The following is a 288,358-nucleotide window of genomic DNA, read 5'->3' on the forward strand; positions in this document are numbered from 1 at the left end:
TGTCCATAACCCCACCCTCCTCTACCACCCCCACTCCCCCCAGCAACCCTCAGTTTGTTTTGTGAGATTAAGAGTCACTTATGGTTTGTCTCCCTCCCAATCCCATCTTGTTTCATTTATCCTTCTCCTACCCTCTTAATCCCCCCAGTTGCATCACCACTTCCTCATATCAGGGAGATCATATGATAGTTGTCTTTCTCTGATTAACTTATTTTGCTAAGCATGATACCCTCTAGTTGATGGCTGCATAGTATTCCATTGTATATATATACCACATCTTCTTTATCCATTCATCTGTTGATGGGCATGTAGGTTCTTTCCATAGTTTGACTATTGTAGGCATTGCTGCTATAAACATTCGGCTTCACGTGCCCCTTCGGATCACTACATTTGTATCTTTAGGGTAAAACCAAAAGACAACTGACAGAATGGGAGAAGATATTTGCAAACAACATATCAGATAAAGGGCTAGTGTCCAAAATCTATAAAGAACTTAGCAAACTCAACACCCAAAGAACAAATAATCCAATCAAGAAATGGGCAGAAGTCATGAACAGACATTTCTGCAAAGAAGACATCCAGATGGCCTGTTGGAAAAAGTGAAAAATTGCTCCATATCACTCGGCATCAGGGAAATACAAATCAAAACCACAATGAGATATTACCTCACACCAGTCAGAATAGCTAAAATTAACAAGTCAGGAAATGACATGCTGGAGAGAATGCGGAGAAAGGGGAACCCTCCTACACTGTTGGTGGGAATGTAAGCTGGTGCAACCACTCTGGAAAACAGTGTGGAGATTCCTCCAAATGTTGAAAATAGAACTACCCTATGACCCAGTAATCCTCCTAATTTAACTTTGAATGGCAACTTGTCCCCAACTCGACAATCATGGTCTCTATTAGACTGGGTTACACTAGCTCCTATACAAAGTAAGCTCTAAATTTCAAAGGCTTAAAAAATTAGAAATTTATCTCTTGCTCACATAGAAATAACAAGAGTGTTCCTACTACTAGGAAGTGGTGAATCTCTGCACCATAGAATCACTTAGGTTGAAAGATGATTAACTTATAGTGACCTAAATAATTATCCATAAGATGTTTGAAATTTTTATGTATACATACATATATGGACATACATTTGTACAAACATGTAATTTATTTTTCTAATGTTTCACATTTTATTTTTATTATAAACTAATTACTTATGAACAAAAATGTGTTATAAACTATATTAATCAGGCCAAATTTATATAACATTGATTTTAAATGCTCAAATGCATATTATATGTGTGACACTGTTTCTATTTGTTTCCCGATTATGTCATTTGTTAGATGTGAAACTGAACACAAATGCATAGATCTATCTGGACATTCTTTTTTTATCTGCAAAATTGTGAAGACAGTACCTCCTTTTTAGTATAGTGATTAGCATTACTTGACAGAACAATCTGCATAAAGGCTAGAAGAGTCAATGTTCTATAATGGCTATTTTTTTCTTTTTATAATTATCAATACATTATAATTTTAAAACCTCATGTTAAGGAAAGTATTAAAGGAATTTCATATCAGGAGAATTTAAGAACCATTTAAAGGATGTAGTTACCACACAACTTACATTGTCTGGGTAGTATTCTGTGTTCTACAATAACAAGTACTAATCCTTGATATCATAACCCTTAACCAGGAATTCTCTTCAGCACTTTCCTACCTTGGTTCATTTAACCCTTTTGAGGGCATTGTGAGGGGATATTATGCCCATTATATAGATCTGAAAACCAATCTCCAGACTAATTTTTAATAATTAGTAATAATTCGTATTAATAAAATAATCAAATTTTTATAATAATTATATACACTTACCAAATGATAAGTCATGAATTTACAACCATGTGTACCCTCATTTCAATGTTTTCTGTACTTTCTTATATTTGACTATAATTATACCTATTTCTATATTCCTTTCATGTATAATTCTGTATTTAGAAGTGCCAATTAACAAAATTTTCTCCAAGGGAAATTTGTATACTTACAAAATTCATAAATTGTAGTATCTTGGTGGGCAAGTTCTATTTCATATATTTTCATATACTACAAACAATGCATATACTACAAAGTGACTCAGAAATATAGTTACAGAAGTATTATGTAAATGAAAACCAAATGAACAAGAATATCTTAAATTAGTTATGGGGCAAGAGGAAAAGATAAAATCTTACATCTTTGTCTTTAATGTTTCATTATTTTTTCATTATTTTTTCTTTTTTTTTTTAAGATTTTATTTATTTGACAGACAGACATCACAAGTAGGCAGAGGCAGCAGAGAGAGATGGGGAAGGAGGCTCCCTGCTGAGCCCAGAGCCCATGACCCGAGCTGAAGGCAGAGGCCTTAACCCGCTGAGCCACGCAGGCGCCCTATTTTCATAATAATTATAACTGGTAGGGATAAATTCTTGATAGCCTGATTTAAATAGAAATCACACACATGATTAAGCCTTACAAAGATATAAACATTATTAAAGGATTATTAAGGGATATGTGTGTGTGTGTGTGTGTGTGTGTGTGTGTGTATCCTCTCCATGAGCCAGAGAAATGATTGTGGGTCCAGGTAGCCCAAATCTTTATGCATGATGATATCTGAAGTAGGACTTATACTAAAGAAGCTATCAAGTTTCCTGAATAAGAAATGTAAGAAAAAAGGAACAACAACAAATACTATAGTGCATACAAAATAATTTCTGATATCAGCTTCTGGTTTCTCCTAAAGATAGAGTATCAACACTTGGTTTACTAAGGCCCAGTGTGGCATTTTCCTCTAGTTTGGGCAGACTTTCCATTCAGTCCCACACTGTTGTGTCCCTTTACTTCCCCTATAATTGAGCCATATCTAAATCAAGGACCTTCTTAGTCCTTATAGAGTAGTTTCAGATTTGGCTATTCTACTTGCTCGAGGTTTGTTTCAAGTATCAAGTCCTGAGCACCGTTTTCTTTTGAGGTTTGCTTCTGTTGATAAATTGCAAAACACCTGCTACTATCAACCCCAGGGGGGCGCCCGGCTCTCTAATGTGAGTACTCGAAGTTGAATCTATGTGTTTTTCCCTCCATATGTTTGCATTCTGTTGTGTGATGTAGATACTCTCTCTAGTTTCGTGAGTGGAAACACCACTCTCTAATTCAGAGAACAATAAATGAATTTCCATTCGTTGGGCAGAAAAAAAAATGTGGGTCTTCATCAACATACTCCTTCCTTTCTACTGAAGAGAGGTTTTAGTGCATTTTTACTTGATGATGTGTTGCCTGAGGAATATATATATTTTTTTCAATTTATTTATTTTCAGAAAAGCAGTATTCATTATTTTTTCACCACACCCTGAGGAATATTTAATCGCATCAAGCTTCCTTGACTGAAACATCTCAGACCTTATGAGGGCCAGTATTTGCTCTACTATTTGACTCTGCTGATATTCTGCGGAGTATCAGCCTCTTAACTAGGAAACTTACAGGAACAACTTAGCAACAAATGATAGTCACCTTCATGGTAAGATACTAGACTATACCCAAATGGGAAACATCTCCTTAAATACTCTTGATAACCCATAAAAGTGAGCAGTTAAGTTTTAGCAAAACGAGACTTCAAAGACATAGCAAATTTATCATTTTGAACTTTTATTGTAACATACTCATCTGTGACATACTATAAGGAGTATGTGAAAACTATTGCTGGCTTATTTTATAAAGGAAAAATGTCAAGCAATTTGACTTTATTTGTGAATATGTTGAGGTTTCTCCTAGCTAGGTAAAATATAAATAAATTCTCTTTAATTTAGCTGTATTGGGAATCTTAACTGAGCACTGATTAGTCATTTTCTCATTTTTTGCTCATAAGCAAGCTATTGAGACTTTCAGGGTGCCATTGTTCCACAGTACCCATGCTTTGGATTTGGCCTACTTTGGTAAATATTCAAAATGTAAATTGTAAAAATTACTTATTATTCTTTACAAGGAAGTAAAAACTAGATAAAGGTACAATATTTTTTGCCAATTATGGGGATGTGTTTATTGATTTTTTTACTACTTGAGAGCATTTCTATCTTTTTGTTTCTTTTCATATAAACTTTTTAAAGAAAACACCATGTGGAAAATTAGCTGAAATAAAACTGAAGAGCTGCATTTATGAAATTATATGACTATGGGCAATATAGTCTTAAATAACATATAAGCAAATACAGCAAGAAATTTTTTAAAAATATACCTCTGTGTTCTACCACAAAATCCCATCTCATTTTCAGAACTGTTTTAAGCGGGAGCAGTCAAGATGGCAGAGAAGTAGCAAGCTGAGACTACTTCAGCTAGCCAGAGATCAGCTAGATAGCTTATCTAAAGATTGCAAACACCTGCAAATCCATCCGCAGATTGAAGAGAAGAAGAACAGCAATTCTGGAAACAGAAAAACAACCACTTTCTGAAAGGTAGGACCAGCGGAGAAGTGAATCCAAAGCGACAGGAAGAGAGACCCCGGGGGGGAGGGGCCAGCTCCCAGCAAGCAGCGGAGCAACAGAGCACAAAATCAGGACTTTTAAAAGTCTGTTCCGCTGAGGGACATCACTCCAGAGGCTAAACCGGGGCGAAGCCCACGCGGGGTCAGCGTGGCCTCAGGTCCCACAGGGTCACAGAAGGATTGGGGATGTCAGAGTGTCGCAGAGCTTGCGGGTATTGGAACGGGAAAGCCGGCTACAGAGACAGAGCCGACAGTAAGCTCGCAGCTCGGGGTTACCTTGAACCGGTCGCAGGCTTGGTGAGCTCGGAGCGCGGCCGGAGGTCAGGCAGACGGGAGTAACTGGGCGCTGTTCTCTGAGGGCGCACTGAGGAGTGGGGCCCCGGGCTCTCGGCTCCTCCCAGCCAGAGACCAGGAGGCTGCCATTTGTATTCCCGTCCTCCGGAACTCTATGGAAAGTGCTCAGGGAACAAAAGCTCCTGAAAACAAACCTGAGCGGATTACTCAGCCCGGCCCCTGGTAAGGGCTGTGCAATTCCGCCTGGGGCAAAGACACTTGAGAATCACTACACCAGGCCCCTCCCCCAGAAGATCAACAAGAAATCCAGCCAAGACCAAGTTCACCTACCAAGGAGTGCGGTTTCAATACCAAGGAGAGCAGCAGAATTCATTCCTAGAAACGTATAAACTACCACAACTGAACCAGGAAGAAATAGAAAGCCTGAACAGACCCATAACCAGTAAGGAGATTGAAACAGTCATTAAAAATCTCCAAACAAACAAAAGCCCAGGGCCAGACGGCTTCCCGGGGGAATTCTACCAAACATTTAAAGAAGAACTAATTCCTATTCTCCTGAAACTGTTCCAAAAAATAGAAATGGAAGGAAAACTTCCAAACTCATTTTATGAGGCCAGCATCACCTTGATCCCAAAACCAGACAAGGATCCCACCAAAAAAGAGAGCTATAGACCAATATCCTTGATGAACACAGATGCGAAAATACTCAACAAAATACTAGCCAATAGGATTCAACATACATTAAAAAGATTATTCACCACGACCAAGTGGGATTTATTCCAGGGCTGCAAGGTTGGTTCAACATCCGCAAATCAGTCAATGTGATACAACACATCAATAAAAGAAAGAACAAGAACCATATGATACTCTCAATAGATGCTGAAAAAGCATTTGACAAATTACAGCATCCCTTCCCGATCAAAACTCTTCGAAGTGTAGTGATAGAGGGCACATACCTCAATATCATCAAAGCCATCTATGAAAAACCCACCGCAAATATCATTCTCAATGGAGAAAAACTGAAAGCTTTTCCGCTAAGGTCAGGAACACGGCAGGGATGTCCATTATCACCACTGCTATTCAACATAGTACTAGAGGTCCTAGCCTCAGCAATCAGACAACAAAAGGAAATTAAAGGCATCCAAATCGGCAAAGAAGAAGTCAAATTATCACTCTTCGCAGATGATGATACTATATGTGGAAAACCCAAAAGACTCCACTCCAAAACTGCTAGAACTAATACAGGAATTCAGTAAAGTGTCAGGATATAAAATCAATGCACAGAAATGAGTTGCATTTCTCTACACCAACAGCAAGACAGAAGAAAGGGAAATTAAGGAGTCAATCCAGAGGAGGAGAAAGCAAAGCATAGAACTCATGGCTTTCTCCCTGTGATTTTTTTTAGTCTTGCAGATAATTTAATTTTTTTCTTTTTCATTTTTTGTTTTTTTTTTTCTCGCCTTCTGGTAAAATTTTTTTTTAACTTTTACCCTTTTCTTTTTTAACGTTTTTTAACTAGTTTATCTAATATATATATTTTTTCTTTTTTTTCTTTTCTTTTTTTTTAATTCTTTTCTTTTCTCTTTTTTTCTTTTTTTTTTCTTTCTCCCTTTTTGAACCTCTTTTTATTCCCTTTCTCCCCCCTCACGATTTGGGATCTCTTCTGATTTGGTTAAAGAATATTTTCCTGGGGTTGTTGCCACCCTTTTAGTATTTTACTAGCTCCTTCATATAGTCTTATCTGGATAAAATGACAAGAAGGAAAAATTCACCACAAAAAAAAAGAACAAGAGGCAGTACCGAAGGCTAGGGACCTAATCAATACAGACATTGGTAATATGTCAGATCTAGAGTTCAGAATGGCAATTCTCAAGGTTCTAGCCGGGCTCGAAAAAGGCATGGAAGATATTAGAGAAACCCTCTCGGGAGATATAAAAGCCCTTTCTGGAGAAATAAAAGAACTAAAATCTAACCATGTTGAAATAAAAAAAGCTATTAATGAGGTGCAATCAAAAATGGAGGCTCTCACTGCTAGGATAAATGAGGCAGAAGAAAGAATTAGTGAGATAGAGGACCAAATGACAGAGAATAAAGAAGCTGAGCAAAAGAGGGACAGCTACTGGACCACGAGGGGAGAATTCGAGAGATAAGTGACACCATAAGATGAAACAATATTAGAATAATTGGGATTCCAGAAGAAGAAGAAAGAGAGAGGGGAGCAGAAGGTATACTGGAGAGAATTATTGGGGAGAATTTCCCCAATATGGCAAAGGGAACAAGCATCAAAATTCAGGAGGTTCAGAGAACGCCCCTCAAAATCAATAAGAATAGGCACAGACCCCGTCACCTAATAGTAAAATTTACAAGTCTCAGTGACAAAGAGAAAATCCTGAAAGCAGCCCGGGAAAAGAACTCTGTAACATACAATGGTAAAAATATTAGATTGGCAGCTGACTTATTCACAGAGACCTGGCAGGCCAGAAAGAGCTGGCATGATATTTTCAGAGCACTATACGAGAAAAACATGCAGCCAAGAATACTATATCCAGCTAGGCTATCATTGAAAATAGAAGGAGAGATTAAAAGCTTCCAGGACAAACAACAACTGAAAGAATTTGCAAACACCAAACCAGCTCTACAGGAAATCTTGAAAGGGGTCCTCTAAGCAAAGAGAGAGCCTACAAGTGGTAGATCAGAAAGGAACAGAGACCATATACAGTAACAGTCACTAAATTCATATCTCTCAATAGTTATCCTGAATGTTAATGGGCTAAATGCCCCAATCAAAAGACACAGGGTATCAGAATGGATAAAAAAACAAAAGCCATCTATATATTTCCTCCAAGAAACTCATTTTAAGCCCGAAGACACCTCCAGATTTAAAGTGAGGGGGTGGAAAGGAATTTACCATGCTAATGGACATCAGAAGAAAGCAGGAGTGGCAATCCTTATATCAGATCAATTAGATTTTAAGCCAAAGACAGAACTGTTTTAAAATTATTTTTCTATGTAAAATAAGTTTCCCTTTTTCTTAAAACCCAAATATTTTTATTGTCCTTACTACATCATGTTGCTTCTCAAATAAAAGCCTGTACAAACTAAACAATATTCTATGGACTTTAGAGATGTAATGGTACATCTTCATTTGATGAGAAGACTGAAAAAAGTGATTGGTGTCTCCTGCCTCAGGGCTTGTCACTTACTGTTCCCTCTACATGCAACATTCTTCCCTTCACTTCTGTGTTGATCTTGACCTTGTCACTTTTGGATCTTGGCCCAAACATACTTAGAGAGTTCTGCTATGACCACACTATAAAACAGTAGTATTCCCTATTGATCTCCTCAATTTCTCTATCCTGTGATCTTGCTTTTTTCTCTTATTTGCAGGTGACACATGTGCACCTTTTTATTTATTTTCAGATTCCCTGTGCTAAATGGTTGACTCCATGAAAAACAAGATTTTTTATTTTTTACTGCTGTATCCCCAGTGCCTACCACACAACCTGTCCAACAGTAGGACTGCAACAAATATTTGTTAAAAATAATAACTGGATAAATAAACTAATAAGTTTAACAAGTCATAATTGCGTATACCATGTTTAATAAGAATCCCTCAGAATATAAGTTATTTGTGGTCTTTTTTACATTTCCCTCCTTACTCTATATATACATATAGCCATGAATTACTTCTAATTTTTCTAACTTACTAAGTATATGACTCCAGTGTTGATATCTATATTTCAATATGGAATGCTTTTTCTACCATTCCCCATCCAATGCCAACTTCAGACACTGATCATTTTTCAAAGCTCATATTAAAAGACAGCTCCTTCATGAACATCTCTATTTTCCCAAGCAGAATTTATCAATTGTTTGCTCTCCATTGCTACTGCTATATTCCTGTTACAATTCTTACTTAAGTCTTTGTGACCCCATCCCAACTGGATACTAGAATTTAAACTCTTGGTTAGTAAAGAAGTTCATTTATTTCTTAGTACCACGAGGTACTCAACACAATGCATTGCATTTTTAAGATATTTAAAATATTTTGTGGTAGAAAAAAAAGAGTAAATAAGTGTAATTTAATGTTTTCAGTAAATGTTCATAATAACATTTAGGGTCAGAGAGGTTGTTGCTAAAATTACCATGAATTCTATTTTATTAATTTGATCTACACTTTAAAAACACAAGGCCAATTGAAATTGACCAACATAGGTAGAATAAAAAATAAACCTGCGAAGTTGTATCTTCCCTCTAAAAAAATTCTATCCATACATGAATTTGGGGGAAGCATGTTTATAGACAGAACAGTGCCTACCTGAAACAGGAAAAATATATCAGTTGCAGAAATTGACAGCCTGATGCTTCTGTCTCTGTAATAATTCACGTGTTTTAAAATGTTGAAACTATTATGTGTAGCCCTTAGTTTTCCTTCACATGTGTTCAATAGTATAGACACTCAATATCTAGGCCAATGAATACATTTTGAGTGTATGTCTATTCCCACATATATAGATCTCCTGGTGATAATGAGGAAACTTCAAGAAGGTAGCTGAAATGGTTTCCTTTTTATCCAAACCTTCTCAGTTTCTAAAGATGCTTCCTGATGGGTGGACAGCCAATAAGTATCAGCACTGCCAACATCCTGACACAGCATCAGATCCTGCTCTTTGTGGCCATTTCTTAACACTAGTGGGAAACAGCATATATTGACACCGAAATCTATTTAAAAGTGAGGTTCCTGACAACTAAACTTCAAGAAGGCAAAGCCTTTAAAAATGCACACAGGCACATTTTGTTGACAGCAGGCACTATTGACTTTTCTTGCTGAACAATCCCAGGCCAAGGGCTCAGTAAAGGCATGAAGAGCCTTGGGGGAGAAAAGTCACTGGTTTTTCCTAGAAACTACCTGCTGTCAGTAAGTTTGGCATTATTTGGGGCAGCAGGTGTTCCACAAGATAAAAAGAAAGATCATTAGAGAATTTTTTTTCTTTTTTTTTTTTTTTGACAGTTCATTGATGGTGACACCTAGTTGTGATGAAAGTTCAGTTTACCTAGACAAGGTAGCTTTTTCTCCAGGCTATTAACCCAATCATTGGTCTGTGACAGATTAGGAAAAGGGAAAACATAGAAATTTGACTTTCTCTATCTTGTCTTTTTTTTCCCCCCTGTACAACAAGCTATAGCTAGGTAGATAAAACCATGACTGTATTTCAATACAGCTTTCCAAAACCAATTACTATGCAAGTGTTTTATTTCTGTGGGGTTTTAAAAATATGTCTCTTTGGATATCTCTGATCTATAGGAAGATTATACTTTGCATGACGCTGCTATGCTGTATTGCCTGAGGTGGATGACCTGACTCTGTGTAAGGTCAGTAGATTAAATGCATGTAATTTTGTGTTATGGAGCTGGACATAATTTACCAATAGGAAGAAGTGGTAGTGTGCAATGTCACAATTTCATGACTTGAATTCTCATACTGTGGTGATAATACAAGGCTGCTTTGTGTCAGGATTAGTAGCAAAAATGTGTCCCTGTCGGCAGAGAGGTCAAAGTAAAATTCATGAAAGATGCTAAATGTAATAGAATGTCCAATGTTACTACTACAGGAAACAGTGGAGAACCATGGGTGCATTTGGCATTTACATGAATATTATATGTTAAAAAATAAAACAGATGATGAGGGCACTTGGTTTAAGCAACGAATTAATTTTAAGTCAAAGCTGTCACCATCACAACTGAGGAAAAGAGGGAAAGACTATAATATGCTCTTGTTAAAAGTGGATTAACAAGGGGGGGAATAAAAGGCAAGGAACCATATGTAACGAGCAAAATCGAGACAGGTTAGATTTAAAGCCAAATTTGTGTTTATTTAATTATAATAATATGTGTATAATTGTGAATATATAATTAGAATAACATAATTCACTACAAATTGCTTAATTTAAAATGCTGATAAATACTACAAACAACACAAAATCAAAAATAGCATGATATGCTGAATAATTAATTTCCTAACACTTTTTTCTACCTTTTTGGGCTATATTGTCTTTGGTTATGTCTTCATATGACAATAATTTTGTAATATCTGTTTCTATAAAGAGAATAGAAAAATAGAACAGTGTTTCCTCTTGCAGAGTTTATCAGAATTTGTTCTTTGGACTTGAAAATTTGGATGAGATTCTTCCAGGTTCACAGCCCATTGGTAATGACCTGCCTGGACTTGATCTAGCCTGGCAGGATACATAAAACATAGAGCTTCCCACACAGTCCTTAGTGTTTGTCATACTGCTGCAAGGTTGTTCTTGAAGCACAGGGACCCTGCATAATTCCCATTCTGAAAGGAAATGAATGTGTAGTGTATTTTTAATTATTGATACTGCATCGTCAGGAATATTCTTCACAGGAAGTACCTTTGACCAAGCAGCCACGGGTACAAAATTCTTCCTGAATTGTCTGATGGATTAGATGAATTTTTAATAGACTAGTTTTTTTGGTTTCTGTGTCTGTGCTGGGAAAGCCAAAGAAGTAGCAGGATGTCCAGTTTCCCAAAGATCAGGTTGAGGAAACACAAAGGAAACCCAAAGGTCAGGTTGAGAAGCTGAACTTATTACGGTGGCAGTGGACTGGTCAGGAAGTTATTTTGTTTTTCTGAACAGCTTTACTGAAATGTAATTCACATAGCACAGAGCACACCCATTTAAAGTGTACAGTTCACTGTTTTTTTTTTTTTTTTTGTACTCAGCATTGTGAATCATCATCACAATTGAATTTTAAAACATTTCCATTAAACCCACTACACCCCAAAAAACTCATACCATTTAGTAGCCACTCCCATCTTCCCTACCTCCAGCCTATGACAATCCCTAATCTATTCATCTTTGGGGATTTGCTTATGCAGGACATTTTATATTAATGGAATTATATAATACTGTGTATGAGGATTCTGGCTTTTCCACATTTTCACTAATGCTTGTTATTACCTGTCATTTTTATTACAATTATTCTGGAGGGTGATTTTATATATAATATATATAATATTTTTTCATGAATTACTGGTATTTCATCAAGATCAAAAGCTTTTGCACAGCAAAGGAAACAGTTAACAAAATCAAAAGACAACTGACAGAATGGGAGAAGATATTTGCAAACGACATATCAGATAAAGGACTAGTGTCCAGAATCTATAAAGAACTTAGCAAACTCAACACCCAAAGAACAAATAATCCAATCAAGAAATGGGCAGAGGACATGAACAGACATTTCTGCAAAGAAGACATCCAGATGGCGAACAGACACATGAAAAAGTGCTCCATATCACTCGGCATCAGGGAAATACAAATCAAAACCACAATGAGATATCACCTCACACCAGTCAGAATGGCTAAAATCAACAAGTCAGGAAATGACAGATGCTGGCGAGGATGCGGAGAAAGGGGAACCCTCCTACACTGTTGGTGGGAATGCAAGCTGGTGCAGCCACTCTGGAAAACAGCATGGAGGTTCCTCAAAATGTTGAAAATAGAACTGCCCTATGACCCAGCAATTGCACTATTGGGTATTTACCCTAAAGATACAAATGTAGTGATCCAAAGGGGCACATGCACCCGAATGTTTATAGCAGCAATGTCCACAATAGCCAAACTATGGAAAGAACCTAGATGTCCATCAACAGATGAATGGATCACGAAGATGTGGTATATATACACAATGGAATACTATGCAGCCATCAAAAGAAATGAAATCTTGCCATTTGCAACAACATGGATGGAACTAGAGCGTATCATGCTTAGCGAAATAAGTCAAGCAGAGAAAGACAACTATCATATGATCTCCCTGATATGAGGAAGTGGTGATGCAACATGGAGGCTTAAGTGGGTAGAAGAATAAATGAAACAAGATGGGATTGGGAGGGAGACAAACCATAAGTGACTCTTAATCTCACAAAACAAACTGAGGGTTGCCGGGGGGAGGGGGTTTAGGAGAAGGGGGTGGGATTATGGACATTGGGGAGGGTATGTGATTTGGTGAGTGCTGTGAAGTGTGTAAACCTGGTGATTCACAGACCTGTACCCCTGGGGATAAAAATATATGTTTATAAAAAATAAAAAATTAAAATAGAAAAAAAATAATATATATAATATTTTTTCCAATCTGTCACTCACCTACTAATTTTCTCAATGGTGTCTTCGATGAGCAGAAATTGCCATTTTGATAAAGTCCAGTTTATCAAGTTTTTCTTCAATGATTATTACTCTTGGTAACCTAATAAATTATTGCAATTATATTATTACATAAGATACATAATACAGGTATATACATGTGTATATGCATATTATAAAAGTTGTACATGTGGTATATACCTATTAAATATATATTAAATATTATATATATATGAATGCATTTTCTATTTATCCTATTTGATGCACTGCATTCCTTTCTAGAGATTTGGGCATTCATCTAGTATCATTTCCTGTTGCCCTTAGGAACTTTTCTTATAATTTATTTTAGTGAAGAGCCTAAATAATTTACTATCTAGTCCTTTACAGAAAACATTTGTCAACCCTTGCTCTAAAACTTAGTCTTCAGCTTTCCCAATACCAATAGACCTGCTTTCCATTTTGTTTCTTAGGTGGCTGAAATTTCTTTTGACTTTTTAATCTTCCACTTACCCCAGTCTTCGGTGGGCTAGTGTATTGCATAAGATGATTACCTTCTTTAACTCAGAATGTGAAATGAATTTCTCTTCTTTCCCCAGTCTTGCCCCAAACTTTGTGCACTACAGATGGCCCATGAAAGAGTTTAGAGTTGGAGGCAGGGTTGCTTTAGGGTTGGAGCCTCTTGGGGTTTTAATCTAATCGTTAACACCTCATACAAGTGTTAAAAGTTTTTAAATCTTCTCCTAGGTTCTTTTCCTTCTGACATTCTGCCAGGGATGACAACAGCCATGATTTTCCTCTTCTATCAGAAAGATTCATCTTTTTTTTTAAGAATTTAGTGCATTTTGGTTCCTTTGTATACTCAGATATTTTAAGGTTTAAAAAAAAAAAACTATATAATTTTATGGCTCATCTAGAACAGTAGTCTCTTGTGACTTGCTATATCCTAATCAACAGCAGAAGTCCCTGAAAAGTATTGAATTACCATTCATTTAAAGTGAGTAACATTGGAGTTTACAGTCCTTTAAATTCTTTTTAGACTAATAATCTAGTTTTCACTTCTGCTCAATTGTTTTAGTCATTTTTTTTATGCTAAAAACTATACATTGTTGTTCTAATTATATGAGAGACATTTTTTTCTTTCAGTGCTTATTTTTCGTGTTCTGCAACACAAGGACTCAACTGTAGTTTTCAATCAATTCATTTTATTCACATGCACTATACAAACATGTTTTTGTTTATGTGAATGATGTGGAAAAATTTTATTAAGGAAATGTGGAATCTTTATATTGTGGTAATATTGACTCTTACTAGTTAAATAATAGCTATTTATAAATGAGAATTTGACATTAGCATTCACCACTGTAATTAACAAGTTACTAGTTCTGGCAAAAAAAGAAAAAAAAGTCTATTTGGGATGCCTGGTAAGCTGTAAATTCCTGAGGGATGCTAGCTGAATCAGAGCTTTCTTGTTTAGACACAGGATGTTGACTTAAATAGGAATACATAAATTTCTTACTGTATTTAAATGTGGTGGCAGAATAATGGCTACCCCCAGGATGTTCAAGTCTTAATCCTGAAATCTATGAATATGTTATCTTGCATGACAAAAGGGACTTTGCAGAGAGGACAAAGTTTAAAGAATTTGAGATGGGGAGAGTATCCTAGATTATTCAAGTGGACCCAATCTAATTACATGGATCCTTAAAACTGGAAAACCTATCATAGCTGTCTGAGAGAGGGAGAAGTAAGTATCAAAGGACGGTCAAAGAAAGATGATTATGAGGAATGGCCAGAGATGCCACGTTCCTGACTTTGAAGACAATAGAAGGATGCCACAAGCCAAGGAATGCGGATGGCTTCCAGAACCTGAAAAAAAAAATCAGGGAAACAGATATCTCCTAGAGACTCCAGAAGAGAACACACCCCTGCCAACACTTTGATTTTAGCTCATTGTGACTTGATGAACTTCTAACCTATAGAACTGTAAGGTAATAAATTTAAGTCATTAAAGTCATGATAATTTGTCATATCAGCAGTAGGAAACTAATATATTAAAGAGGCGTTTTAAAATAAACTACAAGTGTTGTAAAAATAAAGGTTGTTCATAATAGGAATGCTTCTCTAGCTGAAAAATCAGACAACATAAATGGTCAGTAATAATGGTTTACTTAAATATAACGCCATAGCCAAATTACTGAATAATAAACAATCATTTAAAATGGTTATAAAAATATATTAAAAAAAAACAAGGAGAATACTTGGGGTGCCTTGGTGGCTCAGTGAGTTAAGTGGCTGCCTTCAGCTCAGGTCATGATCCCGGGGTCCTGGGATCTAACTCCGTATCGGGCTCCCTGCTCAGTGGAGAGCCTGCTTCTCCCACTCCTTCTGCCTGCTGCTCTGCCTACTTGTGCTCTCTCTGTCTATCTCTCTGTCAAATAAATAAATAAAATCTTAAAAAAAAAAAAAACTAGGAGAATACTTATTTTGTGAAATAAACAAATGTGCTCAGCTCATTATGCTTAGTTTGACCATTTTGGTTTTTTTTTTCCTTTCCATCACACTTTATGTATTTTTATGGATGTGTTGTTTCCCTGATGATTATAGAGGTAATACTGAAATAGAGTGAAAAAAGAAAAAGTTTTATAGTTGATAATTATTAAAAAAGAAATTAACAAATAGAAGCCAGATGTTTGCACCACATTTTAATCTATTTATCACCTACTAAGCAAAATAATCAATTAAGTTGTACTAATGGTTGTGTTTTCAGGGAAACAAGTGTTAGATTGTTTCCTAATTCAGTTCTGTGCTAATGGCATCAACTTGCTTGAAAAGATAGAATTTGATATTGGTTTATAGGAAGGGCAGGTTTAGATACATTGAATGATTGCTCTCAGTATTTTCTTTCACTTTTTCTGTTATTATAAGCCTTTGTTATATTACTAAATCTAAATTCACACATCTTGTGTATTTAGTACACTTGTTGGAGACAAATGCAGGACTTGTAATATATTTAACAGTATGTGAAAGGGTCATGTTTATATTGTTTGCGCTAGAGAAGTTAAATAGCAGAATGTCTACAGCATCTCTACCATAATGCTTCAGTTCTTAGAGGGATAAAAGTTTGTCAAATAATGAGAAAAACAATGTAGAACTTTTTAGCACATAACTTAAAACACACCTTAAAAAACGTATTTCTCAGAGTGAGGATTATGGAATTTTAGCACTTTTTTCCATACTAACTCAACTTTGAAACTCTGACTTTAAACAGACTAGAATCCACATGTGGCCAAAGAAAAATGTTTTATGTTTCCTTTTAATTACTGGCATTACAAAATAGCATAGTGAAAGAAAAATTAAATAATGCTTAATTGATATTACTTTAATGTTTGACTTCCCTTTTCCATCTTGGTCTCTCTAATAAACTAGCCCAAAAGAGCCATAACTAGTCTCATTATGTTAGACAAAATTCTGGTATTTTCTTATTACATCATAGATTTTAGCATATATTATACCTACTATCCAATACTATTAGGGATCTAAGTATTTTTAAAGACTTTTTAAAATTCTCATTGTTATTCAAGAACTGACAATATCCTAGATCAGGGGTTGACCAGCTATGGTCTGCATGCCAAATCCAGCCATAAATAATTTTTTTGGAATATAGCTACCCTCAATCATTTACTCATTATTTATGGCTGTTTTTGGTCAGGATGATGGAGTTGAGAGTTGTGACTGAGAGTCTATAACCTGCAAAAACTTTAAAATATTTACTCTTTAGCCTTTTATAGAAAAAAAAAATTTGCTAATCCCTGGTTTAGATGAAAATAAACATAAATGTTGTAAAAGTCCCTTCCCAATAGACTCATCACCTTAAACAAATGAAGAGAGCTAAGTGAATAATGAGTGGAAAGTTTTCATTAGGATAAGTCATTAAGTAGCTAGATGGTAAAATGTACTTTGTTTCAGAAATCATTGAATAATTGACTATTAATAGATTTTGCTGGAGTAATACTTAAATTGTATATTTAAGAAATGAGTTAAATAGTTTCAGTTAAAATCATACTACAATGAGAATTAAAATCTGTCCCTTGGTAAATATTTAGTATCATGGTGGTTATTTTTCTGTTAAGAGAGTGTTTCCAAAGCATGTACTAATTACCATTTTCTACCATGAGTAAATAAGTATGTGTATGTAATGTTAATGTATATTGACTTATTTAAGAAGAAATCAAATATCCAAAGTCAGTTGCCCATATAAATGGTTTATTTTAGTACTTCTCTTTGCACCATATCTCTCTTTTTGTCCCCCAATATTAGAATAAGATATGTTTAAGGTTTAATCTCAAAATAATATGATAATGAAACCATCAAAATTAATAGATGTCTATTTACTCACATAAAGCTTAGAAATATGCCAAAATCCTTCTTGCTAACTCTTACACCAGTTCTCATACATTACAAACACCGATTTATTTTACTTTACATTTAAAAACTTGTATACACTAAATATGTGTTTGTCTTCATTTTATTTTTCAAATACACTAATGCATGTTAGTAGAATTTCATTTTACTGCTTCCCTATAGTAAGTTCCTATCTATCTATATTTCTTTTTTTTTATATCTATATTTCTTTAGACCTTGACTAAGTTTAGTACCATCTTCCAGCTGATATCTACTAATTATATTACTTACCTCACTTATGAAGATATTAAGAAACATCAGATTTAACATTAATCCCAATGAAAATATGCTTGACAATTATGAATACACATTCATCTATTATTACAATTCAACTAATTTTTCATCCATTCAGCAGCTTGTGTAATTACTTTGAAATACCAGTGTAACAGTACAAAAAACACTGTTAATCATGTTTTATACCTGAAATGCCTTTAGAAACAAAATTTGACCATGTTAAAATAAAAATCAGATGAATCTAAATTTCTAACTGTAGATGTGATCATTTTTAACCTTCTCTTATTTTGAAAGTATGTGAATACATTTTTTTTTTTTGCTGGGTAATGATTAATATACTAAATACAATTCTTTCTTTAAATAGCTATATATATCTTTCTCTTTTCCCTAGTTACAGTTCTGAGTCTCATCTGTAAAACACAGAATGTAATATTTAGACCAAAGTTTTTAAGCATATTAAAATAATGTTTAAAGCAATTTATCAACTACAAAGCAAGGAGAAAAAATTATTATTTGGCATTTTTATGACCATCATAGTTATATTTTGTCCATCATAGCAACTAGAATTTACAACACAAAAGTTGCTAAATTCTAATACTAGACTTTACAACATGGAAGTTATGAAATTCTAATACTAGAATTTATTAGGATTTAGCTTATCATTATGTATTATAATTGCTGTAATTGAAGAAGCTTTTTGTTCTAATTATAATGATAAAGTATCAGCATGCAAGAGGATAAACAAATCTGCTAAATATCTATCATGTTAGGCATTATGTTTGGTGCATTATTCAAGAAATATAAATATCTTTGAGGCACCTGTGTAGCTCAGTTGGTTAATCATCTGACTCTTGGTTTCAGTTCAGGTCATGATCCCATGGGTTGTGAAACTGAGCCCCACATCAGGCTCCCCAATTAGTGAAGAGTTTGCTTAAGTTTCTCTCTCTCTCTCTCTCCTTCTTCCCATCCTCCTAGCTACATGTGCTCTCTCTCTAAAAATAAATAAATAAAAATCTTAAATATATACACATATATTTATTTATCCTCATTTCTTATTAGCATATGACCATACAATTACTGCCATAGTAATCATTAAATCTAATACCACAAATTCCTTGTCATGCAAGAACTCAAGCCCCACGAAAAATTCTCCTTCAAGTTCCAAATAGATATTATGGAAATATCCAAGGAGTGTCTTCGTTAACATTTATAAATTAGCTTTCATCCTACCTAAGATGGGAAAAATCATTATTGCCATCTCTACTGAGCTAAGATTCTGCTGAGCAAACGTTCTGCACACCTTGGAAATCCACAGTTGTAACTGTAATTTAAGCTGCAGACTTGCCAGTGCCAGCGGGGTAGAAAGCTGTCCTTAGCCTTCCCTGACCGTTAATGCACTTGACCCTTACAGCACACAAGATTTACAAAAAAAAAAAAAAAAAGAAAGAAAAAGAAAGAAAGAAATCTCTTATACAAGGAGTCTCGAACCTGGGAAAATTTCAGTTTACATGTAGGCCTTGTCAAACCAGATGATCGAACGGCACCAAAATAGCTCAGACCAGATTCAAGTGTGAGCCTTTTAACTGCAACTGGAACCTCTATATCCTTCTGACCTATTGATCCTCTAGCTTAGCCTAGCTCATTACAGGAGAATTATTTCTTGTGACTGTGGAGGTCACAATCCATATCATACAAAAACTTCACTTCTTTACCAAATGCTTGGCCCCACATCGATCCACCAACTTGTATATGTGTATCTTAATCAACTTTTTGGGTGAATGCCCTTTTCCTTCCTTTATAAGCATAAAGATACTCTAAGCCACCATATAAATCATGAAAAAGAAAGACTTGATCTCTGCTTAAGAGGCTTGGGGAGAGTTTTAGGAAAGAGTATTACTTAAGCAAATATACCAAATGTATCTATGTCTCAAATCTCATTTATATGTGCCTTTTCCGATTTTATTATAATAGACTTATTGCTATAATGTCTATACATAATACATATAATGATATGATATATATATAATGAATATTTTAAAGATAATAAAATTGAAGCTCAGAAAACTGTAAATCATGTGTTAATAGTTCCATCATCTGAGAATTAAGATTCTAACTAAGGTCTATGTAAGTTCAGTGCCTGTTTATTTTTATTACATTAGAAAATTGAACATTATGTGGGCCATTCATACATGTTACATGCATACCTACTTATAACATTAAGCACATACAATTATTATTACTAGATAATTTAGGGGGCAATGAGATTGTCTGCTCTCTTTTCTCCAATATTGCTGGGTGTTTTGGGGAGAGTGTGTGTATCTATTTCCATAGCTGTGTGTGCTCATTTGCAGCAAGGTGAGATGAGAGAGGGAGAAGGTGCCAAGGAAGAGATGCTAATTCTTTGGGGAAGAGGAGACAGCATACAGAATGACACAAGGTGGCTCACTGCTATTCTTAGTACCTCTGACCCTCTCCCCACAGCCTAATTACATTATGCAGGAGTTCAAATTAATGCCTGAATGTTGCTTCTCTGAAAGCTTGAACCTGAAAGCATGTTATCATGCTACATGCACCTAGCATCAACAATTCATTTTTTTAAAAAGGTGCCTGGCCTATTTTTAAATGCACGATGGGTACTATATAAAATTTCTCCTGAAATATGAATTTCCCCTAAAATCAAATTCTTAAAAGAGCAAATAAAAAGGAATAAAGTGCCTGAGACATGTTCAAATTCAAGGGCGCTGTCAGGTTATCAGCAAGACTTGTACGAACGTCTCCATTGAATCCTCAGCAGCACAATACAAACTTGCACAGGGCTCACATGGTGCTGTGATGTGCGGGACCCACATTATAATAGCTGCTAAGGAGGTATGTTACATGTGGGTCAGGGACAGTATTTGTCATAATATTATGCCACATGTTTCAAGTGCTAGACTGACTTCACATATCTAGGCTTTGACAGGCACAGAATCCAGGCATTCCAGTGGATAATGTGATTCCCATGGACAAATAACATAAACACTTCTTCCTTTCAAATCTTTAGCAAGTAGACTCCATCACTCAGAGAACCAGTGACCTCTGGGTCAAAATTGGCAACAGTGCTGTCAAACCTATTAACATATTGCCATCATTTTTTTCTTTCAAGAAGCTCAGTTGTAAAGAATACTCCTTCACCTTTGGACAGCTCTTTCTCCCAGTGGTCTTCAATCTTACAATTCCTACAATTACACATGACCTCAGAAATATGAAAGGAAATTTATCTGTCCCCAAGATATTTTTCCTATGCATGCTTCTCCATTAAAAATAAAATGGAACATGAAACAATTAAAAAAAAACTAAAAATAACTCTCAGTAATTACAAACAATACTGATTTTTCATACTGATCAGAAAAGAAAACTGAAAAAAATCATGTCTATACAAAAAAGAAATTATGTTTTTAATTTGTATATGATTTATCTGTTGTTTAAGAAGAAAGGTCCTTCCAAATTAAAAAAAAGTGCCACTTTCTTGTGGGTTTTTCTAATCTTTATTCCTTTGTATTTTATGAAGGGAGGATACTGGGGACATAGTATACTTTAAAGCAGTAAATTCAAATCACCTAGGAACCTGTTGAAATGCTGTCCTAGTGTGAGGCTTGATAATTTGCATGATGTCACACTGTTGGTCCAAGGATCATACTTTAAGTAGTGAAGTTCTAATCAATAGTACAGAAATTGCACTTGCTCCAGACAAAGAATACCTGTCAGATCATAAATATATGTAATTGAGATATCTAGTTAACAGAGTAGTTCTTAATTAAGAAATACAAAACCTAAAATCTTACATTGGTGAACGATTTCATTATATTGTGGATTCATGAAAAGAATAGTGAAAACTCTACCCTATTTAATTCATTCATTTAATAAATCCTTATATAATATGTATAAAATTACATAATGTTTATATAATATAGTCCTTATGTAAATAAATTATTATTACATAATAATTTATGTTTATGAGGCCTTCTTCCTCTTTAATATACTTTATGAATATAAATCTCTTTTCTTCCTTATAATAACCCTATGAGGTAGGCACTATTTTTATCCTCACTTTACCAGTGAGGAAACTAAGACATAGAGTGGTCAACATCCTTAACTAAAAAACATATCCAACTATATTCATATTCACATTCAAATATATTCATATTCAACTATTTTTTTTAGTACTTAATATGTGCTTAGTAGTACTAGTTTTTTCCCTCTTAATTTTTTAAATAACCTTATGAGATATATAGTGTTATGACTAATTGGCAGATAAAGTAGAAAAGACCATAATGGGTACAGTGACGATGTAAGTTATAAGTCATTGGCTGCACCACATTCATGTCTACAGAATTCATGCAGGCTTCTTTTTTTAATTTGTATGTTATGTTCCCCCCTAAATAGAAATCACCCAAGAATGCTAATGAATAGTATAAAAAATAATAAGTTTTCTCCTAGGAAAAGTGAAAATTTCTTTAAATATAATGTATAATTTAACATTTTGTATCTTACAAAATTTTATTAAGTTGATATGTAAAATATTTTTAAATAACAAAGATAAACATATTTCAAATCATTAATAAAGTGGTTTGTAAATACCTCAACTACTTCTAAGTTTAACTAAATTAAACTATATGGAGTTAAATGGATGTTTTCTTTTGGGGGCATTCTTTTGAACACTCTTGATATTTAGTTACTGAAGTCAGTAATATATAGCTGAATTCCTTACTAGTGATTTAATTATCAAAGCTTTCTGAGAATTTTGAGGGTGAAGAGACACCAGGAAACAGCAACTAAAGGAAACATAACTGGTTGTAATAGAAATAAAATTATATTCATACACACACAACGTAAGAGGGGACAAAATCCTGGGAGGCCAGAGTCTTCAATGGAACGGCCAGAATGGGGAGGTACAGCTGCTAGATGTCTTTTACACTGGGATGGTATTACTGGAGACAATCCAATCTGCAACTGTCAGTCAAACACATAACCTTCACACTCACCTTTTGCAAGTTATCAGGACCACATCCTCCTAATAACAGGCATGCTTGCCAGTGGATAGGTACTGGGAATGACACCTGACTTAAAAGTTTAATCCACATTCTAAAATAAATGTCTCATACTGACATTATAAACAATGAATGGTTTGGGGTGTTACTTTTCCCTTCTTATATTTTATTCCCCAACATAATAGCTAGATTTTGACCTTATTTATTTATTTTCTTTCCTCCTCTCTCCTCCCTGTCCTTGCTACTTCTTTTTCTTTTCCCTTTTCTTCTCTTTCACCTTTCCCAGGACCCAGGGATTAGACTAAGACAGGAAGACACCCAAGCAGACTCATAATTTTAGGGCTTCTGCAAATAGATGAACTGTGTGTATTTTCCCAACATTTTTTGGGTGGGTCTTAGGAATGATTGATTTTATCTATATATAAATTAAAACCCTTTTATTTGGTGTATCCCTTATACAGGTTGTCTTCCTATGTCTTAGAATGGCTCCTACTATTGTTTATATTTTTAATATACATTCTTACTAATTTAATTTCCAATTGTGAATTTTCTGGTCATGAAATTCGTTCATTTACATACTGTGGTATTAATAATTTCTTATCTAAGTGAATAAAATATTGTATTCAATGAATAGATTTAAACTTTCTTTTGTAGTACTTGCCACTGATCTATGTTCTCATCCATCGATTGTATTTATTTTGATTCTTTTTTCAATATACAAGCTTTTATGATTTTATAGAATCAACTCATATCTTTACTTTGTGAATAATTCTCTCATTTCTAAGTTAACAGAGAAAGTCAATTTAGGCTTGAAAAAATAATATTGATATTCCATTGTATTATGCAGAATGATGTGCCATGTATCAGTGAATTGCTTACCTCTACATACACACTTCATTGTTCTACTTTGTGAAACTGGAAGTAGACTCTGCACACATTTTTCCTTTGCAAGCTGACACAGTGCTAAGTGTCATCAATAGAAGGGAGTAGAGGACCCTACAGGAGAAGTCTTCTCTGTCTTTCTTCTGTTGTGCTTCCTCTTTTCTTGCTCCTATATCATAGATGCCAGCAGTAAGTGTACTAGGAACCCAGTGGTTATCACCCTCCAGCAAATTTTTTACCAAGCACTTCCCTAGTTCCTGGTTTCAACAGGTATTTTATTGACATTTTGTTATCCATTTTAACGATTAGAGATGGTCAAAAGTAGAGTTCTACATTGATTCATTGGCAGTTATTAACTGGTTGGCTGGATGATCTGAGACTTAGAAGAAACAGGATTAGAATACTGGTAACAAGGAAGTCAAGAAAACATATGTGGATAGAAATCTCAGATTGGACACAATCTATGAGAATATGTGTGCCTATGTTGTGAATGCCTGCCAAAGGGCATCTACCTCAAAGGGGCTCTTAGTAATCAGGTAGAAAATTAACAAGTTCCATGGGTGTCTGTCAGCTTCTTTCTCCAGCCATCCCAGCACTTGCTCAGTAAACACATGAAGCAAAGTGGCTTTGGGGCCAAGAGCTCAACAACATAGATGTACCATTACCAAAACTGGCTAGCACTAATACTCACTGCCTAATCTCTGTAGGAGACACCAACCAAAGCCCAATATGACACCAGTTAGGCAATGAGATATTCCTCTTTAAGTAGTTAAAGTTGTTAAAGATTTAAAGCTATGAATGTAAGCAGGTTGGCAAATCTGGAGAAACAATTTCTAATACTTTCTGCCGGTGGTTGTGTAGGTTGGTTTTATTTTCTGGTGGTCAATTAGGAAAAGGGCCTCCTTTTCTAATGATCTAAGGAACTTCTTCCTAACAACATACAGAGGCAGATTTACTGTGAAGCTAATGATGTTGAAACTTCACAGTCTCACACTGTTCTGAACCCCTTCCAAGATTGGGAGGGTCCTAATAAGGTATTAACATGGTCAAATGGTTTGGAAAATTTGAGAAAGAGACATTTTATATTCCTTATTCATTCCATCAGAAATGCCTACCACATAAAACTATATCAGCTAAGGCCTCACAAAACTGGTTCTGACCTGAAAGTATATTCTTATTAAAAGAAGAATTAGAAGGAAGGAAGGAAGAAAAGGAAGAAAGAAAGAAAGAGAGAGAGAGAAAGACAGAGAAAGAAAGAAAGAAAGAAAGAAAGAAAGAAAGAAAAGAAAAGAAAAGAAAAGAAAAGAAAAGAAAAGAAAAGAAAAGAAAAGAAAAGAAAAGAAGGGAAAGAAAGTGCCTGGGTGGCTTAGTCAGTTAAGCATCCCACTCTTGACTTTGGCTCAGGTCATGATCTCAAGGTTGTGAGATCAAACCCTGTGTTGGGCTACACACTGGGTGTGGTGTCTGCTTGAGAGTCTATCTCTCCCTCCTCCAAAAAAAAAAAGAAAGAAAAAGAAAAAAGAGATAAAGATTCACTCAGAAACTCCTCAATGCAATTATGTTTAGTAATCATTTTAATCCACACTTGAGAAAGCTGCAGGGCCTTCTGAAAATATTAAATGTAGTTTTCTTTTATTTAGCTTATTTTTTATATTACTTCTACTATATGAGCATTCATTCTTTATGTGACCCCTTTCCTAAAATTCACTGAGACTGATCCTACATGGGCTAAGTTAAAAAACAAAAGAAAGAAATCAATATATAAGGGATAACCAGATACCTTGAATTTATATGAAGATTCATCCTTTTCTATGAAGACATAGATATAGGATTTCTCTAAAACTCCAGAATGTTAACAGCATCAGTATTCACGGAAGCACATATGATGATAGCATAAGGATGTTTTGACTTCTGTTGAAGAATGACACTAACTACATCCATAAAAACAGAATTAATTTACCACAAATGAGTTTATGAATACCATGGAAAATCAATCTTGCCATTCTAAATGCCTACAGAATCTGAAAGTCTTATGGAATGTCAGGCATTACTAATATTGTAAAATAATTTTAATGCTAGCATACAATTTTATAAAATGTTTGATCACATTGTCTTATAAATATTCATAAAAATATCTCCTGAGTTTGCCAAAATATCAGTGGCTTCTTGTTATTTTCAGCAGGTAACATAAAACTAAATTGGAAGTGCCAATGCAATCAGAACTACACTTTGTGAAGAGAAAGTGAAAAGAGCTTCTTTGGGAGGAAGTTTCCTCCATTTCGTACAGGTCTAGAACCCAGAAGAGTGCTGGCTCCTCCCTTACTTCATGTAGACTTCTCAGGCTTCAGATTGGCTTTATGAACTCTTTCTTTTTTCTTTTTCCTTCTAGATAGCACTGAATTTTTTTTAACTCATTGTATATATCTACATATATACAATATTATATATAACTATATGTAATATAATGTTAATATAATATATATAATATGTATAATTATAATAATAACAACAACAACAACAACAACAACATATCTTTTTGAGTTAGTGTTTTCATTTTCTTTGGGCAAATATCCAGAAGTGGAATTACTGAATCATATGGTATTTCTATTTTTAATTTTTTGAGGAATGACCATGGAGAGGGGATGGACAAAATAGGTAAAAGGGACTGAGAAATATAGATCTCCACTTGTGGCATGAACAAATCACAGAATAAAAAGCACAGCATAGAGGATATAGTCAATGATATTTTAATAGTGTTCTATGGTGGTTGATGGTAGCTACACTTGTAGTAAGAATAGCATAATGTATAGACTTGTGGAATCATTATGTCATACACCTAAAACTAATGTAACATTGTATCAACTATATTCAAAATAACAATAATAATAAGAAGAAGAAGATCAGAGGGAAAGTGTGGTTTACACTGGAACCTATAGCTTTTCAGAAATGACTTTGGTTACAACTATAATATCAGACAAGTAACAGGCAATGTTCCCATTTTTTTAAGATTTTATCTATTTATTTGACAGACAGAGATCACAAGTAGGCAGAGAGGCAGGCAGAGAGAGAGGGGGAGAAGTAGGCTCCCTGCTGAGCAGAGAGCCCAATGCAGGGCTCCATCCCAGAACCCTGGGATCATGACCTGAGGCTAAGGCAGAGGCTTTAACCCACTGAGCCACCCAGGTGCCCCCAATGTTCCCATTTTTAAAAAAGCATGGATTGTATCCTATAATCCAAGTGGGTAGAAAAAATCTTGAAAGATTTAGAGTTAATTTTTAAATCAAACACTTCTACTTAATTTGTTTCTCTCTGTGTAGTCCAATTGTATTCAGTATTATATTTGTTTCTATTATTTGCAATATTCAGGTGAATTTTGTCAACTACCTTAAAATTATCATTCTTACATAATAAATCTATAAATGAATGATATGAAGAGATTAAACAATCCATGGAGAAAAAAAAAACCCTGTGTTTTCTAGTATATACCTTCAACACGTGTAACAAATTATTATGAAGATACATATTTTTCAAAATATGTCCATGTTATTTCTAAAGTTCAGTGGAAGTATTTGGTTCTTACAATTCCTTTTTGGTCAAATGTTGTAGCTTTGAAAAGAAAAACTTAAGATCATTAAAAAAAAAAAAAAAGAGTGAGTTACATATTAAACCAGTGCCTTTGCTAGATATGAAACCTGAAGTTTGGGGAATCTCCCCAGACTAAAACCTAGTAATAATTTATATTAAATTACCACAAAATAAATAATAGAAAAGTATAGCATATTATAGGATAAGAACAGTTATATTGAAAAGGATCAAATGAAAATATAATTATCTCCCAGTGAACACACACATACACAAAAGAAATATAAATCCATATCACCTGCCAGATCATTTTTCCTTTTTATGAAACAGGAAATTTAAAACACACAATTTATTTTACCTGTTGAAGTAATGTAAATGAAGGTGGGTTTAGCCCTATGATAACTGTATTCCTCTTTAGATTTACCAAATGGAAACTAGGCAACCATTGGGTATATATTCTATCAAATAAAGCTGACATTCAATCAAAATCTTATAAAATATCATGTGTCATAGGAAGAAAAACAAAATGCACCAACTGTAACAGCTGAATAGTAAATTATGAGAGTTGGAATGTTTTAGCTTTCCTGAAATAGGAAGGAAATATATGTGTAGTTTTAGTATTTGTGGCAAGCTATGTGACTTAGTCACTCTAAGAGGTAGTTTCTATAACTATATATATATAAATATAATATATAATATATAAATATAATCTACATCATAGGATTATTGAAAAGATACATAAATAAAAATTATAAAGAACTTCATGGAATTTAATACACATTTACAAACATTAATTGTTATTGCTTGATAAATTACTTTGCTCAGAACAAAGCTAGTTCTTTCTGTCCCCACATCCATAATCTTTTGTGAATACTATTGGCCAGAATAAAAATGTTAAAGATATATCTGATTTTGTTCTCTTTAAAATCAGGTAATAAAAAAATCAACTGAGTCTAATTAGGATATTTCTATTATAAGAACTATCTGGAATTGAAATAATTGTCTTCTTCATTAATCCACATTTTTTTGTTATAAACACTCCCCATGTACTCTCCACTTATTGAAATATACTGAAGAAATTAAGACAATAATTCAAAAAAGCCTGTCCTGTATGAGGCCAATCCTAACAGATGTATTTGTCAATTTAGTACAGAAATTACTATTGAGCACTTACTATCTACAGGCACTCTGTGAGGCACCACATAACAACACTCCAAAAATTTTATAACACACTATATTTGTGAGTGCGTGGGAAATAGGCCAACCTCATTCATTACTAAAGATAAATTGATAAAACGTCATGGAGACCAATTTGACCATATTCGTGGAAAATTTAAATGAAAATGCCCTTTGAAAGAGCAATCAGGATTTTTTTTTTTTCCTAAACATACTGCAGGATAGCGGCATTATGTGGAATAACAGACATGGAGCATACTAAATATAGATCAGTAAGGGAGATGATATGTAAATTATATTACAACCATGCAATTGAATATAAAGCATCTACAAAAGGAAGAAGAAGAAGGAGGAGGAGGAGGAAGAAGAAGAAGAAGAGGAGGAGTAGGAGGAGGAGAGGAAGAGGAGGTGGAGAGGAAGAAAGGTACAATTGTGTGTAGTAATAAGAAAATGTAGAAATAAGAAATATTCATTGCTAACTAGTGTGATATTGTGAAAATAAATAAATAAAAATACACAAAAGTTCACATTTACATTTGCCAATAAATTCAAAAAATAAATTTTGAATAATACATAAGATATAAGAAGAATGATATCAAATGGGAAGGGGAGTAGCAACTAGATCAATGAAAGATCGGTTTTTCACTACATGCCCTTTTTATATTTTCTGCATTTGGAATTAGGTGACTATTTTACCTTTCAAAATAAATCGAAAAATTGACTGCTCTGGCTTTTCCTAGCTGTTGCTGTGGAATAAACTGTAAGAGAGTAAAGTAGAAAGCAGAGAGACCAGTTAGGATGCTATTGCAATGGTCCAAATAACAAATGGTAGAGTTGATTCTGGATGTATTTCAAAGAAAATCAGAAAAGAGTTGGTGATTATTCAATGTGGGTTTAAAAAAGGGAAGAGGTAGGAGGAGGAGTTAATATGGCAGTGTAGTAGGGGCACCCTGGGCTTTCCTCATCCCTTGAACACACCTAGATCAATAGCAAATCATTTGAACAACTAGAAAATCATCTGAGGATTAAGGCAACAATCTGCACAATTGGAGGGAGACAACATGGTGGATGCAGGGTTCAGATATGTTAACTGGGAGACAGAAAAGCCACAGTGCTGCAGAGGGGAGGGAAGCCTTTCAGCAGAGAGAGGTTAAGGAGAGAGGGAGTGAGCAGAAGAGAGAGAAGTGCATAGGGTTCACACAAGATGCTGTGGTGTGGGGATCTCATGGTTTGCATTGCAAGAGAACTGTTTCCCTTCCTGGAGCACATTTGGAAGAGGGTATATTGCCTCTCCAAGAAGAATAGACCCACTAGGTGCCATCAAGCAGCCATTCAACAGCAGGGCACAGAGGCACATGCAGAGGACAAATAACCCGGTAGGAGCTTTATGCTGTGCTTCAACATAGACTCTGGACATCCACACACACTTTTCTGGAACAGAATGGTGCCAGGAGCAGCACTGTGAAGCTCCCCTCTTATGGAGGGGAGTGGGTCCATGCTTTGCAAGGTCCTTTAAGATTTGGAGTTTTTAATCTCAGCCATTTACCAGAGATAAAACATAGGAGAACTATGGTGCCAGGGATTCTGATAGTCTGGGTACAGGCAGGTTGAGGGTGGGGATCTGACCAAAATCCTGGGATACAGGAGCAGAGATTATTCACTTTCTGTGAGGACCTTCTGAACAATAGTGTCTCTGATTTCCCCTCTCATGGGATGAGAAGGCAGAGTGACACCATCTTTCATGACCACCTCCACCCCACTCCCCCGCCTCACTCTCCCCAACAGCATGGTAAGAGTTCAGAGAGAAATCCTCCAGTGGAAGTTTGAGTCACTTACACCAAACCCTACCCCACTGTGTCACAGAGGCATCTTTATAAGAGCAAATCTAACCATGAGCCAACACAGTACGCCTCTCCCTCAGAATAATGACACAGCCCCCCCCCCCCCACGTTATCAAGTCTATTGATCATAGAGTGTTCCAAAGTGTTAGTTTCAGTTCTGGTAGAAATAGGAGAAGGATTTCCTTTTTTTTTTCCCCCTTATATTTTATTTATTTTTTTTGTTTGTTTGTTTATTTATACTTCGGAATCAGGCTTATAGTTTTTACTTTGTCTGTTTGCTTGCTTTTTTGTTCCTTTCCCTTTTCTCTTCTCTTGGATCACAATTTTTTATTCTTTCTAATCAGGCTTACCTTAAACAAATAAATCAAAGCACACCTATTTAAAGTTCCAAACACTCACACTGAAAGCAAGGAAGAACTCGGCAAGAAAGAGCAACCAAAACACACCAGCAGAGTGCACACAATACACACCAGAAACACTTCCCAGAACTCTAGGCCCTGGACAGTGTAGGACCCATTCTTAATATTACTATTACCCTCATTTGCATAACATGCAAAACACAGAAACCAAGACATAATGACAAGACAGAGGAATTCTCCCCACCCCCCAAAAAAAACGAAAGAAGAAATCACAGCCAGGGATTTGCTCAAAACTGATATAAGGAATATATCTGAACAAGAATTTAGAACAAGTCATAAGAATACTAACTGAGCTTGAAAGATGCAGAAAAGACAAGAGAAACTCTTGCTGAAGAGATAAAAATCCTAAATACTAGTCTGGGTGCAATAAAAATGTTATAACTGAGACAGAAAACCAACTGGATGTAATCACTATGAGGATAGAAGAAACAAAGCAATGAGTAGGTGATACAAAAAATAAACTTATGGAATATAATTAAGCTGAAAAGAAGAGAGAAAGAAAACTATTAAATCATGAATATAGACTTAGAGAACTTGGCAATTCCATAAAGTGCAATAAAATTCATATCACAGGAGTTCCAGAAGAAGAGTGGGGAAAAAGGGCAGAACGTTTAATTGAATAAATTATAGCTGAGAGGGCGCCTGGGTGGCCCGGTGGGTTAAGCCAGCTGCATTCGGCTCAGATCATGATCTCAGGGTTCTGGGATAGAGTCCCACATCGGGCTCTCTGCTCAGCAGGGGGCCTGCTTCCCTTCCTCTCTCTCTACCTGCTTCTCTGCCTACTTGTAATCTCTGTCTGTCAAATAAATAAATAAAATCTTAAAAAAAAATTATAGCTGAGAACTTCCTTAATCTGGGGTAGGAAACAGGTATTCAAGTTCAAGAGTTACTGAGAAATCCCCTCAAAACCAACATAAACAAATCAAGATATACCATGGTGAAATTAGCAAAATACAAAGATGAAGAGAGAATTCTGAAAGCAGCAGAAGACAAAAGATCCTTAACCTATAAGCGTAGGCTCATAAGGTTAGCAGCAAATCTGTCCACAGAAAATTGGCAGGCCAAAAGACGGGGACATGAAATACTCAACATGCTAAGCAGAAAAAATGTGCAGCCAAGAATAAAGGCTGTCATTCAGAATAGAAGGAGAGATCAAGAGTTTCCAAGACAAGCAAAAATTAAAGGAGCTTGTGAACACTAAAACACCTCTGTAAGAAATATTCAAGGTGACCTCTTGAGCAGGAAAGAGAAAAAAGAGCAACAAAAACTAGAAAGGAACAGAGACAATCTATAGGAACATTGACTTTACAGGTAACACACTGGCACTAAATTCATACCTATCAATAATTCCTCTGAATGGAAATGGACTAAATTTAGGTCCAATTAAAAGACATATGGTATTAGAATGGATTTTTTTAAAAGATCCATCAATATGAAATCTTGCCATTTGAAACAACATGGATATAAGAGCCCAAAATTCCATTGACAGATGAATGGATAAAGAAGCAATGGTGTATAAATACAATGGGATATTACCCAGTCGTCAAAAAGAATGAACTCTTGCCATTTGAAATGATATGGATGGAAACAGAATGTATTATGATAAGTGAAAATAAGTTAGAGAAAGACAAATATATGATTTCTCTCATATATGGAATTTAAGAATCAGATGAATATAGGAGAAGGGAAGGAAAAATAAGATAAGGAAAAAAAAAAAGAAAGGCGAACCATAAGAGACTCTATAGTTAAGAGAACAGTGTTGCTGGAGGGAGGTGAGTGAGGGTGGGGTAAATGGGTGATAGGCATTAAGGAGGGCATTTTTGGGGATGACCACTGGGCATTATATGTAAGTGATGAATCACTAAATTTTACCCTGAAACCAATACTACACTGTATGTTAACCAACTTGAATTTAAATTTATAAAAAAGAAAAAGAAGTAAGACAAAATAAATGGTATCACAGAAGACCACTGGAGTAACAAAATTGTAAGATAAATGCCAAGAAGTTTGTTTTTTGTACATGTGAGCCTAAGAATTTTTTTTAAAAAGAAGTTTGTTTTTTGTACATGTGAGGCTAAGAATTTTTTTTAAAAAAATGAAAAGATGGACTACATAGATATAAATGCCATGATCTGAAGGGGCACCAACATCCCAATGTTTACAGCAGCAATGTCCACAATAGCCAGCTATGGAAAGACCCCGATGTCCATTGACTGATGAATGGATAAAGAAGATACACTTGAATATTACTCAGCCATCAAAAAAAAAAAAAAAAAAAAAAAAAAGAAATCTTGCCATTTGCAACAATGTGGATGGAACTAGAGGGTATTATGCTAAGCAAAATAAGTCAATCACAGAAAGACAATTATCATATGATTTTACTTATAGGTGGAATTTAAGAAACAAAATGGAGGAGAATGGGGAAGGGAGGGAAAAATACAACAAGATAAAATCAGAGAGGGAGACAAACCATAAGAGACTCTTAATCATAGGAAACAAACAGCATTGCCGGAGAGTGGGTTGGTAACTGGGTGATAGACATTATAGAGGGCACGTGATGTAATGAACACTGGGTGTAATATAAGAAAGATGAATCACTGAACTCTACCTCTGAAACTAATACACTGTATGTTAATTAATTGAATTTAAATTTAAATTTAATTTAAATTTTAAAAAATGAAAAGTTGACAGCAATGTGCAGAAAGAATTAGATAAAATGGAGACTAAACATAGAACAATGAAGATTATTTTATTCAATAATTTTATACTTCTTGGACCCTTAATTAGAGTGGTGGAAACTGCAATGGAAAGGAAATAATTAAATGAAAGAAAAATGCATTTTGAGATATTATGGAATTACCATCCATTTATATGTTTATTTATTGTACTTATTGCTTATTTGTACTTTTTGCTTATTGTACTTTGCTTACATATCCATTTATATGTTTATTTATAATAACATATATAAAGTACCTTTGCTTACTTGTTTTCACATTTTTTTTTAAAGATTTTATTTATTTATTTGTCAAAGAGAGGGAGAGTGAGAAAGTGAGCACAGGCAGGCAGAGGCAGAGGGAGAAGCAGACTCCCTGCTGAGCAAGGAGCCCGATGTGGGACTCGATCCCAGGACACTGAGCCGAAGGCAGCTGCTTAACCAACTGAGCCACCCAGGTGTCCCTGTTTTCACATATTTTGAGGAAAGTATTATATGCTTCCACAGTTTGAATTTGTGTCAGGGATGTCGTTTGTTGGTTGATTTGGAGTTCTAATCTATTATAGTATACTGATATACTTTTAATTTGAATGTCTTTGGATAGGGAAGTACCCTTGAGTTCCCAGAGCTTTTCTTTTTACATTTTCTTATACAGTTAGTGTTTGTACTTGTCTGTCTCCTCAATCTGTGGGCATTGAGTTTGTTTTAGGTTTAGGGTTTTTTTGTTTTGTTTTGTTTTTATTTATTTGAGAGAGAGAGAGAGACAGAATGAGAGAGCACAAGCACAGCAGACTTTGAGGGAAAACAGACTCCCGGACTCTCTGAGCAGAGAGAGAGATGTAGGGCTCAATCCCAGAACCCTGAGATCATTACCTGAGCCAAAGGCAGACACTTAATAGACTGAGCCACCAAGGTGCCCCAGGCATTTAGTTTTTGATCCCAAGTTACACTCTGCCTTTGCCCCAGGATTAGGACACTTTAAAAAGATGGATGATAGATAGATGTAGATAAATAGATGATAGATAATAGATGCTGATAGATAATAGATTGATGATAGATAGATAATAGATAGATGATAGATAGATATCTAGATAGATAGATGATAGATAGAGAGATAGACATGGTTTCATTCTGAGAATAGATTCTATATGGCAGAATACAAATTTGGCTTTGAGCTTGCCAGTTACCACTGACAGAAGGAAATATATGATTCACAATGTCCACAGGATAAAAACAAATGAATTGCTATAGAAAAACTAATGAAGAAAATCTAACCCAAGAAATAAGAAAAAAAAAAAAAAAACCAAGAACAACAACAATAAGTTTTTCTTAAATTATAATATTAAAGAATTCTTTGATGAGTCTTTATACAGATTCATTTAATATTTCTGCCATGAATGCAATAAAATATTTGGATGAACATAATTCTTAAGATATCTTTCAATGTAGAGATGTTAAAATTCAATTTCCCATTTGAAATTATGTAAAGTTTCAAAATAATAGGTTATTTTTTAAAAAGATAAAACTGTGTGGCCTGGGGCCCCTTGGTGTCTCAGTCAGCTAAGTTGTCTGCCTTTGACTCAGGTCATGATCCCAGAGTCCTGGGATTGAGTCCAGCATCTGGCTCTCTGCTCAGTGGGGAGTCTGTTTTCCCTCTCCCTCTGTCTGCCATTCTGCCTCTTGTTCTCTCTCTCACTCTCTCTGCCAAATAAATAAATAAAATATTTTTAAAAAATTTTAAACTTTGTGAACTAAAAATCCTTTAGATATTTGTCAACAGATATTATTTATTAAAATCACATTTTAATAAAATTTGGTACACCAAATCTTGGAAAAGTATCTGGAAATATTTATTTTCAGAATAAGAGCAGATTTAAGGTTCTTAAAAGCAAAGCATGATAGGTGAAAATTAAATGCTGGAGATAAGAAAGAATCATTTTCATAAAACTACCAAAGTCCCTGTCACCTCTGCAGGAAATAACTGGGGAAAATAATCTGAATTTGCTTCAATTTATTGAAAAATCTAATGGGTAATTAAGGTTTCCAAATTCCAGCTAATATAACGGCATTATTCAAAGTATTGGCACGATATGATGCATTACTATTAATTTTAAGGTATAATGTAAGTAATTTGTTAAAATATAAAGTGCAAAATCTTGTGAATACTTGATGAAAAGAGTGAATTTTTACATAATTTACTTAGAAATTTAAGCTAACACTTCAGTAGAATTTCCTAACTGAAGTTTTCAAATGGCATATTTTCAATACCCCATTCTATCCACGAGGTCTTTTGTTTAACCTAAGGCCAAGTCAGTTGCCTTTTATCGTAATCCTTACATTATTGTTTCTCTTAAAATAGGGAACTCTTATCAATAGTTAGGTTTCTATCAAAAGTGAAAAAACAAGATGAAAGTAGAGAGTGATAAAAATTCAAGAAAAATGAGCTCAGCATATTTTTTAGTTTAATATACATGTACTGAAGCATCTTCATTCATTTGTGTTGCCTATTTGGTTCCCAAAGACATTTGAAATTGTCTATACCTTTTCCAGTCAAGAGATAGAAGCAGCTAAAAGAATGCCCCATGACTAGACATTAATGCATGAGGGTGAGAGTATCAAGAAGGCAAAAGTAAATGCGGATCTCTAGGTTTTAAACCACCATCATAGCCAAAATATGCAAAACAAACCAACTGTGACCCAAGATTACACAGGACTTTCAAGGAAGGTCCCAGTGAGAAGGAGAACCTGAACACTCCTTCTTATAGAGTCTAAAACTTTTGGTACATCCAGAATCAAAATGACTTACATCCAGTTAAGCAGCTTGCATTAGTCATGGTTCTCTGGAGAAACAGAACAAATGGGATGCATACTTATATACAGAAAGAGATATATTTTAAGGAACTGGCTAGTAAGCTTATGGAAGCTGGCAAGTCCAAAATCTGAGGGTGTGCCGCAGTCTAGAAATCCAGGAAGAGCTGATGTTGTAGTTCAAATCTAAAGGCTGGCTGCTGGGAGAACTTCCTTTTGCTTAGAGTAGGTCAGTCTTTGTTTTAGTTACAACTTCAACTGTTTGGACGTGACCCCCACCCCCATTATGAAGACCAATTTCCTTTAAATGTCCAAAGTCCACTGATTTGAATGATAAGCTCATCCTAAAAAACCTCCATCAAAAAATACAGAATAATATTTGACCACATATCTGGGCACTATGGCCCAACCAAGTTGATACATAAATTTAGCCATCACATATTTCAAGTTAGGGAATTCTTCATCAGTCAAAATTTATGCTCTAATAAAAATTCACACATTTTCTTTGTGTAGAATTCATTTAATTTTTATTTTCTTTCTTTTACTTCCTATGTTTGTTAGAGAGAGGATATGTGCAGGGAGGGTGGGATAGAGGGGGAGAAAGAAAGAAAGAAAATCTTCAGTGGGCTCCATGCCTAGAAGAGAGCCCAACATGCAGCTCAATCTCACAACACTAAGATCATGACCTGAGCTGAAATCAAGAGTTGGACACTTAACCAACAGAACCACCCAGGCGCCCCCCCCCACCATTTTTATCATTGTTTTTATAGGACAATGTGAAAAAAAAAAAAATCCTGCATAGAAAACTGTCAACCATTCAGAAATAGTTAATTTAGAACTCCCCTGAAAACTTGAAGAAATATATACATTTGTTCATTTATTTAGCTGACTCTAATTCATGGCATTAAGTGCTTAGTGAGCAATAGAAGATTCAAAATAAATCAGTTTATGCACTTGTTGTTGTCAGTAATATTTACCTTTCTGAGAATGTCCAAGAAAATGAGTTATAAATTTGATCTACATCTATGTATCTACTTACAATAATAGTTATAGTATGTTTCCCTGGCCCAGTTACTAATGTGAAAGATTTCCCCATGGTTTGAAATGAACATTTGTAGAAACCAGATCAATTTTCTTGTGTGTTTTTGTTTTGTAGTGTTAGCATTTCCACCAGTGGCTGTTGTGTGTTAAAGCTTAACCATGTTTATAAATACTGTCTTATAATGTTATGCTATGTGGCAATCCTTAGTTGTGATTATCTTTAGCTTATGTCACTTGAGCAAAACTGTTACTTTTTTATATAAATCCAATATTATTTGGATCTAGTGGGCTTCTTGCTTCCAATTTTCAGAAGTTTGAAATGTGCTGCAAGATTTTGTGTCCAGTTACCTTGGGATATAGTATGAAATGCTTCAAAACACCAATATTATTTAGAATAGCAATATTACTGAAAAAGATGTTATCATTCTTTTCATTTTTAGAAATAACTGATATTTCCTTTTTTTTTAAGATTTTATTTATTTATTTGACAGAGATCACAAGTAGGCAGAGAGGCAGGCAGAGAGAGAGGAAGGGAAGAAGACTCCCTGCTGAGCAGAGAGCCTGGATGCTGGGCTAGATCCCAGGACCCTGAGATCATGACCTAAGCCAAAGGCAGAGGCTTTAATCAACTGAGCAACCCAGGTGCTCCTAGAAATGACTGATATTTCTTAAAGATTATTATGTATTAGATCTTATGGCAAATTCCATTAACTTTGTGGATAGTAAAACCACATTACCAATAATTAAAAAATTATTCAGTAAAGAGAGGATATTAAATGAGTAAACTTTTGGCAGGCTAGTGCAAAGGGGATCTCCAAGAGTACTTTAAAGGGATATTTAATAAGCCCATCAGGACGTAATGTATAATTATTAGCAATAGTCTAAAAAAAGAAGAAGAAGAAGAAGAAGAGAAAGGAAGAAAGGAAGGAGGGAAAGAAGGAAAGAAGGAAAAGAAAGAAACTTCTATTGCCAATTGTTACTTTTGTATGGATGTACTAACATAAAAGGATTTTAAGAAATTAAATCACTCACCTATTTTCTAATATATTTTTCTATATATTTGCCTCCTTTTAAGATTGTTTTGCTATGAGCAATTTTATAGGATATTATGGATTTATTAGCATCACATAAAAATCTTTGGGAGCATGTTAATACAAGGTTTGAGTCTCCAGCATACGATCTTTTTAAACAAGAACTGCTCTCTTTAATATAATAATAAACTTTCTCTAGTTTTTTACTTTAAAAATTAAATTTCTAATCAATTAAAACTGAGTTCCTTTTTGTATCTATTTAGTTCCTCCATGTTAGAATATTTATCAAAAAACTATTATTTGTGATTATCAATTCAGATCTTCATTATTATACAAATATTTTGTGGCCTGAAAAGATACAGAAAAAAATTAAGAAATATATACTTATCCAATTTAGTTGGCTCAGTTATATTCAAAAGGAATAAAAATGGCACTTCACTTGAAAAATCCTATTTCTCTAGCGTGTATGTCCTAAGTCTCTTCAAAGCCAAAGAAAAAATAACTATTGTCTGTGAAAGTAATGTTAAAACTCAGCATATTGCAAAATTATAAACTAAGTGAAACTGAATACTAACCAAGTGAACTTCAAATAAAAATTGTTTTCATATTTTATTGTTCAATTTAGTGGGTATTTTAATTTCAAACTACTGATTTTCAAACTACATATCTGATTACATATTTGTCTCCTAGTATAAAATTCCTTTTTTGGTAAATTTTTCTTTGACTCAATTATTTAGCCCATAATTATATCTTTGCATGTAACTACTTAAGGCAGTGATTTAATTAACATATTTGGATAGTTTTAATATCTGTCATCTTTTGTATCAATGAGCAACCCAGTTTATTCAGATTAATTAGTAGATATTTTTTCTCTTGAAAACTGTATATAATAATTTTGGTTTTTTTAATTTATCAAGAATTTATTAGTAGCTTGTATTACAAGGACTTTCAAAGTGCCTTTAAAAAGTGACACTCCTGATGTCAAAATGCTCATTGTTTATAGTGTTTGAGCTCTGCTTAATTAAGGGTTCTCCATGTGAATCATTCATCATCCAATGAGGCCAATGAGAACTAAATAATGACATTGAGATTAACAGTGTAGTGTATTTTGTCATCTCCACAGTTGTTGTTTTTTTTTTTGAAGATTTATTTATTTATTTGACAGACAGAAATCACAAGGAGGCAGAGAGGCAGGCAGAGAGAGGAGGAAGCAGGCTCCCCGCTGAGCAGAGAGCCCGATGCGGGGCTCGATTCCAGGACCCTGGGATCATGACCCCAGCTGAAGGCAGAGGCTTTAATCCACTGAGCTATCCAGGTGCCCCATCATATGCACAGTTTTAATTGAATGTTCAAGGTCATATGAATTACCAATTTGACTAATTTATCTTATATAAATATAGGAGAAACTAAATATGAATCAAAGAATGATATTCATTGTAATGTATGTTAAAATTCTTGAGTTGCAACTTTTCCCATGAAAATGTACCTTCAAACATATGAAGAATCCATTAGAAAATAAGAATCAATGTCTCAAACATTTTAAAGTATATTGTATGTAATGTGTCTTTTATATGAAGCAGAACATATATTTTAGATAAAGTAAAAATGTATTTATAGTGAAAAATATATTCACTTGATTCAAATTACATTTGATGTTTTCAAAAACAACAAATAATGTTAATTAAAGAGAATAATAAAAGGTGTGTGTGTGTGTGTGTGTGTACAGGTAGATGGATGAGCAGGTAGACAGGTAGAGAAATATATGAAGAATAAGATGTTTCAGAAATACAAGTAAAAAGTACTCTAGAAATTGAAAGTTGGGATAAAGATGAGTATTTCAATATATTGACACAACTAACATATTAACATTTAAGGAAAATGAAAAGATAAATAATATACTATCATACCCACTTCTTGGTAAACAAAAAAAGAATAACACAGTATCACTGAAAACTTTTACCAGACTTCCAAAAACACATATTTTTGCAGACAATAGAGTTCATTGATTACAGGTTGTTGTAACCTTGATATTGAAGTTTAATAAAGGAATTAAATAAATGAAAAATAATTTAATAAACAAGTTTGCAAAAACTTTAAGTATAATTACTCAATGAAATCTTTCAAGGTATTAAAATATAATTAATCATGTCAAATAGAATTTATTCTAAAAATGCAAGATTGGTTTAAGACAACCAAAAAATTTAATAAAATTTATCTTATTTTGGAAAAGAAGAAAAAATTATATATAGAAATTAAATACAGAAACAACAGTAACTTTCTTAACTGTCTACACCTATGTACGATAAAATGTTTTAAGATATCAAAATGATGCAAGAGTTCCCTTAGCCTGTAAATTCTGTTTCACAAAAACCCACAGCAAATATGCACTTAATATAATTCTAAACTTGGGTAACATTTCTTTAAGATTGGGACTAAAACAAAAATATCTATCATATGTATTACTATTTAACTTTGAACTAAAGGTCTGACCAAGGTAATAACTCAAAAATACTGTAAGAGAGAAGCAAAACCTTTATTATCATCTGATATAAAATATTTCATACAGAACATACACAGAAACAATATTTTAACTAAAATAAATTTCAGACAGGTAGCCAGATAGAAGATTAAGAAAAACAATAATTTTTCCTCCTTAAAAGAAGGACTCAAGGGGCACCCGGGTGGCTCAGTTGGTTAAAAAACTATGTTCAACTCAGACTATGATCCCAGGGTCCTAGGATAGAGCCTCACATCAGGATCCTTTCTCAGTGGGGAGCCTGCTTCTCCCTCTCCCTCTGCCTACCACTCTGCCTGCTTGTGCTCTCTCTCTGTCAAATAAATAAATAAAATGTATTTTTAAAAAGAGTCAAATAGGAGATGTAATAAATAAGACGTTATCATTGGGTATAACTTAAAATCAACACAAAAAATAAAATAAACATAACATTGACACAGCTACACGAGCCATGAAAGTTATCCAGAATGTTTAAAAATATTTTTATAGAGCACACAAAAGATTTGTATAAATAACATATGAACATTATTAGTGGATTGAAAATAGGAAGATTAAAAATATATAATTTGGAGGCCAATTAATAAATTGTATTTATTCTAATTAAAAGTACTGTACTTTATAGATTCTTGACACTAGTCCTTTATCTGATATGTCATTTGCAAATATCTTCTCCCATTCTGTCAGTTGTCTTTTGATTTTGTTAACTGTTTCCTTTGCTGTGCAAAAGCTTTTGATCTTGATGAAATCTCAATAGTTCATTTTTTCCCTTGCTTCCCTTGCCTTTGGCGTTGTTCCTAGGAAGATGTTGCTGCGGCTGAGGTCGAAGAGGTTGCTGCCTGTGTTCTCCTCAAGGATTTTGATGGATTCCTTTCGCACATTGAGGTCCTTCATCCATTTTGAGTCTATTTTTGTGTGTGGTGTAAGGAAATGGTCCAATTTCATTTTTCTGCATGTGTCTGTCCAATTTTCCCAGCACCATTTATTGAAGAGGCTGTCTTTTTTCCATTGGACAATCTTTCCTGCTTTGTCGAAGATTAGTTGACCGTAGAGTTGAGGGTCTATTTCTGGGCTCTCTATTCTGTTCCATTGATCTATGTGTCTGTTTTTGTGCCAGTACCATGCTGTCTTGATGATGACAGCTTTGTAATAGAGCTTGAAGTCCGGAATTGTGATGCCACCAACGTTGGCTTTCTTTTTCAAAATCCCTTTGGCTATTCAAGGTCTTTTCTGGTTCCATATAAATTTTAGAATTATTTGTTCCATTTCTTTGAAAAAGATGGATGGTACTTTGATAGGAATTGCATTAAATGTGTAGATTGCTTTAGGTAGCATAGACATTTTCACAATATTTATTCTTCCAATCCAGGAGCATGGAACATTTTTCCATTTCTTTGTGTCTTCCTCAATTTCTTTCATGAGTACTTTATAGTTTTCTGAGTATAGATTCTGTGCCTCTTTGGTTAGGTTTATTCCTAGGTATCTTATGGTTTTGGGTGCAATTGTAAATGGGATTGACTCATTCAACACCCAAAGAACAAATAATTCAATCAAGAAATGGGCAGAGGACATGAACAGACATTTCTGCAAAGAAGACATCCAGATGGCCAACAGACACATGAAAAAGTGCTCCATATCACTCGGCATCAGGGAAATACAAATCAAAACCACAATGAGATATCACCTCACACCAGTCAGAATGGCTAAAATCAACAAGTCAGGAAATGACAGATGCTGGCGAGGATGCGGAGAAAGGGGAACCCTCCTACACTGTTGGTGGGAATGCAAGCTGGTGCAGCCACTCTGGAAAACAGCATGGAGGTTCCTCAAAATGTTGAAAATAGAACTGCCCTATGACCCAGCAGTTGCACTATTGGGTATTTACCCTAAAGATACAAACGTAGTGACCCAAAGGGGCACGTGCACCCGAATGTTTATAGCAGCAATGTCCACAATAGCCAAACTATGGAAAGAACCTAGATGTCCATCAACAGATGAATGGATCACGAAGATATGGTATATATACACAATGTAATACTATGCAGCCATCAAAAGAAATGAAATCTTGCCATTTGCAACAACATGGATGGAACTAGAGCGTATCATGCTTAGCGAAATAAGTCAAGCAGAGAAAGACAACTATCATATGATCTCCCTGATATGAGGAAGTGGTGATTCAACATGGGGGCTTAAGTGGGTAGGAGAAGAATCAATGAAACAAGATGGGATTGGGAGGGAGACAAACCATAAGTGACTCTTAATCTCACAAAACAAACTGAGGGTTGCTGGGGGGAGGGGGTTTGGGAGAACAGGGTGGGATTATGGACATTGGGGAGGGTGTGTGCTTTGGTGAGTGCTGTGAAGTGTGTAAACCTGGTGATTCACAGACCTGTACCCCTGGGGATAAAAATATATGTTTATAAAAAATAAAAAATTAAAAATAAAAAAAAAGTACTGTACTGTTTTAGAGAATTTTGATGGTATGGTTATAAAATGTATATAAAAAACATTTAGGGATGTCTGGGTGGCTCAGTTGGTTGAGCATTGAGCTCTTGATTTTGCCTCAGGTCATGTTCTCAGGGTTATGAGATCAAGCCCTGCATCAGGCTTTGCATCGAACACGGAGCCTTCTTAAGATTCTCTTTCCCTCTCCCTTTGCCCCTTCCCTGCTCTCTGGCTTGTGTTCTCTCTCTGTCTTCCAAAAAAAGAAAAGAGAAAAGAAAAGAAAAGAAATCCCTTTAATGGTTAAGATAAGTTTTGGAATATTAAAAAAAAAAAAAAAAAAGCTGACCTATGTCTTACTTAATCAATATGAAAAAAATCAAATTTATTACAGTAGTAGGTATAGGTAGAAGAACAGATAAATAGACTTTTGGAACAGACAGTCGAACCTGTGATAATAGGATATATATGGATGGTATATTATAGAAATAGTATAAAAAATCAGGGGTACCTGGGTGGCTCAGTGGGTTAAGCCTCTGCCTTCAGCCCAGGTCATGATCTCAGGGATCTGGAATTGAGCCCCGCATCATATCCGGCTCTCTACTCAGCAGGGAGTCTGCTCACCAACCCCCCCCCCCGCCTGCCAATGCCTACTTGTGCTCTCTCTGTGTTAAATAAAATAAATAAACTCTTTGTAAAAAAAGAAATAGTATAAAAAATCAGAATAAAATCTACTAAATGGGAGAATGAATATTTGTAAATGACATATGCAAAATATATAAAGGATTTATACAAGTCAACACCCAAAAAACAAACAATCCAATTTAAAAATGGGCAGAAGGGGCACCTGGGTGGCTCAGTGGGTTAAGCTATTGCCTTCTGCTCAGATCATGATCTCAGGGTCTTGGGATAGAGCTCTGCATTGGGCTCTCTGCTCAGTGGGGAGCCTCCCCTCCTCTCTGCCTGCCTCTCTGCCTACTTGTGATCTCTCTATCAAGTAAATAAATAAAATCTTTAAAATAAATAAATGAATAAATAAATTTTAAAAAAATGGGCAGAAGACATGAACAGACATTTCTCCAAAGAAACAAACAGATGGCCAACAGACACATGACAAGATGCTCAACATCACTGATCATCAGGGAAATGCATATCAAAACTGCAATGAGATAACACCTCACACCTGTCAGAGTGACTAAAAGAAAAAACATTTAAAAATAGTGTTGGCTAGAATGTGAAGATAAAAGAATTTTCAGGTACTGCTGGTGAGAATGCAACTAATATAACCACTATGGAAAACAGTATGGAAGTTCTTAAAAAAATTAAAAATATAACTACCCTATGACCCAGTAACTGCATTACTGGGAATTTTCCCAAAATAACATACATAACCAGTGATTCAAAGGGATACATGTTCCCTTATGCTTATTGCAGCATTACTTACAATAGCCAAATTATGGAAGCAGCCGAAGTGCCCATCAATAGATGAATGGATAAAAAGATGGAAAATAATTCAGACATTTAAAAAGCATGAATAATTGCCACTTGAAAACATAGATGGAGCTAGAGTATAATGCTAAGCAAACTAACTCTGCCAAAGAAAAACAAATACTATATGATTTCACTCATATATGGAATTTAAGAAACAAAGCAAATGAACAAAGGGGGGGGGGATTAACTGAGAGACAGAAACCAAGAAACTGACTCTTAACTACAGAAATAGGGGGTAGGAAAATGGATTGAATAGGTGATGGGGATTAAAGAGTACATTTATCATAATTAGCATTGAGTATTGTATAAAATTGCTGTATCACTATATTGTATACCTAAAAGTAATATAACACTGTATCTTAACTGTATTGAAATTAAAATAAAAACTTAAATCAAAATACAAAAAAAAAAAAAAAGATAAATCACCTAATACAAAGTTGTAGAAAATTGGTTTGTTTTATGGGGGAAAAATAAATGTTATATCATATACAAAAAGAAATTCTAGGTGGGCTAAAGACTTAATCATAAAATACAATTTTAAAAAATTATTTGTGAGGGGCACCTGGGTGGTTGAGCTGATTGATTGACTGCCTGACTCTTGGTTTCGGCTCATATCATGAAGTTATGGGTCATTGATTGAGCCCTGCATTGGGCTCCCAGCTCAGTGGAGACTCAGCTTGAAAGATTCTCTCCTACTGTCCCTCTCCCCATGCTTTCCCTCTTTGTCTCTCTCAAGATAAATAAGTAAACTTTAAAAAATTGAGAAAATATGTGAACAGTGCTTATGGCATTTGTATAAAGGCATTTTTTTAAAAGAAATATGGTAGGAAGGGGGAGATGAAGGGAGAGAGAGACAAAGGAAAAGAAGAAAAGAGGAAGAAGAAGGAGGAGGAAAGAGGAAGAGGAAGGAGGGGCAATAGGAAGAGGAGGGAAACCGAAGAAAAGGAGGAAAAAAGGAAGGAAGGAAGAAGGAGGACAGAAGAACAAACTAAGCCCAAAGTTAGCAGAAGGAAAAAAAAAATAACAAAGACTAAAGTGGAAATAAATGAAATAGAGAGTAGAAAAACAGTATAAAAGAACAACAAAACTAAGAGCTGGGTTTTTTGGTTTGTTTGTTTTGTTTTGTTTTGTTTGAGAAGATAACATTTACAAAACTTTAGCTGGACTAAGAATAAAAAGACTCAAGTAAAATAAAAAATGAACTAGAAGACATTGCAGTCAATACCACAGAAATATAATCATATGAGAACACTATGAATAACTAATTGCCAACAAATGTGATAACCTAGAAGAAAAGGATAAATTCCTAGAAACATACAACCTACAAAAACTGAATCACAGAGGACTAGAAAATCTGAACAGACCAATAACTAGTACTGACTCAGAATGAAAAATCTCTCAACAAAGAAAAGTCCGGGATCAGATGGCTTCACTGGTGAAGTCTTCAAAACATTTAAAGAATTAATACTAATCCTTCTCAAATGCTTCCAAAACATTAGAGAGGAAGGAACACATCCAAACTAATTTAATGAGGTCAGCATTATTCTCATACCAACGATAGATAAGGAAGTTATAAGAAAAGAAAATCACAGGACAATATCCTTGATGAACGGAGATGCAAAAATATTTAACACAATACCAGCAAACCAAATTCAAATGTACATTTAAAAAGTAGTATGCATGGTTAAGTAGGATTTACCACTGGAATGCAGGGATGGTTCAACATATGCAAATCAATAAACATGATAAACCACATCAATGGCAGATAGATGAAAATAAAAATCATATGATATCAATAAGTACAGAACAATCATTTAACAAAATTTACAATCTTTCCCTAGTTAAAAACCCTCAAAAGGAACATAGCTCTACTTAAAAAGGCCATCTATGACAATGCATAGTTGACATCATATTCAATGATGAAAAGCTGAAAGTCTTTCTGCCAAGATCAAAAACAGGACAAGTATGTCCACTCTCACCATTTCTATTCAACATAGTACTGGAAGTCCTAGCCAAACAATTAGGCAAGAAAAAGAAATAAAAGGCATTCAAACTGAAAAGAAAGATGATTTTACTTCTTTCTTTTGACATGATCTTGTATATAGAAAATCCTAGAGAAAATCCTACCACCAAAAAACTATCAGACCTAATAAATTAAGTAAATAAAATTAATATACATATATCAGTTGTATTTTTATACCCTAACAAGAACTATTGGAAAGAGAAACTAAGAAAACAATACCATTTACAACAGTATAAAAAAAAAAATAAATACCTAAAAATAAATTTAACCATGGAGGTAAAATACATGTATACTGAAAACTATAAGGCATTGATGAAAGAAATTGAAGAAAACACAAATGAGTGAAAAAATACTGTGTTCACAGATTGAAAGAATTACTATGTTGAAATATTCATACTACTGAAAGTAATCTATAGATTCAATGCAATATTTATTAAAATTCTGAGAAAGAGGAATATTTTATATATTCAAATACTATTTATTACAACATAGATGAAATTGGAGGACATTATGCTAAGCCAAACACACTAGACAAAGAGAAATATTCTATTGTTTTATTCATACATGAAATCCACAAAAACGTTGAACTTACAGAAACAGAGTAGAATAGTGATTGCCAGGGGCTAGGACATGGGGGAAAATGGTGAAATTTTGGTCAGAGTACAAATGTTCCTTTATACAATGAATATGTTCTGAAGATCTAATCTCCAGGATGGTGACTATCATAAATAATTAAAAATGACAGGAAGAAGAAAAGCAAAAGAATCTCAAAGCCACAAATGAAAATATTAATGGATTTCACTAATGCAATATGAAAGGTTCTTGTTCCACAAAAGATAATATAGAAATATTAAATATACATTATTTAATATTCACAAATATTATATAATGGAAAAATTTTTGAGAAGCAACAAAAGATAGAAATCTAACAAAAAATGGGAATTCACACACAAAAAGGGAAACCTAAAAAGTGTTAGATATATGAAAGACAGTAGATATATGAAAAGGTTCTCAACATCATGTCTAAGCAAAAAAGGAAATTTTTTAAATGCTTATTTTTATAATCAGGTGGGCAAAATTTTAAAGGGAATTATTTCCAGGGGCTGATGATAATACCCCATTACACACTATGCAATATTGTGTATAGTGTGACCTATGACCCAGCAATTGTACTACCAGGTATTTACCAAAAGGACACAAAGTAATTCAAAGGGATACATGCACCCTGATGTTAATAACAGTATTATCAACAATAGCCAAATTATGGAAAGAGCCCAAGTGTCCATCAACTGATGAATGGATTAAGAACAGGTGGTGTATATGTATATAATGGAATATTACTCAGCCATAAAGAAGAATGAGCTCTTGCCATTTTGCAACAATGTGGTTGGAGATAAAGAGTATCATGTTATGTGAAATAAGTCAGTCAGAGAAAGAAAAATATCATATTATTTCACTTATATGTGGAATTTAAGAAACAAAACAAATGAATATAGGGGTGGAGAAAAAAAGGGAAAGCAAACCAAGAAAAAGACTCTTAACTATAGAGAACAAACTGAGGGTTACTAGAGGGGAGGTGGGAGGGGGATGGGTGAAACAGGTGATGGGGATTAAGGAGTGCCTTTGTGATGAGTACCAACTGTTGTATATAAGTGATGAATCTCTAAATTCTACACCTGAAATTAAAAGATACACCTTATATTAACTAACTGGAGTTAAGATTAAAATTTGGAGAAAAAACTAAAATCACAAAGCTAACAATTTTTGTATATTAATTTTGAGAACAAGTAGCTTAGCAAACACCATTTCTTTTCAATTTTCCAATCATTAATTATAACATATGCAATAAGAATAATAATTTTGCATTCTCCTTCCCATTCTAGTATGTATTCTCTTTCTGTTGACATTTTTATTGACAATAATTTTTTTTTTAATTTTTTATTTTTTTATAAACATATATTTTTATCCCCAGGGGTACAGGTCTGTGAATCACCAGGTATAAACACTTCACAGCACTCACCAAAGCACATACCCTGAGAAGAATTTTTTAAAACAATGTTAAATAATAATGGCAATAGTGTTCCAGTTATTTGTTGCTATACAACAAACGACTACAAGCTTTCATGACTTAAAAACAACTGCGACAAAAAACAAACAAAACAAAACAAAACAACCACTTCTTAGTTTCTCTTACAATCCTGTGACTTCTCTGGAAATCTCTGATCCTCTTACTTGAGGTTGCTCATGTAGTAGTCCTCAGATAGCAGCTGGAGCAAGAATCAACCTGGCTGGGACACTGTCACAGCAAGGGTTCTCCTATCTTCGTGTGTTCTCAAGGCCTTTTTGCTGATCATAGTCTTCCAACATATTCTCTTCTGCACTATAATTCGGCTTCTTAAATGGAAGTTCAGAGCTCCCCAAAAGTATAAAAATGAAAGAGAAAGCAAGATCTTCTTAAGTCTTGAGCTCAGAGCTAGGTCAGAATTACTTCTGCCAACTTTTGTTGGCTAAACAGTCACAGAGATAACCCAGATTTAAGGGATAAAGAAAAAAGTTTCAGCTCTCAATGGAGGAGTGAAGAATATGCAGTCATTTTTAATTTCTCACAGTACCCCTTTGGCCCATAAATTATTTATAGTGCTCTTTCATGTAAAGTACACTAACACCCTTCAAGGGTTCAAAGAGATTTCATCCTAAATTCTAGGTTCAAGAAATCATCTAAATCAGATCCAAATGTGGTTTAATTTCCTTAGTAGTAATAATCTTTGACTAAAAATCTTAGAATTAAGAAAATCCATGATAATTCCAAAATTTAACTAGGTACATGCAACCAATCCCTTGATGAGAGCCTAACTTTACTCCTTGGAAGTGGTCCTGTCCCTAACAGTTCTAATCTCTGGACTCTTGACTTTAATCCTATGAGTTATCCTTTCTTTTTACAAGAAACAGCCCATGTAAGCAACTGGGTAGCTTAGTTTTTCAGTCTGATTCCTGCTTGTAGGAAATTTTTGGTTCAAATGCCTCCTTCAGAGCTTATAATTATAATTCCCTTGAAAACTATCTAGGTTTCTTGTGTATCACGTGAAAGCTACTCCAGGAAATCAAAGAGCCTTTTCAATTCAGGCCCCTCTCTACCTTGGACTGAGAATCAAAGGACTATGGAATAATACTTTTAAGGACTTTAGAATACTATGGTCTAGCAAAGAGGGACTTTTAAGGATCTTAGAATACTATGGTCTAGCAAAGAGGGTCTATGAGGCAACACCCTAAATGCTTCTGATACCTAAACAGAGAATCTTACAGCTGTAAGCTTCAATATCTTGATCCTGAAGTCATATATATATATATATATATATATATATATATATATATATATATATTTTTTTTTTTTCCCCCAGTGTCATGGATTTGATCTATACTCTGAGGCTCTCTACACCAAGAGTCTTTTGATTTCCAGAGAATCTGGGAATAAGAAGTAGTTGCATTTTCCAAAAAGCAAATCTTTTTTTTTTTTGTTTTGTTTTTAAAGGACTTTAAAGAAAAGTCCTTTTTTTTTAATTAATTAATTTTTTATTTTTTATAAACATATATTTTTATCCCCAGGGGTACAGGTCCGCGAATCACCAGGTTTCCACACTTCACAGCACTCACCAAAGCACACACCCTCCCCAATGTCCACAACCCCACCCCCTTCTCCCAAACCCCCTCCCCCCAGCAACCCTCAGTTTGTTTTGTGAGATAAAGAGTCACTTATGGTTTGTCTCCCTCCCAATCCCATCTTGTTTCATTGATTCTTCTCCTACCCACTTAAGCCCCCATGTTGCATCACCACTTCCTCATATCAGGGAGATCATATGATAGTTGTCTTTCTCTGCTTGACTTATTTCGCTAAGCATGATACGCTCTAGTTCCATCCATGTTGTCGCAAATGGCAAGATTTCATTTCTTTTGATGGCTGCATAGTATTCCATTGTGTATATATACCACATCTTCGTGATCCATTCATCTGTTGATGGACATCTAGGTTCTTTCCATAGTTTGGCTATTGTGGACATTGCTGCTATAAACATTCGGGTGCATGTGCCCCTTTGGATCACTACATTTGTATCTTTAGGGTAAATACCCAATAGTGCAATTGCTGGGTCATAGGGCAGTTCTATTTTCAACATTTTGAGGAACCTCCATGCTGTTTTCCAGAGTGGCTGCACCAGCTTGCATTCCCACCAACAGTGTAGGAGGGTTCCCCTTTCTCCGCATCCTCGCCAGCATCTGTCATTTCCTGACTTGTTGATTTTAGCCATTCTGACTGGTGTGAGGTGATATCTCATTGTGGTTTTGATTTGTATTTCCCTGATGCCGAGTGATATGGAGCACTTTTTCATGTGTCTGTTCGCCATCTGGATGTCTTCTTTGCAGAAATGTCTGTTCATGTCCTCTGCCCATTTCTTGATTGGATTATTTGTTCTTTGGGTGTTGAGTCTGCTAAGTTCTTTATAGATTCTGGACACTAGTCCTTTATCTGATATGTCGTTTGCAAATATCTTCTCCCATTCTGTCAGTTGTCTTTTGATTTTGTGAACTGTTTCCTTTGCTGTGCAAAAGCTTTTGATCTTGATGAAATCCCAATATTTCATTTTTTCCCTTGCTTCCTTGCCTTTTGCGTTGTTCCTAGGAAGATGTTGCTGCGGCTGAGGTCAAAGAGGTTGCTGCCTGTGTTCTCCTCAAGGATTTTGATGGATTCCTTTCGCACATTGAGGTCCTTCATCCATTTTGAGTCTATTTTTGTGTGTGTTGTAAGGAAATGGTCCAATTTCATTTTTCTGCATGTGTCTGTCCAATTTTCCCAGCACCATTTATTGAAGAGGCTGTCTTTTTTCCATTGAACATTCTTTCCTGATTTGTCAAAGATTAGTTGACCATAGAGTTGAGGGTCTATTTCTGGGCTCTCTATTCTGTTCCATTGATCTATGTGTCTGTTTTTGTGCCAGTACCATGCTGTCTTGATGATGACAGCTTTGTAATAGAGCTTGAAGTCCGGAATTGTGATGCCACCAACGTTGGCTTTCTTTTTCAAAATCCCTTTGGCTATTCGAGGTCTTTTCTGGTTCCATATAAATTTTAGCATTATTTGTTCCATTTCTTTGAAAAAGATGGATGGTACTTTGATAGGAATTGCATTAAATATGTAGATTGCTTTAGGTAGCATAGACATTTTCACAATATTTATCCGCAAATCAGTCAATGTGATACAACACATCAATAAAAGAAAGAACAAGAACCATATGATACTCTCAATAAATGCTGAAAAAGCATTTGACAAAGTACAGCATCCATTCCTGATCAAAACTCTTCAAAGTGTAGGGATAGAGGGCACATACCTCAATATCATCAAAGCCATCTATGAAAAACCCACCGCAAATATCATTCTCAATGGAGAAAAACTGAAAGCTTTTCCGCTAAGGTCAGGAACACGGCAGGGATGTCCATTATCACCACTGCTATTCAACATAGTACCAGAGGTCCTAGCCTCAGCAATCAGACAACAAAAGGAAATTAAAGGCATCCAAATCAGCAAAGAAGAAGTCAAATTATCACTCTTCGCAGATGATATGATACTATATGTGGAAAACCCAAAAGACTCCACCCCAAAACTGCTAGAACTTATACAGGAATTCAGTAAAGTGTCAGGATATAAAATCAATGCACAGAAATCAGTTGCATTTCTCTACACCAACAGCAAGACAGAAGAAAGAGAAATTAAGGAGTCAATCCCATTTACAATTGCACCCAAAACCATAAGATACCTAGGAATAAACCTAACCAAAGAGACACAGAATCTATACTCAGAAAACTATAAAGTACTCATGAAAGAAATTGAGGAAGACACAAAGAAATGGAAAAATGTTCCATGCTCCTGGATTCCAAAAAGCAAATCTTAAGTTTAAAATATTTATTTTGGGTCTATTTGAAATCTGCTTTTTCTTTATCATACCTAGGCAAACGAAATACATTGTCACTACTGGCATTTTACCTGGAAATCTCCTTATCCCAGGCCATAGAGCCAATTCTCATTATTTGCAGTAGTTATGTTTAATAAAATCCCCATGAATACTGAATTAGCAAATACTGAATCTTTGCGTCTAGAGGAAATACAGGGTCAGGTTCCTATAAGCCTCTAGTCACATTTCCATCAGCAAATCAGTCCATAACTTTGATATATATATGTTTCTATTTAAGTACACTCTAATATACTTAGTAGTGCAATAACATTGACCTTGCAGCCAAGAGTTCTATAGCCCATTTCTGAACTAAGTTGATCTCCTATACACTTGTTTCATAAGGCATATTATACTCCTTGAACTTAGGGACACTAGACAGTATGGGAATACTATGCTTCAGACCACATAAAAATAATAAAATCACCAAAAAAAGCAAAAAAAAAGTGAAAATTGTGGTACTAAGTAGATGACAAATAGGACACCTGTTTATAATATGAGATCTGAAACAAGAAGACATAATGTTACCTTGTTCAACTTCAGCTAGGATCATGCTTGCCCTGGGTGACTCAAAATTTCACTACTCTGGGTAGGTTCATAAATGACTGTAAAAGTTTCATGCTGTTTTATATGTAATATATTAAAACATATGTCTAATTTTTCATATTACATTGGGAGAACCCGATGCCAAGCTCTGTCAAACTCATATCGCAGATAGCCTTTTCCCAGTTTTCAATGACCATTGTTTCTTTGTCCCTTCCAGCCTTTACTAACAGTCTCCTTGGGACCCTTCTGACTTCTGCTCAGCACCAGGGTCCAAAGCCAATATAACATGTGTTTTTGTTACAAGAACAACTTCTAAGTACCATTTCTATTTTAGTTGTTTTTTTTTTTTTAAGGAAAATGATAGAAGTAGATTATAACAACCTACTTCAAATCATTAAGGTTAAAACAAAGATTATTTCTATATCTTTCTATATCTTTCATATCTGTGGGTTGCCATGGATCAGCTGGGCAGCTCATCTGCTGGTCTTGCCTCAGGTCTCTCCTGCAATTATAGTCAGATGGCAGCAGTGAGGACTGGAGTCATTTGGAGGCTCGACTGGGTTGGTTGCCCCATGCCATCTCAAAGCCTTTCCTTCAAGTTTTTCCACTTTGTATCTTTATGTGATTTCTTAAGCAGGGTAGTTGTATTCTCACATGACTGCCCTTTGGCAGCCCAAAATGTCCAAAGCAGAAGTTGTCAAGCCTTTTTTAAGCTTCATATTGGAACCAGAATACTGTCACCTCAGAGATTTCTATTAACTGAACAGTCACAGAGCTAGCCCAGAAAAAAAGAAATAAACTTTACCTCTTTTTTTTTTTTAACTTGAAAAGGAGAAGTCCCTCTCCCTGTCTTTTTTTTTTTTTTAATTTTTTATTTTTTATAAACATATATTTTTATCCCCAGGGGTACAGGTCTGTGAATCACCAGGTTTACACACTTCACAGCACTCACCAAATCACATACCCTCCCCAATGTCCATAATCCCACCCCCTTCTCCCAAACCCCCTCCCCCCGGCAACCCTCAGTTTGTTTTGTGAGATTAAGAGTCACTTATGGTTTGTCTCCCTCCCAATCCCATCTTGTTTCATTTATTCTTCTTCTACCCACTTAAGCCTCCATGTTGTATCACCACTTCCTCATATCAGGGAGATCATATGATAGTTGTCTTTCTCTGCTTGACTTATTTCGCTAAGCATGATACGCTCTAGTTCCATCCATGTTGTCGCAAATGGCAAGATTTCATTTCTTTTGATGGCTGCATAGTATTCCATTGTGTATATATACCACATCTTCGTGATCCATTCATCTGTTGATGGACATCTAGGTTCTTTCCATAGTTTGGCTATTGTGGACATTGCTGCTATAAACATTCGGGTGCATGTGCCCCTTTGGATCACTACATTTGTATCTTTAGGGTAAATACCCAATAGTGCAATTGCTGGGTCATAGGGCAGTTCTATTTTCAACATTTTGAGGAACCTCCATGCTGTTTTCCAGAGTGGCTGCACCAGCTTGCATTCCCACCAACAGTGTAGGAGGGTTCCCCTTTCTCCGCATCCTCGCCAGCATCTGTCATTTCCTGACTTGTTGATTTTAGCCATTCTGACTGGTGTGAGGTGATATCTCATTGTGGTTTTGATTTGTATTTCCCTGATGCCGAGTGATATGGAGCACTTTTTCATGTGTCTGTTCGCCATCTGGATGTCTTCTTTGCAGAAATGTCTGTTCATGTCCTCTGCCCATTTCTTGATTGGATTATTTGTTCTTTGGGTGTTGAGTCTGCTAAGTTCTTTATAGATTCTGGACACTAGTCCTTTATCTGATATGTCGTTTGCAAATATCTTCTCCCATTCTGTCAGTTGTCTTTTGATTTTGTGAACTGTTTCCTTTGCTGTGCAAAAGCTTTTGATCTTGATGAAATCCCAGTAGTTCATTTTTTCCCTTGCTTCCCTTGACTTTTGCGTTGTTCCTAGGAAGATGTTGCTGCGGCTGAGGTCGAAGAGGTTGCTGCCCGTGTTCTCCTCAAGGATTTTGATGGATTCCTTTCGTACATTGAGGTCCTTCATCCATTTTGAGTCTATTTTTGTGTGTGGTGTAAGGGAATGGTCCAATTTCATTTTTCTGCATGTGGCTGTCCAATTTTCCCAGCACCATTTATTGAAAAGGCTGTCTTTTTTCCATTGGACATTCTTTCCTGCTTTGTCAAAGATTAGTTGACCATAGATCAATGGAACAGAATAGAGAGCCCAGAAATAGACCCTAAACTTTACCTCTTAATGGAGGAGTGAAAAAGGTGCATGGTCATCTTTAATTCAACAAAAAGAATATCCCGGCTTTATTTCCTACTTCAGTTAAAATTTTTACATTTCAGCATTAAGCAGGATGTTTTCCTTGTTTTGAGTTAAAAAGGTTTTTTTTTTTTCTTTTAATAATGTTTAGAGTTATTTGAAAAAAATTATCACATATTTCATATAATCTTAATATTAAGGCAAGAATTTCTTTTCTCTTTTGATGTATAAGTATGGTAAATTTATAAATGTTTGCCCTTAATCTAAACCATGCTTGCATTTCTAGAGTAAAACTCTTAAGATTAATAAATAAAATTTTTCAGTATATTATGTATTTTAAAATTATTAAGAATTCTACATCAGTAATTGAATGTGGGATCATTCATTCTGTAATTGTGCAGTGACCTTTCTCAAGCTTTGGTAGCACTGTTATTCTAGCTTTGTGCAAAGTATTTTGGAAGACTTTCTTTTTTTTCCCCTTTAATCTCAAAGAATGTAAATTACATCCTGATTATTCCTGAGGATTGTGAAAGAGATCATCTGTGAGCCCATCTGGGCATGCCTAGTAGTTTTTACATACTTAACTGTCAAAAATTTCTTATTTCATTCCATAGTTTTGCTCTATTGACTTTTATTTTTTTAATTTGCACTGACTTATTTGCTCAATTTTATGAAAATATAAAAATAAATATTAAAAAGTCTATTAAAATCTTTATAGGAATGAACAAAATTCTTCCAATCTCTGTCTTAATAAATCTACTCATACTAAATTAAAATTTTATATTTTTGGCATTGTCCCAATTTTTATTAAATTAAGAAGCAGTTTATCTATAGGAGAATCTCATCATTTGTAATTTTATAAAGTAATATGGAATATGAAATTTTATCCTGGAAAAATCTTTCAGGAATGTTTCACTAGAAACCCAATATATTATTTCTCAATAAATTCAAGAGAACCAAAATTTCCTCAAGCTTTGGAAGAAATTTCTTTTTCTTTGAGTACAAGATGAGATATTGGCTTATGTTTGAAGCCATACTGTATGAAAAGTAAGTACATTTAAATCCCAGAATCATAAATACATGCAGTGGACTAAGATGCTCATATTAAGAAAGGTAGGAGGGAAACATGATTAACAAAAAATTCTTCTAACCAACACGTGCTCAGTCAGAGGCATATTCATGGATAACAATGGAGAAATGGACACTGGAAACCTTCAAGTTTTCAGACTTAAAGAAAGTTTTAGCCTAAGATTCAAAGAGAAGGCTGCTTGTTCTGGATTTTTTTTTTCTCATTTTGGCTCAAATTCCATGCATTTGGCACATACCCTTCATAGTTTAGGATCTGAGGTTATGGATATTTCTTTGTTTCATTGAAGACCACATTTTTTTCTCTGTTACTTTTGTTTGTTTTCTGTGAGTTTAAGGGGACAAAAATCAAATTAAAATGCTTTATTCCTTCACATTTAAAATAAAGTTAATCATTCAATTTTATTATTTTTATTTTAGTCGTAGTCGTACCTAATACCTTATTTTATCAGAAGGTATAATGTATTAGTAAACTCAATCTATTAAATTATAATAGTCCCTTATTGTCCTAATCATTAATTTTCTAACTGGCTTTTTCATATGATTTTTAAAGTCAATTTGTATCAGCACAGAATATCTGCAATTTAATGAAAATTTGGCCTTAAAATGTTTGTATATCAAAATGATGAATAAATTAAATTTCAACTTTATTGTTTTATTTCAAAAATATTAACAATATTTAAAGCATTTAATGCAATACTTGCTAAAAACAAGCATGATGATTTAATGCATTAATTAAATAGGAAAAACATGAGAAACCCAGAGTTCAAATATGTACATCTGTTCTCAAGTCAATAATCATGCCAAAATCTATTGCTAGTTTTATTTAAATTACTACAGTACATACTCTTCCTTCTGTCATATGCAGTCACCCTAACTTAGTTTTCCAATTAATTTCTATATTTACTTATGTTTATAATGAGGACAAGGATTTGAATATAAATGAGGAGGGTTTTTAAAAATATTTCCTTAAAAGTAAATTTATTTTTTTATATAACATTTCCCCTTATTTTCTTAGAATGTTTTTCTTTATTCATTCAGCTCTTTATGTGTAAATGAGAACTTAGCTTGGGCCAAAATCTTTGCTCATTTGCTGTAAATACAATGTAGAGAAAGATGATACAGTCTGTTCCTTTAAGGAAATTAAAATATAGTAAGAAAGTTATAATAAACTAAATTTAGAAATGTAATATAGTTTGATAAATGCTATAATAGAGGAAGTACAGTTTCTAAGATATACAGAAAGAACTTACCTAGAGTTGGGGGGAGAGAGGAAATAAAAAATAAGGAAGAGTTTATAAATAGATCATCTTTGTATAAAGGAGCTATGTTAGTTTTCTTTGTATAGTTCTAACCTTTGTGCAATCTATGGTCTTCCTGGGCAAATCTTGTACTTTAATTGTGAAGTCTGATTAATTGTGAATTTACTAAGTAGTAAACTCTAGTTTCTATTTTTCCTATTTGTTTTGTACATTAAAACAATTGTTTCTTCACCAAATGAACTTAATGTAAAGAGATAAAGCACTGGAATTATCCAAAGTTGAATGAAGAAACCACAATATTATTAAATAATAAAATCACTGTTTCTCCAAATGGGATCCCATTTTTAAGGTCCATGTCTATAATCATGGAAGACCACTAGGTTTTGTTTTGTTTAGTTTTAATATTGAAAAAAACCCTGATGTATGTTGTAATAAGACTTTATAGACTAAAGCCAACATCAAATTTCTGGCTTTTTATTTCTGGACCTTCTGCAAAATTAGTTCTGGAGTTTTGATTCATGGAAAAGAAAAACATTAATTCAATTTTTTAAAAATCTAGGGAGAGGTAATTCCAAAATATAAAGTCTTTATGCTAAAACAGTAAATGAAATAATAAATAATAACAATAATAACTCTTAATTTATATTCTAATTCAGTTTAATAATCAGATTAACATTTTTAGACTTGCCTTGATTGGAAAAACAATAACTCTATAGACCTAGATATTAGAAATAATATAATATCTTATTTTATTTAAATCATACATTGCTTTTATAAAAACAACTCTTTTCCAGTTCTCCATTAGGAGAAACAATTTAAAGCCAAGTTGCTTATCTCATATATGTGCACTAGTCTGATTTCATTATTTGTGTCTTTTAGCATTTTCTACATAGTCTGTTGCTAGGTAAATAGTTCCTGCTACTGACATAAAGTTGTTACTAAGTAAATGATTTTGATTCTAAATTGCAGAGATCAAATAGAATAATATATATTCACCAAAATTCTCCATATCTCAAATATATCTCAAAACCTATGATCTTATTTTTTTTTTAATTTTTTTTTTTAAGTATTTATTTGACAGAGAGAAATCACAAGTAGACTGAGAGGCAGGCAGAGAGAGAGAGAGAGGAAAGCAGGCTCTCCGCGGAGCAGAGAGCCCGACGCGGGACTCGATCCCAGGACGCCGAGATCATGACCTGAGCCGAAGGCAGCGGCTCAACCCACTGAGCCACCCAGGCGCCCCCCTATGATCTTATTTTTTATTCTATGTACTAATCTATTTTACTATATTGTTTTGAAAATCGAATGAGAAGGCACATTTAACATTATTTTTCAAAATCAAAAGTACATGGCAATTTTATTGAAAAATTTCAACTCAGAATAATATATTAAATGTTTTCCCAATTATTGATTTTCAACTATGATCAATAAATTTATTTTTTCTCATTTTTGAATTCCTGTAGTTATTTAAATTTTGGTACAGTTTAAAATTTCAATTTCAGACTCAATTTAAGGCTTGCTGTGACCCATGGCTGCTTTGATATAGATGGAATGATCATGATACCACTCTGACCCACATCTACCTTTTCCCCTTAAGACTATACTTCTCAGAGGCACTGGGAAGTATAACTGAGGCTGGGTCACTCTGTTAATTAATCATCTGATTCTTGGTCTTAGTCCAGGTCATAACTCAGGGTCATGAGCTCAGGGTCATGAGCTCAAACCCTGCTAAGGGCTCCATGCTCAGCACAGAGTCTGCTTGAGAGTATCTCTCCCTCCACCCCCCCCCCCAAATGCCCCTCCCTCTGCTTGGCATCCTCTTTCTCTCTCTTTCTCTAAAATAAGTAAATAAAATCTAAAAATTTAAAAACAAAACAAAACAAAAAAACAAAAACAAAACAAACTATACTTCCAGAACTTCAGGATTATTTTTTACATTCTGTGCTGGTCATTACTGTTTCTTGAACTCTGACTTGTGCATTAATACTCTCTGTGAAGGTCAGGCAACCAAAAGTAGATGGTTGTCTCATTTGGGAGTTATGTGGACACTTAGGCAACCCCAAATGGGACTCAAGCTCCTTGATGCCACTCAGTTGTGTATTATCTGCTAGGTTACCTTTACCCTACCTAGTACTGTATTGTGGAGCATAGTTATGGGGACTCAAGTTGGATACCCTGGGTGTGTTCCTTGATCCTTAGGAAAGTCTCACATGTTGGCCTTAGCAAATGGTGAGAATGTGGGCTGCTCCACAGCATGTCTGACTCTTGGCCTTGCTACCCTCTCTAATTTTTCTCTCTCCTGCTCACATAGCACAGCCTGATCTTTAGGACTTTGCCTAAGCAGATACCCAACTGGGGAATGGATGTAAGTCTATAGTTTTGAAAGATATCCTCAACACTTCTCTTAGAGTTTCTCTTTCATTTGGCGAGAGGAAGGTTCTAAGCAGATGGGACCAGATATGGGTCTTATAAGTCAAGCTATAGACATGGATTGTATCTCTCAAAGGTAGCTAATTGATTCTTCATTTGTCAAGTAACACATCAAGGGACAGCCATGGGTCAATAAAAATAACCAAGATCTGGGGACAAAATAAGTAAAGGTAGACATGGTTACTATCACAAAATCAACAGTATGGGTGAATGGATGGCAAATACTGACCAAATTATACAATAAAGACAAAACTATACCTAGATCATTTTATTTCTTCTAATGGCAATTTTACTGAACAGCACCATTAAATAAATAATTTAATTATATCAACAACATGGATAAATCTAATGAATATAACTTTGAGGAAAAAATAAAGCCAGATAGAAAAAATATGAACATAGGGAAAACTAACTATGGAACAAGAATTAAGATGGTAGTTTCCTTTGAAGGATGGTGGGAGGATTGAGAAGGGGCCAAGGGGACATCTGAGATGCTGGTGATCTAATTTTGGCTGGTTGTAATTTTATGGATATATTTCTCATATTACATCAAATTGCTCTCTGCTTCATGCGTTATTCAATATGCATATTTGCATATGGGGAGGCACTATGGACTATGGACTAAATTGCACTCCCCCCCAATTCATATATTGAAACTATATTTAGGGAAGGCCTACAAGGAGATAATTAAGATTAAATGAGGTTATAGGGGTAAGGCCCTAATCCAATAGGATTAGTGGTACTATAAAAAGAGGAAAAGAGAGAACTTTCCTCTCTTTCTTTCTCTCATTCTATAAGCACACAGTGAAGAAAGGTCATTTGAACACACAATGAGATGTCAGCCACCTATAAAACAAGAGAAAAGACCTCAGATTGAAATTTACCTTGGTGGCACCTTGTTCTTGGGCTTTCCAGCCTCTAAAACTGAAAAAAAAAAAAAATCTGTTGTTCAAGCCACCAACCTTCTAGAATTTCATTATAACAGACAAAGCTGACTGAGACAGAAGTTCATCATGAGTTTAGCTTTGCACATATTAAGTTCAGGCTGGCTTTAAACTAAGAAAAGTTGTCTAGGAGAAAGTTAAAGGAACAACTCTAGAACTCAGAGATGTTGATGTCTACAAATCTGTTTAAAAATATGTTTGTGAGTTAACTTTGACAATGTGGTAATGGAAGAGATGGGTTTAAATAAGATTACAAGGGAAATAATATGAAGTGAGAAATCTTCTAAGAAGCCAGCCTCCAGAAAAGCTAACATTTAAAGTTGGGTAGAGGCTGAGACTAGATAAGAGATGAAGAAGGACCTGCCAGAAAGTTAAATAGACTAAAAAGTGCTATTTATATTAAGAAAGATAAAATATGTGACCTAATCAAAAGCTAATTGAGCACAGAGCAATAGCAAGGTGTCAGATTAGAATGGGCCAAGAAGTTGTTGGAAGTGAGGAAATGGAGATAGCATATAGAGACAAATATTCTTAGAAAGAAAATAAATATTTATGAGATTAGCAAGAGAGAGCAAAGTAAAGAAATGAATGTAATTTGAGAGGCAGGGTGGGGGGTTGGTAGTAGGGAAGGAAAAATATGAAACAAGATTGGGAGGGAGACAAACCATAAGAGACTCTTAATCTCAGGAAACAGAGGGTTGCTGGGGGTGGGGGAGGAGGGATGAAGTGGTTGGATTATGGACATTGGGGAGGATATGTGCTATGGTGAGAACTGTGAAATGTGTAAGCCTATGATTCACAGACCTGTATCTCTGGGGACAAATAATACCTCATATGTTAATGAAAATAACTTTTTAAAGAACCCAATAGATTTTATACATTAGAATATTCAGAGAAATAAAGTATAATCTTTAGTGTGAATTTCCTGCAACAAAGTTGAGATGCCAGATACCAGTGGAAGCAGCACTCATAGATAAGGGTCAGGAGCAGGAAGAAGCACAGGATATGAACAGAAAAAAATCTTTTTTTTTTTTTTTTGTGGTTCTTATCATGAAATTGAAGGAGGTTCCCTCTAACAGACTCTCTTTTTCAGTGAATCATAGGAGAATCATAAACACTGAGCAGGGAAAATGGGAAGATCAGAAATTTTGGTAGAGTGGAAAAGGTTTGAAAGGGGCATTATTTAAATAGGAGAATATGTGTTTTTCAAAGACACACAGCAAGATTTCTGAGCAGTGTTGGAAGATCCACATGAGGCCAGGAACCATGAATTTATAGTGAAACCAGAAGACCCAATTTGGCAATTTCTTGCCATATTGCTTGACTACTTGGGTTCAGGTGCAGAGAAATTAGGTGGCTAGTTTCTTCCAGAGTTAGGATTTTGCCAAATGGATGCAACTAAAACAGAATCAAGAAAGTTGTGATGCTGGAGAAAGAATTCTTTGAATAATAACTAATTAATATAAGCTGAATCACAAGAAAATAAAAAAGGAGGAAGCCAACGTATTATGATAAAGAAGAGAAGTCAACGGATTAGAGTTTGACTGCAATAAAAATTAGACACAAATATTTTGATAAACAAATTCTGAGAGAAGTTTGTGGCCAGAATTAAATGCTGAAGATATCTGGAGAGATAGACAGACTAAGAGGTTGAAAGGAAATAAATGTGGATGACTCTAGAAGTAAGAAGGTCAAGAGCTACATGAGAAGATGGATAAAGCTCTTGAGTACTGAAGTGACCGGGAAGATGGCAAATGAGGTCTGTTAAATACATGTCAAATTCTTTGAAAGATGAGAATTGGCTGGAAGCCATCAAATGACAACAGAAAGTGAGTAAGTCATATATATTAAAGACTTAACCAAGTTTTTATGTTTAGTTTTACAAAAGAGTTAGTAATGATCTGGATGGTTGGAACAACAAGGAGTAGGAATAAGCCCAATCTCACATGATGCACTTGAGATTTGAAAAATAGTCACTTCTTGAAAATCTTCTGCAAGATTTCTCATAACAGAGGGAGTTTCACTGAAAACAAGGGTATTAAGAAAATACTCATAGAAGAGTTTGTAAGTTGAAGGGAATTTGCTAATTATGAAACTTGATTCTACTGGGTGCAGTAAAAGGATTTGTATAGTGGGTAATAAGCTGGGTGTGGGGCTGGATCAAACATGATGAATATTTTAGGTTATGGTGTTTTAGAGAACCCATGATAAGAGGATTACATGTTTTTGTTAACTGATAAAAACAGAAATAGACAAAATGTATGAATTTAGTCTTAAAAGTTGCTTGAAGGTCTACACATTTAATGTAATCCTTATCAAAATCCCAACCATTTTTTTTTTCAAAGAAATGGAACAAATAATCCTAAAATTTGTATGGAACCAGAAAAGACCTTGAATAGCCAAAGGAATATTGAAAAAGAAAACCATAGTTGGTGGCATCACAATTCCGGACTTCAAGCTCTATTACAAAGCTGTCATCATCAAGACAGCATGGTACTGGCACAAAAACAGATACATAGATCAATGGAACAGAATAGAGAGCCCAGGAATAGACCCTCAACTCTATGGTCAACTAATCTTCAACAAAGCAGGAAAGAATGTCCAATGGAAAAGAGACAGCCTCTTTAATAAATGGTGTTGGGAAAATTGGACAGCCACATGCAGAAAAATGAAACTGGACCATTTCCTTACACCACACACGAAAATAGACTCAAATGGATGAAGGACTTCAATGTGAGAAAGGAATCCATCAAAATCCTTGAAGAGAACACAGGCAGCAACCTCTTCGACCTCAGCCGCAGCAACGTCTTCCTAGGAACATCGCCAAAGGCAATGGAAGCAAGGGCAAAAATGAACTATTGGGATTTCATCAAGATTAAAGGTTTTGCACAGCAAAGGAAACAGTTAACAAACTAAAAGACAACTGACAGAATGGGAGAAGATATTTGCAAACAACATATCAGATAAAGGACTAGTGTCCAAAATCTATAAAGAACTTAGCAAACTCAACACCTAAAGAACAAATAATCCAATCAAGAAATGGGCCGAGGACATGAACAGACATTTCTGCAAAGAAGACATCCAGATGGCCAACAGACACATGAAAAAGTGCTCCATATCACTCGGCATCAGGGAAATACAAATCAAAACCACAATGAGATATCACCTCACACCAGTCAGAATGACTAAAATTAACAAGTCAGGAAATGACAGATGCTGGCGAGGATGCAGAGAGAGAGGAACCCTCTTACGCTGTGGTGGGAATGCAAGCTGGTGCAACCACTCTGGAAAGCAGTGGAGGTTCCTTGAAAAACTGAAAATAGAGCTACCCTATGACCCAGCGATTGCATTACTGGGTATATATCCTAAAATACAAACGTGGTGCTCCAAAGGGGCACATGCACCCCAATGTTTATAGCACCAATGTCCACAATAGCCAAACTATGGAAAGATCCTAGATGTCCATCAACAGATGAATGGATCACGAAGATGTGGTATATATACACAATGGAATACTATGCAGCCATCAAAAGAAATGAAATCTTGCCATTTGCGACAACATGGATGGAACTAGAGCGTATCATGCTTAGCGAAATAAGTCAAGCAGAGAAAGACAACTATCATATGATCTCCCTGATATGAGGAAGTGGTGATGCAACATGGGGGCTTAAGTGGGTAGGAGAAGAATCAATGAAACAAGATGGGATTGGGAGGGAGACAAACCATAAGTGACTCTTAATCCCACAAAACAAATTGAGGGTTGCTGGGGGAAGAGGGGTTGAGAGAAGGGGGGTGGGGTTATGGACATTTGGGGAGGGTATGTGCTATGGTGAGTGCTGTGAAGTGTGTAAACCTAGTGATTTACAGACCTGTACCCCTGGGGATAAAAATACATTATATGTTTATAAAGAAAAAAAAAAGTTGCTTGAAGGAATATAGACACTAAACCTAGAAGTGGGTAAATACATCATCTGAAATGATGAAGAACACAAGAGCCACATTCCTTGGGTAGAATGCTCACTGTTAAACCCAGAATTCAAATTCACATTCTGAGTGGGCTGAATTATTAATGGTGAATTCAAATGCTATCACCAGCATCAGCATCCGTAACATAGCTACCATAAAAAAGAATGAGATCTTGCCATTAACAACAACGTAGATGGACCTAGAGGGTATTACACTAAGTGAAATAAGTCAGACTGAGAAAGACAAATACCATATGATTTAACTCAGATGTGGTATCTAAAAAAAAAAAAAGAAAAACAAAAAACAAAACAAAACAAAAAAACACAAAATAAATGAACAAACAAAAAACAGAATCAGAACTACAAAAACAGAGAACAAACTGATGGTTGCCAGAGGAAAGGAGGGAGGCAGAATGGACAAAATGGATGAAGGGAGCATGGGAGGTACAGATTTCCAGTAATGGAATGAATAAGTCATAGGAATAATAGGTACAACATAGGAAAAAGTTAATGATATTGTAATAGTGTTGCATAGTCACAGGGGGTAGCGACACTTGTGATGAGTATAGCATAAGGTATAGAGATGTCGAATCACTATGTTATACATTTAACACTTATGTAACATTGTGTGTCAACTATACTCAGATAAAAAAATTAAATATAAGTAAATGAGTAATATAGCACATGTTATGTACCATGGTGATGTTCAAAGTATATTATTATTAAGTTAACCCTCTCTACAATTCAAGAAGGTAGTACTTGTCACCATTTACTGTGGAAAGAAGAGATTTTGTTATAGCTGTTCTAAGATAGAAGAGAATTTCATATAGTTAAATGTTTGTTTTAAGAAGTTAATATAAAAGATGAGGGTGTAGAGGCTGAAGAGAGGGGACATAGATAATGGAGCAAGGATGCGTAGTTGCAACCATTAAGTACCTCCTTTCTTCTTCTTTTTATTTTTTTTATTTTATTTTTTTTACTAACGTATACTGCATTTCTCATTTCAGAAGGACAGGTCTATGATTCATTAGTCTTACATAATTCATAGAATTCATAGAACAGCTATAACAATATTGCCAGCTTTTACATTCCAGCTTGACCATCTACTAGCTCTGGGATCTCAGAAAAGTAACTTACATACCCTTCCCAATGTCCATCACCCATCACCCTATCCCTCCCACCTAATTCCCATCAAGAAACCCCTAGTTTTTAATCTCAGGAAACAAACAAACAAAAATCTCCTTCTTTTTTAAAAAGAACCTCAATTATATTCCAGTAGGTGATTTTATTTCCCAGGTTTCCTTTTCTTAGCCATGACCATATGATTTTGTTTCTGAAGGAGTAGAATGTGGACTAAGAAGTAGGCTTTGAATTGGAAGTTGACTCCATTGGAAGAAAGACCCCTTTATCTTCTCATCTGGCCCCTCCTTCTGGCCTTAAATGTAGCATAATAGCTACAACTCCAGTAGCCACATTAGACCAGAAGGTGGCCTTGAGCAATGACATGGAAAAACAGGATCCTGGATCTGCAATATCTTGGAGCTGCCAGACTGTCCTACACTTCCTAACTCTGGAACTATTTTAGATAAAAACACAAATGTATTTCTTGTTTTAGCCATTATTTTAGTATTTTTCTGTTAAATCCAGTTGATCATCATCTAACCAAGAAAGCATGGTGTCCAGAAACCAGTGAAAGAGACTATCTTAAAAGTGAAGGAAATGCTAGGTAATTTCTTAGAGATACAGTGAGTTGTTAACTGAAATGTGCTTACTGATTAATTAAAGTAGGCTGTTGAAGAACTTAACAAAAGAAACTTCATGACAATGGAATGTAAAGATAATAGCAAATTGAGAAGAAATAGAAAAGTAGAAAAGGGAGACAATTCAAGTATATAATGTACTGCTCTGGAGAGCAGTATTACAATAGAGACAGCAAATGGAGGGAACATAGAACTCAAAAGTATCGATGTTTTTTGGTTTATTGGTTTTGTTTTCTAGATAATAAGGAAATATATTAGAACATATTTCACTTACATTCTGCCTTAAAATGCTGTGTATTTTCTCTTTGAAAAGGGGGAATTCTATTTATCTATCTATCCTATCTATCTACCTATCCATTCACCCAGAGAGAGAAGTATGTCTTAAGTAGTGTGAATTTTTACTTATATGTGATGCCATAAGTGAAATTTCTAAATAAAGTAAATCAACTTAAGGCAGTTATAAAATAAATACATCATGGGGATTTAATGTATAGCATAGGGAATATAATTAATGATATTATCATAACACTGTATGGTGACAGATGGTAACTAGACTTATCATGGGAATCATTTCATAGTGCATAAAAATATCAACCACTATGATATACACCTGAAACTAATAGGAAATTTTATGTCAGTTATGCTTCAATAAAATATCAATTTAAGGATTTCTCAAGTGAAATAAACATTAAAATTAAAGAGATAACACCCACACCTTATAGCACAGAATATAACATTTACGCGTGCAAAGCCTTACTTTATAAACTCTTGATAGTTAATGCTAATTATATCAGAATATTTTAAATAATAAATATATTTAGCTTTATGATCAGACTCATTTTAAACTTTCACTTGGCTTCCAGCTTTGAAATGAGAGTCATCCTAAGAGAATATTTGAGTAATGAAATATCTGAAATTGAAACTGAGACCTTCATGGTGAATTTGAGAAGGAAGAGTTCAGGAAGATTTCTATGGCAAATTGTTTATGTGCCAATAAATTCTGTAATAGACATTTTCACTGGTCTGCTAAAGTTTCATCCAAGAAAAATAGTATAGGAATGAACTCATCTCATATTCTGTTCCCTATCAAAACAGTAATCATATATGTTATGTATATACATGTATGTGTATGTATATGTATATATATACATAAACATTTATATATATATATATTTTTTAAGCCTACAATTTATAACATAGGCTTCTCAGAACATCCTTATACCTAAGGCCCTGGAAAAGTATAAAATGCTTATTGAAGACATACAAGAAATCTACACATTAAGCTTTCTGCAAAATTAAATGTGTATATATATATATATATATATATATATATATATATATGTATTTTAAAATTATGTGAAAAATAAATAAGCATTCATTATACAGTAAGGCACCAGTGGGTGAATCCAGAGGATGATGATAAACAGAAACATGATTTTCCATACTTAAACATTATGACTTTGAAGTATGAAATAATTTTGGAGGGAAGAAGTCACTTTTCCTTATCACTTATTCTACCAACTTTCAACCAATAAACCCTTCAGTAAAGTTGCTGGAGGCTCCCCTACCCTGTAGTATCACCCATGAGCTATCATACTAAACTAAATTAAATTAGTTTACTCACTAAATAAAATTAAAATGGACAAAGAATACATCAACAGTGTTTTCCAAATTGAGACATAATTTCAACTTTTCTGATATCCGTATACACTTCCACTTTCAAATAAGATTAAATCCAAAAATAATGTTTCAGTATGAAAACATTTTATGTGAAATTTTACATCATGGATTTTTCCAAAAAGCATTTTCACCTAAACTCTGAAACTATTACATGAAAGTAGAAATTTCTCCTTTTTTACTTTGTTAAAATTATTATTATCTTAAAATTACATCCAATTTTCACCAACATGTAAGAAGTGGTCACATTAGATTTCTAAATAGATAATGCATTTATATTAATTGATTTATTTACATTTTTGTTACTTATCATTTACTGTCAGAATAAAAGGTACTGAAGACAGGAACTTTTTCTACTATTTAAATCCTTAGTACCTAGAACAGTGCACACCTGATGCTTTTTAACCTTGTTCCCTTCACTGAACAATGTCTCAAACATCATTCAGTCCCATAGAAAATAATTTTTTTTAATGATTTTATTTATTTATTTGTCAGAGAGAGAGCGAGCGAGAGCGAGCACAGGCAGACAGAGTGGAAGGCAGAGTCAGAGGGAGAAGCAGGCTCCCTGTGGAGCAAGGAGCCCGATGTGCGACTCAATCCCAGGATGCTGGGATCATGACCTGAGCTGAAGGCAGCTGCTTAACCAACTGACCAGATGGCATTTTGTTGTATGATATACCACACTTTATTAGACTATCTACCTAATAATAGACATCTAGGTTGTTCACATTATTTTGATAAGACAAACAATGCTACAATGAATCTATTTATTATATATATATATATATATATATAGAGAGAGAGAGAGAGAGAGAGAGAGGATACTTGCTGAATTGAAGGGCACGTGTATTTTTATGTTGATCTATTTTGTCAAATTACACTCTCAAGAGATTTCTCCAGTTTAAAGTCTCTACAACAATGTATGAATGTATGAGAATGAGAGTTTTCTTTCTTTGTTTTTTTTAATATTTTATTTATTTTTCAGAGACAGAAAGAGAGAACCCAAGCAGAGGGAGCAGAAGACAGCAGGCAAGGGAAAAGCAGCCTCCTGACTGAGCAAGGAGCCTGATACAGGACTCTATCCCAGGACCTCAGGATCCTGCCCTGTGCTGAAGGCGGATGCTTAATAGACTGAGCCATCCTGAGAATGAATGTTTTAAAGATTCTTATCAATATCATATGGGCAAACTGGTGTTATTTTAATGTTTTTCTTATCATGACTGAGTTTGAGCAGATTTTTACACATAAAAGAATCAATGTATTTTCTGTTGCTAAATTGTCCTTTACACATAATTTTTCAGGAGCTTGTTAGTTTATGCACAGTTATAAAAGTGAACAAAATAGCTTATGTGTTTTATGTTGACAAGATTTCAGTCTTTATACCCCACAACTTTAATTTTTGCACTCTCATATTGGTCACTTTTTTCTTTTATAACTGTTCAAATTACTTCTGTATTTAGAGGCTATCCCACTTCAAAACCACAAGAAGTATCATATCTTTTCCTTTTGGCTTCATATATATATTTTTTACTATAATTGTGGGTCATCTGAAATTTCTCCCAGTAGGAGATGATGTTAGAATTCAAGTTTTCTTTCTCCCCCCCATACAGGTAGCCCTTAATCCTAGTCCTATTTATTGAATGACACTTCTTTTCCAATCACTGTGGAACTCCATTTTCATTGTGAACTAAATAACTAGGTTCAATACCTGGATTCTCTTTTTGTTCTATTTTATTTTTGGTGTCTACATATGCTAAGATGACCATAGTTACAAATTATTTTTCAGTTTCTCATAAAGTTGGTCCCCTCCCATTAAACTTGTTTAAACATTTTCCCAATGATATTTACAACTCTGAATTTAAGAAACAACCAGACTTACTGATATTTTATTTGAATCTATTTAAATATATAGGTTTAGATATAATCAACGTCATCCTGACTTTAAAACATTCTGTAAGAATAAAATATGCCTTTCTATAAAATTATTTTTCATCCCTCCATATTATTTTAATTTTAAATTTTGTCCCTCACTTAAGTATATATTTACTTTTCATTATTTTTTTGCTTTTATATGTCATACCATTTGTTCTATTATATTTTTGAATTGCTTCTCATTGGTAGATGAGGTTACTGATTTCTGTATATTAATTTGCTATTCAATAAACTTACTATATTTGGCAATCTCAGTTTTTCAGTTGATTCATATATTTTCTTTTCGCTTTTTCATATTTTCATATTAAAAGTGAAGATATCTTAAGGATATTTTAAAATACATTTTAGGAAGTGGAGATGCAACATGGGGGGTTAAGGGGGTAGGAGAAGAATAAATGAAACAAGATGGGATTGGGAGGGAAACAAACCATAAGTGACTCCTAGTCTCACGAAACAAACTGAGGGTTGCTGGGGGGAGGGGGTTTGGGGAAGGGGTAGGGTTATGGACATTGGGGAGGGTATGTGCTGGAGTAAGTGCTGTGAAGTGTGTAAACCTGGCGATTCACAGACCTGTACCCCTGGGGATAAAAATATATTATATGTTTATAAAAAATAAAAATAAAAAATAAATCAAATAAATAAATAAATAAATAAATAAAATACATTTTAAAAGATGAGCCAAATTTCAGTACATTTATGATATACATATATCAGTTTTAATTGTATTATATTCAATTATATAAATCTTTCTTCTTTTTTTGACAGATTTTTTCATGTACATTTGGACCTTATATAATGCCTATTAATTCTCCAAATATTCATAGTATGATATAATTAATAAATCACTAAAAATAGTTATATAACTCCAAACACTTGAGAATTGGCTAAAAGCTTATTTCATTACACTCCTTATAAGCCTAATATATATTATTCTCTTAAATGCTTTAACTACTTAAAATGCAGATAAAATAATCATGAATAATTAGAATTATTACAAACAAATGATTATAAAATTGCTAATACACAGGATTACATTGATGTCTTCATTTTGTTTTTATTTTTATTCTTATATTTTCTTGCAATTATAATTTTTCTTACCTAACCTAGAGTTGGAGTTACCTACTCAGAATAGGTGAGGTAGCACCCAAAAAATTATGGATGGCATATCTCAGAGATATTACAATTTTAGTTCCTGACCACCACAATACAACAAATATTATGATAAAACAAATTTTACAATAAAGTGTTTGAAATGAATTTCTTGTTTCCCAGTGCATATCTAAGTTATGAATATATTATAATGCAGCATATTAAGTGTGCAATATTATATCCAAAATGTATATTCTTTAATTAAAAATACTTTATTACTAAAAAATGCTGACTACATCTAGGCCTTCAGCAAGTCATAGTCATCATGCTGTTGGAAGGTCTTATCTTGTGTTGATGGCTGCTGACTGATCAGGGTAGTGATTGCTGAGGTTTGCAGTGGCTGTGGCAATTTCTTAAAATACTACAACAATGAAGGTTTCTGCATCAGTTGATTTCCTTTCCTCAAAAGGTTTTCTGTAACAATCTGCTGTTTGGTGGCATTTTACTTATAGTAGAACTTCTTTCGTGATTGGAGTTAACCCTCTAAAACTCTGCCATTGTTTTATCAACTAGGTATATGTAATATTCTAAGCTGTTTGTTGTCATTTCAACAATCTTCACAGCATCTTCACCAGGATAGATTACATCTCAAGAAACCACTTTTTTTGCTGCTCCATAAGAAGCAACTTTTCATCTGTTCCAGTTTTATAATGAGATTGTGGAAATTCAGTCACATCTTTAGGTTCCACTTCTAATTCTAGTTCTCTTGCTATTTCCGCCACATTTGCAGTTACTTCTTCCACTGAAGTTGTGAACCCAAAGTCATCCATGAGGATCAGAATCAACTTCTTCCAACTCCTGTTAAATTAAATATTTTTACATCTTCTCATGAATCATGAATCCTTCTAATAGCTCTTAATAGCATCTAGAATGATGAATCCTTTTAGGTAGGTTTTCAATTTACTTTACCCAGAAACATGGAAGGAATAACTATCTATGGCAACCATAGCCTTAGAAAATGTATTTCTTAACATAGTAAGACTTGAAAGTTAAAATTACCCCTTGATCTATGATCTATAGAATGTATGTTGTGTTAGTAAGCATTAAAACATTAATCTTGTACATGTCCATCAGAGAGAGCTTTTAGGTGACTGAATACATTATTAATAAGCAGCAATATTTTTAAAGGAATTTTTTTTTCTGAGGAGTAGGTCTCAAGAGCAGACTTAAAATATTCAGTAACCCATGTTGTAAACAGATAAGCTGACATTTAGGATTATTGTTCTATCTATAAAACACAATAAGACCAGATTTAGCATAATTTTTAAGGACCCTAGAACTTTCAAAATGGTAAATGAACATTGGCTTCAGTTGAAATTCACCAGCTGCACTAGCCCTAACTAGAGAATCAGCCTGTCATTTGAAACTTTGAAACCAGACATTGACTTCTCCCATCCAGCTATGACAGTCCTAAGTGGCACCTTCTTCCAATATAAGGCTGTTTTGTGCACACTGAAAACTTGTTGTTTAGTGTACCTGCCTTCACTAATGATCTTTTGGTCCCCTGGATAATTTGCTGCAGCTAATACATCAGTATTTGGCACATCACCTTACACTTTTACATTACGGAAATGGCTTCTTTCCTTCAACTTCTAGAGTCAATCTCTCCTAGCTTCAAACTTTTCTTCTGTATCTTTCTCACTTCTCTCAGCCTTCATAGAATTAAAGAGAGTTAGGGCCTTGCTCTAAGCTAGGCTTTAGTTTAAGAAAATGTCATAGTTGGTCTGATCACCTATCCAGGCTAACATTTTCTTCACCTCATCTATAAGACTATTTCACTTTCTTATCATTTATGTTTTAATGGAGTAGCACTTTTAAGTTCCTTCAAGAACTTTTCTTTTATACTCATAACTTGGCTAACTTTTGGACATAAAAAGCATAGATTTTAGCCTATCATAGCTTTCAACATGTCTTCCTTATCTTACTCATTTCTAGCGTTTGATTTAAACTGGAAGACAGGAGAATTTTCCTTTCACTTGAAGACTTACAGGCCATTGTAGTGCTATTTACTGACCTGATTTCAGTATTATTTTGTCTCAGGGAAAAAGGAGGCCCAAGGATAAGGAGAGAGATGGAGGAATGGCCAGTTACTGGAGCAGTCATTTATCAGTTAAGTTCACTGTCTTATGTAGGTGCAGTTTGAGGTATTCCAAAACATTTAAAATAGAAACATCAAAAAGCATTGATCACAGATCACTTAATAAACATAATAATGAATAAGTTTGAGACATTGTGAAAATTACCAAAACATGACACAGAGACATGAAATGGGCAAATATTGTTGAAAAGACAGCACAAATTGAGTTACTTGATGCAGGGTTGCCATAAATTTTTCAATTTGTAAGAACTTTTTCAATTTGTAAAAAAATATATATATATATGTATATATATACATATATATATAAAATTTGTGAAGCACAATAAAATGATATGTGCCTATATTTAACAAAACTCCTATTAATACCACTAGAGTTAATGGATTAATTCAATTAATACTTGATTCAGGGTATGAATGCAGAAGTTTTTATCTAATTAATTATTCTCCTATTCTATATTTAGGCTGTTTCTAGTATTTCTCTGTTGCTTAAAAAAATGTGTTAAGTTCTATAAAAACTAGAATGTATTTGTAAAAATTAGACATGCTCCCATATTTTTTACTTTTCTTTTTTCCCTTAATTTTATTTTCCTTATATTATTGTCTGTATTAACTGTGAAGCACAATAAAAAGCAGTTAAAAAAAAAACTATGCCTATGCATAACCAAGGATGCAAGATTTGTTTGTGATTTTCATGATAATTCTATCCAGTCTGGTACCCACTTGGACAGTCCCTTTGATAGACTAAATAAGATAGACTAAATAAGAACTATCTAAATGTTTGAATTTATTAACCTGACTTACATTTTTGTGACCTTTATCTTATTATTTCTGTCTGGAGTTTGAATTACAGTGACTGAATACAAACTTTTATCAATTCCTTTGCCAAACCCATATTTTTGCCCTCTGATCAATCATTTTAAGTATGTTAAGACCCATGGTATTAACACACTTATGGATTTGTTTTGGTACATTTTTCTAGAAATAACTTCATTATTCTGAGTCCATAAAAGTATTAGGTGGTAATTTCTTCTAAAATTCAATGTTAACATCTTGCCTTTTATATTTTAGTCTTCAGTGATACTTGAATTATTTTGCATATTTATGATGTAAGGCAGGAATCTAATTTTATTTTTCCCATATGAAGAGCCATTATACAGCAACATATATTAACAAGTTCATTACTGAACTAATCTGTTTAGCATCTCTATCATCTTCTAAGTTTTCATAAATATATTGATCTATTCTTGTGCATATCCCTGAAATAATACTAAACTAAATATAATTAAATTAGTAAACACTAATACTAAGCACAGCTAAAGTACTTTCTTTAGAACTAGAACTTAAATACTGATAGGCACACCTGGTGGCGCAGTGGGTTAAGCAACTGACTTCAGCTCAGGTCATGGTTTTGGGGTCCTGGGATCCAGCCCTGTGCCATGTTCCAGGCTCAGTGGGAAGTCCGCTTGTCCCTCTTCCTCAGCCTCTGCCCCCCACTCACAATGCACATCCAGGCTCTATTTCTCTCTCTCTCTAAAATAGTCTTTAAAAAAATAGTAATAAAATATTGATATTTCATAAATGATACCCTTACAATATCTTATTTTTCTTCAAAATTGTTTGTTATTGACCCTAATTCTTTGATATAAATTTAAGTTGATCAATTCCTATGAAATCCTCAAATTAAGTTGAATTTCTAGATCCATGTCTTCAAAACTAGTATCTATATGAAATGTTTCTAATGTTTTATCATTTTGTATGATGTTTTCTTTGATATTTTTAATGAAATTAAGTTCCCCTTTATTTCTAATTTGCTAGAAACATATAGTATAAATTTTCTCCATAATTTCAATTTTTTTTCTTTCAGCCTATTGGTTCATATTTTAGTTTTGTATCTTTTATTTCATGAATTCTTGTTCTATTTCATGGGTGTTATTCCTTCGGTCACCACTTTGAGCTCTAAACATTCTTATTCTAACAATTTTTTCAAATTGTTCATTTTGTAATCCTTTCTAGAGTGAATTCATACTTTTATGATTGGTTTTTACTCATTTTTATAAGGTTTATTCACTTGCTTTAGAATTATGCTGGTGTATTCATCTTGACTAGTATAATTTTAACTTTTCTATAACCTGGTTAAAATTGCATTTTGCTATAAATGGAGAAAAAAAACAGAAACTAAACAACTGAACGGTTTGTTTTTCCCACATAAGGTGTACAGAGACAAGATGTCATTACTGGTATAAAGCCCAAGGATGTCATCAAAAAAGCTGGTTCTATCTGTCTTCATGCTCTGTCATCCATAATGTTCAGGTTCATCGTTATGGTCTCAATATAAGAGCTGCACTCTGAGATATCATGTTACATTTTCACAGAGAAATAATAGGGATGGCCCAAGGATTTTCCTTTAACAAGATTATGTTCGGTCCAAAAAGTCCTCATCCAAAACTAACACCTCCATACCAGTGAGTAGAATGTATCATAATCTAGCTTTTAAAGGAGTCTGAGAATTAAAATATTTTTATTTATATAACTAGTAGAAAAGAAAGCTAAGGAGGAAAGAATGAGAGTGGCTGTTGGAGAATCCAGCCTATAATCTGTCTTTTTATCTCTTTTCTGTGGTTTCTTGTTTCACTGACTTACTTATATGAAGCATTATTCTCTCCCATTACCCTGTTTTGCCCACATAGACATATTTCTAGACCCACAGCTCAGTAGGTTGTGGTTCAGCCCTCTTAACCACTTCTCTTGTCTATATTTGATCAAGGAGAAGGTTTTTATATTTTGGGGACTTGATATTATAATATGTATAATTTTTATATTTTACCTGCCCTTTTAATTGGTTTAGAGTGATGAGAAGGGTTTTTGAAACATTTCTTATTGTTTCAGCTTGACTAAAAGCACACTTCATTTCTTGAGATAATTTAGTCTTATATAATACATTGAAAAACAATATACCCTTTATCCAGCTTTCCCTTATGTTAATAACATACAAATTCTTAGAGTAATTATCATAATAATAAATTTATCCTGAGGAAATACCATTAAATGACAGAATCCCTTCCTTCCTTTCTTCCTTCCTTTCTCGCTCTCTCTCTATCTCTATCTCTTTTTAAGAGAGAGAGAGAGAAAGACAAGGGGACAGAGGGAAAAGGAAAGAGAGAATCTTAAGCAGGCTCCATGCCCAGCACAGAGCCCAGTGTGAGGCTCAGCCTCACCATTCAGAGATCATGATCTGAGCCTATATCAAGAGTTGGATACTTGACTAAGCCACACAGGCACCCCAAACTATAGAATTTCTTTGAATTCCAACTTTTCCTCCCTAATGTCCATTTTTCATTCCAGGATTTAGCTCAAGCTTTCCTTGTCTTTGACAAGGATACTTGTCAGTTATTTTGTAGAATGGTTCTTGGATTGGGCTTGCCCAGTATTTTCTCATTTTTAAATTAAAGTCATGCATTACTAGGAAAAAAGCTACAAAGGTGATGTGCTCCCTTCAGTGCACTATTTCTAGACACACAATGTCCATGGGCATTAGTGGTATTTGTAGTCACTTTAACCTTAATCACACAATTAAAGTAGTATCTTCCAAAATTATTTCCTATAAAGTTACTATTTCATCCCTTACCAATAACTGAATATTTAAGGGAGAGATACTTCTGGACTATACAAATACCATTTTTTTCTATGTAATTTCTGCCCTGTAATTTTAACAGCTATCAGTGGATCTTGTGTGCAGTAATTATGGTGTTCTAGTGGTGATTTTCTATTTCCCTTATTCTATCTACATTTATTAATTGAAATTCTCTATCAGGAAGAGCTATCCCTATTGTCCATTTGTTTATTCAGTTACTTATATCTGTCGTAATTCTCCTTTTTTCTTTATTTGAGGTTTAATTCAAGACAATAGCTACTCTATCGCACAAGGTGTTTCCATTTTGGCCATTGAGAGCTTTTCTATATGGGATCCTATACCCTCTTCTCTCTCTCTTTCTCTCTAGCACTTCCTTTCTACAACCACAAAAGGCTGCAGTTTCAACTTAATCTTTTCCTGCCTCAGTCCTGGAGTCCTTTTAGATCTCTAAGCAAACTGGTGTAATTTCACTTGAGAAAGGTATTTAGATACCAGGTTATAGGTGCTAAATATGCCAATTTTTACTTGGGTGTCACTGCTTCTACTCCCCATTAGTGGATAGAGCTAGAAAATATATTTCTGTAGATTAGTCCATGCACATGGACACTCACACACATCTGTAGATATATCTGTATCTATTTGTGTGTGTGTGTATTTTTTTAAAGTCTGTATTAATTGCTCTGACTACAATCCAGCACCATAACGTTTACCACAGCCATCTCCATCATTTTCAACTTTTTCTCAGACAATGAAAAATCTGGCCCTCATTATCTACTGCTTGTTTTAATCTTATTATATAGTTATAGTAGTTTTAGATTTGCCAACATATATCCTTGTGAGAAACAAATTTACCAGTTAGAGTACTGCCTTTGTGTACAACGTCCAGTAACCTTAGAGTATTCACTCAAAACAATTCCAAAGTTATGTGTCAACTTCTTTCTTCCCCATTCTCTTCAGTATGATTATGTAATTCATTTTTAATACAGTTAGACTCATTTGTGGCAATTTGTATTCCACCACCACCCCATATCATGGGAGTTTGTTTCTTTTGAAATTTATTCAACTCAATCTATTCTTTATGATATGAAATTCATATTTTTGACAAATTCAGACTTTTAACAAAAGCATAGAATTAAGTATCTAAAACCATAATATCATACAGAGCAGTTGTAATACTCCCAAACTCCTTCTCTTCATAGAAACCCATTGCCCCAACCCTCATCCTCAAGCAACCTTTTGTCTGTTGTCCACATCTATAGTTTTGCTTCTACCACAGTGTCAGCTAAATGAAATCATAAAGTATGAAATTTGTGGGTTTGGAAAAGTGCATTTAAGATTTATTTGTATTGTTGTATAAATCAATATTGTATTTCTTTATATCCTGAGTAGTATTCTACTGTAAAGATGGAGCACAATTTCTTTACCCATATATTGACTGAATGACATCTGGGTTGTACCTATTATTTGGAAGATACAAATAAATGTATTATATTCATATACAGATTTCTGTGTGAACATAACTTTTCATGTATCTTATGTATATACCCAGAAGAGGGTTGGCTGGATATGTGATAGTTCTAGGTTTAAATATATAAGAAACTACAAAATTATTTTTTCCAAAATAGCTATACCATTAGCTTTTATAGTGGGGTTCTAGGTACTTCATATTTTAGCCAGATATGAGTATTACCAGTTTCCCTTTTTGTTGTTACTTTTAGTTTTAGCAATATCAACAAATGTGTAGTGATATACCATGAGTTTGGACTTTGATCTGCTCTTCACTGGCTTTATGACCTTGAGTAGGTTATATAATCTCTCTTTCAGTTTTTTGAACTGTCAAGAATGATTAATAATAGTGCCAACCTCATAGACTTTTACAAATTAAATGAGATAAACATAAAATCCTTAATATTGTCTGATACCTATGCCCCCAAAATTAATTCCTCACCTTCCTTTCTCCTCTTAATGTCTTTACACTTACTTTCTAAGTCATTAAGTTTGCCAAACATTTAACTTTGAACAAAACTAGCATTTTCAGATAAATAAAATGATTTGTGTCTAAACTCATAGATTTTTGTACACTTTGCTATGTTTGAAATTGTTGGGTCCTTTTGCTTAACATCACTATCACTGAGAGCATCTCTGCCTCTTTCTAAATTATCTTGTTTTGCCTCTGACTCAAATTCTAAGTTCCATCCAAGTCTAACTCTACAACTCCTATTGTTGACATATTTCAAGCTGAGATTGTTCTTTTCTCTAAAATATTCTTATTGATTCTCAAAATTACTGAAAATAATTTCAGAATTATTTTGAGAACTTTTTCAAAATTGATACATTTATTCCTGATTCCTTATTGTAGTCTCTGATGATCAGAGTACACTTTTTTTTTTTTTAAATAACCACTTGATATAATGCCGCTTCCCTTATTTCCCTTTCAAACAGTTTGCAAACCATGATTTAGGATGTGAAAGTCTTAATAAACACTAATGCATTCTAATTCTTGTCATGTCTAAACATAAGATGCAATGACCTTTTTTTCCTCAAAACTCTTTTATGCTAGCTTTAGCAATTCTGGGAGATATATTTTTAAGCTGCTTTTTAAAATTCCCAAATGACCTGAATAATTATTTTTGACTTTCCATGTGAGTTTGAAATGTATTAATAGAGGTCCTTTATTATTTTCTGGTGGTCTCTAATTCTGATATTGAGAAAGTTAAGGGGAAGGAAATGACTAGTATTCTCTTTAATCTCCTGGAACAACCCATAAAGCTACAGAGTAATTTACTTTTTCTTTAAGACAGATATATTTAAGAACAAGCAAGATAGTAGGTCCCTTGATTGAATAGTTTTTGGAAGAAGCCAAAACACTTAATTATTCAACAGAAGTGCTTATAAATTCTCAGCAAACAAAACGAATCTTGAGTAAAGTTTTTAAAATAACCTAAAAATGACCCTATCCTTCATGATTTAAATATGAAATTGTAAGGTTGCTAATAGTGCACAAATTAATCTGGAAGAACAAAGTTGCTCTTTATTGAGATGGGAAGACTTGTGGAGAAACAAGTTTGGGATTAGAGCAGAGGTGTAAGAATAGAGATAAGGAGTTTGGTTTGTAATGGGCTAAGTTTAAAATCTCTATTGCCATTGGAGACACTAAGTACTTTGGAGTTATAATATCTGATCAGGATTTTCAAAAATTATCATCCTATATTATAGTACTGAAAGCCACTCTGTGAAATGAGTAGAGAAAGAAAAGAGGTCCAAGGACTGAATCTTGGGGCACTATTCTATTCCAATCCAAGGTCCTGATGAGGAAAGGAACAAGGGTACTGAGGAGGAGAAAAAGAAAAGTAGGAGTATATGGTATGATGAATCCAAGCAAGTATGTGTTTCAGAGAAGAAAGATTAATAAGTTTATTAAAGAGGTGTCACTGAAAATTCAACTAAATTGAAGATCAAGAATTGTAGTTAGCAAGGTGCCTATGTAGCTCAGTCAGTTAAGTGACTGACTCTTGATTTCAACCCAGGTCAGGATTTCAACTTAGGTCATAATCTCAGGTCATAAGATTGAGGCCTACATTGATTGACTCCATGCTCAGCGCAGAGTTGGCTTGAGATCCCCTCTCCTTCTGCCTTTCATCCCTGATCCTGGAATAAATAAATAGATAAATAAATAAATAAATAAAATCTTTAAAAAATTGTATTTAACAATACTAAGTACTATAATGATCTAGACAGTAGTGACTTTAGTATAGCAGAGTAAGTGAAATCATGATTGGATTTAGTATATAAAAGAGCTTAAGAGACCTATTTAGAGCCATCATGACTTTTCTGAGTGGGTAAAATGGATAAGTAAAATGGGCAGTAGCTGTAAATGGTGAAAAATTAGTTTCCTTTTTTAGGATAATAAAAATACATTATTTTGTTTGCTAACAGAACAAAAATTAGGAAAGGGGAGAATTCGTCATTTAGGGGACAATTGGTAGATAATTTTCCTTTTGTAGCTAAAAGGAGATAGAATTAAGTATAAAAAGGGAAGAGTCCTTGGGTCACAGCACAGAGCACTTAGAACTCAATGCTTTTTTGAGAGTGAAATGGCCAAGGAGAGAAAAAGGTATCAAATAGTTATCTAGGAGAGGAGAAAAGATGATGGATTTTGGACAGCATTAAAGGCTTATTTGAGGTTTAATGTGAGGCTCATCAGCATGCTAGTTTTTCTCAAGCCACATTCACCTGCAGAGATACAACTTTGGAGTAGACAAAGAATTAAATTTAACAAGGATTGGGGTTTTACCAGAAAATTATAAAAAAAAAAAAAAAGAAGATGATGTGACAAGAGATGAGGGTATATGTAATCATTTTTATAATGATAGGTTATAAAAAATTCAAGCCAGTTTAGAAAGACATCAATGAGGTAAAAGATAATTAAACGTTTTTAAGAATAGTAGATTGTGTCCCCAAAATACTGTTGGAGTAAGAGCACTAAAGAAAATGGGTGAAATGTTGGAAATTGAGATTTTAGGTGTTTAATGATGAATAGATCTATATTCTGGCCATGCTTTTGAGAGGGAAGAGGCAGGCAGAATGAGGAATCACAGGAATGAGAACTTTGAGATACCATGGGTTTTAACAGGAGTACTGAAGAGTATTAAAGTAAGTGAGGATCCAAATGAGACTTATACCACATTCAAAAAATGACTGGAAAATAAAAAAGGGTGAGAAAGTTGAGGATACGGCTGGATGATATGACACTGAAACTTGGGATGGGGGTTAGAATTTAAACAGAAAGAATGGTTTAAAACCCCCAATGAGAATCAAAAGTGAAACTCTATTTCAAAAAGAGTGATATAATAAGACACAGTAACTTGAAGGATGCAGTGTCCTCTGAAGAGACCTAGATTACAACCATTTAGATTACCAGGAGGGGAATGATCAGAGAAGAGCTGAGTATGTTGTTTAAGAAGTTGTTCTGAAGAATGACCATACTGTAGGGATCAGAGAAGAACTTCAGTATTTGGGTAGAGGTAAGGAAGAGGGCTGAAAAAGCCAGTGGCACACAGGAGGAGCCTGTTGGCCAAGGGTGATGATGACCAGAGTTATGGATTTTTCTCAATGACTGACTGAAAAAGCAAATGAGATGAATCCTTCCAGTATCAAAACAATACAGTGAGATAATATGCTTGCTATATGTACAATAAAACCCCACTCTTCCACAAGATTTATTTATTTATTTATTTGAGATGAGTGTGCATGAGTGGGGTGGGTAGGGCAGAGGGAGAGAGAGTCTCAAGCAGACTCCTTGCTGAGCATGGAGCTCCACCAGGGGCTTGAGCTCACAACCCTGAGATCATGACCTGAGCCAAAACCAAGAATTGGACACTTAACCCCCTGCACCACCCAGGCACCCTTCCACCATATATTTTTAAAAATAAATGCAAAATATGTATAGACAAAATAAGGAAAAATATATTATAATCTTCTAAGAATTATTATTTTTTTTTAGATTTTATTTATTTATTTGACAGAGTGAGATCACAATAGGAGAGAGGAAGGGAAGAGATCACAGAGAGAGGAAGGGAAGCAGGCCCCCTGCTGAGCAGAGAGCCCGATGTGGGACTCGATCCCAGGACCCTGAGATCATGACCTGAGCCGAAGGCAGCAGCTTAACCACCTGAACCACCCAGGCACCCCCTAAGAATTATTTTTAAGAGGAAAACAATGTTGGATTTCTATAGTGTATGTTTGGCTATTGTCTGGTTATTCTCTGAATTCACTACTTCTACAATAAAAATTTATAAAACTGTAACAGGGCCACATAATATCAAAGTGTGTACATTCTGATGCCAGTTATGGTTTTAAAAATGTGGGAGAATAGAAGGATAGCAGTAATAAATTTGGAATGATATACCAAATTAATAGCAGTATCTCTCCATACTGGCATCACAAGACAGATATTATACTTGCTAACATTTGAATTTTTTATGATAATCATTTTTAATGAGAAAAAAGGTAGAGAAACAGAGACAGACAGAGAGAGAGAGAGAGAGAAAAGAGTCCCGCTTACACATCTCAAACATTTCTATCAGAAATTTGAGCAAACATTTTTCACTCAGACATATTTGTTAACTACCAAATGCATGCCAAATGTATTCCTCGTAGGCATCAAGAAATGGTAGTTTTCAAGACACTCAACCCTTCTTTATATTCTGGACTATCATTATTTGATAGACATACAAGTGAGCCACATATATAATTTTAAATTTTCTAGTAGAAATACTAAAAAATAAAAAGAAACTAGTAAGAGTAACATTAATATTTTATTTAACATCATATATCTAAAATATAATCATTTAACAAGATAGTCAATATAAATATTATTGAGTCATTTTATAGTTTCTGTACCATCTTCCTCAAAATTTAATGTATGGTACCTTTAAAGCATATTTCCATTTGGACACTAAATTTTCATCAAATATTTTGAATCTTCATTTAGAGTTGCTAAACATACAGTTTAAAAATACATTTATATACACCAGTTATTCTAAATATATTTCAGAGGTTTCAAATAACTGAATCAATTTCTAAAACTTATTTTGCTTTTTTACTTGTATCTAAGTTGAAAAAACTGGCTTATCATTTATAGAAGATTTTTTTAAATTTGGAGCTAAAGCATACTGGTTTCAAAACCATGTCTGTTCAAGTTAAATACATTTATTAACTCATGTCAATGCAGTCTTAGTGTTCTTCAAATTTTTCTCTTATATTTTGAGAACATTTTACATAATGCTGCCAATTACAATTCAAATCTGCATATTGATTTGTGTTGGAAAATGTGCAATAATTATTATTGACTTGTATTATGAAGAGTTTTCATTTCAAAATAAATTCATGTACCTGTTTAGCTAAATAACAAATAAGCCTTTCCTTTCTTTGATGCTACAAGTTTTGCTTGCTCATATGGAATGTTATATCAAGGAAATATGTAAATCACACTACTATTTGTTTGTCATATTGAATATTTGGCAAGAATCCCTTTTGTTTCAAAAAAATTTGAATTAACAATACAGTAATCTTTAGAGCATTCATCCACAACTCAACAAGGGGAATTGGCAAAGAACACAAGATTATTAAATTCATTCTCTCTTCTTTCTCAATAACTTCCATAAACTGGCTATAATTCATAGCACTTACATGCATATATTGAATGGTTTTAACTACTGTGTACATTATATTTTTAGTATAATTTTCTCAAAAACTGATCACAGACATTTTATATATATTACAGAGTGGAATGGAACAATAAAGGAAACATCAGTTTTAATTCCAATCAGTATGGAATTTTGCCCTAACATAATTAATTTTTCCATAATCAAGCTGAATTTTGACTTTATAAGATGGAAAATATTCAAAAATAAGCTACAATTTCTATTTTACACAAGCAAATGATATTTCTTTGTCAATTCAAATGTCCTCTGAGGAGAAAGCTATGCCAAATGTAGACTGGACAGTGTGTCTCATATGATGCATGACTGTCAATCTAAAAATAAACTCTCTGCAATTTTTCAAATTTTGAGGAAGTGTTTTTTGATATTGTTAGAAAGTTATATATTCTAAGAGTTGTTATCTGGCGGCTTCACTGAAGATATTTCACTTTAGTGCTATGTTAGTTTAAGTCTTTCCTCATAACTTCTGAATTTCAGAGTTTCTGAAACTGAAATATTTTTTGTAACCCTCCATATAAAAATGCTTTTTTGTGTGTGTGCAAGAATACAAGCCTATTTTGAGTCTATAAACTTACAAGTTCAAATTCTGTTTTAAAAAAACAACTAAATAGGAGTGCCTTGGTGGCTCAGTTAGTTAAGTGTCTAGACCCTTGGTTTTGGGTTAGGTTCTGATCTCATGGGTTGTGAGATTCAGCCCTGAATCAGGGTCTGTGCGCTCCCTCTACTGCCCCCTAACCTGTCTCTCTCTCTCTCTCTCTCTCTCTCTCTCTCATAAATAAATAAATCCTGAAATAAAAGTCTTATTCAGGGGTGCTTGGGTGGTGCAGTTAGTTAAGCTCTGACTCTTGGTTTCAGCTCAGTTTGTGATCTCAGGGTCATGAAATCCAGCGCTGCATCAGGCTCCACACCAGAGTCTGCATGAGTCCCACTCGAGTTCTCTCTTCCTCTAAATTAAATAAATAAATCTTCAGAAAAATTCTACTCATACAGCTTTAAATTGGACAAATTTTCTGTATTCTCAATTTAACTTTTAAATTATTTGAAGGAAATATTCTCAATTCTATTATAGTTGTCCATAAAAAATAGTTGTTCATAAAATTTTAATATCACATATAGTATCTCAGAAGATATATCACAGAATCTTTGTTTTCTAAAAATTACACAAATGTTGAAATATTTTAAAGCACATTAATTATACTTTCCAACTTAGGTATTAATGGCCAATATTTTAAATTCACTTTATGTTAATGCCAGAGTAATCATTAGAATGTTTTTATTTTCTGTTTGTTTTTAAAGATCTATTTAATTATTTTAGAGAAAAAGAGAGAGAGTGCATGTGCACAAGCACAGGTAGGGCCAGAAGGAGAAAATCTCCAAGCAGACTCCCCATTGATCATGGAGCCCAACTTGGGGCTCACTCTCATGACCCATGAGATCATGACCTAACCAGAGACAAAAAGTCCCCAAGCACCCCTGTTTGTTTGTTTTTTAATAAGGTCTATACTGATTTAGAAAACAACTCCTGTTAGAAATAGTTTCTAAATACTTCTTAGATATTTAATTACACTTTCTGACAATTAAACATGTTGACACTTTTGACTATTGATAGAAAACTTATTTGCTGGGTTGCCTGGGTGGCTCAGTTGGTTAAACATCTGCAATCAATTTATGATCCCAGAGTCCTGGGACCAAGCTCCACGTTAGGCTCCCCACTCAACATAGTCTGCTTCTTCCTCTGCCTGTCCGCCTTCTCATGCTCTCTCTCTCCTCTTTCTATCTCATGTTCTCGCTCTCTCACAAATAAATAAAATCTTATAATTTAAAAAATAACGTATTTGCTGAAATATTTCCTAATATTATCCATCATATTATATTTAATTTTTAACACAATGAATAAATAAATTGTTGTGCTGTTCTGATTTAGCATACTAAAATTGTCATTCATCAATTTTTTACAAAACTTCCACTCTTTTTCACTATTATTTTAGATGTAGTACAAACTTCCATATCTCCACTTCATTCTGCATAATAGTATATTTTCATTTGTAGGAGAAGAATAAAAGAATAAATATTTTATTTTTTTTTAAGATTTTATTTATTTCTTTGACAGAGACAGATCAGAAGTAGGCAGAGAGGAAGGCAGAGAGAAGAGGGAAGCAAGCTTCCTTGCTGAGCAGAGAGCCCGATGTGGGACTTGACCAAGGACCTTGAGATCATGACCCAAGCTGAAGGCAGAGGCTTTAACCCACTGAGCCACCCACGTGCCCCTATATTTTCATTTTAAATTTAAAATATGTCCATATTTATTTGTAAACTAAAAATGTTTTAATTATATTGTAATCAAAACTTTCACAATAATTTCAATTTAGTTACCAATTACAAGTTACATATAAGCATTACTATAGCTCATGCCATCCACATAAAATATTCAAGTAAACACATTACAATATTTCAACAGTATATTAAAAAAATCATTTGAACTGAATGAATTCACTGGTATCAACTAGCTTTTTGATATGCATATATATAATAATGGAAATAATGTGCAGGCCCCAAAATGCACACAACTATAAAACAGTAATATCTTAAAGTGATGGAATACTTAAAGGAAATGTAGTCTTACCAAAATGATAAATTCTGTTTATTTGGAAAAAAATTTTATAGTGCTTCAGTTTTTAAATTTTAAAGTATGGTAAAACCATATTTCAAGCCCTCAATAGCTACATATGACTAATAGCCACCATACTGGAGAGTGCATGCAGTTTTAGACATTTGAAAAAAACATTTCTTTGACCATTGTGTAAACTCCAGTATTAGACTGAGCCTTTCCTTGTATTGCATTTCTTCTTTAGTACAATTGGGATCATAATATGCTTCAAATTTCATAAGAATATTATGCAACTCTAGGGAAGATGGCACGTACGAAATGTAAATCAAAAAATGAGGAAGTGGTGATGCAACATGGGGGCTTAAGTGGGTAGGAGAAGAATAAATGAAACAAGATGGGATTGGGAGGGAGACAAACCATAAGTGACTTAATCTCACAAAACAAACTGAGGGTTGCTGGGGGGAGGGGGTTTGGGAGAAGGGGGTGTGATTATGGACATTGGGGAGGATATGTGCTTTGGTGAGTGCTGTGAAGTGTGTAAACCTGGTGATTCACAGACCTGTACCTCTGGGGATAAAAATATATGTTTATAAAAAATAAAAAATTATTTAAAAAATAATAATAATTTTAGTTATCTTTTTAAATCTCCAAACAATTTGATATTCTTTAGATAATTTTTCATATCCAAGATAGTGGTAAGATCCACTCAGAATTAAAAAATTTATACTAAATATATCTAAGTTTTTTACATGTGATCAATTTGAAAATTGATGAGACCAATATCCCCAATGAATGAGGATGCAAAAATTCTCACAAAGATACTAACCAATAGGATCCAACAATACCATAAAAGAATCATTCACTACAACCAAGTGGGATTTATTCCTGGGCTGCAACAGTGGTTCAACATGAGCAAATCAATCAATGTGATACACCACATCAATAAAAGAAAGGACAGGAACTATCCTGCACTATCAATAGATGCAGAAAAAGCATCTGACAAAGTACAGCCTCCTTTTCTGATTAAAACACTGCACAATGTAGGGATAGAGGGAACGTACCTCAATATCCTAAAACCCAGATACAAAAAACCCACAGCAGGGGCACATGGATGGCTCAGTCATTAAGCATCTGCCTTTAGCTCAGTTCATGATCCCAGGGTCCTGGGTCAAGCCCTGCATTGGGCTGCCTGCTCAGCGGGGTGCCTGCTTCTCCTTCTCCCGGCTTGTGTTCCTTCTCTCTTTCTCTCAGTCAAATAAATAAATAAAATCTTTAAAAAAAAAAAAAAAAAGCCCACAGCATATACCATTCTCAATGGGGAAAAACTGAGAGCTTTTCTCCTAAAGTCAGGAAAATGGCAAGGATGTCGATGTCGATGCTCACCACCTTTGTTCAACACAGTACTAGAAGTCCTAGCTTCAGCAATCAGACAACAAAAAGAAGTAAAAGGCATATGAATCATCAAAGAAGTCACACTCTCACTCTTCACAGATGACATGATACTCTATGTGGAAACCCAAAAGACTCCCCCCAAAATTGCTAGAACATATACAGGAATTTAGCAAAGTGGCAGGATATAAAATCAATGCACAGAAATCAGTTGCATTTCTATACACTAACAATGAGACAGAAGAAAGATAAATTAAGGAGTTGATCCCATTTACAACTGCACCCAAAGCCATAAAATACTTAGGAATAAGCCTAACCAAAGAGGTAAAGGATCTGTACTCAGAAAACTATAGAACCCTCATGAAATTGAGGAATACACAAAGAAATGGAAAAAACATTTCATGCTCATGGATTGGAAGAACAAATATTGTGAAAATGTCTAGGCTACCTAGATCAATCAATACATTCAAAGCAATCCCTATCAAAATACCATCAACTTTTTTCACAGAGCTGCAACAAATAATCCTAAAATTTGTATGGAACCAGAAAAGACCCTGAACAGCCAGAGAAATGTTGAAAAAGAAAATCAAAGCTGGTGGCATCATAATTCCTGACATCAAGCTATATTACCAAGCTATAACCATCATGACTGTGTGGTAATAGCACAAAACAGACACATCGATCATTGGAACATAATAGAAAACCCAGAAATGGACCCTGAACTCTATGGTCAACTAATCTTCGACAAAGAAAGAAAGAATATCCAATGAGGAAAAAAAAAAGAAGTCTCCTCAACAAATTGTGTTGGGAAATTTGGACAACCACATGCAGAAGAATGAAACTGGACCATTTTCTTACACTATACACAAAAATAGACTCAAAATGGATGCATGACCTAAATGTAAGACAGGAATCCATCAAAACCCTAGAAAAGAGCACAGGCAGCAACCTCTTTGACCTCAGCTGCAGCAACTTCTTGCTAGACACTATCTCCAAAGGCAAGAAAATCAAAGGCAAAAATGAACTATTGATATTTCATAAAGAAAAAAGCCTCTGCACAGCAGAGGAAATAGTCGACAAAACCAAAGCAGAATGGGAGAAGACATAAGAAATGTCTTACCAGATAAAGGGTTAGTATCCAAAATCTGTAAGGAATTTATCAAACTCAACACCAAAGAATAAATAATCAGTCACATAATCTAATCAAGAAATGTGTAGATGATATGAACAGACAGACATTCCTCCAAAGAAGACATACAAATGGCCAACAGACACATGAAAAAATGTTTAACACCACTCATTATCAGGGAAATATAAATCAAACCACAGTGAGATACCACCTCACACTAGTCAGAATGGCTAAAATAAACAAGTCAAGAAATGACAGATGTTGGTGAGGATGAGGAAAAAGAGGAACCAAATCTTACACTATTGGTGTGAATGCAAGCTGGTGCAGCCACTCTGGAAAACAGTATAGAGGTTCCTCAAAAAGTTGAAATTGCACTACTATGGATTCACCCCAAAGACAAATATGTAGTAATCCAAAGGGGAACCTGCACCCCAATGTTTATAGCAGCAGTGTCCATAATACCCAAACTGTGGAAAGAGCCCAAATGTCCATCTATGGATAAATAAAGAAGATGTGGTATATTTATACAGTGGACTACTACTCAGCCATCAAAAAAAAAAAAAAAAGAAATCTTGCTATTTACGACAATGTGGATGGAACTAGAAGGTATTATGCTAAACAAAATAACCACTCAGAGAAAGACAATTATCATATGATCTCACTTATAGATGGAATTTAAGAAACATAACAGAGGATCATAGGGGAAGAGAGGAAAAAATAAAACAAGATGAAATCAGAAAGGGAGACAAATCATAAGAGACTCTTAATCATAAAAAACAGAGTTGCTGGACGGGAAGGGTGAAGGGATAGGTCACTGGCATGTGATATAATGAGCACTGAGTATTATATAAGACTGATAAATCACTGACCTCTATTTCTGAAACTAACATTATATGTTAATTAATTGAATTTAAATTTTTAAAAAAATTTTCCAAAAAATGGAAATACAAAACATAATCCCCCAAACAAGTGGGATTATGATTATCATTATTAGTGAAAATAATTAAATACAATATATTTTCTGTAATGGATATTCGAAGAAATTGCAATTGCTAGGAGAGATGAAGGCCAATTTAAAGTTTAGTAATTAATAAGTATCAAATATCACATACTATGATTCAACTCACATCACAGATCTCCACAGCTTTCTCTTATGAATAATATGGTATGGTCTCAACCTTTAAAAAAATCATCTTCAATTTACTATATATCTATTACATCTTATACTTTTTATTTGACTGAGGAGTGGTTATACTTCAGTTCATTTTCATTTTCTAAAGTACTGTAATTCACACTTCTTAGTGAGAGATTCTAACACTTCAGTGTTACCTTTCCAAACACTTCTCACTTTGTAGTGTAACCCTGGCACAAATCCCAGAATGTGATTCTGACACACCATTTCCTCACTGTAGGAAGAAGCATTAGGGAAGTCATTTTCTATAAGAAATAAAAATAGCTCTATGCCCATCCCTCTATACTTCCTGCCTAGAGCCAAATATTTATTTAAATATTTATTAGCAAGGCATTTACTAAAGGCAAGACCTTATACAACTTAAAGAAAAAATGAAGAAAATAAACTGAAGGGGTTTAGACTTAGGGCACTTAATCTCAAGGGTTAATTGGAAATTGTAAATAAGTCAAAAGGATCTATGAATAAATGGAATCAGAGAACCCATGCCAGAGGCATAGGAATGCTAAGAAAAAACCACTGGTTTAGGGTATAAGCAGGTGTGCTGATTATATTGCTAACCAAGATGAGCTTACATAATGAATAGGATATTAACATAGGTGGGTATGGATGTTGGATGTTCTAAATGACCCAAGCAGCAGTAAGCAAAGTCTGAGAGACGGAAAATACTGGGTATATTTAAGAAATTGCAAGAGGCAAAGATTATATGGAATTGAAATGCATTATGGTTGTAGTACCTTATGAAAAAAGAAGGTGATAAAAGAGTTTGATATGGACAAAATAGAAGGACCATACGTGACAGGCTGAGGAGTCTGGATTTTGCTCAGTGAGTAACAAGAAGCCTTGACCTGAGTGGTAATGATTAAAATGGAATACAGATTTAATTGACAGAAGAGATACTCTCAAGGAACGCTGTAACTGACATTTGGAATATGGATCTCGGGCTATTATTATCCTAAAGCATCAAAATGTTTATTACCAACTTTAACTACTAAAGCACAAAGTGGATGCATAAATGTGAAGAACAAGGAGGAGGGGGAGGAAGAGGAGGGAGGAGGAGGAGGAGGAGAAGAAGAAGAGGAGGAAGAAGAAGGGTAGGAGGAGCAGAGGTGGGAGGAGGAAAAGGAGGACGAGGAGGAGAAAAAGAGGAGGAAGAAGGAGAATTTCAGCAGAATAATAAAGGTGGGAATGATACTATTCATTTCAGGGTTACTGTGTGCCAGATGCTCACCATATATCATCCCTCTTTGATGAGGGAGCAGATTTTCACAGTGATTAACTAACTTGCCAAAGCTGTGCAGCTAGTGACAGAGCCTGAGTCTGTGTGTGTCTGAGCCCAAGAGTATGGAACACATGATCATTATCCCTGAGCGTTAAAGTGGTATTTTATTTTTTCAACCTGGAAGAGAAACACATATTTAGACCAGAGACACAATACAGTTCTATTTCCTTTTTTCCAGAAAAAGTTTAAAAAGTCTTAGTTTAGATGAGGTTCCAGAGGTTGCAGTTTCCTTAGGAAACACCTTGTGTAAAATAGACACACAATGTCATGCAGATGGATGAAGGAATGAGCCTGGTTCCACCTTCATTCTAGTTGTTGTCAGCACCTCACATTTAATGAATTTAAATAACATAAAAAATAAATGGTAGTTTACATGGCTCTTATTATATGTATACACAGGGTCAGTTAATGTGACATGACGATTAATTGTATTTCATGTCATTATATAGTTACTTCAGGTGTTTGAAATCTTGTGAACAAAAGCATGATGAAAGGAAGTCTCATACTGATTAAGTGAGGAACAGTTAGATTTACCTATAACTTTGCGTTTAAAGACATAATATGCAAGAATATGGAACAATTCTAGAAAACATACACTTTAAGTCTTTTGCTTTACAGACATATAAACACAGATTAAAAGAGGCTAATAGAGGCTAAGTTACTTGCTGATGATCCTATAGTTGGTAATGTGAAAACTATATCCAGGTCTTATATAAGAAATCCTCCAATTCTCTGGTTCTTTCTGTGTGTGTTGGAGGGCAGGGAGGGGGAATGGCTGTGGTTTCTGAGAAGGGACTGGAAAAGTCGATTGTAATGGAAGTCAAATTGATGAGTTTTCCTAGAAAAGGGAAGAAGCCAATGAAAGAGGTTTAAAGAAGATGATTTGCTGTTGTAGTTTTCTTTTCCTTTTTTAAGACACTATTTGACAATGAACTTGCATGGATTGTTTTTGGAGAAAAAGGAGGAGGAGGAGGAGGAAAAGGAAGAGGAGAATGAGAGAGGAGAAAGTGGAGAAAGAGGAGGATCTGAAAGAGAAGAAAGGAAATAGCACTTTAGTGCAATAAAATTTAATAACTTGAATATTGATTTTTGAAGAACTGCCAATCCAGCTGACACAGAAGCAAAACAGCTGACAGCACCTCACGAGAGATGGAGACAAGAGGGAAATAAAGAGTCTGATCCACCAGCCTGCCCCAAACTTCCTTCCATTCTCATGAAACGTTCTCCCTTATTTCTTGCCTGAAATTTCAGGCACCCAACTCCCCATCTTCTCCCTTGGTGATTCATTTTCTTTATCCATATTAAGCTAGAAATAGGTAAAATGTCATTTTAACCAAAGATAACAAAATTAATTTTATAAGCATTTATAAATTAAAAAGCAGCAAATTTAAGAAAATAATTACCCACTTAACCCACTGGTTTACCTTTTCAATTTTTTCTTTAAAGCTATTGACAATAAAACTCAACACTCAAGACTAAGGCCAAACAACTATTGCTTCTTCATATATTGTAAATGAAAAGGGAAGAAAAAAATCTATTGGGGGTTTTCTTGTTTTGGGATTTTTTTTTAAGATTTTCTTTATTTATTTAAGAGAGAGCACAAGCAGGGGTAGTGGGAGAAGGAGAAGCAGACTCCCCACTAGCAAAGAGCAAGACATGGGGCCCAATCCCAGGAATCTGAGATCATGACCTGAGCTGAAGGCCGATGCTTAATAGACTGAGCCACCCAGGCATCCCTATCAAGGGTTTTTTATGATATGTCCTGTCCTCACTTCAGAGACAAATGTTACTTGCCAAATAAGCTTTCTCAAACCAAACTATCAAGAGGAGGACTTAGCAAACTAAGCACCAGGGGCCAAATCCGATCTGCTACACATTTTCGTAAAGTTTTATTGGAACATAGATGAATCCATTTATTATACTGTGTATAGCTGCCTTCATGTTACTCTGCATTGGAGAGCCTTAGGGGAAAATGGTTATGTATATTATCAAGGGTTCGATATTATTGTGAAATTATTCTCCAGATATGTCATACCGCTTTATATCAACTAGTTTGCTGCAGCAGCTCTTTTTCCCGTACCAAATCAGAGGCTGGAAAATAGGCACTTGAACTCACTCAAAGGAACAAAATGTTAAGGGAGATTTAAATTATAAGAGACCTTACCTTACCAAAGCTTACCTAAATTATTTTTTTTAAAAATGCAGGTTGTCAAAAGCAAAGACAAAGTAGAAAGAAGACTGAGACATTCCAGAATGTTCCTATTCTCTTCTACACTCAATATGTGGTCTCTGTTATGCAAGAATAACATGTGAGTTTTGTAAGAGACATTTTGTAAGGTATCGCATCTATACATCAGACTTGTGATAAGTCAAACCACTGTCTCTAGCAATAATCCTTACACAGTGAGGAAGATTTTAGTTACGAAAAATCATTGCTTATATTCAAGAAGTTGTATAGCTTTTTTGGCATTCTCTAGTGAACCATGCAATATGAGTTCATAGATTATTTACAATAAGTACCGATTAAACAGGGTATTTTGCTAACGGCATTCTACAAATAAGGACTACTCCCCATAGCAAAGGAAATTCCATCTGATAAGAAGATTACATCAAGTCACCTGACCTTTTTCTCCCCAGGCTTGGGAGGGCATCTGCTTCCCCAAGAATTAGTGGATCACAAATCTCACGCAAGCTGCTTTAAATCCTTTTCCCCACCACTTAAAAGGAACATTTGGTGAATGAGTGACTATAAAAGAGTCTTATGAGTCTTCATAAACCCCCTCCAAATTTGTCCCAATTCTGAAACACAAAGGATCTATAAGTTAGAAAAATAAACAGATATTCCTTTAATGTATTTTGATATAGTTTTATATGGCTAGAGCATTTATGCCACCTAATACACACATAGAAAACTACTTTTGGAAGAGTAATGATAAAAAGAAGCAGGGAGGAAGGAAGTTTCTCTTACTAAAGAGAAACAGAAAAATAAAAACTATGGAGTCAGAAATGTATAGTACACGGGATCCTGAGCAACTAGTTTCTCCAAGACAAATTTCAGAGAAAGGAAAAGAGGTGCTAGTAATACTTGTGAGAATAGTGGTTTTATGTATTTTAATTTTGTGACATGTCAAATAACTATAAATCTTGATAAATATTTCATGTTTTAAGTATTTAAAAAGATTTTTAAATGGTTCTGTAAATATCCTGTAAAACATATGAAAGAAAACAATCTAAATACTGAGAGCCATTGAGAAATGTATCTTGGTGATACTGACTTTTTTTTTTTTTTAAATTTATGGAAGGAAACTAAAGCGTACAAAAGTAAAATTAAAATTCCAGAGGGGGCAGTTAGGAACACAAATGATAATACAGAATTGCTGATGTGAAAAACAACTCAAGATAATTTTCCAGAATTCAGAGGAAAAAAAAATCATGGTGAAATGAAATGTAAGATACTAAAAACAGAGAACAGAACTCCAACACATAATTAACTAGTGGTTATATAAAAAGATAAAACAGATTTTAAAAAACAACTTTCAAAGTTATAGAAGACAAAGAGATTAACAGAGTACTATGTATACATATTGAAAAAGCTTATTGCATTCTAAAAGAACTTGCTGACAACATTTTCAAATTAGATGACAGAAAAAAATTCATTACAAATCAAGGCAGAGAGAAAGTGCTCTATAAAATACCAAATATCAGAGTAATCTAAATTACTAATTACCATGAAATTTATGTGAAAATTTTAAGAGAAACAGAAGAACCAAACAAAAAATTGTCACCTATCAAAATATGGAATACAAATTGTTTTAAAAGACTGAAAAATAGGAAAATCTATTCAATTAATTTAGAATTCTATAACAAAATTGTCAAGACAGTGTAAGAAAAGTTTACACAGGTCATATTGACAGAATAAATATATAGACAATCACCATGTATAAACATAAACTCTGATCTATAGCCTGCACTTAGCAGCCCAAGAAATCATTATCTGCAGTAACCAGCCTAGAGAGCATGCCCACTATTAATATATCAGACTTGTAAGACATCAGACCACTAATTCTAGTCACAATTCAGGAAGCCAAACAATAATGTCTGAAACCATTGGTCCAAAATGTCCAGGACATGATTAAGTAACTTACTTTTGTTCCGACTTCTACTTCCAACTAAGAGCCAGACAAAGCCAAATGTGCACTCTTAACCAATTACATAGATCACCCTTCTTCTAGTAAGCCTGCCTTTAGCTTCCCTGTACCAACAGTTTCCATGTAGGGCATAGCTGAACCCTTCTCTTTCTTTCTGCTACAAAGCTTTCCCTCTGGGGGTGCATGGGTGGCTTGGTTGGTTAAGCTTCTGACTCTTGATTCAGCTCTGGTCATGATCTCAGGGTCATGAGATCAAGCCCCACATTGGGCTCCAAGCTGCTGTGGAGCTTGCTTAAGATTCTCTCCCTTCCTCTCCCTTTGCCCATCTCCCCTACTCACACTCTTTCTCAAAAAATAAAATTTAAAAAAGCTTTCCCACTGTTTTTCTGGCCTTTAAATATCTGCAAATACAAGTAGTGGTGACTGAATCCCTTGCTATAAAAAGCTCGGAATAAATAGCCTCCATTTTTTCTCATTTGGTTGGTTTTAATTTTTTTCCATAATACTTTTGAATATAGATATAAAATTATAGCCAGTTTTAAAAACCTGAATGTGGTAGGGTATAATCACAACATATGATGACCAAGTAGGATTTATTGATAATGTCAGGATCGTTTAATAACAAGCCAACTGAAAGACTATGTTTGGAATACACACACAAATCAAAAAAAAAAAAAAAAAAAAAAACACTCACTAGAACAATGAGCAATGCCCATAAAAGATAAATCATAAATTAGAAAATCCAGAAGGTCAATAAATATGTAAAGATATTTAAGGAATAGCTATAAGAGGGGTAAACATTTAAAATACAGTACAAGGAGATCATCTTATTAGTATAAACCACATTATTCGTATAAGTCAAGAATTAAAAAAATTGAAAATTATGTAGTTCCGGTAAGACTATGGAACAGTGTAAACCTTCATGCATTACTTGTGAGGATATAAAACAGTAAAATTACCTTAAGGAGCAATTCAGTAATATCCAGTAAATTTTAAAATGTTTTAACACTATGACCCCACACTGTTCAATGTGGCTACTGAGTGCTTGAAATGTGGCTAGTCCAAGTTCTGATGTGCTGCTAAGTGTTAAATTCAACAGATTTGAAAGACAGATATATATGTGTATGCACACACATTTATATACTTCACACGAATAGCTATCATATTAATTTAAGGTTTATCAACCTTGATACTATTAACATTTTAGACTGGATTAATTCTTTGTCAGAGGTTATCTTTAGCATTGTATGATTTTTAGCTGCATTCCTGGCTTATACTTTGTCATAACCTAGAACCGTTGAAATATCCCCCCAGTTATGACAATCGAAATTGTCTGCAGAGGCACCCAGGTGTCTCAGTTAAGCATCTGATTCTTGATTACAGTGCAGACCATGATTTCAGGGTGTGGGATGGAGTCCACCCTGGGGCTCTGTGCTCAGAACAGAGTCTGCTGGAGATTCTCTCTCCCTCTTCCTCTGCCCTCAGAGGCAAATCAATCCTTGTTGAGAACAAGTCTTAATTACATGTTGAAATGGTAAACTTTTAGATGCATGGTGTCAAATAAAGTATACTATCAAAATGAATTTTACCTATTTATTTTTACTTCCTAATGTAGTTACAAGAAAATTTAAAATTATATATGAGGGGAGAGTCAAGATGGTGGAGAAGTAGCAGGCTGAGACTACTTCAGCTAGCCAGAGATCAGCTAGATAGCTTATCTAAAGATTGCAAACACCTGAAAATCCATTGGCAGATCGAAGAGAAGAAGAACAGCAATTCTGGAAACAGAAAAACAACCACTTTCTGAAAGGTAGGACCGGCGGAGAAGTGAATCCAAAGCGATGGGAAAATAGACCCCAGGGGGGAGGGGCTGGCTCCCAGCAAATGGCGGAGCAACGGTGCACAAAATCAGGACTTTTAAAAGTCTGTTCCACTGAGGGACATCGCTCCAGAGGCTAAACCGGAGCAAGGCCCACGCGGGGTCAGCGTGGCCTCAGGTCCCGCAGGGTCACAGAAGGATCGGGGGTGTCTGAGTGTCGCAGAGCTTGCAGGTATTGGAACGGGAAAGCCGGCTACAGAGACAGAGCCGACAGTAAGCTCGCAGCTCGGTGTTACCTTGAACTGGTCGCAGGCTTGGTGAGCTCGGAGCACGGCCGGAGGTCAGGCAGACGGGAGGAACTGGGCGCTGTTCTCTGAGGGCGCACTGAGGAGTGGGGCCCTGGGCTCTCGGCTCCTCCAGGCCGGAGACTGGGAGGCCGCCATTTGTATTTTACCTCCAGAACTCTACAGAAAGCGCTCAGGTAACAAAAGCTCCTGAAAGCAAACCCGAGCGGATTACTCACCCCGGCCCCTGATAAGGGCAGTGCAATTCCACCTGGGGAAAAGACACTTGAGAATCACTACAACAGGCCCCTCCCTAGCAAGATCAACAAGAAATCCAGCGGACACCAAGTTCACCTACCAAGGTGTGCGGTTTCAATACCAAGGAGAGCAGCAGAATTCCAGAGGAGGAGAAAGCAAAGCACGGAACTCATGGCTTTTTCCCTGTGATTTTTTTTAGTCTTGTAGTTAATTTAATTTTTTTCTCTTTCATTTTTTTTTTCTCGCCTTCTGGTTAAATTTTTTTTAACTTTTACCTTTTTCTTTTTTAACGTTTTTTAACTAGTTTATCTAATATATATATATATATATATATATATATATATATATATATATTTTATTTTTCTTACTTGTTTTCTTTTTTTTAATTCTTTTCCTTTTTTTTTCTTTTTTTTTTTTTCTTTCTTCCTTTATGAACCTCTTTTTATCCCCTTTCTCCCCCACTCATGATTTGGGATCTCTTCTAATTTGGTTAAAGCATATTTTCCTGGGGTTGTTGCCACCCTTTTAGTATTTTCCTTGCTCCTTCATATACTCTTATCTGGACAAAATGACAAGACGGAAAAATTCAACACAAAAAAAAGAACAAGAGGCAGTACCAAAGGCTAGGGACCTAATCAATACAGACATTGGTAATATGTCAGATCTAGAGTTCAGAATGACAATTCTCAAGGTTCTAGCCGGGCTCAAAAAGGCATGGAAGATATTAGAGAAACCCTCTCGAGAGATATAAAAGCCCTTTCTGGAGAAATAAAAGAACTAAAATCTAACCAAGTTGAAATCAAAAAAGCTATTAATGAGGTGCAATCAAAAATGGAGGCTCTCACTGCTAGGATAAATTAGGCAGAAGAAAGAATTAGTGATATAGAAGACCAAATGACAGAGAATAAAGAAGCTGAGCAAAAGAGGGACAAACAGCTACTGGACCATGAGGGGAGAATTCGAGAGATAAGTGACACCATAAGATGAAACAACATTAGAATAATTGGGATTCCAGAAGAAGAAGAAAGAGAGAAGGGAGCAGAAGGTATACTGGAGAGGATTATTGGGGAGAATTTCTCCAATATGGCAAAGGGAACGAGCATCAAAATTCAGGAGGTTGAGAGAATGCCCCTCAAAATCAATAAGAATAGGCCCACACCCCGTCAGCTAATAGTAAAATTTACAAGTCTCAATGACAAAGAGAAAATCCTGAAAGCAGCCCGGGAAAAGAACTCTGTAACATACAATGGTAAAAATATTAGATTGGCAGCTGACTTATCCACAGAGACCTGGCATGCCAGAAAGAGCTGGCATGATATATTCAGAGCACTAAGCAAGAAAAACATGCAGCCAAGAATACTATATCCAGCTAGGCTATCATTGAAAATAGAAGGAGAGATTAAAAGCTTCCAGGACAAACAAAAACTGAAAGAATTTGCAAACACCAAACCAGCTCTGCAGGAAGTCTTGAAAGGGGTCCTCTAAGCAAAGAGAGCACCTACAAGTGGTAGATCAGAAAGGAACAGAGACCATATACAGTAACAGTCACTAAATTCATATCTCTCAATAGTTATCCTGAATGTTAATGGGCTAAATGCCCCAATCAAAAGACACAGGGTATCAGAATGGATAAAAAAACAAAACCCATCTATATGTTGCCTACAAGAAACTCATTTTAAGCCCGAAGACACCTCCAGATTTAAAGTGAGGGGGTGGAAAAGAATTTACCATGATAATGGACATCAGAAGAAAGCAGGAGTGGCAATCCTTATATCAGATCAATTCGATTTTAAGCCAAAGACTATAATAAGAGGTGAGGAAGGACACTATATCATACTCAAAGGGTCTGTCCAACAAGAAGATTTAACAATTTTAAATATCTATGCCCCCAATGTGGGAGCAGCCAACTATATAAACCAATTAATAACAAAATCAAAGAAACACATCAACAATAATACAATAATAGTAGGGGACTTTAACACTTCCCTCACTGAAATGGACAGATCATCCAAGCAAAAGATCAGCAAGGAAATAAAGGCCTTAAATGACACACTGGACCATATGGACATCACAGATATATTCAGAACATTTCAACCCAAGGCAACAGAATACACATTCTTCTCTAGTGCACATGGGACATTCTCCAGAATAGATCACATCCTCGGTCCTAAATCAGGACTCAACCAGTATCAAAAGATTGGGATCATTCCCTGCATATTTTCAGACCACAATGCTCTAAAGCTAGAACTCAACCACAAAAGGAAGTTTGGAAAGAACCCAAATACATGGAGACTAAACAGCATCCTTCTAAAGAATGAATGGGTCAACCAGGAAATTAAAGAAGAATTGAAAAAATCATGGAAACAAATGATAATGAAAATACAACGGTTCAAAATCTGTGGGACACAACAAAGGCAGTCCTGAGAGGAAAATATATAGCGGTAAAGCCTTTCTCAAGAAATAAGAAAGGTCTCAGGTACACAACTTAACCCTACACCTAAAGGAGCGGGAGAAAGAACAAGAAAGAAGCCCTAAGCCCAGCAGGAGAAGAGAAATCATAAAGATCAGAGCAGAAATCAATGAAATAGAAACCAAAAAAACAATAGAACAAATCAACGAAACTAGGAGCTGGTTCTTTGAAAGAATTATAAAGTTGATAAACCCCTAGCCTGACTTATCAAAAAGAAAAGAAAAGGACCCAAATAAATAAAATCATGAATGAAAGAGGAGAGATCACAACTAACACAAAAGAAATACAAACTATTATAAGAACATACTATGAGCAACTCTACGGCAATAAATTTGACATCTGGAAGAAATGGATACATTCCTAGAAACATATAAACTACCACAACTGAACCTGGAAGAAATAAAAAGTCTGAACAGACCCATAACTAGTAAGGAGATTGAAACAGTCATCAAAAATCCCCAAACAAACAAAAGCCCAGGGACAGACGGCTTCCCGGGGGAATTCTACCAAACATTTAAAGAACTAATTCCTATTCTCCTGAAACTGTTCCAAAAAATAGAAATGGAAGGAAAACTTCCAAACTCATTTTATGAGGCCAGCATCACCTTGATCCCAAAACCAGACAAGGATCCCGTCTAACAAGAGAGCTATAGACCAATATCCTTGATGAACACAGATGTGAAAATTCTCACCAAAATACTAGCCAATAGGATTCAACAGTACATTAAAAGGATTATTCACCATGACCAAGTGGGATTTATTCCAGGGCTGCAAGATTGGTTCAACATCCGCAAATAAGTCAATGTGATACAACACATCAATAAAAGAAAGATCAAGAATCATATGATACTCTCAGTAGATGCCGAAAAAACATTTGACAAATTACAGCATCCATTCCTGTTCAAAACTCTTCAAAGTGTAGGGATAGAGGGCACATACCTCAATATCATCAAAGCCATCTATGAAAAACCCACCGCAAATATCATTCTCAATGGAGAAAAACTGAAAGCTTTTCCGCTAAGGTCAAGAACACGGCAGGGATGTCCATTATCACCACTGCTATTCAACATAGTACTAGAGGTCCTAGCCTCAGCAATCAGACAACAAAAGGAAATTAAAGGCATCCAAATCGGCAAAGAAGAAGTCAAATTATCACTCTTCGCAGATGATATGATACTATATGTGGAAAACCCAAAAGACTCCACTCCAAAACTGCTAGAACTTATACAGGAATTCAGTAAAGTGTCAGGATATAAAATCAATGCACAGAAATCAGTTGCATTTCTCTACACCAACAGCAAGACAGAAGAAAGAGAAATTAAGGAGTCAATCCCATTTACAATTGCACCCAAAACCATAAGATACCTAGGAATAAACCTAACCAAAGAGACACAGAATCTATACTCAGAAAACTATAAAGTACTCATGAAAGAAATTGAGGAAGACACAAAGAAATGGAAAAATGTTCCATGCTCCTGGATTGGAAGAATAAATATTGTGAAAATGTCTATGCTACGTAAAGCAATCTACACATTTAATGCAATTCCTATCAAAGTACCATCCATCTTTTTCAAAGAAATGGAACAAATAATTCTAAAATTTATATGGAACCAGAAAAGACCTCAAATAGCCAAAGGGATATTGAAAAAGAAAGCCAACGTTGGTGGCATCACAATTCCTGACTTCAAGCTCTATTACAAAGCTGTCATCATCAAGACAGCATGGTACTGGCACAAAAACAGATACATAGATCAATGGATCAGAATAGAGAGCCCAGAAATAGACCCTCAACTCTATGGTCAACTAATCTTCAACAAAGTAGGAAAGAATGTCCAATGGAAAAAAGAAAGCCTCTTCAATAAATGGTGCTGGGAAAATTGGACAGCCACATGCAGAAAATGAAATGGACCATTTCCTTACACCACACACAAAAATAGACTCAAAATGGATGAAGGACCTCAATGTGCAAAAGGAATCCATCAAAATCCTTGAGGAGAACACAGGCAGCAACCTCTTCGACCTCAGCCACAGCAACATCTTCCTAGGAACGACGCCAAAGGCAAGGGAAGCAAGGGAAAAAATGAACTATTGGGATTTCATCAAGATCAAAAGCTTTTGCACAGCAAAGGAAACAGTTAACAACATCAAAAGACAACTGACAGAATGGGAGAAGATATTTGCAAACGACATATCAGATAAAGGACTAGTGTCCAGAATCTATAAAGAACTTAGCAAACTCAACACCCAAAGAACAAATAATCCAATCAAGAAATGGGCAGAGGACATGAACGGACATTTCTGCAAAGAAGACATCCAGATGGCCAACAGACACATGAAGAAGTGCTCCATATCACTCGGCATCAGGGAAATACAAATCAAAACCACAATGAGATATCACCTCACACCAGTCAGAATGGCTAAAATCAACAAGTCAGGAAATGACAGATGCTGGCGAGGAAGTGGAGAAAGGGGAACCCTCCTACACTGTTGGTGGGAATGCAAGCTGGTGCAGCCACTCTGGAAAACAGCATGGATGTTCCTCAAAATGTTGAAAATAGAGCTGCACTATGACCCAGCAGTTGCACTATTGGGTATTTACGCTAAAGATACAAACGTAGTGATCCAAAGGTGCACGTGCACCCGAATGTTTATAGGAGCAATGTCCACAATAGCCAAACTATGGAAGGAACCTAGATGTCCATCAACAGATGAATGGATGAAGAAGATGTCGTATATATTCACAATGGAATACTATGCAGCCATCAAAAGAAATGAAATCTTGCCATTTGCGACAACATGGATGGAACTAGGGCATATCATGCTTAGCAAAATAAGGGGAGAAAGACAACTATCATAAGATCTCCCTGATATGAGGAAGTGGTGATGCAACATGGGGGCTTAAGTGGGTAGGAGAAGAATCAATGAAACAAGATGGGATTGGGAGGGAGACAAACCATAAGTGACTCAATCTCACAAAACAAACTGAGGGTTGCTGGGAGGAGGGGTTTTGGGAGAAGGGGGTGGGATTTTGCGCATTGGGGAGGGTATATGCTTTGGTGAGTGCTGTGAAGTGTGTAAACCTGGTGATTCACAGACCTGTACCCCTGGGGATAAAAATATGTTTATAAAAAATAAAAAATTAAAAAGAAAAATCATATATGACTCACATTCTGTCTTTATTGGACAGCATTGTTACAATTATCAATTCTATTCTAAGACATTCACATAGTGTTTCCCAAATGCTTAATGTGCATAAAACTTGTCTGAGAACCTTACAGAATTCAAATTATGATTTAGTGTATTTGAGATGGTGTGAGATTTTGCATTACTAGTAAGAAACAAAGTTACATTGATGCTGCAAATCCGTGAATCAAAATTTCTACAAATGCAAAACAGAACATGAAAAAGAATATGCATAGACTATACTTAATAATCCTGTATGGCATATTTGAAAGTTGCTAACAGAATAAACCTTAAAAATCTTCATCACAAGATAGAAAAATTTTGTTACTATGTATAGGGACAGATGTTAACTAGACTTACTGCAGTGGTCATCTTGTAATATGTACAAATATTGAATCATTATGCTGTATATCTTAAACTTAAACATTATACATAAATTATACCTCTGTTAAATTTTTTTAAGTGATGTCAATGCATATATGTGCACTGATGTGGAGTGTCATAATAAAAATGTTAATTAACTATTCAACTAAAAAATAATAAATTTTAATAAATTCACACTTTGCAGTTATACAATATATATCTATATATGTGTGTACAATATACACATATGTATACACACACACAAAGCACTTGAAATGAAATTACCTATCTATAAAGTATTATAGAATAAATCATAAAAATATATTCCAGATCAAACATTATACATTTCAAAATGTTATACATATTGTGATAAAACATAAACAAAGTTTTAAAATACCAGAAAATTAGATTTTTTAGGTTCTATAAGTATTTAAGAAATTTTTAAATAGTAGAAAAGTAACTTACAACAAATTCATGACAGTGATTACTCCTGGGGAGTACAAGATAGGATTAAGATCTTGGCTGGTGATATAGAAAGAGGTCAGCATTCATATCAAAATGTTTTACTTCTTCAACATATGAAGTAAACATAACCAAAGAAGATTTGATAAAGCTGGATAGTGGATAAAAACTTTCACCAACAGAGAGAGAGTAGTCAAGATGGCAGAGAAGTAGCAGGTTGAGACTACTTCAGTTAGCAGGAGTTCAGCTAGATAGCTTATCTAAAGATTGCAAGCACCTACAAATCCAATGGCATATCGAAGAGAACAACAGCAATTCTTGAAACAGAAAATCAACCACTTTCTGAAAGCATATTTTCCTGGGGTTGTTGCCACCCTTTTAGTATTTTACTTGCTCCTTCATATACTCTTATCTGGACTAAATGACAAGGGGCAAAAACTCACCACAAAAAAAGAACAAGAGGCAGTACTGAAGACTAGGGACCTGATCAATACAGACATTAGTAATATGTCAGATCTAGAGTTCAGAATGACGATTCTCAAGGTTCTAGCCAGGCTCAGAAAAGGCATGGAAGATATTAGAGAAACCTCTCAGGAGATATAAAAGTCCCTTCTGGTGAAATAAAAGAACTAAAATCTAACCAAGTTCAAATCAAATAAGCTATTAATGAGATGCAATAAAAAATGGAGGCTCTCACTGCTAGAGCAGAAGAAAGAATTAGCAATATAGAAGACCAAATGAGAATAAAGAAGCTGAGCAAAAGAGGGACAAACAGCTACTGGACCACGAGGGGAGAATTCGAGACATAAGAGACACCATAAAATGAAACATTAGAATAATTAGGATTTCAGAAGAAGAAGAAAGAGAGAGGGGAGCAAAAGTTATACTGGAGAGAATTATTGGAGAGAATTTCCCCAATATGGCATAGGGAACAAGCATCAAAATCCAAGAGGTGCAGAGAAGGCCCCTCAAAATCAATAAGAAGAGGTCCACACCCCGACACCTAATAGTAAAATTTACAAGTCTTAGTGATAAAGAGAAAACCCTAAAAGCAGCCCGGGAAAAGAAGTCTGTAACATACAATGGTAAAAATATTAGATTGGCAGCTGACTTATCCACAGAGACCTGGCAGGCCAGAAAGAGCTGGCATGATATATTCAGAGCACTAAACGAGAAAAACATGCAGACAAGAATACTATATCCAGCTAGGCTATCATTGAAAATAGAAGGAGAGATTAAAACCTTCCAGGACAAACAAAAACTGAAAGAATTTGCAAACACCAAACCAGGTCTACAGGAAATATTGAAAGGGGTCCTCTAAGCAAAAAGAGAGCCTACAAGTAGTAAATCAGAAAGGAAGAGAGACAATATACAGTAACAGTCACCTTACAGGCAATACAAAGGCACTAAATTCATATCTCTCAATAGTTACCCTGAATGTGAATGGGCTAAATGCCCCAATCAAAAGACACAGGGTATCAGAATGGATAAAAAAACAAAACCCATCTATATGTTGCCTACAAGAAACTCATTTTAAGCCTGAAGACACCTCCAGATTTAAGTGAGGGGGTGGAAAAGAATTTACCATGCTAATGGACATCAGAAGAAAGCAGGAGTGGCAATCCTTATATCAGATCAATAATATTTTAAGCCAAAGATTATAATAAGAGATGAGGAAGGACACTATATCATACTCGAAGGAGCTGTCCAACAGGAAGATCTAACAATTTTAAATATCTATGCCCCCAATGTGGGAGCAGCCAACTATATAAACCAATTAATAACAAAATCAAAGAAACACGTCAACAATAATACAATAATAGTAGGGGACTTTAACACTCCCCTCACTGAAATGGACCGATCGTCCAAGCAAAAGATCAGCAAGGAAATAAAGGCCTTAAACGACACACTGGACCAGATGGACATCACAGATATATTCAGACCATTTCATCCCAAAGCAACAGAATACACATTCTTCTCTAGGGCACATGGAACATTCTCCAGAATAGATCACTTCCTCAGTCCTAAATCAGGTCTCAACCAGTATCAAAAGACTAGGATCATTCCCTGCATATTTTCAGACCACAATGTTCTGAAGCTGGAACTCAACCACAAGAGGAAGTTTGGAAAGAACCCAAATACATGGAGACTAAACAGCATCCTTCTAAAGAATGAATGGGTCAACCAGGAAATTAAAGAAGAATTGTAAAATTCATGGAAACAAATGATAATGAAACGGTTCAAAATCTGTGGGACACAACAAAGGCAGTCCTGAGAGGAAAATATATAGCAGTACAAGCCTTTCTCAAGAAACAAGAAAGGTCTCAAGTACACAATCTAACCCTACACCTAAAGGAGCTGGAGAAAGAACAAGAAAGAAACGTTAAACCCAGCAGGAGAAGAGAAATCATAAAGATCAGAGCAGAAATCAATGACATAGAAACCAAAAACACAATAGAACAAATCAACAAAACTAGAAGCTGGTTCTTTGAAAGCATTAATAAGATTGATAAACCCCTGGCCAGACTTATTAAAAAGAAAAGAGAAAGGACCCAAATAAATAAAATCATGAATGAAAGAGGAGAGATCACAACTAAACCAAAGAAATACAAACAATTATAAGAACATAGTATGAGCAACTCTATGCCAACAAATTTGACAATCTGGAAGATATGGATGCATTCGTAGAAACATATAAACTACCACAACTGAACCAGGAAAAAATAAAAAGCCTGAACAGACCCATAACCAGTAAGGAGATTGAAACAGTCATCAAAAATCTCCAAACAAACAAAAGCCCAGGTCCAGATGGCTTCCCAGGGAAATTCTACCAAACATTTAAAGAAGAATTCCTATTCTCCTGAAACTGTTCCAAAAAACAGAAATAGAAGGAAAACTTCCAAACTCATATTATGAGGCATCACCTTGATCCCAAAACCACACAAGGATCCCATCAAAAAAGAGAGCTACAGACCAATATCCTTGATGAACACAGATGCGAAAATTCTCACCAAAATACTAGCCAATAGGATTCAACAGTACGTTAAAAGGATTATTCACCACGACCAAGTGGGATTTATTCCAGGGCTGCAAGGTTGGTTCAACATCCACAAATCAATCAATGTGATACAACACATCAATAAAAGAAAAAACAAGAACCATATGATACTCTCAATAGATGCTGAAAAAGCATTGACAAAGTACTGCATCACTTCCTGATCAAAACTCTTCAAAGTGTAGGGATAGAGGACACATACCTCAATATCATCAAAGCCATTTATGAAAAACACACCGCAAATATTATTCTCAATGGAGAAAAACTGAAAGCTTTTCCACTAAGGTCAGGAACACGGCAGGGATGTCCATTATCACCACTGCTATTCAACATATTACTAGAAGTCCTAGCCTCAGCAATCAGACAGCAAAAGGAAATTAAAGGCATCCAAATCGGCAAAGAAGAAGTCAAACTATCACTCTTTGCAGATGTTATGATACTATATGTGGAAAACCCCAAAGACTTCACTCCAAAACTGATAGAACTTGTATAGTAATTCAGTAAAGTGTCAGGATACAAAATCAATGCACAGAAATCAGTTGCATTTCTCTACACCAAAAACAAGACAGAAGAAAGAGAAATTAAGGAGTCAATCCCATTTACAATTGCACCCAAAACCATAAGAGACCTAGGAATAAACCTAACCAAAGAGGCAAAGAATCTACTCAGAAAACTATAAAGTACTCATGAAATAAATTGAGGAAGATACAATGAAATGGAAAAGTGTTCCATGCTCCTGGATTCGAAAAATAAATATTATGAAAATATCTATGCTACCTAAAGCAATCTTCACATTTAATGCAATTCCTATCAAAGTACCATCAATATTTTTCAAAGAAATGGAACAAATAATTCTAAAACTTATATGGAACCAGAAAAGACCTCGAATAGCCAAAGGAATATTGAAAAGGAAGCCAAAGTTGGTGGCATCACAATTCTGGACTTCAAGCTCTATTACAAAGCTGTCATCATCAAGACAGCATGGTACTGGCACAAAAACAGACACATAGATCAATGGAATGGAATAGAAAGCCCAGAAATAGACCCTCAACTCTATGGTCAACTAATCTTTGACAAAGCAGGAAAGAATGTTCAATGGAAAAAAGACAGCCTCTTCAATAAATGGTGTTAGGAAAATTGGACAGCCACATGCCGAAAAATGAAATTGGACCATTTCCTTACACCATACACAAAAATAGACTCAAAATGGATGAAGGACCTCAGTGTGAGAAAGGAATCCATCAAAATCTTTGAGGAGAACACAGGCAGCAACCTCTTTGACCTAAGCCGCAGCAACATCTTCCTAGGCACATCGCCAAAGGCAAGGGAAGCAAGGGCAAAAATGAACTATTGGGATTTTATCAAGATCAAAAGCTTTTGCTCCACAAAGGAAGCAGTTAACAAATCCAAAAGACAACTGACAGAATGGGAGAAGATATTTGCAAATGACATATCAGATAAAGGACTAGTGTCCAAAATCTATAAAGAACTTAGCAAACTCAACACTCAAAGAACAAATGGGCAGAGGACATGAACAGCCATTTCTGAAAGGAGACATCCAGATGGCCAACAGACACATGAAAAAATTCTCCATATCACTCAGCATCAGGGAAATACAAATCAAAACCACAATGAGATATCACCTCACACCAGTCAGGATGACTAAAATTAACAAGTCAGGAAATGACAGATGCTGGCGAGGATGTGGAGAAAGGGGAACCCTCCTACACTGTTGGTGGGAATGCAAGCTGGTGCAACAACTCTGGAAAACAGCATGGAGGTTCCTCAAAATGTTGAAAATAGAACTACCCTATGACCCAGCAGTTGCACTACTGGGTATTTACCCTAAATATACAAACGTAGTGATCCGAAGGGGCATGTGCACCCGAATGTTTATAGCAGCAATGTCCACAATAGCCAAACTATGGAAAGAACCTAGATGTCCATCAACAGATGAATGGATCAAGAAGATGTGGTATATATACACAATGGAATACTATGCAGCTATCAAAATAAATGAAATCTTGCCATTTGCGACAACTTGGATGGAACTAGAGCATATCATGCTTAGCAAAATAAGTCAAGGGGAGAAAGACAACTATCATATGATCTCCCTGATATGAGGAAGTAGTGATGCAACATGGAGAGTTAAGGGGGTAGGAGAAGAATCAATGAAACAAGATGGGATTGGGAGGGAGACAAACCATAAGTGACTCTCAATCTCACAAAACAAACTGAGGATTCCTGGGGGGAGGGGTGTTGAGAGAAGAGGGGTGGGGTTGTGGACATTGTGGAGGTTATGTGCTATGGTGAGTGCTGTGAAGTGTGTAAACCTAGCGATTCACAGACCTGTACCCCTGGGGATAAAAATATATTATATGTTTATTAAAAAATAAAAAATTAAAAAAAAAACTTTCACCAACTTATTGTCAGTCTTTCTCTATCGGTTTGAAATATTTCATAATTAAAAATGAATAATTCACAAATAAATAAAAGAACAGTGTAAGAAGTCTAGCAACAAATATTGAAATAGAAAATATCCAATTTTTACAAATATTTTGATGGATTTTAAAACTCAATGAAAATTTTTTGCTTCTGAAAAAAACTATGTATCTCATAGAAATATGTATTTCTTCTGAACTTGTAATGCCACAAATGATACCAATAGGTGGACAAGAGTACAACAACAAAATTGTGTGCTATATACCTCATCTAAAGTAGAAAAAAACAAAGCAAGTTTAATTTTTATTTTTGAAACATGTTTTAAGTTGATTATAAAAGGAATTAATATTCATTAAAGATTGGAAAAAGATTAAAATCTCATTTCCTAAACACTCTTTTATAACATTTTCTAGTAATAATCACTTCATTATTGTTGGTGTTTATTTTATCACCCCATCTTTCTCATATATATGAAATAGATTTTGCAATAATATGAAGACATACATATACATATATGTATAATTTCAATGTTTTACAAGGTGGAATCATATATAAACTGCATATAATGTCTTATAATCCAAGTATATTTTCACTTAAATCAAAAATGTTATATTCTCTCTTTTCATTGGTCTTTCATTGAAAAAGTCCTGTTTAAAATTTAAATACGGTGGTTTAGCTATCTCTTCTTTGTTCAACTTTATTCTTCCAACCCATGCTCAGGATCACTATCCATGCTTAAGGATTTTCAACAAGACATTTTCCTGAAGAAAGTAGTTCTATTCCTGAAATGAATGTAGATGCAATATTAGAAATAACAATTTTTTCACTAGGAAAAATATCACATGTATGAGTCATAATGTATTTAAACACTTCTATAAATGAACATCTAAATTTGTCCTCAATCCTTATTATAAGGAAACACAAAGCTTACTTCTATAACTCTATGTAGTCATGATGATTTCTTTAAAATAATTTTGAATAAAGATGATCATAGGGCAAACAGTTATGTATATTACCCCCAACAGTTACATATATTATTAAGGTTTTGATATTACTGTCAAGTTATCATCCAGATGTGTCATTCCAGTTTACATCAGTTGGTTGGATCAAAATGAGACAACTCATAGGATCTACTTTCTACCTCTCAACTATACTATGATTTTTCTCTTGTCTAGCCCTTTCCATTTAAGGAGAAAAGCATTAATGAAATGCAATTAATATCTTTTTCTATTATGTCTCAGATAATCTCTATTTTTCAAACATAGTGAATTATAAACAATGAATTCTGGAACACTGAAAATAAATTTTAAAAAAAGAAGACTTACATTTTTGAAATCTGGTCTCATCTATACAAGATCTGTCAGAAATTTTTTGGCCTCTCTGGCATGACACATGTTCTTTCTTATTTTATTGGTGTCTTAACAGAAGCTGGGGAGGAACAGGGTTGGATAACTACTGTTTATGCATTTTCCCAGTAAGTTTGGTGCGGTTTTATGTTCAAATTAGAAAATACTGGTTAAAGAACTCTTTTGAAGAAATATTGAAAGTAGACATTGTTATAATTAAGAACAAGATAAATAACTGCCAATACATTAGAAAAGTAAAAAGCAACTAAATCATAGCCCTAAAAAGAAAAAAAAAGGAAAGAAAAAGAAACTATAATAAGGTATAAAGTTTAGAAAACAAGCTGAGAGTTACAAAATTAAACATGTAAATTATTTGAAGAAAAGTCAGTTGAACTCCCTAGTTTAACTTAATTCCATAAATATTTTTTAAATATATAATACGCTCCAGGTACCACATCCTAAGGAGTTAGTGGTAAACAAGGTTGACACAGGATCTCCACTCCTGAAGTTTAGTCTAGTGGAAAGCATATTAAACAAGTAATTACAAAGTGATGTGTGTCACCAAAAGAGAAGTTCAGGATGAATAAAGCACATGTCAAGTGTCTTCTAAATGGGTTGGACAAGGCCATGAACACATTATCACATACCTAAGTTTCTCCTCATCATCACTGACCAGCTATATAGCAACCAACATCACATTTAATACTGAAATACTAGAAAGAAGCACTGTTAACATAAGAAATAAGACAAGGATGACTGCTGTCATCAATAACAGTTTTATGTGTGTTCTCACCAAGACAAAAGGTACAAAGAACAATTCAATCTTACAGGAAAGAAGCAAACTGATGAACTGTTACTTATTTCAGAGAATTAAAAAAAGATGAAGAACTTCAACAGCATTATTCAACATCAACACTGTTTTAAGGCATGCACTCTATGCCAAGGACTAGGTTTAAAAAAAAAAAAATAGCGGGAGTTTTCAGTATAGTAAGTGAAAACAGACAAGAAATGATTATTTTGTAGTGGGTTAAGAGCAGTACAGAGAGTTAACACAGTTTTATAATAATAGGAGAGCCAATTAACCCCTTCATAAATGCATCAGGAAAAGGCTTTCCTGAGATTTCAATATTAAATAGAGTCCTGTAGGATAAAAATGTATAGATGGGAAGGTATTTCTGGACAGCAAAATTTTCTTTTTAAAAGTGTAGGATGTAAGGCCAGCAAAATTAAAGCAAAAATAAACTATTGTGAATAAATTAAAATAAAAAGTTTCTACACAGTGAGTGAAAAAAAAATCAACAAAATTAAAAGGAAACCTACTGAATAGGAGAGAATATTTGCAAATGACATTTCAGATAAAGGGTTAGTATCCAAAATATAAAAGATCTGATACAACTCAATACCCAAAAAGCAATCCAGTGGAAAAATGGGCAGAAGACATGAAGAGACATTTCTCCAAAGAAGACCTACAAGTGGGCAACAGACACATGAAAAGATGCTCAACATTACTCATCATCAGAGAAATGCAAATTAAAACTACAATGGATCATCTCACACCTGTCAGAAAGGCTAAAATAGAAAACATAAGAAACAAGTGCCGGCAAAGATGTGGAGAAAGGGGAATTCTTGTGCACTATTGGTAGGAATGCAAACTGGTGCAGCCATTGTAGAAAACAGTATGGAAGTTCCTCAAAAAATTAAAAATTGAACTATACTATGACCTAGTAATTGAACTACTGGGTATTTGCCAAAAAAAATACAAAAATATTGATTCAAAGGAAGATATGCACCCTTATGTTTACTGCAACACTATTTTCAATAGCAAAATATGGAAGCACCCAAGATGTGGTATATATATGCAATGAAAATTATTCAGCCATAAAAAGATTGGTCTTGCCATTTACAACAATACAGATAGAGCTAGAGAGTATAATGCTAAGTGAAGTAAGTCAGTGAGAGAAAGGCAAATACCATATAATCTCACTCATATGTGGAATTTAAAATACAAAACAAATAACTATAGGAAAAGAAAAATAGAAAGACAGAGACAAACCAAGAAACAGACTCTTAACTATTGAGAACAAACTGATAGTTACCAGAGAAGAGTGAGTTGGGGGAATGAAGGAAATTGGGGATGGGGATTAAAGAGTACACTTAACATAATGGGGGAAAAAAAAGAACTAGAATAAAAAGATAAACAAAAAAGTGTAGGATATAACAGAGACCTTGACACATTCTGTGCATTTCAAAGCAATTAGTATAGCTGTAGCATCCAGGAGGAAAATGTAGAAGAACAAGAAATAAGTGTTGAGAGGCTACCATAGTTCAATTATAAAAGAAATTTAGACTTTGCCAAGAAAACACTGGGCAATGATGAAAGGATTCTAGGCAGTGGAATGGCATTACCAAATTTGTTTCTTACAAATGTATTCAAAAGTTAGAAATGCACGTTTAGGAGTTATTGCAGTAATCCAGGTGACAAACAGTTGTGATCACAACTAGGGCAGGGTTGGAGTTGGAGAAAAAAAAGCTGGATTCTAGGAAAAGAAAGGCCATAGAACTCATGGACCTAAGAGTGGGGCAGGCAATGAAAAAAAAAAAAAAATCAAACATACCTCCATGATGAATGGTGTACATTCATTGAAACAGGAACACTAGGGGCAAAGGATTGTAAATATAATGCTCCAAATTGTAAATATAAAGATAATAATTCTGGTTTCATCATGTTGAGTTTGAGATGCCTGTGCATTATTCAGTTGGAACTATTCAGTATAGAGTCAAAAGATATTGGTAGAACAGAATTTTAAGTCATCAGTGCATGAAAGAGATACTAATTCTAGTCCTAGGGGTTTGAGATGATCACTTAAGGTGAATAGATAAGACAGTCCTTCTCTTCCCACTACCAGTAGACCCAGTGGAACAAAAACATTTTTTAAACATTTTTATTAACCCATTTTGGATGTATAGATAGAAGTGATGAACGGGTAACTTTAGAGCCTACAATTTAAATATTGGCACAGAGCCTATAAATACTGGCACAGATGACAGGTAGAGTTATTTGTACTAGTTAGTTCTCTGCTGAGATTTGTTAACTAAGGTTGAATAAATCACTGGATTTCAGAGTGTGGGATCTTAGCATAGAAGGATTTTCGTTAGGAACACATAAGTAGAAAGAGATTCATATAACTAGAGAAAAAATTCCTCTCTATGTACATTCTTACCTGTTGAACATAATCTGAATTTTCTTTAGAGAGAGGGAAACAGATTAGCATGAATTGGCTTAAGGATACTGTCATTATCATGTTTTATGAGGAATGAGAATAACAATGAGCTAGATACTGTTCAGGACAAGATAGATGAGGTATTTCTGATTTATGGCCAATTATGATTAATTCATGTATCAATGATTATACATGGCTACTATAAGCCAGGCTTTTGGTTAAAAACCTGGGATTCAGTTTTGTTGTCTAGGAGATCATAGTCTATTATTTAACTAGAAAATAGACTTAAGAGTATTAGTTCCCCTTAACTAGGTGTTTCATCAGCTAAAATATATAGTCACACTTGGTTATTACTAAGAATTTTAATAAGCATGATAGGAAATCAATCTCTAGTTTCAAAGAACTAAGAGGTCAATTGCTTTCAAAGAAACAAAAAGTTAATTTAATCAATATTTCTCTCATTTTGAAACTGTCTGGAAAATTTTGAACAGTATCTTTGCCCCCTTTGACCCTTTTACTGTGGTGCTATTCCTCATAGGCCATGTTTTGGGAGGTTGCGATTGACTTTGTTGTGGTTTTCCAGGAAGTGGCTGGTGATTTTTACTACATATAAACTCAAGCCAGGAGACCCCTGGAGGCAACCGGTGGTAACTAAGTACCTTAGTGAATACACAACCTGAGAGAGTAGATGTGGTAGACTCTTTGGAAGGAGGCAGTAAGGAAGGTGGAGTGCAAGAGGAAGAGGAAGAGGAAGAGGAAGAAGAAGATGAAGAGGAGGAGGAGGATGTAGAGGAGGAAGAGGACTGTGGCTGAAAATTACTACTTTTCTTAACATAAAGCAGCCAGTCAATAGCCTGGGGTTGTTGGCTTACAACTTTGTTTTCAGGGCCTGCTGTCGGCCATTTGTTATTTAGCTCCTGTGTGATTTCAGGTTCAGATGGAGAGAAAATACGTATCTTCTCCATTCCTTCAAGGTTGTCTTCAGGGGCTTCATCAGGCTGATTTTCTTTCACAGGGGATGGGAGACAAGATGAGAGAGAAGTCTCTGGTAGAGAAAGGAGAAAAACTAATTTCACTTCTGTTTCTCCCTCAGAACCGAGTTCAGGTGTTGGTATGACAAACAGCGTTGCACCTCGAGGATCCTTCCTTCCTGTAAGATGGTTACACTGAGATTTTATGCAGGAAGCACAAGCTAAACAAACTACATAATTTGATGAAAGACGGGGACCAGGATGAGGATTTGGTCTTCCCCTCATCCTTCGAAAGAGAATCTGCCTACAGAGATCCCTCTGGATTCTAGTCTTGGAAAGAGAATTGACAATTTTATTTAGGACATCATCAGGCACAGTTCCACCTTTAACAATGCAAGGATAAATGTAATTTAAACTCCATGGAATTTCTTTATTTGATTCTGTCTTTGCACAAAATTCAAAGCTGTTTTTACTTTGGAATCTGGAGCCCAATGTTGAAGCAGCTATATTTCTGATAAAGTGTTTGGAGCTTGATAATGATGGACCTAAGACATTTGGTTTAGAATGGGATGAAGATAAATCTGTGGCTTTCTGTTTGTCATTTGGTGACAAAGTGCTCTGAAACTTGGAGTGACAAACTGGTGAGCTCAAGGTCCTAAAGTCCTGATTAAGTGTAAGCACTGTCTGAGATTTGAGTGAGAACAATGGCAAACTCTGAGCCTGGTGGACAGAATGTGCTGGAGGTGATTTCCTTGGTTTTGAGTGGGACAGTGGTAAACTCAGAACACAGGAACTAGAATTCAGTGTAGGTGCTGTCTGATATCTTGAGTCAGGTAACGGTGAGTTCAGAGCCATTTGATTGGATTTCGATGAACGTGATGACTGAAGCAAGACATTTATTTGAGGTGTAGAGTTGAGTGATGGTGAGCTCAAAGATCTTTGATTGAGCTCTAACAAAGATGTCCAAAGGCTATCCAATGAAGATGCTTTCTGAGGCCTGGATTGCGGTAATGTTGGGCTAAGCACTCTTTGATTAGATCCCAAAGATGATGATGTCCAGAGGATGTCTAGGGAAGGTGTATCTTGATGTTTGGAGGGAAATAATGATGAACTTGAGACTCCCTGATTAGACTTCTGTGAAGATGATGTCTGGCAAAAGTCTGGTGAAGATGAAGTCTGAGGTTTGGGGAGGGGTGATTGTGAGCTCAGATTTGTTTGGGTGGACTCCAAAGATGAAGATGTCTTATTAAGTTCAAGTGAAGATGTTGTCTCAGGTTTATGATGTATCACAGGTGAGCTCAGGGCTCTCCGATTAGGCCACAGTGAAGTTCTCTGGTGGAGGTCTAGTGAAGGGGTGGCCTGACATTTGGGTTGGGATACTGGTGCTTTCAGAGCCTTGTTATTGAAGCCCTGTGAAATTGTGTCCTGAGACTTGACAGATGACAATAATGAGAAGCTCTGTGCCATCTGCTTAGAGCTAACTGGAGGTGCTGCAAGATGATTACTATGGGACTGCAGTCTGACCACAGGCTGGTTATTAGATTGATTTAGTTTTTCACCTGTGTACTGATGTGTTAATGAATTGGTTGTGGCCAGTTGGTAAGAGTGTTCTAAAGGCACAAAGTGTTGATCATAACATGCCAATGGAATCATCTTGTGCTACTGATAGAGGTCTTTTTGAAAGCAGCTGGCTTGTAGGATATTTGAAAGTCTTTTAGATGGATTCATTGGACAATGAATATTTTAAAATAAATAGTCCTTGGTAGTTTCTTCCTTCTATCTTGTTTCCTCACTGTTAATTGCCAAATATCATAGAGTATATCAAAATTCAGATATAGATGAGGTTGGAAAAATTATGACCATTAGAGATTCTCTGCTATCTTCTCTTTCATTTCCTAGAGGTATTTTATTTTTCTCTTGAGGAAATAATGCCTGTTAATAAAATAATGAAGAGATTTCAGAAGAGATGCTGATAAGGATATTAATTTTCTCAAACAATTTTTTATAGTGATTAAGGCATGGGCTTTATGTAAAATCCAAGCCATTTACTCTGTGTGTAACTTTATTTTTTAAATTTTATTTATTTATTTGAAAGAGAGAGTGTGTAAGTGAGAGAGCATGAGCAGGCGGAGAAGCAGACTCCCTGTTCAGGAAGCCCAACATGGGGCTCAATCTCAGGATCCTGGGATCATGACCTGAGCTGAAGTCAGATGCTTAACCAAGCCACTCAGGTACCCCTGTGTGTAACTTTTGAATCCAGCTTTCTAAACCCCATTTATCTGTGAAATAGATAAATATTTAATTGATTGAGCTAAAAACTAACTAAATACAATTTCCCAGGATATAATAAAAGGTGATAGCCATTTCTGGTACTCTTAATACCAGCTTTAGTAAAACAAACAGAAAGACAAACAAACAAAAAACTATGGTAAGTTTGTTGCAGGAAATAAGAGAATATTAGAGGAAAGTGAAAAGGAAGTTCTTCTGAAATGTTGGTTTTCAATTTAGATTCAGTTACCTATCATTATTTTTAGCTTATTTCCAAAAGTCCATAATTCTGATTGAAAGTCTATTGCATACTTTTATTCTTGTTCTTGTCACCAATTCTTCTCATCAATATAGCTTTTGAAACTGTGACTACTACCTTTTAAAACTAATGTCTTTGGTCATATGCTTTCTTTCTATTCTGGGTCTCTCTATTCACTCTCTCATTTCTCTCTACGCCTTCAGTAAATTATTTTATTTTCCTCTCACCTCAATGTAGTCCTCAGTGTTATATCACCCATTCTCTTCTCTTTTTTATTTTATTCCTATGCGATCTCACTAGTTATGTTTAGGATTTAAAAATGGACTATAGAAAGAAGCCTCACAAAAAACAGAAACATATAGCTGGCCCAAGGTGCAAGCTCAGAAAAGATAGATGTGCTGTTTTTTAAAAGACAACACATTTGGGGCACCTGGGTGGCTCAGTTGGTTAAATGTCTTCCTTTGGCTCAGGTCATGAACCCAGGGTCCTGGGATTGAGCCCCACATCAGGCTTCCTGCTCAGCAAGGAGTCTGTTTCTCCCTTTGTCCTCACTCCTTTCTCACTCTCCCTCTCTCAAATAAGTAAACAAAAATCTACCCCCCCCAAATAAAACCGCATAATATAAGATGACATTATTTTAGTGCATTTTCATGGACAGGGGTCTATTCTTCTGGTTTTTAGGCTAAGACACATCATATGACAAAAAACTGGAAGTGACTGCAACAGACCTTGGATCTGCCAATTAAGGCATTGGTCCAAAGGCTCTTGAAGGATGGGAGCTATCAGTTTTGGTTTCATGACCCTTCCAAATGCTTTTGTGACTTACCAATCCAATTTCTGATGGACAAATTTATTGTTCATATATGTCAACTTATCCAATTTGTTAACTATCAATTCTATTATTACTAGAAGTTCTTCCCTTATGTCAAGGTATATTTTCACATATTTACTCCATTTAAAAATATATCTTATTGATATGATAATTCATTTGTTTTCAAGTTTTGAGTCAGTCTTTGTGAAATTTTCCAAGTACCAAGAAAATTATTTACACACCCATGAGTTTCTAATCTTTTGTCTCTAGTGCTGGTTTTCTCTTCAGCTTCAAAATTGTATTCCCAACTAATCATCAGACTTCTCTATCCCAAAGTCTCAAAGACAATTCAAATATAAAATGCATAAAACTCAATAAAGTTATTTCTCCTTCTAGAGAAATCTTTTTCTGTATCTTTTATCTCAGTGCCTAAAGTCTAATTATCTAATTTGGAATCTTTGAAATCATCCTGGAGAGCTTCAACCTCTAAAACCATTTAGATACCAATACTGGCTGAGTTTATCTCTTTCATATCTGAATTTACCTTTTCTTATCCAATGCCCCTATTTCAGTTTATACTGTAGGCATTTCTCATTTAGACAAATATATAATTAATGTTTATATCTTGCCCTCCTGACCTCACTCCCTCTCTTCCATCTCATCTTCCAAACGTTTGAAAAGAAATTCTTGCTGGTGAAACACAACTGCTGCTCACCCAGGAAATTCTTTCATTTTGTTGATGTATGCATGCATAATAAGCACTGAAGTTACTTGTGATTGCTGGATTTTGTGTGATGTGATTCAACACCAATTTTTTGAAGATAAGAAAATGGTACACTCCACTATGTACTGTCTGACACCCTAACAAGCTTCTGGATGGTAATATAGAATAACTTCATGACCTTGAGGAAGGCGAAAATTTCTTAGATAGTATCTAGTAAGCACTAAAAATTGATAAATTAAAACCAAGAACTCCCAGTCACCAAAATACACCATATTTATAAGGAGTAAAGGCAGTTCTAAGAATGTGAAAACATATTTACAATACATAATCTGAAAAAATACAGATATGGATATTATCATGGAAATATTACATATATAACCTCTGCATGTTGCTTAGAAAAAAATGCATTTGGCATCATGGAAAAATACACGGGCAAGCACTTCACAAATGAGGATATCCATATGCTAACACATATATGAAAAGAAGCTTAGCCCATTAGAAACCCATGAAATGCATATTTAAAAAACAGAGATATTATAATATATTATTAGGATGTGACTAAAACAAAATAAAATAAAAACAGACAAAGCCAAGAATTAGTGACTATGTAAATTAATTAGCACATTACACACACACACATTTACTATATTTTGCTCTGAGGTATAATCCAACAGGCATGCAATAAATGAATATTTGCACCAAATACATTGCTCTAGGATGTTCAGTGGAACATTATCCATAATATCTCCAAACTCAAATTAACTGTCAATTAATAGCAGAATATATAAATAATTTATGATATAGTCATATAATGAAATACCAAACAATAATGAACCTAACAAAAGTCTAGCACCATGCAACTACATGGATGCATCTCACATACACAATGTTGAATGAAAGTAATAATATGCATAAAAAATACTACATAATTTTACAAAAGAAAATATAAAAATAAGGTCATACTAACTATGATCTTAAAAGTCAAACTAATACTTGAGGAGGTACAGATTAGGAGGAAACAAAAACTTCTAGGGTGGTGGTAATATTCTGTTTCCTGACCTGGAAGATGATTGCATGGGTGAACTCATTTTGTGATAATTGAGCTCTAACACTTACACTATGTGTATTTTTGTATGTTTCTTAACTTCAATAGAAAGTTAAAAAATACATAACTTGATGTTAATATGAAAAGACACATCTGAAACAAAATTGCACTGAAAGGTGAAGCATTAAAGAATGAACCAAGATCTGGCACACAGATGTAATGAAAACTTGAAAAAAAAGAAAAAGAAAAATGTAATGTGGAAATCCTACTATCATATGTAGAGGAATAAAGAAATTCAAAACAAATGGAACTAACAAAACTCTATTTAAGACAAGAAACAGAGAAAACTAACATTTCTGAATATTTTCCACTTCAAGACATTCACAAATGGCACTCCCATTTCAAAGAATGTGTTTTGCTAAAGCATATAAATATTAAAAGTACTCATGAAATGGTGGAAAGTTGAGTGAAGCTATAACTACAGAAGAAAATGAATACCACTTAAGAAAAAAATAAACCCACATATATAGTCTTTGTGCCCAAATTCTTTTAATAGATGAGTTCTTTCAAACTTGAAATGAAGAGATTTACATACTTATACAAGCCTTTTCAGAATATGATAAATAGAAATAGTCTAAATTTGTTCTATGAAACTGCTGTACAGGATTCTGATATTAAACCATGACAAAAATAGTTCAAAGTTAAAAGAAAAATAATAAAATGATACTCGTTTCATATGTAAAATTCCTAAATAGAATAAAACATTTAACACTATAATAAAATAATAATCATCTATCACTAACTTGATCTTATTCTGGCAATGTAATGATTTATTAGTAAACTATCATTTGTCATGTTCGTAATTCAGAATAAATCTTAATAGATGCTCAAAAAAAGTCACTTTATAAAATCTAACTCACTCCTAATTCACTCCTCATAAAACTCAGTAAACTACTAGGAAAAAAACTAGTTGTTTAGTGAAAACAAACCTCTATCCGAAAGTAAAATGAAGTCATTCAGTTGATATTGAAATATGAGCTAATCCTACCATAGGCTGATAATAGACAAGCATATCCATCATGTAGTCACTATTATGATTTAATATTGTTTGGGAAGGTCTGGCCAATGTAATAATGAAGAAAACAGAAAAAAAAAGAAATATAACTATTGAAAAGACAAATTATCTCCCTATGCATATTGTGTGATTAAAAACCCAATTTAGACTAAAGAAAACCTGATAGAATCAGTAATATATTAAAATTCAGAAAGTTCAGTGAAATTACTTTACTAAGTCAATGTATATGAATCAAGAATTTTACTAAATATCAACATTTGGCAGGTTATATAATCATCATAGATACTTTCTATATAATTTTCTCATGCCTAGTAGTCAAAGAAGTCCAACAATTTACTGTGTCTGCTTCTTTTGTATCTTTCAATTCTTTTTGCAATGCACAAATGTTCCTTGCTTTCATTCTACTTCCTTTTTCTTTTTTTTTTTTTTTATAATTTTTTTATTTTTTATAAACATATATTTTTATCCCCAGGGGTACAGGTCTGTGAATCACCAGGTTTACACACGTCACAGCACTCACCAAATCACATGCCCTCCCCAATGTCCATAATCCCAACCCCTTCTCCCAAACCCCCTCCCCCCGGCAACCCTCAGTTTGTTTTGTGAGATTAAGAGTCACTTATGGTTTGTCTCCCTCCCAATCCCATCTTGTTTCATTTATTCTTCTTCTACCCACTTAAGCCTCCATGTTGCATCACCACTTCCTCATATCAGGGAGATCATATGATAGTTGTCTTTCTCTGCTTGACTTATTTCGCTAAGCATGATACGCTCTAGTTCCATCCATGTTGTCGCAAATGGCAAGATTTCATTTCTTTTGATGGCTGCATAGTATTCCATTGTGTATATATACCACATCTTCGTGATCCATTCATCTGTTGATGGACATCTAGGTTCTTTCCATAGTTTGGCTATTGTGGACATTGCTGCTATAAACATTCGGGTGCATGTGCCCCTTTGGATCACTACATTTGTATCTTTAGGGTAAATACCCAATAGTGCAATTGCTGGGTCATAGGGCAGTTCTATTTTCAACATTTTGAGGAACCTCCATGCTGTTTTCCAGAGTGGCTGCACCAGCTTGCATTCCCACCAACAGTGTAGGAGGGTTCCCCTTTCTCCGCATCCTCGCCAGCATCTGTCATTTCCTGACTTGTTGATTTTAGCCATTCTGACTGGTGTGAGGTGATATCTCATTGTGGTTTTGATTTGTATTTCCCTGATGCCGAGTGATATGGAGCACTTTTTCATGTGTCTGTTCGCCATCTGGATGTCTTCTTTGCAGAAATGTCTGTTCATGTCCTCTGCCCATTTCTTGATTGGATTATTTGTTCTTTGGGTGTTGAGTTTGCTAAGTTCTTTATAGATTCTGGACACTAGTCCTTTATCTGATATGTCGTTTGCAAATATCTTCTCCCATTCTGTCAGTTGTCTTTTGATTTTGTGAACTGTTTCCTTTGCTGTGCAAAAGCTTTTGATCTTGATGAAATCCCAGTAGTTCATTTTTTCCCTTGCTTCCCTTGCCTTTTGCGTTGTTCCTAGGAAGATGTTGCTGCGGCAGAGGTCGAAGAGGTTGCTGCCCGTGTTCTCCTCAAGGATTTTGATGGATACCTTTCGTACATTGAGGTCCTTCATCCATTTTGAGTCTATTTTTGTGTGTGGTGTAAGGAAATGGTCCAATTTCATTTTTCTGCATGTGGCTGTCCAATTTTCCCAGCACCATTTATTGAAAAGGCTGTCTTTTTTCCATTGGACATTCTCTCCTGCTTTGTCGAAGATTAGTTGACCATAGAGTTGAGGGTCTATTTCTGGGCTCTCTATTCTGTTCCATTGATCTATGTGTCTGTTTTTGTGCCAGTACCATGCTGTCTTGATGATGACAGCTTTGTAATAGAGCTTGAAGTCCGGAATTGTGATGCCACCAACGTTGGCTTTCTTTTTCAATATCCCTTTGGCTATTCGAGGTCTTTTCTGGTTCCATATAAATTTTAGAATTATTTGTTCCATTTCTTTGAAAAAGATGGATGGTACTTTGATAGGAATTGCATTAAATGTGTAGATTGCTTTAGGTAGCATAGACATTTTCACAATATTTATTCTTCCAATCCAGGAGCATGGAACATTTTTCCATTTCTTTGTGTCTTCCTCAATTTCTTTCATGAGTACTTTATAGTTTTCTGAGTATAGATTCTGTGTCTCTTTGGTTAGGTTTATTCCTAGGTATCTTATGGTTTTGGATGCAATTGTAAATGGGATTGACTCCTTAATATCTCTTTCTTCTGTCTTGCTGTTGGTGTAGAGAAATGCAACTGATTTCTGTGCATTGATTTTATATCCTGACACTTTACTGAATTCCTGTATAAGTTCTAGCAGTTTTGGAGTGGAGTCTTTTGGGTTTTCCACATATAGTATCATATCATCTGCGAAGAGTGATAATTTGACTTCTTCTTTGCCGATTTGGATGCCTTTAATTTCCTTTTGTTGTCTGATTGCTGAGGCTAGGACCTCTAGTACGATGTTGAATAGCAGTGGTGATAATGGACATCCCTGCCGTGTTCCTGACCTTAGCGGAAAAGCTTTCAGTTTTTCTCCATTGAGAATGATATTTGCGGTGGGTTTTTCATAGATGGCTTTGATGATATTGAGGTATGTGCCCTCTATCCCTACACTTTGAAAAGTTTTGATCAGGAAGGGATGTTGTACTTTGTCAAATGCTTTTTCAGCATCTATTGAGAGTATCATATGGTTCTTGTTCTTTCTTTTATTGATGTGTTGTATCACATTGACTGATTTGCGGATGTTGAACCAACCTTGCAGCCCTGGAATAAATCCCACTTGGTCGTGGTGAATAATCCTTTTAATGTACTGTTGAATCCTATTGGCTAGTATTTTGTTGAGTATTTTTGCATCTGTGTTCATCAAGGATATCGGTCTATAGCTCTCTTTTTTGGTGGGATCCTTGTCTGGTTTTGGGATCAAGGTGATGCTGGCTTCATAAAATGAGTTTGGAAGTTTTCCTTCCATTTCTATTTTTTGGAACAGTTTCAGGAGAATAGGAATTAGTTCTTCTTTAAATGTTTGGTAGAATTCCCCCGGGAAGCCGTCTGGCCCTGGGCTTTTGTTTGTTTGGAGATTTTTAATGACTGTTTCAATCTCCTTACTGGTTATGGGTCTGTTCAGGCTTTCTATTTCTTCCTGGTTCAGTTGTGGTAGTTTATATGTTTCTAGGAATGCATCCATTTCTTCCAGATTGTCAAATTTATTGCCGTAGAGTTGCTCATAGTATGTTCTTATAATAGTTTGTATTTCTTTGGTGTTAGTTGTGATCTCTCCTCTTTCATTCATGATTTTATTTATTTGGGTCCTTTCTCTTTTCTTTTTGATAAGTCGGGCCAGGGGTTTATCAATTTTATTAATTCTTTCAAAGAACCAGCTCCTAGTTTCGTTGATTTGTTCTATTGTTTTTTTGGTTTCTATTTCATTGATTTCTGCTCTGATCTTTATGATTTCTCTTCTCCTGCTGGGCTTAGGGTTTCTTTCTTGTTCTTTCTCCAGCTCCTTTAGGTGTAGGGTTAGGTTGTGTACCTGAGACCTTTCTTGTTTCTTGAGAAAGGCTTGTACCGCTATATATTTTCCTCTCAGGACTGCCTTTGTTGTGTCCCACAGATTTTGAACCGTTGTATTTTCATTATCATTTGTTTCCATGATTTTTTTCAATTCTTCTTTAATTTCCCGGTTGACCCATTCATTCTTTAGAAGGATACTGTTTAGTCTCCATGTATTTGGGTTCTTTCCAAACTTCCTTTTGTGGTTGAGTTCTAGCTTTAGAGCATTGTGGTCTGAAAATATGCAGGGAATGATCCCAATCTTTTGATACCGGTTGAGTCCTGATTTAGGACCGAGGATGTGATCTATTCTGGAGAATGTTCCATGTGCACTAGAGAAGAATGTGTATTCTGTTGCTTTGGGATGAAATGTTCTGAATATATCTGTGATGTCCATCTGGTCCAGTGTGTCGTTTAAGGCCTTTATTTCCTTGCTGATCTTTTGCTTGGATGACCTGTCCATTTCAGTGAGGGGAGTGTTAAAGTCCCCTACTATTATTGTATTATTGTTGATGTGTTTCTTTGATTTTGTTATTAATTGGTTTATATAGTTGGCTGCTCCCACATTGGGGGCATAGATATTTAAAATTGTTAAATCTTCTTGTTGGACAGACCCTTTGAGTATGATATAGTGTCCTTCCTCATCTCTTATTATAGTCTTTGGCGTAAAATCTAATTGATCTGATATAAGGATTGCCACTCCTGCTTTCTTCTGATGTCCATTAGCATGGTAAATTCTTTTCCACCCCCTCACTTTAAATCTGGAGGTGTCTTCGGGCTTAAAATGTGTTTCTTGGAGGCAACATATAGATGGGTTTTGTTTTTTTATCCATTCTGATACCCTGTGTCTTTTGACAGGGGCATTTAGCCCATTCACATTCAGGGTAAGTATTGAGAGATATGAATTTAGTGCCATTGTATTGCCTGTAAGGTGACTGTTACTGTATATGGTCTCTGTTCCTTTCTGATCTACCACTTGTAGGCTCTCTCTTTGCTTAGAGGACCCCTTTCAATATTTCCTGTAGAGCTGGTTTGGTATTTGCAAATTCTTTCAGTTGTTGTTTGTCCTGGAAGCTTTTAATCTCTCCTTCTATTTTCAATGATAGCCTAGCTGGATATAGTATTCTTGGCTGCATGTTTTTCTCGTTTAGTGCTCTGAAAATATCATGCCAGCTCTTTCTGGCCTGCCAGGTCTCTGTGGATAAGTCAGCTGCCAATCTAATATTTTTACCATTGTATGTTACAGACTTCTTTTCCCGGGCTGCTTTCAGGATTTTCTCTTTGTCACTGAGACTTGTAAATTTTACTATTAGGTGACGGGGTGTGGGCCTATTCTTATTGATTTTGAGGGGCGTTCTCTGAACCTCCTGAATTTTGATGCTCGTTCCCTTTGCCATATTGGGGAAATTCTCCCCAATAATTCTCTCCAGTATACCTTCTGCTCCCCTCTCACTTTCTTCTTCTTCTGGAATCCCAATTATTCTAATGTTGTTTCATCTTATGGTGTCACTTATCTCTCGAATTCTCCCCTCGTGGTCCAGTAGCTGTTTGTCCCTCTTTTGCTCAGCTTCTTTATTCTCTGTCATTTGGTCTTCTATATCACTAATTCTTTCTTCTGCCTCATTTATCCTAGCAGTGAGAGCCTCCATTTTTGATTGCACCTCATTAATAGCTTTTTTGATTTCACCTTGGTTAGATTTTAGTTCTTTTATTTCTCCAGAAAGGGCTTTTATATCTCTCGAGAGGGTTTCTCTAATATCTTCCATGCCTTTTTCGAGCCCGGCTAGAACCTTGAGAATTGTCATTCTGAACTCTAGATCTGACATATTACCGATGTCTGTATTGATTAGGTCCCTAGCCTTCGGTACTGCCTCTTGTTCTTTTTTTTGTGTTGAATTTTTATGTCTTGTCATTTTGTCCAGATAAGAGTAAATGAAGGGGCAAGTAAAATACTAAAAGGGTGGCAACAACCCCAGGAAAATATGCTTTAACCAAATTAGAAGAGATCCAAAATCGTGAGTGGGGAGAAAGGGGATAAAAAGAGGTTCAAAAAGGAAGAAAGAAAAAAAAAAAAAAACAAAAAGAAAAGAAAAAAAAAAAAGAAAAGAAAAGAAAAGAATTTTTAAAAAAAGAAAACACCTAAGAAAAATGTAAAAAAGAAAATATATATATATTAGATAAACTAGTAAAAAATCGTTAAAAAAGAAAAAGGTAACAGTTAAAAAAAAATTTTACCCGAAGGCGAGAAAAAAAAAAAAATGAAAAAGAAAAAATTAAATTAACTGCAAGACTAAAAAAAATCACAGGAAAAAAGCCATGAGTTCCGTGTTTGGCTTTCTCCTCCTCTGGAATTCTGCTGCTCTCCTTGGTATTGAAACCGCACTCCTTGGTAGGTGAACTTGGTCTCGGCTGGATTTCTTGTTGATCTTCTGGGGGAGGGGCCTGGTGTAGTGATTCTCAAGTGTCTTTGCCCCAGGCGGAATTACACCGCCCTTACCCGGGGCCAGGGTGAGTAATCCGCTCGGGTTTGCTTTCAGGAGCTTTTGTTACCTGAGCGCTTTCCGTAGAGTTCTGGAGGACGGGAATACAAATGGCGGCCTCCTGATCTCTGGCCCGGAGGAGCTGAGAGCCCAGGGCCCCACTCCTCAGTGCGCCCTCAGAGAACAGCGCCCAGTTACTCCCGTCTGCCTGACCTCCGGCCGCGCTCCGAGCTCACCGAGCCTGCGACCGGTTCAAGGTAACACGGAGCTGCGAGCTTACGGTCAGCTCTGTCTCTGTAGCCGGCTTTCCCGTTCCAATACCCGCAAGCTCTGCGACACTCAGACACCCCCGATCCTTCTGTGACCCTGCGGGACCTGAGACCACGCTGACCCCGCGTGGGCTTCGCCCCGGTTTAGCCTCTGGAGCGATGTCCCTCAGCGGAACAGACTTTTAAAAGTCCTGATTTTGTGCACGGCTGCTCCGCTGCTTGCCGGGAGCCGGCCCCTCCCCCCGGGGTCTATCTTCCCGTCGCTTTGGATTCACTTCTCCGCCGGTCCTACCTTTCAGAAAGTGGTTGTTTTTCTGTTTCCAGAATTGCTGTTCTTCTTCTCTTCGATCTGCCGATGGATTTTCAGGTGTTTGCAATCTTTAGATAAGCTATCTAGCTGATCTCCGGCTAGCTGAAGCAGTCTCAGCTTGCTACTTCTCCGCCATCTTGACTCCTCCCCCTACTTCCTTTTTCAAAACATATTTCTAATAAGCAGAAAAATTATAATTGGAAATTGCAGTAAGTTTTTCATTAATGGATAGAAATAAGCAGGAAATCAGTAAAATTTTGTACTTAAGATTTAAAAAACACTGTCAATTAACTTGACCTAATTGAGAACATTTCACTCCAAAAACATTCTTCTCAAGTGTACATGATATAGTCACCAAAACATTATAGGCCATACAACAAATTTCAATAAATTCAAATGGGTTTGAATTATACATAGCATGTTCTTGGATTTTACAATGAAATTAATTATAAATCAGTAACAAAAATATTTGAAAATGTAATCAAACATTATAAATAATACACTTCTAAATAACCCATTGATCAAAGACAAAAAGAAAGGAATTATTTTGCAATAAATGAAAATAGAACTAGAATGTATAAAAATGTGTAGGATGCTATTAACGCTTAACTTAGGAGGGGGTAGATATCTGTAGCATTAAATATCTGTATTAGAAAAGAAGAAAACTCAAACCAAGGACACTGGGTTGCTTATTAAGCAAGGAGAAAAATAGCATACTAAGCCAAAATGAAGCATAAAAAAATGATAGAATTAGAAGGGAAATTAATAATACAGAAACCAGAAAATCAAAGATGCCAAAATCTGATTGAGATCAATAAAACTGAAAACATTTAGTCAGACATGTCCAGAAGAAAACAAAGAGGAAGAGAAAAATAAAAATACCAGGAATGAAAGACGTGGTATCACTACCAACTCTATAGATATTAAAAAGTAAGGTATAACCATTAATATTACACCAATATATTAGACAACTCAGATGAAAGAGACATATTTCTTGAAAGACACAAACTGCCAAAACTTGCTCAAAAATAAATTTAAACAATTACAGATCTGGGGTGCCTGGGTGGCTCACTCCATTAAGAGTCTGTCTTCGGCTCAGATTATAATCCCAGGGTGCTAGGATTGAGCCCCATATTGGACTCTCTGCTCAATGGGAAGTCTGTTTCTCCCTCTCCCACTCCCCCTGCTTGTGTTTCCCCTCTCTTTCTCTCTTTCTCTGTGTCAAATAAATAAATAAAAATCTTAACAACAACAACAAAAGCAACCTACAGATCTCTGGGTGTGTCTAGGTGGGTCAATCAGTTAAGCAGCTGCCTTCTGCTCAGGCCATGATCTTAGGGTCCTGTGATCACTTCCACATTAGGCTCCTCACTGAGAGAGGAGCCTACTTCTGCTTCTCCCTCTCTCTCTGCATCGCTCCCTGCTTCTGCTCTGTCACTCTCTCAAATAAATAAATGAAATCTTTAAAGAAAAAAAAAAAACCTACAGATCTCCATACCTATGAAATAAATTGAATTTGAGTGTAAAACCTTCCCACACAGAGGGGAACCTGGGTGGCTCATTTGGTTATGCACCAGACTCTTGATTTTGGCTCAGGTCATGATCACAGCATCGTGAAATTGAGTGCTGTGTCAGGTTCCATGCTGGTTGTAGAGCTTGCTTGGGATTCTCTCTCCCTCCGCCTCTGTTGCTCCCCCCAAAACAAAAACAAAAACAAAAACAACCTTTCCACAAAGAAAACCCAGACTCTGATGGCTTCATTGGTGTATTGTACCAAATATTTAAGGAAGAAACAATACCAGTTCTGCACATAATCTCCTAGAAATGTAAAATGGAAGAATTTCTTCATAACTCTTCCTATGAATCTTGATACCAAAAAAACAAACAAAAGCATTACTAGATTAAAACATACAAACTTAAAGACCTATCTCCTTAGATAGATGCATAAATCCCAAAGTTCTAACAAGTCAAATCCAACAACATATAAAAAGGGTAATACTTTCCCCCAAATCCATGAACCCAATCTTAATCATGAGAAAATGTCAAACAGGCCCAAATTAAGAAAAATTTTATAAAATATTTCACCACTACTCCATAAAAGTATCAGTCACAAAAAGCAAGTAGCAATAGAGAAGCTGTCACAGACTGGAAAAAAATCTAAGCATAACGACTAAATGCAGTGTGGTATCTTGGATTAGATCAGTGAAAAGACATTAATGGAAAAATCCATGAAATTTTACTAAATCTGTAGTTTAGTATTTGTATATAATAGTATTTTACCAATGTTAATGTCTTTTTTTTTTTTATATTTAAAGAGAATGTCTTTGTTTTGATAAATACACAATGGTTGTGTAACATGTTAACATTAGAAAAATCTCAGTGAAGAGTTAGAATGCAAAGGAGCTAAAATAGAACAGCTTTGAAAAAATAAAATTGGAAGACCAACATTACCTGACATCAAGACTTATTAAAGAACAATAGCTGGGGCCCCTGGGTGGATTGGCTGGTTAAGCATCTAACTCTTGATTTTGGCACAGGTCATGATCTCAGGGTCATGAGATAGATTCCTGAGTGCCTGGGCTCTGCAGTGGGTAGGCAGTCTGCTTAAGAGTCTCTCTTCCTCTCCACTTGCTCCTCCCCCTGCTCTTTCTCTCTCACTCTGATCTCATATAAATAGATAAATCTTTAAAAAAAAAAAAAGGCAACAACAGTCAAAATGTTCTTTTTGGGCATAAAGGAACTCAAGTAAATCAATGGAACAAAATAGGAATTCAGAATTACACCCACACATTTATGGACAGCTGATGTTTTTTTTTTTTTAGAATGTGCAAAAACAATTCAGTGGAGAATAGTCCTTTCAAATGATGCTGTAATCACTGGATATACATCTACAAAAAAATGTGAAGTTTGACCCATAACTCAAATTATATACAAAAATCAATTTATAATGGCATTACAGATCTAACATAATACCTAAATCTACAAAATTCTTAAAGAAAATAGAGAAAATCTTTGTGACTTTGAACTGGGTATAAATTTTTAGATGTGACACCAAAAGCACAACCAATAAAAGACAAATGAATAAGTTGAACTTCACCAAAATTAAAAGTTTCTACTCTTCATAAGCTACTTTTGGGAAAATGAATAGATAAATTATAAACTTAGGGAAAATATGTGCAAACAATGTATCTGAAAAAGGACATGTTATCAAGAGTATATAGATAACTCTCAAAATACAATAACAATGTAAGTGATCCAATTTAAAAAATGGGCAAAATATTTGGACAGCTCTCCAAAGATGATATACAAATGGGAAATAAACACAAGAAAAGACACTCAACATCATTAATCATTAGGAAATGCAATTTGAAACCACAAGAGATATGACTAAATACCTATTAGAGCTGCTAAAATTTTTTAATGTTCTCCTACTAAGTGTTGACAAGAATGTGGAAGAAATAGAACTCTGATGCACTATTGGTGAGAATTTAAAATAGCCCAAGAAGTTTGGAAAATAGGTTGACCATTTCTTAGAAAGCTAAATAACACACGCATCTTATAATCCAGCCACTCCACTCCTAGTATTTACCCAAGAGAAAAGAAAGCACACACCCATACAAAGACTTGCAGAGATACGTTCACTGCAGCTTTAATTTAATAGTTCAAAACTGAAAATAATCTCATGTCCATCAGCAGATGAATGAATCAATAATTTGTAGTAGTTCCACATACTACTACTAATTTCAGGAGTCCCATCCTCAGTTGAGAATTTAACAGCAAAATTATTACAAATCAGTAGGGGGAAAAAAAAAAAAACCCTAGTGTAAAACAAAGGGAGTCTCGTAAACCAACCTCATTTAGCATCTCAATTGTTAAGACCTCTGATAAAAAACAGTACAATGAGGTAAATGCTTTGTGTTCTCAGTAAACCATCAAAATAGACATAGGTGCATCCTCCAAAGAAAGCCTTCTTCAAAAGAAATCAGAGGCCTCTAAGAAACCCATACAACAAAAATATAAATGCACAGATGCCTTAAAAATTGGTGAAGACTGGTTTAGCATTTTATATCCAGCATTCTTATTGTATATATAGATTAATTTTCCAGCAATGTCACATTGAGTTAATAGTCAGAATATGCAATATCTAATTTTTTTCTTTTAAATTTTAGTCTGGAGTAACCTACTATCATTTTAAGGTTTGGTTTGCTTAAACCAAATAGTCTCCTGCCTGCCAAACTCAACACCTAAAATACCCTTGGGCCTATATTATTTTTACAATTCAAAGATCTGAATTTAGAGAATTTCTTGGAAGTTAATTCTTAATGTGCTAGTCATTGATCATTCTAAGAGGATAATCCTCTTTTTGGAGCCAAATGCATAAGATGCACTGGCTCAGGTATGCAGACTTCAGAAGAAACCTCTGCAATCCTAGGCTTATCTCTAGCCTGACATGAGTACTTGACATGAATACCTGACATTTCTACTTTGTTGAGCTCAGACATTCAGCTCTCATTCTCTGAATGTTATTATACCTGCATATACATGCATTGTCATCTATATATATATTCCTGATTATATATGTGCCTGTCCCCAGGAGAAGTTGCATAAAAACTAAAAATATGGCTCTTTCAATGATTCTTAGAAAAGAAACTTGAGCTACTCTCATGCTAGATAATCTTGTAGGCTATATACTATTTACATTCTTTGTGAGGAAAAAGTAATACTGAGAGGACTATGTCCTATGGACAGAAAAATTATAATTCCTAGGCTGCCATTTCCAGAAAGAGCTCTATAATTCTCTATTCAAAGTAAGAGCATTGAGAAAATTCTGCCTTTTCCACCTGCAATCAAGTTGTCACCCAAATACAGGGAGTTGTTAGTGGAGTGTACTTCAAGCAACCCTGCCATGAATTCTGCAGAAATCTATCCATCGCTATGCAGCTGTATTCAATGCTGTCTATCTTCTCTATTCTCTCCTAGACAAGTTCAAGAACCATGGACTTGGTATGTAAAGAGCTAAATCAGCCCATTCTAGACACATTTTACAAAATTTGCTTTGTAAAAGTCCATTAATTTTTCTGCTTGTGATTGTTTAATTTCAGGAAAATTAATCATTTAAATATTCTAATGAGAAGTGTAATATGTATTTGTCATTGAAAACTTGAGAATATGATCAACAAAAATAATACATAATCCCATTATCCAGAGTTATTATGTGTATATCATTCCAGTGTTTCTATATACCAGCATTTTTATACAAATATGAGGTGCTTATCATTTTCTTTTTTGGTTAGTGAAATAATAAATATTTTCATGTCTTTAAAGATTTTTCTCAAATACAATCTTAATTCATGTCCATAAGTATCATTGTATTTCCATTATTTAAAAGTGAGGCTTTGAAGATCATTATCTTAACCAATATTTTTTTACATCTCTGCTTTTAGACTATTTTCTAGAACTAGTAGTTTAGGATAAAATTTTGTATTTTCAGACTTTAAAATATTTTGCTAAATATTCCCCCAGGAAATTTGTAAAAATAAATAAAAATACATTCCCATCAGTAATAGATAAGTGACATTTAGCTATTTCATAAACTCTGGCTCCAGAACATATAAGATATTTTTCTATTTGCTGGCCTTTGTTCCATGGCCACTTGTTTTAATATCCATATTTTAAATATCAGCTAAATTTTGACTATATTATTTTGTTGTTAAGTCCATGGTCCCTTTATTTACCCATGATTCAGTGTATTCATCTTTGTGTTATTGAGTATAAGGGTTCTTTATATATTTTTATTGTATATTATAACAATTTATAATTAGTATATTTATATGTATAATGTATTATGTATTATAATGTCTACTTTTATCACAAATACTGCAAATATTTCTCTTACACTGTCTGCTATAAAAAATTTATATTGTCTTTGATCCACCCAATATGATAATTTCATTCAAGATTTATATAAAAGTTTTTACTCGTGACATGTGTGAGAACATAAACAGAAATTCCAACAAAGTTAGTGTGTACAACAAATCCACAAGATGTTGAACACTAAAGTAAATAGGGATGCCTTATGATATCAAATTAATTATGAAGATCATCAAGTTGTTTAACATAAAAGCACAATTTAAAGGTTTTGAGGTTCTTTCCATGTTATTTTCAAGTAACAGAAGCATGTGTATTTGTGTGTTTGTGTGTTGCCAAATCAAGAATGTTTTACACTTTCATAATCATGTTCTTAAGAGATGCGTGGACTTCTCTATCAGATGAGAAGTCCAGTAAGGCTTCAAAGAAGAAGAGACATATGAATTGGATTTTTGAAAAATCATTTCACCATTGATAATCAAGGGAAGGTCATCTTATGAAAAGGCACAAAATTATGAAAGAACTTAAAACATACAGGGACAGTGAGAAATTCACTGCGGCACTCCTGGAAATATGAGGATGGAAGCAGATGAAGAGGGGTCCTGTATGTAGTTCTAAAAAATATACCTCTTATCCTGGGGGTGACTGATGAGCAGGGGAAACAATCAAATGAAAAGTGAGACCGTTAAGATAAACATGAATATTCAGACTATTAACTCTCTAGCAGGAACCAAGTAGAACAGCGTCTTGCTAATTGGCTACTTGTTGCTAATACAAAGTTTATTGACATCAGTATGTTTTATTAGAAGGGTATCTGTTTTAAAAAATCAATTGTGTAATTTGGTATTAAGTTCATGGCATTATTGAACTATCAATTTTATTTTTAAAACCAATATAGCCTTTGAGATCGAGGATTTGAGATATCTCTTCAAAGCCAATAAATCATCTGTAAATCAACTGCCCTATAACATAATATTTCTAACAAAATGATTTAATGGGACTACATGTTGGAAGACACTATATTCTGTGGGCTAAAATTTACATAAACATTTCTTTTTTAATGTAGCCACAGTTTAATATTATATTAGACAATCCAAACATCTTGCCTATACAAAAAATTCAAATGATATCAATGATAATGAAACAATGGGTCAAGTTTTCATAAAATCAAACATTTATGCACGCAACTTTCTTCCTGGAAATGGTCACGAGGTTTAAAACAGCAGTGACAATATCATAAGGGAAATGTGATATATAGGTCTCTTAGAAAGCAGCTGTGCAAACAAAGAGAAGGACTTTATGGAAAACCACGACACATTAAGAGACCTGTTGATTACATTGCATGTCTAATTCAAGATATTTTCCTTATAAAATCAAGGACATAGCCCCCAATGGAAAATTTGGTAGGTTATACATTGCCTTCATATTGCTTGATTTGTGTTTTTCACTTAATAGAACACCCTTGCTGTATGAATCTAAAGTGATTAGATTTCAGTAATGCAGATTTTGTTTCAAATGCATTAAACTAGTTAATGCATATACATAACATTTCTATATCTTCATATATTTGACAATACCTTAATGCTAACCATTTTAAGATAAGAATGAAATAGGATATTTTAAAATATCATATTTGGCAAATAACTAGCAATTTAATCTTTCCTAAATTCGAGAGATTAGTTTTCTCATCATGACAACATATCAAAATATAGTCATGATGACAGGTAACATTTAATACTCTGTAATTTACTGCATATAAGCACTGTATAACCTTTTCCTTATTGGAAAATAAGCTTATAGAACTTTTTGAAATAAACTACTATTAATGTCTTCACCTAAATATTCACTAGTTTAGATCATTTTTAAAAAGTTTCTCCATTTAGGATGTCTGGGTGGCTCAGTTGGTTAAGCGACTGCCTTTGGCTCAGGTCATGATCCTGGAGTCCCGGGATGGAGCCCCACATTGGGCTCCCTGCTCAGGGAGTCTGCTCTCCTGCTAACTTCTTTCATGTTCTCTCTCTCTCTGGCTCTCTCTCTCAAATAAATAAATAAATAAATAAATAAAAATCTTTAAAAAAATGTTCTCCATTTAAAAATGAATCTAATTCTTTTATGCCCTTGATTTTATGATTAAAATATTCTTGTCTGAGTTCCAGTGCTGCTCTTTTTTCAGTATTTCTTCAAATAATCCCAGAGGAAAACAAACTCATTATAAACAAATATAAATCAACTTTTCATTCACTTATTTACTAAGTTAATATCTTGTTTTAAAATATACAAATTTGGGGGCACCTGGGTGGCTCAGTGGTTTCAAGCCTCTGCCTTCAGCTCAGGTCATGATCCCAGGGTCCTGGGATCAAGCCACACATCGGGCTCTCTGCTTAGCAAGGAGCCTGCTTCCTTCTCTCTCTCTCTCTCTGCCTGCCTCTCTGCCTAAGTGTGATCACTGTCTGTCAAATAAATAAATAAAATCTTAAAAAATAAAATAAAATATACAAATTTTAAAATTCTTCCTATAGGAAGAATTGATGCTGCAATATTTTCTCTTGAAATCACTGTGACACTACAAAACAATTTTTGTTATATATTTTTCCTAAAACATTATCCTGAAAGTATAAACAGAAATATGATAATTTCTATTTAGACCTTTGATATCACAAATATCTCAGGTCAAGATGATTCCACTACTCCTTTACTATTTTTCTATTCCTTTATTTCCCAAATATTTCTATTCATAGAAAACTGGAGAGTGGCAAATGAAGTAATATCTAAATGATTATGGTGAAATTAATAACAGACTGCGTTTGCTCAGTTCTTGATATATGCATTAACTCTTTTACTACTCTACAACAACCCTTTTCAGACCATATTAACTCCCTTTTTGTGAAGAATAGTGCCCTGGCCCTGCGCATCACACACTAGAGTTGACCTTATGATTGTTCTCTTCAAAGGTGGGTAAAAAAATATACTTTCTGTCTTTCTCTCTGCATATAGAGGCATTTGATTTCTGTTTCTCTATCTTTAAAAGATAAATAACCTTCAGAATCATGGTCTCCTCTCTCTGCCTCTCCCTTGACTGCTGCCAGCATCTGTTTTCAGTCATTCTGTACATACCTTCCAAGACTTTTCTCTTCATCTTCTTGACCTTTTCCTCTGACCCACATCTATGCACCTCTTTTCTCAATTTGCACTCATTTTTCCTAACTCCTCTTTCTAAACCCTTCTTCTATTTCCCATCAAACTCATTGTTTTTATATGCTTCCTCACTTATAATACTATCAAAAATTGCTATGTCAACAATTTTAAGCATTTGAGGTAAAATCCAGATGTTTATATTGAACAACAGTGCCAAACAGCAGACATTTAATATAAACAGTATGTTTACAAATCCTCTTGCACTGAATAGAATATTTTTAACTCCTATAACTAGCCACAGTATTGAATGTATATGAGAAACAAAAAGCACTAAAAATTATTAAATTTTAAAAATCACTCATTATTTTTACAACTTCTTTAGGATGGATTTAAGTGTGCAATTAGTATTTTAGCGTATTTTTTAAAAAGCAAATTTTTACGTATTTCTTTATCTTTTCATACCAAGTTGAAGGATTGCTTATGAAAGCAATTAGATTAGACTATAAGTTTGTTTATATTATAAAAAAAATTGCAGCAAAAAAAATCTCAATTCTTAATTAACTAATCATAATATATGATTATTGATTGTACCCAGATTTCTGTGTATGAAGAAATATAATAAGACTTTTAAAGAACTCACAGTAATCAGGAAAAAGATTATGTAACAGGGTTAAAACAATTTTTATATTTTTGATAAGACAATTTAAAAAAATCACGGTCACTCAATATAATACTAGATGCATCCATGTTGTCACAAACACACACCATATGATTTCACTAATATGTGGGGTCTAAAAACAAAACAAACAAATGGAAAACAAATAGACTTAAATACAGAGAATAAATTAGTGGTTGCCACAAGGAAGGTAGCCAGGGGGATGGACAAAAGAGATGAAGGGGATTAAGAGGTACAAACTTTCAATTATAAAAGAAATTGTCACAGGAGTGAAAAGTACAGCATAGGGAATGTAGTCAATGATACTGTAATAATACATGGTCTTAAATGGTGAGTATATTTATTATGGTGAGCACTGAGTTAATATATAGATTGCAGAATCAGTATGATGTACCCCTGAAACTAACATAATATTGTATGTCAACTATATTTCAATGATTTTTTTTTTAAGTCTAGGTCAAGTATACCAAAATTATAGTTGCAACCGTGTTGTTTTCTAGCTCTATAATCTTGGATAAATTATCTAAATTCTCTAAGTCTTAGTTTTCTCCTCTGTAAAATAAAGAAAATAGTAGTGATTATCTCATATAAAATGTCTCGTGAAGTATATATGATTAATAACTTGTCATTTTTATTATTATAAAATAATTCCCACTGCTTCATTATATAGTTATGTAAATAACTCCTATAAGCTATTACAGTTGATTTGCATTTGGGTGTTCTTGCCTATGGGAACCCATGTTGTTTCCATTAGTTATATAATTATAAGGAAATAAAGCACTGTATGTGTGTGTGAATACTCAAAAGATCTCAGAAGCCAAATGCAAATTAACAGGATCTGAGTGTGTCTGTATGCACATGCGCATGCATGCACATAATGTGTATCTCCTATAAATAGGAGATATGTATATCTTAATCTAGCATGGCAAGTGTATAAGAGATATATGGGTTTCGACCTTCCAATTCTGGTGTTCATTTTTCTGTCTAGCTATTTAATTTTTAAATTTTCCCAAAAACTATATAATTTTTTAAAACCTCACAAATTATTTTTAAAAAAAAAGGGTTTGCCTACTAAGCCTTGTTCCTACTTTTAAGATGGTCTTTTTAAAACTGACATCACTATATTTTATAAAGATGATAAACAAGAAGCTAAACTCTGGTTGTAGAAAATTCCTAGGTAAAAACATAGTTGCATACTAGCATTTCATTCTGATTGGTGTACCTGAAGCATACATTTGGATGAAAATATAAAGTCCACATACAGATAATCAGTTCACAACACAGAAAAAGAAGAACCTACATCTAAATCAAAGCTATTTTATCTAGATGTAACATGATAACTTCACTAAGTATAAGACAATTCTATTTAATTAGGGAGTAAAATTGTGTTTCTCCATCTAAAAGATTATATTCTAATTTATATCAGACTTTTAAAATGTATAGGAATGTTCAACAAAATATCATATTATTGAAACTAAAGAATTGACAAGAAAACACTCCTACTATATAAGGATTTAACCCAGCTTATAATCAATCATGGAAATGCACCATGAAAATTTTTAATTGTTTATTTTTTCTGGTATGACAGATGAAGGAAGAAATAACCCCCAAATCAGTTAATGTAGGAAACCAAGAAATAAATTCCATTTAATCCCCAAGTTTCCTTATTGTTTTTCCCACAGTAATAAAATATATCACTCTGCAGAAGTTAAATTATTTAAGTGGAAATGTAAATTAGGCAAGTTTCAGACACATCTAAGTCTTACAAACCCAAACTATCAATAACAACAAACTTTAATCAGTTTCTCAGCAATAGATAAAAAAATTAAGCAGGGATATCTTCCGAAAGAAAAACGGGTTTACACCTTTCTGATACTGTGTGATTAGTTAACAGAAGTTCCTTTTGGTAATATAACATACTGCTCTTCCCTAACGGACTCATAAACTTCTCTAGGCAACACCTAGTTAAACTGGGCATATATTAAATTGTACTATCCTCTTAATTCACCTTTGAACTCTTGGAACAAGTTATTAAATGAGGCAGCCAAAGTTCCCTTTTGCACCTGCAAATAACAACTGAATCTACAATTAAGGATCATTTCCTCTTTTTTGAAATTCAAATAGTGGCATTAAAACAGAATGTAATACTTTTATCAGCATCTGGTCAGGCTATTTCCTGGCATTTGAGATGAGGTAACAGGATGACTATATAAAAATGTTACATAAAGATGCTGAGATAATCTCTAGGTGACTTCAGAATAGCAGGCAACTTCTAGACATTAGAGTATATGGTATTAAAAACAGACCACACATCTCTAAAGTCACCTTAGAGCGGATTTTTAGTTTGTACATAAAGCAACAACAACAAAAATTCAAAATTAAATCAAATGCTAATATTTAAATTGGATCAAACACATTTTTAGAATATATTTTACTAGAATGCTTGAAGTCCATTATCCAGAAAGATCTAAAATATTTAATGCAGTTTACCCTTTCCCAAACAGATGTATACACCTTCCTTATGCCCACTGCCATACACATATTCCCAGAGCAGTTCCCATGTCTTATCTGCCAGAGTTCTAGACTTTTCAAAAGCCTCTCCCACACAACTCCTTTTTGAAACCTGAAGATTATGTTTAGTAGCTGTATTAATCTATTTTGTGTTACTAACTATTCCATTTTTATCACCACAACTCTTCGAGCTTATCTGAAAAGTATCTGATCCTTACTCTAACTAATAGTTTTCCAAATTTTATCATTTTACTGAAAGGGCTCTTTGTCACTACATTTCCTGCATTCCCATTTCCCTGAATTTGAAATCCAAAATGTGGTAAACTATTAACAATATACTAAATTTGCAATACTGCTATACATTTTATGGCATAAAACGTATTTTATACCTTTCACAAATTTTAGAGATAGAAGAAGTCTCAACTGTTTACTCCAAACGTGTCATCTATGGATGAGGAAACTGAACTCAAGGAGACTAAATGACTTCTTAAGATCATCTAGCTAGTTAATGAAACCAGGACTTCCCAACACTACCCTAAATCATAGTTACCCTGTTATCTCTCCAAACTGTCCCAGTTTGGAAAACAAATCATTAGGCCACTCAACTTAATGTAAACTAGAGGTCAGTCTTTAGTTTTTAAAGTTTCTCATCTCACCCTAAACTAAAATTTTTTAAGCACTAGATCCTGGTGCACATGCAATTATTGGTAGTGCTAACTCTGCTTTGTAAAAGTACTTAAATCAACCTGTAAAAAATATAAGAACTATTACAGAACAATGTGTGCTACCAAATTATTTTTGAACTCTAAGTTTATTCTATAGACCTCAAAATAAATTTTAAAAAATAATAAATCAGTGTAGAAACACAGGGGCACAGTTCCAAAGTGTCTGTATTCAGTTTATTGGTAAAACATCATGTTACTCAACAGATACACAGTAATAGTGGTTTCGGTGGAAAGAAAGTCAAAGAAAAGTGGGACATGTAAAATTCTTAGAAACTGGAAGAGGATAGAGAGGGTGGCTATTAGAAAAGATTCCATGGGATAGATGCCATATTTGTACAAGGCCTTGAAAGGGGCACAATTTCAAAGGCCAGAACACTGGAGAGGAAGTCAGAGCAAGAGGGAAAGCACAAACACCGCTTAGAGAATAATGAAATGATTTGAGGCAGGTGGAGGAAGAAATGAGGGTTATGGGAGTTGTGAGATGGGAGTCTGGGGCAATACAAAGGAATGTGGATGTATGGACATCATTTTATGTAAACTAGTAGCTGGGAGAAGCTGGTAAAAGTTTCAGAGAAATTGACAATAAATACATCTTTGAGAGAATCTGGTAAGTTTATAGATTTACAGTAGAAATTATTCTAGACAATTGCTGAAACTCTAGCTGTGAAGTAGAGAGAGAAATGCTATGCCAGAATCAATAAGAACATGAATACAGAAATTAGTTAGATCTGGGTTTGAAATAGGCTCTGCCATTCACTGAGTGTTTTTTGTGGGTTTTTTTGTTTTTGTTTTTTGGTTTTTTTTAAAGATTTTATCCATTTATTTGACAGACAGAGATCACAAGTAGGCAGAGAGGCAGGCAGAGAAAAAGAAAGGGAAGCAGGCTCCCCGCTGAGCAGAGAGCCCACTGTGGGGACCCAATCCCAGGACACAGGGATCATGACCTGACCCAAAGGCAGAAGCTTAACTCACTGAGCCACCCATGCGCTCCTCACTGAGTGTTTTGAATACTTTTCTTATTCTTTACAAATTCCTTTCTAGATTTCACCTTTGTAATCTAAGAAGATTAATAGGGAAGTCAATGTTATAACGATAAGTGAAAGTCAACATATTTAGCTCAGGACCTAGAAAACAGTAAGGACTTAATAACTGTTAAATGTTTTTTAAAAACATTATTAAAGAAGCAAATAATGGTGGTAACCCATTTTTAACACTCATCTAAGATAAATAATAAATCAATTCTTTATAATAATAATTGAACTTGATTTTGTTTTTATGTTAAGATTCTTAAAACACTTCAGGATTTCTGGTATCAGGAAATTATTTTGACTTAGAAGAAACTGAAAATTTATAATTTTGCTAATATAATATAAAGTCTGTATACAATATGAATAAGATTAAAGGTGTTTAAGAACAGTTTTATAATAATATTATGATTGAAGAATTCCTTCTTGGCCCATAATCATGAAGGTATTGCACAATTTTCTAGTTCCTGCTAAACTCCAGTTGAACTTGAAATATAGTAGCTTCTATTTAACTGAGGGCAGTATGCCATGAATTCTGAAACATCTGCCATTAATTGAGCAAGATCATTAATGGGATTTCAATTTGTTCTCTGTTAATGGTCCTCCAATGAGATAAATTCTTAGGTCCCTCAAAGCGGGCTGTAATCTTGGAAGAGATAGACAGATAGCAGGCAGAGACTGTGCTGCCATTAACATTATATTACTTAGACACCAAATAGAAAAATGGAAAATTAAACTAGTATGAAAAAACTAAACTTGGCATTTACTTACAATTTTGAAAGAGAATATTTATGGCCTGATAATAAAAAGGCACCAATCATTTTTTACTCTAATTATTACATTTATTAAACCGAACAGTAGATTTCAAATAAATAAGGACTAAAGTTTTACATTTAAGCACATTGGACTTCATTACAATCTAGAGTTTTTTCCTGATCATAAACACTAAGAATTTTGACTGGAAGACAGTGTTACTCATGCTTTTGTATTAAAAATTCTAGAAACAGACACAATTACAAACAGATTTGCTCCCAAATTTTAAATACTGATGGTACACCAAGAACTCTAGTTTGTTTGTTTTCTTGTTGCTGCAGTGCAATAGGTAACTACCCAGCAAACTGACACCTCAAAATTCATGGGTTGTCAGGACCATACGAGGATTTTCCTTCTTCCTGAATGATCAGATAGCATTTGCAGGAGATAGAGTTCATCAGCTTCAAACAGGCCAATGTTGTTTTAATTATTTTAATTGTGAACTTATGTAGTATTTCTTTCTTTTTAAAAGTTTGTACATTTTTGTATTTTATAATTAAATTTAGTTTTTGTTTAAATTTCATGAGAGGATTATGTTTAATGAAAAAGCCATTTTGTTAACATGATATAACTCAACCATCAGTTTGACTATGAAATGTGGCCAGAAGTGCTTTTTGGATCAAAAGATGTTTTTTAAGGAAAAAAAAAAAAAGGTCATTTATACCCTTTTTCAATTCATATCAGCTTCTCTGAATCCTAAAGTTATCCTGCTGGTATGTCACTCGACCTCTCTATTTTGGAATCTCCCTTAATGATCTTGACTTTTTAAATTTCATTTAATCCAGCATTTCAGTGCAGAATAACCGATTAACCTTTCATTCTTTTAAATGTTACCACTTAAAATTCAGAAGATATTTGGCATCTAGTAATGCATATTATGCAAAGTGATAAAGTGTTTACAAGGTTTAAATATAATGTTTCCACCTTGCTCATTGGGGTAAAGTGATTCAGATTATAAGAACCATTGTGCAGTAAACACCATTGTCTTTTTTCTTTTCTCTGTCATTTCCTTCTTTTTTCTTCTATCTGCTTCTCCCTCCTTCTCTTTCACCCTCTCTTTGATGTATATATCACATGCGTAATAAAATTTACCTCAAAAATTCTTCTATCAGCTACAAGTTTTGAGGTATTCTGCTGATTCAGACCTACAATTTTTAAGAACCAGATTTTTTTCACTTAGTGCTTTGGGTAAGAGAATATCCACAATAAGTTACTATGAACCCTTGCCACATGATAAAGAAATTTCAACTGTGTCTATGCAGTACTGCATGTGCTTTGACAGTCCTCAGGATATTTTTTAAAGCTGCAAGCAACAGAAAATCCAACTTTTCTGGTTAACAAATGAAAGAATATTTCATAGAGCATTAAATCCAGAGGGGTAATGGATTCTGAGTGGGGGTAACATCTACTTCTCTATAAACTTATGAATTGACTCATTCTCCCTGTATTGGCTTATCCTCATTTTAGTTGCTAAATAATTTTATGTTTCATATTCTTAGCATCTCATCTGGGCACACAAGAAGATATTCAGAGATAGTCAAGGCAACCTTTTTCTCTTCTGTCTCTTTCTTGAGAATTGTTACATTCTTCCAAAAGCATATCAGTGAACTTCATCTCTCATCTCATCAGCCAGAATCAAATCACTTGTCCATTACTAAATGAACTGCTGGCCAGAAAGCTGGGATTACTAAAATAGACTTAAATATTCAATTTGGAACCCCTGGAGTTGAAAAATAATAGGTTGGGACACTTAGCCAGAGAAAGGAGGGATGGATACCTCGCCAATATTGGGGTTATTTAACAGTATTCATTAAGAAGTGGGAAGTGGGGACGCCTGGGTGGCTCAGTTGGTTGAGCAGCTGCCTTCGGCTCAGGTCATGATCCCAGCGTCCTGGGATGGAGTCCCACATCGGGCTCCTTGCTCGGCGGGGAGCCTGCTTCTCCCTCTGCCTCTGCCTGCCATTCTGTCTGCCTCTCTGCTCGCTCTCTCTCCCCCTCTCTCTGATAAATAAATAAAATCTTAAAAAAAAAAAAAAAAAGAAGTGGGAAGTGAGGTAGGATGGATACTACAGGCAAACAACAGAACTTACTTGGAATTCTGCTTTCTGAAGAGATCCCTCCTTCCCATTAACCTCCATGGACCCTGATATCTGCTACAGTGACACTTAAGATGGGGACTCAAGAACTCTGACAGTCCTTTTCCTCTTAGGTGGAGTTTAGGGACACTGAATTCACCTTAAAGATTGAACTTTTGAGACGATCATCAGTCAGCTTTGGGGTTTCTTTGACAATATAAAAATTCATAAATATCTTAGCAGGTTTTGGTTTTCCCCTAATTCCATGACCTAATATCTGTATTCAGAGTGATTGTCATAGTTTTGAATCTTTAAATTTCTGTGCCCTGTCAGACCCAAGCTTGTGAGAGGGCTCCTCTCCCTGAGTCTGTGCCTTGAAGGAACTGTAAAAAGCAGCTTTGAGGAGAGAGCCATCACCTATCACCTGTTTTTGTCTTATAACTCTTTTTTTCCACAGTAACCCTGACTGTTCTTTTTTCAAAGAAGAGAATAATTAAGAGAAGATGTTTGGTAGAAACCTGGCAAGTTAGGACTGTTTTCCTCCAGCTAATGTTATCTCCATCTTTACCTACCCTAACTTCAGCTTGGAGAAATCAGTTTTCCTTTCTTACAGGTTATGCTGTAGTACAAAGAAAAAATTAAATTTAATTAAAAATTAAATCATTACCTTTTATTGATAAGATTCAAGACAGTTTATTTTTTTACTTTATTGATTTTTGTCCCAAATGAGTTTGCACATATTTTAACATTTTTATTCTTTATATATTAAATTTCAGAGAGATAATAGATAGGTTTCATATTTTCTCTTCCCTCCTATAGGTATTATATATGTAATTTAATTAATTTGAGTTAAACAGAAATCAACTGACAGATGAAATTAGACAAATTACTAAACCTTAGATAAATATTTTTCTTGGTAATAAAAATCCTTTCCTAAAGCCATCTTCTGAATTTGAAAATTGAGAAAATATTAAATGGTTGGGGTCACTAGTGTGTGATTTTTTTAAGGCATATGTTTTGTAAATGACCATAGCATTATTTTTTAGTAAAAATAAGAGAAAGTAATCCATAAAAAATTAGACATCTTAATTGTATAAAAAATAAACTATTTTTAATAAAAACACAAAAATTTTAGAGAAACTGTAAGATAAGTGTTGTATTATAATTAAAGTGCCTTATCAAAACAGCATACTTTTAGAGGAAGAGTCACCAGCACATTATAGAGAAATGAATAGAAACCTTATCTATTAAAACTTTAAAGATATTTTATATGAATTATAGTACGTATTGTCCCTCCTGAATCATCTAATCAATACATAATTGCTTTATTTTTCTAATAGCATGCTACGTACTTATTTGTTTCACTTCAGGAACATTTTTTAGTACTTTATCTTTCCCAGAATACCAACTGATTTTCATTTTTCTTATTAGTAGAAAACACATGTCTACAATTCATCAAGCATTTCTGGGGCCTATTCCTAAAATTTGTGTAGAGTTTCCTAACTTTATTCAAAAACTTCAGACTTCATATTAGGAGTTGGAACGATTCATTAAAAGTTTGTTGCATTTGCTATTATCTTGGAATTTTATGTATTATATTCTTGAATAACTTCTACTAATTCCTTTAGCCCAATCACTTATTTTTCTCAAATTATTTTGGTAGAGTGCCTCTTTAAATAATTTTTTCTAAAATTTGAAGTCCTAGCTTTATTATCTCCTACTATTCAGTATTACTGAAATTCTAAATAGACTTCTAAATAAAGTCATTGCTCTGTTTAGAATTAAAGCTCTTCTTTTTCTGGAAGCTTTTGGATTTTCACTGAACGCTTGGAAGTGTGAAACATCACTATTATATGGCTAAGGTATGTGTGTGGGGGGAGGGTGAGTATGATTTTATGTATGTGAGGTTATTTCCCTCAAGTCACTGCTGTTTTGTTTCTTGGGTTGCTCCTTTCCATTAGATTGGCTCTTCTAAAAATTGGAAAATTCTCTTATATTTAGTCTCCTCAATGGCTTTATTCTGTCCTTCTGAAATTCTTACTAGTCTAATATTGGAGCCTCTATATTCCTACCTTTTCGATGTCTTTGTCCCTCCTCTTTATGCTGGTATATTTTCTCAAATTTATTCATTTCTCTTCTTGATAATTAATAGATATTTTAGCCCTTCTATTGAATGTGACTCTTCTGCAAAATCCTTTTTTTTTTTTTTTTTTTTACTTAATTTTTAGGTGCACTATCTTGTTATAGGAGAGATATATATGTATACATACGTATCGCAGCCCTTTCTTGTTGGGACGTACAATATCCTCTTGAACTTCTCTTACAGGAATAGTTAGCTCTAGTTAGAAGGTTCAGTGCTGAGCAGGAAGGAGTTCTTCTAATTCTTCACTGCAAAATTAGTCTGGCATATAAAATAGAATATCAAGATGTCAAACTGCCACCTGTGGTATAAAAATTTTTTAGAAAATGCACCTAGGAAGGAAGGAAGGAGTTTTTAGAGGCTTAATTAGAAGAATGTTGAGCTATCTAAAGAGATTGGTGAATTTAAAAACCTTCCATAAAGACCTACTATAACGTTACAAGCTTTAGCCCAGCTCTCCCATCTGAAACCAAAAGGGAAAGAAACACTATCTTGTTCAGAGAACCAGCTATAGGGGTGCCTGGGTAACTCAGTTGTTAAGCATCTTCCTTTGGCTCAGGTCATGATCCCAGAGTCCTGGGATCGGCCTGCATCAGGGCCCTCCATCAGGCCCCGCATTAGGCCCCCTGCTCAGCAAGAAGCCTGCTTCTCCCTCTCCTACTCCCCCTGCTTGTGTGCTATCTCTCGCTGTCTCTCTCTCCATCAAATAAAATCTTAAAAAAAAAAAAAAAAAAAGGGAGAGCCTGCCAGCTATTTAGCGACAATGAATATCAGATAATTTTTAGGTTTGCAAATTAGTTATCTGCCCAAGATTAAAGTTAGTGTAGGCCAAGTTACAGTAATAAAAAGTATAGCAGGAAATAATAGCAGGAAAGGGAAGAGCCAGTAAAATAGAAAAAGGAACCCTCACCTGGCGTTTCCCAGGGACTTTCTATTGGCTTCTTCAAACGTTCTGCAGGGCACTGCCTGCTTAAGAAAGTAAATAACATCAAAATGAAGACCCACGTCTAAAGATGGAGCTTAGAGGCCCATCTCCCTGTCTCACTCCCCAGGCTCATTGTAGAAATATACAGAAGCTAAGAGACATGAGGATAAGCTAAGTGCTGAAGCTCGTGCTTCAAACTTTCTAGGTGATGACTATATTTGGACAGAGCTCTAGTGCTGGTTATCAACCACTGGCCCATGGAAAAAAAGATGCAAATAAAGAACATACTGGAGACTGTTAAAAGAACTGTTATGAATGGAACCCCAAATCTAAAATACAGGCCCTATATTTGCAAACCTCTAACAGATATTCTCACCCAAATGGAAGTAGAGAGTACCACACTTAAAACTACAGAAGAGCTAATTATTTTATAGATTGCTTAAATGCATACAAATATACAGAAGTCCCCCCTCACCGCATTTTGCTTTCCACAGTTACCTTTGGTCAACCAGTCTAGGAGCAGATGATCCTCCTTCTGACACATGGCCAGGTCAATAACCTAATGTTATGTCACAATGCCTATCTTAACATCATTCACCTCAACCCATTTCATTGAGTAGGCATTTATCATATCACATCCTCACTAAAAGAAGGGTGAGTACAACACAATAAAACATTTTGAGAGAGATACCACATTTATGTAACTTTTTTTTTAAGATTTTTTATTTATTTATTTGACAGAGAGAGATCACAAGTAGGTAGAGAGGCAGGCAGAGAGAGAGAGAGAGAGGAGGAAACAGGCTCCCTGCTGAGCAGAGAGCCCGACGCGGGACTCGATCCCAGGACCCTGAGATCACGACCTGAGCCAAAGGCAGCAGCCTAACCCACTAAGCCACTCAGGCGCCCCATTTATGTAACTTTTACTGTAGCATATTCTTATAATCGTGCTATTTTATTATTATTGTTAATTCTTACTGTACCTAAGCTATAATTAAATTTTATCACAGGTATGCATATATAGGAAAAACCATACCATATATAGGGCTTGGTACTATCTGTGGTTTGAGGTATCTATTGGGCGTCTTGAAATGTATTTCCCCATAGATAAGGAGGGAACTTATAACAACAACTTATTGTTGTTAGACAATCATGTACCAGCTAATCTAGAAAAATAAATGCAGATAAGAAAATGGAAACAAGCTAGGAACATCTAATCTAATCATTTTGTTTTAGAGATGAGGCTGCTAAGTCTCATTTGATTATGTTCTTTGCCAAATGTAATATAGCTCCTTGGTGGTATATGCAGCCTTCAGAACTTTTTGTCTGATTTCCGATGTGGTTTTATACTATACTATTTCCAATAAATCCACCATCTATCCCTCTTTACCTATATGGACTAGTGTATAATAAACTAAGAATGACTTTGAGATCTTGTTACAGTGCAAAATCTGGTCCACAAAGTCTGGAGAAGGGTCTGAGGATCTGCATTTTCATCTAGCCCTCAGTTACTGTTGATGCTGTTGTCCCTGGACCCATATTAAGTAGCAATACTATGGCATGTTCATTCTTCCTAGTACTTCCACACATACTAGTACTTTTGACATAGACACTTAGAGAGTTGTTTTAACTCTACCCACTAGGGCAACATTTATTACATTTATGATAACTAACAAATATACAGTGATCTTAATTCAAAAAAATGCATAAGCAAGTTTTAAAATATTCATGATTTTCTTGGTTCTGCATAAATACCAAGAAACAATTTAGTAATTCTTTTGTGTTTGTTTGTTTTATAGGAAAGAACTCTTTCATTTAAAAATAGGTGTCTATTATGTGAAAACATTTAGAATGTTTATGAAACTTAAGCTCATTAATTCTTGGTTCCCTTGCAGCAACTAACAAGTTGCCCACACACTGTGTGTCCAGAATAAATGAGTATTTAGTGAATGCATCATTTATTTCTCAAGATTTCGGCTTCTTCATGGAGTAAAATAGAGACTATTAAATTTGCTTAAATATATGCTGGCTAATTGAACATAATAATAATTTAAAAATTGACTTTATTAAAAAAAATACATAGATAAATTTGCTTACCACCCTATTATAACATCATAACAAGGGGAATGAAAGTCTGAAGATTAGAGACATAGGTGGGAGTTCTACCAAGTAATCTTGTTGGAAAAGCAAACTCTTTTAGCATCTAAATAATAATCTGTAAAACAACAATGATTTCAGTATCAAATGTCATAAGGAATATGTCAGTGTATTTTAAAAATTAAAGCGTTATACAAATGCTTATTACATTACTACTACAACTTCCACTGCTGCTACTACCACTACTGGTACTAGCATTACTGATATTTTGTACCTATTAAGTAACTATGTCTGTCACCTACACTACTTAACTCAAATAACATTATTATAAAAAAATATTTTTTACAGTCAAGTTTGTATATTATTATAAAAAGAACAAGAAAACGGAACTGAAGAAATAGAGTCGATTCCAGTTCATATTTAGGATAGGATAATGGGGATATAAATAAACAAATCTAATTCCAAAAATTAAAAATTAAAGATTCAAAGTATAACATGTTAATTATATCTATTTATTTTCATTACTTATTTAGGTTTAGAACCATCTTAACATTTGGAAAGAAAGAAGAGCGTATCTTGGTTTAGTTTTAACCCATCGTGATGCAAAAAAGAAAAAAGAAGCATTGATTTGTCAATGTTAAATGCCATACAGAGCTAATTACATTTGATTTAAACAGTAATTACAAAGTATTTTTGAAAAAATAAACTTTGTCATGTATGTTTTAATACAGCCATTGCTAATCTGCAGAAAATGTTATTTTTTATTATGCTTATGTGGTATATAACTTTTCTTAGTTATGATTCTGAAAATAGAGTAAAATATCTGAAATCAAATGTTAATGATGTACCTCTCTGTATAAAGATTTTTATAAAAATTTTCTGCTGTCTCTTCAGAGTTATTCTAAAAAAATTAAAACTAACAAGGATTTGCAACTCGACAATCTGCATTTGTGTGTATCTCTTTTTTTTCTAAGATTTTGATTTATTTATTTGACAGACACAGAGAGAGAGGGAGCACAATCAGGGGGAGTGGGAGAGGGAAAAGCAGGCTTCCTGCCAAGCAAGGAACCTAATGTGGGGTTCCATTCCAGGACCCCGGGATCATGACCTGAGCTAAAGGCAGACACTTAATGATTGAGTCACCCAGGTGCCCTATGTCTTTTTAGGTACTCATTCTTTAAGCTGGAAACCTTTTCAAATCTCCAACTCTTACATAACTTGTTCCTTAAAAAGTTACATCATTACACTTCTTTAAGTTTATGTTAGAGGATTTTCACATGCAGAAAAAAAGTTTTGTTAAAGACTATGGCTGGAAATAAGTAATTCATGAAGGTATAACTGGTAAACTGGTAAACATAACTGTTTCATACACTAAACCCAGGAAGCCATGGTCCAATAATTGCATGTTCCTTAATTGAGAAGAGTTCAAATATAAATATTAACACTTGATGAGTGACTTTTACAGACATAGGCATCTATCCATGTAAAGCCAATGGCAGAATTTGCATACTTTGGGATAATGATATTAAGTAAATGATGGAAGTTCTCCTAGTAATGTTCTGACACACCATTAAATTGTTATTCTTTAAAGCACTTATCATGGGGCACCTGGGTGGCTCAAAGGGTTAGGTCTCTGCCTTCAGCTCAGGTCATGATCTCAGGGTCCTGGGATCGAGTCCCACATTGGGCTCTTTGCTCAGCGGGGAGCCTGCTTCCCCCTCTCTCTCTGCCTGTCTCACTGCCTAGTTGTGATCTCTCTCTCTGTCAAATAAATAAATAAAATCTTTTAAAAAATAAAAAAAAATAAAGCACTTATCACTAAAGTTAGAATTTTTAGTTTAGTTTTTTTTTTTTTTTAACTGTATCCCTGAAGTACAATGTCCTTTTTGAGTTGCCCTTAGATGTCTTCAAGAAGAGTAAAATATTAACTTTGTACAATATCATATTATATCAGACAGGAAAGTCTTCTCCCTACCAGAAGAGCCCTACTAGGGCTCACCATGGTTATTCCTATAGAATATGCCACATGAACACGTAGTCCAAAATGTTATAGCAATTTAGACAGAAAAAGATATTTCAGAGAATATCCTTCTTATAAGGATTATGAACTCAGCAAACATTCATTTAACTAAACATGAAGGTCAATCCATAGAAAAAGCTAGGCCTGGAACCAACTTTGGAAGTAGGGACAAGTAAGAGCTGAAATTCTCTGCATAAAGGATGAGTAAGAATTTAAAGGAAGAGGTAAGCAAATATATCAGAGTTGAAATGAGGACTGAAGAGCCATCACAATGGTGACAGTAGCCAGGCCCATGCACACTAGTAAAGCCAATAAGAAGTCCCCCATATTAAATAGTCAAAAGGATGTCAACAGCAAATATTCTAATATATGATTTTTAGTTTCTTTATGTGTTTTTTCTTTATTTCTTTTTCTATTATTTCTTTTTTTTTTCTTTATTTGTGAATTATGTGTGTAATATTTTTCCCTGAGAAGAAATACAAATTCTCAGGGTGCCTGGGTGGCTCAGTGGGTTAAGCCTCTGCCTTCAGCTCAGGTCATGATCCCAGGGCCCTGGGATCTAGCCCTGCATCGGGCTCTCTCCTCAGCAGGAAGCCTGCTTCCTCCTCTCTCTCTGCCTGCCTCTCTGCCTATCAGCCTACTTGTAATCTCTGTCAAACAAATAAATAAAATCTTTTAAAAAAAAAAAAGAAATACAAACTCTCTGATATAAATAAAATTCTAATACATGCAAAATTCATTTTATAGCTAATTTGGCCAAGGGAATAGTGGATGGGCAGAATATAAGCAATAAAGTAAAAATTCCAAGATAGTAGCAAAATACAAGAATTTAGTGGAGGTGGAAAATAAAAATGACAAAGAGAATCCTTGAAAATGTTCATAGGATATTCCACAGGGAAATGAAAATTCCTCTTAAGTTTACGTGGAATATAAGTGGTATGCTCATCTAAATTTTGAGTTCGACACTATTTCAGATTTTGAGAAATATAAAGTCCCTCCCAGAATTAACATTTTATTGTGACAGAGTAATGGGAATCCACAGAAATAAATCTATCCAATACTGTCTGTGCTATAAATAAATAAAAAAATAAATGGCATTCAGATTGTAAGGAAAATGGGAAAACTGTCTTTACACACCAAAAATATCCTGTATATAGACATCCCGAGGAATTCATAATAAACCTAGTAAACTAATAAGTTTAGTGAGTATACAGGATATAAGATCAATATAAAAATCAACTGTATTTCCATATTATAGCAATGATCAGAAAATGAAATCAAGAAACAATTCCATAATAACATCATAAAAGAATAAAGCATGTAGAGATCAATTCAATAGGAAATGGGTAAAAATTGTACACTGAGAAGTATAAAGCACTGGAAAATACAAGACCAAAATAAATGAGGACACATTTTGGGATGATTGGGTGGTTCAGTCGATTAAGCTACTGCCTTTGGCTCAGGTCAGGATCCTGGAGTCCCAGTCTCTCAGCTCAGCAGCGTGTCTGCTTCTTCCTCTGCTTCTCTCTCTGACTCTTCCCACTCTTCTGCACTCTCTCATTCTTTCTCTCTCAAATAAAAAAATAAAATTTAAAAAAAAAAAAAAGAACCTACATCTAATTTAAAAAAAAAAAATCAGGACACATTTCACATTCATGGATTGAAAGATTCAGTATCTATTCTCTTCAGGATGGCAACTGCCTCCAATTGATCTATCAGTTCAATGCACTCCCTATAAAAACCAACTTCTTTCTTATTTCCCACTGTAAATTTAAAGTCAACATCTATAGAAAGAGATTCTCTCAGTGAAATCTGGGCTCCTTCTACAGCAACTAGAGTTGACTTTGCTGCCTCCTCTCCTCAAAGATTATTCTAACAAAAATATTCTCACTTAACATGTCCAGAGTATAAGGAGTCAAATGGACATATAAAACTATTTTATTACTATTATTTCTCAAAACTGAGAAAACATGAATACTCTAGAATAACACGTCTACTACAACAGCTTATGCATGCCTCATGCACTGTGATTTCAGAAGACAAGACAGTCTTCCCAGCTCTGAGTTGCCTATTATAAACTACAAGTGTAGTCAGATAATAGTACAGTTTAAAGTTATTCAGGAGGAAATGGAGGAACAAAGATAGGGAGGAAGCAGGGGTAGTAGGGGGTAAAAAAAAAAAATGAGAGGAGAGAAAAATTTAAAACAATCAATTGCAGCTTCACCAAGAAGCTAGTAAGGGTAAAACTCACTTAAGAGATATATCCCATTAAGAGGTTAATTGTGGACACTACCTTCTTCATTCTGGGGAAAAAGTTCACCCTCTATGTAAGTAAACTTTTCTGTGAGTGGCATGTAAAACGTAATGTCTTTAGGGCACAGCAAACAAAAAGGGCCAGGTACAAGAAAGCACTGAAACTTGGTCAGGTTTTCTTTCTATCATAGGCTCCTAAGATCCCTTACCTATAAAATGGGATTCTCCTATGCTGTAAGGACCTACTCTGCTGCCAGGGTCTATTTCATCTCCACCTTGCTGCCAAATGTGGTTCCCTGATCTGACACAAAACTTCCGAAGTCTGTGCCATGAGATGAAAGAATCTTCTCTTTCCTGAAACCTAAATATTCCTGTATTACAACTTGTGAAGAGGCCACATCAGCAAGAATGAGACAGAGGGTACCTGTCAATCTCTCTTTCTCCTGATCTTTAACACAGAGAGGGACTTTCTATAACCTGTCTATATCGACATCAATCATGTTATGTTTGTATTTTCTGTGACTATCATAGTATCTACTGCATAGGGACAATGAGTGAAAAAGTAAATATATGAAGGTGTTCATCAATCTATCAACATATCGATAGCTTTGTTAGGATTGCTCAGCTTGGGGCACAAAACCAAAAATCTAAATATAAAACATAAAAAAACCTAAAAACTGGGTATTTTTAAAAAGCTGTGAGATGCACCCCTGCATGTATTCAATGTTAGAGAATATCACAGATGCTCCTAAAGGCTCTTTATGTGTTGGAAGGATGAGATGCTAAATGGATTATCTCAAAATAAAATTTCCTTGTTTAATAGATTTTTTTTTAGAAAAGTAAAACATTAGTGTGAAATCTCATTTTTATTTCCAATGCAAGAATCAAGAGAGAAAATATGATCATAAAAGGAAAATATTATAAGAAATAAGTCTATGCCAATGCTTTTTAAAGGTGATACCATTTATTTCTATAAAAGAGAAACATAAGGAGGTGAGATAAGGAACCCCTGCTCACCAGCACTTCTTTTTTTTTTATTTTATTTTTTTTTTATTTTTATTTATTTATTTTTTTTTATTTTTTTTTAATTTTTTTTTTAATTTTTTATTTTTTATAAACATATATTTTTATCCCCAGGGGTACAGGTCTGTGAATCACCAGGTTTACACACTTCACAGCACTCACTAAATCACATACCCTCCCCAATGTCCATAATCCCACCCCCTTCTCCCAAACCCCCTCCCCCCGGCAACCCTCAGTTTGTTTTGTGAGATTAAGAGTCACTTATGGTTTGTCTCCCTCCCAATCCCATCTTGTTTCATTTATTCTTCTTCTACCCACTTAAGCCTCCATGTTGCATCACCACTTCCTCATATCAGGGAGATCATATGATAGTTGTCTTTCTCTGCTTGACTTATTTCGCTAAGCATGATACGCTCTAGTTCCATCCATGTTGTTGCAAATGGCAAGATTTCATTTCTTTTGATGGCTGCATAGTACTCCATTGTGTATATATACCACATCTTCTTGATCCATTCATCTGTTGATGGACATCTAGGTTCTTTCCATAGTTTGGCTATTGTGGACATTGCTGCTATAAACATTCGGGTGCATGTGTCCCTTTGGATCACTACATTTGTATCTTTAGGGTAAATACCCAATAGTGCAATTGCTGGGTCATAGGGCAGTTCTATTTTCAACATTTTGAGGAACCTCCATGCTGTTTTCCAGAGTGGCTGCACCAGCTTGCATTCCCACCAACAGTGTAGGAGGGTTCCCCTTTCTCCGCATCCTCGCCAGCATCTGTCATCACCAGCACTTCTTATAACTTGTTAAAGCATTGCATTTTCCATTTTGTTCTCATCAGAAGAATGAAAATAAACACATTTCATCTGAGAATTTTCCAAATTAATAAGACTGTTCTGTCAGAAAAGGTGAGAATATAGTCATAGTTTCCTCCTTTTATCTGATACAATTTTGTAATAAACTACAGAATACCCTAAAACAGAAAACTAAGATATTACCCACAATTATTTTAGACCATTAGTATTAGACCTGAGTTTAATTATCCAATTTCTGGGATTCTTCTATGGTTGATATATTGAAGATTAAAGAGAAAATTGCTTTCTAAATGTTTGAGTTTGTCTAACCAGTAATTATTAAGTATCTACTTGAGTATGAGGCAGTAAGTGCTAGATGCAAATAATAAGCAGGAAACCAGATAGACACGATCCCCTGCCATCATAGAGTTTATGCTCTAAACTGATTAATTGGTTCTACTATTCAGAACTAAATCCAAATACATACATTTCTGTCCTAATGGTGCAAAGATAGATGGAACTTGAGTTGTATTATTTTTTATTGCTTTGTTGTTTTCAATTTTACTTTAAATGGATGTAAGTCATTATAAATGCTACTTACAGAAAAAAGACCTTATTAAAGCTGTTTGTCAAAGCTTGTACAGATGATCTCTGACTTAATGGTTCGACTTAAAATTGCTGACTTTACAATGGTGCAAAAGTGATATGCATTCAGGAGAATATACTGAATATACTTCCAATTTTGAATTTTTGGTCTTTTCCTATGCTAGTGATATGCAATAAGATACTCTCAGTGATGCGGGGGCAGGACCAGCAGCAGGCTACAGCTCTCAGTCAGCCATACAACCACAAGGGTGAACAGGCAATATACTTAAGCCCACTCTGTATCCAGACAACCATTGGGTTTTTCACTTTCAGTACAGTACCCAATAAGTTACAAGAGATCTCCAACACTTTTTATAAAATAGGCTTTATGTTAATGATTTTGCCCAAATGTCTCCTTAAAATGTTCTGAGCACACTAAAGCACGCTAGGCAGAGTTCAATAAGTTAGGTATATTACATTCATTTTCAACTTATAGTATTTTCACCTTACAAAGGGTTTATTGGTACACAATGCCATCATAAGTTGGAAAGATATTTAATTTGAAAGGAACATAGGTCAGAAATGCTAACTTTTCAAATGTGTACTGGAAAGACCCTGCAGGAGGCTATTAGCCTCCTCGGATGCCTTTCTTTCTTGCATTCATTCAACAATGAGGGAAAAAGAAAATAAAGAACAATAATAGACCAAATATTTGCCATGTCTTAGATATGCAATAAATAAATAAATAAATAATAATAAATAAAATCTAAAAATTTTCTGCAATAGATTAACAACTGTTTTTTGGGGAAAAATATTTACATTGTTCTTTCTGACACCGTGGTTAAGCTAATAATATTTTTAGATGTTTAAATTCTAGGGCTGTATTAATATTTTGGTTGTGGTTTGGTTTTGATTTGTTCTATTTTGTTTTGTTTTTGTAAGATGGCTATTAGGTCATGAATGTGGAAAAATATTTTTCTTCCTTAGTTAAAAAAAAAAAAAATCTCACCAAAGCCATAAAAGAAAGGACAATTGGGGCACTTGGTTGGCTCAGTCAATTGCGTGTCTGACTCTTGATTTTGGCTCAGGTCCTGGTCTCAGGGTCACAAGACCGAGCCCTACATCAGGCTCTATGCTCAGCATGGGGTCTGTTGGGAGTTTCTCTCTCTCTCTCTCAATCTCTCCTTCCCCCACTCTCTCCCTCTGCCCCTCCTCCCCACTCTCTCCCTGCCTTCCTTCTCAAAATAAATAAAATCTAAAAAAATTGGGTTGGTTGTTTGTTAGTTTTAGAGAAAGATAACCATCCAAAACATTCATGTTTCAGTTTAAGAAAAAAAAAATTTAAAGATATTTCAATTGGACAAATAAAGATACACAGAAAATAAAAAGGAGGGAAAAAAGATGACACGAGAAAAGGGAAATAAAAGGAAAATAAAATAGACTACCATAGAGAAAGATAGAGAGAAAATGAGTGCTCTGCCCTTCGAAGAACCCATGTTGCCAAATATGCAGATACAAATAGACATAAAGTTCTTTATAAATATGTCAAAAGCTAACCCATGGAGAGCCATGTGGAATAGACAAACATACATACATAGACACATACCCAAACATACAAAGAGATATTAAGAAAAAACTCTAAAAACTAATACAGCGGCATATATGCTGTCAGGTAGAGAGAGAGACAGACTATTTTGCTCATTGAGGAATTAAACAGCTCTTGAATTCTTACGGTGATGCTATTATATCTATGTTTTAACTTCTGCTGAAATAATTATTGTGTTTTTTTTTCTAAGAAAAATATACAGACCCTTTAAATTAAACTGTTTCTAGGATGGTTTCTGTTAAAAGTTGTCCTCATAAGCAAGCTTACAACACTGCTAGGGGCAAATCCAGATGGCTTTTTGGAGTCATATACACTGGTGGAGTTTTCTTGACAGGAGGAAAGTGCTGTGTCTCTGTAAAAAAAAAAAAAAAATAACAATTTTGAAGTGCTGAAAATATGAAATAAAATCATAAAAACTAAAGAGAAGCTTTAATTGTAGCAGGACAACTGTTGCTTATATGGAAGCAGTGCTGCCTTGTGGAATGTGGATACTAGACAGACTTACGGCAAGGCTCCCTCCGTACATATAATCTTCAAGCTGAAAGAAAGAACCAGGACATGGCCACAGTGACTTTGAGTACAATCACAAAAAGGGTTTTTTTTTTCTCTTCAAGGATATCAGTTATGGAAAAATAAAAACAGTATACAAACTGATCTAATACTCAGGAAGAAAGTGAAAAAAGGAGGTAAGGCATCTCTCTTCTCAGACAAGAGTGGGGAGAAAAGAACACAATGAATAAGATAAGTTCCCAATGTACCCTGTACAAATTTCCCCTGCATATGTCCTCTTTAAATATATTTCCTTATGTTTAAATTTTAGTTTTAATAACAATTTTTATTTAAAACAACCGTATTTTTTGGATCTGAATTTTTGTGTCAGATGTTTCATTTATGACTTTTGTGTTCTCCTCCACTCCTGTTTTATGAGACAGATCCCATATAAACCACCAAGAGATCATTTCAGATTGTAACAAACAAATATTTCTTACACTGGCCCCTACCAAGTCATGTTATATTCTTCTTAACTCATCCTCTCCTATCTGTCATATACTCACATGCCATAACCCAAGTAACATAGTTTTCTATACAGAGTCCTTAGTCTGGGAACTGAATGCAACTTAAATATTCATCTGGCTTCTCCAGAATTTTCTACTTCACTCTCCCTCTAAAGCTTATCTTAAATAAGCTCATAAAAGAATCTACTCATGATTAAACATGTGGTTTTTTTGGGGGGGCTATAGAATTTTATGGATACTTATCCCCATTTTTTCATAATAATGAAAATAGAGTTTATTATTATATATATATAATCAGTGAGCATTTAACTTTTATAAATCTCATTTCAAATGTTTTTTCCAAAGAAATGCCTAGTGCTTTAACTTTTGTGCAGTAGTAGTATATAGTTTGAATGTCACAGAACAATTCTGAGTCATTAGGCATGGTTGCCTCAAAAGCAACACTGAAGGAGATTATGATGCTTTGTGTAGGCTAATTGGTAATCAAGGACAATTAAATATGCCTACTTGGGAGAATGGCAGAGTGGCAGCACTAGCAAGGCCATTCAGTCTTACTCAAAAGTGATAGCCAGGCATAAGATAAATCAGTATAGTATTAAGCTAACCATCTATTGACCAACAACCATATTTTTTGGATCTGAATAAACCATCACAACTAGCTAGAGACAGTGAGATATAGCTCCACAAAAGTGCTTAATTCAAGTGTTGAAGCTGCCAAGTATAAGTTTTATGTTTATGATGCTCTCAATTAGACTAGTTGTTCTAAGTCCTAGCTACACATTAACATCACCTAGGAAGATATATAAAATAACAATGTCCAAGCCCCAGACAAATAAAACAAGAATTTTTCTAGGGAGGACCTGGGAATGATCAGTATTTCTAAAAAATCTTTCCAGGTGTTTCTGATGCACTGTGAGTGTAAGCGATAAATGCATGGGGTTTTTGTTTTTGTTTTTTCCCCTCTGTCTGGATTTTGCATAATGGCTATAAAGCCTTCTGGGTCTCAGAACATCCTTTCAACTGCTTTAATAAGAACATCAAACAAGACATGACAGTAAAAGCAAAAGATTTCTTGTTGATGTTTGTTTTATTAAAGGGATTTATTAAAGTTCTCCTTGCCATTAAGTTTTCTCCATATTCAAGAAAAGAAAGTTTAAAGTACAAAGAAACAATAACAATGAAACAAATACCTAATTTCAAATAATATTAATCTTGGAATTCTACTTTTCTTTCCCCTCACCTTTCCTCATTGACTACAGCTGATTGTAACAAGTAAAATCTGATTTTATTACATACTAAATGTTGCTGAAAACCAGAGGATAAAGGTACACAAATGGGCACATGCGTGCACGAGGTCATATGTGTACGTGCAGGCGCGCGCGCGCGTGCGCAAACACACACACACACACACACACACACACACACACACAGACCTTTAGCTTCCGTAGACATTTGGAAGTTGTCAGCAGTAGCATAATGACAGTCCTAATTATTAAAATTACTCTTGTGTTGTGAGTGCTTTAGAATAAGATCTCAACAGGCATGCAATATGTTAACTAGACCAAGGTGTTTCTCCTTTTAAAATGAAATTCTTAAAACTCTTCCACTGGCTTTCATCAAAACACCTCTCCTCACCCCACCCCGGTGACATGTACCCTCTCACGCATTCCAAAGGAATTACCAGTGAATTCTGATTTCACAAGAATTCTAATGACCTAAAAATATATATATTTTATTATTCAGTTTGGTCAAGAGACTTCCTTATAAATGCATCTACAAAACCTACTATTACCACAATTTCTCACAGTTTTAAGTATATAATCACATTTTTACCAATTTCCAAATTTTTTACAGTATCACAAAGATGCTATGATGAAATATTATAAATTTTAAAACTTTACACGTATTTTCTTTTAAGTCTCAAAAAGGGCTAGTCCTTGATCTTTAAGGGAGAATTTCATATCCTCCATTATAATACGGATTTGTAAATACTTAATTTTTTTAAGCACTACAAGTAAAAATACCACAGGGTCTAACACAGGCCTTTGTGGATTATAGGAGATGTCTAACAGCCAAGAGCTACAGTGTGGAAAAAAACTAGGTCTCTTTTATGTTGCTTCAGGGAGAACCAGGACCGATCGGCAGCAGTTACATGGAAGCAAATTTGAGATCAGTATAAAAAAGAATGAATGATCAGATCTGAGTGAAAATTGCTCCATCTTTTGTAGCATGCTTATTATACTTATAGTTGGCTCTTGGTGTCCAAAGTGGGAATTCTCCATTTGAGCTACAAATGCGAGATGATACAAGGCTGTTAATTCTTGACTTGCTCCCTATCCCATGGAGGGAGTATCAGACATTCTTTCCCAGAAACAACCAAGCACCAGCCCAAGCAGAAGTACTCTTGTTTCTCTGTGCAATAGAAGGTCTTCTGAACCAGGCCAGGAGAGGTAATTAAATATTTGGGTTTTTAAATGCCTGCCCTTCCAGCTCCCAGGCAACCTTCTGTTGGGGCCAGATAACCAAAAATAAAGTACATGCTCAAATCTTTATCTCAGAGCACAGAGGCAGTAAGAAAGCAAACATTAAATACCAACAAATGGGGCTATTTGCTGTGTAAATAAACTAAATTGCCTCCCTATTTTTCTGTCATCACATTTCCCTGTGCTTCAATCAGTGAAGTATGTAAATGAAGGTCAGGTCTTTTTTAGTTTAAAAAAAATATTCTATAATCTATGCCTAGTAATCTTAAATAATGTCACTTAGTTTTGATCCTGTTTGCAAGAAAAAAATATTTTTTTGCAATAAAGGACATTGAATAATTTATGTACTATTTAATAATGCAGTAAACTGGGGAGAATTCAGAAAGACGTTTGTGGTGCTCTACATTATTTTCATGCTGTATTATTCCATATGAGCCCATATACTAAAAACTGTTAGCATGGGCAATTAAAAAGGAGAAATCCTGCCTAATTTGCAAATATAGCAAAAAAAAAAAAAAGCTGCTTTTACTTTGAATGATAACATTATGGCTTTTTAATCAAGCAATTTGAATTGCCAAGAACTTTTCTTGATAAGTAAATAAATGGATTAGATTTACGGTTATGTTGTCTTAAATTAACCATTGTTCCCTCTATACCCAGAAGCTGCCTAAACGACTAAATGTGTGAAGGGTGATAGATGTGTAGGATTCAGTGATATGGTATAGCAAGTGTCTCAGGAGAAGAGAAGTATAATCATTTCCATACAGTCTCAAAGCTGTAACAATGCATTACTGATCTCTGTCTCTTAATTTTAATGCTATCTTGATTTGGTTATCTGAGGTCTGAGAATGCTATTGGGTCTCCTAATCTCAGCTGTGTACTGAACCCAAGCTTTGAGTCTATAGGGAACAATCTGATTCACTAGGAAGATGTAAAAGCTATAAACAAAGTACAAATTCAAGTGGCATTTTCTTGAATCCCTCTGAGTTCCATTCCTCTGTAGCTGGCTCAAGTCTCTGTCACCCTATTTCAACCAAGCCTTCTGGAGAGCAAGACAAACCTTGGTTTTTGTGTTTCTGAATTTTGGCACAGATTCACTTTGAGGTATCTCAGTGGAACTTAAGGTCTAATGGGAAAATGTTACACTCCTAGGTTATCATACCTACCAAGGAGGTTCACTTCAGGCTATAAGATAAAAGAAACATTATACCTCCAGGATCTGGAGTTAGGGCTTGTAAAGCATGTATGAGTATGTCTTGAAGTCAGATGAACTTTGCAAGGAACCATGTTCAGAACACTTCACTAGTCTATGAAGACTAGGTGAGACTATGCATGTCAACCTACTTTCATTATTTCATTTAAAAGATCACACTACTCTTATTTAGGTAATATTATTCTGCTTACAAATGGGAAAAGGAAAATTCAGAAATGTTAATAAAATTTCCCCAAATTAAATCCATGATGGACATGAGAATCAGTCTTTACCCAAATCAATCTGATTCCATCACACCACTATATTTCTAATAAAATATAACACCACCCTGATTGTGTTTACTTTGTAGAGTACTTCGAAAGACTGGGAAGACACTTTGCATGATGCTAAATTCCTTACTATACTGGTTTCTTGAGCTCATCTTCCTTATCAATTTTATCTTTTTAATCTAGACAGGGAATTAGAAACCATATTCCATTTTCATAGAAGATGATTATAATGTTGTTGCTAGGTTTTTTTACATCAGTAAATGAAATGATTGTGAAAAATTTAGAGAAAAAGAGAAAAAAATTAACACTATCCATAATTCTACCATTAAGTAATTGCTGTTATATAGCCTTTTATGCTTTTACATGGTTATGAATTCATTTTCATGAATTTTTTTAATAAAAACAAGATGATACTAAACACTTTTTTGGAAGGTACAAATGACTTTTTCTTTTTTATTAAGATTTCATTTATTTAGAGAGAGAGAGGGAGAGAATGCACTGAGGAGCAGAGGGAGAGAGAGAATGTCAAGCAGACTCTGGGTTGAGCACAGAGCCCAACACAGGGCTCAATCTCATGACCCTAAGACCATGACTGAGCCAAAATCAAGAGTCAGAGGCTCAACCAAGTGAGGCACTCAGGCGTCCCACATGACTTTTTCTTTTAAAAATGTAACAAATAATCTTTTAACCTAATTTCAATACATTGATTGTTTTTAGTTGTATAGAAATTACAAAATTTATTTACATAATTCCCTAATTGGGTTTCTGTGTTGGTCATTTCTATTTGAATATGGTATTAACTGCTGTTTACTATGTTTTTATCATCTTGTTTAATCCTCTTAATTTTAGTTATTTCACTGAATATTTGCAACATCCCCCAGAGGCAGGCATTGAAAATACTTTCTATTTTAAATATCAGGAAACAGAATCCAGAATCTATAACACTCTGTCTTTTAAAAATCCTGCTTTTAAAAATCTTTGTAGCTATTTTATGGATAATTCAGATTTTCTTAGGCTATGTTACTCAAAACAAACTTACAATTAGTTTTCTCAAAACACTGTACTTTTACCAGCAGATTTACCTGTTGCTTTGGACTGCCTTGTTATTTATAATTTTAAAATATTTTAGTAAATGAAAGACAAAATTTCTACCTTGATATTATATTTAGATTTCTGCCTTTGATTATCAGTGATAAACACTTCATAAGTCTACTGGCCATTTGTCTTTATTCCTCTGTTGATAACCTATTTATCTTAAACATTTTACTTCTAAAAAGGTTATATTTTCTTATTGATCTCAAAATTTTCCTATAAATTAGGTTTTTTTAAAAAATAATTTTATTGATTTATGACAAAGAGAGATAGCGAGAGAGGGAATGCAAGTACAGGGGAGCTGGAGAGGGAGAAGCTGAGCCACCCAGATGCCCCTACAAATTAGTTTTATTAGCCATCTGTCATATACATTGTAAATATCTGTCACTCCTATGTGGGGGTCTTAGAATTATCAATTACATTTCTTATCCCCAATGTGACACATATATAAAAAATGTTTATGTATCAATATTTATTTTGAAAAATGTTAAATCCACTGAGAGTTTTAAAATTTTTTTGAAAACACAATAAAATCTTAAAAAAAATTTTTTTGAAAACACAGAAAAATCTCAGTGATTTACCAGCTGTTAACATTATGCTATACCTACTTTTTATCTATTCATCTCTTTCTCTCTCTCTCTCTCTACATGTACACACATGCGCGCGTGCACACACACACACACCTTTTATCAAACTTCCCAAAGTAGGTTGCAGACATCATTAAATTTCACCCGTAAATACTTTGGCATGCATGCCCCAAAAAGTGGAACATTGTATTCTATGAAACCACAACATCATTACCACACCAAAAAAGTTAACATTAGTATTATCCATACGCATACACAAACACTCTCAATTATCTTAAAATATGTTTTCAAAATCCAGTGGGTCATAACATTGACTATTATGTCCCTTTAGTTCCCTCAATCTACAAGATATCTTGTAGATATCTACAAGAGATATATGCTCCTTCCTTGGTCATTTGTGATACTAACTACTCAAATAGTCCAGGTGAGTCAATCTGTAGAACAACCCACTTTCTAGATGTATCTGTTTTCCCATCATGAAGTTTAGATCAAACATATCTGACAAGAGCATATCTAGATTAGGCATATTTCTCAATGCATTAGGTCATTAATCAGCATCTGCTAAATTAAAGTCACACAAGGCAAATTAAGATTAATACACTATCATCTTTATTCCAAAAGATTCTCCAGGAGACTAGATTAGGAAATATATACCTGAAAGCTTTTAAGAAAAAGAAAAAAGATCTTAAAGGTTCTCATCACAAAAAAGAAATAACTAACTATTCAACATGATGGAGGTGTTAACTAACACTACCATGGTAATCATATTGTAATATATAAGTGTATCAAATCAACATGTACACCTTAAACACAATGTTATATGTTGACTATATCACAATAAAAATGTTAATTCAAAGTAAAGTTTATTTTTTAAAAAGTATAGCTTAGACCAAAAGCGAAACAGGGATACCTACTTCTCTACCCATTGAAAATTACCAATTTAATCCACCCATTCTAGGTGGCTAAAAAATGACAAACCATGTACCCCGATCCCCACTCTCAGCATATAGAGTTCATAAATTTACAACTGAAAGAGCAGATTTGCATACTGAAATTGTGCAAGCATACTTATACATATTTTCCAATACTAAAACTTAGCACAAAACAGAAATAAAGACAATATGTTCCCCTAAGGAGAGAAAGATAAAGACCTTGTCATAAGATAAGCAAGTATCCTTGATCCAATCATCAACATAAGGTGAGCCCTTCCTCTAGGAGAGAAATAAATGTCCAGAAGGATAATCTGAATGCCACCCAGCTCTAGGGGATGAGCAAGAGAACTTCCCCCCTAGAGAAGATAAGAAGAACTGATTCCACAACATACTAACTGCTGCTCTTTAATTTTCTTCACAGTGGGATTCTTAAAAGAAATACACAGAGAAATTCACAGCTTATGCATTCTATATAGTCAAAGTGATCAATACATTCTTTATTATTCCTTCCCTTTTCTTAATTCTGAAAAACAATTATTCTTCCAAAGATAAAATTTTTTCATACCAAACTATTTCAAGTTTATTTTTATATGCAGTACAGCTTATACTACCCTTTCTCTTGGGATATTTGTTCTTTAACAGTGTTGTCAAATAGAAATATATGTAAGATGCACATATAAGTTCAAACCTTCTAATCACCACATTAAAAAATTAAAGAGAAACATGTGAAAATGATTTTAACAATGAAGCAGCAGAAGAGGAAATCAAGAAATTGATCCTATTTGCAACCCGATACAATAAAATACATAGGAATACACCTAACACCTAACTAAGGTGTTCTTTTTAACTAAGAAGTAAAAGATCTGTACTCTGAAAACTATAGAACACTTATGAAAAAAACTGAAGAGGACACAAAGAAATGGAAAAATATTCCATGTTCATGGAGGGGAATAACAGACATTGTTAAAATGTCTAAGCTACCTAGAGCACCCACGTGGCTCAGTAGGTTAAGCCTCTAAGACTTGATTTCAGCTCAGATCAAGATCTTAGGCTGCTGAGAGTGAGTCCCAAGTCAGGCTCCATGCTCAGTGGGGAGTCTGCTTCTCTTCTTCTCCCTCTCCCTTTGCCCCTCCCCCTATCCTGCTCTCTCACTCCCACTCTCTCTCTCTTTATTTCTCTCTAATAAATAGATAAATCTTTTTTAAAAAGTCTATTCTACCCAAAGCAATTCACACAATAAATGCAAGCCCTATCAAAATATCACCAGGATTTTTCACATTGTTTGCTAGAACAAACAATCCTAAAATTTGTATGAAACCATAAGAGACTCCGAATAGCCAAAGAAATTCTAAAGAAGAAAAACAAAACTAGAGGTATCACGATTCCGGATTTCAAGCTGTACAAAGCTATAGTCATTAAGACAACATAGTACTTGCACCAAAATAGACACATAAATCAATGAAACAGAATACAGAAACAGAAATAGACCCACAACTATATGGTCAACTAATCTTCAACAAAGCAGGAAAGAATATCCAATAGAAAAAAGATAGTCTCTTCAACAAGGGAAAATTGGACAGCAACATGCAGAAGAGTGAAACTGGACCACTTTTTTATACCGCGCACAAAAATAAATTCAAAATGGATGAAAGACCTCAACATGAGATAGGAAACCATCAAAATCCTAGAGGACAACACAGGCAGAAACCTCTTTGACCTCAGCCATTGAACTTCTTACAAAACACATCACCAAAGGCAAGGGAAACAAAAGCAAAAATAAATTTCATTAAGATAAAAAGCTTCTGCACTGAGAAGGAAGCAATCAACAGAATTAAAAGACAGCCTATGGAATGGGAAAAGATACTTGCAAATGGCATATCTGATAAAGGCTTAGTATCCAAAAATCTATAAAGAACTTATCAAACTCAACACCCAAAAAACAAGTAATCCAGTTAAGAAATGGGCAGAAGACATGAATTGACACTTTTCCAAAGAAGACATCTAGATGACTAATAGACACATAAAAGAGGGTCAACATCATTCATCAACAGGGAAATACAAATCAAAACCACAATGAGATATCATCTCACATCTGTCAGAATACCTAAAATTAACAACACAAGAAACAAAAGGGGTTGGTCAGAATGTGGAAAACCTCTTGCACTGTTGGTGGGAATGCAAGCTAGTGCAGTCACTCTTGGAGAACAGTATGGAGGTGCCTCAAAAGTTAAAAACAAAACTACCCTACCATCCAGCAATTGCACTACTAAATATTTACCTATGTAAAGGATACAAAAGCACAGATTTGAAGGGGTACGTGCACTGCAATGTTTATCACAACAATATCAACAATAGTTAAACTGTGGAAAGAGCCCAAATGTCCATCTACTGGTGAATGGATAAAGAAGATGCAGTATATGTATGAACTGGAATATTACTTAGCCATCAAAAAATGAAATCTTGTCATTTGCAATAATGTGGATGGAGTTAAAATATATCATGCTAAGTGAAATAAGTCAGAGAAAGACAAATACCACATGATCTCACTCATATGTGGAATTTAAGAAAGAAAACAGATGAGCATATGGAAAGGGAGAAAAAAAAGGAGAGAAGGAAACAAACAAACAATAAGAGACTCTTAACAAGAGAAGGTGCATGGGGAACAGGCTAGATATGTGATGGGTATTAAAGACAGCACTTGGGATGAGCACTAGGTGTTGTATGTAAGTAATGAATCACTGAATTCTACTCCAGAAATCAATATTTCACTGTATGTTAACTAAAATTTATAATAAAAATTGTATTTAAAATTTCAAATTAAAATTAAAATTTTAAAACTGCATTAAATTTAAAATAATACATTAAAATTAAATTATATACACTATTAAAATAATATACAATATTATTATATTAATACATTAAAATGAAAATGATAATAATATACTTGATTTAACCCAACCTTTCTAAAATATGATCGAGGGACCTGGGTGACACAGTCAGTTAAGCATCCAACGCTTGGCTCTGACTCAGGTCACAATCTCAGGGTCAAGAGATCTAGACCTGCTTTGGGCTCCATGCTCAGCATAGTCTGCTTATGACTCTTTCTCCCTCTCCTTCTGCCCCTCTCCCCTAAAATAAATAAATAGTTAAAATAAATAAAATAATAAAATACAGTCATTTCAACATTTAACTGATAAGAAATAAATTTTTAACATAATATTTTACATTCTTTTTTTATGCTGTTAAAGTATCCAGACTAGGGCCAACATGGATACTCATGCTAAGCCCCTCAACAGCAAATTAAAACTTAAAATTTCTATGATCAGCTCTCAGAACAGGAAGGCTTAATACAACCAATTAGCACTTGCTCACTCACCATAAATTACCTGATCAACTTCAGACTTCCTTTTGCTCCAAATAAGCAATGCCCAGTATAACTCCCTTGTTTCTAGCTCACTTCAGTCTATAAAACCCTCAGTTTATTCAACTCTTTGAAGTCTCTCTCTTTTCTAGACTGGATGCTTCCCAATTCATGAATCAATCAATAAAAAGCCAGCTAGATCTGAAATTTTCTTTTAACTTAATACCAAATCTTGAAATCTTGAATGTATTATATACTCACAAAACACCTCTTTCCAGATACTATATTCATCATTAGTACCTATTTAGGTTTGATAAAATACAGTTGAAAAAGTAAATTCACATACCCAAGTTTTCCAAACAAAATAATATTTAACTAAGTGAATCAAATATCAATTTTGAAATTAGAATTAAATTAATTAAAATCAGTGCTTGCTTCGGCAGCACATATACTAAAATTAATTAAAATCAAATAAAATTAAAAATTCAGTTTTTTAATCACACAATCTATGTCAAGTTCTTAATAGTTACATGGAGTTAGTTACAAACAAGACAGTCTAGAGAAGCCGTATATGCTTAGTGGCTGAGTAGAGATTCAACTTAATGAATCTCTTTAGTTTATTGCTTACAATATATTTAGCTTAATAAAACTCATAGGAGGCTGATAAGAACTTAATCATTTAGGGGAAACAAGATAAAGGGAGGTTAGATAGATGATGATGATAGATGATAGATAGATGATAAACAAACAGAATAAAATGGGACAGTTTCATGCCACTTGCAGACCTTAAAAAGTATCTGGAATTAGAGAAACAAGATGGCTTACTTTTGCTTCAAAGCTAGGAGGAAGTTGAGATTTGTTCTAAGTCCCACACAAAAAAATAAAACTATACCTTAAAACACGTTTTAGGGGTGCCTGGGTGGCTCAGTTGTTTAAGCGACTATCTTTGACTCAGGTCATGATCCTATAGTCCCTGGATCAAGTCCCACATTGGGCTCCCTGCTCGGCGGGGAGTCTGCTTCTCCCTCTGACCCTCCCTCTCCTCATGCTCGCTCTCTCTCTCTCATACTCTTTCTCTCAAATAGATAAATTCTTAAAAAAAAAAAAAATTTAAATCTGACCTCATTCTTTGTGTTTTTCTTATTAGTTTTAGTAAAAATAAAATTTTCATCCTAATTATGATAAAAAGTTATCTTTCTTATTCATTTAAAAATGAGCAATAAATATAAGTATATTCAATTATATATACAAGGTAATTTGCAATAGATAATTTAAGGTAATAAAAACATGTTTTCTAATACTATATCACAAACATTTAAAATTTTAAATACTAATATGTCTTGCTTAATCAGTAGTTAAAATGGAAAATAGCTTTTTTTTTAAGACAACATGAACATTTTATTTCATTGCTGTTTGTTTTGTTCCATCTTTCTGAACATAACAAAAGTATCTTATAGATGAGTAATCTTGGGCACCAAAGTCAAGTGTTTATCACCAAAATTCATACAATAATCCACGGCTGTGCTAAGAACTCATTATGAAGTTGACTTCTTGTCCCATGAAGCCAGGAAGTAATCAAATGGCAGCATTTGACAATAATTAAATTCATACTTGGATTTCAATGGGAATGGGAGACTAGAAATCAGGATAAAATGAGTAAACTTATAGGAAACAATTTATATTTAATCAGAAAAAAATTTTAGAAGTAATAACTAATATCTATAATCCCCTGAAAAATCTTTTTGAAGATTTATTGAACAGTTGTCAATCAGATCACCACAAAAGACAAGTTCTTTAAAAGACTTTATTGGCAGGAGAGTTTCATGAATGGACCAATGGTTCACACTGCAACAAATCAAAGGAAGGCAGGCTCAGGCTTCTGTAACTAGAAATCTTTATAAATGTCGGACTCCTGGTGATCTCAAGTATGGGTCTGATTTTCAAGTACTTCCATTGAATTCTGCATGTGCTGCAAAGAACAGACCCTTTTCATTTATAGGCATAATTCACTATATAAAAGAAAACCCTCCCAATTTTGGAAATATGTGGGGGTGGGTCATCTTCAGGATATTCTAAACTTTGCAATTTGATAAAGTTATTGGCTAAGTGCAGTTTTCATGATTTCATTTACAGAGCCTTTTTTTTTTTTTTTTTTGAGATCAGTGAACCACATTTTTCCATGAAATAGTGAACACCCATATGTTTTTGCTCACTTTGTGACAAAATTTAGATTCTTTCTCTTGAAGACTTTGGAGTTTGATTTATTGACTTAGTCCCGATAGGATTTCTCAACTACTGTTGGGTGAAAGGCTTCTTGTGACACACAATGGTCCTAATTCAGGCTGAGATAATGGCCCTAGGACAGCTAAAAATACATCACCCTCATGCATTTGTTACGGAAGTGGGATATTATCACTGCTTATATAACTGTTCCTGTAGCAAAGGATGATTTGAATTTTTATTGTTTCATTTTATAAGTGACCAATAAAATGAATAATATACATTCCATTATACTAATAAATAGAAAACCATTGACTTGACTAGAAAATAGAACAAAAATAGAAATATGATAAAAGAACCCAAAGGAAACAAAAGAAAATGATCTCGTAATTAAATAACTTGCTCCTTAAATTATATTCAGCTTATGTATAGCATCATGCATGTGTGTTACAATTTGTCCTAAGAATAATTTTTATCAATTCATTTGGCTAGATAATCTAGTTTTTTTTTCTATTTGCCTCACTGTAGTGTAAGTGCCTGACAATTAGTTTTGATTGTAATATAAGTACTTGACATTAAACTGTTGATTGCCAAGAGATCTACTTCAAAGCCAGTCACCTCAAATAAACATATTGCCAGCTACACAATGAGATAAAGAGCCTGACGGCCCCATTTATGAAGTTCTCCTTTTAGAAAGCTCTGGGTGACCTAGATACCTGACTGCTAGAGTGACCCTGCTTTCCCATGCTTTAATTCCTGCTATTATGTTTTAAATTCACCAATGAAGAGCAAACCCAAAAAACCCTAGGAAAAAAAACCCTTCCCTTGACCTCAATAAAGACAGAACTGCAGATCCTTGAACTTGCTTTCAAAATCTCTTTACCTCAGACCTTGCTGTGTGGCCATGAACGCGCCATGTACCCTGTAGGATTTGTGAGTAATAAACCTTGTTTTACTGAAGTTCTCTGATGGTGTTGCTGAGGCGTGTCTTGCAATAAGGAGAATCACAAGAACCAGTCCAGCCACAACAGGGACTCTGGTCAGAGAAACATTAAGTGGGGCTCACCACAAATCATAAGAACCCAGGGGAGTGCTATAGGCTTTCCTAGCCAATAGTATCACTATTTTCTTTTTCTTTTCAAAGTTTTATTTAAATTCTAGTAATTAACATATAGTGCAATATTGATTTTAGGAGTAGAGTTTAGTGATTCAACATTCACACACAATACCCAGTGCTCATCACAAGTGCCATCACTATTGTGTAGGCTGAGACCAACACAAAACACTTACTGTCTGTAATTTGGTACTGAGAGTATTTTAAAAATACATTCTAATGTTTAGAGCAAAGTTTTCATTTGTACCTGGTCACTTAGACATCTTTCCTCAATCCCAGAAATGAGAGAAAGAAATCATTTTCTTGTGTATTAGATACAATTGATTTAGCAGCAAACAACACATTGCTTAAGCCAATCCTGATTCTGGGCAACTAATTTGAATAGCTAGTTAATTCCTGCAAGTAGCCTCCTGTTTTCTCAGAAAATGAGGGGAAATCCAGACTGGAAGAGAAGGAACAGGCGGAAAAACAGGCAAATACAGAAACAGAGTAGGTAACTGCTCAGGCATGGCAAATTAGAAAGGACACTCCATGCATATTATGGACCCATTGTGATAATAAAATTGGAATAAAATTGCCTACCCAAGCCACTTGAGACACTGTGCATCTTTAATTTTTAAAGTTATGAAGACACTTGACACAGAAGGGGATCAATTATCATGAGTTTGCGTGCAAATACTTACTTAAGCAAGGCAGTGGGACGGAGTCAGTAGGAAAATTGCAGGCTTTGCAGCCACGTAATGGCAACTAATTACACTATTCCAGGGCCCCTTTCCAATGGTCTCAGTTGGCGGTAATGGTCATGGCTGATTTATTCTGAATCACTTTCAGGGCGCTGAAGTTATGATTAATTTATATATTTGTTAATGAAAACTGGTTCTGATAATGAAGCCACCAAAACAATAAAACAAAAAGGAATCCTCCTGTTAACTTGGTAGGTGCTCAAAATTTGAGGTGAATGGTTTGGCACATTTTAATGATGGAATAGAAGCATCTGGTACAGTATATAGGCAACTCCCAGACCACAGTAACTCCTCTTATAATGGGCAACCTTGAACATATACATTTTGGGAGATAAGAATTTAGATTCTCTCCCTGTATGGAACATTAATAGAGTGTTTTATTTCATGTAAAATAAAGTGAATAAGGTGCTTTTCTTTGTGGTAATAAGAGTATTAAGGGACTGTTTAGGCACTAACTTGGTTCCATATTATCAGGTAAATTCAATTTTTTTTGTTATTCTATAAGATTAATCAGCTGATTTAGTAGAGAAGTCTTTATACTTCTTTATTGTTCCATCCACAAAATCTTGAGAGATTACCATTTCCATAAGGTCAAATCCAAGGGAAAAAAAACAGCAAGTTGGTCTGATAAACAATTGAACTTTACTAAGTTCCATTAAATGAGCAGTCTGACTTGCAGTGAACAATAAAAATGAGCAACTCCATGTATTGTCTTTATTTCTTTAAGGAAAAACTTAATCTCTCAAACCTCACTGTCTATGTGAAAACTAAATAGACACGACATTTTTTTCTATTTCTTATTTCTTAGCAATGTGCCCATTAAGAAGTCAATTAAGTGCTGGTGAATAAATTGCTTTTTCTTTCTGTTCTACTGAAAGAGTATTAAGGGACTATTAATGTCTATCTTAAAATTAATATATTACATATAAAAGTAAATCTATTCCATGGTATTTCCCTGAATCTCTTCCAAAGGATAGCACCTTTCAGTAAATATCCATTGTTTATTTGGAGGAGGAAAAAAAAAAAAGCATTAAATCATTAAAAAAAAAAGTGTATGTTTTTAGCCTACAGAGTCACCTGTATGCCCACCCACACTGTGGGTGGGCATGATATGCTGACCTTCATCAGATGCAGTGACCATGTCACCAAAAACAGGAAGAGATTATTGTAAATGCTACATATGCCACCAAGAAGCTGATCAAATTTTAATATCAGCTCCTCACTTTCCTAGCTTGAATCTAGTAGCATAATCTTTTGTTTCAATCCTTAAAAACATAAAATATACATATTCACATGTTTAGCATAAAAAAAGTTACATGAAATGCATAAATTTGCATTCAGAATCTCCCTTCCTTTTCCTACCTTTTCTAAAGTTTTCACTTTATTTCTTCATGAAACTTATAATCTCTTTGAATTAGAAGAAGAATGTTGGCACAATGCTGGGAAATGCTGGGCTCAACTCTCACTAAATAGTTCCACTCTGGCATCCTCAGTGACATCCACAGTGTGAGGAAGTAGGACTGAAAAGCTATCCCCTGTTATTGATACATGGGTCAACAGGGTTAGGAGATATAGTAGTTCTTCTTTCTTCCAACATCTTTGTGGTCTAGTTGGGAGTGGGAGGCTATTAGCAGTGGAGTAGGAACTAACAGCATTACATGCTACAAAGAGCAATTGCCTGAGCAATTTTCCTAAGCCAGAGCCAAGGCAAAGCAAATGTAAAGCTCCCCCTCGCCTCTCAGTCAGCCACATGAGAGTGGACTGCACAGTGATCTCCACAGGGCAAATTCCGTGACAGAAACTGAATTCTGTGGCCAATTGCATGGCGGCATGGGTCTGTCTCAAGTATGGAATTTAAATATTGTACACTATGCACAGTTTTTTTTTCTTTTCTGGGGCTATCAAAAGTAAAAACTTTAATAACACAGGTTTATTTGCTTGACTTCTTTGGAAGAAAATACCTTCCAGCTAGAAAACGATGCATACTGTTATCTGGAAATATTAGTATCATATTATGGTTTGCTATCTTAATATCAAGTCCAATGAAAGAGTGGTCAAAAACTCCATCTTAAAATTGTTCAATCTTCTATCTAAAGCTAAGTATGGACAAAATATTCCTTGAGATCTGACCATTCAATATAGAATGTTTCTTTGCCCCTTTTAAAATGTCACATATTTCAAAAAACTCTCTCTTCACACCTAAAGACATATCAGGCAAATGAAATCGAGAAGTTCGACTGCCAGCTAAATCTTCTATAAATAACATATAAAGAAACTGTTCTTCCCATATCCCATGCTTGAAAATATCAATAAATTGTACTCATTCAAGCTAAAGGTTCAAAGGACATATAATCAATTTGCATTAAATACATAACTACCTGTGTTTAACTTTCTTCTTTTGATTCTACTTTTGGATAGAATTTTACTGTTTAAATTTCAAATTCAAAGCTACATAATTATACTAGCTGTTTACTTTGTGTTTTTATATTGATATTTTTATATCTTGAACCCATTTAGGCTTATTTTCTTCCTTTTAAATTTTTATATATAAAAAGTGATATTATCTTTTTTAAAGATTTTTTTATTTAGTTATTTGACAGAGATAAAAAGTAGCAGAGAGGCAGGCAGAGAGAGGAGAAAGCAGGCTCCCTGCTGAGCAGAGAGCACGATGTGGAGCTCGATCCCAGGACCCTGAAACCATGACCTGAGTGGAAGGCAGAGGTTAACCCACTGAGCCACCCAGGCACCCCAAAAGTGGACTTTTACAAAGACATCGTCTTTATATAAAGTCACAATAAAGCAAGGGCTAGAGACAAGCAATCAATGAGACTGAAAAATTATATACTGCTCATTTTATGAAACTGTAGAATCATAAAACCAGAAGATAATCTTAGAGATCATCTAATGTAACTATCCTCATTTTCTAGAAGAAAAAGAAAAAAAATAATAAAAAAGTAAGGTTCAGAGGAAATAAGTGATTTGCTTATGACCACATGGCTACCAGATTGCTTTATTCCTGAGATATTTTTACTCTACAAGCTACCTAATGGAATAAAGATTAAAACAGGAAATCACAAAATAGATGGATAGATGATGGATGGTAGATAGATAGTAGATAATAGATAAATGGGTATCTAGGACAAACTAAATCAGGAAAGTGTGAAATAAAAGAAAAGAGACTTAAAATGGCTGGTTTGGTCAGAGTCCGAACAGGAAAAAGATGACACATTCAAACTGGGATTCTTGTATAATATATATTTATCAAGGTGTGGGCAGAGTATAAAGAAATCTTAAAAGGGTTAGAGTCCAAGCTAGAAAATCTGAGCTATTACTATTCCTAGACCAAAACTAAGGAAGGGCGTGTGGTTTGGGTAAGTCAAAATAAGGGTCCTCTATGAAGGACAGGAGCTCTGACCTGTCTGTGGTCAAGGGGCAGAGCCAATGGGAAGTGACTCTGCAGGGGAAAGCAGAGAACCGAACTCACTGACCTCTCTTCCCACTCTCTGACCTGAAGAAATGATGGGCAGATAACTAAAGAAAAAAAAAAAGATCAATTTTAAAATTAGGAGCAAAAAGGATTTACTCAAGCAAGGACAGAATAGTGCAAAATAAGAAAGTTGTACTGGATAATTAATAGATGGTAAATTGGGGTTTCTGGAGGAGGGGAAAGGAAGAGTAAATGGAGAGAAGGAGCGAGAGTTGAAAGCTTTCTCTCTTTTCTCAAGAGAAAAGGTTGAGGGTGCAATGGGTATAAAAATACTAAAATTTAAAGAACAAAAATCCTTTTTTCATGTGAACCTGTTCCAATTGGACCTGGGCTAGAGAGGTTTCTATTGGACTGCTCTGCTGTAACATTTATGCAGTATTAAATATGCAAGCTGCACATGAACACTGAGAATTTCCAAATTGCCTCAGTCTATGTTCAATCTATCCAAAATCCGTTTCCGCTCCTTGCTTGCATAAGACTCCTGCAGCGTGTCACTTACCATTAACTTAGCTAACTTTTCTTTTTTTAAGATTTTATTTACTTGAGAGAGAGAAAGTGCCCACATGCATACACACATGTGGGTGGTAGGGTAGGAGCAAAAAAGAAGAGGAGGAAGAATCTCAAGCAGACTGCGCTAAGCAGAGTCAGACTGGGGACACCTTCTTACAACCCTGAGATCATGACCTGAGCTGAAACCAAGAATCAGATAGATGCTTAACCGACCGAGGCAGCCAGGCTTATCTAACTTTCTGAGCCTTCCCCTGTATGACTGTGCTGCCTCCATGCACGACCAGCCCCACACCCTTCCTGAATAGTCATCCAGGTGCATTTCCCCAGACTACCCTTTACAGATGCCATGCATGTACTAAACCTATCCCTGGTCCACTATTTTCCTTCTGATATTTAGGACTTGATTTCTTCCACAGGAACCCTCAAGCTATATAGAAAACAAGAAAAATACACTATGTGGGACTTACCTGCCAATATTATCAGGAAAGAACAGAACTTACTTCCGTTTACTGGAAGTTTCTGTGTGTTTCTTGATGCCTACCACATATCCATACCTCTTCTTTTCCAGTCACCAGCAAATATCATCTCCCACATTTTTCCATATTTCTTTGCGAATTAAAGGATAGGCTTTCTTTGCTAAGACATTTATCAAATGTAGAATGAAATATTTTCAGCATACAATTTAATTTAGGTTTATGCTGTCAGTGATGTAGAGTTTTTATGTTCTTTTGAGATTTCATGGGCCCCTGTAAACCTTAGTTCCTGCATCTATAAAGGTAAATAATTATAGCTTCTTCCTCATAAGTTGTTAAAATGATATGAGATAATCCATGTAAAGTGCTGATTAGAGCACTGAAAATAATAAAAGCTCCTTAAATGTTAACTATTATTATTATTGCTCTCTAAATGGCTGTCCATAATGGGCCAATGATTTATTGTGAAGAATGGTAATGAAGCAAGCTAAGGGGTCAACTGCTCTCCCAAGAATGAAGAGGAAAGAACAAAGCTGCCCCCATTAGAATCCCTTGGTATCAATGATTAAGATCATCTCTAATGACAAACTAGTCTTTTCTCTCAGAAATGGCACATATTTAACTCTGTCAATCAGATTAGCCAGTCCAGAATAAAGTTACTTTTTTTTTTCATGGTGACCTTATTTTTCCAGAGCTTGTGTTTAATGAATCTTATTTGGGTCAATCAGTTTAATCTTGAAAAAAAACTAGTAAAAATATTGCTCAGTACAATTCTAGAGATACTCTGAAAATCTTTGAGAGAGAACTTTGTAAGTGGATCATCAAATGCATGATAGTACTAGAGAGACTTTGTGCTATCAGAACACAATCTAAGGAAGAATACAAACCAGCTGCCTGAAATGAAAAATAGGATGATCTGAGACTGAAATAGAATTAATGGAACCACACAAAGCAACTCAAATTAAAACCACTACCAGATTATTTATGAGATGATCAATATATATGGTGAAATAAAATATGATCCTTTATTTTTCAATTGGTTTATATTTGAAAATGCAGAAAAGTACAAAAAGATTACAAATACCTTGTACCCACTCTCAGATTAAACAAAAATGCTTTCACATTTTCTTTGAATAACTGTGGAAAGACATAATGAGTAAAGGTTTGATCATTCTCTTTTTGTATCCTAATTCAATCAACTCCATGCCATCCCCACTGAATCCTAGACAAATTGAAATGTATCCTTTCCATCCAAGTTTTCGCACTTTTTACATACAAATATGATATGTTGTGTCTACATACAATATATATTATTCTTATAGGTTTCAAATTTTAAAACAACAGGCATCTTATTGTAGGAGTTCTTAAGAGTTTGACTTTTTCTCTCAAGATTTCTCTGCTTATTTTCTTTATTTATTTTGACTGCTGAATATATAAATTATCCACTTCTAATAATGGATATTTAGGTTTTTTCCTAGTTTTTTTTTTCCTATAAACAACAATGTCGTATTGAATACCCTTGTGCATATTTTCTTGTGCACATATGCAATAGTTTTTCTGAAGTAAATACAGCACTTAGAAGCGGAACACTAGATCCTGATCAACTTAACCAGATACTGCCAAATCATTCTCAAAACTTGCTGTATCAATTTATACAACCACTACCAACATATAAGGATTCCCTTTATTCCATAACCTCACTAGCTCATGATAATGCCAAAATTTCTTAAATGTGTATTGCTCTGGTGAATGTGAAATCAAGTAACATTGGTTAGATTTTATTTAAAAGCCAAAGTTAAAATGAATTTTAAAGTGAATGTCTTTTAAGCAGCCAATTCCTGGGTTATGGATTTGAAGTATCTTACTAAATTTCCATTTAACCTGTTTCATACCTATGTAGACTGTTACCATGTGTGATATTACAGTGAGTTGCGCAAAGAAGAAATGAAACAGCAGATCACTTTCTTTCCAAAGCAAAGGAATAGATTTGTTCCATCTCATTTTCCTGAGGCCCCAAATTACCTAGACCCTTAAAAGAGCTTACTTAACTATAAGTCAGGTCTTGTAAAGTTAATTTATACTTTTGTAAATAGTAATACTCTTAGAAATCCTGTTTTCTTCTTCCTCTCCCCCTTGTCCCTCACCTCCTTTTCCTCCTATTTGACTTTTTTTTTTCCCTTAAGAAATACCCCATTTAAATATACTCAGTTATAAAGTTGGACTGGTTAGCCACTTCTTAAATGTGACAAAGATTAAACTTCCCACAGAGATTTTGCATTTGAGTCTTTTCATTAATACAGCCAGCAGGATTTGAGGATTTCATTAACTCTTCATTAGGACTTTGACAATTATCATAAACTCATCTTTCTTCTATAAGGCTAACTTTATCCAGTAGTTTATGCTGCCATTAAAGTATGTTAAAAAATCTGTTCTCAGTAAAATTTTCTGCAAAAATATCTTTCTTTCTAAAGTTAGTCCCTAGAAGATATTCATTTTTTTTAATTAAATGAAACTTTCTTCAAGATGCCATAGGCCTGCAAGGACTACATAAACTATGGACTATTAACAAAGGGGTTACTATTTTCACTGTTATTATTGATAAGCAAGTAATCATGTAGGTTATGTATGCATATGGTAATGTTTTTACTTAAATAATGACAGTTTTCCGGAGTCAATCTTATTTTTAAAATTATAAAAAAAGAATTTAATCTCTTGTGAAATAAGATATAGTTCTTTAAATATGCATACTGTATTATTAATTTTATAAGAATATTTTGACTTTTATGATTTATGTTTTAATGATTTGTTAAAATGCAAAGTATACTCTATACTTTTTTCTTTTCAACTCTATACCTCTCAAGAATTTTTGATAACTTTCTATTATGATTTTACCATATGAAAAATAATCAAATAAATAAATAGAACTATTTTGCCTAAGCTTCAAGGCCCTCAGTAATTTAACTCGTGTGTAGTGATTCATCTTCTGTTATTCCCGTATACACACTCTTCAGCTCAGCCAAATTTCTTACCAACTTATCTTTGTTCATCAAAAACATTTGATATTTTTTCCCTCTGCATCATGGACCTACTGTAACCTTTACATAAACACTTTTACATTAGTTTCCTACTGCCAATACAAAAATTGCCACAAACTTAGCACTTAGAACAATACTAATTTCTTATCTTCCAGTTCCATAGGTTAGAAGTCCAACACTGGTCTCACTGGGCTAAAATCAAGATGTCACTGGGCTGTTACTTTTCCAGTTTTTAGAAGTCACCCATATTCCTTAGCTTGTGGTCCCCTTCTGTCATGTTCAAGGTCAGCAATGTTACATTTTTTCTGACCATTCTTCCACTGTCTCCCCCTTTCTTACAATACCAGGAGTGTCTCCAATTTTAAGTGCCCATGTAATCAGATTGAGTTCACCTGAATAATCCAGAACAATCACCTCATCTCAAGGTCCTTAGCTTAATCACAACTGCAAAGTCCCTTTTGCTATGTACAATGACACATTCATGGGTTCCAGAGATTAGTACACAGAAATCTTTAGGAACCATTATTCTGCCTGTCACATTTTTCCTCTATTCCAGCTACTTAAGAGCTTCTATCTTTGTCCATAAAATTAGAGCATGCAGTGGGTGGTTCAGACTGAAAAAGTTCATTCAACCCAACTTCCCATTTTACAAGGAAGTCCAAGAGTCTCATTGCTACCAAATGACAGAATTTTAGCAAGTATTTGTTACTTCACTATATGATGTAACTTACCTTTCTAGGTCCAGCTCAAATAATAACATGTTTTTAAACATCACTTAATTATATCAGCTTAAATAAATTTCTCACCCAAAGTTTCCCTAGCATGTATTGTCTGACCACCAATTTGCAATCTATCATTTATTTATGCAAGGACAAATATTAGTTTTCTACTCAGATACGTATTTATTATGCTTCATTTTCTATTTCTATTATTTGATGTTTCATAGTTTTCCCTTTATTTCATTATCCGATCATTCTTTCCATTGTGCATTCTCCTTAATTTATATGTCACATTTTACTAGCCTGGGTCAGTTCTATGCCTAAAGGCAAAATCTGCTCCTTGTTTATTTTCCCTCTCAATTCACTTTTGTAGTTCTCCTGCCGAAAGACACACTAGGCCATAGGGAAAGAACAGAGGCAGATTTTCCATTCCTTCCCTACTTTACCAGCATTTCTGACCTTAACAGGTGTGGAAACTCAGGTTGGATTAGTATCCTGGACCTAGCTATTTTGAATTAATGAAGAAGTATGAAGCCCCACATCAGTCTCAGGCTTATGTGTCAGTTGTATTATTTTTTTACACCAGGAAGAATAAATTTCTGTCATCACTATAGCCCAATGTCCAGCACATTCCCTGTATATTTTAAGTACTCAATAAACATTTATCAAATGAATAGATGAGAAGAGGAGTGAAAGACTGACATAAAAATTAGATTCTGTATTAATATGTCTGAGCTTTGCATTCAGGAGAGGAATGGGTAGGTAAATTTGGCTACTCTACACAGCCCACTATGGATACTCACTCATATAAATCCCTTGCATTAGGGATAACATATTTTTTAGGATACAGATATGATTTTTTCAAATGTTGAAGTCAATAAATCATCTTCAAAGATGTTAAGGAAAAGCCCAAGACAACCGTTTTGGCCCAAGAATGAATTAGTAAAATCTTCTGTAACAGAATTTTTCCAAAAGTATTTCAAAAAGGCTTTTAGTCTTTATGCTATTTTTAAAGAATGCATCTCTCTAAAATGACTTCATTCTAAAACACCACATATATCAACACTAATGTCCTATCAAGTTAGTACTTTATTATACATTTTCATATGTTTTTCTTCTCTGAAAGATCTTGAACTCTTTGGTGTGTCTAAGGAATCTTTGCATCCTTAGAACCTAAGACAGTTTCTATTTCTTTTTTAAAAATGAAAACAAATAAATGACTACATATTTCACTTGGTATTTTACCTTCCTCAGATATCATACATTAATATGTGCAAAGGATTATGAAAACTACACATATTCCATGCCATAATGGAAGAAGAATGATAATTCCAAATAAAAAATTATCTGTCTCCATACGTAAGACTCTTAGTTACAGACAAATCAAGATATCCTCCCCAGTATTTCAATAGTTTGTGGGCAGATTAGCTTTCAACTTATAATTATTAAATAAAGCCCCTTAGCTCTTGGATCTAATTGCTACAGTTTCACTTCATATTCAAAATATGTCTTCCCCTATTCTTAACAGTAAGCCTACCTGCATGGAAAGTGTTGCATTGGGAAAAATGAAACATATATTTTAGCATATACAGCATTTTAAAATGTTTAATCCTATATACCCCTAGTTTATTTTAGAATTAATTTATTTAGCTGATGCTTAGATTTAAATAATTTTTAAATTATTATAATTTGCATTTATATTAGTAGGGTACACTAGCAGTATCATTCCTTACAACTTTAAGGGTTTAAGAACAAAGAAAAAGTGCATTTTTCATTCTACTTCACTGATGATGAAACAGGAGCATGGACTTTTTAAGTATCTTATTCTAAATCATATAATGAGTCTTGATTAAAATCACTGTTGGAAATCAAAGCTTTTTGTTCAATGGGTTCAACAATGAGCCATTCATCTTCCTTGGACATTTTGCATAAGTAATAGCAGCTCAAGTTTAGGAACAATTCCAGTGGCCATAATATCTATATTCATTCTACATTAGAGAATTTAATTTTCTGTTTATGAATTCAGCATATTTCTCTGAATTGGATGAAGTTCAGTATTTTATTATAGGAAACCATATTTTTTCCTATAGGTTGTCAGGAAACAGTTACCCAATTTTACAAAGTTGTAACAATGGTTCTTATCCAAAACTGTTATAAGTCATGAAAATGAAATCAATTTATTGGCTCAGCTCCCAGATTAAGGATTGCTTTATGAATAAATAATAAATGGCATCTAAAAGGGGAATGGACAATTTATATATTATCAGCCTACTTCTTACTTTTTTATATTTAGCAATGAAATAGCTATTATTTAGAATGGAGATGTCTCAAATTGTGGTGAAATTTTCCAAAAACGAAAAAGAAAAAGGAAGGAAGGAAGGGAGGAGGGAAAAAAAACCTCACAAAAACCAAACCTAGGTATCATCACCATCATTGTAAATAATTAAAAAGCTAATTTTGCAAAATACAGATCTTCCTCGACTTATGATGAGGTTATGTCCCAATAAACCATAAGTTGAAAATAGGAAAAGCTGAAAATGCATTTAATACACTACCCTACCAAACACTGTGATTTAATCTGGCTATCTTTAAACATGCTCAGAGGATTATATTAGCCTACTGTCGGCCAAAGTTACCTAAAACAAAGCATATTTTATCATATAGTGTTGAACATCTCATGAAGCTGACTGAATACTGTGCTCAAACTGAAAAACAAAATGGTCATATATGTAGAGAATGGTTGTAAGTGTATTAGTTGTTTACCCTCGTGACCACATGGCTGAGGAAGATGTAGCTCGCTGCCCCGCCCAGCATCACCAAAGAGTGTCATACCTCATATCACTAGCACAAATTCAAAATTCAAAGTGTGATTTCTACCAAATGTGTACTGATTTCACACACTGGAAAGTCAAAAAAATCATAAGTCAAACATTGTCATAAGTAAGGCACCATCTGTACTCATATCTACTTACAATTTAATATTTTATGAATATAGATACCATAACACAACTCTTCTTCTACTTCATTCTCAATTTTTCTTCCCCAGACTACTCACATTTTATCTTCCTAGTGATCATCTACAGAGCAAATATGGCCAGTTGAGTTTAATTAACAAACCCCCATTATATGTAAATTTTGGGGTATCACATGAGGAATTAGCATTTTGACAAATTATCTTCTGTTATTATTATTACAGAGAACTTGATAAAATTAGCAAAAGATTAATAATGGTACAAGTTTAATGTCATAAGTAAACTATACAAATGTAAGACAAAATATAAGAAATTGAAGGAGAAAAACTGACAGAATTGGAAATTTTGGTGGAAAAAAGAATATGAAAAGATCATCTTGACACACTAATAGCTAAAATGTATTTGAATTAGCAAGAAAAACAGGAACAGCGGCCCTATTCCCTTTTCATTCTATAATCCTTATCTAGATAGTTTCATCTTCATGTAAAATTTCAACTGATAGCTATACTCCTTTGGGCAATGTTTCTCTACTACCTAGATATCTTTTCTGAGCTCCAAACACACATATCAATGATCTATTCATATTCCCTTTTGCTTGTCTTTAAAATGTCATTTAAGGGGTGCCTGGATGGCTCCATCGTTAAGAGTCTACCTTCATGAAGCTCAGGTCAGGATTCCAGGGTCGTGGGATTGTGCCCGACATCAGGATCCCTGCTCGGCAGGGGGACTGCTTCTCCCTCTCCCACTACCCCTGCTTTGTTCCCTCTCTCACTGTGTCTCTCTTTGTTAAATAAAATAAAATCTTTGGAAAAAAAAGTCATTTGATACATTGATACCATCCTCAACCTTTTCATCTCCCTTACCGGCCATATCCAATCGATCATTAACATATTTGTTTTCTCTGAATTATCTCCTATATTTAATCACTTCTCTCCATTTATAATTCATCATCTATTCCAAACCACCATCTCAGACAATTGTAATATCCACTTAACTCTTCTAATGCCACTGTTGCTCCCCTCTAATCCATTATTCACATGGCAGCCACACTGACCTTTTAAAATGTAATCATAATAATGTTATGTTCCTGCCTAAAACCATTCAGGCTAAAGACAAAGATGACTTCCAGATTATGATCTACCACTAAGCTATCTCTCAAGTCAAATCTAATGTCATGGTTTCTCTTATTCTCTTCTAACTAGCATGATCATCCCTCAGTACCACTCCTCACTGTGTTTCCTCCCACCAGACAGTCTTCGCCCATCTTCTTTCTTCTGGTTAGACTCTTCTTCCTCTCCCTTCTTTATTTTGTCAGTTCTTGTTCATTCTTCAGACCTCAATTCCTTTGCACTTTTATAGGCCAAATTATTCTCCTCGTAAAGTCAAACTGCCTCATTGTGTGTCCTAATGGACTAGGCACTCCTCTTTTATTACACTTACTGTGTCACTGTTTTACCGATGTCTGTCTCCTTCACTATGCTGTAAACTTGAAAAGGACAGAGGACCTATTATTTTACTCATCATGATAATTCTAAGATAAAGCAAGAGAATGCATATAGTATATGCTCAAAAATATCATTTTAATATGACTACCAATTAAAAGTAATTAACTGCAATAAACAATAACAGCAAATTTTTTTTAAAGATTTTATTTATTCATTTGACAGACAGAGATCACAAGCAGGCAGAGAGGCAGGCAGAGAGAAGAAGGGAAGCAGGCTCCCCGCTGAGCAGAGAGCCCGATGCGGGGCTGGATCCCAGGATGCTGGGATCATAACCTGAGCTGAAGGCAGAGGCTTTAACCCACTGAGCCACCCAGGTGCCCCAATAACAGCAGATTTTAAAGACAATATTACTTAAACAACAAAAATATAAAACATTTATGGATATGTTTGGCAAAGTAAACTATGAACCTGTACACTAAAAACTAGAAAAAATTTCTGAGACAAAGTAAAAAGGAAAGAAAGAAATGGAGATATGCCATTTTCGTGGGTTTGAAGACTCAATATTGTTAAAGGTGTTAATTCTCAAATTTATTTGTAGATTCAACTCAATCCCAATCAAAAGTCCAACATGCCCTCTTTTTTCAAGAAATTGACAAGCTGACTTTAACATCAATATAGAAATGCAAAGTATTTAGAATAGTAAAATAATTTGAAAAAGAAAAAGTTGGAAGACTTATATTACCTGTAAGTATATCTAGACCAATGCAAGAGAAGAGCGAACACTTAAATACCAAACACATCAAATCAACTGATTTCCACAAAGATGCCAAAGTATTAAGTGAGGAAAGTTGGTTTTCTCAACAAGTGCTCTTAAACAACTAGAAATCCATTATGGAGGGAGAAAACAAATTTTGATATTTCACATATTTCTCAAAAATTAACTTGAGATAGATAATAGACGTAAATATAAATGCTAAAATTATGAACTTTTGAAACAAAAACAGAAGAAAATTTCATTATCTTAGGATAAGCAAAGATGTCTTAGATATGAAACAAAAAGAACAAACCATAAAAAACTGACAAATTGAATTTCACAAAATTTAAAATCTACTCCTTAGAAAACACCATTAAGAAAATGCAAAGACAATTAGGATAAAATTTTATGTATGTGTGTTTATATATGTGTATGTGTGTGAGTATAAGCATATATGACAAAGGACTTGTATCCAGAACACATAAAGAACCATTACAACTCAACAAAAACATTTTTTTAATATATTGTACACGTGAAATTAACATAACACTATATTGTTAACTAATTGGAATTAAAATAATAATGTTAATGGATGAACTAAAGGATTTATGCTGAGCAAAAAAAGTCAATCAGAGAAAGACAATTATATGGTTTTATCCATATGTGGAATGTAAGACACAGCACAGAGGATCATAGGGGAAAGGAGGGAAAACTCAATGGGAAGTCATCAGAGAGGGAGAAAAACCACGAATTTCTCTTAACTACTGGGAACAAACTGAAAGTTGCTGAAGGGGAGGTGAGTGGGGGGATGGAGTAATTGGGTGATGAGCATTAAGAGGGGCACATGATGTGATAAGCACTGGGTGTTACACACAACTGATAAATTATTGAACACTATATCTGAAAAAAATAATTAATTAACTAAAGTAAGAACATTTAAAAACCCTTTATTTTAATTTAAAAAAAATTTTAAATGGGCAAAAAAACTTGAACACACTTTTCAAAAAAGAAGGTAAATGCATCAGAAGATACTCAATATCATTAGCCAATACCAGCAGCTACCAATACAGCTAAAATTTTTAAAACACCAAATATTGGTGAAGATATGGATAAAATTAAACTTTTGTAAATTTATGGTGGTAATATAAAATGGTACACCCATTTTGGAACACAGCTTGGCAGGTTTTTATAAAGTAAACGTACATATATAGATAGCACCCAAGACAAATGAATGTCTCTACACAAAGACTTATACTCAAATGTCCTATAGTACCTTTATTCATCATAGCTCCAAACTGAACACAACCCAAATCTGTGTCATGAATGAATAGGTAAATAGATTTTGGTATACTTATTTTTTTTTTTTTTCCATTGACATTTTTTTTTTAATTTTTTATTTTTTATAAACATATATTTTTTATATACATATATTTTTATCCCCAGGTCTGTGAATCACCAGGTTTACACACTTCACAGATTTTGGTATACTTATTTTTTAAAAGATTTTATTTATTTATTTAACAGAGACAGACACAGCAAGAGAGGGCACAAGCAGGAGTGGGAGAGGGAGAAGCAGGCTTCCTGCCCAGCAGGGACTTGATCCCCCAAGCCAAAGACAGCTGCTTAACAACTGAACCACCCAGGTGCCATGATTTTGGTATATTTATACAATGAGTACTACTTATCCACAAAAAGGAGTGAACTATCAAGACACGAAAGGACATGGATAAATCTCAAAGATGTTATACCGAGCAAAAGAATTCAGATAAAGAGATAAAGAGTACATATTCTAAAGTAATTTACACCAACAAATCTATATCAGTTGTTTATTAGGAGAGTGAGTGGGTACATAGACAGCAAAGGGACACAGAACATGTGTCTGGGTGAAGGACATGTTCAATAACAAGTGGAGTAGTGGTAACACCGATAGATATATTTTCAAACTCATAAAATTGTACTTAACCTGGGTAAATTTTATTGTATGTAAATTATACTTCAACAAAATTAAATAAGTAAAAAAACTAATTAAGTACAATGAACTAAAAAATAAGTAAAAGACTGTAAGAAAAAAAAATGCTTTGGCTGACACAACTAACCATGTCTTCTTTCAAAGTGGGAATGTGGGAAATGAGAGGACCTGCAATAATCATCTTATGTCTCTATTTTCTCTAGTAAGCACCAAAAATTAAGCCCCCACAATACTGTATTCTCTCTCATACTCTTTCCTTGATGATAGTCTATACTTCTTCCCCACCTAAAAAAATTTGACCATTACCCCATGCAAAAACCTCAAGAGTAGTTCAGGTCATATATATCCCTTGATGCACAAACTCCTGTTTATTTTTAAGATTTTCAGTGTCTTCAACATTCACTGACGTGACGTTTAACTCTCTTCTCCTCTGAGAACACCATATTTCTGGTAGTTTCATCAAGTAAAGGCCACACATTAACTCCCACACCACAGGTAATTATATAGAGTTGTGTCAGTGTCAGTATGTCCGTGTTTCCTCTGTTCCCTCATGCTACTTGCAGGCTATAACACTTGCTCGTTTGGGGCTTACATCATTTCAGTTCTTTAATCCTCCTAACCCCCTCTAGTATCTACTTATTTCTCAGTCATTTTTACTTCTTTTTTAATAACCTTGGCAACCAGCTCAACATTGTTACTCTCTGGCCAAACTGTATTATTATTTTTGAATTCCACGTTTGCCATATTATATCTGAAATTCTATTACATCTGAAATTATATCTTAATATTACTTCTGAAGTAACATTTTCTTCCATTCCATTTCAACCACACATTTCTTTTACCACAGAATAAACCAATCACATTAAACTACTTCAGAAATCTCACTGACCACAATCTCTGCAAATTCTGGATATGTCACTCTGCTACTGCAGTTACACTCTAAAAAGAAAATATTACTGCGTTTAAACCATTGTCCTTTCTATCATTGTATCTATCTTGTCTATACTTATTTATCTCTCAATAGCTTTATTTATATTTCTCCCATCTACTCTGATTTGATCCTTGTTATTCACTATACTTTTTCCTAAAATTCCTTTGTCCATAAATAAATGCTAAATCCCTAACCCCAGATGAATCCACTATATACATTCTCTATGCTATAATCTAGGTGAAGGAATATCAATCTCACAAGTTGATATAAAAAAATTTAATATTCTTCATTTAGGCTTTCAAATTTTTTAATTTTTATGACACTTTTTAAAATTTATTTATTTTCAGTGTTCTAAGATTCATTGTTTATGCACCACACCCAATGCTCCATGCAATATGTGCCCTCCTTAAAACCCACCACCAGGTTCACCCAACCCACCACCCCCCCCCTCCAAAAACCTCAGTTCGTTTCTCAAAACCATAGTCTCTCATGGTTCGTCTCCCCCTCTGATTTCCCCCAAATCACTTCTCCTCTCCTTCTCCTGATGTCCTTCAACAGACGAATGCATAAAGAAGATATGGTCTATATATACAATGGAATATTAACGCCTCTTTTGGATGAGGAATATTACTACCCAACTTCTGTATCAACATGGGCAGGACCAGAGGAAATTATGCTGAGTAAAATAAGTCAAGCAGAGAGAGTCAATTATCATATGATTTCACTTACTTGTGGAGCATAAGGAATAACACGGAGGACATGGAGAAAAGGAGAGGAGAAGTGATCCACAGTTTGGCGATTGTGGCCATTGCTGCAATGAACATTAGGGTACATATGGCGCTTCTTTCCACTACATCTGTATCTTTGGGGTAAATACACAGTAGCGCAATTGCAGGGTAGCTCTACTTTTAATTTCTTAAAGAGTCTCCACACTGTTTTCCAAAATGGCTGCACCAACATGCATTCCCACCAACAGTGTAAGAGGGTTCCCCTTTCTCCACATCCTCTCCAACACTTGTTTACTGTCTTGTTGATTTTGGCCATTCTAACTGGTATAAAGTGGTTCCTCAATGTGGCTTTGATTTGAATCTCCCTCATGGCTAATGATGAGGAACATTTTTTCATGTGTCTGTTAGCCATTTGTATGTCTTCTTTGGAGAAGTGTCTGTTCATGTCTTCTACTCATTTTTTGACATGATTATCTGTTTGGGGGTGTTTTTTTAATAGATTTTGGATATCAGCCCTTTGTCTGTAGTGTCATTTGCAAATATCTTATCCTATTTCATGGGTTGCCTCTCTGTTTTGTTGACTGTTTCCTTTGCTGTGCAGAAGCTTTTGGTCTTGATGAAGGCCCAAAAGGTCATTTTCACTTTTGTTTCCTTTGCCTTTGGAGACATTTCTTTAAAAAAGATGCTGTGGCCAATATCAAAGAGGTTACTGCCTATGTTCTCCTCTAGGATTTTGATAGATTCCCACCTCATGTTGAGGTCTTTTATCCATTTCGAGTTGATCTTTGTGTATGCTGTAAGAGAATGGTTGTGTTTCATTCTTTTATACATAGCTGTCCAATTTTCACAGCACCATTTATTGAAGAGACTGTCTTTTTTTCCACTGTATATTTTTTCCTGCTTTATCAAAGATTATTTGACCATAGAGTTGTGGGTCCATATCTGGGCTCTCTACTCTGTTCCACTGGTCTATGTGTCTGTTTTTGTGCCAGTGCCACGCTGTCTTGGTGAACACAGCTTTGTAGTAAACTTGAAATTAAGCAACGTGATGCCCGCGGGGTCCCTTCTGGTCCCATACAAATTTTAGGATTCTTATTCCAGCTCTTTGAAAAGTGCCAATGGAATTTTGATCGGGATGGCATGGAAAGTATAGATTGCTCCAGGCAGTTTATTCCTCCAATTTTAACAATGTTTATTCCTCCAATTCATGAGCATGGAATGCTTTTCCATCTTGTGTGTCTTCTTCAATTTATTTCACAAGGGTTCTGTAGTTTCTCGAGTACAAGTCCTTCCATGACTCTTAGTAAGTTTACCTAAGCTGCTTCTTCTGCATTCTCTGTAATGTCATTAAAGCTTCCCTTATCTGTTTGAAAATAAAACCCTTTATTTTCCCTCATTTCCTCTGCAGATATGTGAGGTATTTCTTCTAATTTTCAACACCAAAGATGTAATCCAAAGTAAAGCTATACCCATACTTCCTTTCTCCTGATTCAAAGAAAATTGCCCTCCATCCTTTCCAAGGCCAATCCTCTTATTCTCTAGATTCCAGTTCTTTCTCCCTTCTCTGAACCTTGTACAGTTAATCTCTCCACTGTATCACAACTATGTTTTTAACATCTATGTCATCTGCTTTTAAGAATGCTTATATGGCCCCATCTTGAAAAATATATAAAATAAAACAAAAGCATCTTTCCTTTGACTCACTAATACAGTTAGTATTCTGTCTCTCCACATGGCAGCCAAACTAATACAAGGTGTTGCCTACACTTTTCTCCATTTTTAAAAACACTATTTTTAGTTTCTGGTCCATTCTATTCTGGTTTCAACTTCCACGAATTCACTGAAACTGCTTTTAGAGGGGTCATTAATGTCTTCTCTGCTCCAAAATTCAATCAGAAGTGTTTATTCTAACCTTGCTTAACTTTTTGGAAGAATTTGACCTGTTGGTTGATCCTTCCTTTTCGGAATTCTTTTTCCTAAATCTTCCTGTCCCTTTAGGTCTCCTATTTTTTTCTACTATTTCTCTAACTATTCTTCATTTTTGTTTATTGTTCCTTTTCTGTCAGCAAGTTTCTCAAGATTTATCCTAAGCTTCCATCTCTTTTCACTCAGTACTCTATTCCTAGGGATATCTCACACCTTACACTGGGCTTTAACTATTCTGGGGTGTAACAACAGCTATCTTCAGGCCAAAATTCTCTCCTGAATTCTGAACCACACACCCAACTTCCTACTGGAAATTAACACATCCACAATTCACAGTGCAAAGCAATAGGTGTCATCTTCTACTGTTCTAGGCTGCCCTGCATCACCTGCTCTTTTCCTATTATTTTAAATGGCACCCCAATCTTCTCAGGCAATTCACCCAGAAATATGAAGCTTGTTCTTGGCTATTCTCTCTTTGTCCCTCCTTTCCATAACAAAATAACTACAAATTCCTTTGATCATACATCTTAAAAGACATTTTGGTTCTTTTCATTTTCCTCCACTTAAACTATCATGAAGTCACCATCATTTCTTGAATGAACTCCTACTATGCTCTGCTTGTTGATCCTACTATAACCACTCTCACTTGCCTTCCTCCACCCTCACTACTTCAAACTAGAGTAATCTTTTTTAAAATGCATATATTATCATGTTACCCTTGTCATAAATCATCACACTGACTTCCCCTGGCTCTCAGTGTAAAGCAGTAGATTTCCAGGATGGTTTATAGAAGTATACACAATTTCATCTTTCCCTACTTCTACAACCTCAGCTATGGAAGTCCCACTTTACTGCTTGTGCTTCAGTGATGATGGACTTAGTTTCCTGAAAAAAAAACCTTACCTCTGATTCTTGGCCCATGCTATTCTCTGTCCTTAAAATATTCTTCTTCCCTTGGATATTTCCAATGTAATCAAATAGTCTTGTCAAATATAATTTTTAGAAAAACAACAAAAAACTATTCTAGCTTAGATTTCACCTGCTATATGCACCTTTAAAAATCTATTTATTTCACTTTTCAGGTTTACATTTGTGTTTTCAGTATTTTAAATATGTTATGCTCTATACTGCAACATCCATGAATTCAAATATCATGTCCATTTGAATCACATGTATAGGCCAAGTTCCTAGCACAATACATGGCATACAGTAGTTCCCCAAACCTGTATGAACAAATGAGTTTATAGTGCAATTCAACAGGGCAAATATCTAAAACTCAGAAGTGGAAAAATTATTCCCAAGAATAATAATAGTTAACTTTTGGTTTTTGTTATGCAATAGGCACTAATATTAAGATGGATGGATAGATAGATAGATCTAGATAGGTAGAGGGATGGATAAATACATGTAGATATAGATCTGTCCTGGCAGATGGCTGTTAAGTTTTATCCTCTTTTTTCCCATGAGGAAACTAGACACACATTGGTTAGGTAATTTGCTCTAATCACAAGCTAGAAAACGAGATCTAGGAATGAACACAGAGAGGTCTGATTCCAGGACCCAAATTCTTAATCACCACACAAGATTTTATCTTCAATAAGCACTGACTGATTTTTACATTTTTACACATTAGGAAGGAGCTATAAAATAACAAAGTAATGTTATGAATGCTACTGTTAATATGATTGTCATATTTTCTTAGTATGCTTTCATGTGTAAATCTATCAAAATACATGATACTGAAACCCAAATTTTCCTAGGCCTTTAGATAATCCATGGCAAAAACAAATAAACAAACATACATATATTGTGGCACTAATTATTTCAGGCTGCGCATGAACTCCTTAGTTAACATTTCATGAATTAAGTGTTACTTCCACATCCAAATAGAAATAATGTATCCCCAAAGTATGTAACTTTTAACCAGAGAATTAAAGAGACATTAAGAAAAGACTGTTTAAAGAGAGAGTCAATTATTGTATGGTTTCACTGACTTGTGGAGCATAAGGAATAACATGGATGACACTAGGAGAAGAAGAGAAGTGAGTTGGAGGAAATCAGAGGAGACAAACCATGAGAGACTGTGAACTCTGAGAAACAAACTGAGGGTTTTGGTGGGGGAGGGGCTTGGGGGGGTTGGGTGAGCCTGGTGGTGTGTATTAAGGAGGGCACATATTGCATGGAGCACTGGGTGTGGTGCATAAACAATGAATCTTGGAACACTGAAAAAAATAAATTAAATTTTTTAAAAAGTAGTCTGCTTAGGCTCCTTGTTTGGTGGAGAATCTGTTTCTCCCTCTGCCCATGGTCCTGCTTGTGCTCTCTCACTCTGCACTCTCTCTCTCAAATAAATAAAAATCTTTAAGAAAAAAAAAAGAAAGCAATGGCTCCTTAATTTGGTTATTAATTTTTGTTATATTTTTATTTCATCAAATATTTGTAGCTGGCATGTCCCTCTGAAAAGACCACTCATTGGATGTAACATATGGTCAAGAGCTTGATGAAATACTACAACGCTTCATGACTAACCCATTTATTTCCTGGTTTACGTAATCGTTTTCTTCCACTACATGACACAGTGCCAGGTTAGTGGCACTGAGTCAGGGAATTCTCTAGTAGTAGTCACTTTCCTGGTTTGGATAAAGGTTTTATTTTCAAATCTCATATCATCATATTTATTCCTTACCATTAGTCCAAGTATGCTGCATACTGAACACTCCGTTCACTCCAAGACAGCCCTTAGTTCTTCCTTCCCATTTGCCAGCATCATTTGGCTCCAGTGAAGTGCATCAGATCTGCTAAATAATTTTAATCTTATCCTATCCAAATGTATCACCCCACCCTTCACATGTACACAGGTCCCTCCATACCCCTGAAAATTTAAGCTCTTTATGGTTTTTACATCCACGGGATGGAGGAAGAGACCTTAAAATCCTATGCAGTTTCAGGATGAGCCAATCCTTGGATTCAGACACATTCTACATTTTTTCCCTAGAACACTGAGTGAGGTATTTGTTTTATATTTGCATACTGACACAAGCTATTCTGATGGGTTTCGGAGGAGAAAGGTATCATTCTAGCAATGGTTTTTTTTAGTTATAAAAAAGAAAAAAATACAGGGTTTTTAGTCTTTCTGCTTTCACCTCTAGGTACTCTAATGCATATTTTTGTACTAGATTTTTACTGCTGGCTCTATCTTCAATATTTATCCAAATCCAACTACTACTCAACATTTTATCCCCTCCAATCTGGTATAAACCACCAAAGTCTCCCACCCAGGCTATTTCAATATATGCTAACTGTTCTCCCTGCTTTACCCCTGTTCTCCTTAGAGTCTAATCTCAACACAGAGGAACGCTTCTAAAACTTATGTCAGATCATCTTATTTCTCTGCTCAGTAACTTCCAGTCTCAATCAGAGGAAAAGTCAACATCTTTATAGTGGTTTTTAAGTCCCCCATGATCTGGCATGTTCTTTCACTCTTATCTTTCCCTACTCTGCTCCAACCACAACAGCTTTCAAGCTGCCCCTCTAGCACAGCCTGATAAGAGCCAACGATTTCCACAACCCTCCTCCCAATAAACACAAACCTCATTTTTTCATGTCCATGCATTTTTTTAATCAAATGTTCCCTTCTTGGTATCAGAGGCCCTTCTGAGCACTATATTTGGAATTGTACCCACAAATTACCATCTCATATACCCATACAACATTTTTTTTATTTTAGCATATGACAGCTTATTATATGAACTATATAAACTATATAAGTATAGTTTATATATGAACATATAAACTATATGATTAGCTTATTACATTCTCCTCCACTAGAATGTAAGCTGATGAGGGCAGAGTGTCTTAGTTTGTTTTTTATTTATTTGTTTCACTGATGTATGCACAGCTCCCAGAACAGTGCAAGCGATAGTGTAGATAGTTAATAAATATCTGTTAAATGGATGAATCAGTATTATTTGGTATTAAATTGGGCAGAGGGAAAAATACACACCCTCCACAGAAGACTCTTTCCATAGCTAAACAAAACAACCTTAATCTGACAGATATTCAACTAACCAAAAATTAATAATGAAGACAACTTGACTAAATAGAAAATGTTTTTGTCTATATTTTATAAGGGCATAAATGTTTTCCAGAATAACAAAATGCAATAAATAAGGAACAAACTGGATAGCCAATCTTATATCTGGTTACTATTAATAAACCAAATTTTTCTGCTTCCTGATTTGGATACATTTATATTCCCCATACTAATACTGAATTACAGACTTGCATTTAATTAGACAATAAATTCTGTACATTTACACTTCCTGTAAAATAAAGGACCATTATTTTGACCTTTTTAATTGACTTTATCTGCCAAGATTCTGACCAAAGACTGTAACATTTTGACACTACATTTTGCAAAAAGCTTTTATATATTGAAGCTTGATCAAATTGAATAATATATGTGCAGAGACGAAATATGTACTTTGCTCAATATACTCTAATTAACATAATTGGCCTAGCACCAAAAGAACTAGAAGAGTTACATTTTTTAAAACATAGATATTAAACAGACCACTCTTTCATGTAAGACATTAATAGTATGTGTGAATTTGTGTATGTTGATTTAGTCAGGAATTTATATTGCAAAAAAAGTAATCAGAAGATAAATAATGGGAATTGTTAGAGCCTAACACAGGACTAGCAAAAGAGGAAGTCTAATAATACAACTACCTTCAGGGGGAAAAATAAGTACTGTGTTGAAATAAATAGGAAAGAATTAATGCAAACTTGAAAGGAGGGTTATTAAGGCTTATGGATTATCTCAAGGCAGTGCTATAAGTGGGAGAAAATGAAAAATAAAATCACATATCAATGCCATCCTATAGATTAAGAAGAGCAACAACAGGCTACACACAAAATTCCAGTGCATACTCATGAAAAAAATAAAGGTTTAGGAGATAAGAGGAATCATGAGAGCTACAGCTAGTATCCACAGTGAGATACACACAGATAACCACCTAAATAGAAAGGGGATATTAAGTAAACCATGTGTTTTCAGTCAATTATAGTTAAAGAATAGTGGTTGTTGCAATGCTAAAATCAAAAACAAAATTATGAAATTACTAGATTAAGAAAAAGTTTCCAGGTTTCTTGCTCACTTTCATCTCCATGTGACTTCTCACCCACTATTTATTGGTGGACGATAATAGCCTCAATTTCACTCTATTTCCATCCGAGTTCTTCCATATGTCTCAGTGCCTGGTTTTATTACTAGTGACATCATTATCCATGTAGATGATCCACCTAACAACTGACCTCTGTTTCTTGACTTCCTCATCTTGGGTCATCTTTCCTTTCTCCACATCAGCCACCTGGTCACATGGCCAAACCCTGGACTTCATCATCACTAGTAACTACCCTACACTAAACATTTCATTTGTTGACTACCATATCCTTCTTCCTCCATTTCATTTGCAACTGTACCTCCACTGCCACGTCTAACCTTTTTATGATTAACCCTACTGATTTTTTCTTGATTATGTTATGTCATTCTTCTTCACTTCCCATCTTCACACCATCTTAATTCAGTTTAGAATACATGTGTGGTAATTATAACCACTGTCTAAAAGTAGTCTCAATTAGTTTGTCCTCTGTCATGCTTGCTTGAACAAACCTCAAACCTGAATTAACCAAATTATACATTTTCTGTACTTTCTATATAAGACATTGAATACTACTGCAAAAAAATTTCACAAATGGACTGCATATTTCATTTCCCATTCATAAACTTCAAACTGAACTGAATTCTCTGCATTTCTCTCAGTCTTACTACATCTGCCAAGTTAATCTATTTTCCTACTCTCTAGCTCATATTTCACACCTTTTCCAATGTTCTCAAACAAACTCATGTCCTATCTTCCTCCATTTTCAGTAAATGATCTCATACTTTATTGAGAAAGTAGAAACCATGAAAAATAACTCCCTTATTCCTTTGCCTCCATATCTACAAAATCATCTTCCTATATGCCTATCTTTTCTTTTATTCTTCCTGTTAGAATGGACTAAGTGACATGACCATGTCAGTGATGACTCTGACTATGCTCAAGCCAGCTTGAGATACAGATTCCAAACGCTCTCATTTTCTCAAGGATTTTATTCTATAGTTACATTCCCCTTGTCTATGGTAACAATTTCTCTCTCCCTTTTTAACGACTCTTAGTCAGCCCACTATATATTCTAGGAGCATCCATATTTTATAAACATATATTTTTTATATACATATATTTTTATCCCCATATATTTTAAAAACAAACTTTCTTGACCGCACATTCTCTTCTAGGGGAATAGCTCATATCATTTTCAGCTTATTTAAATAAGAAAAATAATAAAATCACAAAAGATTATTTCATGTGTTGTTCACTACTGCTATCTTCAGTTCCTCATATTCCAATTACCTCTTCAACTTCCTTCAGTATGATTTCTAACCACTAAACACGTTTGATAATCTTCCAATTTTTTGCAACAGAAACTAACACGACTTCTCTTATTTTCTTATAAGGCCAACTTCATTCTTCCATTTTCCTCACAGCCTTCATCATATCTATCACATCACTTTGATTCTACCTCCTAAATATATCTCAGTCTGTCCATTTCTCTACATTTCTGTTGTCTGCACCCTAGTTAAGTCATCAGTATTTCATCGAACCTGAACAACTGCAGTTCTCCCTGTTTCCGTTCTTTTTTTTTTTTTTTTGAAGATTTTATTTGTTTATTTGACAGAGAGATTGCAAGTAGGAAGGCAGGAAGAGAAAGGGGGGGAAGCAGGCTGCCCACTGATCAGAGAGTCTGATGTGGTGCTCTATCCCAGAACCCTGAGATCATGACCTGAGCTGAAGGCAGAGGCTCAAGCCACTGAGCCAGCCAGGCATCCCCTCCCTGCTTCCATTCTTATCTCACTAGAGTCATTTTTCATAGCTACAAAAATTTTAAATTTACATTTTAAATTGTAAATTGAATCATGCCGTTTCCTTGTATGAAATGGTTCCAGGAGTTCCTACTGTTCTTTAATGGGACGGGGCGGGGCAGGGGGGGATTACTCCCGTCACATTATTTTTATCTCATAATATATAACTCTATCCCTCTATCCCACCTCACTATGCTACAGCCACACAGGCTTTCTTTACTCTTCTCATTCCTGACAAGTTCTTTCCAGCCTCTGAGTCTTCCAGTTATTTATGCCAAGGCTTGTAATTCTCTTTCCCTGGCTCTTGACTTCGCTAGTTTTCTTTAGAACTTCAGGTCTCAGTAAAACAGAGAGAAAGGGAAGGAGGGAGGGAGGGAAAAAGGAAAAAAATTCCTTCACCCTCCAATCAAAAATGGACTTCTTCTATTTCTAGTTACTTTCATTGAATGTACTATTTCCTTTTTATCATTTTTCACAATCAGTAATTACCTACTCCATGTATTTTCTCCTATTTTGTTGTCCATCTCAGGCTACTAAAATGTAATTTTTATAAGGGCATTTATCTATCTTATTCATCATAGTATTCCAAGTCTGGAAAGAGCACAAAATAGCCACTCTAGGAAATATTTCTGAACAAAATGAAATAATGAATGAATCTGAGCTTATCATGTAAAGGCTTATTTGAGAAACTTATTTTCTATTTCTGCATTAATATCTACACAGTCAAATGCGAAGTTATAGCATGAGAAGACATGAGTTTCTACGGGCCATTCAAAATGATGAATAATTCCCAGGATAAGGCCTATGACTAAGCAAGCACAAGAAATAGCACTTAGGCCATATGCTGATGAGTAAACAGTGAAGTGGCTCCCTGAGAGTCCGTCTGGAATGGAGCAAACAATAATGGAGAATTAACTGTGCACCAAACATTGTGCTGAGTATTTTGTCTTTATTACCCTCTTTAGTACAACACTCTGACATGTACATAGCCATCACCATTTTACTGATAAAAATTCTGACATCAGAAAGACAAGATATTGCCTAAGATTTCATAAATAATGAATGATGGATCTTAGATTAGAAATTATGTCTGCCCAGCTCCAAAACCTATATTCTTTCTACAATATCACATAACCTCTTTTGTTTTCTATTTCATTAATTTCAAAGGTAGTGTCCTCTGACTCAAAGAATTAAGTTATAGGCCCAAAAGAGACTTACAGGAGCCCTATTTTTAATATCTTAAAGTACCTCCAAAAAAAGTCTCCTGAGAGGAGAAAGAAGGGGGAGAAAAATACTTGAGATTAATTTGTGCTCCACAAAGGTAAGCTGTCACTGTGAAGCCATGAAGTTAGTTAACAGGGAAATGTGAGAGGAGAAACCAGCTTTTAGATCTAATCTAGTACACTCATCCAAATAACTCAATAATATAAACTAGAAATATATACCTAAACAATAATGAAAACTGAAAGACTAGGTTTTCATTGGGCACAAGGGAACCAAATCAGCAATAGAATCTATTAGTTAAAAATTAAATAAATAAATGACTTATATCAGACTCCTTAGATATGAACCTCAAAGTCCAGAACTCCTTTAACAACAGGGACAAAAAGGCTCAGAGCATTGATGAGTGCATGACTTATTTCTACTGAATCTTCCATCTTCAAGCCTTCACAGCTGAGCCCAGTACCCCTTTCTCCTACCCAACAATGGGTTCAGAATCATTCAGGATTATTTTGTCAATGGACAGACTAAGAAGCTTCCAAAATTTCATAAGGTAGAAGCCACGACGACAAAAAGAATAGCAAAAAAATTAAGAAACAAGGAAGCTTAATAGGGAAAAATCAGAACTGTTTTAGACTTTTTTATGTATTCTGTAAGTTAATATATTTTGATTACACATTTAGAAGTACCATAATAGGGACACCTGGGTGACTCAGTCAGTTAAGCACCTGCCTTTAGCTCAGATCATGATCTCAGGGTCCTGGGATTGAGCCTCACAGTGGGCTCCCTGCTCAGCTGGGAGCCTGCTTCTCCTTCTTCCTCTGACTGCCACTCTCCCTGCTTGTGATCTCACTCTCTCTCTCTCTCTGTCAAATAAATAAATAAATAATCTCAATTAAAAAAAAAAAAAAAACAAAAAAGAAGTGCCATAATATTCTCAAGTGCTCAGGGGTTCTGGAAGTCCTAATGAAACACACTGTTATCGGGAGCTTTTGCCTAGCTATCCCCAATCTGGTATAGTAGCATCATCCTTCTGTATCTATCAAATGCCAATTCTGGGGACAAGATTGCCCTTCAATTTTTCAATACTGATATCCTGACTACACAGGATTGTATCAAGGATCAGTTCCTATGTCAATGGCAGCCATCCTTCATGTAAGAAGCTAACTCTGATATTGCTTAGCACAAGAACCATATCCAATAGAAATGTGCTTTACTGAATAGTAACTAAACAAGTTAGATTCTCTCCAACAAAGTGTCTGAATGAAAAGGGATATGGAGAAAGTCCTCATTTGGCAGGAAAATTGGGCAAAGAAGCAGGTGGAAAGAGAAACAGAGGACCGGAGCAAAGGAACTGCGATCACTTTTCTCGGAATGAGCAGAAAGCACTTACAATTGATCCTTGGCTAGTACATGTTATCTTTTTAGTTCTAATTGATTGATAGTTATTTCTAACATTATACCTGAACTGTTATGAAGTGCCGCATATAATCAGATCTCCTTTTATTTTCCTAACTCATTGTTTGAATCCCTATATATCTTATCAGAAGGAAGTCGAATTTCTTCCAACATGACCCACTATTGTGCAGGAATCCTAAGGGACAAACCCCAAAGAATGAAAGTCAACCCTCTTCTGAAATCAGGCTTATAGATATCTCACATTTAATCCTTCCATTACCACTACTGTTCGTTTTTTAAATTGTGTTCCTACTGAAGTTTACTTTTGCCCAGTCTTGTGGATATTTATTCTCCCTGTCAACATAGCCACAGAGGGTCTCCATGCTGGAGTCTGAAGATACACCTCTCTTAGGAACCACTCACATATTTTAGCAATTGTTCCCCACACAGTAGAACCAAGGCTTGGCTCATGAGGGGTACCAGCTCCATGTTGTATCCTAACCAGTAAAACCTCACCCCTCCCATAATGGCAACATGAATATTAGGTCACTGTATACCATCTAAAGTACCAGCCCATACTATTCCTGTCCTATAGGAAATTTTATTTCAGGGATCTCAATGCCTTCCTCCTAACCACTAGGTCTTGGTCAGGGCCATTCAGATGCATTCAACCTAGTCTCCTATACTAAGAGTTCCAAATAAGATTATTTAGAACATTTACAGGCACCTTCCCTTTCAGAAGGCCTCAGATCTTCATTTATAAACAGATATACCTTTCCCTCAAGGAACACACTTCCTCACCATGGACATTTGAGAGTGGTAGCCTCAAGTTTCTGCCACACTCTTGACTTGTTGGTGACTGGACCTTAGTCCTACCCTGACACAACTGCAGCACACTGAGGTGTCTTTCCTCTGTATTAGAGGCTTTTTGTCTCTACCTGAATAAGCAAGAGCCCATCATTTTAAGTACCCTCTTCCATGAGGAACCTATTTAATCTCTACTTTGACTGAAACCCTGTTTACACAGCTATAAAGGAGATACTTTAAGCCCAAACTTTCGAATATGTAAGCTTCTTGGCAGGAATAAATTAAACACTAGCAGGAAGACATTAATTCTTAATGGCTCAACATGTGAAAGGAATAAAAATAAATCTCTGAATATGTTACCATACCATTTTTTACTCACTAAAAAACTTTACTGAGTCTATATCTGATTCATTTTCTTTTCCTAGCATGATGCTCTTATTTTTCTTCTATTTCTTACAGCTATTATGTTCCTTTCTTGCCTTAATTCTGTATCTATTTTAGAAATATTAACCTTGGGGCACCTGGGTGGCTCAGTTGGTTAAGCATCTGCCTTTGGCTCAGTCAAGATCCCAGGGTCCTGGATCAAGTCCTGAATCAGGCTCCTTGCTCCGCGGGAAGCCTGCTTCTCCCTCTCCCACTCCCCCTTGCTTGTGTTCCTTCTCTCCCTCTCTCTCTCTCTGTCAAATAAATAAATAAATAAATCTTTTTTTAAAAAAAAAAGTCTTTATAAAACATAAAAAAAAGGAATATTGACCCCTTCACTCCCTTTTACATGAGCTTTGTCAGTCAATAAAAATATAACTTGATAGCCTTATTTTTTAAGCAACCATTTAGAAGTAGTTACTATTTTTCTAAAGTGAATTTTATAGTTTTTACTAGTGATATTTAGCTTCCTAAATAGTGCTATTGTCCCTTATGATCTTAGTATGCAATATAAAATTTAAATGCAATAGTTAAGAAAGACTTAAAACGTAGCCTGATGCCTTTGCTACCAAATTCTTTTTGTAAGTTGCTAGTATTTACTGACATAATAGAATATTCTTTTGGGGTAATTCTTTTGTCTCTTACAACATTGCAAACATTTGCTTTTTAGCATTACTAATTTAGTTGCCTTAGACTACTATATTCAGAGTTTAATCTAAATAGAATTGTTTACATTTTTTAAGTTGAAAATTATTTTTGCTTTCCTTTTTAAATACATTTTTCTAATCTCCAATTTATTTGTATAGTCTTCTCTCAATAAACATTAACACCTATAATATTTATAATAATAATTTCATTAGTTTCCAAAGCATATATGTTTTCAAAATCCCTTGCACAAACTGTTATTCTAAAAATGTACTAATACATTTTAGATTCATTGAAATGTTTTACAGACTAAAATGAAATACTACAAATGTAAAATGTTTAAATAGCGGCTATAATAAATGAATACCTAACACTAAATTGGATGATAAGAATCACTAGTAAAGATGTTAGATATCTACATGAGATAACCTTAGCACGCTAACATAAGAACATAAAAAAAAAAAAATACATCTCCCTGGGAAATTAAAGAAAAAAATCATAGTCTGCATTTCTATCAATAACAACACACACAATTAGATGCTGAGGAACTTTTAAATATGTGCGTGTGTGCAGGCACTCGGGCACACACACACAAACACACAGACTCAAATTTTCTTAAGATCTGCCTAACAATACCAGGGAATGCCCTCACAAATTTAGGGACAATAATTAAGGTGATCTCAAATCCAGCCCTCTATCCCTATTCTCTTTGAACAGAACGAAACTGCATACCATCTTTTATATTTTTCAATAACTATTAATTTACAGGACTGAAGGAGGGAAGACCTAGAATGAACTTAAAGATGATCCAAACAATTCAAACCCTAGAAAGAAAAGTTTATCTGTCAATTTGAAAGAACTTTAACGACATTGTGATATGAAGCGGAATTATCACTACTACTAATTGCACAGCCACGTTAAAATGACCTCAGAAAGTGACCTCCCCTAAAACACAGAATGTATGTAGAAAATGTCTTAATCTTCTATTCTATACTTAGATAAATGTCAAGTATATCTATCAACTCAATTAACCATAGGAAAAATGCTGTCAAGATCTTTTTTTTTTTTTTTTTTTTTTTTTGACAAGGCTTTTATTCTGAAACCAGCAGAGGGAGAAGCAGGCACTTGCATTAGAAAGAGATGGGTGTCACAGGGGTCTAAGCCTCATGGGGAGCATTCCATGTGCAAAAGGCTGATTAGAACCATGGTGAATCTAGGTGGACATATTCCAGGGTTTGTTGACTGAGCTATAGTAAATCTGAGGATTTGCAGTCTGGCTGACTTGAAATTGAGCTTGTTAACAAAATAGATGTTTTCATTTCTAGCAATGTCAGGAAAAAATAAGGATGAACTGATGAAATGAAAGCACTTTTTATTAAAGAATCGAATCATATAAGCAATGGCAAAGATGAAAGCCAGTTGTTTATTTTATAATCATTTATTTTATCAGTTATCTTGAAAAAAATTAAATTATGGAACAGTTTGTGATATCACTGATACTAACACAATTAAGCAAAGTTAACAGATAGTCATCCATTCATTTAGTCACATAACAAATATCTATTGTGTTCTTTGACATACGAAGAAATGTGCTAGATGCATTAGAATACACACACAAAAATAAAATGAAGATTCTTCCTTCCAGGAAACTATAAACAATTAAAATGTATTTATATGCTACAGTAACAACTTTTTTAAATATATTGGTCATTCAGCTGTACTATCTACTATAAGAGCCATTAGCCATCTGTGGCTTTTTAAATTTTAATTTTGATTAATTAAAGTTAAATAAAACCAAAAATTTGATTCCTCAGTCTCAGTAGCCATATTTCAGGTGCTCAACAGCCATATGTGTTTAATAGTCACTGTACTGAAAGTCTATTTCCATCATTGTGAAAAGCCTCCTAGAAAGCACTGGTTTAGGACAGAAATATCCTATCCAGTTAAGGAATCTATTAAAACCACTTAGTTGAATCTTCATAAGTGGAAAGAATGGAAATAATTTTGACATCTGGGGGCACCCCATTGACTAGTTAGAACATGCAACTCTTGATCTTGGGATCTTGAGTTTGAGCCCCATGTTGGATGTAGAAATTACTAAAAAATAAAATAAACTTAGCACTACATGTGAAAGTTCACTTAATAGAGTACTAAAGATAAGGTTTTGTTTGCATGAACAAAAATCAAGAACCCAGAAGTAGTAGGATATATAGAGGAAGAATGGCATTTATTTATTTACTTATTTTTACCTGTGGGAGAATAAAGGGTAGAAATGGGAAATAATATTACATATTTAAGTTGCAATTATCATTAAAAAATGAGTGGTGAAAAAATCTGCATAACAGCATAATGATTTTAACTTTGTTTTGCAGATAAGTATGTCCTAAAGTATGGTAATGTGGTATGATTTTAACTGATACACTGATGTAATTTTTTATTTTAACTGCTTTATATGTATTTTATGAGTATGGAAAAAATATTACTAGCACATAAAATCTGTTATATCACTGATAGTATTGCTTAAGATAAGAGTGAATTCTTTTCAATTAAAACAGAGTGAATTGAATCAAATTCACAGACAGTTCTGTATAGACAGAGTCTTCAGGTTTTATTGCCAAGGCAGTACATAGTGTGCTGGCTAAAATCATCAAATACTAGCCTTAACACAGTGTCACTATGTGCATATTACTTCTTCCTGTGTTTCCGTTTCCTCTTCTGAAGAAAGATATTAAGAATGGGGACATTAAGAGTATCTGTGTTGCAATATTTGTGTAAAAGATCATTGAAAAACATTTTAAAAAGTGGCCTAGCAAGCAGTAAGCACTTAATAAGTTTTTGCTATTATTACTATTAATGGTGAAATTTGTAACATTATTAGATTTGTGTTTTAGTAAACTTAATCCATCTGCCAACTGCAACATGGATGAGAGAAGACAATGCATCTGGAAATAATAGAATTCAGTCAATCATTCAAAGGCCAAAGGAAGTGTTGTGCCTACACAGAGTAGTTCCAATGAAAATGTAGAGAAGGGAGAAGTTTATAGATCTAACAGAGCTAGAATAAACAGGACTTGATAAATAATTTAACAGGAAGATGAAGAAAGAGAGAAATCAAAGGAAATACCACAGTTCCAAAGTCTAGGTAGAGGAGTACCAATGTATAGTGAGAAGCATGTGTTTGGGAAGAATGATGATAGGTTTCATTTAAGAAATACTGACTTTGGGAGCGCCTGGGTGGCTCAGTGGGGTAAGCTGCTGCCTTCAGCTCAGGTCATGATCAGGGTCCTGGGATGGAGCCCCGCATCAGGCTCCTTGCTCAGCGAGGAGCCTGCTTCTCTCTCTGCCTCTGCCTGCTTCTCTGCCTGCTTGTGATCTCTGTCTCTCTCTCTCTCTGTCAAATAAAGAAATAAAAAACCTTTAAAAAAAAAAAAAGAAATACTGACTTTGAAGTTATGGCAAGAACTTCAGGTCAAAGCACCCCCAAAAAACAGTGGAAATAAGAATCTGGATCTCTGAAAATAAACCTCAAACTGCAGGTTTATAACTATTGGCACATTGTTAATTATCAAAACCATGACCCAAAATGAAGCTGCCAGTGGAAGAAGGTGGAGGAGAGGATCCTTAAAAAACATCTTCTCTTTGCAAGTAAAATAAGGAAACTCAGACAATGACTGAGATTAGGATGATAATACAGAGATGGGGATGAGAACCAAAGGACAAAGGATCTGCAAAAAGGAACGGGAGTATCAAGTGCTGCTGAGTGTCTGAGGTAGGGACGTTAAGAGAGAACATTGAGTTTAGGAACTAGGAATTATTGGTAAACAGAATAAAAACATTGGTACATAGGTCAAAATCAGTACTTGAGCTTGACTTTAAGGTCCAATGGTGATACTCTTTCAATAAGTTTAGCCACAAAAGTAATGAAGGAAAGTCTGTTAGCTTGAGAAAATAGCAAGAGCAAAGGGAAGTCCTTGATTGTTACTGTTTTGAATCTATGAGAAGGCTGAAAAAAGTAGTAAATGTAAATAAAGGGTGACCGAAAACTAAAACAGATTATAATTCAAAGAGCTAGCACTGAAGGTAGTGAAATAGGGGATCAAGAAAACATCAAAAGAGCTTAGTCATGGAGAGGATGAAGAAATTTCTCACTGGGGAAAAAATATAGATGAAGATGGGTGAAAATGTACAGTAAGTCAAACTGAAATTAGTCATTTTAGGTAACTAAGATCAAAAGTCCTCATATTCACTCACATTTTCATTCAAATTCAAAACACATTTGCTGAGCACCTGTGATGTGCCAGATAGACACTGTTCTAGAAGCTGCTGATACAGAAATGAACAACACAGGTGGTAAACTAAAGAGTTAATACATTCTAGAATGAGAAGAAATATAATGTAAAATATAAGAAGGTTGAAGTCAGATCCTGGAGAACACAAATATTTAGAATGAGGGAAAACAAGAAAAAAGAGGGAATAAAATGCCAATTAATAATAAAAACTTTTAAAATAATGAAATGGTTTTGGTGCAAATTAAATCAGATAATAGGATGGAGTGAAAGAGTAGCTATTGGGGGAAGGGAAGCAGGGAGGCCTCTCTAAGTTTGGAATAACGTGAACTGAATTCTGAATGTGATCAAATCTACTGTATGGAGACCAGTGGAAGGAATGCTCCAGAAAGAGAAAAATAGCAATTATAGAGATCCAAAATGGGAATGATTTTAGCCTGGAAAGAGAGGAAAAGCAAAGGGTGGCCACTGCATAGTCAAAGTGAAGAAAAAAAAAATCATGGTGTCTTGAGTGAATATGGTTGTCAGAAGTAAATTTTGAATATGAAATAGAATTTAGGAAGAGACAAAGAAACGAAACTATTGAAGAGTCACACTATTTGCTGTCTTCTCTTGCTCACATGAGCTTCTAAAAGACTAGTAGACTTAGCAATCTGTTCACCTCCATCTACCTTCAATGCCTAGATGATCTCATCCAGTTCCTTAGCAAAATTTTCTAAATGCTGATGATTCCTAAATTCATGTCTTCATCCACAATCTCTCCACTAAACACAAGACCATCCCATCAATTATTCCCTTGGAAATCTCAAGAAGCATCTTGAACAAAACACATACAAACTAAAATTCTTTGTTACGCCCTCACCCTCAAATACACTTTTTTCAAATCTCCTGAATTGTAATTAATAGCTCTCTATGGATTTTATTGCTTGGGAAAAAGATTAAGGAGGCATAGTGATTGTTCTCTCATATCCCACATCTGTCAAAACTCGGTAAGTTCTACCTTTTCTTAAATATATTCCCACTTAAACCACTCTTTCCAAGTCCACTGCCACAACTCAAATTTGATTAATCATCAATTTAATGCAGACTTTATAAACAAACTCCTACCAGTCTCCCTGCTTTCAACTCTTGCTTCTTTATAGTCCATTATCCACCAATTAGCCTATAAGGTAATGATTTCTTAAAAGAATCTGTAAAAATTGGTAGGATGTATTTCTTAAATACTTGCTAGAATTTGCCAGAGAACCCATATGGGCCCATAATTCCTTAATGGAAATATTCTAAATTACAAATTTCAATGATCTATATTCACTGATATGAAGTCATTCTGATTCTCTGTTTCATCTTGAAATTTTTTAGAATTTTTATTTTTCAAGAATTCTGTCCATTAAATTTGTGAAATTGGCATTAAGTTGTTGGTAATCATCTCATTTTTTGTTCTTGACATCAGTAATCTATTTTCTAATTTTTGTTCAATTAGCTGAATTAGTATCAAATTTTTTCTCTTTCAAAAATCGACTTTTGCATTCATTAAGTTTCTGTTTCATTCCTCTTTTTTTTCTATTTTTATTTCAGTAATTTCCATTCTTATGCTTACTAGATCCTTCTTTTGACTTACATTAGAGTTCATTTCCTCCTGTTTTCTGAGTCTCTTACTTAAGGTGGCAAGTTAAATAATTAACTCCCATCCTGTTTTCTTTTGTAAGAAAACATTTACTGTTACATTTCCCCTCAAGCACCATGTTAGCAGCATCCCACAAATTTTGATATGCTGTGTCTTAAATTTTATTTATTTCAAGATATTTTCTCATTTCCTTCTCCTTTTTAACCCATAGGTCATTTAAAAGTATATTATTTAATTTCCAACTATATGGGGATTTTCCACATACCTTTAATACTGATTTCTAATTTAGTTATATCACAGTCAGAGTATGTACTTTTAATGACTTTTAAATGTCCTTTTAAAAGTATTGATATTGTGTTTTATTGCCCAGAATATGATCTACATTGCTAAATATTTCATAAAATTTTAAAAAGAAATGTTCTTCTGTTGTTGGGTAGAGTATTTTATAAATATCAATTAGGTCAAATTAGCTAAGGGTATTGTTTAATTCTTACGTATCTTTACAGGATTCCTATCAAGTTAGTATATCAATCACTGAGTGATAATATAATCTCCAACTATAATTATTAATTTACCTATTTTTCCTTGCAGTTAAGATTTTAAGTTTTGGAATTCTGTTATTAGATGCATTCACATTTATAACTGTTATATCTTCCCACTGTATTTACCCTTTATCATCATGAAATCTCTACCTTTGTCTCCAGTAATAATCCTTGTATTAAGTCTACCAAATCATATTAATATAGCTACTTTAGCTTTCATGTTTATCTTTGCATGTTATACTTTTTTAGATTATTTTATTTTCAAAACACACTTATATAAAAATATGAGGGTTGCTTTTTTTATTTGGTATAGTAATCCTTACTGACCGAAGTCCACTTACATTGAATGTAATTATCAGTATGACTGGATATCTTTCTGATATTTTGCTATTCTTCTTTTGTTTGCCTCACTTCCTCTGTTCATCTTTCTCACTTTCTCTTTCTTTTCTTAATTTAAATTTTCTTTTACTTCTTTAGCTATAATTCTTCACATTTTTAAATGGTCATTTTAGGAATTAAAACATTAAACTTTAAATTATTTCAATCTACTTAAATATTGACATTCTTTGATGATATATGGGAAACTTGCAACAGTGTAGTTTTCATCTAGCACCCTCCATCCTTTGTGTTATCACTGTTATGCAAAATACATCATCTGTGTTACAAGCCAAACAATACAGTGTTAAAAATTTCCTTTACATAGTCATAGGTATTTTAGAAAAATTAGGAAATAAAACTATAAATAAATATTTCCTTATTTGAAGTTATTTACAATTTATAGTCCCCCTTATTCCTTTTGTATAGCTGATTACCTTTCAACTTGAAGATCTTCCTTTAGTGGTATAGATCTTCCTTTAGTGGTGTGACAAATTCTCTCAATTTGTCTATTAGAAAATCTCTTTCACTTTTGAGGGACAACTTGGCTGAAAACAAATTTTGGCTGACTTTTTGGTGGTGGTGGTGGCTTTTCTTTCAGCACTTTGAATATTTCACTCTAATATCTCCTTGTGTCCACTATTTATAATTAGAAGTCAACTTATAATTCTATCATAACTATAAGTGATGAGTCATTTCCTCTCTTATGATCTTCAAGATTTTCTCTTTTATCTTTGATTTCTAACATCTTAAACATGGGGGGTGTAGGTACAGCTTTTCTTTATTTTCCAAATGAGGGTCATTGAGTCTCTTTTATCTGTAAGTTAATATTTGTAATCAAATTTCAGGAGCATTCTGTTTATTTCTGGAAATACATTTTGTGTCCTTTTCTCTTTCTTTTTGACTCTTGATTCCAATTACACATATGTTGGACCCCGTGATATGCTCCAGTGTTCTCTAAAGAAGCTCTGTTCATTTTTCTCTGATCTATTTTTATTTCTGCCCTTTGGAATGTATAGTTTCCAGTAAACTATACCTAGTTAACTGAGGCTTTCTTATGCTATTTTCTGTCTGTTTTAGAGCTCAACTAGGGAATTTTTATTTTCAGTTATTATAATTTTTAGCTGTAGAATTTCCATTGGCTTATTTTTTTAGTTCCCATTTGTCTGTTAAAAAATCATAATTCAATGTACAATAAACTTTTTCCAACCTTTGAATATATTTTTAATTCATTGAATATAACAGCTACTTTGACATTTGTGCTTATTTAATATCTTGACCCACTTGCAATCAGTTGGTATTGATGTATTTTTTTTCCCTGCATATGAATTACATTTTCCAATTTATTACCATGGATAGTAATTTTTTGTTCCAAACTTGTCATGATAGATAATATGTTAGTTAGCTCAGTAGCTCAGACTGTCATAACAAAATACCTTAATCAGCTGGCTTAGAAAACAGAAATTTTACTTTCCAGGTTTCATAGTTCTGGAGGCTAGAAGTCCAAGCTCAAGACTCAGTTGATGAGGATTCTTTTCCTGGCTTGCAGCAGCCATCTTCTATGTCACCATATGGCCTTTCCCAGTGTGTATGTGGCAGGGTGGGGGTAAATAAAGTTTTTTAGTCTCTCTTATAAGAATACCAAGCCTTTTGGATCAGTTTCCCACCCTTATGACCTCATCTAACCTCAACTACTTCCTCAGAGACCCTATCTCCAAATATAGCTAAAGTGGGGGTTAGGCCTTATATATGAATTTGGGGGTGATACATTCTGTCCATAAGAGAGTATGTTGGAGTGACTCTAAGATCTCTTTTCTTCTTCGGATTATTGGTTTTTGGTTCCAGTAAGTCATTAACTTGCCTAGATCCAAACTAAAATTTGTCTTCCCCATGGTTTGGAGAAGATAACTCTGGCCAGGTTTTCTTGGCTTCCAGCTGCTGCTTTTAAGTCTAGCCTCCATGTTGGTCTCCTCTGTCCCTATTAGTTTAGACGTCTGCCAAGAAATTTAGCTGAGTCAATGCTTAGATTTGGGGGTTCACTCTTTTGGTGGTTTCTTGTCTCCAGTTCCTCCTAATAAATTTCCAGTCCCTTTTCCATCCCAGAATTCTGTCTTCTGACAAGTCAATCTAATAAGATTTCTATTCTCTGCCATCCAAGCTCCCTGTGTACTAGGAAATGCACTCAATAAAAGGCATAACTATAATATTTCCCCAGAAGCAATTCTTTCATTCAAAAGCAAACCCATCTTTATTTTCTCCCTGATTTTTCACCAGCCTTTCTGGGGTCATATTTTATTGACCATCCACGAATTTACAAAAATATTATACTCAGGTTTTTGGATTTCAGACCTTTGTGGTGCTCTTGCTTCTAGAATTTTCCCTGAAATTGAGTCGTCTAAGCTGAGGCTTTCTAAAAAAGCCACAACACACAGCATTGTACTTTCTACCCAATGTAGCAGCAGTCTTTCAGTAGTAAAGTCTTCTCAAGTTTCTACCTGCCTTTGGTCATTTTCCAGTATCTTCAAATTTCTGTTTTGATTATTTTCCAGTTACTATAATTGTTTTCTGTGGGAAGAATTGCCTGAACTTGTCACACCACCCTATATCAATGATCAATATAACATATATCAGATCAATCTCACACACACACACACACACACACACACACACACAACCAGTTTAAAAATCCAGAAATTGCTCTTCAACTGGAGTAGAATGAAAACTCAGTATCAAACTCTGCATAATCCACCCTCTCCCTAAAGGCCTGGAATGTTTCTTCACCAAGAGATCAAGAGTCCTCACAGTCTCTGCTGGGCTTATCACCTTGTGTGGGAATATATTTTTTATTTCTGCTTAAGCATGTGCATCATACAGCATCTGATACCCCACAGTTGTATCTGCCTTTTGCAGGCTACAGCACAAGATGGGCATATGTAGGTAAGTCCCTCTCTATCAGCTGCCAAAAGGGACCAATGAGGACCAATGCCACCAGAAAAACTGTCTTACACTGTGTCTCCATTATAGCCAGTCCAGTGCTTGAATGCATTGTGTTTCTGATGATTCCATACCAAGATGAGGGCACAGAAATGTTTGAACTTCTACTCCTGATAAAATAGGCAACAGGTGCTACATGGTTGACAAGATCAAACAATCTTAAAACTACCTGATCTTTGTACTTTCAGCTGTAAGAGGCAAAAAGTGTCCTAATAATTTTTAACTACTGGAATTTTTTTTCTCTCTCTTGTGAAAGAAAGCATATTGATCTTCTTTCCTTTCCACAAAAATGCCAGACGCATTCCTATGTTCATGCTATTTTAATTATTATTCTTCGTTAGGCCCCTTCCCCAGATTTTAACTTAACTGCATCCTTTTCATCATTCAGATCTGAATTCAGGTACAAACTTTTCAGACAATTTTCCCCAACAGCCTACCTAAAGTAGCCATTCAATCACTATGTAGCTAAAGTCCCTATTTTAATTTCTCTTTTCAAAATATCGAACTGTTTGATATCATACTGTTATATTTTTCTTTTTATTATTAATTTTTCCCAGAAAGTATATCAATCTAGGAAAGCAAACATTATCTTGTTCACTACTGTATTTTTGGTGCCTAAAAGAGGATTTGGCAGCTAATAGACCCTCAACAAATGGCTATTAACTGAAAAATAGCAGAAATTAGTCAATTTATCTGGAAACAGCTAACAACGAAACTCATTCATTAGAACAGAAACCTTTCAAATTTACATTATAAAACTGGTATACTCATAAAAGAAAAATGTCAGTAATATCAGCTCAAGTCCATATGGTTTATCTTGTAATTTTTTGCTCCCCATAATTCCCTGGAGATTTGTATTCTCCAAAATATTTGTGTGTGAATTTTCACAATATAACAGTCTCTTCCACTTGAAAAATAGGTTTAAAGGTCATTTTTCCATCATTCAAATTCCTGAAAATCAATCTGTTTACTTGGGAGAAGAACCAAATACTATAATCTTACTATTAGTCAAAAGACTTGCATTTTTTATTAAATGCTATCCAAGTGAGGTTTTATTTTTCAACCAGCCTTTGCAAATTTGCATTAGTTCATATGCCCAGAGAACAAAACAAATAATTTAGATAACACCAAAATCCTTCATTACGTTAATATTCAACAGCATCAGAAGAACTATTCTGGCGTGTTGGAAAGGAAAGTGTACATTTTGTTGGTATGAAGGGTTTGCATTGACCTTCCAAACTTGGGAATCTGTTTTCCAAAGCGCTGTATGCAACAAAGTTAAAGTGCAGTTTTGAAAACACAGATTTCTAACTGATAGGAAAATGTTAAGTATAAAATATGGGGATCCCTTAGAATTTCTTTTTTTTAATCTATAAAATCTTTGGAATTCTTTTTTTATCTTAATTATAAACACTACAGGGTAACAATGCATGAAATATAAAATTCAGCATATGCTAAGCCACTGTGCTTAAATACTATCTTCCATGTAGTCTTTCCTGACTCTGGCTCTGTCCCTACTTGATGCTTTTTCTACCTCAACCTTAAACATCTAGTGCCCCATCACTGATTAAGACTCACTCTAAGTTCAATTTTCATAAATGAAGCCTCAGTGTACTCAGCAACTATTTGACTCTTATTTCACTTTGGTTTCCTTTTATATTCCCTCCTGTGAATTAGAAAGTTTCTCTTGAGAATAGTAAGAGATCAGGCTGAAACACAAGCCGTTTTTTTGTTTGTTTGTTTGTTTTTAAAAGAACACTTTAATTTACAATATTAATTATATTTAAGAAATATTCCCTTGTCTCCTGCATTGGCTCCAATTAGCATTTCACCCTTAACTTGGCCCCTCTTTCTCTGCCTTCGATATAACTACTACCTATTTCCTTTTTTAATCCTAAAAAATAGTGATAACTTTAACACTCTATTTAAATTATCCTATACCTACCCATTCTCTAATAAAATATAAACATGATGGGGACACAGAATTATTGCTTGAGGAAATAAAATACTTTGTTTTCAACTTTAAGACTCATTTACAAACCAAACTTTAAGACTCGCTGACATGAAAACTTCAAATCTCTTAGAGAAACAAATTTCTCTTTCCTAATTTGCCTTATAGGTTGATTTTATGCCTTCCCTGCCCCATTTGATTTTTGGTCAACTCACTCTAGAACATGATGACAACATGATACCCACATACATCTGTGGCTTAACCATTACACAAACTGACGGCACTGAATGCCAACACTGCCTTGTCACTGATACGCTCTGAAGCATTTTAATCATAGAGCTGGCCACAAATGGAAACCCATGACCTGGCACAGGTCTGTGGGTCTGTGCGACCTCAAAGTGCTAGAGCTTAAAATCCACTGAGGACCAAATTCCTGCAGAGCAGGAAACCCACGCTAAACAAAATCAGGGAAAGAGAGTATTGCCAAAATGCAGTTACTGTTGGGCTAATTTTCATATTATAATCTCATCAAGTATAGTATAAAATCCAGAATGGTCTTCTTTCTTAGGCTGAAGAGGGCACCATCTTTTCCTTCTCTCCAAAGAGAATTTACATAAAAAAATAAGCCTGGAAAAAGAGTTTGTTTTAAAAATATTAACAACAATAATGTTATAGTTAAATAATACTAAGGGACACCTGGGTGGCTCAGTAGGTTAAGCATTTGCCTTCAGCTCAGGTCATGATCTCAGGGTCCAGGGATCAAGCTGCGCATAGGGCTCTCTGCTCAGCAGGGAGCCTGCTTCCCGCTCTCTCTCTGCCTGCCTCTCTGCCTACTTGTGCTCTCTCTCTGTATCAAATAAATAAATGAAATATTTTAAAAAATAAAATAAAATAATACTAGGAGTTAAGATGACATTAAAGAGCTAAGACTTCATGAGATTACCTGACAAATATTAAATAACCAGCCAAGAAACTTAGGGATTCTACAAGCTTTGGTCCTTCAATATATACTTATTCTGGCGAATTCCCCTATCTGAAGCAGGAAAATTCAGATGACCCTAACTCCTAGATATGCTGAAATTCCTCTCTGGCACTGATGAGTACCTGAACAGGGGAGCCAAAAAGGCCACAGTGATTAAGTGTCAAACAATGACATTAAAACTTTTCCTTGACTGAGGCTCAGATAACTTCAGGAGTTATAACAAGGAGTGGACACCAATAAAGCAAGTGTATCTATTTATTAGATTGTTTGCTGGCAGGTTGAAGACCTGGGATTCTTAACCTGACCAATTAAATAAGGTGTCTGGGGGCGCCTGGGTGGCTCAGTGGGTTATAAAGCCTCTGCCTTCGGCTCGGGTCATGATCTCGGGGTCCTGGGATCGAGCCCCGCATCGGGCTCTCTGTTTGGCGGGGAGCCTGCTTCCTCTTCTCTCTCTGCCTGCCTCTCTGCCTACTTGTGATCTGTCTCTGCCAAAGAAATAAATAAAATCTTTAATAAATTAATAAATAAATAAATAAGGTGTCTGATGTTAAAGTTCTTCAACTTCCTGAATTTTCCTAAAGGTGTGAAGAAGGCCAGTCAGTATGACAGAATAGGAATATAAAACTTCATTAGTCTTACTTTCTACCTCAAATTCAGCCAGTACCATGGATGATTTTAATATCTATGAACATGCATTACTCTGCCTAAACATTCTTAAATTACCTTAATTCTAATTACATTAACTTCAACCCTATTCCAGCCACCCACCTTAGATCCAACATCACCCAAAGCAGCTCTGTCTCCAACATCTTTAACATTAATATCCTGCTTTCTGACCACAACCCTCAATCCTTCCAGCTCCCTTGTGTATTTTAATTCATTTCCATTTTAACTTCATTGGCAATATACTCAGTGGTTAGTTAAGTGTGTGGGCTCTTAAATCAGTCTACTTGGATTCTACTTGGATCCATATCCTGGATCATTTGCTTCCTAGCTGTGTACACTTAGGCCTCAATCTCCTCATCTAAAGAAAATGGAATTATGTTTAATCTAGCAGATACTCATGCCCATGTAATATAGTTTTTATGAAGGTAAAATGAGATAATCTGGAACATTTAGCATTATGCAGATGAGGAACATAGTAGGTGATAAATAAATATTAGTTCTTTTTACACATTTATTCCTAAATTTATTTTTCACTTATTTTTTTTCATATCTGGCCTAAAATCTGTACTTCATTATTTATTTTCTCCAAATAAGATAAGCTAGTTGGCAAATTTGGCCAACTAACTGCTCCACACCAAGACTGCTAAAAACTGATGGGAAAATATGTAACTGGGTTTTAGGTATCGAAACTATAAGACCTCCAAAAGCAACTGTGTTATTACTGCATGTCAAAAAACAATAACATCTCTGAATGCTTAACAGCACATTTTATAAATCACATTCTTCAAATACCCCATATTACCTATTTTCTATAAAATTTTAGGAAAAACACTTCCTTCCCTTTTGAAACTTTGTTATTACATCAATTATCCCTCTTTTTCCCATCTACTTTAATTCTTTTCCCCATATACACCATTATATTTGCTGAGTCCAGGGCAATGGTACAACTGGAGGCCTCATACAATATTTTTATTTTATTTTATTTTTTTAAAAGATTTTATTTATTTATTTCACAGAGAGAGATCACAAGTAGACAGAGAGGCAGAGAGGCAGGCAGAGAGAGAGAGAGGGAAGCAGGCTCCCTGCTGAGCAGAGAACCCGATGTGGGACTCGATCCCAGGACCCCGAGATCATGACCTGAGCCGAAGGCAGCGGCTTAACCCACTGAGCCACCCAGGCACCCACAATATTTTTAAATATTTCAAAGCTACAAATCAAAATAACAGAGCTTTCTAATTCTACCCAAGGTGGAACAGCAGCAACTAGATTTACTATCCCACATAAAACCATCTTTCATCTTAACAACTACAACAACAAACAGACAAAACATGTAAAACAATTTTTAAATACATAAAACATTTTTTTAAGACTTTGGACTTAAATAGACTTAAATTTGGACAATAAATGACAGTGATCGTTATGAGATGGAGAACAAATGAAGTGAGCTCTACAGTTCTTTTAACTTACTGTTTGGAGAGAGTTCTCAGGTGATGATACGGAGAGGGAGAAGCCAGGAGGACCCCAGTGGACCCCTTGAATTGAGATGACAGCAAGAATAAGACAGGAAGAATAAGGCTGCTGCAGTTCACTGGACAGAGTCCTAGAGAGGAGAGAATTTCATAGAGACAGAACCCTGGATATCTGTAGAGGGTGCCCTTAAGTATTCAGCAGATAAATTATCAGGGCATACACATGAGGAAATTACCCAAAAGTAGACAGAAAAAACATCAGGAACAATGCTGGGATAACACAGGGTCAGAAAGAGGCCTTTTCACATCATTCAGACTAAGAAGTCTCATCACTTACAGGTAATGACGTGGACCACCCAGGAAGGTCTTGCCTCAATGGTGAAGAAAAAATTAACCTTAACTTAACTGCAGCAAACAAGTATAAAAAGGAAAACCAGAGAGTATCAAACTATTTCAAAATAATTTCAAAGTAATTTAACTGTTTGCTGGAATAAAGTTCAAGAATATTTAGAGGATACGAAAGATACCTAACACTCAAAAAGATAAAATTCACAATGGATGTCAAAGATTACCAGGCTTGCGGGGTGCCTGGGTGGCTCAGTGGGTTAAGCCGCTGCCTTCGGCTCAGGTCATGATCTCAGGGTCCTGGGATCGAGTCCCGCATCGGGTTCTCTGCTCAGCAGGGAGCCTGCTTCCCTTCCTCTCTCTCTGCCTGCCTCTCTACCTACTTGTGATCTCTCTCTGTCAAATAAATAAATAAAATCTTTAAAAAAAAAAAAAAAAGATTACCAGGCTTGCAAATAAGCAAAAAATGCATGACACATAGAGAGGAAGAGAATCAATAAAATGAAACTGACCTAGAACACAGGTGTGTTAGAATTAGTAGAGAAGGACAACAAAATGACTTTAGTAACTGTGTTCAATACATTATAAAATTCAGTAGAAACATGAAAGATATGAAAAAGACCCAGATCTACTTTCTAGATATAAATATTAAAATGACTGTGGTGAAAATACACAGAACAAAAATAAAGGTAGATTAAGTAATGTAAAAGAAAAGACTAGTAAAATTGAGAGTATAACAGAAATATTAAAAATGAAACATAGAGGGGAAAACATAACATTAAAAAAATAAAAATCAATTTATTGTGGAACAACTTCAACCTAATAAACAAACTTAAAAGATATGAAACACTCCATTCAACCTCAGGATACACATTCTTTTCAACAGCAAACCATTCACAAAGAAAAATCATAATTTAGGCCATAAAACAAGTCTTGATAAATTCAAAAGCATTCAAGCCATAAAAATCTTCCCTGACCATAACTGAATTAAGTCATAAATCAATAAAGAACGATCTCTGGAAATCATCAAATATTTTAAGAATAATAATATAATTCTTATAACCCATGGATCAAAGAAGAAACTTAAAGAAAAATTAGAATATTTTAAACTAAGTAAATTAACCAAATAAATAAATAAATAAATAAGCAGTACTAATGGGAAAATTCATAACACCACATGCTTACATTAGAATTCAAATCAGGGGCACCTTGGTGGCTCAGTTGGTTAAGCAACTGCTTTCAGCTCAGGTCATGATCCTGGCATCCCAGGATCAAGTCCCACAATAGGGATCCCTGCTCGGCGGTGAGTCGGCTTCCCCCTCTGACCTCTCCCCTCTCATGCTCTCTGTCTCTCAAATAAATAAAGTAAAATAAAGTAATAAAAAAAAGAAGTCAAGTCAATGACCTCAGTTTCTATCTTAAGGAAACTAGAAAAAGAAAAGAAAAAAAAAGTCCAAAGTAAGTAGAAGGAATAATAAAGACCAACAGTCTTCATGACATAGGGTAAAAAGTATAAACAAAGTATTAAAAAATAGAATATAGGATATAAATATTAATGTGTCATGACTAAATAAGGATTAATCCTAAAAAGGTAGGTTGTTTTAACATTTGAAAATCAATGTAACTCATCATATTACCAAAATTTTAAAAAAATATACAATCTCAGTAGTAATAGTAAAAACTTCTGACAAAATCTATTCATTGTTGATTTTTAAAAAGTACAGCTAACATAAATCCTGCACAAAAACTAAATACTTTTCAAGTTCAGTAACAAAACAACATGTCCACTCTTAACACATCTATTCAATATTATACTCTGAAAATCCAGAGTTTTGTGTTGAGGTTTACAGGAGAAAATATCAAACTGCATCAGCTAGCCTGATGCCCTGATTGACCCAAATATTAAGCTCTGTTTCCTTCCTTGGATCCTGAAAATGTGAGTGGGCATGTCTACTGAGGGAAGGAGGGGTAAGAAAAGGACAGAGACCAGAAGATCTTATGGGAGCAGGATGTGCAGCAGCAGCCTTGAGCTGAGAAGGGACACCTTAACAATGGCTCCCTGGGTATGTCTTCTATTTTGAAATCTATTGCTCTGCATTCTGACTTAATGTTCTATTGTTTTAATTGGTCTCTTTGTTGTAACTCATCTCTAAGAGATGAAAGATGAAGATGGCTAGTCTGTTAAGATCCTCTTTCAGTATCTGGTGTTTACTAAAATTCTGTAAAGTTTACTCATTGTTTTTTAAGATTTTATTTATGTAATTGACAGAGACACAGAGAGAGAATACAAGGAGGGGGAGCAGCGAGGGAGAGGGAGAAGCAGGTTCCCCTCCGAACACAGAGCACAATGTGGGGCTCAATCCCAGGACCCAGGGATTATGACCTCAGCTGAGGTCAGATGCTTAACTGACTTAGCCACGCAGGCATCCCCCAGCTCTTACTAAATCCCAAAATTCATCTATCATAACTCAGTATCTTGTTTTACACAATGTCCAACAGGCAACGTCTGCAACTCAGGGGCAATTATATGAAAGTAGAGAGAACAGGGCCTGGTGCTCTCGCAGGAGAAATGATACCTAATTAGGAAACAAATCAGTCATCTGAAAATAACTCAGAGCTGGCACAGATGTAAGAACCAGTAGAAAAGGACATGAAAACATTTATTATAACAGTTTTCCATCACTTGAAAATGAAAAATAGATAAATGGAAAATATGAACAAGACCCTCTTTTTTTTTCCATGTTTTCTCTTTGAATTTGATGCATTTGCTTCCTTAACACTAACAATTTTATAGACACTGCAATAAAATAAAATATTCATTTCCCAAATTTTTTTTTACCCAACTCTTTTTGCCCCCCTATCCATCCCAATAAATACAGTCTTAGCAATGACTCTCTCAAAGAAGGTTTGTCAACTCATCAACTAAGGTATACTTTTCATTGAGTCCTTTTGTGAAACAGACCTTATTTCACAAAATTAAGATTTTTATGAAAATTCAAAACAAGTTTAGAAAACAGGGTATGAATCAAAACTGAACTGTCAACTCAGATAGGGAAAAGTGAGAAAAGAAAAGGAAAAGATAAAACCACCACATTGTGATGAATCTCGCCTTTCAAGAAAGGTCAAGTGTTTAGTGAAAAAACCACCAGAGCATCCTAGGCTGAAGAAAGAGCATACAGGTGATGACAAAGTTATATATTTTGGCATAAAATGAGTAATCCTGCCACGTGGAAGCTGAATTCAGTTACTGAAAGACATTAAGAAAGCAAGATCATATCACTAGCTTTATTGAGGAATAGTGAGAAGAAGGTGTTTAGAGATTATGGGTGATCCTGAAGACCAGACCTCAAAATATGGCTTTGTATAATAGACAATTTAGATCTATCAAAATATTTTAGGAAATAGTGTGTCATAATATTAAAGACTAGCAATGAATTAAAGAAGATAGCGGAAAGGGGAGAGAAAAGTCACGAAAATGTATTAGAAAAGAATTGCAATAATCTGGGTATGCGGTAATGGAGTCTGGATTCCAGTGGATACAAGGGAGCAGAGAGAGTGTGTAAAGAAAGAAAGTCAAAAATAAAACTAATAACTGGTGATAGATTGGGTTAGGGGAATGGAAAAAGTATAAGGAGTTGAAAATGTCCTAAAGCATAAAAGGATGTGGTACTAATGACAGAAATGGAAACACTGGGATAGGACTTGCATCACAGGATTGGTGCTTACCCATATTCTTCTTGCAAATTTTTGGTTCTCTAAGTAGATGCACGCTAGTTCTTAAAAGGGCTTTATTGTACTGACTTAGAAGTGGTCCACCCTCAAAAAAAAAAAAAAAAAAATTCCTGGCTACTCATTTATAAGAGAGTATCTACACAAAAGAATATAAAAGAGCCTTCAGGAAACCTAAAAATTACATTTTCTTTTTTTTTTTTTTTTTTTTTTTAACCTGTACCCCTGGGGATAAAAATATATGTTTATAAAAATTAAAAATTACATTTTCTAATGCAGAGTTGCATATTCCCCCACTATACTTTAGATATATCTGTCATGCCAAATGTTACCTTTTTGGTCTTACTTAGATGACATTAAAATTCTTATGTTTCTAACAATTGTTTTGACTTAACTTGAAATAACAAATTATGCCTATTTTCTTATAGTTTCTTCTGGTTCTATCTGCAGAGCCTCTGAATTTTAACTGTCCTTTTGAAGTCCAAGTAAAACAGGCAGTACACTGTGTGCACCGATATCATTTTGAAACTGACTGACCCATTATTACATAAAGATGAGCGTTTCAGTTAATAAAACCTTAAAGTAACACAATTTGTTACACCATAATTAAAGATGGACACATCTGTTCCATTTTAATTCAAACCCCTTTGAACATAATTACATAAAGCTGCTAGAACAGAAATTCTCAGTCTTAGAAATTTACTATCAAAAAAAAAATCATTCTGTCTACAGAAACTACATGGTCAAAGGACAATTTGTAAAATGAAGTCAAATAGATGTCTCTCACTTTGTATCAAAGCACGAAATAAAGCTAAGACCCCAGATTAAAGTACTGTCCCCAAATGAAAGTCATAATTAGTTAAGGAAACCCAGGTGAAGGACAGTCTTTGTAGTAAGTACTAGCGCTCGATTCCTGTGGAGAGGTACTATATTTTATTCTCTGAAACCATAGAAAAATAACAAAGAAAGAAACAAGTAGGAAAGATAGTTAAAAGGAAAAAAAAGTTGGAGATATTCAACACTTATGCATCACCTTTAAGCTACCTACTAACTTCTATATTTCCAGTCATATTAATCTCATAAACCTTACTTAAAATATAGTGTATTCTATAAAGTCATAGTCTTCATGACCAAAATAGTTCTTTGGTTAATAATAATCATATGTATAAATAGAGGAAGCAGAGGTAAAGGAAACCCTGTAATTTCAGAATGAATTCTGAGAATTTAATAACATGAGTTAAATGGTAAGCCATGCACACAAATATCCCTGAAATGTAGGCTGTGAGTCTGTTTTATTTATGTTTCCATATCCTGAAGATGGTTTAATGAGGAGATGCAATCAGGATTAGCTAAGCAGTGAGAACTTGGAGGGAGCAGGGTGGCAGTAAGATTTATATAAATATTTGCAGAGACTGGGAAGAGCAGATGCTCATATAATCCAGACAATGTGTGTGCACTTCATTTTAAAATAAAACAGTTGAAAGCCAAAATATAATTAATCAGAGGAAACGCTTTAATCAACATCTTCCAAATCCTTCAGCACTGCTAAAAAGATTAAAGAAACATAAAAGAAATTAAAATATGATATTCAGAAGTAAACCAGAATTAATCTATTCCTGACATTCTCCTTTTATTTCAGATGTGGGATGGAGCATGCAATTAATATGCATTTCCAATTGCTGCCAACTAGTGAAATTTCCTAGGTGTTTAAGCTACTAAATAAATCACCTAAGACTTACTGTATAATTTACAATGTAGTAATGATAGCTCTTGAGCACCTGGGTGGCTCAGTTGGTTAAGCAACCGCCTTCGGCTCAGGTCATGATCTTAGAGTCCGGGGACTGAGTCCCACATCGGGCTCCCTACTCAGCAGGGAGTCTGTGTCTCCAGCTGACCTCTCTCCTCTCATGCTCTCTCTCATTCTCTCTCTCTCTCAAATAAATAAATAAAATCTTTTAAAAAAAAAAAAGATGGCTCTCTCTTCATTATTAATTTATTAGGAGTAAAACATATGCTTGTCCTTATATCCTGTAGTTCTAAACAGGGATCTTTCCAATAGAATACGAGACAGCAAATTTAAATGAGTGTCAGTCAGTTTTATATTCATAGGTCACTACAAAGATAAAAAAGAATGTGCATATCAAGAAAGGAATTAGTATATCAAATCCATGTAGATATCTAAATTGGACATTTTATTTAACTTTAAACTCAGTTTGGGGCTCAGTTCTCCCAAACTCAGAAACTCTCTTGCTATTATTTCTGTCCTTTTCTGCCCAAGATTTGATGAGCTGCTCTATATGAACCTATAATTATTACTAAAGCTCAAAGAAGAACATTTTTAAACAGAGGATTTTAAAACAATGTCTCAAGGAAATAAAAAGCACATGCCTCCATGGCAAGTTCAAAATATATAAACACTTAAAACTCAGAGCATTTTCCCTCTCCACAAACAAAATTTTGTTGGTGACAGGAATTATCTCATATATATCACCAAAATATTATAAGCTGTTTTTAACACAAGATGGGCCCGCCCTTACAGATAGTTAACAGTTTACGACTGTTAATTTGAAGAATACCTTTTCAATAGAACTTGAGCCTAGTTCCAATTTCTAGCAGAAACGTTAGTAGTATCTACTAAAATTCTACCAAAAAGTCTCTAGCATTTGGGACTAGAAGCCATGAAATCTTAAAGATTTAATCCTGAAAAACACTGCCAAAATTATTCTTATTGAAATGCCAAGGATCAGAATTTCTTATTATGGGTCCTCCCATAAATAAAACTTAATAATAGAGAAGAATGATTGATTGACCTGGGAGATCCATTGTAAAATCAAAACTGGGAAAATGAAAACAACCATGTAGCAGTATCTTCTGTGTTCCATCGTAGTTAAGGTAACTTTGAAGTTTACACTGCCGTTACTTGCTTCATAGATGCTAGCTGCTTGATGTTCTGTTCTAGCAAAAGAACCAAATATAAAGCAGCTAGGATACAACTGAAAAGAGGACATAAAGATGTTTGTCTCAGTGTCTAGATGGCTTTTGGCATTTGTTTAGTAATTTATGTGCAATGGTCCTTTGATCCCCAAATTACTGACCCTGTGTACTTCATTATAACATGAATTCACTATTATTAAAATAATCTATATTTTATTATCAGAAAATACTGAAAAGTTGGCCACTTTGATTTATACATCAATGTCATTCTTTATCAAATAGGATTGTGTTACTCAAATTAGTGACTTTCACATAATGAATTCAGCTAATGATTTGTAACCAAGCCCAGGGATAATGCTTATTAAGAATATGGCCATTTCTGTCAATAGACTCACTAGAAAGATAAGAAGCAGAGTCTAGTTATAAAAATGTTCCCTTTATTCTGTCTCCTTTTTCTCATTTCTTATCAGCACGCCACAGAATGGCACATAGAGTTTAATTATTGTGGTTGTTGAAGATCATTATCACCACCTACCAAGTTTATCACTTGTCATAGGAAATCAGAAATTAAGTTCTGTTGGGGATTCTGCTGCTTTATAAACTTCTGCATGGGCCATGTCTATAAAATGAGGAGATAGGTTTAGGGATATGTCATCCCGAAGCAGTTTGTACCCTGGGCATTGTCAATAGCAAGCCATGGCATAAATGTAACCATATATGAAAACTTCTCATAAATCTGGAACTGTGCTGTTCAATAAGGCATTCCCTAGCCACATGTGGCTGTTTAAATACAAATATAAATAAATAGTAAATAGAATTTATAATTCTATTTCTCAGTCACATAAGCAAAACTTCAAATGTTCATAGTTCCTTGTGACTAGTGGCTACCAGTAGAAAAGGAAATTTCACATAAATGGCTATACTATATCCATCAACTCTTGGAACTGGGAATAATACACACCAAAATTATCAACTTGCAAAATTAATCAACCTGTATCCAAGAACTAGTGGATGTAGCAGAGTTATTTATATACAGTTTGGTTTTTCTCTAAACCATGACTCTTACTCTTTTTATTTTCTAACACTGGGGGAAGATACATTCAAATGACTCTATTTCCCTTTAAATTAAAAAATTATTTTTAATAAAAAAATTTTGAGTATAATATATGCTTCCCAATGCTAAAGTATTTCTTACTAAGTCATGCAGAACCCTCAAATCATATATCTATACAACGCTGTAGCAAAGATTTATTTCAAAGATTTTTTGCTGTGGTATATAAGTTGTTAATGCTCAAAAAAAGACATACATATATTTTTATCCCCAGGGGTACAGGTCTGTGAATCACCAGGTTTACACACTTCACAGCACTCACCAAAGCACATACCCTCCCCAATGTCCATAATCCCACCCCCTTCTCCCAAACCCCCTCCCCCCAGCAACCCTCAGTTTGTTTTGTGAGTCACTTATGGTATGTTTATAAAAAATTAAAAATTAAAAAAAAGACATACATATAAATATACACACCCTTCTCCCAATCCCCTCCCCCCAGCAACCCTCAGTTTGTTTTGTGAGTCACTTATGGTATGTTTATAAAAAATAAAAAATTTAAAAAAAAAGACATACATATAAATATACACACACACCCCACATGTTTTCAAATAAAAACTATCAAACAATACTAACACCAAAAGTTACTTGGCTAGCAATATAAGCAGGCAATCTGAGATTGATCTAAGTTTGGTGACTCAGATTTAATAATACCTATTTAATGACATATTATTTTACATCTTCTACTTATTAAGAGGCAGAATACAATGAATAAAAATATGAAGTATAGGACAAATTATAGAACATCCATTGTTTTCAAACATTCCAAATATATACATTCAAAAATGGTACCTGCTTCAAGGAATTATTTTCAGAAAAATGAATTGCCTTCAGATTTTCTGAAATATTCTTGTAAGTAACATTAATAGTATCATATCTTAATGCTTCAGGAACTTACTTTGTTTTTGGAACTAATTCAAGATCTTCTTAAGCCAAATCTGGATATAATTTATGGTTATAATCAAGATGAAATTAAAAATAAGGTATTTCTTATGATGATGACAATAATACTTATGTTAATGATAATAAGTTAGCATTTATTGACTGTCCATGAAATATCAAGAGGTGTTGAGTATTTGAGATAATTATTGTAGTCTTCATAATTTTCCCATCATAAAAGTATCGTAACTTGCCAAATGTCACATGACAGTCACACTGCAGAACAAGGACTCAGACTTAGACATTTCTAGATGCAAATCTAGGATGCTAAGGTTAATTCTTAAAGAGAAATTTTAAAAAATGTTTTCTTACTTAATAATGCTTTTTACTTCCACAATTTCTGTTCTATGATTTACATTATATCCTATTCTGATCAATATATACTGTACATTTTAAGATGTGATTTTTTTAAAGGAAAATATGGTATGAACTGAATTATCCCTCTAAATCCATCTTGATTATTTTTAATGTAGAAAATCAATAAAACCCTTCAATGAAAATTAAGAGTCTTCAAGTAATTGTTCATTATAATTAGATATTGGGTCATTTGGTATGGTTTTCATAAGTTAACATGGTTACTTTCATTTTATTTGAAACATAAACATGTGTCCATATAAATCTGCAATGTGAAAAAAATAGGAAAAATCATTTGTGTAAGTTTTAGTATGTTTACAAAAGACTAACAAAATTTGATATGAAATAGTAAATTTGTTGATCTAGCATACAAACTCTGATTCCAGAGTTTTAGTTTCTGAAGTTGGTACACAGTTTTAAAATATAACTTAGAAGGATTATCTCATATAGAGTTCAATACGCCAAAGGCTCACATAAATATCATGTACCACTGAACACTATCAATTAAGTATATAAACCTAAGATAAAGCTGTTCAGGTGGCATACTAGACAAAGTGGAATTATTACAGACAGTTTGTATCAATTAAGAAAGTTCAAGCAGTTATTTAAATACTTGAGGCTATCCATTAGCCTTCAAAGCTCAAAGAAATCACCAAAATGTAATTATATCCAGCCTGGTGATTGGCACTTAAGTTTGTAAGAGGTTATGAAAGCCCCACAGGTCATGATTGAACAAATAACTCCTGATCACAGCACCAGCGATATCTTAGAAGAACAAGATTATAGAGAAGAGATCTTGGTATTTAAGTATGTGCAGTTTTTGAAAAGATCTGAAATAGCAACTGTTGTTTTAGAAACAATGCCAATGAATCAGCATAAAATATATCTTTGTGAACAATTCAGGTTCTAACAATATGTACACAAACCATATACTAGTTTTTTTTTTTTTTAAATAGGGAAAGCTATAAATCTTAAATTCAATCTCAGAAGGAGCATTAACCAGTAGTATATCGCCTCTTACTTAAAGGTTCCCTTTCTACAGATGGCTTAACCCATTTAATCATGCTCCTAAATACTACCCCGTGGCAGGCAATTAAAACTCTCTAAGTATTCAGAATATACATCTGTGTACCCATTTCTTTTGAAACAAGAAAAGAAAATTGCTTAGCTATAATTCTTACTCTCAGTGAATCGTAATTACAATGACTCTAAACCTTCTGAACTCAAGTGCTCCTCTTGGGCATCTGAGATGTGTGTGTGCGTGTGTGTGTGTATGTGTGCGCGTGTGTGTGTATCCCAACCAGCAAGTTTCAAGTCATTCGTTGTCCTCACAAATAGGCAAACACACCTCCAATTTTTCAAATCCAAAGTATGTCTAAAACTATCAGCTTTACATTTTAAGACAGGCAGAAAATAGTTAATGGAGCCAGTTATAATGATGACCCAGAAGATCAAGAAGAAAAGTTAAAAAAAAAAATTTACTTCAACAGGTCCACTTAAGGACACAACCTTAAGTTTTCACCCCTGTAGCTGGGAGCTGTTCTAGTTAATAATCATTTTACCCAAGAATTATATGGTTTATCAATGTTCTAAGATTTATAAGAGGACTGAATCTATGCTGAAAATAGTTTAACTATGGGTGATTCAGAATTCCCTTCAGGATATTTTTCCCTGCGCTGAGCATCATCATTAAAACATGTATCATTATCAATGCATAATCTTATAGGTGCAGAATGCATATGAAATGGAGTTTTCCTGTATATACTTTCAAATATGTGTGGCAATAAATCTGCTTTTAGTTTACTTAATGGACATTTCTCCCTTAATTATAAAATAAAGATGGGAACAAAAGTTTATTCATTGGCATTTTTTACATGTTAGGTTTTCAGGTCAACAGGACTTCAGTATACACAGAACAACAGTATACACATGGATGTGTATGTGTGCACACACACGCACAGAAAGACTTTAACACACCCTTACATATGGTATAAACAGCCACATAACGAAGAACTCACCAAAACACTCTAGCTGCTGAAACTTCTCATCACTATTGCTGCAGTAACTCTTGGGTCTTCATTAATTTTCACTGGTGAGAAAATAAATGTCCAGGATCTCCATTACCCCATTGCTTGAATTCTTGGTGAGTTCATGAGAACTTTGATGGTTTACCCTCACTGCTGGAAGATGAGGGTGGGGAGTGTGACTAGGAGGCTGTGTTTCCACTCCCACCTTTAAGCCCACTTCACAATGGAAGATGGGTTCCAGAATCTTGGGTTGAAAACTAGAATAAGTTTTCCATAGAAATAAAAATCTGAATAACTGAGACTTCTCAGATAATGAGTATTACAACTCATCTACTTTACAGAATTTTGTAGACTGGTCAGGATAAATTACCTCATATAACATCAATGTTATTAGAAAAATATATTCAGAGTTTTAAAATCTTTAAAAAACATTTTTAAAAATATATACTGCTCATATTCTGGATAATGTCCATAATTAAAAATACAAAGAAATCAGTTACTATTTTATAAAATCATAGAATTTTACATAATTTTTAGTGGACATTTTTTTCAAATATTTGCACTGACAAATGATTAAATTGTAAACAATAAAGCCTGGGGAGAAACAAGCTTTTCTCAAGATAGAGAGGATAAGATAATGAAGTAATATATTTATGTGCATGATTTTTATTCTAACTCAACTGGCTATTTTGGGTTTTTTTTTATTATTATTCTACAGATGTGATAACACTGCACAATTCTTTCCCTTTTTATCAAAATTATCACTTTTTTTTTGCTTTTTTTTTGCTAATCAGCATGTAACAAAACAAAACAAACCCTTCTATTGACCCCAGTCTCCACATTAACTACTACTCCATTTCTTTTTTATGCCGAAATCTTCGAAAGTTGCCTTTACTTATATTTTCAATTCATTTCCTCTCATTCTCTTAAACCCACTCCAAATCAAGCCTTAAATCCACTGTTCTACCAAAAATATTCCTGTCAAAATTATTACTGACATCCTTGTTGTTCAATCCAACAGTCATTCTCTGCCCTTGACACAATAGAGCATTTGACACAGTTGACCATAGGCTCTTTCTCAAATCATTTTCCAGGATACTTCCCACTCTGTTTTCCATCTTTCTTACCACTTCACCTATTCTTGTTTCCTCTTCTCTACTTCCTTAGTGATCCCATGTAGTTCCAGGACTTTATGTTAGTACTTTAAGGACATTGTTCCATCACTTTATGAAGTTTGTGGTTTTTCAAATTATTATTACCCTGTAGGTAATGAGTCATTTTTCTATTGCTGTTTTCAAGAAAATCTCTTTACCTTTGGTTTTCAGATGTTTGACAATGATGATCTTAGTTTGATTTATATTTTCCTTCATCTGGTTAGCTTTTTGAATCTGTAGTATTGTATATTTCATCAAACTGGAGAAACTTTCAGCCATATTTTCTTCAAATACATTTTCGGGCCCATTCTCTTTCCTCTCTTCTGGGCTCCAATTACAACTATGTTAGACTTTTTGCTATTGCCCACAGATGCTTAAATATCTGTTAAAATTTCTGATCTTTATTATTTTGCTTTTTCAGAATGAATAATTTCTACTAACCTTTCTTCAGGTTCATGGACTCTTTCCTTTGTCATCTCCATTCTGCTGCTAAGCTCATCCAGGGAATTCTTTAATTCAGAAACACTGTTTTTCTGTTCTAGAATTTTCACTGGATTCTCTCTTCATGTTTTTTGTCTTTCTACTAAAATTTCCTGTATTTTCATTCATTATAAGCATCTTTACCTCACGGAGCACAGTTAAAACAGCTACTTTAAAATACCTGCTTGAGTAAACCTGGTGATTCACAGACCTGTACCCCTGGGGATAAAAATATATGTTTATAAAAAATAAAAAATCAAATAAATAAATAAATAAATAAATAAATAATACCTGCTTGATAATTCCAGCTTCTTTATTATCTGAGTTGATATTTCTCTTTAAAATAATCACATTTTCTGATTCTTCATATGTTAAATAATTTTAGATCAGATTTAGGGTACTGTAAACATTATTTTGGAGAAACTCTATATTGTATTCCTCCAAAAAGTAGAAAAAATTTTCAATAGAGTTAATTAAATCAAATTCAAACTACAAACTATCTCACCAAAAGTAGCTCAAATGTCCTTTCATTTCTTTTGTCTTTAGCTGAAATTTTTTTCAATCATGTATGTTTCAAGGATCAGCCAGAGATTTCATAGAGTTTGTACACAGGGAGTAGAACTCCCCTTTTCTGGCTTTGTATCCTCATTCACTCTTTATTCTCCATGGTTGCCCCAAACTCTGTCTTCTGATTCTTCAGGACAGAAAAACAAGCTTTCCTATTGCAGTTTAAAACAGGCCTTTCAGAAACCACTGAGACAGTACTCAAGCTAAAAGCTATAAAAATGAGGAAATTCACCTAGTACTGTTACTTCTTACAAGTTTCAATTTTCCTTCATAACCTGCCTGGTTTGTTAACTCCTCAGAGCCTTTGTAGTAGTTGTTTTTGGTATTTTATTTAGAATTTATAGTTGTTATTTGCAAAACGATCTGTTAGAAGTATTACTCAAACATATTATTGGCGAACTAGCCTTCAATTCAGCCTCAGAGAGGCTGATAAATATTATCTCTATGCTGAAAACTGAATTAATTACTTCTCTACTCAAGGTCTTCCAGACTCATGTAGCTAACTGTATGCTCAAATTCCAAATGGCCAACAAACATTTCAAATTTAATATATCATACATCAAAGATTGATAACCTGATCTCTCCTCCAATCCCATCTGAGTAGGTTGCAACTTCATCCTTCCAGTACCTCAAGAGAGACATTGTTTCTAGCCAACTTTGTAGTTCTCTTGACTCCTTCCTTTCTCTCATATCCTTCTTCTGGTCTGTTAGGAAATCCTATTTGTTCCATCTAAAAAATACATTCAGAATCTAATCACTTGTGTTCAGCTATCTTCCCTTGCCTGGATTATAGCAATAGCTTCTTAACCGCTTTTGTTGTTATTATCTTTAACCCTCATCTATATTTACTGTAGTTGGCAGAATGAACCTTTGAAAAGGCTAAGGACTGCATTACTCCTCAACATTTTTACAGCATCTTTAACTCAAAGTAAAAGACAAATTCTACAAAATGAATTGTAAGCCCCAGCTTACTATCTTGCTTCTTCCTCTGTTTTTTTTTTTTTTTTGTGTGTGTGTGTGTGTATAGCCAGAATTTATTTATTTATTTATTTATTTATAACTTTTATTTTTTTATTTTTTATAAACATATATTTTTATCCCCAGGGGTACAGGTCTGTGAATCACCAGGTTTACACACTTCACAGCACTCACCAAAGCACATACCCTCCCCAATGTCCATAATCCCACCCCCTTCTCCTAAACCCCCTCCCCCCAGCAACCCTCAGTTTGTTTTGTGAGATTAAGAGTCACTTATGGTTTGTCTCCCTCCCAATCCACCAAATGACAGAGAATAAAGAAGCTGAGCAAAAGAGGGACAAACAGCTACTGGACCATTCCTCCTCTGTTTTATTCCCTTCTACAGTTTAGAGGAGCTCTGGCAGGAGTACAGGGACTTCTGAACTAGATAACAAGTATTCTTCTTAAATACTTACTTCTTATATAGGAAGTGAAGATTTTAAGTTTAAAAGCCAAGGATCTGCTGCCTTTTTTTCTTCCAATCCTACAATGATAACAATGATAACAATCCTACAATGATAACATCCTACAATTTCTGGATGCCTATGCTGGAAAGAAGGGTCCCAAGACCCAAGAGAAGAAAATCCAAGAAGTGCAGGGGAAGGAAGTCATGCAGAGAAGGAAATAAGTGATGGTAAGGAGGATATTTCGGTCAACACCTCAAAATATTCACAAATAATACCACCTGAAGAACTTAACTATACCTGATTTAACCTTCTGTTTAAAAAAAAAAAAAAAAAACATAGCAAAATGAATAAAGGAATATGAGAAAATGCAAGTAATCTTTTTTCACAAGGTAGATTTCCACTGTAATGCTGAGCTACCCAGGATTTTCATGAAACCAAAGATCATATACCAGTTTGAGGCTTGATGAATTAAGAAAAAAAATCAAATTGGGTAAGAGTGTGAATGTTTTGCTGTCTGAGCCTAAGTATAGTTTAGAGATTCAGGAACACATAAATGGAGAAAGAAAAAGAATTATCCTCCTTTGACATAAAGTAATGAGAAACAACCTGACATAACATATTAGCATCAAATAAAGCCAAAATCGAAATGAAGAAATTCTTAGCCTTAATGGAGGTCATATGTAAACATACAGAGAATTCCACACTAGCTTTAAAAGGAAACTTGGGAAATTAACTTCCATACATGATTAACTTTGAGGTTTTTTAGAGGAAAGTAACAGCCTATATCCCAAGTAATATTATTTAAAATTTAGTTTCTTTTATAATTAATGAAGCAATTGAAAGTGATTACCTTCTTATTGCAAGGGAGTAAAATTTTTGTGGGAGTAAAAAATTTTTTAAAGTTAACTCCTCAGGATACTTGCATAGTCTCTTCCCCTTGCCAGGCACAATCCTCCCAGCCTGGTCTCTGTCTGGGCTGAAACAGCACTTCCTCAGAGACCTTGCTAGACGTCCTGCTTAAGAAGGTCAATGCCATCGCATTTCTATTATTCACTAACTCTAAAGACTGTTTATTTAATTTTGTAATTATATGCTCACTTTTACATTTACTCCTTAGCATAATGCCTTAGTACAGGGCACATAATCAATTAAATATTTGCTAAATGAATAAAAGAAAAAAGCAATAAAATTTGCAGCTAACTACTATGAGGAGTTTTTAAGTGATTCATAGTTTTCTGAATGACAAATATACTCTATGTCATTAAGTACTTATTAAATGTAATGATCTTTACTGTTTCTATCTTAGTCTAATACTCCACTGCCTCTAAAACTGCTATACAGGGCTATTCTGGGAAATGCTTAAAAATATGCTCTCTACACAGAAAATAATGTGCATATATATACACACATAACTTTATTTTAAGTCTTGACTTTAAGTTTTACTGACATAAAAAATATATAGGATACAATTTATACATAATAATAAAACATATAATATTCCTCATTGAAAATTCCAACAAGCCAATTGATTATCACAGACGGATTTTGTTGATTTTTGCCAAACTCCTGTATCCATAGCCAATCTATATTTGAGACTGACAAATGAGTATAATTCCAACAGGTGTATGGTTTGATATTTTTGTTAATGTTTTTGAGTACAACAAAAATGACAAAATAGAGACATTCATCAGAACTTCACACATTTGTCAATGGTGTTAGCAACTTTTCTGCTGACTCAGTTAATAGTTTACAAATACTAGAAGAATATTTTCTCAGATTCTTGTGGTCTTCACACTAACACCTATTCACAGAACACACTTTTAAATTGAATCTGCATTATGCATATGTTCTTCATCACTTTCTTATGTGTAGACCAGCAATAGAAAATTTTCTCTGTAAGGGTCAGATATTAAATATGTTAGAATATATGAGCCTTATACTCTGTGATAATTATTCCTATTTGCTATTTTAACACAAAAGCAGCCACAGACAGTATGTAAACAAAAGGGGATGCTTGTATTCCAATAAAACTTAGACTATGCACACTAGTCTATGTACAAATAGTCGAACTATGTACAAAAACAAGCAATGGGCTGAATATGGCCCAAGGATATAGTTTGCAATCCTTTGCCTAGAGAATTAACAGAACTTAAACTGGGCCTAAATTTAAGCACTTGCCATTTTAATGGTTCACATACTCCCTCACTGCTGATTTCAAGTTACCAATGTGATATCACTGCATGCTGAGTTGAAAAGAGATGGAAATAGAACACAATTATATAGTATTTCCACCATAGGGTTACCTATAATATATATAGATAACCTAAAGAGTATGGGTAACAGTGAAAGATAGTAAAATAATTAGAAAGTGAGAAGTTATATTTATTAACTTTGCTTTTAATATATTTCGCTTAACTGAAGTTTATGTTATTTAATTTTTTTGAATGGCTGAGTTTAAAAACTGACCCATAAAATTCCCCCAAATTTAACAATCTACTTTCCTGAGCTGATAGGAATAGGCTTCTGCACGCTACAGCTCTATCTCCTTCCTTGAAATTCTCTCTACACTTTGCATCTCCTACTTCAATATGGTTCTCTTCTTTCTTCTCCGACTCTATTTTTAGATAGCTCCTTCTCCTACTCTCATTTCCATTTTATGGTGTTCAGTGTGACTCTGTCCTTCCATCTCTTCATAATCCTATATCGTGCTCTGTTAACCATAACTTCAACCACTCCTTCATTATTGATTATGCTCAGAAATATATATCTTGCTCTGTATTGTCATTCACATTTCTAAATGCACTGCATTTTTATTTATATATAAATATATATTATATATTAAATATATTTCAAAATATATTAAATTTATTTATTTTATTTATATTTTATATATTTTAATATGTATTAAATATATATTTTTATTTATTTATTTCCTTGTGGATGCTTTGATGGCCTATAGTCATTTCAAATTTAATGAGCCTAAAATCAGTCATCAAATTTTCTGGTCTCCTCTCCCTCATGCCTTAGTTGTTGAAGGTATTTTTGTCAGTGAGACCAGCTTGAAATTTCTAATTCACCTTCTCTTTGGATTAGATTCCTTCTTTAAAAAAAAAAAAAAAAAAAAAAAAGACTTTACTGATTTATTTATTTAACAGAGAATGAGGAAGGGGGAGGGATAAAGGGACAAGTAGACTCCCTACAGAGCAAGGACCCTGGGATCATGACCCAAGCCAAAGTCAGATACTTAACCTACTGATCCACCCAGACACCCAGGCCTATATTCCTTCTTATCGGTATTTCCTGCTAGATATAGTCTATCACATCCGTCTCTATTCACATTTCCACCATAGAGCTCACACAAGAATTAAAGTCTCTTGGTTGATCTCCGGATCTTCAACCTTATCACCCATTTAAGGTTTCTTTTTGTGCAATGAGGCCCATTTATTCTAAATCCTGAGTTTATCATACTTAAACCCCTGATTAAGGCCTAAAATGTATTTGATTGAATACATCAATGATTTAAGTCTAAATTTCATGCCTCTCAATTTCAAGAGTTTCATTATTTTCAACCAAGTTTATCTTTACTAAGCAATGCCGTTATTCAGTATTTCCCCAAGTAGATAAAATTCCTAGATATTGTAATTTACATTTCATTTTCATACGGGTAGGCAATAAATAACTTCTTGATTTGTTATCTGTTAATGCATTTTTAAATGAGTGGAGCTGCATCAGGAAACTCAAAAGATATGCTCCTATTGAAACAATAAATATACAATATATTGAGGAAGATACAGTTATCCTAAAGATACTTCATAAAGAAAAACTTACCATTCATCTACATTCAATAGACTGAATAAAAAAGCCAAGTCTTATGAATTGTGCTGTGCTAAGAACACTAGGATAAATAAGACACTGTTTTGATTTCAGAAAGCTACAGTCTACTCAAGTAACAGTATGAGCAACATATTTTTAAAAGAACATTGCCTCAGAAAGTCTGCATAGTCTTGGTGAAAAAGGAATTAAAAGCTAAAAAAATCCATGTATCATTTCAAGGGCTAAATATTGGGCTTATTGAAGAATATCCCTTCATTAGATAAATTAGAGAAACTATTTAACAAGGTATTTTTAAAATTAACTTTTAAAATATACATTGAATTCCAGGCAATATTGAGTATCATGTAGATATTTTAAAATATTTTATCTCATTTCAAATTTTTTTTTTTTTTTTATTTTTTATAAACATATATTTTTTATATACATATATTTTTATCCCCAGGTCATTTCAAATTTTAATAGAGATTTTTATGGCCTAAACATTTAATTAATCCATATTTTTATGAGAATTTTTATTTTTTAAAAAATATTTCATTTATTTATTTGAAAAAGAGAGTGAGAGAGAGAGAGCATGAGCAGGGAAGAGGCAGGAGGAGAGCCAAAACAGATTTCCCACTGAGCAGGGAGCCCGATGTGGGGCTGGATCCCAGGATCCTGAGATCATGACCTAAGCTGAAGGCAGACACTTAACCAGCTGAGGCATCCAGGGCCCAGGTAATTTTTACGTTTCTGTAAATTTTTGGATGCTTTCGAAAGCACAAGCAATTTTGGATTATAATGTGTTCTACCTAGAAAATTAATAATGTTCCATCCACGATAACATACATTTCTACCTGTGGTGAAAAACAATCTTTTGTTAATGACCAGATACTCCAGAAAAGGAAATTGAAGAGACACCTGAATGGCTCAGTCAGTTAACCATCTACCTTCAGCTCAGGTCATGATCCCAGAGTTCTGAGATCAAGCCCCTAGTCAGGCTTATTGCTCTGCAGGGAACCTGCTCCTCACTCTGCCTGTCACTCCCCTTGCTTGTGCATTCTCTCTGTCTCTGGCAAGTAAACAAATAAAATCTAAAAAAAAAGGAAATCGAATATGTTTAAAAGCACTTCTTAAGCACCTCAGAGTAATCTCTTGTGCAATTATAAATATTACACAGGATGCTATAGATGTAAAAAATACGGTAACATTTAAATATTATTACTTAGTTGGCTTATCTAAATAAAAGTATTTGGTACTTCCCTCCACATTAATAAAATGGGACAACTTTATAGTTTTGAGAGTTTTTTTTCCTAGTTAAATTCACCAAAAATTTCTTAGTCATAAGAAAAGTAAAATTCTATTTTTTCCATTATAAACAACTTCCAAAATCTTAGAAGTGACTGCTCATTATAAAGATATTAAACAATACAAACATATTTAACTCAGCCATCAGAAAGCATAAAACATACCATCTTTCTGCATCATAAAAATAGTAATGAATTATGATCAAAATCCAGAGTATATAAGTCCTCACTTATATTTTAAAGTGAAATTAAAACACACTTAAGAAAAGGAATGAAAAATACATAATATAGATATTGTTTGCCCATCTGGATTTCATGAAATTCTTAATCTTCATTGTTACATGAAGCCTTATAAATTAGCTTTCTTTGGTTCAAGGGGATTAAGCAGAAATCTGTCTTCACTATTCCATTAACTCTAGTGGTGGACATTAAATCTCCTTCTTGGAATTAAATGTCTCAAAAATGTGTAAAGACAGAAAATGAATCTTTGTGGTGAACATTTTCTTGAATAACTTTGTGTTTCTAATGTGATAATCTGTAGGTTACCTTTAAACCACACTTAAACCACTTAAAAGTAACTCTGAGCTGAGTAAGAAAATTGGACAAAGATCTGTTTCAGCTCCAAAATGCTATGATCTCACACTATAAGCCTTTTTTAATGGCCTCAAGAGCTTATGACATTTTTTCTAAAGTCAATGTAGATGTCATACCTTTTAAACATTAAGAATTTTTATCCACTAGTTACCCAGTACCAAACCTCATGATAATTGTCACTGACCAAACCAGTGTCAATTTTAGACATGTATGATGTGATGAGACATGAAATAAAACTCTTTTTCTCACATGGCAAATGCCTGCTCTGATTAGTTATGTAAAAAGTAATGCTATTAGAATATCTGCACAAAGCTACTACTTTAGAAATAAAAGATATAAGCTTAAATGTGTACTTTATGTATATTTGACAAAAATCAATACCCCCTACTATGGAAAAAAGAAAGGATACAGAGAGAGAGAAAACAGAAATCTGCATTTAAAAAGCAACTCTGCAACTCAATTGCCTTATCTTCAAAAATTACTTACCTTTCAAGCATCATTTTTCTCATATGATTGGTATGAGAATAATGAAAAAGTGTATGTGAAACACTTATTGTATACCAGCCTCTTTATCCTTAAAACTGAAATGAAATGTGATTTACTACCGATCCCTTTTTTCATTGAAGTTTACTATATGTGGGCATTCTACGTTCTTAAATTCTTCTTAAAGAAGCTATATGATTCACTTGTTCAGCAGCAGGAACCCAGAAATTTGGCCAGATACCTAGAGTGTGGGTTAGTTTCTGTGCTAGTGAATCATTAATCTATATTAAAGTGAGCCCAAAGTGAAAAATTCCAGTATGAATACACTGGTTAAAGACACACAGTCTTCAGAAGAGTAGCAATGATACAGCTTGGATTCTCTATTTCTATGTCCCTCTGTGGGGGATGCCCTTCTTATCCTTCAAAATTCACCAAAGTGAGAATAAATACTCCTTCTGGAACAGTAAGATCACAACACGCAGAATTCCTCTGGTGACTTTGAAACAGATCAGTACCAAGGCATCTGAGACCACAGGGGCATCTGGTCCAGTTTTCAGTCACCACAGATTTCTGCTGAGCTACCTATGGCTCCTGCTGCATGGTGCAGGCAGATCTAAAGGTTCTGCTGCCTCTATGCCAGTCTTAGGGGCTTTGTTGAAGCTGTCTGTGCCCATGATCCCCCTGCCAAGACTCCAACTAGCCATTCTACCCTCAGATCTCCCAGCCTCACCAGCAGTGCTACTGGATATAAGGAATGGTTGTTACTAATTTCAGGACCCAGAGATTTCCTCCTCAGCTCCTTCCCTGAACTTCTAAAGCATGGAGAAATCTTGCAGTCTAGAGAGGAAACATCACTCTCTAACACGATAAGTTCAAGACATTTTGTCTCTACCCATGAGAAGTATCCTTTTAACTCCTCCATTTTCCCTCCAAATTTTCCTAAAGACTTAGGTTTTCAGAAAACAAAATGTAGATTCACGACTTCCTTTCCATTCTACCCATGCCTAGTTTGATGACCATGGTAGAGAAATACTACCTCCTTAAATGGACAAAAGAGGAAGAAAACCAGAACACAAGAGAAAAATATATAAACTAACATCCCAAAATTTTATCTATCTATAAGGGTATTACTTCACTCTTTTTTGTTTGTTTGTTTTCACTGAAATAATCTGAAGTATATGAAGGTTCCATGGCCCTACCCAGATTTTATATAAGGGAATGAAAGAAAGGAAGAGTCTTTGACAAAAAGGTCCTTTTTTAAGTTATTTTTACCTTCTCACCTTTCACATTACAGAAATCTGGGTAAAGAAGTAAGAAGGGGGGGACCTGTGGCTCAGTTGGTTGAGCAACTGCCTTTGGCTCAGGTCATGATCCCGGACTTCCAGGATCGAGTCCCGCATCAGACTCCCAGCTCCTTGGGGAGTCTGCTTCTCCCTCTGACCTTCCCCTGTCTCATGCTCTCTCTCACTCATTCTCCCTCAAATAAATAAATAAAATCTTTTAAAAAAAAAAAAAAAAGAAGAAGAAGAAGCAAGGAGTATAGTAGATAAGGCCTACCATCTGCCTCAACTATCTTACCTGAAAAGTGAATCCCAAAAGATGCTCAGTCTACTTGCTACTTCAGAAATGATACGTAATTCCTACCCTTACTAGCCCATGGGTTTCATTGTTTATTTCCATATATCTGAATGTCATTGTGTATTTCTGACTGTCCAGCATCCTTAACCTCTACCTGTCACCTAATTCCCTCTGGTTAGCATTTGAACAAGCTTAACTCTCTTCAATCTTGACTACACAAAGCTTCCTTCCACTGATAAGCCCTCCGTCAACTACCACCTACTCCCCATCCTTCAACCATCAGAGCCGAACTTTACTGAAGTTACCTATAGTCAGTCTCCAATATCTGTCATTCCTCAAACCACACAATGACTGATACTTTACTGAAGCAGGTCTCAGTGAAGCTTTCTCCTCACTGCTATATCCAATAAGACTTTCCCATTTCTTACTTTATTTCTGCTTTACTATTTTCTGGTCTGTGTCCCCCATTCAACTATTGTCTCTATGAAGGCACCTATGTATACTGACTAGCATATAGCATCCACCCAAAAATCCATTGTCTAATGAATGAATAATAGAAAGGAATAGAAAAAAAACAGTCCTCCCTAACATAATTTCAGGCAAGGAAAACATGTTCTCTTGAAAAACAAAGATTTAGACTTCGGTCTGAAACAAATTCAGATATGCCTTAGGTTTTAGTGTTGTGTTATCTTTGTTACCTTGCCACTGCTATTGCTACTTGATTTTATAATATTGCTACCTGATCTTATATTAAGCTTTGATGGAGCTTAGGGAGGATTTTTTTAAATATTCTCTTCAATGTGATTTTCCATCCACACTATTCCTGGGACTCAGTTCCAAAGTAAGAACAGAAGACCCTATCAAATACTTCAAAATATTTAGTTGTAACTAACCTCTCAGACTCATCATGAAACAAATCTTCATTTACAAGTTTCTAAATTATTTTTACCTTGGTGATCATATTACTTTTACATTTACAGTATAGAATTTTCATGGTAGGGAAACTTTTATCTTACATTACATTTTCTATTTCAAGTATCTTATTTTTGTAATAATTCAGTAGATACTATGCAATTAATGGAACCAAAATCCTTTCCATAAAAAAACTTTCACCAAAACACCATCAATTTTATAATATTTCAAAAATCACTGAAAATAAAAATAATAGCACATATACTATTCAGGAGGAAGGAATACAATATGAGAAGAGGGGTAAGTTAAAATTCTGAAGAAAATAAAGAAAGAATGAATCTTTACTTTCTTCTGGTTTGAAAATATAGAAACCAAAGAACTCTAATGATCAGTTTTACTTCCCAGATAAAAAGGTCTCCAAAATATATTTTAAAAAATATCATAGTAGTATTAAATAATTATTTTACAAATAAATTAACTGCTTTGTTTGACTCTTCTATTTCTAGTTAAACCACAATCCTCTATTATCTCACAGGTGAGGAGTGGAGTGGATAGGGAGTAAGATGCTATGAGAATTACCACATCTAAGGAATCACAGAAGACATTTAAAAATGTGGCATTAGAGACAGAGAAAGTAAAGGGAGAAAGTCCACATAATTCATGCAACTGATACATGAATTCATTTAATTCCATGGTTGAACAATTCCTTTTGATGGTTCTCATCTACAAAAAATACTTTAATCATCTTACTTCTATCACTAGTATCTCCACTGTCTGTAAGGGTATTAGAGATGCCTCCATTGTCTGTGAGGATACTCTGCAGGGAGCACAGAGCACAGCAGAGTCTGGCTTCTACCTGCCTCTCCTGACATAATCTGACTCATCCATACACCCTATTAAAGTATTAAAACAGTTTACCTGCTTTCTTCATGCTCTCTCACATTCCTCTGCTTTTCCATGAGCTAAATAAAACCTATTCAAGACTGTTTAACATGTTAAAGTGGCCAGATTAGTTCCAAAATGCAGTCATTCATGCTCAGCCCTTACATCTGCAAACCAGAACTTAACTAAATTTCTATGTTACGCTCTCCAGAAAAGGAAGACCTAGATCAATCAGCACTTGCCCACTGAGAACAAGTTACCTGACCAGCTTTCAAGATGGTCCTTTGTTCCACATAAGGAAAGAAACCCTGTTTTAACCAATCAGCAAATGTCAAGTAAAACCTCCTTGTGCCTGCGCACTTCATTGTGGAGAAATCTGTCTCCTTGGACAGCTCTTTGGAGCACCGTTCTGGCTACTAGATTGAATACTTCCTGAATTCATGAATTGCTGAATAAAAGTCAACAGGACCTTTAAAATTTACACAGGTGAATTTTGTCCTAATGAATGTTCACCTTTCTTAAGAAGGCTTCTCTTGCCACCACAAGAACTCCTTCTCTGCACCCTTTCCATACCTTTATTATCCTACTGACCATGTCACAAGGCAAATGTTTATTTCCTTCCATTTTATTTCAGGCTCCAGAAGGAAAGTTTATTCTTAATCATCTGTGTTTCCTTGTGATCAACTGCAGCATTCTGTACACACCTTACAATATAAAGGGATAAAGATAGCAAATTTATGATCTACCTCACTTAACAATTACAGTGATATGGTCTAAATGAAACATTTATTAATAACTGAACTGTCAGTATTTGATGATATAAATAGCATCCAAATGTGAAGTGCAAGTTATAACAGGAGGCAGGTCATTGGCAGGGAGGGCAAAATGCTTCTCTTGCCCTTGAGTCCCTTAACCACAGTGATTTCCCACTTTGCTTTTTTGACTTCTCAGTCACCCCTCAGAACACTGAAAAGCTGTTTTCAAATGTTCCTGAGCCACCACTGAGCTATCAGTGAGCACTCCGTAAAAAGGTTCTTTCTATACTACCCTTGCACTGCTCTAAATTCTCGAGAGGAAAAAAACCACTTGGCACCAAAGACCCTGAGAAATAAGCCATGATACAATTTTCCAGTTATATTCCAATGTTGAAGAAACCAAAAACATATAGTCTGAGAATGTGGCCTCAGGATTTGGAGATTTTCAGCCCTAGAATTAGAGAAGAATATCTGGTTCTCCATGCAGGAGAATGACACAGTAAGGCGCTTCTATCCAGTAGCCCAATATCCATTTGATTATCTCTGTTCTCTGAATCTTATTTATAGGTGTAAAGCCAAAGGGCTTATATTGAACTCAGATGTTTATGTATCCACATGTTCTCTGACTGAATAAATTCTCTCAGTCTGACCCCAAATTCCCACCTCTCATTCTACCTTCTCTTCACTGGCTATGTGATAGAAAAGATCCACCTTATGTGAAGTGCCATGATAGGCCTAGTCCTAAAAACCCCATGCACAAAAGCTCCTCTGAGAATATGATCAAAGGAAATTTTCTTTTTTTTTTTTTAAGATTTTATTTATCTATTTGACAGAGAGAGAGATCACAAGTAGGCAGAGAGGCAGGCAGAGAGAGAAAGGGAAGCAGGCTCCCTGCTGAGCAAAGAGCCCGATGTGGGGCTCCATCTCAGGACCCTGGGATCATGACCTGAGCTGAAGGCAGCAGCTTAATCCACTGAGCCACCCAGGCGCCCTCAAAGGGAATTTTAAAAGCATGAATAATCTCTAGGCTTCCACACCCCCACCGCATTAATAACCAATCAAGGCTTTGTCACATATTTCCCAGACTCTAGCTCAGTCTTAGGTTCTCTCATCTCCATTAAGTCCACACCAGCTTGGACTGTCATCTGTACTTTTTACATCTTCACTGTCTTTTTCCACTGCATGCAGTCTTATCCTTTCCGTGGCCACCAAGCAACTCTTATCCTTCTCAATTCTCTGGAGGTGGAGGAGCACAGCCAATGACTTCCATCACCACCAAAAGCTCTCACATCACAGCTTGAGAGCTCAAAACACACCTCACTTTGAAGTCTACTCAGTCACCCTCAACTATTTGAGCTTAAGGAAAGTATAGGAGTAAAGTGAGAGTTTTCCTTTACACAGTTCTTTCCTTTATCATTTCTTTGCTCCTGTTCTCTTTTACTGTGGTAAAATATACATACATAGCATAAAATTTACTATTTTAATTATTTTTAAATATGCAGTTCGGTGACATTAAGTACATACATATTGTCATGCAATCATCACTATCGCCCATTTCCGAAACTCTTTATCATCTTCCCCAACTAAAAGTTCATACCTATTAAGCAGTAATTTCCTATTCCTCCCCTCTTCCCAGTCTCGGACAGCCATCATTATACTTTATGGTTCTATGAATCTGACTATGTTAGATACCACATAAAAGTGGAATTATACAGTATTTGTATGATTATTTCACTTAATTCAATGTCCCAGTTTTATCTTTGTTGTAGCATCTATCACAATTTCCCCCTTTTTAAGGTTGAATATTATTCCTTTTTATGTGTACACCACATATGGGTTATATCTACCTTTTTGCTATTGTGAATATACTGCTATAAACATGTGTATAAATATTTGCTTGAGTCCCTATTTTCAATTCTTTTGCACATATACCCAGAAAAGGAATCATTGAATCTTATGGTAATTCTACACTTAATTTTTTGAGAAACTCCATACTGCTCACATTAGCTTTTACATCTATCATACCCAATGTCTTCTCCTTAGGTCAAATATATACAGTTGAATATAAACAAAGAAGGAAGATGTACTAGTTATCTGTTGCTATTTATCTATTTACACCTAGAGCTTAACAACATAAAACAATAAATATTTATTATCTTACCATTTCTGTAGGTCAGGAATCTGTGCATAGCTTAGCTGGATACCTTTGACTCAAAGTGTCCTACAGGCTACAGTCAAGGTATTGGTGGGGGCCATAATCAACCAGACGTTCAGCCGGAAAAGGATCAACTTCCAAGTTCAGTCTATTTGGGAAGTCACAAAAGATACATTTCCAGGTTCACTCAGATGTCTGCTGGCATGCGCCAGGTCCTCACTAGCTATTGGACAGAATTATCGATTCCTTGCCACATGGGCCTCTCTATAACACAACCTGTAGCCTGAAGACTGCTTTTCCCAAAGTGAGGACTCCTGGAGAGAAATATAAAGAGAGCAGGAGAGAATCTGAGTAAGACAGACATCAGTCTTTTTGTAACCTAATCTCAGGAATGGACAATCCATTACTTTTGGCATATTCTGTTCATTACAATTGAATTATTAAGTCTAGCAAACACTCAAGGAAGGTAGCTGTACAAGATTGTGCATACCAGGAAACAGATCATTGGGAGCCATTTACAGGCTGCTTACTACAGACATGTGTTTTGGTTTGGTTTTCACTGCTGTAACATGGAATAACTAGCACCTAGAAGATATTCAGAATATTTGTTCAATAAATGATATTAGTGGAAATGGAACATCTGACTTTTCACATGTTTTTAAAGTATTTGAAATCTGAAAAAATTTTTTGATTTTAACAACCAAAATATATCTTTCCTTCTCTTATTTTTCATGTTACATTTAAAAAACCAGAATCAAATTTAGCATCTCTCTCGAAGACATTAGGAAAATAACACCACTTACTGACTCCTTTTGTATAGTTTCTGGTATTCTGGTAGAAACTTGGTCATTTTATGACATATGGAAATAGATAATATGGTTGAAGATAATGTAGTCTATTTTAAGAATATAACATCAGTTACTGAAAGGCTTTTATGCTTCAAGTTAAGGAAAGCAAAGACTACTACAATGAAGATATGGATGCTATTTATTCTTGGGATTCTTTTTTTTTTTTTAAAGCATATTGAACTGCTGGAGGCTTCTTATTTAAATTACAACAGTAATAATAAAGAAAAAATACATCTTTATTAAGAATAGACCAGCTGCTACATTGGATACTAAAGGTATATAGCTTTAAATAAAGTCAATCGGTTTTATTTCCTGGGGTAGATAAGTTATACTCAGAATTTTAGGATTGTTGATCATTTTTAGGCTTCCTGATAATTATTAGACATGTTATACTACCTACAAACAGAAAAATTCTTGGATTTATTCAAAAGTTATAAGCCAGTTTAAGGAGAAAGCTTGAGTATTTGGCACCAGTACACTAGGCAATCCCAGAGAAAAGTTATGCAATAAATGCATTACCAAATCTTTCCAAAGAAAGTAAAAAAGAAACAACAATGTAACTCTTAACCAAGATTATAAATTATCTGGAGGGTATTGTACTACAAGAAGAAAATGATAAGTAAGTTTCACCTGTTAGCCCACTGAGATAAGAAGTGTCAATTTAAGGAATGTGTTGTGAAGTATTTCACAACAGTGGCCACTGGGTTCAGCAGATGAATGCAGTTTTCAGTTAGTGACTGCCAGTGGTGAGGGAAACAAGAGCAGCAGCAAAATATTCAGGTATCGTGTTCTCTGTTGTGATTATAGTAAAATGATGTCATGTATTCCTCCCACATTACATGGTGCCTAGCACAGTTAATGATGAAAGTTATTTTGGGACTTTTTATCTCAATATTGAGACTTCCTCAACATTTGTTTATTGCACCTGACTTACAATAAAATAAACTCAAGTTCTTCTATTTCTAGAAGCTTATGACTCTACAGCAGACATCTAGACTAATGTTATTTTAAGTATGTAGGAATATTTCTTTCACTTTTTAACAATGAAATTATATTTTATTTATTTTATAAACACAAATTCTGACTTTGCTGCTAATGTTTCAAAATGATTTTATAGACATATAAATTTTAGCTTCTTAAAAATTCCTAACTCAAGGGGTGCCTGGGTGGCTCAGCTGGTTAAGTGTCTGCCTTCAGCTCAGGCTATGATCCTGGGGTCCTGCCATGGAACCCCACATAAGGCTTCCTGTTAAGTGGGGAGTCTGCTTCCCCCCGCCCTCTGCTGCTCTCTCTCTCGTGTCAAATAAATAAATAAAATCTAAAACCTTTAAATATTTTTCCTAGTTCACTAGAACTTTTAAAAAATTGATTAATTTCTTAACCCATAAACTTTTCTAAAAATTAGAATTGTTAGCTATATTCCAATATTATTACTAAAAAAATTTTGAACTTCCCAACTTTGTTATAAAAACACATAAGTATACCTAGAAGAGTCTAAATTCAATTTGTTCTGGTCATAGTAAGTAAATTTTATTCCTGCTGTCTCGGGATTTATAATCAATATTTCAGCTGAAATGTTTCAATGACTATTTTAAATTTGGAAGCATTAATTTAAAAGTTGAATTTTTCACTTATAAATGATTAAACGTTAAAGGCAGAAAATGAAAACAGAATTTTGTTAGAAAAAAAATTATAAAGGGAGTAGAAAAGAGTTATACAGCCAAGTAAAAACCACACCCTTCACTGTTGCTCATACCTAAAATGATAAGCAGATTCATAGAGCAATAAATAGACTTTGTCATAACTCTAAGATCAAGAACTTCTTAGAGTTTCAGGCAGGGATTTTTCACCTTCAACAAAACTTATTATGATAACAATGCAATTTCTAATTGCATAATGAAAATTTACTTGATTAATATTAATTAAATTGCCAAAGAACAAGTTTCCCAGTGAATCTTCAAAAAAAAAAAAATTCAAGTTTCTAAGGTCTCTTGCTTATACACATAGGTGGTATTCTTTTCATATTGCAATTTTTAAATTAATGTTTAAAGCCTAATGAACCACAGAAATCCTGTTTTTGGTCATGTTATAAATATCTAAGTTCTCTACGAATCATGGACAGACCTGAGGTTCTTTATCTGATCCTTAAGATTCCTTCATGACAGATTTTTCACGTTAAGATTTTCTTACTATCTGTATTTTAAATGTATTTTAGTTGTTCCAAGATTCATTTTTATGCACCACACCCACTGCTCCATGCAATACATACCCTCCTTAATACACACCACCAGGCTCACCCACCCTACCACACTCTCTCCCCTCCAAAACCTGTTTCTCACTCAGAGTCCACTGTCTCTCATACTTTGGCTCTCCCTCCGATTTCCCCCAACTCACTTTTCCTTTCCTTCTCCTAATGCCCTCCATGTTATTCCTTATGCCCCACAAGTAAGTGAAACCACATGATAATTGACTCTCTGTTTGACTTACTTTACTCAGTATAAACTCCTCTAGTCCCGTCCATGTTGATACAGATGTTGGATAGTCATCCTTTCTGATGGAGGCCTACTACTCCATCGTATATATGAACTATAACTTCTTTATCTACTCATCTGTTGAAAGGCATCGTGGCTCTACCCACAGTTTGGCAATTGTTGCCATTGCTGCAGTGAACATTGGGGTACATATGGCCCTTCTTTTCACCTCATTTGTATCTTTGGGGTAAATACCCAGTTGTGCAATTGCAGGGTAGCTCTATTTTTAACTTCTTAAGGTATCTCCACAGTGTTTTCCAAAGTGGCTGCACCAACTTGCATTCCCACCAACAGTATAAGAGGGTTGCCTTTTCTCCACATCCTCTCCAACACTTGTTTATGGTCTTGTTCATTTTGGCCATTCTAACCGGTGTAAAGGGTACCTCAATGTGGTTTTCATTTGAATCTCCCTGATGGCTAATGATGAGGAACATTTTTTTTCATGTGTCTGTTAGCCATTTGTATGTCTTCTTTGGAGAAGTGTCTATTCCTGTCTTCTGCCCATTTTTTGACGTGATTATCTGTTTTATGTGTCTTGAGTTTGAGGAGTTCTTTATAGATCTTGGATATCAGCCCTTTATCTGCAGTGTCATTTGCAAATATCTTCTCCCATTCCATGGGCTGCCTCTTTATTTTGTTGACTGTTTCCTTTGCTGTGCACAAGCTTTTGGTCTTGATGAAGTCCCAAAAGGTCATTTTCACTTTTGTTTCCTTTGCCTTTGGAGATACGTCTTGAAAGAAGTTGCTGTGGCCAATGTCAAAGAGGTTACTTCTTATGTTCTCCTCTAGGATTTTGATAGACTCCTGCCTCACCTTGAGGGCTTTTATCCATTTTGAGTTTATCTTTGTGTATGCTGTGAGAGAATGGTCAAGTTTCATTCTTCTATACATAGCTGTCCAACTGTCCCAACACCATTTATTGAAGAGACTTTTTTTCCACTGTATATTTTTTCCTGCTTTGTAGAAGATTATTTGACCATAGAGTTGTGGATCCGTATCTGGACTCACTACTCTGTTCCATTGATCTATGTGTGTTTTTGTGCCAGTACCATGCTGTTTTGGTGATCACAGCTTTGTAGTAAACCTTGAAATCAGGCAATATGATGGCCCCAGCTTTGTTTTTCTTTTTCAATATTTCCTTAGCAATTCAGGGCCTTTTCTGGTTCCATAAAACTTTTAGGATTATTTGTTCCAGCATTTTGAAAAATGCCAGTGGAATTTTGATCAGGATGCATTGAGAGTGTAGATTGCTCTGGAAAGTATAGACATTTTAACAATGTTTATTCTTCCAATCCCTGAACATGGAATATTTTTCCATCTTTTTGTGTTTTTTGTGTTTTCTTCAATTTCTTTCATGAGTGTTCCACAGTTCCTCAAGTAGATCCTTTACCTCTTTGGTTAGGTTTATTCCAAAGTATCTTATGGTTCTTGGTGCTATAGTAAATGGAATCAATTCTTTAGTTTCCCTTTCTATATTTTCATTGTTTGTCTATAGGAAAGAAACTGGTTTCTGTACATTGATTTTGTAGCCTAACACATTAGTGAATTGCTGTATGAGTTCTAATAGTCTGGTGGTGGAAACTTTTGGGTTTTCCATATAAAGTATTATGTCATCTGCAAAGAGAGATTTTGACTTCTTCTTTGCCAATTTGAATACTTTTTTTTTTTCTTTTTGTTGTCTGATTGCTGTTGCTAGGACTTCTAGTACTATGTTGAACAACAGTGGAGAGAGTGGGCATCCTTGTCATGCTCCTGATCTCAAAAGGAAGGCTGTCAGATTTTCCTCATTGAGAATGATATTCAGTGTGGGTTTTTCATAGATAGATTTTAAGAAGTTGAGGACTGTTCCCTCTATCCCTATACTTTGAAGAGTTTTAATCAGGAACGGATGCTGTATTTTGTCAAATGCTTTTGCTGCACCATTTGAGAGGACCATGTGGTTCTTCTCTCTTCTCTTATTGATTTGTTCTACCACATTAATTGATTTGCAAATCTTGAACCACCCTTGCAACTCAGGGCTAAATCCCACCTGGTCATGGTGGATATTCTTTTTAATGTACTATTGAATCCTATTAGCTAGGACCTTGTTGAGAAATCTTGGCATCCATACTCATCAAGGATATTGGTCTGAAATTCTCCTTTTTGATGGGGTCGTTGCATGGTTTGGGGATGAAGGTAATGCTGGCTTCATAGAAAGAGTCTGAAAGTTTTCCTTCTGTTTTTATTTTTTTAATAGCTTTTGGAGAATGGGTATTATTTCTTTTTTGAATGTTTGTTAGAATTCCCCAGGGAATCCATCAGGTTTTGGGCTCTTGCTTTTTGGGAGGTTTTTTTTTTTTTTAATTAATTTTTTATTTTTTATTTTATTTTTTATAAACATGTATTTTTATCCCCAGGGGTACAGGTCTGTGAATCACCAGGTTTTTGATCGTTGTTTCAATCTAGTTACTAGATATCGATCTATTCAGGTTGTCAGTTTCTTCCTGTTTCAGTCTTGGAAGCTTATAGGTTTCCAGGAATGAATCCATTTCTTCTAGGTTGCTTAACTTATTGGCATATAACTGTTCATAATAATTTCTGATGATTGTTTCTATTTCTTGGTGTTAGTCATGATCTTTCCCCTTTCATTCATAATTTTATTAATATGGATCCTCTCTCTTTTCTTTTGGGTTAGTTTGGCCAGTGGTTTATTAATCTTAATAATTCTTTCAAAGAATCAGCTTCTAGTTTCTAACTCATTTATCTCTGCTTTAATCTTAATTATTTCCCTTCTTGAGTATGGGGTTGGCTTAGTTTGTTGTTGTTTCTCCGATTCTTTAAGGTTTAAAGAAAGCTGGTGTATTTGGGATTTTTCTTTTTTTAAGTGAGACTTGGATGGTTATGTATTTCCCCCCTTAGGACCGCCTTTGCAGTATCCCAGAGGTTTTGGACCAATGTGTCTTCATTCTCACTGGTTTCTATGAATTGTTTAAGTTCTTCTTTGATTTCCTGGTTGACCCAAACATTTTTGAGCAGGATAGTCTTTAGCTTCCAAGTGTTTGAATTCTTTTCAAATTATTTTTCTTGTGGTTGAGTTCCAATTTTAAAGCATTGTGATCTGAGAATATGCAGGGAATAGTCTCAATCTTTTGGTATCGGTTGAGCCCTGATTTGTGACCCAGTGTGTGTTCTATTCTGGATAAAGTTCCATATGTGCTTAAGAAGAATGAGTATTTTCTGTTGTTTTAGGTTGGCATGTTCTGTATATATCTAGGAGGTCCATCTGGTCCAATGCATCATTCAAAGCTCTTGTTTCTTTGTTGATTTTCTCCTTAGATGGTCTATTCCTGAGAATGGCATGTTAAGATCCCCTATAATTAATGTATTCATATCAATATGACTCTTTATTTTTATTAACAATTGGCTTATATAGTTGGCTGCTCCCATATTGGTGGCATAAATATTTACAATCGTTAGATCTTCTTGATGGATAGACACTTTAAGAATGATGCAGTATCCTTCTGTTTCTCTGACTACAGTCTTTAGATTAAAATCTAATTTATCTGATATGATAATCACAATCCCAGCTTTCTTTTGAGGCCCATTGGCTTGAAAGATGTTTCCCCATCCCTTCACTTTCAGTCTGGATGTATCGTAAGGTTCCAAATGTGTCTCTTGTAAATAGCATATGGATGGGTCCTGTCACTTTATCCAGTCTGCAACCCTGTGCCTCCCTGTTTTATGGGAGCATTTAGGCTGTTCACATTCAGAGTGATTATTGAAAGACAAGTTTTTATTTACATCATGTTGCCTGTGAAGTCCTTGTTTCTATAGGTTGTCTCTGTAAGTTTCTATGTCACTCTTGGGTTCTTTCTTCTTTTACAGAGCCCCCCTTAATATTTCTTGTACTGATGGCTTGGTGGTCACATAATCTTTTAAACTGTGACAGTCTTGGAAGCTCTTTATCTTTCCATCCATTTTGAATGTCAGCCTTGCTGGATAAAGTATTCTTGGCTGCATGCTCTTCTCATTTAGTGCCCTGAATATGTCTTGCCAACCATTTCTGGCTTGTCAGGTTTCTGTGGATAGGTCTGACATTATTCTGATGGTCCTTCCTCCATACATAAGGAATCTCTTCCCCCTAGCCACTCTTAAGACCTCCTATCTGAAATTATGATTTGCAAATTTCACAATTAAGTGTCTGGAGGTCTTTCTAGACTCGTTGATCTTGGGGGGTGTCCTTTCCGCCTTAGGGCATGAACACTTATTCTAGTCCACAGATTAGGGAAATTTTCATCTAGGATTTGTTCAACTATATCTTTTAGTCTTCTCTCTTTCTCCACCCTCTCAGGGATCCCAATAATTCTGACACTGAAACATTTCATGGTGTCATTTAGTTCCCTAATTCTGTTTTCACGGCTTCTAAGCTATTGGTTCCAGGCCTCCTCCTGATCCTTCTTTTCTATCAGTTTGTCTTCTAGATCACTAATTTGATTAATTAATTTTTGTTCTTTGGCGGCTTTTTGCGACCTTTCAGCAGGTTAGTGCAAAATGAACTGCCAGCACCAGTCCTCTACCTCAGTGAGAAGCCTCAGTCTGCTCCCCTCTGGGTGGTCCAGAACACAGACTCCCCCTCTGCAAACTCCACTGAACACAGCAACCTCCCACAGGCAGTGCACACCCCCAGCCACTGTCTCAGTAGTTGCCAGAGGCCCCCACTTTTCTCTGCACCCCCATGCCACTAAAACTGCCAGCGTTATTGGTCCCGGGAGCCTGATTCCAGTGGCTGCCATTGTCCAGACTGCTGTCTGGAGTCCAGGGTCATGCCAGGTACCTTCTGATGTAGCAGCGGCACAGGTCACAGAAGGCAGCAGCACAGCAAGAAAGGTGGTGGGTCCAGGGACCTCCGGCAGGAGCCTGCACCTAGATTCTCAGGTGCAGGCAAGGGGTGCACCCAGCCCAAGCCATGATGCAAGCAGCAGAAAGCCATGGGCTCAGGGACCATGGACTGGAGCCCCTGTCAGGTTCTCTCAGGCACAGGTAGGCACCAGCTGTGACTGTCCTGGGATGGTGGCTTAGGGCCATGCCCAAGGCCACCTGATTCCACTAGTTGCCTCTTAAGACCCTATGTTCTTTTTGAGTGCTTTTAACCAGACTCCAAGTTAATGCTGGTCCCAAAGCACAGGGCGTTTTCATATTGGGGTATTACTTTCCAATGGGTCAGTTCTGGTGGCTCCCTCCCACTTTTGTTTATCCTCCAATATCAGTCCAAGTGCTGCACTCCACTTTACCTCTCCACTGATGTTCTTCTGCCCCCTCAGAGATCCAGAAGTGTAAAACCTTACATCTCAGGCTGATTTCATGGGTGTTCAGGGTGTTCTGGTAGATAATTAGCTCACTTCAGGGGACTGGTTGAAACAAGGTCTCCTACTTCTCTGCCATCTTGCCCCTCCTCCAAGGTATTATCTTCTATTGATTAAAGGAACCAATATTTGTTGGAAAATGAATCATATTTCATTTTGCATCATTCTATAATAAAAACTTTCATTATAAAGCATAATGTGATTTTAAACCTGGAAAGGACATTTTATAGGGGTTCTTCACCTAAAGTCCATAAAGTGTCTGGGCTTCAGGGCATCTGTGAAACTCCTGAAATTATATGATATTTTATGTTGATGAATATGTTTCTCATTAGAGGATCCAGAAAGAGAAGGAAAGACAACACTGAGGATGACTCAAAGGTCTGTGGCCCAAGAAACAGAAAGAAAGGAATATGTCATCAACTAGGAAAGGATGATTTTAAGTAATCTGGGAACTTCAAGTGGGGCTGAGATTGTGAGCGACAGGTTTTCAGTTTTGAATGGGTTAACTCTGAGATGTCTATTAGGTAAATTAAGCCAGACTGAATCAACTGGACACAGGATGACAAGACAAGTAAAACAAGCAAGCAGAAAATGTTCTGGTAAGTGTTCAGGTAAGTAACAATGCTATAAGGATATAGTACAAAAATCCTAGGACACATTTCCCCTGGGGCCATTTCCAATTTTGTACACAAATCTAACTTACCTCCCAGTCCATTTAAAAACAAATATACCAGTTTGACTTTGAGAAAGAAACCATTTTTTCTATATGTATTTTTTTGTACCAGTGATATATAGCTATTAAGTATGGTTATAAATATTCAAACTATTAATGGTTGTGTTACACATTATAAATAGCTTTATGAGCTCACCAAGCACTGTTAAGTGATATACTCTAGTTCCCCAAGGAACCGTGGATAAAGTCACTGTCATGGTGTGGGACATAATATGCATTTACCAGTGACAAATGGGAGCCACGTCAGTAACAGATACTACGTTGAATTTATTTTAGTCAGTAAAACTGGTGGCAAAGATAGGATATTATGTAAACTGACCTCATCTAACTGATACTACACTAAGACTGAGAAAAAAAGTTCAAATTCTTATGGAATTAACTTTACACCACAGTAATAAAATACCAGCGTTTTTCAAATCCCATAATTAATGTAAAGAATGTATGAGTAGCACAGGTTACTCAAGAAACCTACATACTGCATTTTGAATTTTTCTACTCTTATTTCTTTCTCATTTCTCTGCCTTCATTTTTCCCTTCTCTTTTCTCTGGGGGCATTTCTCCTGCTTATATTTAGGATCACTACTACAGGGTAAAATTAATAAGTCATGTAGGTAGACAGCAATAGCAGAAGAAGGGCAGATGGGCCAACTTGACAGAGGTCCAGCTCCCCGAGTACAAGTTGTGTGGTGTTTCTTGGGTTGATTACTTAATTTCTGTGAGTCTTGGTTATGTTACACATATCCATTACTCTACGTCTTAGCTTTCTCATATGTAAAACAGAAATAAAACAGTTGTTGTGAAACCTATCAGTTGTAAAATTAAATGAATAAACGTAGAGAGCTGCTGCATGTGAAACACTATATTCATATAGCTACTGTAATAATCAAGTTTTTCTAATGGAGATAATATGTGTAAAGGGACCATATTATTTGACCCTCAATTATTGAGCTTCTGACTATATGTCAGTCTCCTCCCTGAGTATTTATGGTGCCTCATCTGTAATCTTCACAGCAACCCTGAAAAGCATCATTTCTTTTTTCTGCAAGGCACTGAAACTCGTATTCAGAGAGGAGATGTGCTCAGGAAAGTGACAAAGCCAGACGCTGGCCCCAAGGCAACTCTGCTAATTCTAAACCCTGTACCCTGTCCCTCAACCACAAAGACAGTGGAAAGGTGACCAGGATGAGGGCCCCTGCCGGAGCAACCCATCAGTCTATGGTCCTGTGCCCCAGGCAAATTCAGGGAATGTGTTTAAACTCAGTGTTCTCATCCATAAAATTACACTAGCTGATCTTTAGGAACCCAGGAAAAATAAATTCCCAGAAGAAGTGAAGATTCTGGGATCTGTGTGTTTTTAAAGTGTGGTTTGTTTTTGCAAAGTCAACTACCTAATTAAATCTTTTGCTGGTCTCAGATTAGTCTCATGCAAGTACTGACGTCAACACAGAGAAGGAATTTCCTTAGGTCTACAAAGGCAAGAGAAAGCTGTCTAGAATGCATAAACTGTCTTTACTCTCTCATTTCGTTCACTATCTGCCTTAAATCTTCACCCAAAAGAGTGAAATTACATGCTGCAACAAAGAGTGAAACATATTTTCAGGTACTTATATTATCTATTTCAGGTATTTTTTAAAGAATAGTTTACTACCTATTTTTAATAAGAAGGACTTATTTTCAAGTTATAATTTGCTCATTTCTATATTAAATGTGGATAAATACACTGGATTTAGCTCTTAATTCCTATACAAAGAACATGAATGTTCCCTGGGATTTAAGGAAATTAAAAAATAATGTTTCTTACCTTCTTCATTATTCTGTATATCTCAGCTTAGACTCAGTATATCTGGATAATATCAAGCCTCTTTCAGCCACTCTTAGCCTACCTGTATGAAACAGAAAAGTTGTCTTATATTACCTAAATGCCATATTACAAAATTCTTGCCATTTATTACTAATGTAAAGCCACTTATTAGATTTTATGAAGAAACAAGAACAAATTCATTAAAACTCCAGCCTTCAGATATTCTTAAAAAGAATCAATAATTCTTTTGGAAATGAAATATTATATTCAGAACTGAGGATGGCTAAGGAGACTCCAGCATAGATTATTTTATGAGTATTTTTAATATGTAAAATTAAAATGGAAAGTTGAGATGAGAAATTTTAATTTTTTTTGATTTAAAATAAAAAATAATGAATATAAATTAAAACTCTAAATAAATAAATGTAATTCTCTGAACCCTACTGCGTCTTCATAATTTATAAAATTTCTGCCAATTCTTTGATATAGCTGTAATTTCATAAGAACTCTCACATTAACTAAATTAGTATACTGCACTTGAAGTAACACATGAGATTCTGTACAATAAAACATTATATTGATTGACTGTGATACTTAACAGGGCTTAACACTTATTTAGCACTTTACATCCTCAAAGCACTTTACAAACATTAACTAATTAATCACCATGTCACTGTGATGTCAGGAAGGTGGTAGAATTCCCATTTCTGAGATGAAGGAATTAAATAAAGTGGCTTATGGCAATGAAAGACTTTAGAAAGTCTAAATATCAATATCCCAGGAAAGTTTCAACTAAATTACTAAAGCAGTGAATTGACTATGTGCATATGATCTAAAGAAAGCTATGCAAGTTAATCTCATATTACAATCTGAGCCACTTTTCAACTATGATGTTTAGAAGAATAAATAGCCATTGCCAGCAATCTAGGTTTCCTTACTAACTTTTACTATTCCCAAAGAGCTATTATATAATTAATTCTGCCTTGTATATTAAAATTTAAAAGTATATTTTTTTCATAATCAAAAACTCCCATTAAACTAAAAAAAAATTTCAGGATTTCCAATTTCTCATCATTAATCATGTTTGAGAAAAAAATCAACTATTAGAAATTTTTTTTGATTACTTAAAAACAACAATATTAACATAGAAGTTTATGTTATCCCCAAGTCAGAATGATTATTTTTTAAAGTACTGATTTTCAAAAATACTATCTTTAAGAATGTTACTCAATATAATAGTGAAATAGTGTCACTCTTTCAACTTTACTTAAGATTTTTATTTGTCACATGATACAGTACTATTGACCCTACTTACATTAAAATTCATGCCATGTGGACTCCAAAAGTATACAAATATTTGGTTGAAGTATATCAGAGATACAGAAAACAATACAAATCACACAATCCAACGAATTTTTATAAAGGAAACACAACTGGGTAACCACCATAACTACCAAAGAACAAAACTCCAGATATCCCCCCCAAGCCTCCTACCCTCGTCACTGCCTTCCAGAACTAATCTCTACAATGACTCCTACCACCATCAATACTTTGTCTGCTTTTGAACATTACATAAATATAATTATGCAGTATGTACTATTTTCTTACTATTTTGTAACTGTTTTTTTTTCCCAATATTATTTACAAAAATCATCCATGTTATTATAGGGGCCAGAATTCATTTTCATTGCCTTGTAATATTACATGACTGTATTTATGTGTGTGCCTGTATATTTATAACATACCACAATTGATTAATTGATTCTACTGTTGAATTTTGTTCCACTTTAGAATTATTGCATAGTGCTACTATGAACATTTTTATATGTGTTTTGGTACACGTATTTATAAATTTCTATCTAAATCTAGGATAATTTCTGGATTATAAAAAATGCTAAACAATTTTTCAAAATTCTCATTCCATTTCATATTCCCACCAGTAGTATATGAGAATTCCCTGCTTCACGGTCTCTCCAAACTTTTAGAAATAAAATTTTATTAGAACATACACATTAGCTCACTATTGTCTACAGCTGATTATATGCTACAAATACAATACAGTGTTAAATAGTTACAACAGAGATCATATGGCCCATTTCGTGGCTGCCATGACAAACTACCACAGACTGGATCACTTAAAACAGCATAAATTTATTCTGTCGTAGTTATGGAAGCCAGAAGTCTGAAATCAAATTACTGCCAGAGCTGTACTCCCTCTGGAGGCTCTAGGGGAGAATTTTTGGCATTCCTTAGCTTCCTGGTTTGGGCCGCATTTCAATCTCTATGTCCTATTCCTCTAGTATATCTGTTCTCTTCTGTCTGTCTTTTATAATGCTTATTGTATTTAGATTCACCTGGACAATCCAGAATGATCTCATTTTAAGATCCTTAATTACATCTGAAAAACACCCTTTTTCTGTGTCAGGTAATATTCACAAGTTTCAGAAATTTGATATGAGTTTCTTTCGAAGGGGTATTTTTCAGTTACCACAGCAGATAATATTTATTATCTGGCCCTTACAGCAGAAATTTATGAATCTCTGTATTAAAGCATCTTTCTTCTTTCTATTGGCCACTTGGGTGGTCTCTTTTATGAAGGTCCTATTCAAGTCTTAGCATATTTTTCTACAAACACACACACACGCACACATACACACACAAATACGGCAAAATTTCCTCTCATTTTGTGGCCCAAGGCTTGCCTTTTTAATCTCTAATTTGTATATTTTGATAAACAGACGTTCTTTATTTTAATGTAGTCCAATTTACTGTCATTTATTTTATGGTTAGTATTTTTTATGTTTTATTTAAGAAATATTTGCCTACATTAGGTTAAGAAAGTGGGTTTTTTTTAATTTATTGCCTTACCTTTTATATCTAATTTTCAAATCAAAAATTATTTTGTATGATATGATTTAAGAATCATGATCAATTTTTCATATAGATATTTAATTAACCTGCACCATTTATTTAATAGAACATCCTTTCCTCATATCATTGGAATTAACATCATCAAAATCAAGTGACCATGTGGTAAATGTTTATTATGTACTCTGTTCTCTGCATCATTTGTCTGTCTGTCTCCTTTTTTTTTTTTAATTTTTTATTTTTTATAAACATATATTTTTATCCCCAGGGGTACAGGTCTGTGAATCACCAGGTTTACACACTTCACAGCACTCACCAAAGCACACACCCTCCCCAATGTCCATAATCCCACCCCCTTCTCCCAACCCCCCTCCCCCCAGCAACCCTCAGTTTGTTTTGTGAGATTAAGAGTCACTTATGTCTGTCTCCTTTTTTTAAGATTTATTTATTTTAGAGAGAGAGAGAGCAGAGGGGGGTAGCACAGAAGGAGAGGAGGAGACAGAATCTAAAGCAGACTCCCCACTGAGCATGGAGCCTATACAAGGGGTTCAATCTCCTATCCTAAGATCATGACCTTAGCCAAAATCAGAGTCAGATGCTTAACAACTGAACCACCCAAACAACCCTGTCTGTCTTTGTGCAATATCAGACTTTTTAAATTACTGCAGATCTATATATAACATATAATATACAATATAAAATATAATCCTGGCGATGCACATCTCCTGGCTTTATTTTTATAATTCAAGATTCCTTTGGTAATTCTTGGCCCTTTGAACTTTCCATGCAGGTTTTAGAATTAGTATGTTAATTTACACATACACACACAAACTTCTAGCTATTTTTTTTTAATTGTGTTGAATGTATAGATCAGTTTAAGAATGAAATGTTTATTATATAGAGTCTTTCAATTCATGAACATGATGTGTTCATTTTATGTTTATTTAAATATTCTTTAATTTCTCTCAGCAATATTTATAGTTTTCTGTATAAAGGTCTTAAACACTTCTTGTCAGATTTATCCCCAAGAATTATTTTTTGATGTTTTGAAATAGTATACTTATATTTCATTTTCTAATTATTGCCAGTATGTAAAAATAAAATTTAATTTTGTACATTGACCTTGAAATCCGTCAACTTGCTAAAATAGATACTCTCCTCCATCACCATACATTTTGGAGGAAAAAAAAACTATCTATAAATACAGAGATATATACATATACATCTCACACACACATACACACACACACACACATGCATATATACTGGTCCCCATCTAGACAACCGCAATCCAAATCAAAAACATTTCCAAAGGTAAATTAAGATTTGAATGATTGCTTTCTTGTGCAACCATTAAGTAGTCCTAGTTTCTAGGCTTTGAATGGACAGTTAACTCAGGGTATCAGCTGGATGAGTCCTAAGAGAAGTATTTAACCACCAGTACCACTGCAAAATATATGCTGTCATCAACTCCAGTGCAAGGTTTTTTTTTCAAATATCCTGTTTTGTAGGTTCATAGTGCTGGTCAGTTGGTTTCATATCCTAGCCAAACACAGAACAAGAAGATGGGGAGGAGAAGTGGGTTGGGGAAATCAGAGGGGGAGAAAAACCATAAGAGACTGTAGACTCTGAGAAACAAACTGAGGGTTTTGGAGGGGAGGGGTGGGAGGTTGGGTGAGCCTGGTGGTAGATATTATGGAGGGCATGTATTGCATGAAGCACTGGGTGAGGTGCATAAACAATGAATTTTGGAACACACAAAAAATATGAAAATTAAATTTTAAAAAAAGAAGATAAAAACAGTATTAACAGAATTTGGTTATTTTATCATACAACTAGAGAAGCCATCTAGATTGAAACTGTATTCTAAAGTTTGGGGCTTCAGTCTTGTAATTTGACACCTTGTAGTTTTCAAACTACAAGTAGTTCGACACCTTTCAGTCTTATAGTTTGACACCTTAAGAAATAGGGAATTCAAGGAAGAGGAAATGCAGATGGAGTATATTCAAACATCTGAAAGGTGTTCTGGCTCATTAGTACTTAAGGAAGTAAAAAATCAAATTATCATAAGATTGACAGAAATTAAGAATGATAATCAGGAATGGTGAAGGTATAAAAAAAAAATGGCCTCTCTCACAAACTCTTTATGGAACTGAAAGAAGTCCAGTATTTTGGGGAGTGATATAAAAAAATAACCAAAGAAAAACCAGGAAAAAAGCACACTAGCACAGAAGAATCTGTATCAGAATTCCCACTGAGGAAGTGTGATGGGAAAAACAAAAAACAACAAAAGCCTCTGGTTATATATAAATAAGGAAATAGTTGAATAAATTACGGTACCTTATTTTTTGACATGACTCCATATTTGAAAAGTGTATGAATATTGTACAGATGTGTGTGGAGGGTACTTTTTATTTTTCTTTTTATTTGTGTGTGTGTGTGTGTGTGTGTGTGTGTGTGTGTGTAAGGCATTTATTTAATAGAGAGGTATATGAGACTAGTCCTGCCCAGAGGGCTTTCAGTAGATTGGTTACATACATAAAAATATATATCTGAGTACTAGACATGTGCTAAAAGTCCTAATGTGGCATTAACAATAAAAGAGTACATTCTAAGAACTGGAGTTTTTAGAAAGGTGGGACTTATGCTCAGCATTGAAGGAAAAGCAATACTAAGACAAAAGGGAGAGGACATTCCAGAAATGGGAAATATAGATGTACAAGTAAGTCTTGAGGAAGAAATAGATAAACACAGAAGGAATAAGAAATTCTGATACTTCCTGATAAATTCTGATACTTCTGAAACTTCCTCACTTCAGGTAGCTCTGAACCTAGTTTTAAATTTTTATGGAAATACTGTTGAATTAATATTTTTATAACTACTTTTTTAAAATTTTTTATTTTTTTATTAACATGTAATGTATTATTAGCTTAAGGGGTACAGGTCTGTGAATCGCCAGGTTTACACACTTCACAGCACTCACCATAGCACATACCTTCCCCAATGTCCATAACCCCACCATCCTCTCTTGACACTCCCTCCCCCCAGCAACCCTCAGTTTGTTTTGTGAGATTAAGAGTCACGTATGGTTTGTCTCCCTCCCAATCCCATCTTGTTTCATTTATTCTTTTCCTACCCCCAAACCTCCCATGTTGCCTCTCAACTTCCTCATACCAGGGAGATCATACAATAATTGTCTTTCTCTGATTGACTTATTTCACTCAGCATGATACCCTCTAGTTCCATCCATGTCATAGCAAATGGCAAGATTTCATTTCTTTTGATGGCTGCATAGTATTCCATTGTATATATACACCACCTCTTCTTTATCCATTCATCTGTTGATGGACATCTAGATTCTTTCCATAGTTTGGCTATTGTGGACATTGCTTCTATAAACATTCGGGTGCACGTGCCCCTTCAGATCACTACATTTGTATCTTTAGGGTAAATACCCAGTAGTGCAATTGCTGGGTCATAAGGTAGCTCTATTTTCAACTTTTTGAAGAACCTCCATGCTGTTTTCCAGAGTGGATGCACCAGCTTGCATTCCCAACAACAGTGTAGGAGGGTTCTCCTTTCTCTGCATCCTCACCAGCATCCGTCATTTCCTGACTTGTTAATTTTAGCCATTCTGACTGGTGTGAGGTGGTATTTCATTGTGGTTTTGATTTGTATTTCCCTGACGCCCAGTGATGTGGAGCACTTTTTCATGTGTCTGTTGGCCATCTGGATGTCTTCTTTGCAAAAATGTCTCTTCATGTCCTCTGCCCATTTCTTGATTGGATTATTTGTTCTTTGGTTGTTGAGTTTGCTAAGCTCTTTATAGATTTTGGATACTAGCCTTTTATTGGATATGTTGTTTGCAAATATCTTCTCCCATTCTGTCAGTTGTCTTTTGGTTTTGTTAACTGTTTCCTTTGCTGTGCAAAACCTTTTGATCTTGATGAAGTCCCAATAGTTCATTTTTGCTGTGGGATACTTTTTAATAAAATTAAGAAAAATTTTTAAAACAGGTACTAAAATTTCAACCATAGTTACCTCTATAGATTGGAATTTTAAGAACAGTGGGCAGAAGAAGCTATTCTCTAATTACTTTATTTTTATTTAGTTTTAAGTCTTAGGATTATGAATAATTTTTATTTGTTTTATCATTAAATAATTTTTTTTTAAAGGAAAACATTTTAGGGTAATCAGCTATTCCTCTAGTCTACACCATTATCTTTACAAGTTTGTTGTTTGGTCAAAAAATTTCTAAATAATCACACTGATTAATACTGCCTTCTATGAATGATAGAGGAAAAATAATGTGATGGTTAATCAAGAAAGTATAATTTGGGAATCTAGAAGCTTCTTGCTACTGAGAAGCACCTGAAACTAAAATTTAGGGTGCCTGGGTGGTTCAGTGTGTTAAAGCCTCTGCCTTCGGCTCAGGTCATGGTCCCAGAGTCCAGGGATCAAGCCCTACATCAGGCTCTCTGCTCCATGGGGAGCCTACTTCCTCCTCTCTTTCTCATTGCCTGCCTCTCTGGCTACATGTGATCTCTGTCGGTCAAATAAATAAATAAAATCTTAAAAAAAAAAAAACTAAAATTTATAGTAGGATGAGAAAACAGACCACTACTCTATTCATCTCACTATAGTATTTCCCACATAAACCACATTTCAAAAGACTATCTTGGTTTTATTATAATTTCTCACTTGCCACAGCAATATTTTTTAATTGAATTTTAGGAGTATATCAATATGATAATAAAGGGTCAGGTTGCCATGGAGTAAAATACCCCAGAGGACCAACTTTGAAAGGTAGAGAATATTGACATAGCTTTATTTCTGTGAATATTATGTCTATGTCAGCCTCGAATTTTGCAGAATTGAGCTCTAAAAGTCTTGTAAAGCACTTGCTAAAAATCATTCATTTAATAGTTCTATTAAAATTTCTGTTCCTGTTTTGTGTGTGTTGAGTGAGTATGACCCTTCCATTGCACTACTGGGTATTTACCCCAAAGATACAGATGGAGTGAAAAGAAGGGCCATCTGTACCCCAATGTTTATAGCAGCAATGGCCACGGTTGTCAAACTGTGGAAAGAACCAAGATGCCCTTCAATGGACGAATGGATAAGGAAGATGTAGTCCATATACACTATGGAGTATTATGCCTCCATCAGAAAGGAGGAATACCCAACTTTTGTAGCAACATGGATGGGACTGGAAGAGATTATGCTGAGTGAAATAAGTCAAGCAGAGAGAGTCAATTATCATATGGTTTCACTTACTTGTGGAGCATAACAAATAGCATGGAGGACATGGGGAGATAGAGAGGAGAAGGCAGTTGGGGGAAATTGGAAGGGGAGGTGAACCATAAGAGACTATGGACTCTGAGAAACAATCTGAGGGTTTTGAAGGGGCAGAGGGTGGGAGGTCGGGGTACCAGGTGGTGGGTATTATAGAGAGCATGGATTGCATGGAGCACTGGGTGTGGTGCAAAAATAATGAATACTGTTATGCTGAAAATAAAAAATAAATTTAAAAAAATTAAAATAAAAAAATAAAAACTTAGTCAATAAAAAAAAAAATTCTGTTCCTTTGATTTTCCAAATACCAAATAGCTTTTTCAATACTAAGAAATTTGAGTGATTTTTCAAACTCTACTATCTGTTTTAAATATAAATATTTTAAACACATAAACTTGGGCATATTCCATACCTAGAGGAGGGGCGCGGGAGGGAAGGAAGAAAGAAAGGAGAGAAAATAGATAAATTCACTGCAGCATAGCTCATCTGAATATTTTCAGCTTCTTACTTTACTTTCCCCATCTTCAGATATAAAATTGAGTTCTGAGATTTGAAAATTTTTTATTAAAAAAAATTACATCTTTCCAAATTATTACTACGTTTTCTTCGCAGCCCTATGTTCATTGCAGTAGTGTCTATAATTGCCAAGATATAAAAAGAACTCAAGTGTCCATCAGTAGGGGAACAGATAAAGAAGATGTGATATATGTGATACGTATATCTATGCGTATTCTATGCAATAGAATAGTACTTAGCCATAAAAAGGATGAAATCTTGCCATTTACAACACCATGGATGGCCTAGAGGGCATTATATTAAGTAAAATGAGTTAGAGAAAGACTAATACCATATGATTTCACTGACAAGGATGCTAAAATAAATAAATAAAAATAAACAAACAAAAGAGAAACAAACCCATAAATACTGAGAAGAAACTGACAGTTGCCAGGGGAGTAGGGGAGTAAGGAGAGAGGGGAATAGGCAAAATGGGTGAAGGAGGGTGGGAGATACAGGCTGTCAGTTGTGAAATGAATGAGTCATGGGAATAAAAAAAATACAGCATAAGTAATAAAGTCAATGATATTATAAGAGAGTTCTATGGGGACACACGGTAGCTACATTTGTGGTGAGCATAGAATAATGTATATACTTGTCAAATCACTATTTTATACACCTAAAAACTACTGTAACATTGTGTGTAAACCATGCTTTAATTAAAATAATATCTAAAGTATACTCTAAATTCTGCTCAATAGCTATTCATTATTATTAGAGTCTAAGAGAAATTCTGAAAAAATTCTTACAAATGTATTGGGATGAACAGATTCCATAACTATAGAAAAATAAATCAATAGATATTTTGAAAAAGGAAAATGGAAAGGGAAAGATTTTTTTATTTTATGAAATGTCAGGAGGTTGTGTTTGTGTTAATGAGAAACATTATCTTACCAAAGAATCCTGGTATCCTCATTTCCATTTATATAGGAAATTGATTAATATTTAACTAATTGGCACATGCAAATGGGGATTAACTGAATTCACTTTTCTTCACAACTCAAGGACTGTAATTTATATCCTTACTTAGATTTAAATCTTTTATTATTTTTGAAGGTAATCATCTTCCTGTTGTTAGAAATAAAATATCAAAGCACCATACTAATTATAGCTTATTTGTATCTCACAAATTAGCTAATTAACATTACTGAAAAGTAAATGTACAATGAGCAAAGTTTAAACTCCTGAATTGGAGTCAAGCCTTTCATACAATATAGTGATGAGATATATGCTATTGAATGCCATTGGGTTAGACACACTTGGCAACTAATAACTATAGTTATTCAGTTTTACTTCAAAAGAATAGCTTATTCTAATGTTTCAATGCAATTACATCTGTGAACTTTTAGCAATTAGCTCTCCTAGATAGATAAGATACATGAGGAGGTAGGAAACAGGAAGATGTGCATGGCTAAGAAACCAATTTTTCAAGTAAAATCTCGTAAGGTTTACAGTATGCATGATTTGCTTGGGGAAAACGCTATAAAACCTGTATTCATGGTTTTGGATTAGCGGACTAGTATATTTTGAAACCTAAGTTTCTGACAATATAACTCCTTAGGTTCAGGGCAAAAATTTAATTTAGCAGTTTATTTAGAGAGAAACAGCTAAAAACCTAATAGTTTCTGAGATGTCTAACCCCAATCATTCAGATGCAAATTTAATAAGGTAGGATAATCCTATAAAATCAAAGATATGTTTTGAGGAACAACCCTTAGTCAACACCAATATAGTCTTTATTGGAAGTATTGGGACTAGGACTTGCCCTTGGCTGTTTGCATATCAAATACTTATTGAGTAGCTACTACCTGTCAGGGACTGTACTACAATTTCAACACAGAAGAGAAAAAAAGAATAGCAAGACTACCATCACAAAAAAAAAAATATGGGATGGGTACAAGAGACAGAACAAATATATAAACAGAAAGAAAGTTAATTGCATGCCATGACGAGTACCACAAACAACAACAAAATTGAGAGCTGGCACAGCACTAAAGCCAAAAGACTGATAAATAGAAAGATCTAGTCATGGAAGAAATATAAAAAAGGTCATTTCAGGCAGATGTTCTAAGATGCAGAAGAGCCTCATGTGACTCAGGAACTGAAAGAAGATCATTATGCTTGGATATAGTGAATAGTGAGCATGAGAGAGAATGTTAAAATGAAGTTCTAGATATGGAGGCTGAGCCAGGTCACACCAGGCCTTGTAGACCTTGGTAAGAAGCTGATTTTACTTAATTTTTTTTTGAAGCTGATTTTATTTTAAATTCAATGGGAAAACATTAAAATCTTTTAATCTCAGGAATGATATGAATCCCATTCACATTTAAGAAGGTCACCCTTGACTAGACTGTGGGAAAAAAAGAGTGGAAGTTGGCAGACATATATGGAGAGTATTCTACAATGTAGGTGAAAGATGTCAATGTCCCTTGTATCATGGCAGCTGTGAAGACAAAGAATGGATTCAAGAAGTAGAGCCAGCAGAAACCCCCAATGGATTAGAAACAAGGGTGAGCTATAAGAAGTACCATACCTAAGTAGCATAAACAGCTGGGTAAATCATGGTGTTACCTGATAAGAAAGGAAAATCTGGGTCCTAGTCAGGGACACCAAAAAGCCCTCAGAGTGAGAGATCAAGCAGTCTTGGCCAATCCATGAATATCACTTAATCCTAATTCCCATAGGCAGGAAGCTGAAGTTAATGTGGGGTACCAGAATGTAACACACTATAATATGTCTCTGGCATATGGATTATTTTGAGCTAAAGGCCACTGAGAACCAGCAGAAGCTAGCAAAGCTCTAAAAATAGGGCACAAGTTCTACTTTGGTAAAGGAAATTTCTGTTTGTAAAGATGTCTCTCTTTCTAGTACCAGAAAGAGGTAGACTTCTAACAATTTTTCTGATCAATGAAGAAGGCACTAACTTAAATCTATACAGCAAACCTTATTAAAAAATCCTTGTTTACCGTACTTTTCTCTGGACACCTTCTCAAAACTTGCCTTCCTATCTCAGAAGCCCCAAGCCACTTTTCTTTTAGCCTAAAATGGTATATAAGCCTGAATCTAATCACCCCTTTGAGTTACTCATCTCTAGGTTCTCCCTAGTGCATGCACATGTTAACAAACTTGTATTTGTTTTTCTCTTGTTATCTATCTTTGGCCTATCTAATTTATGAGGCCCCAGCTAGAGAATCTAAGACGGGTGGAGGAAGAGATTTTTTTTTCTCCACTTACATTACTCTGTTTGCTCAGAAAGAGAATGACGTAGAGCAAGAAATGAGGGCAGAGGTAAGGAGAGATGGGGAAACTTGGCAGAAGCACATGTGGGGAGTGCTTGGGAAGAGGAAAAGCTGGGCATACAAGACAAAGGGTATATGAAACCAGAAGTTCAGAACTGTCCCCTGGCTCTAGCATACTCCTTCAGGAAGATAATGTGACAAAAGTCTGATACTTACCTTAGTGTACCATAGACCAGGCTGTATCTAATGGACTTATGCTTCAAAGATCTGGTCCTATGAAATTCTAAAGGGTGCTCCAGATTTTCTTTTGGGGGAATATAAAGGTCTCGAATCAGTTAGATTACTTCAGCTTTGCATGATGTAGCCCCATGCCACATCTGAACTCTTGGAATCCCTTCAATAGCTCTCTCACAAGCCAAATGTCTTGACATGTCAGACATGGCACACTCTAGGCAACTGCAGACAGGGTCTCATTCTAACCAGAGAACAACACAAAGTTGTCATATAGGGAGTTTGTTTTGGGAGACCTCATCTTTCACATGTTTTCACACTTTCAGTCTTTTTCCCCTTCACAAGGCTTCCATTCAGCTGCCTCCAGTAAAGATTGTCTCCCTATTCTCCATCATCCAACTGAATAGTGCACCCAACTTCTCATTCACCCTTTCTCTCTCCCCTATAAAAATGAATGCATCCACTGTCCATCCCTTCATAGCTTTTCTAGATAATCAAATAAATTAATCTGTATTCAAGTTCATAATAGCTTAAATCAGAGAAAGCAGCATTCTAGCAGCATTCTAGAGAAATCTGATCTAACCAAAATGTTCAGAGCTAATGGTGGGAACAACAGCACCTTGTAGTGGAAAGGAAACTCTCTACAGCCTTAAAATTAGATCAAATAAAGGATTGCCTCACCCTGCTTTACAATGAGCTTCAGGGCTTGGAAATTGGCTTCCCAAATTATGAAATGCTTGTTCTAAGAAAGAAGATTAGCCTCAAATAAAGAAAATGGCCTTAAATCATCATGTGAATACGGAGCGGGAAAAAATTGTTACTGGAAAGGGAACAAAACCTTTCGTCTTTGACCCAGTGTCCCACAGAGTGGAAAACATTTACTTTGAGATTCCACACACAGGTCAATGTACCACAGAAGCCAAGAGTGGTTTTTAAAAACAATAACACTAACCATAAGCCACCCAAGAATCAGAGACACTTTTATATAGACCAGTTTCTTCCTTCACATACTCATTTTCAAGGCCACATGGGTTGAGGAAAAACTATGTATCCTGCTTAAGTGGTTTTCTGTGTGTATGTGAATGTGTTTTAGTCCTGACATATTTTCCTATCAGTAAGGATAAAAAAAAAAAAAATGTTAAATAAAAGACAAGGTTTACTGCAATTTAAATGTAAAAAGAAAATTTTCCACCAGCTTCAAAACTTTAGATAGATTGCTTTTAGAGAAAGTTTTATTTTAGCATTTGCATTTTAAATCCTAACTGAAGAGTATATTGTTCAAAAATAAATAAAACACTCTTTCTTTTTTTTTTTAATTTTTTATTTTTTATAAACATAAATTTTTATCCCCAGGGGTACATGTCTGTGAATCACCAGGTTTACACACTTCACAGCACTCACCAAAGCACATACCCTCCCCAATGTCCATAATCCCACCCCCTTCTCCCAACCTCCCTCCCCGCAGCAACCCTCAGTTTGTTTTGTGAGATTAAGAGTTACTTATGGTAAAACACTCTTTCTATAAAACATCCCAATATAAAAGATTAATTATGTATCCTACCTTTAATACTTTGACTACATCTTAGTCAATGCATGGCATTCATTTTTTTCCAAACCTTGACTCCAAGAAGACTTCCCTAACCACGATATATCATTTGCTCTTGTCGCATTGCATCAATACGTAGCCTTATTTTCTAGTTGTGTGATTCTTTACATGCCCCAAGTCAACTTCTCATTCAACTGTTTACCTCTTTTATAGATTTTAATATAATAACATGAAAAAATCTAATGAATGAAGGACCACAACATGTAAGAAAAAAAATGAGTAAATAAATAAATGAACCAAGTCCGTTTACTCCCATAAATTCAGTTGTTTAGATGAATGTCATCCTTTAAGAACCATCTCATATGAAGGTAGAAATAAAATATAAGAGTTAAGTGGGGGGCGCCTGGGTGGCTCAGTGGGTTAAAGACTCTGCCTTCGGCTCAGGTCATGATCCCAGGGTCCTGGGATCGAGCCCCACATCGGGCTCTCTGCTCAGCGGGGAGCCTGCTTCCCTTCCTCTCTCTCTGCCTGCTTCTCTGCCTTCTTGTGATCTGTCTGTCAAATAAATAAAATTCTTTAAAAAAAAAAAAAAAAGAAGAGTTAAGTGACACAGTCATGTTATGATGGGATCATTAGTTAATAACTTCTCCTGTAGGTACAAATTAAAACATTTGAAAAGTTTTTTGAGGCCAGTAAGATACCTTTGGTACAATGACCTACTCATTTATTAAATAATATCCTGTATGTGTGGAAAAATCACATAATTTGACTCTTTTATAATCAGAAGGCAGTTAAGCCTCTGGAGAGTAAAAACTGCCTTTCACAACTATGGTAATCAGCAAAGTGCTGCTTTTCCAATTCTGCAGATTTGTAAGAGAAAAAGATTATCTTTTGTAAAAATATCAATAATGCCAATGAACTTGTGTGGCTGGTACATTCAATGAAGACTCCTTATTCATTCTCATTTTAATAACATGTTACCATTGAAGGAGGTATCAAAAATTCCCTAATATTAGCTGCATGTAATAAATTCTAGGATATTAGTATTACTCTCCTCAAAAAAAGCATTATCTCATTTAATTCCCACAACAGGGGCACCTGGATGGTGCAATCAGCTAAGCCTCAGACTCTTGACTGTGGCTCAGGTCGTGATCTCAGGGTTGTGAGATCAAGCCCTGCATTGGGCACCACGCTCAGCTCAGCATGGGGTCTGCTAAAGTTTTTTTCTCACTCTCTGCCTCCTTAAAAATAAATAAATAAATCTTTGAAAAAATAAAATAAATAGAAACTAAAAAAAGTTATTTCTCACAATAAACCTAATGTGAAGGTATTATAATTACCCCTAATTTACACATGTGAAGGAAAAAGTAACTGAAACTAAGTGAGATTAGAGCTGAAATTTGATCTCAATTCTGTCCAACTTCTGAACTCAAGCTTTTAGTCATTATAATATTTTCCTGTTCATCATGTATAACAAGAGAATGTAAGCTCCATAAGGGCAAGTTTACTTACCTGTTTGGTACACTAATACCAAAAGTGTTTAGTTCAATGGCTATCTCACACAGTGCAATAAGACGATAGATAGATAGAAAGGAAGGAAGGAAGGAATTTAGGACATAGGTAGGTAGGTAGATAGATAGATAGTCAGCACACATACATATATGATTAAAGGCATTTAAAGTAACAGAGGTACAGAAGGCCAGTTTATCTATGAAAGCTTCATCCAGGAGGTCTGTTTCAGCAGGCCTTGAAGAATGTGCTAGATTTGAATGGGCAGAAAGCAGAATAGGCTGTTTTAAACAAGAGGAAAATCATTTTAAAAGTTTCAGAAGAAGATAACAGATAAAATTGGATAAGTATTGCTAGGACAATAGATTAGTGACTGCAAGAAAAAAAAATAACATTAAGGTCATAAAGTGCTCTTGATGAAAGAACTCCAAGGTCAAATAGATGAGTTAATACTTTTTGAGAGACACGTTAAGACACTTTATGTTGTTTTTTTTTTTTTTTTTAAAGCAAATGAGCAAGAGAGAAAGTGCGCCATGTATATAAAGGCTGGTGGGGGGCAGGAGGTGCACACAGGGAGAAGGGGAGAGAGAGAGAATGAGATGTGATCCTAAGCAGCTCCAGGCCTAGCACTGAGCCTGATGCAGAGCTCAATCCCATGACCCTGAGATCATGATTTTAGCCAAAATCAAGAGTCAGACACTTAACCGACTTAGCCATCCAGGTACCCAAACACATGTTAGGTTCTTAATCATGGGAACAGCATGATGAAAGTGATACTCATTTGTCAGCAGAATTCACTTCTCATCTTTCATCTTCATCTAAATTGTACCTTCTTTCAAGGCAAAAACAAGACTACTTAGAGGTTACTTGCAAGAGTCATTTTGAAGACAAAAATTTCCAAGAAACCAACTCCAGCCAATAAAAATCTGAATTTAATTATATGAGGAAAAATCAAAACTTGTGTAAAACAAAAATAAATGTTACAACTGGCACACAGTAATACAGAAAAACTCACTAATGAAAAAGCACATTTTTTTCAGGCAGTAAAACTTAGCCAATACTTATGTGGTGGAAAATCCCAACCTACATCCACTTTGCCAGTATTATTGGATAGTTTTAATTATCAAGACTCCAGAGACTTCCCTCATATAAGGAAAATATTACTTAGAGATATAGGATATCAACTTTCACCTTATATATTATAATATATAGATGTTATTTTCATGGGTTTTCACCATGGGAGAAAATCCTTTCAAACAAATTACTTTCCAGTTTAGAATATTTTTCTGTACATCAGGGGCCAACTCAATAATTCTGAATGCTTTGAAAAGTGAAGCACAGGAAATTCTTTCATCTTTGAGTTGGCATGTTTCCTCTTCTACACCATAATATTGCACTTAGTACTGGCTGGATAAGCCCAAGCTGGCTGTGCCTCTGCCCTCCACAAACCACAACCATGATCATATTTACCCTATTTGAAAGGCCAAGTTCAAGTAAAAGGTTCTCAGATCAGGGTCAAAGGCACTAGCAGGTTGGCAAGATTGATTGTGGTAAAACAGAAATGCCCTTTGTAAAATAACAAAGAAGCAAAAATGTCCATTTACTTTGTGTTTTTGGTTTAAAAATAATTTCCTATGGTATACCAGTTCCTTATTAAATACCAATAGCACATTGTAAGTAAATTCACCAAATCAAACATTATTTGAATCCCTTAACTACTTCCCATATTCTATTTCATTACCAAGTCAATAACCATTGCTTTATTGCACAGTCTCAGAATTTGAAAATCATATAGTCTAAAAGACTTTTGGACCTGAAGATGATTTTTGTCATAACTAATATTTAGATGGAATTATCCCTAGATGGAATATACTTGTTCTAAACCTATTTAGGGTTGCATAAGAGTATACACTAGCTTGTACAAGTACAAAGCTCAGTAATTAAAGTACCAGAATGACAATATAAAATAAAAGTTTTATATTACATCTTAGGGTACTATACCTTACCTTATAGGATATAATTAATTATACATTTTTTATATTATTTATTTTTAAGAATATTTATATTTATCAGAAAGATGACTAGAAATAGAAGTTTCATTGTCCATGCTAAATGGATCAGTTATAAGTTCAGGATATATTAAAAATAAAAACATGGTAGGGGTACTTGGGTGGTTCAGTTGGTTGACCATCTGACTCTTGGTTTTGGCTCAGATCATGATCTTATGAGTTGTGAGATCAAGCCCCATGTGAGGCATGTGCTCAGCACAAAGTCTGTTTGAAGATTTTCTCCCTTGCCCCTTCCCAAACACACGCACATATGCACATGAGCTCCCTCTTTCTAAAATAAATAAATCTTTAAAACTTTTTTAAAATTTAAAAAAAAAATTAAAACAATATAGATAAGTAAAACAACTGTGGCCTATAATAAATTGAATATTTTGGGTTTTTTTCTTATTCAAATGGAAATCCATAGTTAACAATCAAAGATTATTGTAGAATGTAGTCTAAAAATAGACTTCTCAACTAAAAAGTAGTAATTCAGGGTGCCTGGGTGGCTCAGTTTGTTAAGCGATTGCCTTCCGCCCAGGTCAGGATCCTTGAGTCCCAGGATCGAGTCCCACATTGGGCTCCCAGCTCCATGCGGGGGCTGCTTCTCCCTCTGACCTTCTCCCCTCTCATGCTCTTTCTCACTCTCTCATTCTCAAATAAATAAAGAAAATCTTTAAATAAATAAATAAATAATAAAAAATAGTAATTCAGAAATAGAAGTTCTCCTCACTTTGACAAAAGTGATCACACACATATCCTATTTCAAGTTAGTTATAGAATTTGTTTAAAGATTAACAAGTCTCACTCATATTCCTAGGGAGAATCATTAAATAAATGAATCTCAGGTGCAGTTGTTAAATCACCTTGGCTATATTGGAGTTGCCCATTAGAAAAGCAGTTTATTTGCAAATCATTACCTACAAATCAGGGCATCTGTCCTTGTATTTCCATAAAAGGCTCTGTTTGCTTTCTGTGTCCACCATATCTCAACAAAGGCTTCTGCTACAGCCAGTCCCTTAAGATTTTTGTGGTACTTCAGCTTTAGCTGCCCTTGTAGATTATAAGTACCATACAAACTTCATAGAAATATGCACATGAATCTTCCATTACATGCCCTTGAAAAAATCCTGGGAAAATTCTAGTGAAAACCACTGCTTTAGCATCTTCAATAAAAACCATTTGAACTAACAGTATGTTGAAAGCTATGAAAGAATATTATTTTTACAAAAACACTTCTAAACAGAGTAATACTAGCAAAGGAAATAGAAACACAATTTGTAGTTATTAAGAACTATCTAATACACTTAAAGTGGGTAAAGAGAGTTGGGGAGGGATTGAGATAAATTTGCCAATGACGGGATACATGGGTGGCTCAGATTGTTAAGCAGCTGCCTTCGGCTCAGGTCATGATTTCAGGGTCCTGGTATGGAGTCCCATATAGGGCTCCTTGCTCAGAGGGGAGCATGCTTGCCTCTCTGCCTGCCTCTCCCCCTGCTTGTGCTCTGTGTGTGTGTCTCTCTCTCTCTGACAAATAATAAATAAAAGCTTAAAAAAAAAAAAAAAGCTTAAAAAAATTGCCAATGAGGACAGCAATAACAACTTGAAAGAGAAACATTAGTGAAGATTTCTAAAAGATAAAAATCATGGGGCACATGACTAACTTAGTCGCTTAAGTGCCCAGCTCTTGATTTTGGCTCATGTCACTATCTCAGGGCTGAGAGATAGAGCCCCACATGGGCCTCTGCATTCAGCACAGTTTGCTAGAGATTCTTTTCTCTCCCTCTCCATCTGCCCCTCCCGCTGCTCAAGTGCTGCAAATAAATATTTTTTTTAAAAGACAAAAATCATCAGATCTTTCTTCCTGTATATACCAGCTCCCCATGAATTTCTCTACTTAAAGAACCATTAGAAATCTGCAAGACAATATAAGTTAAAAATGTTGGTGACAAGGGGCGCCTGGGTGGCTCAGTGGGTTAAAGCCTCTGCCTTCGGCTCAGGTCATGATCCCAGGGTCATGGGATCGAGCCCCGCATCGGGCTCTCTGCTCAGCGGGTAACCTGCTTCCTCCTCTCTCTCTGCCTGCTTCTCTGCCTACTTGTGATCTCTGTCTGTCAAATAAATAAATAAAATCTTTAAAAAAAAAAATATTGGTGACAGAATCAACAGATCTTCCCTTACATTCCTCCTGGAACCACGAGAAACATTGTTATTAAAGCCAGATCCCCAGAATTTATCCTAGAATCTTTCCCTTTCTCATCCTTGACATTTAATAAATCATCATTTTTTTTTCTAAATCTCTTGAATCTATCTCTCGGATCCCACACCCTCAAAGAATTCTGCCAACTATCTATTTCGGTATCTCTCACTGACCCTCCTCCTTTTTCTCAATGCAATTCCTTCTTTCTATAAAGTTTAAAATATTTTTTAATTTTTTAAAAAGATTTTATTTATTTATTTGACAGACGGAGATCACAAGTAGGCAGAAAAGCAGGTAGAGAGAGAGGAGGAAGCAGGCTCCCTGCAGAGCAGAGAGCCCGACGTGGGGCTTCATCCCAGGACCCTGGGATCATGACCTGAGCCGAAGGCAGAGGCTTTAACCTACTGAGCCACCCAGGCACCCCTATTTTTTTTTTAATTTCACATATGATTCTGTCTTTCAGAAATCCATATTCTGGGGCACCTGTCTTGCTCATTTGGAAGAGCATGTGACTATTGATCTCAGGGTCATGAGTACAAGACCCAGTTTGGGTACAGAGATTACTTAAATAAATAAAAATGTTTAAAAAAAGAAAGAAACCCATATCCTATAGTAGAAAGTCTAATCCCTTTGCACTGGTACCCTACATAGTCTGCCCCTTGCCTAAATCAAGCCCATCCTTCATATCCCTCTTAACACATTAAGCTTGCAGTGGTCTCCCAAAGACATGATGCTTTTGTGTGTTTCAAAAAAAAAAAAAAAAAGAAACTTTTCTGTCTTTCTTTTCTAATTGTCCAGCAAATCCCTAGTGATAAATATGTAGCTCAACTGTCAAGTCCCTTCTGAAGCTTCCTGACCACACCTTATGCCAGACTGCTTGCTCTATCCTCTGTCAAAGCATGTATCACTCTGTAATGACCTGCAAGGTGTTCCTCCCTCACCAGAACCTGAGTGCCTTAAAAGCAGGAATTATTTCTTACTCGATTTTGTACATGAATGCACAATGTCTGCAATAAGCATTCTAGAAGTGAAGGAGTGAAATCAATGCTGTCCTAGATCCAGTTGCCTCGAGGCAGAGCATGGAATTAGTTTCTATGCAAGGGATTCACCGTGGCAGTGCTGAAGATACAGGTCAAGAAAGAAGTGGAACAAAGGTGTGGTTTTGCATTAATGGCCTATCAGAGTTGTGTCAGGTTAAGCCAAGGGGGCAAAACTTTGGGACTTCTGCATTAGCTATTGGTTGCACTCTGCCAAGAGTTGAAAGACAGTGATGGAGGGGAAATACGACCTCCCTCTCCATCTCCAGACAGCAACTAATGGCAGCCCAGGGTGTAAAAGGAAATAACGGTGAACCTCTAGTAGACAACACTTACTGTCTCTGAACCATGCATGCTTACACCTGGGAGGAAGCTGGGTAAAACAGCACCAGCTTCTACTATAAACATCACTAAAATTATACACATCCGCACTATCCCCTTTTCAAAAAATAGGTTAGCTAAGTTTTTGTTTTTTATTTCATACCTGACTGCTCTTCTATTCCTGTGAAATCGTAGCTCCACACCCTGAGGGATTGTCTTCTTAACCAGACATATCGGGGAGCCTTCCATTACCTGAAATATAAATAACTATTAACTATGAAAAGCATGCCAAGGACTTTAGTGAGCTCCAGTGCAGTTATAGTGCAGCAGTGGCGTGATAGTTCTTCCAAAGGAAACTTCCAAGCAAATCAAATAGGAGAATGCTGTGTTTCGATATCTAATGCTAACTTCACATCGATATAATTGAGAAGGACACTGAGTTCAGCAAATATTAGGAATATTTTTTTAGAACATTTTATTATTCCCACTTGCCATAGTTACTTTCTCTTTTACTGGTGTGGGGAAATCCTGTGTGTTATATCTGAGATTTGTTCCTCATTAGCTTCACCATACATTAAAATAAATAAATGGTTGGCCACAGAACATGCTAAAGACCTTATAGGGCTAAGTCTATGTGAGATTTCATAATCTTTCCTAGACACTGGAAACTAAATAAATGATATATCATCATAAGTTGGACATGTATCTTAGGAGAGAAGCGTTTTAAAGGTTCGCAGCCCATGAAAACATTATTGTGAATAGACATTTATTAATATTCATACAACATTTATACATACCAGCCCACACAGACAAACAAAATGAATGGAAATGATCTTTCCACCACATTTTAATATCTTTTCAAAATTAGTGTATCCTAGTAAACAACCATTCCAAATATTTTCTAAAATCAATGGTCTGGGATATCAGAAAGCATTGGAAATAAAAGTAAGTCCCCAAAGAAAATTGTTCTTCTGGATTACAAATCAAGAGAGGAATTACACAATGAGACAGAAAATTCCTGCTACTATGCATGTCAATTTTAAGCACTAACAATGCAAAGATCTGGGCAGCAATAAGAAGCTGCTGGCCTTTTAAATTTTGATTTTGTACATCTTCTGCTTATTGTACTGGATTCTGACCATATATTCGTATTAAGATCATCACATACTGATGAAAGGGAATCCGACTTGCTCAAAGCGAATCTGGAGAAATGTTTGTAGAAGTATGATGGCATTGTGTGGCATGTGAGCACCGGGTATGAAAGGTGTATGGCAAATGTCAATGGCGCTCATGTGTAGCTGACGGCAGACAAGAGTGTATATTAATTCAGGAAGATGGCTCCACTCCAAGGACTTTTACAATCCCTAGACTATTTTTAAGAAATTCTCAAAATTGAATCACACATTTAAAAAAAAAAAAAAAAAGCTATTAATGAATCACACATTTAAATGGAAAAAAACAACTAGCTGCATTCAGCTCAGGTATGAAACTAAAGATAAGGTAATTCAGGCAGCCCTTTGGCAGTGTGGTTGCAGCAGATAAAAATGGAAAATATCCAAACCCTCTGACTGTAGAAAAGTCTCAACATTTGCATTTTGTTTCATTTTATTCTTCAGGCACTATATTAACGCACAGGGGATTACTATTATAATTTTCTGTTACACTGAACACCTTAGATTCTTGTTGAACACATAATGTATTACTGAAACTTTGATTTCTAATTTTTAACAATTGAGAAAGCGATTATATCTGTCTCCAAAATAATTTTTAAATGATCTTCTTTTAAACCAGCTATACAAAAAAGAAGCCCTTTAGTAATAAGAACCCAAATCCAGGCTGTTTCTACCCAGATGAAATGAGGAGGTAGGTAAAATGCATCAATAAAATTAGTTGGATAATTCAGACAAATAAATTTTGATTTGCTGATATGAAGACAAATATCAGAGTGGAGTGGATAGAGCTGAGAAAAGGGTTATTTGGGTTTCAGACAAATGAAGATTTGATACTTTAAGTTCTGGAACTTTTAATCAGCTTCTGAAAACATTTCTAAAATATTTCTTAAATATTTTAATATAATAAATATACTATATATTTATTATATATAAATAATATATATTTAATATAAATATATTAAATATAAAATATTTCTAAAATACTCACACTATATTATTGTATTAAAAGAAATCAAGTGTACAGATCTTTCCTAACTGGTTTACAATTATTTTGCAATTGTAAAATATTTTCATATATTAAGGGAATCTCTAAATTTATCTCTAGACTGATCAAATACTGCTGTAGCATTTAACAGTGGTCAAAACACATGCTCAAAATTATTGAAATTAAGTATGAGTTTTCTCTTTAGCTACATGTCCCCAGAGCTTGTTATTTTTCTGGTCGATTCTTTAGACATGAGCAGCTTTTTCAGCCTTTCATCTTTTTCACAGTAGCTATCACAGGTTCTTTTCTCTGCTGCCATTGTCTCTTGTCTGTCAGTTTCTTCCCTTCTATCCACATTGTTTTCGTTTTTATTTTCTTTTGTATTTAAAAGTTTTCATATCTTCCCTTTTGCCTAATAAAAACCAATTTTGAAAGCCAGCATCCTATATGTGGATGCTGGTTATTTTTTTTCCTGTAATTTTTGCACTGGTAACTTTTTTTGGCAACTTTTGTTGATGTTTATGCTCAGGAGCCTTATTTTCAAATTATTTCTGGGTTTTGATTAAGACAGCTGAGAATGCCAAACACCAGAGGGGCTCTTTCTACAGTGACTAATTCCTTACCTTTTATAAACTGTAAATGTGTGCTTTCCTCCAAGGGCTTTAAAGTATTTCCCAACTTTTCCCCTAGATAATTAAGTTTCCTCTTGCTTTTTTTTAATAAATGTTTCCATGACACCGATGTTTCATATCAAAATATAAAAATACTTATGGAAAATTCCTTCCCCTTAATTATATTGCTTGTATCAGGAGACAGTTATTCCTAAAAGACTTTGGGGGGTGGGGGTTGGTGGGAATAGGTTGAAAAATATCATTTAAATTAACAGGGATTTATTACACATCAGTCATATCCTCAGAACTAAATCAGATGTTGTTTAAAAGCAGGGGAACAATCCAGGGTCATTGTTAGAGATTTTAAGAAATGCCAAAATTATATAATTTCCTTAGAAACAATTTTTGCTTTAAAAAAGTTATATTCCATTGACTGATATTAGCTGATTAATTTATTGATTAAACTTCCAAAATGTTGTCAAAGATAGTCATTTGCTGTTAAAAGAAAATACAGCACTATACACACATTTTTGAGACTAAAATAGCATTAGTATTTAGCAACTATTAGGAGATAACCTGAGGCAGTCATGATCTCAGGGCCATGGGATTGAGCCCCCAGGTCAGGCTCCACACTCAGTGGGGAGTCTGCTTGAAATTCTCTTCATCTCCTTTGCCCTCTGCCTCTCCTCCACTTCTGCCTGTGCACTCTCACTCTCTCTCAAATAAATAAATCTTTAAAAAAAAAAAAGTTTTAAACTCAGATATATTAAAAAAAATCTTCAGAGTTTCTTTGAGCAAAAATTAGTTAGAATTCGGCAGCACCAAATCAGAAGTGGTTAGGAACACTGCCACAAGGCCTCAAGGAAAAGACTTATACAGAGAAAAGTATAGAAGCAAAGAAAGAAAATTACTGGATTGGCTATAGCTTAAAGCCTGGCTGGCTGTGTGTGACTGGTAGTCCTTGCTGTTTTGATTTTATAACCTTGAGGCATTTACAGGCTTAGATTTTGGTTTGTTTACTTAGGCCACCATGGCATTAGAGCCACCTCAGTGTATTGGTTTAATTGATTTAACAACACTTAAGTATGTTGATTGATACACTGTTTCACTTCAGTGGTTCAAGCCATAAAATCCAAGCCTATCTGCTAATTTACTTTTTTTTAAGATTATTTATTTATTTATTTGACAGAGAGAGATCACAAGTAGGCAGAGAGGCAGGCAGGCAGACAGAGAGAGAGAGGAGGAAGCAGGCTCCCTGCTGAGCAGAGAGCCCGATACGGGACTCGATCCCATGACCCTGAGATCATGACCTGAGCCGAAGGCAGCGGCTTAACCCACTGAGCCACCCAGGCGCCCCTATCTGCTAATTTTAAAGGTCCTTTGAAGCTAGCTGGTTTCTCCATACCTGTCTGGGCTGCCCTCTATCCCTATACCCAGAATCACTTTCACTTATCTCACCTGACATACTTAATATCACTTGATTTCTCTCTATAGTCTTTCCCTCCCTTTATCATCAACCTCCTACCACATACTCTCTTAGGCTACCTTTGGCTCTTCAGGTCAAATTAAATGTTATTTCTCCAAGAAAACTTCCAGAGGCCCTCCTCCCCCCACCCCCAAATCCAGGCCAGAATACATAGCATAACCAGCCTTAGAACTGCATTATTATCTTGTCTCTGCAGTTTCTTCATTTCATAGCCTGCATAACCAATCAAAATTGAGACCTTTCCTGAACAAGGTTTACTAATGACAATTTACTTAGCATTAGATTTGGTTTCCTTAAAGAAAAAGCCAGGCTAATATTTATCTAAGCTTCTATTTTATTGTAAAAATTAATTTAAAAAAATAGAATTTTGAGGACAGGGAAGAAGCTAACATTTATCCATGAGGATCTTGCAAGAATGGGTATCAGAAAAAAAAGAGAGTAGGGACATTAGATAGGGAGGGACGAGAGAAATAACACGGGAAATATACTAATGAAGCGGCTTTTACCACATTCTGACTAAATGTAGTGGGAATACATTCCATTTTCAACTGAATCATTTATATGTTAATAAGGTATCCAGAGCAGTGATGTGGCTACCAATGGAATTAATCACATGTTTTCTATTTAATCCAAAGACACTATGGGATATGCAAATACTCGAATGTAATATTAATTGAAGCAAAATAATATGACCTTGGAAAAGTGGTCAACCAGAAATTAGTGTTTATATTCCTAAAACTCCATTGTTTGGAAAGAATATAGCATTGAGGAGAAAGGCAGAGACTTGATTCTACCACACATTTATGGATTAAAATCTTACATTCTCTGAAGAAATACCCTGAAAATACAATCGTGTCAAAAGTAAATCAGAAAGTTGGAGCCTATAAAAGGGATGAATGTGATTTCCTACTAATGACTTATTAAATATGTAAATGAGGCTGACATGCGTGGTGTATGCCACATAAATAAATAACACGAATAAAGAATGAAAATCTTCAGGAAGAAGGAATCACTCATTTCTACATGGACAGCAATCTGCAAAATGAAGAACAGTTAATAAATGTAATTCTTTCAGAAACATCCTGGGTTATTTTTAAACTTTGGATTAGGATCAGTATGGCTATTTAATGGGGTATGTCTATGTGTTTTTGCCTGTGCTAAGTACAGCTAGACAGACCAATAAAGACAAATGGGCAGATGAATACAAAGATATTTCTATACTTGCATGCATCTTATACTTTCACAGCTAATTTTTATTAGATATGGTGTAAACCTCTCAAATCTCAATGAGATAGCAAATCTACTCATAAAGTCATGATTCAGATAAATTAATGTCTGTCCTGTGAACTCTTAATCCCAGTCATCGGTCTCTTTTGACTTCCAGAACTCCCTAGTAGCCATCAGTGTATCTCAGATTCCTTGGTCTATATCCCCCTTGTCAATGCACCAAACTAATAGGAAATGCTATTATCCACAGCTCTCATCTTTCCCACAATAGCCTCCTAAGAGTTTTTGAACTTCAATCTTTCTTCTAAATTGTTTATAATACCTGCCACTATTAGCCCTTTGAAAATAAGAATAATGCCTGAGAGTTTATTACATGCCTGCCAAACTAAGGACAGTTTTAAACCTGTAACAAGTGATTTATAAATACTTATTGACAGATGCACCTTGAAATTCTTCCTTAAGAATCTAGCCCAAACAAATGATAAAGATGATAAAATTTAGCTATAACTTTTGATTTAATTATAAAACTAGTGATCCACACCCATAACTTTTTCAGAATTTTATGTTAAATATGAAGCCAACAGAATCTGAGCAGCAGGCAGGAGTACTGGGAGGTGGAAGAAAAGGAAGGCACGCAGTGTTTGGGGGTGGGGAAGAGGAAACTGCATAATAATGCATTTTGGGGAGTCTAAATTGAACTGTATCTTTGTGACAGTTATTTAGGAAATTCCAAGTTTTTCATGGTTTCCTTAACTATGGGATCTGGCAATAAAAAATAATCTGGCATTTATCTTGTGGAATTCAGGCAGCCACAGAAGTCCAAAGAAATCTAATTTCCATGATTCCCGTGATTTTAATAGCCATTTGCAGCATGGAAACTGTGTGTTTGCTATTAAATTAAAACTATAAATATCATACAATCTGTACACTATAAATATGTAATCATTATGAAATGATGGTGTGACTTCAATTGTTACAAATATAATGAAGGCTATGAATTCTCACTAGATTGAGGAATCTAATTTCAGAAGTTTAAGGTCAAATGTGACAAAGGTCATGATTTCTACACACCCTTCTCACAGAGCTAATCCACATGTTTGTTAAAGTCAGGTAGAAAAATGAGAGAATGTAACAAAATGTCACTTTTATTAAAAATTTTAGGTTATGTTCCTAACTACATCTAATTTTTTAATTAGTGGACAGAGAAGTATGCCTGAAGTGGAAACACTGAACAAAAATCTCAAGATTCGCTCCACATGCAAAACTCTAGAACTTCCTTGTCACTCAGTATCATTTAAAACTTAACGACCAGAGGTGCCTGAGTGGCTCAGTGGGTTAAAGCCTCTGCCTTCAGCTAAGGTCATGATCCCAGGGTCCTTGGATGGAACCCCACATCTGCTCAGCAGGGAGCCTGCTTCCCCTCTCTCTCTGCCTGCCTCTCTGCCTACTTGTGATCTCTGTCTGTCAAATAAATAAATAAAATATTTTAAAAAATAAAAAAACTTAACTACCAAATTCCTTATACATAAAGCAAACACTGAATTCCTATGTCAGCAGGTTATCATACCCAGAGAAAAATTCATACTTTTTATAGCAGTGCTTATAACATCCCTGAAGGAAAAATGATGAGAATCCCTGCCCCTATTCACTAAAACTGGAACTAGTGCAGAGTTCTATGCTGATATAAGAAGATACATGTATAGAAACAGGAGTCATTGATGTTCAGCATCATCAAGGAAAGAGAATTCAACTCTCCTTATCAGATGAATTATATCCTATTCCGTCTACTCAGTGTTCCCACTCTAGCTCAGAAATTTAGGCATTGCTTTCAAAAAGGCATTAAGGGGTTCCTGGGTGGTTCAGTAGCGTGAGTGTCCAACTTGTGGTTTAGGCTTAGATCGGATCTCAAGAGTTGTGCGATAGAGCCCCATAGGGCTCCATGCTCAGCAGGGAGTCTGCTTGAAATTCTCTCTCCCTTCCTCTCCCAGTCCCCTTTTGCCCCTTCACCCCCCTTAAAATAAATAAATAAATAAATAAATAAATAAATAAATAAATATTTTTTTAAGGCATTAATGGGGCACCTGGGTGGCTCAGTCGGTTAAGCATCTGTCTGCCTTCAGCTCAGGTCATGATTCCAGGATCCTAGGATCAAGTCCTGCATCAGTCCCCGCTCAGAGGAGAGCCTGCTTCTCCCTCTCCCTTTGCTGCTTCCCACTGCTTGTGCTGATTCACTCTCACACGCTCTGTCAAATAAATAAATAAAAATCTTTTAAAAAATAAAAAAGTATTAATATTTCTAAATCCTCATGTTGGATTTTAATATTTCAATGCTAGAAGAGATCTTGGACATTGACTAGCCTAGATCAACAGATTTTGAGCACACAGAAGGCTACTCAGAATGCTACCTGCCAGTTTAGTGTGGTAAGACTCAGAGAAAGAGAAATTCTATCACACAAAGACCCTCATTCTTTCACTGATAGAAATTCAGAAATATTAAAAAAGGACAACATCCAGAGGGCTACAAAGTCAAATCTTGTTTAGGAAGTTTACAAAAAAATGGGGGGAGGGGGTACATGGCTGGTTCAGTCAGTGGAGTGTGCAACTCTTGATCTCAGGGTTGTGAGTTCGAGCCCCATGCTGAGTGTAAAGGTTACTTAAAAAATATTTTTTTTAACAAAATTGTTTTAATACTCATACAATATTTCTGCTATGGTCTGCATGTTTGTGTCCTCCCAAAATTCATATGTTAAATGCTAATGCTAGAGACCTTGACATAGATGGAAGGAATAGAGTTTTACACTACAAGTTGCATTAAGTTATAAAATGAAGTTAATAACAGTTCCTTGTTAACCATCTTCAGAAGCAAAATAGCATTGAAGTTCTGTTATCAGGTCACAAGCGTTTAGATGGGGGAAAGAAAAGTAGCTCCTACCCAGAGAAAGATCAAAGACCCCTGACATAATCTGACTCTCAAAATGAGAAAATACAAAAAGAGATTAAGTGTCTTGCCCAAGGTCACAGTGCTAGTTAATAATAGAATAAGACCTAGAAGTCAGTCTTTCTGAAAAGAAAGCCTCAGTTCTTAAACAAGCCATCTAAACGTTGTATCTATAGTCTAATAACAATTTCCCAGTTGAAGTCCTACAGATATATATCTGCGGCTTGATCAAATGATTTTCTTACCTGTCCCCTGCACATGAAAGGCAAGGTCAGAGTTCTCTGGCCATAGGCTAAAGCATTAGTAATTTGCTGCCTGCTAATATTTATCTCCCATCTCATAACTCATATAAGAAGATAGTGAAATGATGATTCATACAGGTTTTCAGATATCCTAAAAATTAGTTTCTGCAGAACACTCCATACCTCTTCATTTACTCCACCATCAACTTACTTTATGGTAGTAACTTTGAAAGGAACTTGCCCACCTTCCTCATTCACACACACCCAAGCCTGAGAATCCAGAATATGCAAAACGATTTCAGAGGACGGCTCCCAGCACATGCTGTGTTTCATGAATTGAGTGTAGAAACTAATATATATAGA

At 34.8% G+C, this 288,358-nt stretch overlaps 1 protein-coding gene across 5 annotated transcripts; it reads right to left on the minus strand.

Annotated features, from left to right (window-relative positions):
- Positions 1-111,115: 111,115 nt before the first annotated feature.
- Positions 111,116-232,781, minus strand: CSNKA2IP (casein kinase 2 subunit alpha' interacting protein). Of its 5 annotated transcripts, none has more exons than XM_059164423.1 (5): positions 231,121-231,322; positions 159,572-159,719; positions 148,195-148,325; positions 116,152-118,182; positions 111,116-111,494 (listed from the first exon to the last, which is right to left on the minus strand). In XM_059164423.1, the coding sequence occupies exons 4-5, from the start codon at positions 117,901-117,903 to the stop codon at positions 111,489-111,491; spliced, it is 1,758 nt and encodes a 585-aa protein (XP_059020406.1). In that variant the 5' UTR covers positions 117,904-118,182; positions 148,195-148,325; positions 159,572-159,719; positions 231,121-231,322; the 3' UTR covers positions 111,116-111,488. The 5 variants fall into 5 exon arrangements, with proteins under 5 accessions (XP_059020406.1, XP_059020405.1, XP_059020404.1 ...); XM_059164422.1 differs by lacking the exon at positions 111,116-111,494 and adding an exon at positions 232,725-232,781 and having other exon boundaries at positions 113,954-118,182; positions 231,121-231,191; XM_059164421.1 differs by lacking the exon at positions 111,116-111,494 and adding an exon at positions 232,725-232,772 and having other exon boundaries at positions 113,954-118,182; positions 231,121-231,282.
- Between the last annotated feature and the right edge of the window lie 55,577 nt (positions 232,782-288,358).

Source organism: Mustela lutreola, chromosome 2 (assembly GCF_030435805.1).
Source record: "Mustela lutreola isolate mMusLut2 chromosome 2, mMusLut2.pri, whole genome shotgun sequence".
Lineage (NCBI taxonomy): Eukaryota > Metazoa > Chordata > Mammalia > Carnivora > Mustelidae > Mustela > Mustela lutreola.

What these genes read in the sequence shown, in the direction of transcription:
- CSNKA2IP (XM_059164422.1), bottom strand. Translation starts at nt 117,903, where the DNA reads ATGATTCCATTGGCATGTTATGATCAACACTTTGTGCCTTTAGAACAC.